The sequence below is a fragment of the Carica papaya genome, chromosome 4 (genome assembly GCF_054855325.1).
Source record: "Carica papaya isolate Zhongbai chromosome 4, ASM5485532v1, whole genome shotgun sequence".
NCBI classification, from domain to species: Eukaryota; Viridiplantae; Streptophyta; class Magnoliopsida; order Brassicales; family Caricaceae; genus Carica; species Carica papaya.
Genome location: NC_142312.1, coordinates 21,702,291 through 21,990,648, shown reverse-complemented (window position 1 = coordinate 21,990,648; position 288,358 = coordinate 21,702,291). Strand labels below are relative to the sequence as shown.

General features: G+C 34.9%; 8 protein-coding genes, 2 long non-coding RNA genes and 1 other non-coding gene across 20 annotated transcripts; 5 read left to right on the top strand and 6 right to left on the bottom strand.

Moving 5' to 3' along the window:
* The first annotated feature begins 39,877 nt into the window (after window positions 1-39,877).
* On the top strand, window positions 39,878-48,565 carry LOC148266452 (uncharacterized). The gene is made up of 2 exons (XR_015818537.1): window positions 39,878-44,412; window positions 44,524-48,565. It is a non-coding gene; the product is annotated as an uncharacterized LOC148266452 (long non-coding RNA).
* Window positions 48,566-52,313: 3,748 nt separating this feature from the next.
* LOC148266451 (uncharacterized) lies at window positions 52,314-56,212 on the top strand. 2 transcript variants are annotated; one of them, XR_015818539.1, is made up of 3 exons: window positions 52,314-52,701; window positions 53,979-55,408; window positions 55,847-56,212. It is a non-coding gene; the product is annotated as an uncharacterized LOC148266451 (long non-coding RNA). The 2 variants fall into 2 exon arrangements; XR_015818538.1 differs by having other exon boundaries at window positions 52,314-55,408.
* An 18,014-nt stretch (window positions 56,213-74,226) lies between these two features.
* On the bottom strand, window positions 74,227-74,333 carry LOC148266450 (small nucleolar RNA R71). Its single transcript, XR_015818792.1, has one exon. It is a non-coding gene; the product is annotated as a small nucleolar RNA R71 (small nucleolar RNA).
* Window positions 74,334-96,632: 22,299 nt separating this feature from the next.
* LOC110810168 (Integrase-type DNA-binding superfamily protein) lies at window positions 96,633-97,702 on the top strand. Its single transcript, XM_022036246.2, has one exon. It carries the CDS (start codon window positions 96,783-96,785, stop codon window positions 97,560-97,562), a length of 780 nt encoding a protein of 259 aa, XP_021891938.1. The 5' UTR covers window positions 96,633-96,782; the 3' UTR covers window positions 97,563-97,702.
* Window positions 97,703-120,977: 23,275 nt separating this feature from the next.
* Window positions 120,978-130,202, top strand: LOC110810158 (ENTH/VHS family protein). Its single transcript, XM_022036226.2, has 5 exons — window positions 120,978-121,553; window positions 125,109-125,858; window positions 126,075-126,230; window positions 126,933-127,898; window positions 129,905-130,202. Exons 1-5 carry the CDS (start codon window positions 121,347-121,349, stop codon window positions 129,944-129,946), a joined length of 2,121 nt encoding a protein of 706 aa, XP_021891918.1. The 5' UTR covers window positions 120,978-121,346; the 3' UTR covers window positions 129,947-130,202.
* Window positions 130,203-132,690: 2,488 nt separating this feature from the next.
* LOC110810159 (uncharacterized) lies at window positions 132,691-145,725 on the bottom strand. 3 transcript variants are annotated; one of them, XM_088218136.1, is made up of 14 exons: window positions 145,478-145,725; window positions 144,546-144,942; window positions 144,163-144,254; window positions 143,703-143,893; window positions 143,230-143,555; window positions 138,332-138,450; window positions 138,177-138,249; window positions 137,731-137,954; window positions 137,567-137,623; window positions 137,334-137,478; window positions 134,217-134,339; window positions 133,959-134,129; window positions 133,200-133,259; window positions 132,691-132,995 (listed from the first exon to the last, which is right to left on the bottom strand). In XM_088218136.1, the coding sequence occupies exons 1-14, from the start codon at window positions 145,516-145,518 to the stop codon at window positions 132,921-132,923; spliced, it is 2,094 nt and encodes a 697-aa protein (XP_088074262.1). In that variant the 5' UTR covers window positions 145,519-145,725; the 3' UTR covers window positions 132,691-132,920. The 3 variants fall into 3 exon arrangements, with proteins under 3 accessions (XP_088074262.1, XP_088074264.1, XP_088074263.1); XM_088218138.1 differs by having other exon boundaries at window positions 143,230-143,566; window positions 143,735-143,893; window positions 145,478-145,724; XM_088218137.1 differs by having other exon boundaries at window positions 137,334-137,475; window positions 145,478-145,723.
* Window positions 145,726-146,287: 562 nt separating this feature from the next.
* LOC110810173 (uncharacterized) lies at window positions 146,288-150,665 on the bottom strand. Of its 2 annotated transcripts, none has more exons than XM_088218139.1 (9): window positions 150,400-150,665; window positions 149,555-149,631; window positions 148,547-148,775; window positions 148,320-148,474; window positions 148,095-148,140; window positions 147,917-148,008; window positions 147,628-147,724; window positions 146,939-146,995; window positions 146,288-146,757 (listed from the first exon to the last, which is right to left on the bottom strand). In XM_088218139.1, exons 1-9 carry the CDS (start codon window positions 150,547-150,549, stop codon window positions 146,689-146,691), a joined length of 972 nt encoding a protein of 323 aa, XP_088074265.1. In that variant the 5' UTR covers window positions 150,550-150,665; the 3' UTR covers window positions 146,288-146,688. The 2 variants fall into 2 exon arrangements, with proteins under 2 accessions (XP_088074265.1, XP_088074266.1); XM_088218140.1 differs by having other exon boundaries at window positions 149,555-149,636; window positions 150,400-150,533.
* A 2,281-nt stretch (window positions 150,666-152,946) lies between these two features.
* Window positions 152,947-207,683, bottom strand: LOC110810160 (uncharacterized). The gene is made up of 15 exons (XM_088218135.1): window positions 207,598-207,683; window positions 207,417-207,453; window positions 206,955-207,003; window positions 206,062-206,179; window positions 191,744-191,991; window positions 187,026-187,063; window positions 169,916-169,995; window positions 169,730-169,797; window positions 164,468-164,759; window positions 155,686-155,798; window positions 155,539-155,604; window positions 154,452-154,542; window positions 154,237-154,304; window positions 153,506-153,543; window positions 152,947-153,375 (listed from the first exon to the last, which is right to left on the bottom strand). The coding sequence occupies exons 2-15, from the start codon at window positions 207,440-207,442 to the stop codon at window positions 153,189-153,191; spliced, it is 1,482 nt and encodes a 493-aa protein (XP_088074261.1). The 5' UTR covers window positions 207,443-207,453; window positions 207,598-207,683; the 3' UTR covers window positions 152,947-153,188.
* Window positions 207,684-210,004: 2,321 nt separating this feature from the next.
* Window positions 210,005-223,764, bottom strand: LOC110824865 (uncharacterized). Of its 2 annotated transcripts, none has more exons than XM_088218133.1 (10): window positions 223,055-223,764; window positions 219,634-220,025; window positions 219,206-219,450; window positions 218,943-219,027; window positions 218,644-218,829; window positions 218,398-218,562; window positions 218,099-218,302; window positions 210,789-210,960; window positions 210,520-210,691; window positions 210,005-210,433 (listed from the first exon to the last, which is right to left on the bottom strand). In XM_088218133.1, the coding sequence occupies exons 2-10, from the start codon at window positions 220,015-220,017 to the stop codon at window positions 210,340-210,342; spliced, it is 1,707 nt and encodes a 568-aa protein (XP_088074259.1). In that variant the 5' UTR covers window positions 220,018-220,025; window positions 223,055-223,764; the 3' UTR covers window positions 210,005-210,339. The 2 variants fall into 2 exon arrangements, with proteins under 2 accessions (XP_088074259.1, XP_088074258.1); XM_088218132.1 differs by having other exon boundaries at window positions 219,634-220,030; window positions 223,055-223,763.
* Window positions 223,765-241,133: 17,369 nt separating this feature from the next.
* On the top strand, window positions 241,134-251,487 carry LOC110810177 (DNA-directed RNA polymerase subunit beta). Its single transcript, XM_022036255.2, has 4 exons — window positions 241,134-241,573; window positions 243,820-244,264; window positions 244,367-244,482; window positions 250,888-251,487. Exons 1-4 carry the CDS (start codon window positions 241,255-241,257, stop codon window positions 251,307-251,309), a joined length of 1,302 nt encoding a protein of 433 aa, XP_021891947.2. The 5' UTR covers window positions 241,134-241,254; the 3' UTR covers window positions 251,310-251,487.
* Window positions 251,488-254,337: 2,850 nt separating this feature from the next.
* On the bottom strand, window positions 254,338-286,946 carry TED3 (Pex2/Pex12 N-terminal domain-containing protein / zinc finger (C3HC4-type RING finger) family protein). 5 transcript variants are annotated; one of them, XM_088218131.1, is made up of 10 exons: window positions 286,676-286,934; window positions 285,889-286,002; window positions 285,630-285,783; window positions 284,816-284,952; window positions 284,643-284,743; window positions 274,574-274,615; window positions 261,183-261,300; window positions 255,447-255,613; window positions 254,931-254,980; window positions 254,619-254,795 (listed from the first exon to the last, which is right to left on the bottom strand). In XM_088218131.1, exons 1-9 carry the CDS (start codon window positions 286,778-286,780, stop codon window positions 254,977-254,979), a joined length of 942 nt encoding a protein of 313 aa, XP_088074257.1. In that variant the 5' UTR covers window positions 286,781-286,934; the 3' UTR covers window positions 254,619-254,795; window positions 254,931-254,976. The 5 variants fall into 5 exon arrangements, 3 of the variants coding, with proteins under 3 accessions (XP_088074256.1, XP_021891914.1, XP_088074257.1); XM_088218130.1 differs by lacking the exon at window positions 254,931-254,980 and having other exon boundaries at window positions 254,338-254,795; window positions 286,676-286,931; XR_015818536.1 differs by lacking the exons at window positions 254,619-254,795; window positions 254,931-254,980; window positions 274,574-274,615 and adding exons at window positions 261,974-262,114; window positions 280,214-281,469 and having other exon boundaries at window positions 255,591-255,613; window positions 286,676-286,946.
* Between the last annotated feature and the right edge of the window lie 1,412 nt (window positions 286,947-288,358).

The window sequence follows — 288,358 nt, the reverse complement described above, 5'->3', positions numbered from 1 at the left end:
GGGGATGCCTAGAGACTCTGTAGTCATACTCATAGTTTTATTTTCGAGTTTCTCTCTTAGTTAGTTTAATCTTTTATATTTTAAGTACGTTTTTTATTTTTTTTCGTGTAAGGGATGTTAACTGAAATTTTGATCTCGCTTCCGCATTTGATATATTTAAATACTCATTTCATTTTAATATTTCCGGGGCCGTTACAGATTTCACCTTCCATTTTCACATGAGAAAATTATCAATTATGGACTGTAAAAATACAAACATATTTACAATATTTTGATTTGTGAAATGTGACATATATAAAAAAAAAAATTGAAGGTTGAAGAATGAGCAAGCAAGTGTTGCTGAAGAAGAAGAATATCTTTTTTAAAAATTAAAAAGAAATGCTCCAATGAATTTTGATGAGAAGTACATCAATAAATGGAGATTGGTGAGAAGTGCATAAATAATTAAAGAGAAGTATTTCAAAATATGAACATTAAATAAGACATATTAGAGAGATGTGCTCAACAAAATAAATTTGGTGAATATAATTTCTACATTAAGAGAAAGTATTGAAAATTAATGTAGAAATTATAGTTTATTTATTTATTAGTTTGAATTCAGATAGAATTAATTTTTAATTATATTTAAAACATGTTTATTTTTTAAATATTATATTATTAGTGACAATTTATCTTTTAAAAAATTTGATTAATATTTATTTTTTAAATTATAATAAATTATTTTTGGAAAATCTAAATTCGATGTAAACATATTTAAATACATTTTAATTTGTTAACTTTTAAGTAAGTGAAGTCAATGAAAATTTAAATTTTTTCTTACCTAGAAAAAATTTCAACAAGTGGTATGAGAGCTTTCTTGATCATAGGCTTGCGAGAAAAAAATATAGAGAGAAAATAAGTGAGTTTCATATATCGAATATGATCTCAAACACTTTTTATTTGATTTCACATCCCATTTTCACATAAGAAAATTATCAAATATGGGCTTTAAAAATGTAAACATATTTACAATATTTTGATTTGTGATATGTGGCATATATAAAAAAAAATTACAGGTTGAAGAATGAATAAACAAATTTTTCCGAAGAAAAAGAATATCTTTTTTAAAAATTAGAGAGAAGTGCATCAAATAATTGAAAATTTATGAGAGGTACATCAATAACCAGAGGTTGGTGAGATTACGTCAACAATTGAAGAGAAGTGTTTTAAAATATGAAGATTAAACAAGACATATTGGAAAGATGTTCTATAACAGAATAATGATTATAATTTTTACATTAAGAAAAAGTGTTAAAAATTAATGTAGAAACTATAATTTATTTATTTATTAATTTAAATTTAAATAAAATTTATTTTTAATTAGATTTAAAATATATTTATTTTTTAAATATCATGTTATTAGTGATAATTTATCTTTTAAGAAATTTAGTTAATGTTTATTTTTTAGATTATAACAGATTATTTTTAAAAAATTTAATTTGATATAAAAATATTTAAATACAATTTAAGTTATTAATTTTTGAATAAATAAATTCAATAAAAATTTAAATTTTCTTCACCTATAAAAATACCAACAGTCTACACACATAATACAAATATATATATCAGCTCACACACACACATATATATATATATACACCACACGCTTGCTCTCATACACGCACAGTTTCACACTCACGCATATGCTTATATGGCGCGCACAGCATATATTTATGCTTATATGCACGCACACATCTTCATGACTATACATATATATATAGACACACATATACATCTCTATATAGATATATGCACAGCTTCGTATGCACGTACATATATTTACATACACACCCACACGTTTTATGTATAAATATATATACATATTCACCACTTCATGCAACACACACGTGCACTGTTTAACTATATACACACCCACACATAATGAATGCATATATTATTTACGCGCGCACACACTTATGTAAACAACTTATATATATTACTATACATTTACACACAAAATAATATGCTTTCTCGCACACACATATTTACATATATACACAAAAAAAACGCATATACATACACACACACACACACAGTTTATACTGGTATACATATATTACCCTCACACCTAAAAAAATATTAATATATGTATTCATACACAAACACACATATAAGTGGGCAGATATATACTTGCACACCATGCACGCCTGAACTGTTTATATATATGAATATACATGTATGTACTCGTACATTCATATAAACCATAATACATACATAAACACATATCTACACCATCATATACACATATTCTTCCGCACGCAGATACGTGCAGATGTTGTGTAAAAAAATGGAGTTCTACTATACACAGAACACTAATACCAAAGGACCAGTATAAATCACGATATTTTTCAAAAAGGATGCTAGTGAAACTGCATAAAGATGGTTGGTAGAGTTTAGAGTTATATGCAAATTTTTTAAAAGACTACATATATATATATATATATATATATACATACATGTGCATCCTTATGTATCTTGCACACCTCTTAACCAATTGAGAAAGTTCATTTTCAAGTACTTGTAATTTGAAAGACCGCGTAAGTTGTTTTTATTTCACAACAATTCATCAAGAACCTTTAAGTGGAAAGGTCACTCTCTAGTACTTGTGATTTGAAAGTTGGTGTAAATACTTTTTGTTTCACAATAATTCATCAATAAACATATAATTTTAAATTATTAGTGAACTTACAACCTTTTGTATAAAAATAAACATGCTAACCATTCAACTAAAAAATAATAAGTAATACATATAATTTTTATACCTAAAGAATGATGACAAAGAAGTTTGACAAAAACATTAGGGAATGTTCAAATTTAAAATTTAGTAATTTTTTGTTAGTTGTGTTTTAATGGAATGATTTAATAATATTACTGTTTACAATGCCAATTTAAATTGATAAAATTTTATGTTGCATACATTCTCTAAATTATAAATTCAATAATTCACTTTTAATTTTAAAATTATTAGTTGAGAACTTAAACAAATATAAAATTTAGACAATTAAATATGATTTTCTTAGAATTGCAAAGAACAACATTGCCACATTCTTTGGTAGATTTAACAGTAACACTACTATATAATCATTTATCTTTAAGAAATTTAATAACAAATATAAAATAATTTCAAATAATTTGATCACTCGCACTTTACAATAAATTACATTGATAACCATAAAAGTATTTAAAATTTATATTAGATTATTTTCAATTATAGTTACTTATAATTAAAAGTAATCTATTTTCTTATATAAATTATTTAAATTTTATGAGATATTGCATTTATTAATATTAAATTTTCATATTTTTTCTTAATATTATCCACAATTCAAGATTAGTTAATAAATATTTCATCATTTGACTCTATATATAAAAAAAATATATTTTAAATTTTTTCTTAGTTTTCTCAAAATCATAATTTCTGAGCTACAAATTATAATCAAGTTTAGCAAAGCACTAGAAAAAGACAATGAAGACGAGAAGTATGATGGAGCAGAATCATTTGTACATTTTTTATACCATCGAGTTAGTGATCAATCAAAAAAATTCTCCGCTATTAGGTATTTTACAATTTATATTACTTGATGATTTCAATTACTTTTCAGTAGTACCTTATTTCAACAAAATTATTTTCAAGATGAGGGTTCTTCATTGCTTGTTCAAAATGCATCTGAAAGGAAAAAGGTTTTCAATTGTGTTGAGCAAATCTCCTTTCTTCATCAATAATTTATATTTGATGGTCATTAAGAAAAGAGGTGGAATTGCATTATCCGAACTAGAAATCCTGGAGATAAACTGTTTTGAAGCTATTGCATTGTTAGTTCCAATTTCAAGAAAATAGGAGATGTCATGACGCTGGCTGTTGCTGATGAAAAGGAGAATGATGAGTTATATTGTAAAGAAGGTGGTGGGTAGAATTTGAGTTATCAGCAAATACATGCATTATCTAAGAAAAAAAACAAATATATATATATATATGTATATATGGATTAATATAGATTCTATATATTTCTAGCAACTACAAAAAATCATTTTAAGTACTTATAACTTGAAAATTTGTATAAGTACTTTTTGTCTCTCGATATTTTGTCCAGAAAATTTATAAAATTTATAAAAATAAATTTTTTTTTAAAAAAAGGAGATGTCATGGTGTTGAGTAGTCTTGATGAAAAATGAGAATGAAAAATTATGTTATATCGGAGGTGGTGGATAGAGTTTGAGTCGTGAACAATTACATGCAATTTTTAAGAGAAAAAACAAACACATATGTCAATCAAAATATATATTCTACATATTTCTAACGACTAAAAAATGTCATTTTAACTACTTATAAATTAAAAATTTGTAGAAATATTTTACGCTCAAAATTTATTCTAATGGAGTTATATATTAAGTTTTGGACTGAGAATGCACGGTCAGAAAGTTTTATTTCCACATATATAATACGTATGTCATGTCTTCCCATTATCATACGTTTGCTTTGTAGCTCTTCATTCAAATGTTAAAAAACTATATCAAATAAAATTCAATCTTTAAGATGATGGTGGGGGACGGGGGAGGGTGAAATGATGAGAGCAGATTTATTTTTGTGAGCTTTGAAGATTTTGGTAGGGATGACAATAGATAGAGTTCAGAGTAAATTTTATGAAATACCCATAATTGTAATATAAAAATTCAAACCTGGCACAAATCTTGAGCAAGTTCAAAAATATGATTCTCTCTCTCTCTGACCACCATGAGAATCAATATTAAAATCTAAAAGACTGCAACCCAAAAGTTAAATAAAGTGTTTAATGCATATAAATAGAATCATCCCTCTTCTATTGTTGTTTTTTTTATTATGTCATAATTTTTTATTGAACACGTTATTCTTGTTGAAAAGTGGTAGTATGAGTTGATTCTATAATAAGTTAATGGATTATCGAGGTAATATGTGACTTACGTTTGATAAAAGAGAGTTCTCTGGCATAATCCATCACAAATTTAAGCTTTTTGGCTACTTTATTTGAGGATAAGCTTGTGTTTTAAAGTGGCGGTAGATTTATTATTTTCTCTATCTTTAGTGTCTTGACAAACCAATCTCCTTCCACCATCTTTATAATATGTTTGCTTTTAGCTCTTCAGTCGAATTTTAAAAAATTTAACTGAAGTAAAATTCTATTTTAAAATGATGATTGACTGGTTTGTTAATGATCATAAACAATGTTATTCATGAGTTTAATTTTCATCTCTTTCTTGGAAATTAAGTATGATTTTTTTAAATTACAAAAACCAACATTGCCACATTCTTTTTGCTAGATTTGAGAAAAAAACACTATCATATAATGAATTTTTTTTAGAAAATTTAGTTAAAAATTTAAAATAATTTCAAATAATTGGTTATTTGTGTTTTACAATAACTTGCATTGACGACCATAAAATATCGAAGATTATAATAGGTTATTTTCTACTATAGTTATTTATAATTAAAAGTTAATATATCTTCTGATACAGATTTTCTAAATTTTACAGAATATTGCATCTATTAATACTAAATTTTTATTTTTTTAATATTATCTACGAGACAAAATTAGTTGATAGAGATTTCCTCCTTCAACTTTATATATAGGATAATACACTTCAATTTTCCCTCAGTCTTCTCAAAGTCACAATTTTTGAACTATAAATTTTGATTATTTTTAGCAAAGAAGGAGAAAAAGACAATAAAGACCAAAGGATGATGGAGTAGAAACATTTGTATAATTTTTGTACCACCGAGTCAGTGATCAATAAAAAAAATCTCAACGACTAGATCTTATACTACTTGATGATTTCGATTACTTTTTTATAGTACCTTATTTCAACAAAGTTATTTTCAATATGATGGTTCTTTATTGCTTGTTCAAAATGCATTTACTGGAAAAAGGATTTTGGGTTATGTCAAACGAGTCTCCTTTCTTCATCAATAATTATATTTGATGGTCGTTAAGAAAGGTGGTGTAAGTGCATTGTCTGAGCTTGAACTCCTAGAGATAGAGCATTTTAAAGCTATTGCAGTGCTAGTTCCAATTTCAAGAAAAGAAGAGATGTCATGGTGCTAGTTGCTGTTGATGAAAAAGAGAATTATGAGTTATATTATAAATAAAGTGGTGTGTAGAGTTTGAGTTGTCAGGAAATACATGTATTTTCTAAGAGAAGAAACAAACATATGTGTGAATCAATATGTATATTCAACATATCTCTACCAATCCGAAAAAGTCATTCAAGTACTCATAACTTCAAAATTTGTAAAAGTACATTTTATCTTCCGATAGCTTATCAAGAAAATTCGTAAAATTCACAGAAGTACAATTTTTAAAAAAAGGGGAAAGTCATGTGTCGGTTGCCTCTCGACAGAAAGGAGAATAATAAGTTATATTTTATCGAAGATAGTGAGTAGAGTTTGAGTTGTAAACAACTGCTGCAATTTTTAATAGAAGAATCAAATACATATGTCAATCAAAATGTGTATTCCCATGAAACACCTTGCATAATGGAATATTTAAATTTTCTAGATATTTTAAAAGAATTTTAAAAAGGAAAGAATACGGGATGAATTTTATATTTTTTGGGAGAATTAATTTAATTCTGTAAAATTAAAAGTGAAAAGTTAAATAGAAGTACAATTTTTAAATTAAATTTATGAATAAGGGATATTTTTGAAATTTAAGAAAATTGAAGAAAGTTTTAAAAATATAAGAAAACCCCTTGAAAATTTGTAATTCAATCAATAGGGAGAAAAATAAAATGGAAATAATAAAAGGGCAATTATGTAATTAAATAGGGACCCAAATAAAAAGATTTTCGCACTAAGGGGCAAAACTGTAATTTCAAAAATGTAGATCACATCAGCAGACTGACACAGCCGCGAACCAATTAGTCGGAAAGGCATGCCGCCATGCAGGCTAACCCAGACGCTTGGACAACCATATAAGTAGAAAAGTATTCAGATTAGATGGTTGAGATTAAGGCGATACAACGACCATAAATTACATTGACGACCATAAAAGATATCTAAAATTTGTAATAGATTATCTTCTGTTATATATCTTCTGATGCAGATTATCTAGATTTTATGGGATATTACATCTACTAACATTAAATTCATATTTTCTTTCTTTATATTCTCCAATATACAAAATTAATTAATAGAGTCAAATTAATAAATTACATTAATGACCATAAAAGATACCCAAGATTTATAGTAGCTTATTTTCTGTTATAATTATTTATAATTAAAAGGTAACACATATCTTGATATAAATTATTTAGAGTTTACTGGATATTGCATCTACTATGTGACACCCCATTTCCAACTTCCTGAGAATAGTCGCCAAACAAACGATTCAAAATATGCTGTAAGAAAATTTCATTCATATACAGCGGACTACATAAAAATAAACATCCCTTAATTGAAAAAAATTCCAAATACAATTAGTATTATGTGAGATAATTGAGCCACATAAATTTAAATACATAAATTTATAATAGTGATAGGATGTAAAAACAACACCCTTATCATCTATTTTTATGTGTTTAAAATAAATTACTTGCGACCTAATCAAGTTATTTTATCCATTTTGATGCAGGATAGGAGATGGAGCTTAAGATATGGAAGAACAACAGAAAACAAGAACAAGAACTGCAAAACAACCATCTATCACGGTCTTAGCGCCGGAACAACAACATACTTTAGCCCACGCACACAAAACTTACCAAGGGCTTATATCTCAGCAAGAAGGAGTAAACACAATTAACTCTTGGGCACAGCTCATAACTAAGATGGGACCCAAATTATACTCAGCTAAGCCCTGACCAAGGCTAAGGCAGCACTTAAGTTTAAAAGCCATGCACGCAACAGAAAAAATCCTTGTCCAAGGCTTGTGTCATGATCTATAGAGTACTTAAAGAAAATGCATGCTTTTTAAAAATCCAAACAAATATCCTCATTGCCCTTATCTAAGGGCCGAATATCATGAGAAGATTATTTTGGATAGCTACGGATAAGTTAGAATTAACGAAAAAGATCCTAATAAATAAATAAAAGAAAAACCCTAGCTCCCTTTCAACTATAAAGATGGTGGCCGCCAATCAGAACAAGATCCTTCTTCTTCTTGACGCCACTAAAAGCTACTGTTGAAGATTCCACTCTTCCCTTTCATTCTTCTTCTTTCTTTCCAATCCATTAAAAGAGCTCTTTTGTGTTAAAGACCACCACGAGTGGCTAACTTGTTTTTTTTTTTCTTAATTGATTTTTGGTGAAATTCAGTGATGTATTTGTGAGATCAAATTGATTTAATCTATTTTTTATTTAAGTCTTGGTATTTATTTATCTTTTGCACTTATATATATTTGTGGTTTTGATTCTATTTGAATAGAGCTCGTTGAACGTTGACAAAGCAACGAGCGGATATTTAACACCCAACATTTAATTTTTTTTAATTTTAATTTTATTTTTTTATAAATATAATTATTTATTAATTGAATTGAATTTATTTTATTTTATTTTAATTTGATTTAATGAAAATAATAATAATAATAATAATAAAAAGGGTAAAAAATTAGTTAAGGATAAAATTGAAAATAATTTTGAGAAAAATGGGTAAAAATTTAGGTTATGGAGGTATTTTTGAAAGAAAAATAAGAAACAAGCCAAAAACAGCCAACCCGAGGCGGGTCGCCGCCGCGGGCAGCGACACCGTTGCTGGAGCACGGCGGAGCTACCGTGCCAGATTTTTGAAATTGGTCAAATAGGCCCTGAGACTGATTTTTGAGTTTATTTGGGATATTTGTAAGTACTGTAAGTGCGTTCCAGTTCCTGAAGGAAAATTCATGAAACCCAGGGACCGCCTATATACGCAGTAACTATTTAGTTTTCGGTATCAAATCAGATAAGGACCCCTCACTTTATTTTCTATCATAGATGTGAAGTTTGAATAAATAATAATACGGTCTTTTGTACAAGTTAGATAAATATGCATAATTAATTAGAATTTCTAATGGAGTCCGAAATCGGACATTGTTCTCTGTTGATTTATTTTACAGTTTAAAGGCATGATGGTATCTGGTTTTAGAATTTTAAATGCATGTATTACTGTATTACTTGACCGCTGTATGATTTTGGGATTTAAGATATGATTGTATTACCAGGTGCATGTTCATTATTTATGTGATTGTGTTTAATTTGGTAATGGAGATTAAGGATAAACAGGAAAGGGATGTGATCTAATAAATAGATAAGGTGACAGCCTCACTAAATATTCTAGGAGATGATGGACGGACCGGGTTCATAGGGAACCCTACCGCGAACCAACTGTCTCATACCGGACGAGGTATGGAGACTTGGTTATTTGGTGCTCATACCGGACGAGATATAGGGACGACCCATTTCATTCTCATACCGAACGGGGTATTGAGGTTTAATATCTTGGTGTTCATACCGGACGGGGTATGGGGACGGCCTTGGAATTAAGATTGTTAAGGAAAATGGTTCACATATAGCAGGAACATCTCTATGGATCCCCATGGATACTAATAGGCTGGTGAAACGAGAAACGGTGATGAGTGGTTATTATCAATGAATATGAATTTATGATATATCTTATATTACTGATTGTGCATGAAGTTATGATCTGTATGATGTTATTGTCTTTATAGGTTGTTTTCATAGATTCCCCAATGGTAAAAAAAGGTAAATGGTTTTACTTTTAATGAATGTATTGATTTAAATTTAGGGCTCCATTGGTTGTTTTTGGTTTTCTACCAACCTTTACTTCTGTGTCGACGATATAATGTGATGTCCTTACTGGACTAGTATAGTTCACCCCTTATTTAACTATTTCAGATAAGGAAGACTTGGTTCTCGAGCCCGATCCACAAGAAGGCTGCGAGTAGAAGCTAGATACTTTATAGTTTCTTTTATTTTTTCGATTTCTCGTATTTCTTTCAAAGAATTTATTCTGTGATGTTGTTTAGTACTTTTAAGTTATCGTGTAAGGGATGTTAATCTTAACCTTTATTTCGCTTCTACACTCAAATTATTATATGCATTTCCTTTTAAATTTTCGGGGTTGTTACAGTTGGTATCAGAGCCACATTCCTCGGACCCGTTCCTTACACAATAATACTTAGGGAAACACCAAACAATGAATTATCACTCAACCATTCCTTGTGAAATGTAGGTACAGAGAGATGAGAAGAGGAAGACCCCCCATTAAACCAAGCAGCCCAGGATGGTTCGCTAAGGAAAGACGTGGATAGGATATTTGAGATGTTAGAGAGATTCTTTGTGGCCCAGCAAGGCAGAGAGGAGATGAGGGAGCTACCTGACCCTCCCCCATTGCCACAAGTTGAGCCACCATTGCAGCGAGAGGATCTTGAACCACCCCGGTACGACCCTGCTCCTCCACAGTACCACCCGGCACCATCGCAGTATGATCCGGTACCCCAGCCACAGTACTGCCCGGCACCGCCATAGTACAATCCGATGCCCCCACTGTATCAACAAGTACCACCACAGGGCCCCCCAGTCTACTCTCAGCCTAGCCCAATCCCTTTTCCACGGGACCCAGTTCCTCCCACGATTGACTCGGGCTACACAGAGAAGCACAAGAGACTAAACCCATCCACCTTTGCAGGGGGATCCTTTTTTGAAGATGCTGAGTATTGGTTGGCAGAGACAGAGAAGGCTTTCAAGATCTTAGGGGTGACTTCTAAGCAGAAGGTCACCCTTGCTACCTACATACTAGTGGAAGAAGCAGACCGCTGGTGGAAACTCAAACAGACCACCTTATCTGTTCCAGTTACTTGGGAACAGTTTCTAACAGCCTTTCATGTAGAGTACCTCCCGGAGCATCTCTGACATTTAAAGAAGATGAAGTTCGTCCACCTAGTCAAGGGGAACATGACTGTGTCAGAATATGCTCATAAGTTCCTAGAGTTGGGCCGATACTCCCCTGAGATGCTGTTGGATGAAGGCATGAAGGTTAGGAGGTTCCAGTGGGGCCTCCGCTTAGAGATCAGACAGCATTTGTTCGTGTTGAAGCTCAGGACCTATTCGGTCATTCTGGTCAAGACACAACTGGTGGAGAGGAGCATCCACACCCTCATTGAGGCAGCAGGGAACTTCAGACCCTCAGCTCCACCCTGCAGACCAGCACCTACTGTGTCTGTCCAACAGAACAAGAGGCCCAGGCCGGTGATCCAGGCTCCCCCTCAGTCTCCAGTGGTAGGATGTGGTAAGACCTGTCAGCATTGCGACAGGGATCACGAGGACCGATCTTGCTACCGCCTCAATAACACCTGTCGCATATGTGGTAGTGCCCAACATTATGCGAGAGAGTGCCCAACTAGAATCAGGGTAGATCTCCTATTTAGGACAGGGCTTACAACCTCACCCAACAGGATGCTGAAGCCGACCCAAACGTGGTACAGGGTATGTACATTATCTGTAACCATATTGCTCATGTTTTGATTGACACTGGTGCATCGCATTTATTTGTTTCACCTGTTTTTGTATAAAAAAATTAATGTATTACCTGATAAACTTGATTCTATGTTATTTGTGTATACTGTTGGGAGTATAACAATATTGGGAGAAATTGTCTACAGGGCCTGTGCCGTAGAGATAGCAGATAGGAAATTGAGTGTAGACCTAATAGAATTAGACACGGAGGATTTTGATGTAATTGAATTTGCTAGCGGCGTATCACGCCACCATAGATTATTTTAGTAAGAAGGTTGTATTCAATCCTCATAATGAGGAGGCTTTTACAAATTAATAAAATCATTTAATACTTATTCCTTGATGACAAATTTTCTTATTCGTCGAGTACCTTAACCTTGTTGTTTTCTCTAACTCGGCAAACCCAATAAAAAGAATTGTATTCAAGATATTCTAGTAGTTCGAGACTTTTCTGATGTATTTTTGGATGAACTACCCGGACTGCCAGTGGACAGGGAAGTCAAGTTCACCATAGATCTATAGCTAGACACCCAGCCTATTTCGTTTGCTCCTTACCGCATGAGCCGTGTTGAGATGAAGGAGCTGAGGAAACAGATAACTGAATTGCAGGATAGTGGTTTTATCAGACATAGTGTGTCCCATTGGGGTGCCGGAGTCACTTTTACCAGAAAGGGAGATGGAACGTTGAGACTATGTATTGATTACAGAGGATTGAACAGGGTCACAATCAAGAACAAGTATCCCCTTCCTAGGATTGATGACCTCTTCGATCAGTTGTAGGGTGCGTAGGTCTTCTCCAAAATAGACCTACGATCAGGTTACCATCAGGTGAAAATAAGGACAGAAGACATCCCCAAGACGCCTTTTCGAACCAGGTACGGACACTATGAGTTCCTAGTCATGCCATTTGGGCTAACCAACGCCCCAACCATCTTCATGGATATGATGAACATGGTCTTTAAATAATTTTTAGATCATTTTGTCGTTGTATTCATCGATGACATCCTGTTTTATTCAAAAAGTAAAGAGAAACATGCTCACTATCTAGCTCAAGTGTTGCAGGTTCTTAGAGGAAAGAAGCTGTATGTAAAGTTAAGTAAGTGTGGATTTTGGCTGGAGCAGACCACCTTCCTAGGACACATCATATAAAAGGATGGAGTATCAGTGAATCCTGAAAAGGTTGAAGCAGTGCTCGGCTAGGAGAAATTGACATCAGTTAAAGAAATTCGTAGTTTTTTGGGAATGGCAGGTTATTATTGTATGTTTGTTGAAGGATTTTATAGTCTAACTACTCCCCTAACCTGACTCACAAAGAAGAATACTAATTTTAAGTGGAATAAGAACTGTGAAAGAAATTTTTCAGAACTAAAGAAGCGGCTGACTACTGCACCTGTACTGGCCTTACTGAGTGGATCGGGGGGATATACAGTTTACAGTGATGCCTCCTAATCTAGGCTTGGGTTGTGTTCTAATGCAGTATGAGAAGGTCATAGCCTATGGGTCCAGACAATTAAAGAGTCATGAGAAAAATTATCCCACCCATGACTTAGAGCTTGCCGCAATCATACACGCCTTGAAGACTTGGCGCCATTATTTATATAGAGAGACCTTTCAGATCTATACCGATCACAAGAGTTTGAAATACATATTCACTCAAAAGGATCTCAACATGCATTACAAAAGGTGGATAAAACTTCTTATGGACTATGATTGTGACATCTTGTACCATCTGGGTAAGGGCAATGTGGTAGCCGATGCACTCAGCAAAAAAAGTGCAGGTATATTAGCTCATTTGATGGTTTCAGAATGTAGGCAGATTGGGGCCACACAACAGGTTCGACTTCAGGACTTGAGGAGAGTCACATGTTTGGGTCATCTGATCGTCCAGCCTGAGTTAATCTAGAGAATAAGGGAAACTCAGTTAGCTGATCCTGCCCTAGTAGTCCTCAAGAATGATGCAGAACAGGGAGTTAGCTCCGAATTTCAAGTCTCCACCGATGGGTTACTCCGATTCTAAGACAGGGTGTGTGTTTCAGGTGACAGTCAATTAAAGAGAGACATCATGACAGAGGCCCATAGCTTAAATTTTGTCATGCATCCCGGAAGCACTAAAATGTACCAAAGTATGCGATCCCAGTTTTGGTAGAACAGGAGAAAAGAGACATGCCTGACTCTGTGTCTAAGTGCTTGGTATGTCAACAAGTCAATGCAGAGCATCAGCGCCTAAGTGGGTTACTTCAACCATTACCGATCCCATAATGGAAGTGGGAACACATCACCATGGAGTTCGTGACAAGGTTACCTAAGGCACACTCAGGACATGATGCTATCTGGGTAATTGTTGACCGACTTACCAAGTCTTCGCACTTCTTGGCCATCAGGATGACCGATCCCTTGGATAAGTTAGCAAGAATGTATATTAGAGAAATAGTCAGATTACATGGAGTTCCAGTGACAGTGGTGTCCGACAGGAAACCCAGGTTCACTTCTCAGTTTTGGAGTAGCTTTCAGTAAGTCATAAAAACGAAGCTATCCCTCAGTACTGCCTTCCACCCTCAGACTGATTGACAGTCATAAAGGACAATCCGTACACTTGAGGACATGCTCTGAGCTTGTGTACTTGACTCCGGGGGCCATTGGGACGACCATCTACCCCTGATAGAGTTCGCCTACAACAACAGCTACCAAACGAGTATTGGTATGTCTGTATGAGGCATTATATGGGCACCCATACAAATTGCCGATTTGTTGAAAAAAAGTGGGTGATAGAAAACTGTTCGGCCCAGAGCTGGTAAAAGAGACTATATCTAAAATAGTTAAGATCAAGAAGAACATTTAAATGGCTCATAACAGGCAGAAGAGTTATATGGACACCCGGATGAGAGATTTAGAATTTGAGGAAGGCGACCAGGTGTTCCTCAAGGTCACTCCCTTCAAAGGAATCAGTAGGTTCGGCAGGAGATGGAAACTGAACCCCCAATTTATTAGATCATTTGAAGTCTTAGACATGATTGGTACTGCCGCCTACAGACTAGCACTGCCTCCGGAACTTTCTAAGGTCTACAATGTATTTCATGTGTCCATGCTACGCAAGTACAACTCGGACCCCTCTCATGTCTTGACCCAAGGACCTCTTTCACTCCAGGAGGATTTATCCTACAAAGAAGTATCAGTCGGCATTGCGGATCGAAAGAGCAGGTTACTCCGCAACCGGAAAATTACATTTGTAAAGATCATATGGCAGAACCACACACCAAGGGAGACTACATGGGAGGTAGAATCAGACTTTAGAGCCCAATATCCCCAGCTGTTCGATCGAGAGTATGAGACAAATTTGAGGGACCAAAATTTCTTTTAAGGGGGGAGAGTCGTAACACCCAAAATTTAATTTAATTTTATTTTTTTTTAATTTTTATTTTATTTTTTTATAAATATAATTATTTATTAATTGAATTGAATTGAATTTATTTTATTTTAATTTGATTTAATGAAAATAATAATAATAAAAAGGGTGAAAAATTAGTTAAGGATTTAATTGAAAATAATTTTGAGAAAAATGAGTGAAAATTTGGGTTCTGTAAGTATTTTTGAAAGAAAAATCAGAAACCAGGGGTCAAAACACAATTTAGAAAAATTGCACCACGTCAGATGCCCAGTCAGCAGCCCCGACCAATCAGAACGCGCTAGGTGGTAGAGGCGCTGACACGGGAGGCCACGCGGGGGGAAGTATGTGGGCGATCTGCGTGCGCGCAATCAAACGACTGAGATCCATTCTCGCGCGCGCGAACGACCCAAATTCAAAACGTGCACGAACGGCCCAGATTGCATCGCACATGGACGGCCCACATTGAATCGCACACGGACGACCCAAATTGAATCGCAATGAACGGTCCAGATTCACTCCCTATTTAATCGCAATCGGACGGTCCAGATTAAAAAGGATGGACGACCCAGATCAAAAGTGAATGGGTATAAATAACTTCATCCACACCCAAACCCTAACACTAGCCGCAAGAGCCCCTCGCTGGAAAAGACAGCCCAGCTGCCGGAGAGCCGATCGCGCCGTACCAGAGCAATTTCTGACTACCAAACTAGGTAAAAATTTCCCCTCTTGCACGAAATTCAATTTCAAACCCACCCATGGCCAAATCAGAGTGAAAGAACTGGCCAATTGGCCAAAAAATGCCGCCAAAGCCCGGCGCCGCCACCGCAGGGTGTTTCAGAAAATGCCTCCGATGAGGCCCTTCTTGATTCCCATTCGATGTAATTTTTACACCGTTGTGATCACCGTTTCCTTCTCCACAGGTTGACCAAAGTAAAACACCCAACCACAACGTGAGCCGGAGGAGCGCCGCACCGGAGAGCCCCACCATCGGTGAGTTTTGATTTTCTATGTTTTTTTTAGCCCACCGAGGGCCCTAAGTGTGTTTTCTCGCAAGAATTGATGCAAGTTTGGCTGAATTCGGCCGAAAACGGTCGAAAAAGCCAACCCGAGGTGGGTCGCTGCTGCGGGCAGCGATGCTGTCGCTGGAGCAAGGCGGAGTGCCGTGCCAGATTTTTAAAATTGGTCGAATGGGCCCTGGGAGTGATTTTTGGGTTTATTTGGGACATTTGTAGGTACTATAAGCGCGTTCCAGTTCCTGAAAAAAAATTCAGAGAACCGAGGGATCGCCTATAAGCGTAGTAACCATTTAATTTTCGGTGTTAAATCAGGTAAGGACCCATCACCTTATTTTCTATCATAGATGTGAAGTTTGAATAAATAATAATACGGTCTTTTGTACAAGTTAGATAAATATGTATAATTAATTACGAATTTCTAATGGAGCCTAAAATCGGACTTTGTTCCCTATTGATTTATTTTACAATTTAAAGACATGATGGTATCTGGTTTTAAAGTTTTAAATGCATGTATTACTGTATTACTTGACCATTGTGTGATTTTGGGATTTAAGATATGATTGTATTACTGGGTGCAAGTTCATTATTTATGTGATTGTGTTTAATTTGGTAACAGAGATTAAGGATAAACAGGAAAGGGATGTGATCTAATAAACATATAAAGTGACAGCCTCACTAGATATTCTGGGAGATGGTGGACGGACCAGTTCATAGGGAACCCTACCGTGAACGTTGTCTCATACCGGACGGGGTATGAAGACTTAGTTATTTGGCGCTCATACCGGACAGGGTATAGGGATGACCTGCTTCATTTTTATATCGGATGAAGTATTGAGGTTTAATATATTCGCGTTCATACCGGACGGGGTATGGGGATGGCCCTGGAATTAAGATTTTTAAGGGAAAGTGTTCACGTGTAGCGGGGACACCCCTATGGATCCCCATGGATACTAGTAGGCTGGTGAAACGAGAAATGATGATGATTGGTTATTGTCAATGAATATGAATTTATGATATGTCATATGTTACTGATTATGCATGAAGTTATAATCTGTATGATGTTATTATCTTTATAGGTTATTTTTACAGATTCCCCAATGGTAAGAAAAAGGGTAAATGGTTTTACTTTTAATGAATGTATTGGTTTAAATTTAGTGCTCCATTGGTTATTTTTTGTTTTCTACCAACCTTTACTTCTGTGCCGGCGATATAGTGTGATGTCCTTACTGGGCTAGTGTAACTCACTCCTTATTTAACCATTTCAGATCAGGAGGACCTGGTTCCTAAGCCCGATCTACAAGAAGGCTGCAAGTAGAAGCTAGATACTTCATAGTTTCCTTTATTTTTTCCATTTCTCGTATTTCTTTCAGAGAATTTATTCTGTGATGTTGTTTAGTACTTTTAAGTTATAGTGTAAGGAATGTTAACCTTAACCTTTATTTCGCTTCCGCACTCAATTATTATATGCATTTCCTTTTAAATTTCTGGGGCCGTTACAGGCTAGCCGAATTCCTCAAATCCGTAATTGTTTTAGTGGTTCTATCACCTAGTGTTAATCAGTATCGCATTGAGGAGGTGGGTAATCTGGTTGACCGGTTCTCAGGACTGTTTGGTAGTGAAGAACCAATTAATGAACATTTCTTGGTTAGTTTATAAATAAGAAAATATTGGTTGTTAGAACATTTCCGACAACAATAACTTATTTGCTATAACTTAAACAAAATAAATCTTTGCATTTATGATCAATTACATTACTAGAACCAACTATTTCATCAGTTAGGAATTTTTTTAATAATTGTCTTAGTTTCTAACTTGTAATTAAGAGTTTGTTTAATATTATTTTGCTCATTGTTTATCTTATATTTTGTGTATTCGATCCTACAAAACCCCCCTTGTTTACTTTTCATCTAGTGGTTAAAGAAGAAAATTGGTTTCCAATTCCTTGCGAATTTGACCCTACTTACTATTACTACCATCTTGTTTTATTGATTAAATATGAATTTATTTTTGGTGGATTCGATATCCATCAAATAGCTCCTACTGAATAATTTAAACCCAATGTTAGAAGATTCTTTTCACAATGTTACTGGCTGCTAACCCCATCAGGGTTCCCTAACTTGAAAAAGACAATCTAGATTGGAGTAAGTTCTAGGCAACTTAGTAAGAAATGCAGTATTAACATGTCACAATAATGTTTTAAAATCTTTTTATTGTATTTTAGTGAAGACTCTTTATAAAATGCAATGTGATCTTTTATGAAAACTATTTTATTTAATAAGTTGTAACAATCAATCAATCCATCCATTCATCAGTTAGTCACTATCCTACAATCTTTACTCTACAATCGATAACATGCAATCTTTGATACGATACCTGTTCCAGTCTTCCAATCCTGAAAACCCATGCAATTGCACACACAATCAAACACATGCAATCTTTACACACGTACCTGACCTGACTCTGACATAGTGACTCTACTCACTGGCTCTGACTCTTCTTCTTTATTAAGTTTTTTATATTCAATTATATCTTTAATTAGGTTCACATTGCCAAACCCATGCGCATGGTTGTTCACTCCTATTTCCAAGGAGGCAATCCAGACATCAACCAAAGCTATAAGTGGGGACGTCAATCAATTAATAATGAATGCAATCACTTAATCTCTCCGACCGCTATACATGAATCCAATGGTTCAGTTCTCTATCTTGGAAACACTGAACACCGATTCTAACTTGGAACCCAAATACTAGCACCCGCACTCTGATCGAGTCCCAAAATAATACAATTGGGCCTTCAAAGAAAATTAGGTGAATCAGATTTTACTAGACTACTTGGTGGATTTAAGTTTTATTAGACACTTGATTTATCTTTTTTTTAGACACAATCCCTATGCTACCCTATACTTAATCAGCCTAACTCTACTTTGTTTCTCCTATTCCCTTCTCTGGTTCTTTTCACCCTCACCTGCCTTTTACCGGATCACAACTTAACCCTTCTACCATTTTTCCTTTTTATAATTCATGCATTCTAATACAATTCATTTTAATTCTTAGCAATACAACCCTTTTTCAATTAAATCAATTAAACAATACAATTTCATGTACATAAAATAAATATAATTAAGCCTAAATTCTTTTAGGTGACCTTAATCTATTTATTTTATTTCCAAATTATTATATTTTTAACTTATCTATTTTATATTTTAATTTCTTTTTTGTTTTTCTAATTTTATCTATCTATTTTCTATTAGTTATTTTATTGGTTTCTATTTAGTTCTTATTTTTAGGATTATTTATCGAATTGTTTACTTAATTAATTGTTCAAAATTTATTATTATAAATAATAAATTAGCTCCTAATTTATTATTTATGATTTTCGTCATTTTGTTCCCAAACCTCTTATTATTATCTATTTATTTTCTAACTTCCTTTTATAATGATCTAGTCTATCTTTCATATCTACGCATAACAATGGGCATTCAGTAATAGAAAACACACAAGCAAACATCTGTTTATTTTACTTAAAATCTTATGAACACACACACACCCCTATGTTAATTCAAAATCACATTGTTTTCTATTTTTCTTCAAATTATACATTCTAGATGCATATAGAAAACTAATTAAAAGTGATAAAGGGAGTACTGTAATTCTTACCTCAGCTGTGGTACGATATCGTACTAAATTCGAAGATTTAGCTCCAACTGCATTATCTAATTTCGTTCTACCTATTCAAATTTATAACTACTCGTTAATACCTATTATCGAAATCAAATCTTAGGGAAACTAAAACACTTACCTTCGCAATTGTGGAAAGAGACATAAGTCGTGGCCTCTGGGTTTTCCCCATTACCATGCATCAACCTATACTAAGTCACGCATTTCAATATGACTCACCACCTCTAATCACCCAAACAACCACTCTTACATAGTGGCTTTGACGCCACACACGTCAAAAACCTACGGATCCCACGAATCCAGCACCCTTGGTGCCTACAACACCACCTCATGTTACACACCCTACCTCCACTCATCTTCGCAACTGCACACGTGCTCGTCGTACATAGAGGCCTTTGACCTAACTCTTCTCTCTCCCTTCACGTCTGGATCTCATGGATCAAGCTCCCGGTGCCCATAATACCACCCGCCCCTTACCCTTCTCACACACTTAACACAGTGTACACGCCATCCTCATGCACTACCGCTCACGCATGCAGATAAAACCGCATACGTAGTGTACGCACAACATCGTACGCAATGCTTATGCCTCCTCTGCTCGCAGCCTAAATCTCTTCAGCTCGCTGCACCTCTGCACGCCTTTGCACTTGCGGCCATGGCCACTTATGCACTACCCCTCATTTTTTCTTTTCTTTCTTGGCTTTCCCTCTCTCATCCCTTTTTGCCTAGTGGAGATCATAACAGTGTGATCTCCTTCTTCTATCATGCTCGCGGTAGGCATCAGGGACAGTCCCCTTCTTCTTTTTCATTCCTCCTTCCATCTTTGTCTTTTTCCTTTTGTTTTCCTTCTTCTCCTCAGTTTGCAGTTACTACTGTAAGTATATAATGGCCCCAAAAATTTAAAAGAAGATGGATGTATTAAAATTTCTAAGTGCAGAAGCGAAAAAAAATTCTGATTTATATCCCTTACACAATAACCAAAAACGTATTCAACGTTGGAAAGAATAAGCTAATTAAAGGAAATACTCGAAATAAAAACTATAAATAGAACTATAAAATCTTTAGGCGTCTAACTCGCCGTCTTCCTGCGGAACGGGCTAGGGAACCACATCTTCCTGATCTGAAATGGTTAAGTAAGGAATGAGTTACACTAGTCCAGTAAAGACATCACACTATCTCACTGCCACAGAAGTAAAGGTTGGTAGAAAACAAAAACGACCAATGGAGCATAATTTATAACAAACTCATTTGTTAATAATAAAAACCTTTACTGTCCACTTACCTCGGTGAGATTCATGAAAATAACATATGAAAACAATAATATTATAACCATCAATAAAATCATATACACTTTGTAACATAACACATGTTATACCTTTGCACTTCAATAATCAGATAACAATTCTCCTCTTTTACCAGCCTATTAGTATCCATGAGCGTCCATAGGGAGTCCTCGCTACACGTGAATCATTAACATTAATAACTTGATTCCAAGGCCGTCCCCATATCCCGTCCGGTATGGGCGCCAAAATCATAAACCTCAATACCCCGTCGGTATGAGGGTGAAACGGGCCGTCCCCATACCTCGTCCTGTATGGGTGCCAAAACATATAAGGTCTCCATACCCCGTCCGATATGAGAGACCACATTCTCGGTAGGATTCCCTACGGACCCGGTCCGTCCACCATCTCCCAGGATATCTAGTCAGGCTGTCTACATTATCCTTTTATCAATTCACATAACCTTTTTTCCATTTTCCTTGGCCTCAATTATCCAATCAAACATAAACACATAAAGCAGTAATGAACACCAAACAAAAAAACACAACATCGGGTTCCCAATAATTCAAACCATAATAAACGAAACCGTGATTCATGCATACGAAATCATAAAATAGATACATCAAATACCATGCTGCATTTAGACTGTAAAATACATCAAACAGAAACAGACCGACAAATACATCAGGTTCGGGCCCCATTAGCAATCTTAATTAATTATACATATTTATGAATTCATAAAATATCATTTAATCATTTATTACCCTTTAATGCCGTGATAGGAAATAGGGTGAGAGATCCTTACTTGTTTCGAGGTCTGAAATCGGCTTTACACTGCGCCTACGGGCAGTCCCTAAATTCCCTATATTTTCTCCCAGGAACTGAAACACGCTTCCGGTACCTGCACGTGTCCCAAAAAACTCCAAATCAGACCCAGACCCCTTTTCAGCCAATATCAGAATTTCAACACGGTGGCTTCGCCGTGCTCCTGCGACGGCACCTCTGTCATGCTCCGGCGACAGCACCACCGCCCGCGGCGGCGATCTGCCTCGAGTTGGCCGTTTTCGGCTGAATTTGGCCAAACTTGCATAGGTTCCTGCGATAAAACAACCCTAGGGCCCTCGGTGGGCCAAAAAATTACAAAAAATCGAGACTTACCAGCGGCGGAGCTCTCGGGTGCGACGGCTTCTCCGGTGCGAGTCGCGATTTGATATTTTGCTCCGGTCAACCTGTAGAGAAAAGGACGGTGATCACAGTGGTGTAAAAATTGCACAGAAAGGAAACCAGGAAGGGCTTCATCAGAGGCAAAAACTGAGGGAAGCTGCGGCGGCACCGCTGGACTTCGACGGTGTTTTCTGGCCGATTGACCGGTGGTTTGGTTCCAATTTAGACATAGGCAGATTTAGCATCGAAAAATGAGCCAAAAAGAGAAATTTTACCTCGTTTGGCGATCGAAAAATCCTCTAGTGGTGCGGCGGGTGGCGGCGGCCGGCTCCTCCGGTGACTGGTTATTTATAACCTTCCCCTTTTGATCTCAGTCGTCCATCACATTTTAATCTGGGCCATCCGATCGCGATTAAAATGGGAATAAATCTAGGTTGTCCATCGCGATGCAATCGGGGACATTTGTTCGTGATTCAATCTGAGTCGTCCGTATGCGTGAGATCTAGACCGTCCGTATGCGTGAGATTTGGGCCGTCCGCACACGTGAGATCTGGACCGTTCTATCGCGTGCACGCGGATCGCCCATGTGGCTCCATCCCGCGTGGCCTCCCGCGTCAGTATCCTTGCCACGTGGCGTGTTCTGGTTGGCTGGGACTGCTGATTGGGCTACTGACGTGGTCGCTGACGTGGCACAATTTTTTTTATTGCGTTTTGACCCCTGATTTTTTATTTTCTTTTCAAAAATACTCCCAGAATCCTAATTTTTACCCCTTTTTTCCAAAATTAATTTCAATTAAATCCCAAAAATAATTTTATCATATTTTATTATTATTTTTATTTTTATTTTTATTTCTATTAAATTAAATTAAAACTTTATAAATTAAATATTAAAATAGAATAAAATTAAACAAAAATTCTAATAAAAATTAAAATAAATTAAATAATAAAAATACAATTTTTTTTTTTTTGGTGTTATAACTCTCCCCCCCTTAAAGAAATTTGGTCCCCCAAATTTGTCTCTTACTCTTGGTCGAACAAATAGGGATACTGGGCTCTAAAGTCTTATTCTAGCTCCCAAGTAGCTTCCCTTGGCGTGTGGTTCTGCCACACGACCTTCACAAATGATATTTTCCAGTTGCGAAGTATCCTGCTCTTTCGGTCCGTGATACCGACTGGTACTTCTTCATAAGATAAGTCCTCTTGGAGTGGAAGCAGTTCATGAGCCAAGACATGAGAGGGGTCCGGGTTGTACTTACGTAGCATGGATACGTGGAACACATTGTGGACCTTGGAAAGCTCTGGAGGTAGTGCTAGTCTGTAGGCAGTAGTACCAATCCTGTCTAAGATTTCAAAAGGTCCAATAAATTGGGGGTTCATTTTTTCGCTCCTGCTGAACCTACTAATTTCCTTGAAATGAGTAACCTTAAGGAACACCCGGTCGCCTTTCTCAAAGCTAGATCTCTCCTCCGGGTGTCCGCATAACTCTTCTGCCTACTCGGAGTCGTCTGAATGTTCTTTCTGATTTTAACTATTTTAGACGTGGTCTCCTCTACCAACTCTGGGCCGAACAATCTTCTATCGCCCACTTCTTCCCAACAAATCGGTGATCTGCATGGGCGCCCATATAACGCCTCATACGGAGCCATGCCGATACTCGCTTGGTAGCTGTTGTTGTAGGCAAACTCTATTAGGGGTAGATGGTCGTCCCAATGGCCCCCGAAGTTAAGGACACATGCTCGGAGCATATCCTCAAGTGTACGAATTATCCTTTCTGATTGTCCATCAGTTTGAGGATGGAAGGCAGTACTGAGAGACAGCTTTGTTCCCATGGCTTGCTGAAAGCTACTCCAAAATCGAGAAGTGAACCTGGGGTCCCTGTCGGATACCACTGTCACTGGAACTCCGTGCAATCTGACTATTTCCTGGATATACATTCTTGCCAACTTGTTCAAGGGGTCGGTCATCCTAATGGCCAAGAAGTTGAAAGATTTGGTAAGCCGGTCAATAATTACCCAGATGGCGTTATGTCCTGAACGTGCCTTGGGTAATCCCGTCACGAAGTCCATGGTGATGTGTTCCCACTTCCACTCCGGGATCGGTAAAGGTTGAAGTAGCCCACCTGGGCGCTGATGCTCTGTCTTGACCTGCTGACATACCAAGCATTTAGATACAAAGTTGGTTATGTCTCTCTTTGTGACGGCCCCAGAAATATTAAAATGAAATGAGTATTTAAATATATCAAATGCGGAAGCGAGATCAAAATTTCAGTTAACATCCCTTACACGAAAAACAAAAAACGTACTTAAAATATAAAAGATTAAACTAAGAGAGAAACTCGAAAATAAAACTATGAGTATGACTACAGAGTCTCTAGGCATCCCCTTCGTCGTCCTCCTGCGGAACGGGCTCGGGAACCATGTCTTCCTGATCTGAAATGGTTAAATAAGGAGTGAGCTACACTAGCCCAGTAAGAACATCACGATATCTCACCATCACGGAGGTAAAGGTGGGTAGAAAAACACAAAAGACCAATGGAGCATAATTTACAACAAATCCTTTTATTTATGATAAAACCTTTACCATCCACTTACCTCGGTGGAATTTATGAAAACAATATAAGAAAAACAATAACATTATCATAATCATTGAATAATATAAGCTGTAAAACATAACACTTATCACGGCTCTTGTAATTCAATCATTGTACAACATATCTTTTTCTCATTTACCAGCCTACTAGTATCCGTGGGGGTCCATAGGGGTTCCGCTATCCGTTAACCTTTAACATTCATAATCAGTTTCCAGGGCCGTCCCCATACCCCGTCCGGTATGGGCGCCAAAACCATGAACCTCAATACCCCGTCCGGTATGAGGGTGAAACGGGCCGTCCCCATACCCCGTCCGGTATGGGCGCCAAAACCATAAACCTCAATACCCCGTCCGGTATGAGGGTGAAACGGGCCGTCCCCATACCCCGTCCGGTATGGGCGCCAAAACCATAAGATCTTCATACCCCGTCCGGCATGTGAGACCACAATCCCGGTAGGGTTCCCTACGGACCCGGTCCGTCCACCATCTCACAGGATATCTAGTCAGGCTGACCCCCATAATACAATTATCAGTCTAACAATCTTTCATTTTCCTTTTCCTCAGTCAGCATCATCAATTCACATTTTAACAAACAAATCGTAATTCATGCCAAACAGACAACATACAGTATCAGTTTTTCAGTCATTCAACCATAATTGATAAAAACGTAGTATGTGCACACAAATCTGTAAAATGAACACATCAAACCTCATTTTGCATTTAAAGCTGTAAACAGGCCAAATAACAGTAAATCACCAATCACACTAGACTCGGGCTCCATTAGCCACCTTAAGCAATTTCACACATTCGTTAATTCAAGAAATACCGTTTTATCATTTTGAACTTTAATACCGTGATAGGAAATAGGGTGAGAGGGTCTTTACTTGTTTTCGGGATCCGAATACGATTCACAGTGCGCCTGCAGGCCGTCCCTAATTTTCCCCTGAATTTTTCCCGGGGAACTGAAACACACTAACAGTACCTGCACGTGTTCCAAAAAAAAAAAACCCAAATTAGGCCCAGGGCCTCTTTCGGCCCAAATTGCAACTCCGGCACGGCGGCTCCGCCGTGCTCCGGCGACGGCGCCGCCGCTGGCGGCGGCGAGTCGCCTCGGGTTGGCTGTTTTTGGCCGTTTTCGGCCGAATTCGGCCACACTCGCATTGGTCCTTGTCAAAAAACAACCTTAGGGCCCTCAGGGGGCCAAAAAATCACGAAAAAACGGAGCTTACCGGCGGCGGCGCTCTCGGGTGCGGCGGCTCTCCGGCGAGGTTCGTGTTTTGGTGATTCGGCTCTGGTCAACCTGTAGAGAAAAGAATGGTGATCACGGTGATATAAAAATTGCATCGAACGGAGGCCGGGAAGGGCCTCGTCGGAGGCAAAAACTGAGAGGGGGCGCGGCGGCGCCGCTGGGCTTCGGCCGCGTATTCCAGCCATTTGGCCAGGATTTCGGCCTCGATTTGGCCATAGGAGGAATCAGCGGGGAAAAACGAGTCGGGGGTATGAAATTTACCTCGATCGGCGGTCGGAAATTTCCCCGGTGCGGCGGCGGGTGGCGGCGGTCGGCCTCTGGTTCGTCTTCTCCGGCGAGCGGCGGGCGGCTAGGGTTTGTGGTCTGGTGTGTGGGTTCTATTTATAACCCCTTGCCTTTTGATCTCAGCCGTTCATTTCGTTTTAATCTGGGCCGTTCGTTTTTGATTGAATCTAGGTCGTCCGTGCGATTGAATCTGGGCCGTCCGATCGCGCGATTGATCTGGGCCGTCGGATCGCACCCACGCGGATCGCTAACGTGGCTCCTTTCAGAGTGACGCGGTCTTGCCACGTGGCAGGCCCCGGTTGGCCGGGACTGCTGACCGGGCCTGCTGATGTGGCTGCTGACGTGGCCCCCCTTTTTTTTTTTTTTTTCTCCTCCTTTCCGGGTGCTACACTCTTCATCCCATTCTACCAAAACCAGAGTCGCATGCTTTGGTACATTTTGGTGCTTCCGGGATGCATGACAAACTTCAAGTTGTGGGACTCTGTCATGATGTCTCTCTTTAACTCGCTGTCGTCTGGAACACACACTCTGTCTTGAAAACAGGGTAATCCATCGGCAGAGATTCAAAATTTTGAGCTCACTTCCTGTTCTGCATCATTCTTGCGGGCTACCAGGGCGGAGTCGACTGACTGGGCTTCCCTTATTCTCTGGATTAACTCGGGCTGGACTGTCAGGTGGCCCAAACATGTGACTCTCCTCAGGTCCTGAAGTCGAACTTGTTGTGTAGCCCCAATTTGCCTGCATTCTGAAACTATCAAATAGGCTAAGATACCTGCACTTTTCCTGCTGAGAGCGTCTGCTACCACGTTGCCCTTACCCGGATGATATAAGATATCACAATCATAGTCTTTAAGGAGTTCCATCCACCTTCTCTAACGCATGTTGAGATCCTTCTGAGTGAATATGTGCTTCAAACTCTTATGATCAGTATAGATCTGAAAGGTCTCTTCGTATAAGTAGTGGTGCCAGGTTTTCAAGGCGTGTATGATTGCGGCAAGCTCCAAGTCATGGGTGGGATAATTCTTCTTATGATTCTTTAACTGTCTGGACCCATATTCTATGACCTTCCTATGCTCAATCAGGACACAACCCATGCCTAAATAGGAGGCATCACTATAAACTGTATATCCCTCCGATCCACTCGGTAAAGCCAGTACGGGTGCAGTAGTCAGTCCCTTCTTTAATTCTAAAAAACTCCTTTCGTAGTCCTCATTCCACTAAAACTTGGCATTCTTCTTTGTGAGTCGGGTTAGAGGAGCTGCTAGGCTGGAGAATCCTTCAACGAACCTACGGTAATAACCTGCCATCCCCAGAAAGCTCCGAATTTTCTTAACTGATGTTAACTTTTCCCAGCCAAGTATAGCTTCAACCTTTTCGGGATTCACTGATACTCCTTCCTTCGATATGATGTGTCTTAGGAAGGCGGTCTGCTCAAGCCAGAATCTACACTTACTCAACTTTGCATATAACTTCTTTTTTCTGAGGACCTGCAAAACTTGGGCAAGATGGTGAGTATGTTCTTCTCTGCTTTTTGAGTAAACTAAGATGTTATCGATAAACACGATAACAAATTGATCCAAGAACTCTCTGAAGACCCTATTCATCAGGTCCATAAAGATTGTCGGGCAAATGGCATGACCAGGAACTCATAGTGTCTGTACCTGGTTCGAAAGGTCGTCTTGGGGATGTCTTCGACTCTTATCTTCACCTGATAGTAACCTGATTGCAGGTCTATTTTAGAGAAGACCTGTGCACCCTGCAGCTGATCGAAGAGGTCATCAATCCTGGAAAGGGGATATTTGTTCTTAATTGTAACATTGTTTAATCCTCTATAATCAATACACAGTCTCAATGTTCCATCTTCCTTCCTAGTAAAAGTGACTCCGGCACCCCAAGGGGACACACTGTATCTAATAAAATCACTGTCTTGCAATTCAGTGATCTGTTTCCTCAGCTCTTCCATCTCAATGCGGCTTATGCAATAAGGATCAACCGAAATGGGCTTGGTGTCTGGCTGTAGGTTTATAGTGAACTCGACATCCCTGCCCACCGGCAGTCCGGCTAGTTCGTCTGGAAACACATCAGGAAAGTTTCGGACTATCGGAATCTCTTGGATACAAATTTCCTTCTTGGGCTTGCCTAGTTAGAGAAATAGCAAGATTAAGGTACTAGAAAATTAAGGAAGCTTGCCATCAAGGAATAAGTACTAAATGATTTTATTAATTTGTAAATGGCTCCTCATTGGGAGGATTAAATACAACCTTCTTGTTAAAGTAATCTATGGTGGCGTGATGCGCTGCTAGCCAATCTGTTCCTAAGATTACATCAAAATTCTCGTGTCTAACCCTATCAGGTCTACACTCAATTTCTTATTTGCTATCTCCACGGCACAAGCCCTGTAGATAACTTTCCCTAATAGTGTTTCACCCCCAGTAGTAGACACAAACAACATTAAATTAGGTTCATCAGGTGATACATTAAGTTTGGATGCAAAAATATGTGAAATAAATGAATGCGATGCACCAGTGTCAAATAAACATGAGCAATATGGTCACAGATAGTGTACATACCCTGTACCACGTTCGGGTCGGCGTCGGCATCCTACTGGGTGAGGTTGTAAACCCTGTCCTAAAAGGGAGGTCTTTCTTAATTTTGGTTCCTCGGGCACTCTCTCGCATAGTGGTGGGCACTACGACATATGCGACAGGTGTTGTTGAGGCGGTAGCATGGTCGGTCCCCGTGATCCTTGCCACAGTGCTAGCAAATCTTTCCACGTCCTGCCCCTGGAGCCTGAGGAGGGACCTAGATCATTAGTCTAGGCCTCTTATTTGGTTGGACCGGTGAAGTAGGTACTGGTCTGTGGGATGGAGCTGAGGGTCGGTGACTCCCTACTGACTGAGGACGGGTGTTGAAACTCATATCTACAATCTGCGTCTTTGCTAGAACGACTGAGTATGTCTTGAGCTCCAGTACCAATAAGTGTTGCTTGATCTCTGGGCGGAGGCCCCATTGGAATCTCCTAGCCTTTCTGCCCTCATCCATCAATGTCTCCGAGGAGTATCGGCCCAACTCTAGGAACTTACGAGCATATTCTGATACCGTCATGTTTTCCTCGACCAGCTGAACAAACTCCATCTCCTTCAAGTGTCGGATGTGCTCAGGGAGATACTCCACATGGAAGGCCACTAAGAACTGCTCCCAAGTGGCTAGTGTAGGCAGGGTGGTCTGCTTGAGCTCCCACCAACGACCTGCTTTCCCTGCCAGCATGTAGGAAGCAAGGGCAGCTCTCTGCTCGGGAACCACTCCCAAGGTCTTGAAAGCTCTCTCAGTCTCCGCCAACCAGTACTGGACATCTTCGAAAGAGGATTCTCCTGCAAAAATGGAAGGGTTCAGTCTCCTGTACCTCTCTATGTAGCCTGGGTCGATCAAGGAAGGAGCTGGGTCCCATGAAAGAGGGACTGGGCCCGGCTGGGGATAGACAGGGGGGCCCTACGGTGGCACCTGCTGATATGGTGGGGGCACTGGATTGTACTGTGGCGGTGCCGGGCAGTACGGTGACTGGTGCACTGGTTCATACTGCGGCGGTGGTGTCGGGTGGTACTGTAGTGGAGCAGGCTCGTGCTGGGGTGGCTCAGGATTCCCTTGCTGTAGCGGTGGCTCAACCCGTGGTAGTGGGGGAGGTTCAGGTAACTCCCTTCTCTCCTCTCGACCTTGCTGGGCGGCCATGATCCTTTCCAGCATCTCAAATATTCTATCCACATCTTCCTGAAGTGAATCATCCCGGGCTGCTCAGTTTAGTGGGGGTCTTCCTCTCCTCATTTCTTTGCACCTGCATTTCACAAGGAAGAGTTGAGTAACGATTTATCAGTGGGTATTTCTCAAAGCATTATTGTGTAAGGGATGAGTCCGAGGAACGCGGCTCTGATACCAACTGTAACGGCCCCGAAAATTTAAAAGAAGATGGATGTATTAAAATTTCTAAGTGCAGAAGCGAAATAAAAATTCTGATTAACATCCCTTATACAATAACCAAAAATGTATTCAACGTTGGAAAGAATAAGCTAATTAAAGGAAATACTCGAAATGAAAACTATAAATAGAACTATAAAATCTTTAGGCGTCTAACTCGCCGTCTTCCTGTAGAACGGGGTCGGGAACCACATCTTCCTGATCTGAAATGATTAAGTAAGGAATGAGCTATATTAGCCCAGTAAAGACATCACGCTATCTCACTGCCACAGAAGTAAAGGTTGGTAGAAAACAAAAACGACCAATAGAGCATAATTTATAACATACTCATTTGTTAATAATAAAAACCTTTACTGTCCACTTATCTCGGTGAGATTCATGAAAATAATATATGAAAACAATAACATTATAACCATCAATAAAATCTTATACACTTTGTAACATAACACATGTTATATCTTTGCACTTCAATAATCAAACAACAATTCTCCTCTTTTGCCAGTCTACTAGTATCCAAAGGGGGTCCCTGCTACACGTGAACTATTAACATTAATAACCTAATTCCAGGGTCGTCCCCATACCCCGTCTGGTTTGGGCACCAAAACCATAAACGTCAATACCCCGTCCAGTATGAGGGTGAAACGGGCCGTCCCCATACCCCGTCCGGTATGGGGGCCAAAACACATAAGGTCTCCATACTCCGTCCGATATGAGAGACCATATTCCCGGTAGGGTTCCCTACGGACCCAGTCCGTCCACCATCTCCCAGGATATCTAGTCAGACTGTCCACATTATCCATTTATAATTTCACATAACCATTTTTCTATTTTTCTTGGTCTCAATTATCAAATCAAATATAAATATATAAACCAGTAATGAACACCAAACAAAACAACACAACATCGGGTTCCCAATAATTCAAACCATAATAAACGAAACCGTGATTCATGTATACGAAACCATAAAATAAATACATCAGATACAATGCTGCATTTAAACTGTAAAATACATCAAATAGAAACAGACCGACAAATACATCAGGTTCGGGCCCCATTAGCAATCTTAATTAATTATACATATTTATAAACTCATAAAATACTGTTTAATCATTTATTAACCTTTAATGCCGTGATAGAAAATAGGGTGAGAGATCCTTACTTGTTTCGGAGTCAGAAATCGGCTTCATACTGTGCCGACGGGTAATCCTTAGATTCCCTGAATTTCTTCCCGGGAACTGAAAAACGCTTCCGGTACCTGCACGTGTCCCAAAAAACCCCAAATCAGACCTAGGCCCCTTTTCGGCCAATATCGAAATTTCGGCACGGCGGCTCCGTCGTGCTCTGGCGACAGCACTGCCGCCCGCGGCGGCGATCCACCTCGGGTTGGCCTTTTTTGGCCGTTTTCGGCTGAATTCGACCAAACTTGCATAGGTTCCTGCGATAAAACCACCCTAGGGCCCTCAGTGGGCCAAAAAATCATGAAAAACTGAGACTTACCGGCGGCAGCTTCTCCGGCGCGAGTCGCTATTTGATGTTTTGCTCTGGTCAAGCTGTAGAGAAAAGGACGGTGATCACAGTGGTGTAAAAATTGCATCGAACGAGAACCAGGAAGGGCCTCATCGGAGGCAAAAACTGAGGGAAGCCGCGGCGGCACCTCTGGACTTTGACGGTGTTTTCCGGCCGATTGGCCGGTTGTTTAACTCCGATTTGGCCATAGGTGGATTCAGCATCGAAAAATGAGCCAAAGAGAGAAAATTTACCTCGTTTGGTGGTCGAAAAATCCTCCGGTGGTGCGGCGGGTGGCGGCGGCCGACTCCTCCAGTGACTGGTTCTTCTTCTCTGGCGAGGGTACTAGCGGCTAGGGTTTGGGTTGGGTGTGGGTTAGGTTATTTATAACATTCCCCTTTTAATCTCAGCCGTCCATCACGTTTTAATCTGGACCGTCCGATCGCGATTAAAATGAGAATAAATCTGGGTCATCCGCACGCGTGAGATCTGGGCCATCCGTGCACGTGAGGTCTGGGCCGTCCGCACGTGTGAGATCTGGACCGTTTGATCGCGTGCACGCGGATCGCCCACGTGGCTCCATCCCGTGTGGCCTCCCACATCAGCGTCCTTGCCACGCGGCGTATTCTAGTTGGACGTAGCTGCTGACGTGGCACAACTTTTTTAAATTGCGTTTTGACCTCCGATTTTTTATTTTTTTTTTGAAAAACACCTACAGAATCTAAATTTTCACCCATTTTTCCCAAAATCAATTTTAATTAAATCCCAAAAATAATTTTACCCTATTTTATTATTATTATTATTATTTCTATTAAATTAAATTAAAACCTTATGAATTAAATATTAAAATAGAATAAAATTAAACAAAAATTAAAATAAATTAAATAATAAAAATATAATTTTTTTTTTTTTGGGTGTTACAAAGTAGCTCCACTATGGGTGGAGATTGCAGCTACAGGATCTCCTCCTCCTTCTCTTCTTCCTCTCTTCATTGCAATCTTGACTCATCTCTTTCTCTCTTTCGATTTGGGTCTCCTCTTCGATTGAGAGGAAAGCTAATTAGGGTTTCCTTTTTACGTTTTTCATCCTCACCGTCCGATCATCCCATATCAAATTTGAGTCATTCAAATGGCTTTGAGTTGAGAGCCATTGGATCAGTTCCAAATAGTGAGAATTCGTCGTCCATTCAAGACTCAATATGAGCCATCCAATCGATCTAAGTGAGAAACAATCCCCATCATGCGATCAACCACGTATGAGAGGACTAGGGTCGTCCAATCGCCCCTCGCATAGATCGCCCCTTGCACGCGGATTGTCATAGTGGCAATTCCTCATATGGATTGCCAAGTTGGTAATTTGTCACGCAGATCGCCACATGGGTGGTCCCTCACCCACACGTGGGATGCCATATCGATGAGCTTCCATGCAGATCGTCACCTAGGCGACTTTGTACACGCAGCAACCATGCGACCGAACTTGTTATCGTGTCCCCCACGTGGCTGAAGCTAATTGGACGCAAGGGCATGTAACACACTAACGTGGCTCATTTCTCGAAAATTACAGAAAGCTCCCTATTTCCAAATTTGTTTCCATTTAGGTCCCTAGGCCCTATTTTAATGCCCAAACGGCTCCCAAATGCTTCGATTTCACCTGTTTTCATCCCTAACTATTTTATTTAGGTTTTCAAGTATTTTAAATTCATTCTAAATATTTATCGGGTTGATTTCCTAATATTTTCTTGAATTAAAACCCAACTAATTAAGGAATTAATTTATATTCCCTTTATTAATTTAATTTAATTAACGTAATTAACTTTTTTTGTCCTCTTTCGGTTTATTCTTATTTTTACTAAATTTTATCTTAGATTTTACTCAATTAAACAAAACTCATAATTTTGGGATATTATAATCTCCTCACCTTAAGAAATTTGGTCCTCCAAATTTCATTGACTAAGGACTTAAAGATTATCATCCACATTTGTATTTGGATGATAGTTTTCCTACACTGAAGATAATTATGACTTATCTTTCTTTAGGAAAATTACTTAAATCGTAACATTTTCTTGTTGAATATCCAAATTTGAAGAGACGATGAGTTCGATTGGGTTCCTAATGGACCAATGGTGCAATTCTATTCTCTAAGATATCGTATCAAGGCCAAGTTGTATTGGTAACCTATCTGTTTAGATTTTGTATTTCCTTCCTAAGCCTGGTTAGACTTAGGAAGTATTACAACAGAATACGATTGACTAGAGAAAATCAAATTATTTTCCTACTTATGAACAATTTTCTCTAAGGATTTCTCTCAGCATTTGCTAAACAGAGTAAGAAAAACCGATTATTTCTCAAAGTTGGTTGGCTTTTGAATAAAATTCGACGTCCTTGATAACCAAAAACTTAGCCTATCTATTACCTGTAATAAGGATTACAAGATCTTAAGGCTAAAACGAAAGCCTAGGTGTTCACTCTTCTAAGGAATTCAAATAAACAATCCTAAAACACAACCTATGTGACACCCTTGAACCTGTTTAACATCGGATGTTGTGTTTTTAAATTTTAATTTTAATTTGGGAATTTAAAATATTATTAAACATGATTTAAATAATTATTTTAGCCAAAAAAAAATGAGGGAAGCCTCACAGGCTAGCCTCGTGGGAAGACAGCCTGCAAGAATACCCGCGAGCCTATAATGTTGCGTGCCTGCAACACTATATGCGGAGGAACAATGCTGCACGTCCCATCATGGACCAAATTTGGTCTGCCTGCAGTCACAAGCTGCCACGACTGTCACATGGCGTGCGTGCACGCCATGATGCGATGGCCGATCGACCACTAGGGTTGATCAACGGCCAAAGGCCATTGCATGTGATCCAATAGATCCCATGCGTCCTTCGTTGGCTATTTAAATCTGACTTGCACTCTTTCTCTTCCATTCTCTTTTTATTTTTTTTCTTCACTTAGCCGAGAGAGAAAAAGATGCTAAAGAGAGAAAGTGTGACTACGAACCGAAGAAACCCGATAGCTTTCCCTCCTCTGACGTGAAGCCATCATGCCATCCTACTTAAGTTGCATGGTAAGCTTCCCACTTCTTTTTCTTAATGTCCCTTCTTCACTTAAGGTGCCAAGAACAATTTCTGAAAATTTCAGAACAATTTTTGAAAATCCATGTGTTACTGTAACAAGCTTTCCCTCTCCTTCAAACTGTAAGAAAAACTTCATTTTCTTTGGAACCCGAGAGTTTGGTAGCAAAAGGTAGGGGTTTGGTATTTATTCTTACCCTTCTAATGCTCTTTTCACACTTGCAAAACTAATTAAAACTTGAGATGCATGCGTGTTGGTTCGGGTATTGCAGTGTGCATGTCTGCTTGACAAATGTTTGAAGATACTAGTTTTCTTATGTTTAAATGATTTCATTTTTCTAATTTATTTGTGTGCAATGGGAATTATGAATGCTTGATGGGGACATGGTCAGGTTTGGAATGATTTTATGGAGTGTTGAATGATTTCTTTACAGTAGGCACTATGGTGCTACGATAAAATTATTTTTGTGCAGTAGAGGTCGGGTGTTGCGTGGCCCGACTTGGCACCCATACGTGCTGGGCCAACGATGCAGGTTGCGCTTTTAGCCTCACCCATGTGGTGAAAGCCGAGAGGATTGGCCAGATTGGGCCTCGGCCTAAGAGGGAACCCAAGAGCCTAACTGGGTTTAAGGGCCCCTGTTTTGGGCTCAGGACTAAACGGGAGAACCATTACTAATCCATGATTCGGGTTTGGTTATTGGATCCTTACCGGGTTTGAGTCAAGTAAGAGTTTGAGCCCTTATGGGCTGGGTTGAGGCGAGGCTCTCCTCGGGCCAAGTGGGTGAACCGATTGTCAGGCCCTCACAAGTTGAATGAGTGTGAGGTCCTCATTGGACCGTGGGTGAGGTGAGTTGTTGGGCCTTCTACGGGCCTGACTAGTGTATGATGCTAGTAGGCCTTTAGGCCGAGAGGTAATAAGTCCTTACGGACCGGGTCATAAGGCCTTTGTAGGCCAAGGTTATAAACTTTGGTGAATCGGGCTAGGGTGAGGCTGTATTGGGGCTAGAGGTTCAGTGGACCCCAAATCACTCTAGGTTAGGTCTAGTGGACCCTATCGAGTTTGGGTTAGGTAGGTTGGGCTCTTATTAGGCCGAGTTGGTCAATGGACCCCTTCTGGATCTGAGTTTGGTTAGTGAGCCCTTATTGGGTCCCGGTTGAATTGCTTGGGCCTTAGTAGGCCCAAACGAATCTTATTAGGCCGAGTTGGTCAATGGACCCCTACTGGATCCGAGTTTGGTTAGTGAGCCCTTATTGGGTCCCAGTCCAATTGCTTGGGCCTTAGTAGGCCCAAACAATTGGGATTCAGGATAATTTAGAAGCCGGGTAAACAATGGATTATAAGAACCATTTGATGGACCTAATGGACTAAAACGAATGTTAGGGACTGTGAATTTAATGGTGATTCCATAATTATTAAGAAAAACTGAAAAGATTGAAATCCGTTTAGCGTTTATTATTGAGGAGTGACTGAATATGATTGCTACCAACTGTTGGAAAACCGCTCCCTATGAATGGTATTAGCATTCTCTCTGACAAGAGTAGATCGTGATTGATTATAGGGGTCACACTAGCAAAGTATTATCGTGGTCATAGTTACTAATTTTATTATCGTAAATAGAACTTATCAGTTTCTCATTCACAGTGATAGTCGGGGATCCCACCTGCTCTCTGTTGATATAAGTCAAAATAACTTCGCGCGAATATCTATAAAACACTGTAACTAAACCAAATAGTTTGAATGTTTAGCTAGTACTGTTGATTGATTATTTATGTTTTGGACTGCTGTTGAGTTGGTTATATTTCTTACTGTTCCGTCTCGTCATGCTATGTTTTGGATGGTTCTATTAGTTCCAAATATGTTTTTCACTATTTTGTTTTATTACTTATGTTTAAAAATTGGTATTTCAAAATGTATTTCAATTAATTAAAAGTACGATGTTTTCAATGATATTTTAAATGAATATAATCTCCAATGGTCTTTGGTGGTAAGCTCTACTAATTGTGAAGGTACGACACCTTTCTTGAAATAAACAACTTTTAAAACTTTAGTAACGTAGTTTAAATACTATTTCCCTTAGTGAGTTTTATGGAACTCAACCCAATCTATTTTCTCCCCAATAATGAGGAAAGTAAAGAATAGCTTCGCGAGCTACCCTTTGACTTGTTTAGATTTATTCGCGAACTAGTAATGGATATTTGCTCTCTGTTTGTTTGGTGGTAAATAGTAGTCAATTAATGTATGGTATTCCACGGGCGTGATAAAATCTTGTTTGTTTTTATTTCCAACCTGATGGGATGATAGCAGACAGTATCCAAATAGCAAATTTAGAATGAATTTTAAAAACCACCGAATTGGTGGTATGTGACGAGTAGATAATTTTTTTTCCAGTATACCATCATAAAATATGCTTAATAAATTAACTCATGGTAAATGATTATTTCAAACACATTTTAATTTTTTATTTCTTGAAATAATTTTAAATTTAATATAATAATATATAATTACAACCATTTGTTTCTAATGTATAACTAATTTTTTTTATTAAAATTAAATTAATAGGATAATATAAATAATAATTATTTATTTTATCAAATATAAAAATTTAATTTGATTATGTGAGATAATTATTTATTTAAATATAAATTTAATTATATTTTTATGTAATTTATTTTTTTTCATTACATACTTCTTATCTTTCATTTACTATTACATAATAGAATAAAGATAAATTAGTAATTTGACTGAAAATACAACTATACTATCTTATCATCAAAACAAAATAGTTGTTATTAACATACATTAATACACAATTATCCAAATATAAAAAAAATTTGTCATTCATATCCTATTTCATTACATTCAATCAGTATTATTGTCATATATTAATTACTCATCACTAAAATTCATTCAAACATGATGTTGAGTGTATATGGATAATTGTACTTTGATGAACCCTATATTTTTGTCATGAAAGAAGTGGGTATAACAATGTCTGTATATATTTTGTTAGCTAACTTCTTGACCTCAGATGAACACTATACAATGTCTGTATATATTTTGTCATCCAAACAGGATGTTGAGTGTATGTGGATGATTGTACTTTAATGAACCCTATATTTTTGTAATGAAAGAAGTGGGTAGAACAATGTCTGTACATATTTTGTGGCCAACTTCTTGACCTCAGATGTGTATGAACATTATATTTTGGAAGAGATGAATATTACTTCTGTTGTATAATTCTTTTATGCACTCATATTTCTTATATAATTGGGCACTATTACCCCACTAATACTAGGATGTCACAAGTGATATCAAAGCAAGATTCTCATACATCTCTTACACTGAGACCTAGAATTTAAGTTTAGAAATCTAAAAATTTCTTAGAGCAATAATATCCTTTGGACCTTAGTGATCGACAACTGTACTAAACCCTTATCCCCTTTTTATTGGCAAATATGACTTGAGAGAGACTGTCATGCACATGATGCCCCAATCCATGCAGAGTTTACTGAATTAATTCGGGCAATTTAAGGGTTGACCACCACTATGGGCCACAACTTTGCCCATACCATCAAACACCCTCATCTTGTAAATGACCCCTCATAATGATTGCGCTATTTCGTACAGTATCTCAAAATTTCGAAAGTTGAACTCTCCTCATTTTAATGGTGGACCGAACCCCATGGTCACAAAAGTATAGATTGATAAGGCCTGAAAACAACATTATCATTACCCACTTTTGGGTTATTGAACTTGATGGTACATCATTTAATTCAATCTATTTTCTATGTTTTGTTGTAGTGTGGGATACAAGGGAAAAAAAAGAGAAAAATAGCATGAAGAGAGGAAGAATTTGTGAAGTGGATCATGAGCATAAAATCAAGCCTTGGGCAAGGCCAAGAACTGCATGCAGCAGTCAATTCAAACACAAAAGGTTCGCACTTGAATTTTAAAATAGATTCCGTTCAGGCCTAGATTTTTGGACAATCATGGAGATTAATTTGAAAAGTTAAGGATGTGCCAAAAATCAAGGGAAGATTGCATATTGGAACAGAAAGAAGAAAACCCTAACTTTTCTTCTATAAAAGAAGGGGCAGCCGTCAAAGCAAGAACTTCTTTCTTCTTGATGTCGCATGCAACAGCTTCCACTAGTTTTGCAACTTTTCTTCCTCATATTTATTCTTCTCTTTACTCTCCGAGAACTCTTTTATATTGAAAAAGCCCACCATGAGTTGCTAACTCACTCTCTTTTCCTAGTTAATAGATCCAAAAAACTTGAGCAATGTATTTGTGAGGTCTAATCAAATTAATTTGGGTTTCATTTTAGAATTGGTATTTATTTACTTCTTGCACCTATATATATTTGTTGTTTTGAATCCATTTGAACAGGGTCCATCATACGAGAAGAGAAACCACAAGCAGCTAACCGAATTCCTTACATCTATAATTGTTTGAGTGGTTTTGACACCAAATAATAATTAGTGCTGCACTGAGGAGGTAAGTAATCTAGCTGATCGGTTCACGTAGATGAATCCGGGAGCTTGAATTAAGTCCTTGTAGCTCTTAAGGTCGTTGAGAAGTTAAATCATGTGGATGTTCTCCTTTAAACTCAAATCTAGTTTGATCCACCTGCTCCCTAAGTTTCGGGGCATAGAGAATGAAAACCTGTATAAGCACCTCAAGGAATTCCACGTGGTCTACTCCAGCATGGAACCCCAAGGTATATATGAATAGCAAATCAAGTTATAAGCATTCCCATTTTCCCTAGATGATGCGACCAAGGAGTGGCTGTTTTATCTATCACCCAGATCAATCATGACTTTGGGCGGAGATGGTGAAGGTCATCTCGAGCAGTCAGAATAAGGAGAGAGATATGTGGGATCCGTCAGAGCGATTCCGAGAGCTTACATGATTACTGAGAGAGGTTCAAACGATTATGCGTGAGTTGTTCGCAACATGATATATCATATTAGTCTTTGATACATTACTTCTATGAAGGGCTACTATTCTTGGAAAGAAGGATGTTGGATGCTGCCAGTGAAGGTGCCATCGTCAACAAAACACCACGCCAAGCAAGAGAGCTAATATCGATCATGGCGGCCACTTTTCAACAATTCAGCTCCATTCGCGACACTCCTCGGAGGGTGAATGAGGTAAGTATATCCTCCTTTGAGTCTTAAATTTCTGAATTAACTCATCTGGTAAAAAGTAAGGCCACAGAAAACACTCAGCGAACAAGAATGTATGGAATTTGTGCACATTTCGGACATCCCGCAAACATGTGCCCTACAGTTCAGGAAGATGATCAGTAGCAATTCAATGTTGGGGGTGGATTTCAAAGTCAACCACAAAGAAGATATTACCCTTTTTCTAACACATATATATCTGGATGGAGAGACCACCCAAACTTTAGTTATAGAGTTTGACAGCAGAATTACCAATAATATCCGAATAAGCCACCATTGCCACCGTAGGCGACACCTCCAAAATAATGTATGTCTCTTGAAGAAATTGTTAAATTACTTGTTACTAACACCCAATAATTTCAACAGAAGACAAGGGCAATCATTCAAAATTTGGAGACCCAAGTTAGCCAATTGACAACCTCCATGAATAGGTTAGAATTTCAGGGCAAATTGCCCTCCCAGACAGAAGTGAATCTAAGGCCAAATGTTAGCTCAATCACCTTGCAAAGTGGAAAGAACTGTCAGGGGTCCCTCCCAAGACAAACCTTTGCTGAGGCTTATAAAAGGAAGCATAACCAAAAGCCTTGGGCAAGGCCACTGAGTCAGCAGTAGATGATAGTGTTTCCCCAGCTGAAATAGACTCTAGTCATTGCAATTTGATTCCAATCCTTCCACCATTCCCAGAGAGATTTACCAAAAAACAAAGAAAGAAAAAGAGGAAATTACCACCCAAACAAGGAAATCTTGGAGACATTCCGCAAGGTTGAATTCAATCTTTCCCTACTTGACGCAATCAAACAAATACCCAAATATGCCCAATTCTTGAAGGAATTGTGCACTAACAAGAGGAAATTATGCAACAATGAAAGAGCAAGTGTGGGGGAGAACGTTTCTGACTATCATACAAAGAAAATTACCACCCAAATGCAAAGACCAAGGTATGTTCGCCATCTCATGTAAAATAACTACCTTGGGTAAAATGCCCATGCCCATGTCCATTTACTCGAAGCTGAGTGCCAGGCAACTAAAAGAAACTGGAGTAATCATCCAACTGGCGGGTAGATTTGTTGTCTACCCTGAAGGAGTCTTGGAAGATGTGCTAGTTCAAGTGGACAATCTTATCTTTTTAGTTGACTTCTATGTATTGAGCATGAAAGATGATAAATCCCCGAATTCTTCTGACCTCTTACTAGGTCGGCCTTTTCTCAGCACAGCTAAAACAAAAATAGACATTCAAAATGGAACCCTCACTATGGAATTCGATAGCGAAATAGTAAGGTTTAATATGTATGATGCAATTAAATATCCATTTGACTTATCTTATGCATGCAACATCGATGCCCTGGAGGTTCTGAACCAACAACACTTCAATCTAAGCTATGGGGATAAGATGAACATTGCACTTTGCAACAACTTAAATGCTGACAGCTTAAGAGTGCTAGAAAAAGACAATGTAGCTAGTCAAGAATTGTAAAAAGCTGTGTTTGAGTTGGAATCCTTTAATCAGGTAAAAGGTATAACTCCTTAATTAGATCTCCCCACTACTCATACAAAGATTCCCCCTTCTGTTTTGTAGGCTTCCAAGTTAGAGTTAAAGCCGCTACCCGAGCACCTCAAAATATATCTTCTTAGGTGAAGGAGAGACTCTTCTAGTGATAACCTCCAACAAACTTAACCAAGTGGAAGAAGAAAAATTAGTAAGAGTGCTTCGTTAACACAAGGAGGCAATCGGCCGGATCATTGCAGATTTTAAGATAATTTGCCTTCCACCTATATGCATAAGATCCTACTAGAAGAGGACAGTAAACCCAGTAGACATGCACAAAGGTGCCTGAACCCACCAATGATGGAAGTGATGAAGAAAGAAGTTTTAAAGCTGCTAGATACTGGGGTCATCTACCCAATCTTGGATAACAAATGGGTGAGTCTGGATCAAATTATACCAAAAACGATAGGTCACAATGATAGAAAACCAAGAATGAGAGAAAATCTCAGACAACGTATAGAATGGGTGGAGGTTGTGCATTGGTTACCGCAAGTTAAATGCCTCCACGATGAAGACCATTTCCTCTTACCTTTCATTGATCAAATGCTGAAAAGGTTGGCTGGTAGAACTGTTGTTTGGACGGATATTATGGATTTTACCAAATTCTAATTGCTCTCAAAGACAAAGAAAAAACCACGTTCACATGCCCCTTTAGGACCTTTGGCTACCGATGGATGTTGTTCGACCTTTGTAATGCGTCTGTCACATTCTAGAGATACATGATCAGCATCTTTTTTGATTTCATAAAAAGAAGCATCGAGGTGTTCATGGATGACTTTATAGTTTATGGGGATTCCTTTGATGAATGCCTTGACAACCTCACTAAGGTGCTGAAAAGATGCCTTGAATCCAACCTGGTGCTCAACTATGAAAAATGTCAATTCATAGTGGACCAAGGACTAATTATGGGTCATGTAGTGTCTTCAAAAGGCATAAAAGTTGATAAAGCAAAGGTCGACATCATCAAGTCATTGCCTTACCCAAGAAGCATGCGGGAGATACGCTCATTTTTGGGACATGCTGGTTGGAGATTCATCAAGGACTTCTTGAAAATAACACAATCTTTGTGTCGACTACTGCAAAAAGAGGTGGACTTCACCTTTGATAAGCATTGTAAAAAAGTATTTAAAATACTTAAAGAGAAGTTAGTGATAGCACCCATCATGTAGCTACCAAATTGGAACCTACCATTTGAAATAATGTGTGATGCAAGCAATAAGGCAGTAGACATGATGCTCGGGCAGAGAACGAAAAAAGACTCACATGTAATGTACTACGCCTCTCGCACCCTCGACAGTGCTCAAACGAACTATTCTACCACAGAGAAAGAATTGTTTGTTGTTGTGTTTGCCCTGAAAAAATTTTGGTCATACTTGCTGAGAACAAAAGTGATAGTGTTCTCCAACCATACAACATTAAAATACTTATTGAAGAAGAAAGAAGCCAAGCCGAGGCTGATACGGTGGATACTTCTATTGCAAGAATTTGATCTTAAAATTAGGAATAAAAGGGGAATAGAGAACTTAGTGGCAAACCACCTCAGCTAGTTGCCATCTAATGGGGACTCTTCACCATTGGATGACGAGTTTCTAGATGAACATTTGTTTATGATACAACAAGTAGCACCATGGTATGCAGATATCATCAATTACCTTGTTACCCAGGAGTTACCAGCCGATTTCCTAAGAGTCAGGAAAAAAAAGATAAAAAAGGAAGTCAGGCATTACGTATGGGATGACTTGTACTTGTGGAAATATTATGCTGACCAGATAATCAGAAGGTGTTTTTTAGAAACTGAACTAGCCTCTGTCCTCATATTCTGCCACTCACATGCATCCGGGGGCACTTCGGTCCTAAGTGGATAACACGGAAGGTATTGGAGTGTGGCCTGTTCTGGCCATCCTTATTCTGTAATGCATATACCTTCTGCAAAACATATGAAAACTGCTAGTGTACAGGCAACATCAGCTGTAAAGATCAGATGCCACTTGTGCCCATACTAGTGTGTGAAATCTTTGACATATGGGGTATCGATTTTATGGGACAGTTCTTGTCTTCCTTCGAAAACACATACATCTTGGTAATAATGGATTATGTCTCTAAATGGGTCGTAGCAAAAGCAACAAGAGCTGATGATGCTAAAAAAATTGTTACGTTCTTAAAGGCACAAGTCTTTGTGAGGTTTGGAGTTCCAAGAGCAGTAATAAGTGATCAGGGAATGCACTTTTACAATCCAGTGGTGGGCGCTCTCTTAAAAAAATACCATATCATTCACCACATATCCACTTCCTACCATCTGCAACACAAGAGGTTTCCAATCGAGAGGTCAAATCCATTTTAGAAGAAACTATCAACCCGAATAGAAAGGATTTGAGTGCAAAGCTAGATGACGCTCTATGGGCATACTGAACAACATTTAAACACCAACTGAAATGTCCCCATACTGACTAGTCTTCAAAAAGGTATGCCACCTACATGTTGAGCTAGAGTATAGGGCATATTGGGCTATCAAAAGCTGCAACATGAAGTTGGAAGAGGCCATCGAGCATAGGAAGTTGCAATTGTAAGAGCTAGAAGAAATACGAAATGAGGCCTATGAGAATTCAATAATCTAGAAAGACAAGGCCAAGGTATTCCATGATCAAGTGCTTTCAACGAAGCAATTCTTGATAGGGCAAAAGGTCCTCTTTGACTCATGACTTAAGTTGTTCCCTGGGAAGCTAAGGTCGAGATGGATCAGGCTGTTTGTTTTCACTAACATCTACCCGTATAACACATTTGAAATCAGGAGCCTTGACACTAATAAAATCTTGAAGGTAAATGGACACCGACTTAAACCTTTATATGAGGGGTTCTATGCGCACAACATTGAAGAGCTAACCCTGGACTTACCTGAGGCACACACCTGACAATAGTAGGATATAGTCCGACCTTGGACATAAAGAAGGATGCTCAATGGGAGGTAACCCATTTTTTTTCTCTTTCTTCTCTTTTGAATTTGTTAAGTATTACTTATTTAAATCTTTTTTATCATAATTTTTCCTAAATTTAACGTGAATTATGTGATGATTAGGGTGCAAAAACAAGGAATTCAGATGTCGAAAACCAAGATAAGGCTAGGTCCTAGAGGCGTCTGACAAGCTTTGCCCAAGGCTTGTTTCTGGCCCATCAGAACCTTGCCTGACTTATGCACAAGCCTTGCCCAATACTTGTGCAAAGAGCCTTGTAACAGAGCTATGTGTCAATCCCCACATAAGTCTTGGGCAAAGCTTACACCACCTGGAACCCCTTTATTTAAAAAGAAACCCTTTAACCCATTTCCAATTCCTCTATAACCACACCTCAATTTTCAAACCGAACCCCCTCCTTTGCTTACATCAAAACCAAATGAAGCAGAAGAGATCAGCGTGAAAGACGAGTGGCCTTCGGCCCTTCGCTCACCTCTGCACTATTAGGCTAGCAACCCAGGCTCCTACGCTAGCTTCTACCCCTCAGGCCCCAACCAGAGAGCAGTCTCCACTAGACACCACTAACCCCTCAAGTTCTAAATCGAAGATTCACAGCTCAGTCATCGACATCCTCGACTCCCATTCGACTCTGATCAACCAAGCCTTTTCATCACCAATCCCCCACTACCACAGCTGCTGAAGAAGAAGAACTCTTTGCACGGCCACCAAAGAGGGCCTGAGTTCGACAGGGTCAATCTCTTCACCATCCCACAGAGTCCAAACTCTAAGGGCACCTCACATTTGAGGACGAAGAGGAGGAGGCATGTTATAATGTGGTCCATAAATTGACCATAATCCTAGTTAAGTCTGTTCACGACCCTACCTTGAGGACCTTTGCCATCTACAATGGTGTGCACAGGCTTTTCCATACATCGGCCTATATAGAACTCGTTGGGGAGTTTTACTGAACCTTTAAATTCCAAAAATCTTCACATTTCACCCTCAATACTCCCAACCTTACTTCCTATAGACTGAGAGGGCAACACTTCAACATCTCAATTACCCAGTTTAACACGACCCTAGGATTTGATGACCCTAAATACACGTATCCATATTGTGATTTTTGTTATTATTTTGACCTTGTAACCATCTATGATGAACTGTGAACCAACCACCCAGACCCCTATGACTCCAGTGAATCAAAGGACCTTTACTTGCGTGATCCATGCATGAAGTACATCCACAGGTTCCTCGCATACTCTTTTTCAGGATGTAAGGATGCACCAAGTGTCGTGTCTAAAATCGAGCTCTATTTCCTTTAATGCATGATGCAGAGACAGTGAGTAAATTTGGGATACTAGTTTCCCTCATAATTTACTAGCATCGTGTCATTCGATAGGCCATTGATCTTAGGCTCGATCTTCACCCGACTTACACTTTTCTCCACCAAGTTTGACATTGATGACACCGACCTCCATATTGCTTGCTCGCAAGCCCCCTTGGACATATGCACCTTAGATGATGTGGGTCTCTTGGAATTGAAAGACAGCAACCCCTGCTTCACACCACTAGGACCACTCATACCCGATAACAAACACACCAAGAACCAGCCCCACCACCCCCAAACTTTTAAGAGTTCATGGACTGCACCATGATGCATATTAGGGTCATCGAGACTAAACTACACTCCATGGATTTTGCCATCCATCAGTTGAATGAAAGAATAGACACCTTGACGCAGTTGTTGAATCAAAGCTTGCAGTCCACCACCCGCCAGCGCAGATGATGACCATAGGGGAGTTTCTTACCCCTTTTACTTTCATTTTATATTTATTTCTTGCTTTAATTGAATTTTTTTTTTTTTGTTTTCTTTTACTTTAATTGCATTAACTTTTATCTTGCAGCTCATCAGGAGAAAAACTGCTGATAGATAAACTCATTTCCACCTCTGAAGTATTTAAACAAGCCTTGCCCAAAGCTTAGGCCACCTTGCTCCCAACCAAATTCAGAATCGATTAAGACACATACCGCTTCCTCATACACACCATATTCACACAATGAAACCAGGGGAGTACTCTGTCCCTTCTTTTTTTCCTTTCTTTTCCATTCTCTACACCATATTGGGGATAATGTGTGATTTAAGTATGGGGGACAAGCGTTCTGCATCCTGCACTCTGCATTTTGCATATAGGTAGCCAGTTTATTTTTTGGTGGATTTATTTTGGCATCGTAGGCAAAATTTTTGCAAAACTCCCTTTTATCTTTAAACAACTCAGATGGGGCAACTCAAAACTTGAATTGTACTTAAAACCATCCTCTAGGAACTGTAATTATTTTCATCTTCCCACACCTGGAATTGTTACCCTTAGCTATATATTTCTAACTTGACATGCTTGAGTACTGATTGTTCTAAAATTGAATTATTCTCATCCTTGAGGGGAAAGTAAACATCTAGAAAAAAAATTCTACTACAACCTATATGGATTTGCATGTTTAGAATTAATTTGGGTTCCAAAAAACACAAAAATAAAATAAAAAATAAAAAAATAAAAAAGAACAAGAAAAAAAAGAGCATATATAATAATCTACTCACTTGAAATAAGCACTAACTGAGTAACCAGGGCCATTCATCATAATTGTTTGTACTGGCATCAAAAGGTTAATGACATCTCAAAGCACTATGAGTAGCATTAGTTATCACTTGAAATTGTGACCAACTGAGTAATTGGGGCCATTCATCACAATTGTTTGTGCTCGCATCAAAAGATTGGTGATATTTCAAGCAAGCAATAAGTGCTCAAGTTACATATAAGGTTTTTATTTTTCGCATGAATTGATTGCATGAAACCTCTGTCTAGACCAATTCGGTCTCGTTCTACTATGTGTTGGTTATTCCTCTTGATTTTTTTTGGGAAAAAATTTAAAATACTCTCTCATATCATGTTTGAATACTGTTAAAATGATTGACTGCGAGTGTAGGTCGTAGAAACTCAAATTCAAAAATTACTAGCCGATGGTTGCTTTAGTAACTTGAGGGATGAGATGTAACAAACGGGTTATAATAAAATGATTGGGAATAAGTGATTTAAAAGTGTGGGAATAGGCGTTTGTGGAGTATATAATGTCATGTTTGAGGGCAAGTACATGATAAATATGGGGGAGTTTGATAAGACCTGAAAAATACATCATTATTATCTACTTTAGGGTTATTGAACTTGATGGTATATCATTTAATCTAAGCTATTTTCTGTGTTTTGTTGCAGTGTGGGATAGAAGGGCAAAAATGGAGAAAAACAACATGAAGAGAGGAAGAATTCGTGAAGTGGATCATGAGCACAGAAGCAAGCCTTGGGCAAGGCTTGGGTCCCATCCCAGGCAACTTAGCCTCAGGCAAGGCCAAGAACCGCGCATAACAGTCAATTCAAAAACAAAAGGCACACGCTTGAAATTTAAAACAGATCCCCTTCAGGCTTAGATTTGTGAACAAAAAATCATGGAGATCAATCTGGAAAGCTAAAGATGTGCCAAAAATCAAGGGAAGATTGCATATTGGACTAGAAAGAAGAAAACCCTAACTTTTCTTCTATAAAAGAAGGGGTGACTGTCAAAACAAGAGCATCTTTCTTCCCGACATCGCACGCATTAGTTTTCGCTGCTTCTGCAACTTTTCTTCCTCACCCTTCTTCTTCTCTTTACTCTCCAAGAACTCTTTTCTATTGAAAAAGCCCACCATGAGTGGCTAACTCACTCTCTTTTTCTAGTTAATAAATCTAGTCAAATTCCTCAAATCCATAATTGTTTGAGTGGTTCTAACACTAAGTAGTGATCAGTACTGCACTAAGGAGGTAAATAATATAGTTGAGCAGTTCACGCAAATGAATCCAGTAGCTTGAATAAGGTCCTTCTAGCTCTCAAAGCTGTTGATAAATTAAATTCTGTGGACATCCCCAAGATTACTTGACAGCGAAGAACCAACTAATGAATGTTTCTTGGGTTGTTTAGGAATAATGAAGGATTGATTTTCGGAACATTGTCGACAACTATAACTGATTTTTTATATTTTGGGTAAAATAAATCTTTGCATTTATGATCAATTACAACACTGGAGTTAGCTATTTCGTTAAGTAAGAATCATTTTTATAATTACTTTAGTCTATTTATAGTCAAGAGTTTGTCCAATATTATTCTGCTCATTATTTATTTTATATTTTGCATATTGAATTCTACAAAATCCTCCATTATTTGCTTTTTATTCATTGGTCAAGGAAGAAAACTAGTTTCCAATTCCCTGTGGATTCGACCGTTTTTACCACTATTACAATATTGTTTTATTGGTTAACTAAAAATTTATTTTTGGTGGATTCGACACCCATCATAAATCATGCGAATAGAGTAATGTTTCTCTTTTCTTGATCTCATTTAAGAGTAGAAGGTTTCTCTTGCAGCCTTCACGTTCACCATAGAGGTCGAGCACTGGTGGCATCTCAAGAAGGATACCTTGCCCATTCTAACTACTTGGGACTAGTTTATTGATGCCTTCCTCAAGAGTTTCTTTAAAATTTATGTTTAGGAGAAAAAAGAAGAAGAATTTCAGGACATGCGATAAGGAAGCATAACTGTGAGCAGTACGTCACTAAATTCATTTAGTTATCTTGGTTTACCATGAAATCCATAACCACATAGAACAGGAAGGCCTGGAAGTTTCTTAAGGGTTTAAGGGTCGATATCTTCGATTGGGTGGCCATGATGAGGTCTAACACCTAAGCTGAAGCCCGTGAACATGCCCAATTAGCCAAGGAACTTCGTACTGTCTGTTACGGACACATTAATAATGCCATGACACAACATCAACAAAAGAGGAAGCAGATTGACCAAGGTCGTATTGACAAGCGGCCTAGAACGACTCATGTTGTAATTGTTGCCCCACCTCCACCTCTTAGTAATCTCCCTCAACTTGCTCAGGCATGTCAACATTATGGTCGAAACCATGGTAACTGACCTCGGTATAAGTTGAACAACGCCTGCTACGAGTACGGGAATACATAACATTTTGTGAAGGACTATCCTCAAAAGCGTAGAGATGTTGTAAGACCCATTGCTAGAGGAAGGGTCTTCCACCTCGACGAGTCTGGTGCTGTCGTGATGCAGGCTATCATTCAGGGTATGCATTTTATTCATAATTTTACTGCTTGTGCTTTGATTGATACAGGTGCCACCCACTCCTTTATATCTTATGAATTTGGTACGAAAGACAGTTGAGGCTGAACCTTTACAGTAAACCTTAGTTGCAAAGACACCATTTATGGGACTTCTAGAAGCTTATGTAGTGTATAAAGCCTGTAATGTGAAAGTTTCAGCTAAAGAGTTGAACGTAAACCTTATACTCTTAGACTTCTCTAGTTTTGATGTGATTTTGGACATGGATTGACCGGAGACTTACCATACTATTATTAATTATTATGATAAAATTGTAACCCTCTGTCCCTCTAAGAAGAAACATACTTAGGACACAGGTAAATGGAGAATTTTATTTTGTATAAACATATATTTACTAAATAAAATTAAATATTTTAAATTAATTATGTTTGAAATTTCTCGATTTTATATGCATGAAAAAAATATAAAAAAAAAAACTATCTATCTTTTCCTAACGTTTTTGATGTTTAAGTAAATGAACTTTGAGAACTCTCTACAAATAATCCCAATTATCTGCAACTTCTCGAATGTTTTTCTTGACGAGCCTTTAGGTCTACCATCCAAACGGGAGATCAATTTCTCAATCAACCTAGTTCTAGGGGGACAACCCATCTTCAAAGCCACATATCGGATGGGCCAAGTTAAACTTTAGGAGTTGGGTCGTCGGATTATAGTGTTGCTAGAAAAGAGGTTTATCAGATCAAATAATTCTCCATGAGGTGCTCCAGTCTTATTTGGTAAGAAAAATGATGGAACCCTCTAGTTGTGTATTGATTACAAAGAGCTGAATTAGGTGACAATCAAGAATAAATATCTATTACCCCATATTCATGATATCTTTGACTAGCTACAGGGTGCATAAATCTTTTTCAAGATTAATATCAGATCAGGCTATCACCAGTTGAGGGTTAGAGTCGAAGACATTACCAAGGCAGTGTTTCGCTGTAGGTATGGCCACTTTGAATTCATGGTCATGGCATTCGGGTTAACCAATGATTTTGCAGTATCCATCGACCTTATGAGTTGGATTTTCAAGGCTGCCTGGATCAATATGTCATTTTTTTTTATCAATGAATCCTAATGTATTACAATCAAGTTTTGATAACACTTAGATGGCATAAATTGTATGCCAAATTTAATAGTTGCTCCTTGTGGTTGGATCAGATCTCTTTCCTTGTTCATGTTGTACTTTTTATACTTTTTGTAACTTCAAAATTCGTAAAAGTAATTTTTGTCTCTTGTTGCTTTGTCAAGAAAATTTGAAAAAATTAATCGAAATACAATTTTCAGAAAAAAGGAGATGTCATGGTGCTGGTTGCTCCCGATGAAAGGGAGAATGATAAGTTATATTATATCAAAGGTGGTGGGTGGAGTTTGAGTTGTAAATAACTCATGCAAATTTTAAGAGAAGAAATAAATACATATGTCAATCAAAATGTATGTTTCCTGTAACACCCTACATAATAGAATATTTAAAATTTTGAGATATTTTGGAAGAATTTAGAAAAGGTAAGAATACAGGATGAATTTTATGATTTTCGAGAGAATTAATTTATTTTCATAAAATTATAGGCGAAGAATCAAGTAGAAACACAATTTTTAAATTAAATTTATGAATTGGAGGTATTTTGGAATTTGAGGAAATCGAAGAAAATCTTAAAATAATTTATAATTCTATTAACAGGGACCAAAATAAAATGGAAATAGTAACAAAGGGCAATTCTGTAATTAATAAGGAACCCAAATGAAAGGATTTTGGGGCTTAGAGGAAAAACTGCAAGTTCTGAAGTGCAGACCACATTAGCCATGAACCAAGTAGTAGGAAACGTGTGGTGTAATTAAATATGGACTCAAATGGCTTAGAGGAAAAACTGCAATTTTTAAAGTGTGAACCACATTAACAAGCTGACATGGCCGCTAACCAATCAATAAGAAATGCGTGGGCAGCCACGTAGGCTAGCCCACATGCCTGGACAACCACACAAGCATAAACGTGTACACATCGAATGGTTGAGATTGAGCCGATCTAATTGCCATAAATTATATTGACAATCATGAAAGATGTATAAGATTTATAGTAGGTTATCTTTTCTTTTAGTTATTTATAATTAAAAGATAATATATTTTCTTATATAAATTATTTAAATTTTACGAGATATTGCATCAATTAGTATTAAATTTTTATTTTTTTTCTTAAATATTCACTAATATACAAAATTAATTAATAAAGTCGAATCAATAAATTGCATTGATGATCATAAAAGATATTCAATATTTATTTATCGTAGCAAATCTTTTATTGTAGTTATTTATAATTACAAGATATTACATCTACTAAAACTAAATTTTTATTTTTTTCTTAATATTTTCCCTGACATAAAATTAATTGATAGAGATTTCATTATTCGACTCTATATATAGGATAGTGCACTTAAATTTTTTTTAAATATAATATTTATTTTCTGTACTTTGTAAATAAAAATTAAAAAAGAAAATAAAATTCTACTCTAATGAAATTCTTTCTTAATAATCTCTGTTGCTAACTGTTTAAATTTTATGTTTTACAAATGCTTTTTTTTCACTTTCTTTTTTCTTGATTTTTGATCGTAGGATTTTTTGGAAAAAATAAAAAAATAAATTCCCACACACGGGCATGCATATTTTCCTCTGTTTTCCTCTTCTACAGGCATCCCACTCACTTGGCCAAAGTGAGGTGTTCATTTGCCTAGGAAGATATTGGCATGCATAGACCAGATGTCCTCCTTCCAACTTGTTTTGGCCAAAACGGTCAGCAATTCACCTTCATCACACAGTTTGGATCACATGGTTGTGATCTAACGGTGGCAATGAAGATAGAAACTCATCATTGCATTCTACCATTGACTCCTTTCTATTCCTTCATAAGGAAGAAAGGAAACTGAGAAACAGTGGACATTAAAGTGAATAGAAGAAAAACTGAATGTGAGAGAAAGTGCACAGGTGTGCAAGACATTTCCTTCTTAAGCAATTTCTGGTGATTTTCTAATAATGTTTAGGCTCCTCTTAAGCTATTCACTTATCCCTAGCTCAACCAATCTGTGTTTCTGCTGCACCTTCCAACAGTGCAGGTATGTCAGCCTTCCTTTCCCTTTTCTGATTTTGATTCTCAAATTCATTCTGTTTTTAAGGTCCATTTAGGTTCTTCAAAAGGTCTAGCTTCATTTAATCCAAACTTCAGTGGTAAATATATTTTCAGAAGTCACCGGTTTGACAAAAATGAACCATAAGCCATTATTGACAGTGCATGAAATCCGTCTGTGTTTTCTGGTAATTTGGAATTGATTTGCTCACGGGTGTAGCGTGTAGGTTATTTTTGAATTCTGCAAGAAGGTAAGACCTGTGGTACTCTATATTATACATGCAATGGTATTTTCTAGCTGCATAATGAATGAATTCAATTAAAAAAAAGCTGACATATGTGACTTTTTATATGCAAAGTGAAGTGTGCATGTGTTATATGTTTAAATGGGTTTTAATACGTCAAAGTGGATGAAATTCTAAGATTTAATTGCATTTGATAAATTGATAAGTGATGAATAAAATGAAATTTAACAAGGAATGCATGAGTTGATCGGATGGAACCAAATGGGTTATGTTTATACGGTCATAGCACTGAAATGCCGAAAAGAAAAAAAAAAAATCCCTCCTTAAGGGTTGGTTTTCTGTAAAGGGCAGAATTGGAAAAGAATCTAAAAATAAATTAAAAATGAAAATTTATAAAATAAAACTTGTATTAAAAAAGAAATAAATAAAATAAAGTAAAAAAAAAAAAAGGAATAAATTAGATGCGAGAAACAAAATGAATAAAACTCTAAGAATTCAATTATGAAAATTGAATTAAAAAAACAAAAACAAGTTTAGTTTATATATTAAAAAAAAATAACTTAAAAAGATAATTCATATATTTAATAAAAATATTTAGTAAATACTTCTATTTGATACTCAGGAGGGGCATTACCAAAATTACTGTTATAATTGTTATCACTTCCTACTGTTTACTGATAAAAACCCTACTCTTATACTGAGTAGGTACTGAACTGCTTACTGTTTACCGTTTACTAATATAACTGTAATCTCTTTTATTAGAGGTTGTGGTGTCTTCACTACCCTCCTAGTTACAGGTTTAGGCACCTGCATGCAGTAGGGATAAAGTTATTAAAATAATACAATTTTAAATATAAATTAAAACTTATGTGTGTGTGCGTTGGGTGATCGAGTACGATATTGAGTGCACAATTGATCTTTTATAAGCTACATTTATTGGTTTTCAAAATATTATTTGTATAAATTTATTACTACTGGTCTTATTAAGTTGTTGGAACTAACCCCTAATCCAATTCTCCAGATGATAATGAAGACCTTTGGACATCTGTTTGGATCCGTTCCATGAGGACTAGGATAAAATGACTTTTGTATATTTTGAATAGAGGCAAAAGAATTGTATTTTGTTAGTTAATTCAAACTTATGTATAAATCTAGATAGTTAACTTGTGCATCAAAATATTGAAAGTATGTTTATAAGGGATGGAATGTTTTACGGTAGTATGTTTAAAAAGAAAATTTTATTTAATAATTGGATTGGATGTTGTTGTTCTCGGGCATTAGGACATCATAAGTGGTATCAGAGTGAAATCCAAGGGACATCCCTTACACTGAGGCTTAGGGTTTAAAATAAGTTAGGTTTAGATAAATTGGGTTGATATATTAGAATACTAAGAATTCAACTTATTAGTCTCTAAGAATTATTTTCCTTATGTAGGCCAGTATGCCTTGAGGAAGACCTCCTACAGAGAGACCTGATGATGCCCCAACTAGGACTGAGTTCACTGAGCTGTTTAAGGCCATCCAGGGCCTGACACATGTAGTGTATCAACAAATACATAATAATGCTTGCCCTCCTCTTGGGGATAATCCAACAGTCCACAACAGAACCATAGCTGCTAATATATATGAGTTTAGGAAATTAAAATCTCCTATCTACGATGGTGGTCTTGATCCTATAGCTGCTGATAGTTGGTTAATGTAAATTGAGAAGGTATTTTCCATTCTTGAGATTGCTGATGAATAAAAGGCGCCATTAGCAATCTTTATATTTACTGGTGAGGTAGAAAATTGATGGAGACTTAAGCGGGAGACTTTGCCCACTCCCATTTCCTGGGAACAGTTCTTTACTGCATTTCATCATAATCCAATCTTTGTTAGAGAAAAAAAAGAGGAAGAATTCCAAGATCTTCATGAGGGGAATATGTTCGTAAGTTATTATGCCTCAAGATGTATTCAGTGATCTAGGGTTGTACCTAAACTTGTCTCTACCGAAGCTAAGAAGGCCTAAAGGTTCCTTAAGGGTCTTAGACTAGATATTTATGAACGTGTGGCAATGTTTTGGGCTAGTACTTATGTAGAGGTTCTTGATAATGACACAGTTGGGTAAAGAACTTTTAGCAACCAGACTCAAACAAGCCAATCATTATAGAACTTCTACTCAGTTGAAAAGGAAATAGCTTATGCCCAGTACAAGTGATAAGTGGCCCTGTACATATCCAGTAGTGCCTTCTTCCACAGGTAAATCTACTGCTACCAATTAGGTTTGTAGTCAGTGTGGGAAGAACCATGATGATCATCCTTGTTACCGGGTCACTAATGTTTGTTACTGATGTGGTAAATTGGGTCATTATGTTAAGGACTATCTCTAGGTGGAAGGCAAACCTATCTCGAGGGGACGTGTCTATCAACTTGATGAGCCTGATGCAGAGGCTACGCCAGCAATCATCCAAGGTATACTTTTTATCTCTAACTATGTTTCTCGTACTTTGATTGATTCTGGTGCTGTACATTCCTTTGTATCATTAAATTTTGCTAAACAATTATCTGTTAAACCTGAACCATTAGATAGAACCCTAGTTGTAGAAATTGCATCCAAGGATATCCTAGTGTCCAATAAAGTTTACAAACCATGTAAGATTAAGGCAGCTGATAGGGAATCAGTAGTGGGCATTTTGCTTTTAGATTTTCCTAGCTTTAATGTAATTTTGGACATGGATTGGTTAGCCACTTACCATTTCAATCTAGATTGTTTTAGTAAAATTGTGACTTTAAATCCTCCTAATGCTAAACCCTACTCTTTGTAAGTAACTTTTAAAATTAATGAAAATACTTTTGTTTATGTATTTACTTAATCTTATATTCCATAACCTAATATATTTTATTGAATAGGTGAAATTAATTCTAAATCCAGTATTCAGGATATTCCAGTGGTGCGAGACTTTTCATATGTATTTCCTGAGGATTTGACGGGTATGCCTCCAATTCATAAAGTAGAATTTTCCATAGATTTACTACCAGGGACTACTTCAATCTCTAAAGCCTCTTACCGAATGGGTTGTGTCGAATTGCAAGAATTGGGCAAACAGTTACAAAAACTTTTGAATAAAGGATTTATTCGACCTAGCACATCTCCCTGGGGTGCTCCAGTGCTATTTGTTAAGAAGAAAGAAGAAACCTTCAGATTATGTATAGATTATCGATATTTGAATAATGTAACCATCAAGAACAATTATCCACTTCCCAGGATTCATGATCTCCTTGATCTACTTCAAGGTGCTTTGATATTCTCCAAAATTGATATGCGATTAGGGTATCATCAATTGAGAATCAAAGTTGAAAATATTCCTAAAATTGTTTTACATTCTAGGTACGGTCATTATGAATTTATTGTGATGTCATTTGGACTAACGAATGCCTCTGTTGTCTTTATAGATTTGATGAACAGGGTCTTCAAATCAATTCTAAATAAATGTGTCATAGTATTCATCGATGACATACTTGTTTATTCCAATAATCTCATAGAACATGCTACACATTTGGCTTATGTTTTGGAAACACTTAGACAACACAAACTCTATGCTAAGTTCAGCAAATGTGAATTCTGGTTGGACAGAGTCAATTTCTAGGTCATGTGGTTACTGGTGAGGGTATCTCGGTTGATCCTTCCAAAATAGAGGCCATTTTTAACTCAAACTAGCCAACAAATGTAACTGAGATATGTAGCTTTCTAGGTCTTGCTGAGTACTATCTCTATTTTGTTGAAAGATTTTCTAGTATTGCATCTCTTTTAACCCGATTAACTTGTAAAAATGTTAAGTTTGAATGGGACTCCTTGTGTGAAAATAGTTTTCAGGAATTAAAACATAGATTGACTACTGCTCTAGTGTTGACTATTCTAGATGATTCTGGTGATTCACTATATATTATAATGCTTCACATATGAGTTTGGGTTGTGTCTTAATATAACATGGTCGCGTTGTGGCTTATGGATCCAGGTAGCTAAAGTCCCATGAATAGAATCATCCTACACATGATCTTGAATTAGTTACTATTATTTTTGCACTGAAGATATGGCGCCACTACCTATAAGGCAAGACTTTTGAAATTTTTCCAAATCATAAAAGTTTAAAATATCTTTTCACATAGAAGAAACTGAATATGAGACAGAGACATTGGTTAAACCTACTAAAGAATTATGTTTGCAAAATCCTTTACCACCCCGGTAAGAGTAATATTGTTATTGATGCTCTCAGTAGGAAGGGATCTTGTTTTGTTGCTCAACTAATGTTCTTTGATTGAAAGCTACTTTGTTCAATTTAGGATCTATCTTTGGATGACTCTAGTGATGGTGCTTATCTGACACATCTTCATATTCAACCTACTTTTATCCAGAGAATCAAGGATATTCAATCTAGGGATCCTAAAGTGTTACAGCAATTAGACCGAGCAACTATGGATAATGAATCTAATTTTAGGATTTCTGATGATGGTATTCTTCGATTCAGAAATCAAATTTGGGTACTTGATAATTCTGAATTGAAACAAGATATTCTTAAGGAGGTTCACTCTTCTAAGTTGATTATCCATCCTGGCAATACCAAAATGTACCATAATTTGAAATCTTAGTTATGGTGGCTAGGTATGAAAGAAGACATTTTAAACTTTATTTCCAAATGTTTAACATATCAACAGGTTAAAATTGAACACCAACTGCCTAGTGGTTTACTTCAACCTCTCCCATGTTATCGTGGATTTTGTATTAGGCCTGCCTCGAACTGAACATGGCTTCAATGCAGTTTGGGTAATTATGGATAGATTAACCAAGTCGGCTCACTTTTTGGCTGTAAAAACCACTGGTTCCATGAAGAAGCTAGTTGAGTTGTGGATTCAGGAAATTGTCCAATTGCATGGTATTTTAATTTTCGTGATATCTGATTGAGATCCCAATTTACTTTCAGATTTTGGGTCACTTTCCAAGAGACTTTCGGTACTAGTCTATCTTTCAGTACAATATTTCATTCTCAAATTAATGGCCAATCTGAAAGAACCATTCAAACTCTTAAGGATGTGTTGAGAACCTGTATCATTAACTTTAAAAGTAATTAGAGTAAACATTTACTTTTGGCAGAGTTTGCTTATAATAACAACTATCACTCCAATATTGGGATGACTCCTTATGAAGCATTATATGGTAGACCATGTCATTCTCCTACATATTGGGGTGAGGTTGGGACAAAATAGATCACGGGTCCTGACTTAGTTCAGGAAACTATTGACAAGATCTCCATTATCAAGAAGAATCTCCTCACTGCCTAGAATCGGCAAAAGAGTTATAGAGATGGTAGAAGAAAATCCTTAGAATTTGATGTCAGAGATTATGTCTTTCTTAAGGTATCTCCAATCAGGGAAGTCACGAGGTTTGGACAAAGGGGTAAATTAAGCCCTAGATATGTTGGACATTTTGAAATTCTAGAATAGATTGAAAATGCTGCAGATCGTCTTGCCCTTCCACCCCAGTTTCCTGGTGTTCTTGATTTCTTCCATGTTTCTATGCTCTGCAAATATCAACCAGATCCATCTTAAATTCTCCTATGATTCATTACCACTGCAGAAGGATTTAACCTATGAAGAACAACCTGTTCAAATCATTGACTGCCATGAGAGAGTTCTTCACTATAAAAAGATTCTGATGGTAAAAGTTTTTTGGCAGCACCACTCCCTAGAAGAGGCTACTTAGGAGTCTAAGAATGATATGTGGGAATTATGTCCTGAATTATTTAGTTAAAATATGCAAAATTCGGGGACAATTTTTTATAACGATGGGAGAAATATAATATCCATTTTCTGTACCTTGTAAAAAAATTATAAAATTCTACTCTAATGAAATTCCTTCTTAATAATCTTTGTTGTTAACTGTTTAAATTTATGTTTTCAAATGCTTTTTTTTTTCTTTTTCTTGATTTTTGATCGTAGGATTTTTGGAATATCTATATATAAATAAATTCCCACACACAGGTATGCAAATTTTCCTCTGTTTTCCTCTTTTATGGGCATCCCTGTCACTTGGCCAAAGGATGGTGTCCATTTGCCCAGGAAAATATTGGCATGCATAAACCAGGTGTCCTCCTTCCAACTTGTTTTGCCCAAAACAGTCGCCCATTCTCTTTCATCACATAATTGGGATCACATGCTTGTGGTCCGACAGTGGCAATAAAAACAGAAATTCATCATTGGGTTCTACCATCGAATTTTTTATATTCCTTCACAAGGAAGAAAGAAAACCAAGAAGCAATGGACATTTCGGTGAGCAGAAGAAAAACTGAATGCGAGAAAGAGTGCAGAAGTGAAAACATAGGGTGAATCGGGAGGAAGGGAGTGAGAGGCTGTGAGCATCCAGAGGTGTGCAGATCTCTCCTTCTAAGAGCTAAGCCATTTTAGGTGATTTTTTAATAAACTTTAGGTTCCTCTTAACTTATTCGCTTATCCCCAGCTCCCTTTCCAAAACAGAAACATACTGAGCTCAACCAAGCCCTGTTTCTACTGCACTTTCGAACAGTGTAGGTATGTCAGCCTTCTTTTTCCCTTTTTCTGATTTCAATTCTTAAATTCATTTTGTTTTTAAGGTTCATTTAGGTTCTTAGAAGGGTTTAGCTTCAATTAATCCAAACTTCAGTGATAAATCTACTTCGAGAAGTCACTGGTTTAACTAAAACAAACCATATGTGTTTTCTGGTCATCTCTGGAATTGATTTGCTCACTTGTGTAGGTTGTTTGTGAATCCTTCAGGAAGGTAAGACCTATAGTACTCAATCTTATATATGCAATGGTATTTTCTAAATGCATAATGAATGAATTCAGCTTTAAAAAAAACTGACATATGTGACTGTTTTATGCAAGGTGAAGTGTGCATGTGTTATGTGTTTAAGTAGGTTTTAATCTGTAAAAGTGGGTGAAATTCTAAGTTTAATTGCATTTGATAAACTGATAACTGATGAATAAAATGAAATGTAAAACGAAATTTAACAGGGAATGCATGAGTTGATCGGATGGAACCAAATGGGTTCTGTTTATACGGTCATGGCATAGAAATGCCAAAAAGAAAAAAAAAAAAATCCCTCCTTAAGGGTTGGTTTTCTATAACGGGCAGAATTGGAAAAGAATCTAAAAATAAATTAAAAATGAAAATTTATAAAATAAAACTTGTATTAATACATACAAAAATTAAGAAAAAAAATAAAACAAACAAGAGGAATAGAATTTATCAAAATAAAGTAACAACAAAGAATAATTTAGAAGCTAGAAACAAAATGAATAAAACTCTAAGAATTTAATTAAGAAAATTGAATTAAAAAACAAAAACAAGTTTACTTTATATATTAAAGAAAATAATTTAAAAAAATAATTCAAATATTTAATAAAAATATTCAGTAAATACGTTTATTCGGTACTTAAGATGGGTATTACTGAAATTATTATTATAAATGTTATTATTACCTACTGTTTATTGATAGGAACCCTAATCTTAAACTGAGTGGATACTGAATTGTTTACTGTTTACCATTTATTGACAAAATTTTAATCTCCTTTCTTAGAGGTAATGGTGTCCTTACTGCCCTATTTGGTACTGGTTTAGGCGTCTGCATACAATAGGGTTATAATTATTAAAATAATAAAATTTTATAATAAAACTTTAAATATGAGTTAAAACTTATGTGTGTCTATGTTGGGTAATCGAATACAGTATTAAGTACACTATTGATCTAATTGTGATAATTAAGATTATTAAATGATCGGTAAAAGTACTTTAGTCTGTATCAATTAAACTGTAATTTTATAAGCTGCATTTACTAGTTATCAAAACATTATTTGTTAAATCTATTACTGCTAGTCTTATTAAGTTGTTGGAACTCATCCTTAATCTAATTCCCGAGATGATAATAAAGATCTGTATCTAGATGCCTGTTTAGATCCGTTCTATGACGAATAGGATAAGATGACTTTTGTACACTTTGAATATAGGCAAAAGAATTATTTTTTGTCATGGTACGGGTTGATTCTGAGAAAAGGGAGAATGATTAGTTATGCTATATCGAAGGTGATGAGTAGAGTTTGAGTTGTAAACAACTACATGCAATTTTTTAGAAAATAAACAATTACATATGTCAATCAAAATGTATGTTTCCTGTAACACCTTGAATAATGAAGTATTTAAATTTTAGAGGTATTTTGGAAGAATTTAGAAAAGGAAAGAATTCAGGATGAATTTTATAATTTTCAGAAGAATTAATTTATTTTTGCAACATTATAGGTGAATAATTAAATAAAACAATTTTTAAATTAAATTTATGAATTAGGGGTATTTTTGCAATTTAAGGAAATCGAATAAAATTTTAAAATGTAAAAAAAAAAACCCTTTAAAATTTTTAATTCAATCAATAGGACCAAAATAAAAAGGAAATAATAAAAAAAGGGAAATTCTGCGATTAAATAGGGACCCAAATGAAAGGATTTTGGGGGCTTAGAAGAAAAATTGCAAATTTTAAATCGCGCGCCAAATCAGCAAGCTGACATTGCCGCTAACCAATTAGCAGGAAATGCGTGGGCGGCCATGCAAGCTGACCTGCACGCATAGACAACCACACAAGTAGAAATGTATGTAGATCAGACGGTTTGGATTAAGCCAATCCAACAGCTACAAATTATATTAATGACCATAAAAGATATCTAAAATTTATAGTAGGTTATCTTCAGCTATAATTATTTATAATTAAGAGATATATTATATAGATTATTCAGATTTTACGGGATATTAAATCTATTAATATTAAATTTTTATTTTTTCTAAATATTCTTCAATATAAAAAATTAATTGATAAAGTCAAAATAATAAATTGCATTAATGACCATAAAATATATCGAAGATTTATAATAATTTATCTTCTATTATAATTATTTATAATTAAAATGTAATATATGTCATAATATAAATTATCCTATTAATATTAAATTTTTATTTTTTTAATTAATATTCTCCCTAACACAAAATTAGTTGATAGAGATTAAATTGTTCGACTCTATATATAGAATAATGCTCTTAAATTTTCTCTTAATCTTCTCAAAGTTGTAATTTTTGAACTATAAATTATGATTAGTTTTAGCGAAGAAGTAGAAAAAGATAATAAAGATGAAATGGATGACGGAGCAGAAAGATCTGTACAATTTTTGTACCACCGGGTCAGTGATCAACCAAATAAATTCTTTACAACTAGGTATTTTACAACTTAAAATACTTGGTGATTTCGATTATTTTTCTGTAATACCTTATTTCAACAAAGTTATTTTCAATATTAGGATTCTTCCTTGCTTGTTCGATATACATCTATTGGAAAAAAGCATTTTTAATTATGTCGAGCCAATCTCCTTTCTTCATTAATAACTTATATTTGATAGTCATTAAAAAAGGCAGTGGAATTGCATTTTCTGAGCTGGAACTCCTTGAGATGGAGCATTTTAAAGCTATTGCGGTGCTAGTTCTAATTTCAAAAAAGAGGACATGTCGTGGTGCCAGTTACTACAGATGATAAGGAGAATTGTGAATTATGTTGTAAATATGGTGGTGGGTAAAGTTTGAGTTGTAACAAATACATGTATTTTCTAAGAGAAGAATCAAATATATATGTGAATCAATTTGTATATTCAACTTATTTTTACCAACTAAAAAAAGTCATTTAAGTACTTACAACTTCAAAATTCATAAAAGTACTTCTTATCTTCCGGTACTTTGTCAAGAAAGTTTGTAAAATTCATCGAAGTACAATTTCCAGAAAAGAAATATCATATTATATCGAAGGTGGTGGGTGAAATTTGAGTTGTAAATAAGTACATGTAATTTTTAAGAGAAGAAAGAAATACATATGTCAATCGAAATTTATGTTCCCCTATAAAACTCTATATAATGCAATATCTAAATTTTTGAGATATTTTTGAAGAATTTAGAAAAAAGAAGAATGCAGCATGAATTTTATAATTTTTCAGGAGAATTAGTTTATTTTTGTGAAATTATGGGCGAAGAATTCTACAGAAACACAATTTTTAAATTAAATTTATGAATTAAGGGAATTTTTAGAATTTAAGTAAATCAAAGAAAATTTTAATATGTAAGAGAACCCCTTTAAAAAGGGCAATTCTATTATTAAATAGGGGTCAAAATGAAGGGATTTTGGGGCCTTAGAGGAAAAACTGCAATTTCTAAAGCGTGGACCACATCACCAAGCTGACATGGTCGTGAACAAATCAGCAGGAAACACGTGGATAGCCACGCTGGCTGACCCACATGCTAAGACAATCACACAAGCAGAAAACGTACGCAAATCAGACGTCTAAAATTAAACTGATACAGCTGCCATAAATTACACTACAATCATAAAAGATATCTAAGATTTATAGTAGGTTATTTTCTATAATAGCTATTTATAATAAAGAGGTAATATATTTTCAGATATAGATTATTCAGCTTTTACGGAATTTTTCATCTACTAATGTTAAATTTTTTTTTTTTTCTAAATATTCTCCAATATACAAAATTAATTAATAGAGTCGAATCAATAAATTACATTGACGATCATAAAATATATTCAAGATTTATAGTAGTTTATCTTATGTTATAGTTATTTATAATTAAAAGATAATATATCTCATGATATAAATCTTCCAGATTTTATAATTTTTTCTTAATATTCTCCATAACACAAAATTAGTTGACAGAGATTTCATTGTTCGACTCTATATATAGGATAATGCACTTCAATTTTCTCTCAATCCTCTCAAAATTATAATTTTTGAACTACAAATTATGATTAGTTTTAGCGAAGAAGCAAAAAAAGATAATGAAGATGAAATGGATGATGGAGTAGAAATATCTGTACAATTTTTGTACCGCTGAGTCAGTGATAAACCAAATAAATTCTCTATGACTAGGTATTTTACAACTTATAATACTTGGTGATTTCGATTATTTTTCTATAGTACCTTATTTCAACAAAATTATTTTCAATATTAAGGTTCTTCCTTGCTCGTTCGATATGCATCTGTTGGAAAAAAGGGTTTTCAGTTATGTCGAGTCAGTCTCCTTTCTTCATCAATAACTTATATTTGATGGTCGTTAAGAAAGGTGGTGGAATTGCTTTTTATAAGCTGGAACTACTCGAGATGGAGCATTTTAAAGCTATTGCGGTGCTAGTTCCAATTTTAAAAAAAGAGGACATGTTGTGGTGCTAGTTATTGCAAATGATAAGGAGAATGGTGCGTTATATTGTAAATAAGGTGGTGGTTAGAATTTGAGTTGTAACAAATACATATATTTTCTAAGAGAAGAAACAAATATATATGTGAATCAATATGTATATTCAACATATTTTTACCAATTAGAAAAAGTCATTTAAATACTTACAACTTTAAAATTCATAAAAGTTCTTGTCTCCTGCTACTTTGTCAAAAAAATTTGTAAAATTCATCGAAGTACAATTTCTAGAAAAGAGCAGATGTCATGGTGTTGGTTGCTTCAAACAAAAGGTAGAATGATAAGTTATATTATATCGAAGGTGTTGGGTGGAGTTTGAGTTGTAATCAACTACATATAACTTTTAAGAGAAGAAACAAATACATGTCAATCAAAATTTATGTTCCCCTATAACACCTTGCATAATGGAGTATTTAAATTTTGGAGATATTTTGGAAGAATTAGAAAAAGAAAGAATGCATAATGAATTTTATAATTTTCGAGAGAATTAACTTATTTTTGCAAATTATAGGTGAAAAATTCAATAGAAACACAATTTTAAAATTAAATTTATGAATTAAAGGTATTTTTGGAATTTAAGTAAATTAAAGAAAATTTTAATATATAAGAGAACCCATTGAAAATTTATAATTCTATCAATAGGGACCAAAATAAAATGGAAATAATAAAAAGGGCAATTCTGTAATTAAATAGGAACCAAAATGAAGGGATTTTGGGGCTTAGGGGAAAAATTGCAATTTCCAAAACACGGACCACATCAGCAAGCGACATGGCCACGAACCAATCAACAGGAAATGCGTGGGCAGCAATGCAGGCTAACTCGCACGCCAGGACAACCACACAAGCAAAAAACATATGCAGATTGGACAGTTGAGATTAAACCAATCCAACAACCATGAATTACATTGACGAGCATATAATAGGTTATTTTCTGTTATAGTTATTTATAATTAAGAGATAATATATCTTCTTATATAGATTATTCAGATTTTATGGGATTTTTCATCTACTAATATTATATTATATTTTTTTTTTTCTAAATATTCTCTGATATACAAAATTAGTTGATAGAGTCGAATCAATAAATTTAATTGACGACCATAAAAGATATCCAAGATTTATAGTAGCTTATTTTCTATTATAGTTATTTATAATTAAAAGGTAATATATCTCATGATATAGATTATCTAGATTTTATGGGATATTGCATCTACAAATGTAACAACCCAAAATTTCATAAATAATATGATTATTATCTTTCGTTCATGTATATCAAAGTAAGTAATAACATTCATATATTTCTATAAAGATTGTTATTCTCATAACTAATTCTAACATTCTTCAACTATAACATGCTGTAAGGTATTTAAAACTTTTTCCTAATATACTTAAAATCTAATATATCAAATGACACTTTAAAATCTGAAAGATCAAATTTAGACAAACAAGTGTCTCTCTATCCTTTGTTCTTTTTAAGCAAGATCTCCTTGATTTGACAATTCTTCGGCTTGGTCCTACATTCCCTGTTCTAAAAATTTATAAAAAAAAGTGAGCTACTATTTGCTCAATAAGAATAGTTTAAGACTCCAATAAAAAAATCAGAGATAATATATTGATCTGAACCATTACCTTTACCTCAAGCTTACCACGCCCTTCACAACAATCTGATTTTCACATCTTACTACAACTACGTCGACCTTACTAATCATATGTTTTTCACTTATATATATATTATTTCATTCAAAGGATATACATAATTTCTCAATCTCAATTGCTTAACGTCGTAATCACATTGATTGCACATATCTACATATAGAATATCTTTCCTTCTCATATATTTTAAATCATCTAAAAATTACCCACTATTCCATAACTACATTCTCATAAATTACTTTTGCTTTATTCACAATCTTATCAACGCAATATCATATTCATATTAATTACATATATTCACACATAAAATACCCTTCCTTAAATTCTTATCCACACATGGAATACCCTTCTTTAAACTCGTATCACACATATAAATACATTTTCTTAAATACATATTCACACATATAATATCTTTCCGTAAGCACCTAGAATACCTTATCTCGTATACATATTCACATAACAACATATTCTCATTGTTCACCAACACAACCAATCACATATACACATAGACTCATTATCATATCATATAATATCATTCAGTCACAATCATGGAAGGAGATGATAATTCAGACTATCAATATGGACCAAATTATAGCTTCAAGAAGTCATAGTTACAGTCATAGTTACGATTCACATCATCCCCCAAGGACACAATCGTAGTTACAGTCATATTTACGATTCACATCTTCCCTCAAGGACACATTCATAGTTACAATCAATAAATGGTCTATGAGATAGAATTCATAATCATTTCATATTGATCCTGTACTACACATATATTCACATGTTAATTATAAGGAAAATCTTTACTACTAATCCCGGGTATTCTCTATCATAATTTGCTTTATATAAGACATTGACATTCCTACTTAATTCATCCTTATTCTATTCTTCGGGCGAGTCCTAATTTCACACTTCTTCACATGTAAATTATCCCCAAGTTCTAGAACTCATCAACTTCTAAAATATCTTAATTTATTTAGGATATTAAAAGATGGTTAACAATATTTAAACTCTAAATTATTCATGTTATGAATTATTTAAATTCTCCATTAATTCATAGTCACCCAATAATTTTTATATTTATTTTCTCGATGTACACATTGTTATCACAATTCGATCAATTGCAACTCTTAATCTTATAAAAGCTTATTCACTGCATTATTTATTAAACCAAATCACATATCTAATATATATTTAAAGTATCATATTCATTGATAATACCACCTTTCATATAATTTTTTTTTTTTCGTAATACATTTTCTCAACTAAGAATCTAGATCTCTAGCCAACAATTTCTATTCATTACTTGGAATATGGATTCCTTCTGTTTGGCTTTAGACTAAGAACCCAAATAACCCTTGATTCAGATTTGCTTCGAGGTTTAAAGTCCAATGGAATAACCCATTTTATTAATTTCTCAATATCTCTATTTTTTTTTTCATGTAGACCCAAATAATCATTCTCTTCTTAATTTATTTTTCCTACAGACTTAACCCATATAAACCTGGATACTCTTAATTTTTGTTTATTTATTTATTACATCTTATATATATATTATTTCAAAACTTAAGTCCAGCCCACTGGCAATCTTGGTCAATTACTTAAGGCCTATTTCTTTTATGGCTAGGCTCATCCAAGACAGACTCTATTTATTTTTTTATAATATTATTATTATTATTTTATTTTATTTAGACTTAGCCTATTCCATCGCTGAATCCTTTTACACTTCCTACGAGTTCAGCCCATTCGAACTAGGCTTTCTTTTATTTTTTTTTCTTGCTCAAGCTTTGATCAACTGTTACATTAAACTCACTAAAATAATAAGGGCCACCTCGCTAGGCCCATTCCTCTATTGGGCTTGATCAACCTAAACATTTATCTTCCTTTCTCTTTTCCTTTACCCTTTTTTTTACTAAGCCCATCACATAACTTAATACTAAGTCCAATACATATACACACCCACTTGGGCTTGGGCTCAGTTCATCTACACTTATCTCCCCCCCCCCCCCTACTTTTTTTCCTACTAATATACCCATTTAGAAGGTTTATTGGGCTTAGGTTTAATAATATTACCATGGACTCAGATCTGGACCCTACGAGTTACCCGGCCCGACCTGTCATCAAAACCACTTCTAAATTGTCTTCCACCCTGAAACCCTACATGAATTTGATACTAGCCGACTTCCTCACCTTAAACAACTAGCCATTTCATATTTTTCAAATATTCATCACAAAATTCATTGGAATATCCACACTAAATCATTAAAATTTCAATCCCATCACAAGCAATGAGTTAAATTACTATATCAACTTAAATTTAGGAATTTATAGTATAAACTACTCTTATTTTTCTTGGATTTAGGATGAAAGATGGTCGAGATGCAGTGAATCTTTATTTTATCCGTTATCTGCACAACATAAGTCGACAAACTTTACGTTACCTCAGCATTCAGCGTAGGAAATGAATATAAGTTATCTAAGGCAAAGGATTTACCTTTGGATCAATGATGGTATGCTGCTAAAGTGAGCTCATGCGGCTATTTCCCCTCTCTTTCTTTCCTTGGCTAGACGGCTCTTATGTCTCTTAGGGTTTTTGTTGCTAAAATTTTGAAAAAACTTAGTTATAGCCTCTCTAATTAAATCAAAATCGTTAAAATTTGAGGAATAAATCATAATTGTTGATTATACAACTCTAAATTTTTCGGTAACTTTTCAATTAAGTCACTATGGTCCATTTTCTTAATTTACTAAAATTTTCAAAACTTTAAATTTATTTAAATAATTTTACCATCCATTTCATCAATCATAAAATATCCATATATGTATAATTCTTTTGGGTCACTACAATTCTACTCCCTAACATAAAATTTGGTCCTCCAAATTTTTATACTACACCAAACAACTAAGGATACATGGCTTTAGAATTTGATTCTGACTCCCAAGTAGCTTCATCCTATGAGTGATTCTACCATAATACCTTAACAAAGGGAATAGTTCTTTTGTGAAGCATTTTCTCTTGACACTCCAGAATACAAATGAGTACCTCTTTATAAGATAAGTCTTCTTGAACTGAGAGAGGCCTCTAGGATAGAACATGTGACGGATCAGGAGTATACTTGCATAACATTAATACATGAAAGGTGTTGTGAACTCGAGACAATTCTAGTGGCAATGCTAACCTGTATGAAGACGCTCTAATCCTTTCTAAAATTTTAAAAGGTCCGATGAAACGGTGATTTAGCTTTCATTTCTTTCCAAATCTAGTCACACCCTTTAAAGGAGTAACCTTAAGGAATACATGACTACCTACTTCAAACTCCAAGTCTCTTCTTCAAGTGTCTGCATAACTCTTTTGTCTACTCTGAGATATTTAGATATTTTTCTTAATTTTGACAATCTTCATTGTAGTCTCCTCCATGATATTGAGGCCAATTAATTTTCTCTCCCCTACTTCTCCCCAATAGATCGGGTCCCTACAAAAGATTGTACATACAATGTTTTGCAAGGTGTCGTGTCAATGTTTTCCTGATAACTATTATTGTAAGCAAATTTTATTAGAGGCAAATGATTGTCCCAATGACCTCCAATATCTAAACACATACTCTGAGCATATCCTAAAGTGTGCGAATGGTTCTCTTGAATTGCCCATCAGTTTGAGGATGGAATGTTATACTAAAGGATAGCTTAGTTCCCACTACTTGCTAAAAACTTTTTTAAAACTTGAAAGTGAACCTGGGATCTCTATCTGATACTATTGACAACAGAATCCCATACAATCTGACTATCTTTTTTATGTATGTCATGACCAACTTATCAAAGGGATAGTCATCTTTATACCTAAAAAATGTGATGATTTGGTAAGTTGGTCTATAATCACCCAAATAATGTCATGACTAGCACAGACCTTGGGCAAACCCACTACAAAGTCCATTGTAATATGTTCTATTTTTATTCTGATATTTGTAGTGGTTGTAGTAATTCACTTGGCCTCTAGTGTTTTGTCTTAACTTATTGAAAGGTGAGACATTTTGAGACAAAAGTGGCTATATTATTCTTCATACCACTCCACCAAAACTGAGGCCTCAAGTTTTGATATATCTTTGTGTTGCCCGAGTGAATAATGAACTTTGAATTATGAGTCTCAGCTAAAATATCATTCTTTAATTCTTCAACATTAGGATTACATGACCTCTCTTAGAACCAGAGCAAACCATTATCTGAGACTCTAATTCTAGCTTCAAACCTTATTTTTGTCCTTTCTGATGGCTGCTACAGTTGGATCAATCAATTGAGCCTCTTTAATTCTCTGAATTAGCTCAAGTTGGATTATCAATTTTTCCATATATGTAGCACTTTTCTTATCTTGGAGCTGTAAACCCTACATGACTTCTATTAATTGCCACTTTGAAATCATTATATGAGCTAATGTACATGTAATTTTTCTACTAAGGGCATCAACCACCACATTACTCTTATATATGTGGTATAATATCTTACAATTATAGTCCTTTAGGAGCTCCATCCAACACCTCTAGTGCATGTTGAGATCTTTTTGGGTAAAGATGTATTTCAAACTTTTATGATCAGTATAAATCTCAAAAGTCTCATCATATAAATAATGACATCAAATCTTCAAGGTGTAGATGATCGCAGCAAGCTCCAAGTCATGGGTGGGATAGTTCCATTCATGAGTTTTCAATTGTCTAGATCCATAGGCTATAACTTGTTCATGTTGCATTAGCATATAACCCAATCCCTAATATGAAACATCACTATACACTATGTATCCCCCAAATGTAGTAGTTAATCATTTCTTAAGCTCTATAAAGCTTCTCTCACATACTTCATCCCATTTAAACTTGACACCCTTCTTCGTGAGCCATTATAGGGGAGCTGTAATTTTTGAGAGCCCTTCCACAAACCTGCGTAACATCCAAACAGTCCTAAAAATTCCCTAACTTCCTTGACTATAGTAGGTTGTTCCCAATTCAACACTGTCTCAATCTTACATAGATCTACCAATATTCCAGTAGCTGATGTTACATGTCCCATAATTATGATTCGGTCTGTCTAAAACTCACACTTGCTTACCTTAGCATACAATTTCTTCTCTTTGAGAAACTGTATGGCTTATGTCAGATGTTGAGTATGTTCTTCCCTGATCTTGGAGTATATCAGAATATCATCAATGAAAACTATGACAAACTATTCCAAAAATGGTCTAAAGATTCTATTAATCAAAATCATGAAAATCGTAAGTGCATTGGTTAGTCCAAACAACATGACTAAAAATTCGTAATGTACATATCTTGTCCAAAAAGTTATCTTCGAAATGTCTTCAACTCTAACCTTTAATTAATGATATCTTAAACACAAGTCAATTTTTTAGAACACCTTGGCATAATGAAGTTGATTAAAGAGATCATCAATTCTAGAAATGAGACATTTATTCTTGATTATGACCTCATTCAGCTCCTTGTAATCGATACACAACCTCATTGTTCAATCTCTTTTGTTTGCAAAGGTGACCTCAGCACCCCAAGGTGATACACTATGCCAGATAAAGCCCTGTCTAACAGCCCTTGAATTTGCTTCCCCAATTCTTTCATTTCAAAACGACTCATCTAGTAAGGAGCTATTGAGATTGGATAGGTTCCTAGTTTGAGGTCGATCGCGAATTCAATATTTCAATTTACTGGGAACCCTAGTAAGTCGTCTGAAAAATATCGGGGAAGTCTCAAGCTATAAGGATATCCAGCAAATTAATCCCTTATGTGGCTTTGCCTATTCTCGAAAAAAGATCTTGAGTCAGAATTTTTTAAAAAGTGAAATTTAATTAAATTAGGTTTTGTTTCCACATGTAATAGATTAAAATAACGAGAACATTAACAAGAAAATGGCTCTTTGTTAGGGATACTGAATATAAGTCTTTTGTAGTGACAATCCATTATAACATATTAGGCATCTAACCAATTTATTCTAAAAATTACATCAAAATCCTCAAAATCTAACAATATTAAGTCTACTGTTAATTCTCTACCGGCAATCTCCATAATACAGTTCTTCTATATTACATCAGTATGTAGCATCCCATGTGCTGGAGTTGATACGGCTAACCTACAATGTAGTGGAAGTGGATTGGCATTTATACGTGATGCAAATGTGGGTGATATGAACGAATATGTGGATCCAAAATCTATTAAAACCATAGCAAGATGTTTAGAGATAGAAAACATACCTTGGATGACCCCTGGCGCTGCATTGGCCTCTTCTGTAAAAAGAGCAAATGTTTGTCTCGGAACCATAGGTCTAGCTTGTCTTGAGAGCTCTAGGCAGTTGCGGACCATATGTTGGGTACTACTGATGAGTGAGTTTTATACTCATGATTTAAATACTTTCATTCTACTTTTGTTGGTTTTTAAGAATTTATTTTTGGATTTATGCTTGGTTTTGTGTTTATTCTCTAAGGTTGAGAAGAAGATTAGGTGCAGAGTAACTTGAAGGAGTTTGGAAGTAAATTTTGGCAAATTTCATATCAACAATTAAGCTAAGGACAAAATGATCAGTGTCGTGATAGTGGATTGTGGTATCATGATGCCAGGAGCGGAAGAAAAAGGAAGAAAATAAAATGTCCAACGTCACGACGGTGGCATGTTGCGTCGCAACGCTCTAAGATCGACACCATTCTAGACTTGGTGTCGCGACACTAGGTTCTCACTCAACACAAGCATGAGAAGTTCCGAATTATGAAATTTTTATTTCTAATTATGCCCTTACAAACTAATGAGTACAAATAAAAAAGTTTAGGGTTATGATATGGACCTTTTTGCAGAGAGAAAAAAGAGAGAAAGTGGCAGGTGTGAAGAAGGAGATTCAATTTGGAAACAGAATTTAAGCCTCTAAACTCACCTTAAATCCTAGTTTTTCTTCTTTCTTCTCTCTATGTTTATAATTTTGTTAGGATGTTTGTTATTTCAAGTATGAGCTAAACTCTTTTTATGGGGTTACTATGTAGTCGAAAATGATTGTTAATATTTTCTTATTTTAATTAATTTGATGTTTATTCAGAATATGTTGAGTGTTTCAATTTATGTTCAATGCTCGTGATTGTCTGGCCAACTATTGCACGATTTGGAGATTCAATTTGAGACCGAAAGGAGAAAATTGAGTATGTCATAATTGGAACATCATAAATTTATCATAGAATAGAGATATTTATAAGATTTGTGTAGCAATATGAAATTTTTGCTCTTAATAAATTTTGATGGGTTTATAATTGCCACAGAGATGTAGGAATTTAGCTCATTAAGATGAATTGTTAAGTCTTGAAAAAGATTAATAATTATATTCATGAAATTCACTTCCAGCATAGGAATAAATGTTGATTAATTAGAATTAGAAAAAATTAGCATTAATTGTCTTGGTGAAATTAGAACCCCCAAGTTTTAATTTATTGATTAATCCTTATTTAATTTTCATTTAAGAAATCTTATCTCTAATTTTAGATTTATATATTCCTCTTCATCTACTTTTGATCATTCAAATAAAATTAGAGTTAACCCAATTTCGGTAGTTAACAATAATCAATCCTTGTGAGATTGACAATCTTACTTTATCACTTTATTACTTGTTAACTATATTGTGCACTTGAAATATTTTCCACGACAAGTTTTTGGCGCTGTTTCCGGGGACTGATTTTTTATTATTAATATCGATATTAAGTAACTCTAATTTTAGTTTGAATTTTATTTTCTGTTATTTACGGTTGTTCATACGTTGATTCCTAAGGTGCATGAGACGTTTTGAAAGTGAGAATTTAATTCCTCTTGACTCTAAAATTGAGCGAACTTGTCGTTGTAATAAAAAAGAAAGGAGAAACATTCTAGACAACCTCAAGAAGCCATGGCTGACGCTAAAGATAATCCAGAAGTTGTAAACAACCAAAATAACCGGGCACTTAGAGACTATGCTATGCCCACAGTTAATGGGGCTACTTCTGCCATTCAACGCCCCATAGTTAATGCTAATAATTTCAAGATCAAGTTGGCTATCATACAGATGGTGCAAGCCAATCAATTTAGTGGTTTACCTTATGATGATCCCAATGCTCACATAGCCATTTTTCTCGAAATTTGTGACACATTTAAACACAACAATGTCTCAACTGATGCAATTAGGCTGAGATTATTCCCATTCTCATTGGGGGGACAAGGCTAAGTGTTGGTTGAACTTTTTACCAGCTGGATCAATCACTACATGGAATATCCTTATTGAGAAATTTCTGGCCAAATCTTTTCCACCAACCAAAATAGTAAAGATGAGGAATGAGATCACTACTTTTCTCCAGTATGACATGGAGTGTCTTTATGAAGCCTAGGAGAGATTTAAGGATATGATGAGAAGATGCCCACATCATGGACTTCTTGAATGGTTACAGGTCCAAACCTTTTACAATGGCTCGGGAAATTCAAGCAAAACTCTAGTTGACATAGCAGCTAGAGGAGCTCTAATGAGTAAAACATACGAACAAGCCTATGCTTTGTTAGAGGAGATGGCAGCTAATGCTTTTCAATGGCCAACTGAGCATAATACACCAAAGAGAGCTCTGGGAATTCATTAGGTAGATGTTTTTGCTACTCTCACAGCTCAAGTTGCCACTTTATTAAGGCAACTTGGTTCGTTAACTACTAAAGCTAGTGTTATTCATACACCACTAGAGGTCTATGACTTATGTAATAGAACTCACTCTAATTCTGAATGCCAAGTTTGAAATCCATTTGCTCCATCTCAACTAGAGCAAACTCATTTTATGGGAAATTTTAATAGTTAGAATAATCCATACTCCAACATTAATAATCAAAGTTGGCACAATCATCCAAATTTTTCTTGAAGAAATAACCATAATGTGATGAAGCTGCCAGTTGAGCATTAACCTAAATTCTAGCCTCAGCAACTAAAAGTGTCTTTAAAAGATGCTCTCGACCACAATCAATACTAATCATTTTATGGCAAGAACATATTCTACACTTCAGAGGCAAAAAACTAGTATTTAAAGCCAAACAACATCTATTCAGAATTTGGAGCTTCAATTGGGCCAGCTTTATGAAAATCTCACTTAAAGACTGCAAGGTTCTCTGCCGAGTAACACTAAGAAGAATCCAAAAGAGCAAGTGAATGTTATTACTCTTTGTAGTGGTAAAGAGTTAACAAAGTTGAGTAAAGCAATAGTTGAAACAATATAGCCAATTAAACCACAAGCAAAAACACTTTTGGATTATTCAAAAACAAGTCTAAGAGGAGAGGTTAAAAAGCCTAAGTCAAAGCTCTTCCCAGACAACCCTCCACTATATGTTACTTCTATTCCATATCCTCAGAGGTTCTATAAGCAGAAATTGGATAAGCAATACTCTAAGTTCCTAGATTTTTTTAAGAAATTGCATATCAACATTCCTCTCTAACAAGAGAAAGCTAAAGGAATATGAGACAATTGCACTTACTGAGGAGTGCAGTGTCGTCTTGCAAAATAAATTGCCCAAAGCTTAAGGATCCTAGAAGTTTTACCATTCCTTGCACTATTGGGAACTCTTATTTTAAAAAAGCTCTTTGTGATCTTGGAACGAGTATTAACTTGATGCCTCTTTCAGTATACAAAAAGTTGGGTCTTGGAGAAGCAAAGCCAACACTAGTCTCCTTATAATTTGCTTATTGATTTATTAAATATCCACAGGGGATTATTAAAGATGTCTCAGTGAAACTGGATAAGTTTATCTTCCCAACAAATTTTATTGTTCTTGACATAGAGGAAGATTGAGAAATTCTAATCATTCTTGGTAGACCATTCTTAACTACGGGAAAAACTCTTATAGATGTACAAAGAGGGCAGCTTATTTTAAGAGTGCAAGAAGAGCAGATAACCTTTAATGTATTCAAAGCAATGAAGTACCCAAATGATGTGTGTAGTTGTTTGTGGGTAGACAATGCAGAAAAATATATTACGGAGGCAATTCAAAAAAGTTATCCAATTGAGCCATTGGAAGCATGTTTAGTTCAGACTATTGATAGTGAAGATCCTGTGATATAAGAATATGTGAATGGATTGAAAGCTACACCATCGGTATATTCCCGTGCCATCTTCGATATGCCTACTTGGGAGAAACATCCACTCTTCCTATTATTATCTCATCTTCTCTGAATAAGGAATAAGAGGATAAGTTGTTGTGAGTGCTGAGGAAACCCAAAAATGTTTTAAGATGGTCAATAGCAGACATCAAGGGAACTAGCCTATCCTATTGTATGCACAAAATCTTAATGGAGGATAGTTATAGACCATCTGTAGAACATCAACGCAGATTAAACCCAAATATAAAGGAGGTGGTGAGAGTAGAAGTATTGAAGCTTCTTGATGCAGGTATTATTTATTCTATCCCTGCAAGTGCTTAGGTTAGTCATGTGCAAGTAGTGCCTAAGAAAGGAGAGATAATAGTGGTGACTAGTGAAAAAAATGAGTTGATCCCTACTAGAACAGTTATTGGTTGGAGGGTGTATATTGATTACATGAAGCTCAAAAAAGCTACAAGAAAAGGCCACTTTCCATTATCATCCATTGATCAAATGTTGGACGGGTGATCATACGTTGGACAAGTTGGCGGGTCATGTTTTCTATTATTTCTTAGATGGTTATTTTGGCTATAACCAGATCTCTATAGCACTAGAGGATCAAAAGAAGACTATTTTCACATATCCTTATGGCGCATTTACTTTTTGAATAATGCCATTTGGCTTGTGCAATGCACTAAAAATTTTTTAAAGGTGTATAATGGCAATATTTTATGATATGGTGGAGTGCTTAATTGAGGGATTTATGGATGACTTCTTAGTTTTTTGCTCATCTTTTGATTTATGCTTGACAAATTTATCTCTGGTTTTGAAGTGATGTGAATAAACAAATTTAGTTCTAAATTGGAAAAAAATGCCATTTTATGGTACAAAAGGGCGTCGTTCTCGGTCACCGAGTCTCAACAAATGGGATTGAAATAAATCGTGCAAAAATTGAGACTATTGAGAATCTGCCACCACTGATATTGGTAAAAGGTATTAGGAGTTTTCTTGGACATGTCAGCTTCTATCATCGCTTCATTAAAGATTTTTCTAAGATTATAAAGCCTCTTTGTAATCTTCTTGTAAAGGATGTACCATTCAAGTTTGATGAAGAGTGTCAGATGGCTTTCAAATTTTTAAAGACAACTTTGGTGTCGGCACCTATTATTGTAGCTCTAGATTTTTACCGTTTGAGCTAATATGCAATGCAATTGATTATGCTATTGGAGCAATCTTGGGCTAACAATGGGGTAAGTTTTTTCATGCCATTTATTGAGCAAGCCGAACTCTAACTGATTCCTAACTTAAGTATGCCACCACCGAGAAGGAATTTTTAGCAATTATATTTGCTTTTGACAAATTTCGGTCACACTTGATTGGAACTAAAGTCATCATTTATACCAACCATTCTGCTATCAAGTACTTAATAGAGAAAAAGGATGTCAAACCCTAGTTAATTCGATGGGTGCTACTATTGCAAGAGTTTGACGTGGAGATTCAAGATAAGAAAGGCGTAGAGAATCTAGTTGTCAATCATCTATATCAATTGGAAAAACTTGAAAATAATGTAGAGAATGAGCAATTGATCAATAAGACTTTCCCGGATGAGCAACCTTTCATCGTAAGCACTGTTAAGCTTCTTTAGTATGTAGATTTTGTTAATTACTTGGCTAGTAATGTTTTTCCTCTAGACCAATCGAGTCAACAAAGAAAGAAGTTCCTGTCTGATGTCAAGCATTACTATTAGAAAGATCCATTCTTGTACAAGCATTGTCCGAACCAAATCATTGTGTCTCAGATGAAGAAATGACGAATTTCTTGCATCATTGCCACTCTTCTGAATATGGTGGTCATTTTGGAGCTAATCGAATTGTGGCAAAGATTCTTCAATCAAGTTTTTATTGGCCAACATTAATTAAAGATGCTCAAGTTTATATTGCTACATGCGATCCATGCCAACAAACAGGAAATATTTCCCGTCGACATGAGATGCCTCTCCATAACATCTTAGAAGTTGAGTTATTTGATGTTTGGGAAATTTATTTACGGGTCCTTTTCCACTATTATTCAACAATCTCTACATCCTTGTAGTTGTTGATTATATTTCTAAATGGGTTGAAGCTGTAGCTTTACCAACCAATGATTCCACAATGATCATAAACTTCTTGCATAAGAATATCTTCACTCGTTTTGGCACTCCACGAGAAATTATCAATGATGAGGGAAGACAATTTTGTAATAAGCAGCTTGTGTCTCTTTGGCCAAATATGGAGTCACACATAAAATTGTAACTATTATCATCCACAAATGAGTTGTCATATTGAAATCTCCAATAGAGAGTTGAAGTGGATGTTGGAGAAAATAGTGAGTTCAAATAGGAGGGATTGGTGAAGAAGCTGGATGATGCTTTTTGGACATACATAACAGCCTATAAAACACCAATTGGAATGTCACCATACCGATTGGTGTTCGGAAAAGCTTGCCACTTACCTGTCAAACTAGAGCATCATGCCTAATGAACCAACAAAAATTTGAATTTCGATATCCAAGTAGCTGGTGAAAAAAGATTGTTACATCTAAATGAGATGGATGAGTTCCGTCAAAAAACACGTGAGAATGCCAAGTTATACAAAGAGTGCATGAAGAAGTGGCATGACAAGTATATCTTACACCAGGAATTCATTTTAGGACAAAAAGTATTGCTTTGTAACTCACGTTTAAGGCTATTTCCTGGAAAGCTAGAGTCTAGATGGTTTGGACCATTTTAGTGGTGAAAGTTTTCCCCTATGGTGTTGTGGACCTTCATTATGAGCAAAAAGGCATATTTAAAGTGCATGGGCAAAGATTAAAGGCATATATTGATGGTGGAATAGATCTCGCAATTAATTTTGTAGATTTGGAGTGATCTACTAAGAAAAAGTCAGGCTGAAGACTATAAAACAAGCGCTTTTGGGAGGCACCTCGGTAAGTAATTAAACTGGCATTGCAACACTAGGATTTCACTATCACATCAGCAAGGTCTCGAGTTTGAAGACTAGGAAAAAGAAAAAAGGGCCCATTCAAATTTTGGGGTTTTAAAACACCCATATGTTCTATTTCCCCCCCTTCTCTTCCTCTCTTCACATCTAAGGTTCCACCATCTCATAGTCCTCTTCTTTCTCCGTCAATACCCAAAAATCACTCTCCATAAATCAATTCACCACAAATAAAGCAAAATTATGGTCAGATTCTTGTAAAAATTTGGCCAGTGTTGGTGTTTACATTGGGCAACACTAAGAGGACGTTTTGGAGGTTTTCATATGGATTTCTTCACCATAACATCAGGTTCGAGTTTTGGGTTGAGTTTTTATAATTACATAACTTTTGAGAAATTTATGAAAATATTTTTTATACTACCAAGAATTTGAAGTGAGCATTAAGTGTTTGTCAAATTTCCTAATAGAATTAGTTGTAGACTAGTGTTGATTTTTGGTTTGGACCTGGGAGAAGTTGATTGGAACATAAAGTTTATTATTTATTCATAATTCATATGGTTGAGGAATGGCGTGTGTCTATTGTACTTGTCGTTGATTACCCTCATTCATGGCCCCAAAACATTCAACACCAAGTTCCTCTAAGAAGAAGAAAAGGATATCACCAGAATCTCCAAAGTTTAACCTCGACATCTTTGAAATTGCAACTATGTGCGATCATCGTATAAGAGTAATGATTAATAAATAGGTGATTCAAGAGAGAGGGTTCATTTTGGATGACCATAGTCGTCCCAATTATTCAAATAAGTAGATGAAATTGCAGCTTGCAGTTAAATATTGAAAGGCGTAGATGGTCCAAATTTTGTGCTTTACCTCAAGCAGCTGTTGTCTCAATTGTTCAAGAATTCCACTCTAATGCAATCGCTCATAAAAAGCAAGTGGTATTTATTCGAAAACAACGGGTATCCTTTACTCCAAACGTAATAAACAAATACTACTCTACTCCAGATGTAGGGACGGATGAGTACTCAATTTATGCACGGGACCATGTCAACTTGAATGGCATAATTAACACAATATGTGTGCCGGAAACAACATGGAAAACAACAACAAGTGAGTCGAATATTTTTAGCGCAAGTACTTTGACCTGATATACTAAAGCGTGGTATTACTTTTTTACTACAAAAATGATGTTTGTTTCTCACATGAGGATGTGACCAAGGAATGGGCTATTTTGTTATATGCACTTGTGAAAAGCATGTTTATAGATGTGGGGCAAGTCATATCACATTCCATATTGGAATGTGCATCCTCAAAAATTAGAGGGATTTTTGTTCTTGGGTTGATCACCGACCTTTGCAACCTAGCCAATGTCAAATGAGAACCATGGGAAGCATTGATGCATCTAATGAAAGCAATTGCATCCCTAACAAGGAAGCATTATAAGAAGCCACAACAATCTACACATGTTGAGGCCAGCTCTTCTCAACAATGAGGGCAGGTCTAAACTCATCATCGTCCCTTAACTGGTAGCACTACTTATACTGATCCAAGATAGAGTGAATAATGGCAAGAGATTCGGGCACTTCGCCAGGAACTTAGGCAAATGCATGCTTATAATGTGGAGTGCAATACGGCCTTAACACATATGATGAATCAATGTGTCCTGAATATTGGTGATACTATTTATCCTCTTCCACCTACACTAGTTTTTTTGTCAATATTACACGATGACACTGATGAAGAAAATGAAGCGAATGTACCATCCTCGCTGAGGTACGTCCTCTACTCATAAAAAAAGAAACAAATTCTTTACATTGAGGACAATGCAAACTCTAATGTTTGGGGGCATTGGGTCCTTAGATTTTAAATTGCAATTTTTTTTCTTTTTTCTACAATGAAAAGTTAAACTTTTCACCATTAGTAGTCAGTGAAACATGATGGAATTGAGATTTTATCCTGATTAAGATTGTGGTTACTTCTAAAAAAATAGGATATGTTGCAAATAATAAGTAGAATAATTAGCTATTATTTCCTCTAACTTAATCGGTATAAGGACATTTACATATGAACCTAATCTAAGGCATTACACTTGTGACATAAAAAATGTGAGTTTGATTTTTTACCTTTTAGCTAATCATAAACTAAGGTTTAAATGAATAAGACAAAGTAGCTAGCATGTGATGGGTGAGAGGGAGCGTAAAATGCACTCACTCGTAAAAATATTTTTAGGTAAAAGTGTAAGATGGAGCATAAAATGCACTCACCATGAAAGAAATTGAAAAAAAATGTAAATTGTGTTAAGTTTACTACCTTGGTTAAAGTAGTAAAGAAATAATGTTAAACAAAACATAATTTATGAATCAATGATAGAGACTTAAAAATGGAACTTATGTGTTGGAATTATGCAAATGTTGTTGAGGGGTATAAGAGCTAATAGTCTATTTATATTTTACAATATTCCTTTTGAATTTTCAATTGACTAACAATCGCAAGAAATGAATAGAATTTCAACATTATCAAACTTAATAGATGAACATGGTGGAAAAGTTTGTATTTAACTATTTCTTTTCAATTTTTTGCTCGAGGACTAGCAAAAAGTTAAGTTTGGGGGTATTTGATGAGTGAGTTTTATGCTAATGATTTAGATACTTTCATTCTCCTTTTATTGATTTTTGAGAATTTATTTTCGAATTCATGCTTGATTTTGTGATTATTTTCTTAGGTTGAGAAGAAGATTTAGTGCGAAGTAATTTGGAGGACAAAATGATCAGCGTCGTTATGGGGGATTGTGGCGTCGCGATGATGGATTGTGGCATTACGACGTTAGGAGATGAAGAAAAATGAGGAAAACAGAATGTCCAGCATCGCGACGGTGGCTTGTGGCATTGTAGAGTGTCAACACCATTCCAGACTTGGCGTCATGATGCAAGGTTCTCACTGTCGCAATACCAACATGAGAAATTCTGAATTATGAAATTTTTTCTCCCAATTATGCCTTTACAAACTAATGAGTATAAATAAAAAAGTTTAGGGTTATGATCTGGACCTTTTTGCAGAGAGAAAAGAAAGAAAAAATGGCAGGTGTGGAGAAGAAGGAGATTTGATTCTGAAACGGAATTTGGGCCTTTAAACTCATCTTCAATCCCAATTTTTCTTCTTTCTTTTCTCTATGTTTATAATTTCGTTAGGATGTTTGTTATTTCAAGCATGAACTTCTAGGGCTACAATATAGACAAACAATGATTGTTAATATTTTCTTATTTTAATTAATTTGATGTTTATTTAGAATATGTTGAGTGTTTTAATTTATGTTTAATGCGTGTGATTGTCTTACCAACTATTACATGATTTAGAGATTCAATTTGAAACCGAGAAGAAAAAATTGAGTTTGTCATAATTAGAACACCATAATTTATCATAGAATAGAGATATTTATGAGATTTCTGTAGCAATACGAATTCCTTGCTCTTAATGAATTTTGATGGGTTTATAATTGAAATAGAAATATAGGAATTTAGCTCATTAAGATGAATTGTTAAGTCTTGAGAAAGATTAATAATTATATTCGTGAAATTCACTTCCAACATAAGAATAAATGTTAATTAATTAGAATTAAAAAAATTTAGCATGAATTGTCTTGGTGAAATTAGAACCCCAAGTTTTAGTTTATTGATTAGTCCTTATTTAATTTTCACTTAAGCAATATTTTCTCAAATATTAGATTTATTTATTCCCCTTCATCTACTTTTAGTCATCCAAATAAAATTAGAGTTAACCCAATTTTGGTAGTTAATAATAATCAATCCTTGTGGGATCGACAATCTTATTCTATCACTTTATTACTTGTTAACGATATTATACACTTGCAATATTTTCCACGACAACTATCGCACTTGTAGCATGTATTGTTGAGACGATAACAAGGTCTAGTCCCGTGATTCTTACCACAGTGTTGACAACTCTGATATTGTCCCATATTCGAATTTCGGGAGTAGCATGGATGGTATAGTCTTGGGTCTCTTAGTCTGTTGATCAAGTATTGCGGCTGCGGATCTATGGTGTGGAGCTAAGGGTCTTGAACTACATATAATTGGTCTGGAGCTCCCGAGTTCACTCTCAATCAATAATTCTTTAGTTAACACTTCTTTGTAGGTACGAAGTTCTAGTACATACAACTGACGTATCATCTCTGTGAACTTGCGAGCATAAGACCAAGTTCTGTGAACTTGCAAGCATATTTTGTGACTGATACATTCTCCTGTCTAAATTGTATAAATTCCAACTCTCTCTAGTGGCATATGTGCTCTAAAAAATATTATGCATTAAATGCTGCCACAAAATCCTCCCCAATGATAGGAGTAGACAAGATGGTTTGCTTCAGCTCCCACCAAGGCGAGCTTCTCCTATAAGCATGTAGGAGGCAAGAACAACTTTCTGTGCTAGAACGACTTCCAGTACCTCAAATGCCTTCCCAATCTCCTTCAGCCAATCTTTTGCCTCCTCCATTGTGGATGCACCTACAAAGGTAATAGGATTCAGTCTCTTGTACCTTTTTATGTAACCTGGATCCATGGCAAGTCGTGCCAAGTCATGTTGGGAAGAATTAAATTATACTGGGGCGGAGGTGGTGAAAGATCAAGTGCATCACCCCTAGGAGGCATTAAAGGATCCCTCACATCATCTCTTGTCTATTGGCTATTAATAAATCTCTCCATCAGATTGTAAAGACGATCAATGCCTTTTCCCAGAGAGTGTTCGCTGACAGCTCTATATAATGGGGCCCTTCCTCGCCTCATTTCCTATTTCATACAGTCACAAGACAACAATTTTCAAGGTTAATAATCCGGATATTATAAGGAACTTAGGCTCTGAAACCAACTGTAACAACCCAAAATTTCATAAATAATATGACTGTTACCTTTCATTCATGTATATTAAAATAAGTAATAGCATTCATATATTTCTATAAGGATTGTCATTCTCATAACTAATTCCAACATGCTTCAACTATAACATGTTGTAAGTTATTTAAAACTTTGTCCTAATATACTTCAAATCTAAGATATCAAATGACGGTTTAAAATTTGAAAGATCAAATTCATAAAAACAAGTCTCTCTATCCTTTGTTCTTTTTAAGCAAGATCTCCTTGATTTGACAATTCTTCGGCTTGGTCCTGCATTCCCTATTCTAAAATTTATAAAAAATGAGTGAACCACTATTTCAGTAAGAATAGTTTAAGACTCTAATCCAGATATCAAAGATAATATACTGATCTGAACCATTACCTTTACCTCAAGCTTACCACACCCTTCACAACCATCTGATTTTTAAATCCAACTACAACTACATCGACCTTACTAATCATATGTTTTTCACTTATACATAATTTCATTCAAAGGATATACATAATTTCCCAATCTCAATTGCATAACGTCGTAATCACATTGATTGCACATATCTACACATAGAATATCTTTTACTTCTCATATATTTTAAATCATCCAAAAGGTACCCATTATTACGTAACTACATTCTCATAAACGCAATATCGTATTCATATTAATTATATATATTCCCACATAAAATACCCTTCCTTAAATTCTTATCCACACATAGAATACCCTTCTTTAAACATGTATCACACATATACATACATTTTTTCAAATGCATATTCACATATATAATATCTTTCCTTAAGCACATAGAATACCCTATTTCATATACATATTCACATAACAACATATTCTCATTATTCATCAACACAACCAATCATATATGCACATAGACTCATTATCATATCATATATTATCGTTCAGTCACAATCACATAAGGAGATGATAATTCAGACTATCAATATGGACCAAATCATAGCTTCCATAAGTCATAATTGCAGTCATAGTTACTATTCACATCATCCTCCAGGGACACAATTATAGTTACATTCATATTTACTATTCACATTGTCCCTGAAGAACACAGTCATGGTTACAATCAATAAACGGTCCATGAAATAGAATTCATAATCATTCCATACTGATCATGCACTGCACATATATTCACATTTCAATTATAGGGAAAATCTTTATTATTAATCCTAGGTATTCTCTATCGTAATTTGCTTTATATAATACATTGACATTCCTACTTAATTCATCTTATTATATTCTTTGGACGAGTCCTAATTTCACACTTCTTCACGCGTAAATTATCCCCAAGTTCTAGAACTCATCAACTTTTAAGATATCTTAATTTATTTAGGATATTAAAAGATGGATCACAATATTTAAACTCCAAATTATTCGCATCATGAATTATTTAAATTCTCCACTAATTCATAGTTACCCAATGATTTCTGTATTTTTTTCTCCATGTACAAATTATTATCACAATTCGCTCAATTGCAACTCCTCTATAATCTTATAAACAGGTTATTTACTATATTATTTATTAAACCAAATCACACATATAATATTTATTTAAAGTATCATATTCATTGATAATACTACCTTTTATATAATTTTTTTTATTGTAATACATTTTCTCAACCAAGATTCTAGATCTCTAGCCACAATTTTTATTCATTGCCTGGAATATGGATTCTTTCTATTGGGTTATAGACTAAGAACCCAAATAACCCTTGATTCAAATTTTCCTTCAAGTTTAAAGCCCAATAGAATAACCCATTTTATTAATTTCTCAATATCTCTATTTTTTTTTCATGTAGACCCAATTAACCACTGGATTTCCTTCTTAATTTTTTTCCAACAGACTTAACCTATTTAAACCTAGATACTCGTATTTTTTGTTTATTCATTTATTACATCTTATATATATATATATCTATTATTTCAAACCTTAAATCCAGCTCTCTAGCAATCTTGGTCAATTCCTTAAGCCCGTTTCTTTTACTGGTAGGCTCATCCGAGACAGACTCTATATATTTTTTATATATTATTATTATTTTATTTTTTTTAGACTTAGCCCATTCCATCACTGAGTCCTTTCACTTCCTATGGTTCAGCCCATTCAAACTACGCCTTCTTTTCTCTTTTTTTTTTCTTGCTCAAGCTTTGATCAACTGTTATATTAAACTCACTAAAATAATAAGGGCCACCTTACTAGGCCCATTCCTCTATTGGACTCAATCTACCTAAACATTTATTTGTCCTTCTCTTTTTCTTTACCCTTTTTTTTACTAAGCCCATCACACAACTTATTACTAAGTCTAATACATATACACACCCACTTGGACTTGGGCTTAGTTCATCTATACTTATCTCCCCCCCCCCCCCCTTTTTTTATTAATATACTCATTCAAAAAGTTTATTGGGGCTCAAGTTTAATAATATTACCATGGACTCGGATCTGGACACGACAAGTTACCCAACCCGACATTAAAACCTCTTTCAAATTGTCTTCAACCCCGAAACCCTACATCCATCTGATACCAACTAACTCTCTCACCTTAAACACCCAATCATTTCATATTTTTCAAATATTCATCATAAAATTCATCAGAATATCCACACTAACTCCTCAAAATTTCAATCCCATCACAAGTAATGAGTTAAATCACTATGTTAACTTAAATCTAGGGACTTAGAGTATAAATACTCTTACTTTTCCTAAAATTTAGGACGGACGATGGTCGCAGTGTGATGAATTTTTTTTTATCGGTTATCTGCACAATATGAGTCGTCAAACTTTAGTTACTTGGGGATTCAGAGTAGGACACCTAAGTACCTTTGGGTTTAAGATTAAAATGAATAAAAGTCATCGACGATGAAGGATTTACCTTTGGATCAATGACGGTACGCTGTCAAAGTGAGCTCTTGTGGCTAATCCTCCTCTCTTTCCTTCCTTGACCCACAGCCCCTAAATCATTTAGGGTTTTTGTTGCTAAAATTTTAAAAAACACTAGTTATATTTATAACCTCTCTAATTAAATCTGAACCGTCGAAATTTGATGAATAAATCATAGTTGTTGATTATACAACTTTAAATTTTTCAGCAACTTTTCAATTAAGTTTCTATGGTCCCTTTTCTTAATTTATTAAAATTTTCAAAACTTTAAATTTATTTAAATAATTTTACCCATCTATTTCATCAATCATAAAGCATCCATATATGTATAATTTTTTTTGGTCAATACAACTAATACTAAATTTTCATTTTTCTTTCTTAATATTCTCCCTAACACAAAATTAGTTGATAGAGATTTCATTTTTTGACTCTAAGACAATACAATTAAATTTTCTGTCAATCTTCTCAAAGTCACAATTTTTGAACTACAAATCATGATTAGTTTTGGTGAAGAAGCAGAAAAAGACAATGAAGACAAAATGGATGATGGAGTGGAAACATTTGTATAATTTTTGTACCGTCGAGTAAGTGATCAACCAAAAAAATTCTCCAGGCTATGTATTTTACAACTTATACTACTTGATGAGTTTGATTACTTTTATGTAGTACCTTATTTCAACATAGTTATTTTTTATATAAGGGTTCTTCATTGCTCGTTCAATATGCATCTGCTGGAAAAAAGGATTTTCAATTATGTCAAGCCAGTCTCATTTCTTCATCAATAACTTATATTTAATGGTTGTTAAGTAAGGTGGTGGAATTGCATTTTTGGAGGTGGTACTCCTGGAGATTGAGCATTTTAAAGTTATTGTAGTGCTAGTTCACATTTCAAGAAAAGAGATGTCATGGTGTTAGTTGCTGCATATGCAAAGGAGAATTATGAGTTATATTATAAAGAAGGTGGTGGGCAGAGTTTAAGTTGTAAGCAAATACATATATTTTCTAAGAGAAGAAATAAATATATATGTGAATTAATATGTATATTCAACATATTTCTACCACCTAGAAAAAGTCATTTTAAGTACTTATAACTTTAGAATTCGTTAAAGTACTTTGTATCTCCTTATAGCTTGTCAAGAAAATTCGTAAAATTTATAAAAGTACAATTTCCAAAAAAGATGAGATGTCATGGTGTTGTTGCTTCCGAGGGAAAGGAGAATGATAAGTTACATTATATCGAAGGTGGTGAGTAGAGTTTGAGTTGTAAACAATTACATGCAATTCTTAAGAGAATAAACAAATACGTATGCCAAGTAAAATGTAATTCTCTTCTAACACCCTATATAATGGAATATTTAAATTTTGGAGATATTTTAAAAGAATTTAGAAAAGGAAAGAATGCAAGATGAATGTTATAATTTTCAAGAGAATTAATTTATGTTTGCAAAATTATAGGTGAAAAATTAAATAGAAACACAATTTCTAAATTAAATATATGAATTAGGGGTTATTTTTGGAATTTAAAAAAATCGAAGAAAAATTTAAAATGTAAGAAAACCCTTTGAAAATTTACTATTCTATCAATATGAACCAAAATAAAATGGAAATAATAAAAAGGGTGATTCTATAATTAAATAGAGACCCAAATGAAAGGATTTTGGGTGCTTACAGTGAAAACTGCAATTTGTAAAATGCGAACCACATCAACAAGTTGACATGGCCGCGAACTTATTAGCAGGAAATGCGTGGGCAGCCATGCAGTCTGACCCACTCACCTGGATAACCACACAAGCATAAAGGTATGCAGATCGCACGGTTGAGATTAAACCAATCCAATAGTTCATATACGTGGGCGCACATATATTGCATATCTCATACAGCTTAAAGCGAGTGACCAAAATTAAAAGAAGGGTAAAAAGACAAAAAGACCCTTAATGAAACACTAGATCTAACTGCCACAATTCAAGGAGCAATATCAAAAGGCCACATTTCATTTTCGCACGTGAAATAAAGAAAATGCACATGTTCTATCCAATTGTCCATATTTAATATGAAAGATCACACTATCCGTAGATATTTATAATTAACCCTAATCGGCCATCACTCCCCTCGAAGAATAGTGCTTCCAAGTGTTCAAATTACTGAAAACTATTATTTTCCTTTTCCTCTCATCTTCTTCATTTTTTTTCATTTTCTCTCTCTTTTTTCTTTTCATTCTTTTCTCATTTTTTTGGTTTAATTATTTTTCTTTTTTCTTGTCATTATTTTTCACTTTAAGTTGTTTCAATAACCTCAATAATAATGAAAAATTATTATGTGTTTATTCATTAATTAACTGAGTAGAATAAAGTATGTGTATGACAATAATAATTGCTTTATCTACTTCCTTAACGTTAATTATGATTAAGGATGATCTTTTAATTTTTTATTTTTATCATTTTTATTTTATTTAATATTAAAAATAGATTAATAGGTTTAATTAATTAAATAAAAAAATAAGAGAATATTAATTTGTATGTTATTTTTAGGTTTTACTTATTTTAATATATGTGCTATTTTTGTAAGCTCCTCAAAGCTATATAAGAGGATTTCATTGTAAGAATTAAAGCAGAGAATAATCAAAGTTATCTTATCTTCTTCAAAAATAAACTTTCTCTCAATTTTCTACTAATATATGTTTGAGAGTTATCAAATTCTATTACTCCCATACAGATCGGATTGGTATTAGAGCATTTTGATCCTACTTTTATATGGTTAAGACTATAAGTGGTTACAAGGAGACCAAAGAACTATTTTCTATTCTCAACATTCACCCAAGACCCTCAAGAAGAACCACAAGTTTTGAGTATGTTATAATAGCACAAGACTCTATTGTAGTTGACTTGCTAGTCTCTCTGAATAGATGGTAAAAGTTATGTCTTGGATGGAGGATCAATCTCGTGATGATTCTAATAAAAACTTTACGGAGACAATTAAAAGTCCTAGTCCAAGTTTGAGAAAAAAAAAGAAAAAAGATCAATCTCCTCGAGAATAGGAAGAAGAAAGGCTGTCAAGACCTTTTAAAGTGGAGGCAAAAATCAATATTCTATCGTATGATGGTTCAATTGATGCTGAGAAGTTAGATTCTTAAATCAATCAGTTGGAGACTTACTTTACCTTATATAGTTATAGTAGTGAAGACAAGGTCTCATTGACAAAACTAAAAATGATAAGTCATGCCTTAACATGGTGGAATTCATATATATAAACCCATTAGGGTGAAGAAATTACTTGGGATAATTTTCTAGATATCATCTGAAAAGAATTTTATTCAATGGGCTACCATGAAGATTGCTAGAGCGATGTCACAACCTATGCCAAAAGCGAGACCAATAAGAGCAAGAATATACCACTGAGTTTAGATGTCTTGTTGTACCATTAGGAGTTTTGATGGATTCACTTGAGACATTCATGAAATATACCTCAGGATTATTTTTACGTGTAAATACTGAGATCTTATTTTATAAACCAAACAACGTGTCTAACGCAAGTATGATAGTTATGACCATTGAAAAAAAATATAGTTGTAACAAGTAATCCTTTAAAGGCTCAAAATCAAGCTCCTCAAAACATAAAAAGTTTAAGAAGGATACTTCTGTCTTATCGTCCTCATCATTAACGTCAAGTGCTATAAGGTACTGTGACCACTATAAGATCGAGGGTTATACAAAGGAGAAATATTGGAAGTTGCACCCAGAGTTGCACCCAAAGAAAAGACCAAAGGGTAAGACTATCGCAACAACAACCTGTGATAATAAACCTACAGTAGTTGATCAAGTTCAAAGAGCATATCTAAACTTATCTTTAATGGCAACACCAAAAGTTATGGATTCAAAGTCACTTACCAAACATGACGAATGAGAGGATTTATTTGTCACAAAAATTCAAGTAAAGCAAGAGGTGATTACCATCATGGTTGATAATGGAAGCCAAAGAAATCTCATCTTTATTGGATTCACAAAGATGTGGGGCTTCACGTTAATTGACAATGTACTTTTCGATTTGCTGTCACCAGTCAATTTATCAATGAAGTGACTTGTTATTTAGTCCCCCCTTGATATATGTCAGATAATACTTGAAAGTTTTTATTTATGAGACCGAGATGCCATTTATTATCGACGAGCTCAAAAAATTTAGTTTAGTAAATAAGGAAGGAAATATCTCTTTTCTGGTGAAAAGATGAAACAAAATGTTAATTTGATCACTGTGTGTCAAGCCAAGCAGATGATTAATTCATCAAAGAAGTTTATATTACTATTTATACAACTTTCTAAAGATGAGGGATGCACAAAGACAATCAATATTGTTAATCCAACTCACATGGCTATTGCTAAGTCATCTCAAAACAAAGAGAAAAATGAGATAACAAAGTTATACGAAGAATTTCTTGACCTATTTTTTGAAGAGCGAGTTTTACCACTAAAGCGAGAAGTAGAACACGAAATTCAACTCATCTCAATTTCATCACTTCTAAATTTAAGTATGTAATGGTACTCTGTAGTAGAGAATGAAGAAATAAAGAAGCAGGTGTTTGATTTGCTTGAGAGTGGTGTTATAAAACCAAGTAATTCACCATGTGGATCATCAATGGTTCTTGTTCCTAAAAATGATGGTGGTTGGCCTATGTGTATTGACTACTGTGCCTTAAACAAAATCACAGTTAAGAATCAATACTCTCTTCCCAGAATAGATGATCTTCTAGATCAATTGAAGCATGCCTATTATTTTATAAAGTTTGATTTAAAATATGGTTACCATCAAGTACGAATCCGAGAAGAAGATTCTTGGAAGATGGTTTTTAAGACAATACAAGGTTTGCTTGAGCGGCTAGTCGTGCCACCTGGACTTTTTAATGCTCATGCTACATTCAGGTGTCTGATTTGCTTGAGAGTGGTGTTATAAAACCAAGTAATTTACCATGTAGATCATCAATGGTTCTTATTCTTAAAAATGATGGTGGTTGGCCTATGTGTATTGACTACTGTGCCTTAAACAAAATCACAGTTAAGAATCAATACTCTCTTCCCAGAATAGATGATCTTCTAGATCAATTGAAGCATGCCTATTATTTTATAAAGTTAGATTTAAAATATGGTTACCATCAAGTACAAATCCGAGAAGAAGATTCCTGGAAGATGGTTTTTAAGACAAGACAAGGTTTGCTTGAGCGGTTAGTCATGCCACCTGTACTTTGTAATGCTCATGCTACATTTATGCGATTTATGAATGATGTCTTACAACCTTTCATTGATCAATTTTTCATTGTTTATCTTGATGACATTCTCATCTACAGCCATACTTGGTAGGAACACTTAGATCATTTAAAAAAGATATTCAAATTGCTACAAAAATATGAACTCCGCCTTAATAAAATGAAGTGTGAGTTTGGACAGAGATCATTGCTATACCTTGGATTTATTGTGGGTAATGACGAATTGAAAATTGACCCAGAAAAAGTGAAGGCTATTAGAGAGTGGCTTCGGTCAATAAATATCACTGAAGTTCAAATTTTATGGGAGTTTGTCAGTATATTAAAAAATTTATTCATAATTTCTCTATGATAGTTGTTTCTTTACATGAACTGACAAAGGCAAATTGATGGTTTGAGTGGACTAAGAAACATGAGGACTCGTTTCAGCTTCTAAAAGGGAAGATATTTTAGTTCTACCAAATCTACAAAAGCCTTTTGAACTTGAGGCTGATGCATCTAGATATGCAATAGGTGTTGTTCTGATACAAGAAGGAAGAGTTATTACTTAATGTACCGAATTATTTCAAGGGTCTCAAAAGAACTATCCAACTTATGATGAAGAGATGTTTGCCCTACATCGAGCCATAAAACATTAGAGTGTGTATCCTTTGGGTAAAGAAACAGTAGTTTACACTGATCATCAACCCCTTTAATACCTTCAAACACAGTCTAAAATACAACAAGCTCGTTACATAAAATGGATGACCTACCTTCAATAATTTAACTTGGTCATCAAATACAAAAAGGGAGTTCAGAATAAATTGGCTGATATACAATCTCGGCCAGCTATAACAACACTTTATTTATTTACTGTGATGGAGATTCAGCCAACTGTACATGAAGAATATGTCAACATGTATGGCCATGATCCAGATTTTTATGACATAATAATTGTGGTGAAAATTGAGAAACCATCATAGTTTACATTGAGAGATGGATTACTCTATAAAGAATCATAACTATGTGTTCCAAGAAAAGCAAATCGTATACAATATATGCAAAAAACTCATACTTCAGAGGTAGCAGGACATTTTGGAGTAAAGAAGATTGTACAAAATCTTTAACGTATGTCTACTGGCCCCAGATGCAACAAGATGTAGCACATTTTGTTAAAGCATGTGTGTTATGTAGAACTTCAAAGCCATTAAATAGAAAGATTGGGCTTTACACACCATTACCAGTTCCGAGTAGACCATGGAAAAACATCTCTATGGATTTCATGGGAGGTCTACCAACAACTAAACGAGGATATGACTACCTATATGTAGTAGTAGATAGATTTTCCAAGATGATAAGACCTATACCATACAAGAAAACCATCACAGGAGAAGAAACAATGAGACTTTTCTTTAAAAATGTTTAGACACATTTTGGGTTACAAAGCTCTATTGTTTCATATCGTGATAGTCATTTTCTTGGAAGCCTTTGGAGATCATTATGGTCTAGATGGATACAAAGTTGAATTAAAGTACGTCTTTTCATCCTCAAACTGATGGTCAAACTGAAGTTGTCAACTAGACTATTGTATATCTTCTTTGGGGGTATAATGCTCGACACCCTAAGATTTGGGATGAGAGTTTACCATATCTACAATTTGCCTTTAACCAAGCTATTCATATCTTTACTAATAAGTCACCATTTGAAGTTTTTCTTGACTACTTACCACAAAGTCCATTTGATATTGAGTTTATACTTGAGTCGTCATCAAAGAAAGTACAAGACAAGAATGGTCCCGAGAAGGCTCAAAAGTTTTTAGAATGCATTCGACACGTCCATGGTGAAGTATAAAACCAATTGTAAAAAATTCAGCAAAAATATAAAACTAGACATGATCAACATAGAGTAAAAGGCAAATTCCAAGTGGGAGATCTAGTATAGCTACACTTGGGAAATGAAAGCTTAAAAGGAGAAGGCAAAAAGTTGAAGCCTATTCGTTATGGTCCTTTTAAAATCCTTAAAAAGATTAGTGATAACGCATGTCAACTAGAGTTACATAGCTACATAAAAATATACTTTGTGATCAATATCGAAAATCTAAAACCTTTCGAACCATCAATATTAGATGATGAACCTGGAGAAGTTATGCCTTCAGTGGAGGATTTGTATACTAACAATGAGACCCCATTACTGAAAGATACTATCATTTAAAGGAAAGTTGTAGAAATACATAAGGGAACAAGAGAAGCATTTAGTATTAGAAAGAAATGACAAAATCTTAGTGCATCAAAGTGGTTCACTAAAGAAATGAGAGAATCTATGCTTCTTAATCTCAAATTTCAAAATCAACAGGAGTTGGATTTCTCCAAAAGAAATGGGAGTAATGATCAGGGATGATCTTTTAATTTTCTATTTTTATCATTTTTATTTTTATTTAATATTAAAAATAGATTAAGAGTTTTAATTAATTTACTAAAAAATGAGAGAATATTAATTTGTATGTTATTTTTAGGATTTACTTATTTTAGTATGTGTGTTATTTTTATAAACTCCTCAAAACTATATAAGAGGATTTCATTGTAAGAATTAAAGCAGAGAAGAATGAAAATTATTTTAGCTTCTTCAAAAATAAACCTTCTCTCAAATTTTTAGTAATATTTGTTTGAAAGTTGTCAAGTTCTAATACTCTCATACGGATCAAGTCATTATAAAAGTTGAACAAAATATAATTTTGTGAATTATTACACTTCTTTTTAACTGAGAACTTTATAATGAAAATATTATTGTGTTCATATGTATTACAGAAGTTATTGTGTTAAAGTTTCAAGTTGTTTTGAACAAGTTAGCAAAATCATAATTTTCCAATAGTACTCCATAATTTTCATAACACACAGTAAAAAATATAAAACAATCCAATTTAATTTATTTGTACTTCAAATATTATATTACAACTTAAATATTAAATCTAAAACATACATAGAAGTAGATTTTAAAATTAAAATTTTTTGAAAATATAAAAATTATACGTATTTATACCAAAACTGACATTTATTAATCAATTCTTTAATCAAAAGAACGTAAGAACAAATTGAATAATATTTGTATTAAAATTTTCACACAAAATTATCTTCTCCTCTTTTATTTTTTTTGCTATCCCTCCTAATATATATATATGTCACTAGGTGGCATGAGTAGTTGTTAACCCTTTTTGGACTCCTTCCTGTACAAGTCCAAATTAATTTGGATTTATCTCTTTTTCTTTTTTTTTCACCCAATTATATATTTATATATATATCATATATAATTGTCAAGTACAATTCCTGTATACCTCGAAACCAATTTGAACTTCCCATTTTTTTTCTTTTCAACACCCAATTATATATATCTCATATATATATATATTGCCTTTTGTTATTATTATTATTATTATTCAATAAAATAATTTTATAAATTGATCAATTTCAAATTAAATTTTACAATAATTATTATTATTATAATAGTCACAAATATTAATTATTATGTTAATAATATAATAATTAAAAAATATAAGTATTAAATATTTATTTTTAAATAAAAAAATTCAATTTATCTCCACTATTAATTATATTATTTATAATAAAAAAATACAACAATATTTTATTTAAATTAAAAATTTTATTTATTTGATTAAATTCTTTAATTTAATTATTAAATAATTAAAATAATTTATTTATTTAACAAAAATTAGAACATTCGTTAGTATACGATCTCATAAATTTAATACTAAACTGATAACAAATTGATCGAACCAATCTACTAAACAAAATTAATGTCTAACAATACTTTTTAATGATCGAATTAAATGAAGTGTACAATTATTTTTATAAATATTTAAATTTTGAACATATATATATTGATATATACATGCGCCAAACGCGTGTGAATAATATTCTAAGAGAAGCTTTATTTACAATGTGTCAAATAAAATACATAAAAATCTATTTTTAGTACTCCATTTGTAAATCAATACGAATATGTGTTAAATTGTTTTATTTTATTTTATTTTATTTTTATTTATCATAAGATAATAATATTTCAGAATTATTTTGAATTTTAAACTGTTTTCAGAGTCATTATTATTATTTATTACATTTAATATTATTATATTTCAGGAGTATGCAGGATTATGATGTATTTAACTCTTGGGTGGGAAACGTCACAGAACATTTAGCTAAAAATGTTATTCTTAATTGGATATATGTGGGATTTTTTTTTTGAATCAGAACGTTGTTCACATAAAAACAAAAGAAAAAAATCAGAACGTTGCCCCCGTTTTACAAATTGTAGGACCCACTTCTCATCTCTTACCCATTCTCCACTGGGTCCCACATTTCTATTTTCTCTTCTATTTAGCTTTTATATATATATATATATATATATATATATATATAGATATGTATTTCTTTTTTTCCTCAGGATCAAAGGTGGGTTGTTGAGAATTAGCACAAAGGAGTTGAGACTATAATTCTCTCATTATGCTCTATATTTTTTTTTTATTATTTATTTACTTCATTTATTTGTTTTTTTCCATGAAAATTTTGAGACAATCCAAATATATATATATATATATACACATATATATGTTAGGTTGAGGGGTCACTATAAAGGAGCGTGTTATTCATTGACAAATCAGAAAACAAACTACCTTCTTATTCTTCTTCCTCTTCATATCTTGTCATTTTCTCTAACTTCTCTATAAATCCCTCTGTTATTCTCAAATTCCATCCATGAAAATCATCTTCACTTTACTCACCAATGAAAAAAAAAACCATACAATTCAAATCTCCATAAAACCTGAAACGCCCACTTGCAACTCCTCCATGTCTTCTTCTCCACCATCACCATCTTCATTACAACCATCTCATGACCAAAGCCCACTTCAAATCTCCATAGAACCTGAAACCGCCACCTGCAACTCCTCCATGTCTCCCTCTCCACCATCACCATCTTCAAACCCACTTCCCAAACTCTCCGACGAACCCAAACTACCCCGCCATCATCGTTCCAGAAAACACCCAGTTTACAGAGGAGTTCGCATGAGGAGTTGGGGGAAATGGGTATCTGAAATCCGTCAGCCCCGCAAGAAATCCCGCATATGGCTCGGAACTTTCCCTACTCCCGAAATGGCTGCTCGAGCTCACGACGTCGCTGCTCTCTGTATCAAAGGTGAATCCGCCATTTTCAACTTTCCTCGCCTCGTTAATCTATTTCCCAGACCCGTCTCGTTAATGCCGCGAGACATCCAAGCTGCTGCTGCTCAAGCAGCTGCCATGGCGGAATTCAACACGCTGCCTTCTTCTTCTTCTTCTTCTTCTAATGACTCGGAATCGGAAGAACTGGAGGAGATCGTTCAGTTGCCAAATATAGACGGGAGCTACGAGTTAGGAGAGTTGATAATGATTGAGGAAGAGGAAAGGTGGGTGTATCCTCCGTTGGAAGATTTCTGTAGAGAGTTCAGTGGCGAGATAATGGCGGCGGAGAGATTAATCAGAAGCGACTTTTTTTGAGTAGCAGATATTAAATTAATTAATTTCTAATTATAGTGGTCTATACTCTTTTAATTTTTTTTTTCTATAAATTTAGTTGTCTGATTTTAATGATTTGTTTTTAGCAAAATTTATAAGAAAATAAAATTTAAATTTTAACAGCCATATTTTTTACCTTATTTAAAAAAATTACAACATATACAATTTACTACTAGTGGCACTATGATGTTTTTCATGTAATTATCAATGTAATAATGAAATGAAATGGTTGTTAAACTTTAAATTATATTTCTTTATTTGTTGGGTTATACAAGAAGTTAGCATATTTGAATAAAATTTTATTTTATTAATTTTTGTATTACTGTAATGTCTTCAGAAATATTTAAAAAAATAAATAATAATTTAAGTGCATAAATATAATAAAAAGTTAAAGTTTACATTTTTTATATAATAATTTAAAATATCGAATATTATTACGGGAATTAATTTTTTAAAAGAAGTACAAAAAAAAAAGGAAATAAGCGGAAAGTAAATAAAATTAACATCCTACTCGTAATTCTCTTGTAGATCAGGTTTTGGATCTTGATCCTCTTGATCTAAAATAAGTTAAATAATTAATGAGCTATACGACTCCAGTAAGAATATCACGCTAATTTTCCAACACAGAAAAAGAAGATTGGTAGAAAATCAAAACAATTAATAGAGCACTTAATTAAACAAATTTATTTATCATTAATAAAACTATTTACCGTTCACTTACCATAGTGAGATTTATAAAAATAATATATAAAAACAATAACATTATACATATTATGATTTCATATATAGTCGGCAACATACCCTATATTATACTTTCATATTCAAATCATCAAACAATAATTTTTCTTTTTTATCAACCGGCTGATATCCATGGGGGTTATAGGGATGTCCCCACTACGAGTGAACAATTTCCTTTAACATCACGCCAACTTCCCAACACAGAAAAGAAGGTTGGTAGAAAATCAAAACAGTTAATGGAGTACTTAATTAAGCAAATTCATTTATCAATAATAAAACTATTTACCGTCCACTTACCATAGTGAGATTTATAAAAACAATCCATAAAAATAATAACATTATACATATCATGATTTCATATATAGTCGGCAACATACCCCATATTATACATTCATATTCAAATAATCAAACAACAATTTTTTCTTTTTATCAACCGGCTGGTATCCATGGGGGTTCATAGGGATGTCCCCACTACGTGTGAACCCTTTCCTTTAACATTCTCAATTGTGAGCCATGTCCATACCCCGTCCAGTATGAGCGCCAAACCACTAAACCTCATACTCCGTCCGGTATGAGGGTGAAACGGGTCGTCGCCATATCCCGTCCGGTATGAGCGCCAAATTACCAAGTCTCGGTACCCCATCCGGTATAAGACAACGTTCACGGTAGGGTTCGTTATTGTACCCGGTCTGTCCACCATCTCCCAGGATATCCAATAAGCCTGTCGTTTCATCCATTCACTTAATTACACAATTTTCTCATTTTCCTTTAGTATCAATTTTTTAAATCAACCGTAATCACATAAACAAACAAACATACATCAGGGAATGCAATCATATCTCGATTTTCTAATTTAACAGTAGTCACGTAAAGCAGCAATACATACATTTAAACCATAAAAGCAATAAATCAAATACTATAATGCATTTAAACTGTAAAATAAATCAACAGAAATCAATAGAGAATAATTTCTGGTTCTACCTCCATTAGTAATCTGTAATTAATTATAGATATTTTTTAAGTTTCACGAAATATCATATTATTTAAAATTAAACTTCAATTCCATAATAGAGGATAGGGTGAAGGATTCTTACTCAATTTGATACCCAAAACGCTAAACTGTTGACTGTGCCTACGGACGGTCCCCGGGTTCTTTGAATTTTTCTTCAAAAATTAAAACGCGCTACAAGTATCTACAAATGTCCCAAAAAAATCTAAAATCAACCTTAGGGTCCATTTTTGGAAAATTCTGAAATTCTAGCACTGCAGTTCTGCCGCCCACGGCTGCAGTCCGCCTCAGATCGGCTGTTTTCGGCCGATTTTGTATCAATCTCTGTGAGAAAATACGTTAAGGGGCCTCAATTGGCCGAAAAAATACAAAAAACTGAAACTCACCGGAGGCGGGGCTCTTCGGTGCAATGGCTCCTCCGTCTCACGTTGTAGTTGGGTGTTTTACTTTGGTTAATCTGTAGAGAAGGAAACAGTAATCATAAAGGTGGAAAAATTACGTCGAACGAGAATTGAGAAGGGCCTCATCGGAGGCATTTTGTGAAATTTCCCGCTGCTGTGCCGCTATGTAGCACCCGGAAAGGAGGAGGAAAAAAAAAAAAAAAAAAAAAAAAAAAAAAGGGGGGGGGGCCACGTCAGCAGCCATGTCAGCAGGCCCGGTCAGCAGTCCCGGCCAACCGGGGCCTGCCACGTGGCAAGATCGCGTCACTCCGAAAGGAGCCACGTTGGCGATCCGCGTGGGTGCGATCCGACGGCCCAGATCAATCACGCGATCGGACGGCCCAGATTCAAACGCACGGACGGCCCAGATTCAATCAAAAACGAACGGCCCAGATTAAAACGAAACGAACGGCTGTGATCAAAAGGCAAGGGGTTATAAATAGAACCCCCACACCAGACCAAAAACCCTAGCCGCCAGCCGCTCGCCGGAGAAGACGAACCAGAGGCCGACCGCCGCCACCCGCCGCCACTCGCCGCCGCACCGGGGAAATTTCCGACCGCCGATCGAGGTAAATTTCATACCCCCGACTCGTTTTTCCCCACTGATTCCTCCTATGGCCAAATCGAAGCCGAAATCCCGGCCAAACGGCCGGAATACGCGGCCGAAGCCCAGCGGCGCCGCCGCGCCCCCTCTCGGTTTTTGCCTCCGACGAGGTCCTTCCCGGCCTCCGTTCGATGCAATTTTTATATCACCGTGATCACCATTCTTTTCTCTACAGGTTGACCGAAGCCAAATCACCAAAACACGAACTTCGCCGGAGAGTCGCCGTACCCGAGAGCGCCGCCGCCGGTAAGCTCCGTTTTTCCGTGATTTTTTGGCCCCCCGAGGGCCCTAGGGTTGTTTTCTGACAAGGACCAATGCGAGTGTGGCCGAATTCGGCCAAAAACGGCCGAAAACAGTCAACCCGAGGCGACTCGCCGCTGCCAGCGGCGGCGCCGTCGCCGGAGCACGGCAGAGCCGCCGTGCCGGAGTTGCGATTTGGGCCGAAAGAGGCCCTGGGCCTAATTTGGATTTTTTTTGGAACCCGTGCAGGTACTGTTAGCGTGTTTCAGTTCCCCGGGAAAAATTCAGGGGAAAATTAGGGACAGCCTGCAGGCGCACTGTGAATCGTATTCGGATCCCGAAAACAAGTAAGGACCCCTCACCCTATTTCCTATCACGGTATTAAAGTTCAAAATGATAAAACAGTATTTCTTGAATTAACGCATGTGTGAAATTGCTTAAGGTTGCTAATGGAGCCCGAGTCTAGTGTAATTGATGATTTACTGTTATTTGGCCTGTTTACAGCTTTAAATGCAAAATGAGGTTTGATGTGTTCATTTTACAGATTTGTGTGCATGTACTACGTTTTTATTAATTATGGGTTGAATGACTGAAAAACTGATACTGTATGTTGTCTGTTTGGTATGAATTACGATTTGCTTGTTTAAATGTGAATTGATGATGCTGATTGAGGAAAAGGAAAAATGAAAGATTGTGTAGACTGATAATTGTATTATGAGGGTCAGCCTGACTAGATATCCTGGGAGATGGTGGACGGACCGGGTCCGTAGGGAACCCTACCGGGATTGTGGTCTCACATGCCGGACGGGGTATGGAGATCTTATGGTTTTGGCGCCCATACCGGACGGGGTATGGGGACGGCCCGTTTCACCCTCATACCGGACGGGGTATTGAGGTTTATGGTTTTGGCGCCCATACCGGACGGGGTATGGGGACGGCCCGTTTCACCCTCATACCGGACGGGGTATTGAGGTTCATGGTTTTGGCGCCCATACCGGACGGGGTATGGGGACGGCCCTGGAAACTGATTATGAATGTTAAAGGTTAACGGGTAGCGAAACCCCTATGGACCCCCACGGATACTAGTAGGCTGGTAAATGAGAAAAAGGATATGTTGTACAATGATTGAATTACAAGAGGCGTGATAAGTGTTATGTTTTACAGCTTAGATTATTCAATGATTATGATAATGTTATTGTTTTTCTCATATTGTTTTCATAAATTCCACCAAGGTAAGTGGATGGTAAAAGTTTTATTATTGATGAAAGGTTTTGTTGTTAATAAACGAGTTTATTGTAAATTATGCTCCATTGGTCTTTTTGTGGTTTTCTACCCACCTTTATCTCCGTGACGGTGAGATATCGTGATGTTCTTACTGGGCTAGTGTAGCTCACTCCTTAATTAACCATTTCAGATCAGGAAGACATGGTTCCCGAGCCCGTTCCGCAGGAGGACGACGAAGGGGATGCCTAGAGACTCTGTAGTCATACGCATAGTTTATTTTCGAGTTTTCTTTCTTAGTTAGTTTAACCTTTTATATTTTAAGTACGTTTGTTTGGTTTTTCGTGTAAGGGATGTTAACTGAAATTTTGATCTCGCTTCCGCATTTGATATATTTAAATACTCATTTCATTTTAATATTTTCCGGGGCCGTTACACGCTAGGCTTTGCCCACAGTTTCCAGTCAATCAACCGGTCCTTTTGCTCCGATTTCGCCATGAAGGTGTTTAAGATTTTTACCTTTTTTGACAGTCGAAAAGGGCTTCGGTGTGGCGGCGGGTGGCAGCGGCTCTCCTTCCCAGTGGCTGGGTCTTCTTCTCCGGCGAGGGCGACTGGCGGCTAGGGTTAGGGTTTGGTGTGAAAAGAGTTATTTATACTCGTCTCCTTTTAATCTAGGCCGTCCATCGCATTTGAGCTGGACTGTCAAATCATGATTAAATAGAGAGTGAATCTGGATCATTCATCACGATCCAATCTGGGTCATTCATCACGATCTAATCTGAACCATCCAATCGCGTTTAAATCTGACCGTCCGATCGCGTTTGGGGAGGGAACACATCCGGGTCATTCGTGCGGGTCGCCTGTGTGGCCTCCGCCGTTGCACCGCGTTAGCACCAGTTGCCGCGCGACGCGTCCTGGTTTGTCGGGGATGTTGACCGGACATCCTACGTAGTAAAACTTTTTTAAATTATATTTCGACCATCCGATTTCTGATTTTTCTTTAAAAAATACTCTCATAACTCAAATTTTAACCATTTTTCTCCAAAATTATTTTTAATTTTATCCTCCATCAAATTTACTTCATTTTTACTCTAAATTAAAAATAAAAAAATTACATTTAAATTAACTTAATTTACATTAAATTCAAACTTGGGCATTACAATTACTACATTAAAAAATGTCTATTATAAAATGTATTAAAAATAATACCACAACATGTGAAAATTAAAAATATATTTTTTAAAAAGACTGATTTATTGTATGTTCTATGTGTTTTAAATTAAGTTATAGTATTCTAAATATTAATAGTTTTTTTACTATAATACTTAAATATTACTGCTTTAGTTTTCTTATTAGTAATTAAAGTAGTTGAGATATTTAATATAAAATGTTATTAATATGATATTAACATTACCTTTAAAAATAATAAATAAAGCTAATAAAATAAATTTATCATAAATTGTTATTTAATTATATATATATATATATATATATTTTTTTTTTTGTGTATGGAAAAGAAGAGATATCATGCTAGCTATATAAATTTTGACTAGGCCAAACTCAAATCTTTGTAACTAAATGGAAAACAAATCCATATTCTGACTTCTATGAAAATTTACGAGACCAATAGATATGTAGTGTGTGTATATATATATGTATATGTATATGTATATTTGAAGAAGGATCCTATGATGATGCACATAATGTGATGTTTTGACTTTTGTTGTTTTTTCCCCTGTATTTTTTGCTGGTCGTCATCATGACTCATCTAACTTTAATTCTCCTAAAAATTAAATTAATATAATAATTAGTGCAATATTATGAGAGCCAATAATATTAAGGAAAACAGCAAATTAGACCGTTACATGACTTTGGAGCTTATGGGATTGAAATTTTTAAGAAATTTACCGTTGCAGGTAGACATCACCAGCTGCAGATATTATGCTTATAGAGCTAATGATTGAACATATTTTTCAGTTCTTATCTCCTCAATTCATATACATTTTTACACAAAATTCTCTAATAATAATAATATAATACAGCATGAATTTGATAAGAACATAAACTTTCATTTTTTTTAGAACATTCATTTTTTTTTTTTTTTCATTCACACAAACATAAACTCAGGACTGTACATGTTATATATATATATATATACACACACACACACAATATGCTATGAAATGTAAATTACTATAATTAACATATAATTAAACCCAAAAACAGATCTATAAACCAAATGGAGCTCTATACAAGCATAATATTCCAAAATGGAGCCAAAACCTTTTTTGGAATAGTAAATTGTCCATACGTGAGTGGATACGAAGATTAAATGGATCCCCAAAGGATTGACATTTTTAATGTCTGATGTTTTATTTTATTTTAATCTATGTTATTAATTGCATTTCAATGAACAACTCTCATTAAATAAGTCAAATATTCTTAAGCTATTCTAGAATCTTGAATTCGATGAGTAAACATGTCAAAATGCTCTATATATTTGTAAAAGAATCTCGTAATCAAGAGTTACGCAACGTTATATATTTTATATAAGATAAATAGTCAATAAAATAATATATTTTCATGTATTCTTACAAATGTTTGTTTACTTTGTGTCCAACTCCACCATATGTGTTTTCTCCAAACACTAAAATACTAAAAAGAGTTTCCGTTTACAAATACTTGCTTATTCGGTGGCAAACCCCAACTATTAGAAGGATTCTCATACTTCTATTTACAAAATTCAAAGAAATAGAAAAAAAGAATCACAACTTTTTCTTTTTCGAAAAGTAGATTTACAAGATGAAACACACTAAGAATTTTTAAATTTGACTCAAGAAGAAAGTTTAAAATTTTCTTTTGATTTCTCATATAATCTTGAAAAACCTATTAAAGAAATAATATTTAAAAACTTATAAAATTTAAAGAAATAATTCTAATGAATCTCAAAATATGGAATAGTCAAGATGAAACTCAGTAAGGATTCGAGAATTGCTGAAGAAAAAAATGAGAATTTTTTACTTTATTTTATGAAATAAACTCTCAAAATTATTTTAAAATATTGAAAACAGAATGTATCTATATATCCAAGTGAAAACTAGTTGTTAAAGACAAAGGAGATTAGAAATATATACTAACGATGCCCTTTTAAGAGTTATTTTTAACATTATATAGTTTTTTGCACGATGTGAAGAAATTCTTTACATTACATCTTCTCGTTGCTTCTTCACTTCCTTTTAGAAACTGCAAAACGTTAAAAAAATCATGAAAGTGATACTGACATAATTTTTTATACTATATCTTCACAATCATTTTTAAAAGGAACGGAATACATAATGAAGATATTATATGCAACATTTTTTTTACATCATATATTTTTTAAAATACGTGAAAATAATATGATGAAAAAACGTAAATAATTCTTCATCTCACATGGTTGCACTTGTTTTCAGTATGAGGAAAATGAGTGATGCAATTCTTCACATCTCATGGCCACACGGCAAATATTAATTTTGTAAATTAGCTAAAAACCACTTTTTTTCATTTTTGTTATACTTTAATAAAATTTTTTAAAATGATTTTCACATAAAAACTTCAAGAAAATTTTATCTTTTAGGAAAAAAACTTCAAATATGATTTATAATATTCTTTGAAAAAATCTTGAGTCAAAATATGACACCATGTACTTACATTAAATGACATTATGCCTAAAGTATCACATATTCCTATTTTGTTCTCTTTCAAATGTGTCTATGTAATCTCTGAGTATCATGTCTTCCATTTCCTTTTCTTTTTTTTTTACACCTATATCGAAGGAGTCAATAAGCTCATTTTTCATTTCACTAACTTTTACTGAATTTATAAATCAATGAATATTGATGTAATTGAATTTTATAAATTTTTTCCTATTTTATTTGAGTTGATTTTGATTAATTTTTATTGCATATACTGTTGAATTGTTCCTGATACTTTTCAGAAATGATTTTGAGACTTTGAAGCAAATTAGAGGGGATTGGAGCAAGATTTGAGCGAAAAAGGATTGAAACATGAAGATATAGGAGACATGATCATAACACACGACCATGTGTTAAGAAGCTAGTGTTTTTGCTTCTGAGGAGGAGTGAAACAGGATCATGTGATTGAAGACGCGGTCGTGTGCCTTATACTGGGCTAAGACACGACCAGAAGTGCACAACTGTGTCTTATTAGCAAAATATTTATATTTCTTTTGGTGAAAGAGACACGATCGTGTGCCTTAGAGACACAGTCGTGTCGTGTTTACAAGTTAGAAATTGACATAATTTCGAGAAAGACATGATTGTGTGTCAATTCGACACGGTCATGGGATGTGTTAGACCATATTTGGACTCTGTAATTAATTAGGTTCGAACTATCCATTTGGAGGGTTATCTAAGAATTGAGTAGAGAGAAAAAAAAAAAGAAAAAAAAGGAAAACGATTGTAGACAACAAAAACTTTTTCTCTAGGGTTTATTTTCAATAATTTTGTAAGTTATTTTATGTTTTCTTTAGATTTGATTCTTGCATTTTTGTTTAAGATGAGTAGCTAAATTCTTTTGTTAGGATCTTTGATGAAACCCTAATGGATACTTTGTTATTTCATTATTTAATTTATGAAAGTTCTTTTTCCCTAATTCTTATGTGGCTTAATGCATAAATAGATTGATCACCAATTTATTGATTTGTAATGAATGATTGAAATGAAAGATTGATTATTCATTAGATTATTAAGTTAGCATAATAGATTGAATGTGAGTGGAGATGTTTGGTATGATCTATTTATTTGATGATTGAATGTAAATATATTGATTCATACTAATTCATAGAGACATGTGTGTTATTATAAATTAGGTAGGGTAATTAATCTTAAGAAAGAGATTATTACATGTGTGAATAAAATTAATTGAAATTTCTTGTTATAGATTGAATTAAGGAAATTTACAATTGAACTTAGAGTGGATTATGAGATCTTAACAGTTATTATATCTCGATCGTTAATCAGTTTTGATTCATTGGTTTCTTAGTTAAACATTAGTTTATATCAATTTTCTTAATCATTAGCCAAATAAGATTAATTAGTTGAGATTCTAGTATTATTATATTAATCTTCGTGGGACGATATATGAATTCATTGCTATAGTGCGTGTTCGAACTAATGCAGTTGCTAAGTGAGTTCATATCACAATAAGTTTTTTGCGCTGTTGCCGGGGACTAATACTAGCAATATTATAATAGGCTAATTATTATTAATTTGATATTTTTACTTCATTCGTTTTATTTTGTTTAGCTATTAGTAGTTAATTCTGTAGTGCATGACTAGAAGTAGAGAAGAACTATTAATTTTTATCAAGAAATTGAAAGGACTTACAGTAGATTGAGAGCACACATAAGGAGTAGACGACTCCTTTTTTGTGTCAGAAATTTGTTGAGAAAAGGAACAATAATAATGGTTAATGGACAATAGGAGCAAAAAGAGTGCATAATGATGGATTATGCTACTCCATCTCTTACTAGAATCAAACTAAGTGTCACAAGGCTAGTTGTGGTAGCTAACAACTTTGAGATTAAGCTAGCCATCATCCAAATGATTCAGTAGAGTGTATAATTTTCTAGGTTCTTATCCGAAGATCCTAATGAGTACATTGTTAATTTTTAGAGATTTGCGACACTTTCAAGCACAATGGAGTGAGCAATGATGAAATCAGGTTAAGCTCTTCCCTTTCTCATTGAAGGATAGAGTTAAGCCTTAGTTGAATTCGTTACCGTTTAATTGCATCACTACTTGGGAGGACATGGCTCAACATTTTCTAGCCAAGTACTTTCCACTTTTAAAGATAATTAGGTTGAAAAATGACATCACCACCTTCGCACAAATAGATGGAGAATCATTGTATGAGTCTTGGGATTACTATAGGGATCTATTAAGGAGAGTTCTTCACCATGGTATATCTATATGGCTTCAAGTACAGACATTCTACAATGTTCTCACTGTTAACATAAAGAACATGATTGATGCAATAGCTGGAGGAACATTCAATAATAATACACCTGAGACAACCTACAAGTTGATTGAGGAAATGACTAATAATAGTTACTAATAGGAGAGGGAGACAGCTTCATCACGAAAGAATGCGGGCTTGCATAGTCTTGACAACTATACAGTTTTATCTGTGCAAGTTGAAGCCTTAACTAAGAACATAGACAATATGAGTATAGTGACAACATAAGCAGTGTAAGTTCAGAATTCTGAAGTTTAATAAGGGGGTTCGTCTCAATAAGCTGAGCATGTGGAATATTTTGGAAATGCTCAAAGACAATAAGAGAATCCTTATTCTAATACTTACAATCCTGGATGGAGGAATCACCCTACTTTTTTATGAGACAACCAAAATAATCAAAGACAAGTTCCACCAGCTCAGCCATCCAATGAATGAAGGATAAACATGGAGGATATGCTCACCTAATTCATGACAATAGTAGAAATTAGGCTGCAAAGTAATGAATCTTCCATCAAAAGTCTAGAGAACCAAATTGGGTAATTGGCAAAGTTAATTTCCAAGCGTGCCCAAGGAACTTTGCCAAACAACACAGAGACCAACCCAAGAGAACATGTAAATGCTATAACATTGAGGAGTGAAAATCAATTAATGGAAGTGGAACCAAGGAAGAGAACATAAGCAGATGAGAGAAACCTAAATAAGGAGAAATATGAAAAAAGGGAAAGAGGTCAAGAGAAAAAATTGTCCAATCGAGGAGGAGAACAGTCCAACATTTTATATCTGGGGAGACTGAAGTAACAACAATTAGATAAAAAATTTGGTAAGTTCTTGGATATTTTTAAACAATTACATATTAATATTCCTTTAGTTAAGGGTTTAAAATAGATGCCTAGCTACGCAAAATTTCTAAAGGAGATTCTCTCCAACGAGAGGAAGTTGAAAAACATGGCCATGGTGATGCTTAATGAAGAATGCTCAACTATTCTACAAAATAAATGCCACAAAAGTTGAAGAACCCAGGTAACTTTACTATTCCATATGACTTAGGTGATTTTCAATTAAAAAAACATTATGTGATTTAGGAGCTAGCATTAATTTGACACCATATGATATTTTTACAAGAAGTTAAGATTAAGAGAACCTAAGCCTACTAGGATTACTTTACGATTAACAGATAGGTCTATCAAAATTCTGGTTGGAATAATGGAATATGTGCTAGTTAAGGTTGATAAGTTTATATTTCCAATAGACTTTGTGATCTTAGATATGAAAGAGAACTTTGAGGTACCAATTATCTTAAGAAGACCATTTCTAGCAACTACTAGAGTGTTAATTGATGTTCATGATAGTAAATTGACTCTTACAAAATTTGATGAAGAAATTACTTTTTATATGTCTGAATCTATAAAATATGCACATACTTTATATGATACTTATTTCATGATTGATACACTTGATCCAATCGTGCAAGGTAATTTTTAGGAAAATTATTTTAAAGATGCATTGGAATAAAGTATCATGAATGAGGAAAGGAGTGTTATGAAGAATGAAAAAGTCAAGGACCAACTAACTTTGCTAGAAGCGAAACCTAAGTTTAATGCACCAAAGAACTTCATATTTGAGGAGATTTGTAGCTCTAGTGAAGAGAAAGACAAGCCATCAACTAAGGAGCCACCAAAGTTAAAGTTGAAATCATTGCTGTCACACTTAGAATATGCATTCTTAGAGGAGAATTTCAAGTTACTAGTGATTATTTCTTTAAAGTTATTAAACTCGAAAAATGAGAAGCTATTGAGGGTATTAAGAGATCATAAAACTGTCATAGCATGGAAGATTGCTGACATAAAGGGGATAAGCCCCTTTTTTTGTACTCATAAAATTCTAATGGAGGATGGACATAAGCCTTGTGTGTAGCCCCAAAGAAGGTTGAATCCCAAGATGCAAGAGGTGGTGAAAACAGAGGTGATCAAGCTTTTTAATGCTAGAATCATCTATCTAATCTCGGATAGCTCCTGGGTGAGTCCGATTCAAGTGGTACCAAAGAAAGGAGGAATGACAGTAGTTCTTAATGAGAAGAGTGAGTTGGTTCCCACTAGAATGGTGACAGGCTGGAGGGTATGCATTGGCTACTAGAAGCTTAATGATGTTACAAGAAAAGATCACTTTCCACTTCCCTTCATTGATCAAATGTTGGATAGACTTTCGGGTTATACTTACTACTATTTTTTTGACAAATACTCGAGTTATTTTCATATTCTTATTGCACAAAGGATCAAGAAAAGATAACATTCACGTGTCTTTATTACATTTTTGCTTATTGAATGATGCCTTTTAGCTTATGCAATGCTTTAGTAACTTTTTAGAGATGCATGATGGTAATCTTCGCTGATATGGTGGAGAAAACTATGGAGGTATTCATGGATTATTTTCTATTTTTGGTACCTCATTTAATGCATGTTTGAGTAATCTTGAGCATGTATTAAGGATATCTGAGGAGACCAATTTGGTGCTCAACTAGGAAAAGTGTTATTTCATGGTAAGTGAATGAATAATCTTGGGCCACAAGGTGTCACACACCGGGATTGAGATGGACAAGGAAAAGATAGAAGCAATAAAGAAGCTACCATAACCAATTTCAGTCAAAGTAGCGATGAGGTTTTTTAAGACATGTAGGATTTTACCGGCAGTTTATAAAAGATTTCTCTAAGATAGCGCGACCATTATCCAACCTTTCGTATAAAGATGCACACTTCCACTTCTCTAAGCAATGTATGGATGCATATGAGACTCTCAAAGAAATATTGATCAATGCACCCATCGCAGTGGCATCGGATTGGGATCTCTCTTTCGAAATCATGTATGACGAGAGTGAGTATGCAATTAGAGTAGTTTTAGGAAAATAAAGGAACAAATACCTTCAACTTGCCTATTATGCTAGGAAGACTCTAACGGACACCCAACAGAATTACACAACAACTGAGAAAGAGTTGTTAATTGTTGTCTTTACTTTTAATAAATTTAGATCTTATCTTATTTTATTAAAAGTGGCTATTTTTACAGACCATTTAGCATTGAGACATCTCCTAACTAAGCAAGTTGCAAAATTGAGATTGATTAGATGGATCCTACTTATTTAAGAATTTAATTTGGAGATCAAGGACAAGAAGGGAGTTGAAAACTTGACAGCAGACCATCTCTCTATTGGAGAATCCAAAAGACAAAACAACTCATGAAGATGCATACAACGATAATTTTTCGAGTGAGCAACTATACATGGTTTTGGTAAGTAACTCTCCTTGATATATGGATTTTACTAATTACCTTGTTGTTATTATTATCCCAAGTGATTTTTCTTATCAGTAAAAGAAGAAATTCTTTTATGATATTAAGAATTACTTTTTGGAGGATCCATTCTTGTATGAGATATGTGCAGATGAAGTGATAAGGAGATGTATCCCTAACCATGACATTGAAGAGATCCTCAAATTCTGTCACACTAAAGAAGTTAGAGGACATTTTGGAGCCACAAGACCTGTAGTAAAGGTGCTTCAATCAGGTTTTTATTGGCCTAATGTATTTAAAGATGCCCACAAGTATGTTCAATCATGTGATGAATGGTAAAGAAAGGGTAATATTTATAGAAAACTTGAGTTAGTTTTGAACAACATACTTATTTGTGAGATTTTTTATGTGTGGGGAATAGATTTCATAGGACCCTTTCCAAGTTCTTATGGTAATAAGTATATCTTAGTTGCTGTAGATTATGTGTCTAAATAGGTTGAATCATCTACTTCTCCTACTAATAATGCTATGATCGTTTACAAGTTCTTGAAAGAGATTCTCACTAAGTTTGGTACACTAAGAGCTTTAATTAGTTATAAGGGTACACATTTTTGCAACACACAATTAGAAAAGCTTCTAACTAAATATGGTGTGAAGCATAAATTAACTACACCTTATCATCCTCAAACTAGTGGCCAAGTGGAAATCTCGAATAGAGAATTGAAAATGATCCTTGAGAAATGTGTCGCACACACTAGAAAGGATTGGGCATTGAAACTTAATGATGCTTTATGAGTATACAGGACTGTATTTAAAACTCTTATTGGTATGTCTCCATATAGGATTGTCTTTGGGAAGACATGTCACTTATCAGTAGAGTTAGAGTATAAAACATATTGCACATTGAAATTTTTGAACTTTAATTTAAAAACTGCAAGTAAACATCGAACCCTTCAACTCAATGAGCTAGATGAGTTATCTCTCAATGCATATGAGAATGCAAAGATCTACGAGGAACGGATAAAGAAGTGACATGATCAACACATATTGCAACAAAACTTCATGGTTGGACAACATGTGCTAATCTTCAACTCTCAATTTCAATTGTTTCTGGGCAAGTTGAAATCAAGGTGGCCGGGACCATTCACAATTACTCATATATGGCAAAGTGGAACAATTGAAGAGACTCACCTAGAGAAAGGTACTTTCAAGGTTAACGGTCAATGATTAAAGCCATACAATGTGAGAGATGAGCTCATGGCTGTTACTATCCATGTTGTTGAGTCTTGAAGACATTTGTTACATCAAGCTAATGACGGAAAACAAACACTAACTGGGAGGCAACCTAAATATATTTTTTTTAAACTTTAGGAATTTAGGAAGTAGTGGTAGCTAGTAGGTTTAAATTCACTCAGGATAGGAAATACAAAGTTTTAAAACATGTAGTAATTATCACATGGTCGTGTGCCTGAATATACGCTCGTGTCGTATTGCATCAAACAGAGAAAATGAGTGTGGCTTATGCCACAACCATCTCTACAACTCACTGCACTTTCAACATGACTGTATGTCAAGTACACACACCTGTGTTTTTCCTGCACGAGCAAGAAACGGTCGTGGCTTAAGCCATAGTCATTTTTTTAATTTCTGGATCAAAGACACGGTCGTCATTTTGACATACGGTCATGTCATATTGAGCAAAAAAAGGCATTTTACAAAGTTCATTTAACACAACATGGTTGTATGGGAATACGACACAGCTATGTCGCACATATTTAAGGAAAAAAATAAAACACGGGCTCTTTTGAACCAGTGTTTAAAACCCCCATAATCTTTTTCCTCTTTTTCATCGTCCCCCCTTTCTAACCCCAATCTCTCTCTAAATTTTCTTCACTTTATCACATTAAAAATCTCTTTTTTTTTCCAAAGCTTACTCAATTTCCTTGCACTTTATTGAGGAATTCACATCATAAGGTAAGTTTACTCCCCTTTCTCATGTTTATTCTTTTATTCTAGGTTTAGTTTTCAATTTCGAATTCTCATGAATTTTGGATAATTTTGATGTGAATTGTTGGTTGAATTGATATGAGTTTTGTTTGGGTATGTGATTTATGTTTGATTTTGTCTTAATTATGCCATGAATTTTAAATATGGTGTTCTAAATTGTATAACTGCTCTTAAACCCGAATTTAGGTATTGTTGTATATAATATACGCCTTTGCTTGATGTTTTTCACCATTGATTAATCATGTTAAAATTATAGAACTAATTAATAAAGTTAGATTAATTTAATTAGGTGCTTTAGGAATTGTTTTTATATGCAAAATACCTAATGTTAGTTTAATTTTTATTTGCTTTAAGAAACAATAACATGATTACTATGGGTATGCTTTGTAGTTCTCATTGTTCTATTGTACCCCATTGTGAACAATTTTCTTTGAAGTGTGGGGCAATGCCTACTAGTAGAAACGATCGAAGACATCCACCCAAAGGAGTATTGCTACAACACCTAAGGTGGTGATTGATTGAACGCTTACACTCAACAACAAAGAACATCAAAAAAGATTTAAATACATAAAGAATCGTGAAATCGAACCCCACAAGTATATTTATTTTTCTGATTTGGAAAAATTGGATTCGCGGGATGAGATTATGGGGTTAATTACCAATGTAGGATGGGAACGTCTTATGGACTTCCGTAGGTCATCCTATAGGGAATTAACCTATGAATTCTTAACCACTTTTGTACTTTCTGATGATGGTTTAGAAAATGAGGATGAAATCCAATTTCATCTCATGAATAGGGACTTTAACATGCCTGTTTCTGTATTTACAGTACATTGTGGCTTTTGTACTTTTAAATATGTAAATAATGCTGTATGTAGAAATAGTTATGTTGATTTTCTCACTTTATTCATACCAGTTCACTTTGCTGAGATTCATCATGTAGATCTTCATTATAACCCGAGTAGCTCTTGTAGCTATACCTTCAAGTATCTCTATAGGTACATTGCATGTAGTGTTTCATGTAGAAAGGAGAGTAGATGGGTAGTTACTAAAATTTATTTGTTTTATTTATAGTGCATGATAAGGAATGAAAAAATGAAGTTGGATGCATGGTTTACTCACCAAATAAAGAGCATTTCCCATAAGAAAAAGGGTGTTATAGTTATTGGATCATATATCATAAAGGTAGCGGAGAACTTAGGAGTTTTTAATGAAGCAACACCTAGTTTAACCAAGGCTTGTGATGTGGAACCCCTAAACATAGCATGTCTTCAAAGAATGGGAATGGTTAAGAAGAGAGGAAATATTTGGGTTAGATGATGGGAATATAGTGGTCGATGAACCCATGGATAGGGTGGGCCTAGTTCTCCCCAGGCTGATGTAGGAGCATGTTATAGTTCGAGTTCCACCACCATATAAGAGAGATTAGAGCAACTTAGCAGGGGACAAAAAAGAATTGAAGAACACCAAAGGCAAATAAAGCATTATATGATGACATACTTTCAGCATATAGGATTTCAGCCCCCACCATACCCACCTTTAGATAGTTAGTTTCACTCTTGCATTTCTTTTCTTTTTATGTTTATTTTTAGTTTATCTTTGCATTTTATATTTTTTAGTTCCCTTATATCCTTTACCACTAACTTATTTGTTTATTTCTCCTTTAGAATTTTTTAGTATAGTTTTAGGTTTTTAGCAAACTTCACCAAGGCTGCAGTGGATGCTACTCCATTAAAGTTTCAAGGAAGTTTAGTTTCTTTTGCTTTCATTGTCTTTTATTTTTTTGTTTTGCGAACTATGGGGACATAATCGCATTTAAGTGAGGTGGAGGGGTTTTAATTCTTTATGTTTGCTATTATCCTCTCAATCTTAATAAAGTTCCGTAGTTTGATCTTGATGTGTCATGTTGTGTCATGACTATCTATGATGATAATTATGGCATCGAATCTATATGTATTGTGATAAGATTGTTTGTGGAAATAGTTTAGCAATATAAGTATTTGACCTTATTTAGTTTATTTAAGTTTTAATAGTTTAGTATCTTTTATATCATTTGAGTCGTGAAATTTGTTTTTTTTTTTTTAAACTGAATAGTTCTTTACATAAGAAAATGTATTTTGATATAAAATTAGATATATATATGCAAAATTAAAAAATAATAATAATAATAATAAAGACCAAAATAAAATACTTTGCTAATCACATAGGAATGATAGTACCATATAGTAAGCGATCAAGAGTAGAGCTAGTAGCCATTCGAAAGTGTGACCAACTGAGTAACCGGGTGCTGGCATCACAAATATTTGCATTTGTGTAAAAAGGTTGACTAACATTTCAGATAAACCAAAAAGGTGTTAAATAATAAATACCATATAGTACTACGCACCAAAATAAAATACTCTATTGATCGCGTGGGAATGATAGTGTCGTATAGTAAGTGATCAAGAGTAGAGCTAATAGTCATTCGAAAGTGTGACCAACTGAGTAATCGGGTGCTGGCATCACAAATGTTTGCATTCCCATAAAAAAAACTTACTGACATTCTAGACAAGCAAAATAGTGCTAAATATATAAATAAATAAAAATAAAGTTGTATGTATATCTATTCTTTTACCAATTTAGCTTGATTGTGTTTTGGGTTATAAAGCTTGGATATTGTGAATGATTGAATGACTCATACAATATTTTGGATACTTAATTTCTAAAAATAAGATGGGATTGACTAAGGTTCATATTCTGAAGTTGTTGAATTATTTTCCATAGATGATTGTGCCTTTGTACATATTAGTTTGTGTTATCTTGAGGTGATATAGTCTTGATGAGGAGGATTTCATTAATGGTTTTGCTATGGAATGGATTTAAGATTACTTGAGGACAAATAAAAACTCAAGTGTGGGGGAGTTGATATAACTGAATTTTATAGATATTTTTCTATTTTATTTGAGTTGATTTTAATTGATTTTTGCTGTATATACCGTTGAATTATTCTTGGCACTTTTTAAGAATGATTTTGGGACTTTGAAGCAAATTGGAGTGGACTGGAGCAACATTTGGGCGAAAAAGGGTTGAAACATGAAGATATGGTAGATATGTCCATAAAACACGACCATGTGTTAAAAAGCTAGCATTTCTACTTTTGAGGAGGAGTTAGACACGACCATGTGATTGAAGACACGCTATGTGCCCTATACTGGGCTAAGACACGATTAGAAGTGCACGATCGTGTGTTATCAGCAAAATACATATGCTTTTTTTGGTGAAAGAGACACGGGTGTGTGCCTGGGAGACACGGTCATGTCCTGTTTATGAGCTAAAAATTAACGTGATTTTGAGAAAGAAATGGTCGTGTGTTAATTCGACACAGCTGTGGGACGTGTCAAACTAGATTTATACTATGTAATTAATTAGGTTTGAACTATTTATTTGGAGGCTTTTCTAGGAATTGAGTAGAGAGAAAAAAAAAGGAAAACGGTTGTAGACAACATGAACTTTTTCTCTAGGGTTTATTTTCAATCATTTTGTGAGTTATTTTATGTTTTCTTTAGATTTGATTCTTGCATTTTTGTTTAGGATGAGTAGCTAAATTCTTTTGTTGGGATCTTTGATGAAACCCTAAGGGATACTTTGTATTTCATTATTTAATCTATAAAAGTTCGTTTTCCCAAATGCTTATATGTTACCTTGTAGATTAATGGATAAATAGATTGATCACCTATTTATTGATTTGTAATGAATGATCAAATTGAGAGATTGATTATTCATTAGAATATCAAGTTAGTAAAATAGATCAAATGTGAGTAGAGATACTTGGCATGATCTATGATTTAATGATTGAATGTTAATGCACCGATTCAGACTAATCCGTAGAGATATGTTTGTTATTATGAATTAGGTAGGGCAATTGATCTTAAGAAAAAGATTACTACATGATTGAATAAAATTGGGTGAAAATTTCTTGTTATAGATTGAATTAAAAAAATTTATAGTTAAACTTAAGGTAGGTTATGAGATCTTAATAGTTATTATATCTCGATTGTTAATCAGTTTTAATTCATTAGTTTCTTAGTTAAGCATTAGTTTATATTCATTCTCTTAATTATTAGCCAAATAATATTAATCAGTTGAGATTCTAGTATTTGTTATATTAGTCTTCATATAACGATATCTGAATTCACCGTTATAGTACATGTTCGAACTAGTGCACTTGTTAAGTGAGTTCATATCACAACACATATTCTAATATATCTTTTTTTTACTTTATTTATGTTATTTTACTTACTTTTTGTTTTATTTTATTTTATTTTGCTTTTTCTGACCCCTATTTCCCTTGAGATATGACAATCAATGTTGGTAGGTTTCCTTATTATGCTTTTAGATATTCTTACCATAAAGTTATATCCGTCTCATTCTCCTTTTATTTGCTCTTGTTTAATTTCTCACACTATATTTGCTTGTTTACTTCAAGCACATTTGTTTTCTCCCCATTTGCGTTTTAAGGTTTTATGCTTATCACTCCTTCTACTTGATGCACGTTACCTTTTCACTAATTTTATTTCATGCATTTTATTTTCTATGCTTTATTTTTTTAACTTCATAATTTCACCAATTAATTTAACACACTTCATTTTTCACGCTCTCTTGATCAAAACAATGATGATTGAATGAATAAGTTTAAAACTTGCATGGATGAAGATTATAAAGATCGAATTCTTGCCTGGTTAATTTAGGGTACGTCTTTAGAACATATTAAACTTCAATATACATAATTGAGATGAAGATAATCTATCTTACAAGGGATCCTAATTATTGAAGTAAATCTTGATTGCTGAATGATTTGGGTGGACCTTTAAGTGTTATCCTTATTTTTTAGGTCATGGTCCCAATAGTATTGGAAATCATGAACACAAGAACACAAGAGTATGTCCAAAGCCATCTCACAATATGTTTGGAGGCATAAAGAATTGATTCTACGACTATTTTTATATTTTTCATATATAGGACATAAAATAATAAGTATGTATATAATCTTGAAGTTGTCATAAGTTATGAGGCATTTATAATATATCGCCCAAACTCGACAACTTATCATTTTCAAACACTGGATAATAAGCATCAATTATTTCTTAAGGAGTCTTCTTACTCTCTTCTTATGACATGTCAGGATTATCATCTTGAATTCTCGTGATCATAGAGTTTTGAACCTTAGAACATGGGAAATGAAAAATATGGACTATCAATGTCATTATTTCTACATTAAAGTTCTTAATTAGTCAATTTACTATATCAGAGCTAACATGAATATATTAAGCGTAATAAAATATCCTAAAGCAATGGAAATATGATACTTATTTTAATCTTTCTCAAAGCTTGACAAGCTCAATAAGCAATGTTCTCTTGGACTTGACTAAGCTTACTATATCGTATAGGCTTTCTCTATACTATTATTGATTCTTCATGCTCAATGCAAGAATGGCATTGAGTCTTCTCTCTCTTTGACATTGCACGTAATAGGTGAATAAATTTTTTTTTGTCTTTCTTTAATAAATATAGTTGGAATTGACATATTGAGAAAGATATTCTTTTAATTTTTTAATTATGAATAATATGAAAAAATTACTTCATTATTGACTTTCTTAACATTTATCATGATTTTAAGATACTTTTCTAGGCCTCGAGATGCCTATTTTCCTAAGAGTTAGAAAATTTGTTGTCTACTTAAACTAATAGAAACAACAGTAATAATTTATCATGATCTCGAAAAGCATACATCAATCTTTTTTCCTTAATTTTAAGAACTTCTACGAATAAACCTCAAACACTTTTTAACTTCTAATGTGATATGCTCATTCCAACTTATATTTTTGCATAAAAGATATATAGAATACATATGGTAAGAGCAACATTAGACTCATAACTTTATCATGCATGAAAAGCCAATTGTAAGAAAATCAATCTAATAACAACTTTCCTAAACAGATAGATACTAATTGATATACAACGATAAATTCACCGTTCAGTCAACAAGTACAACTCTTGATTAGTCCATGATCCATAACATGACATTGGAATAATGCAACACATGTAGTGACTAATCATAATTTTGGGAATAATACAATCATTTTATTGCAACATATGAAAACAACACATCAAAATTCAGGTTAAAATAATTAAATATCTAAAAATATTTAACATAAAAGGAAAATAAATTACGAAAGAAAATGTGACATTTTAGGAATAGGACAAGTAGATGTCACATAATTCTTGTATGAATAAAACAACCCAGTAATTGAAAATAGGATAAGAAAAAATGCGAATAATTGAGATCAATATGATGAGAAAAAACTTATTTAAGAAACACTATAATTATATGTAGATAATGGAACAATAAGAAAATTTATTTATCTTCTAATGAATAATACATGACAATATTTCAAAAGTACAATAGAAAATATAATGAATATATTACTACAAAAATCTCAAAATGTTTATAAATAAGACATCATGTGATAGAAATAAGGCATAATAAAATGATGATAATATATTTTGAAAATAAGATAATAGTTAAAGTTATTGAGATAACATAATTATTTACACTACTAGTTGATACCGTACAAAAGTTTAAACATAATACAACATAATATGTATATTTAAGATAATATATTCAACACTTTATGTAGTAGACACACTATAATAATTTTTGGAAACAACAGGCATGAAATATAATTTCTTGAAACAAGATAGTCTATAATAGAAATAATACACAATAAAATGGTAAGAGCATAACAGTTTTCACATATAACAAATATATGTAGATACTTTATACCTTTATGCTAAAGACATTTTCTTTTATGAAAACAATGAAATCATTTCTACAAATGATCAAAACTCATATGGTGACATTAGATTAACACTTGTAAACAATATGAAAGATGCTAGTAAACTATAAAACTCAATTCTATTAAAACATAATGCTAATTGTGTTTGATATTCTTAGGTACAATTTTGTTTACTGATTTGTAAAATAAATCATTCGTACAAGAATATTATGCAAATATCCCATAATAAATATAAAGCATAAAAGAGAACAATAAAAATGTACAAGTTCTCATATAAATATTTAACCTAACGAGTTGTATTGGTGCAAACTTATTGTTTAGACGTTTAGTAAATATAATTTTCTCATGATTCTTACTTCTAGAATTAAGTTATATAATGGTATTGGTAATAATAGATAAACTTTTCATTCACTAAAAATCTTCAAATTACTAAATTGTAAAAAAAAAAATGAAAATACATGACTTCTGATACAAAATCATAAACATGCGAGATAAGAGTGATCATATTATGAGTTGAAGTGAAAAAGTACAATAGGAGATTGTTTTACTTTGGTATGACTATAATCTTGTCCAACACAAACCATAATTTAGTAGAATTTAAAAAATTATCTTTTTTTTTTTAAAAAAAGGTTAAAAACTAAAACTTAAATTCTATATAAAAATTTCAGACTAAAAAATTTACTTTCAATTATTTTTCCGACTAAAAAATCATCCATCTCATTTTAATATAGGTCTAAATCGATAAATATCATAATATAATAACAGATATTGTATTTAAATGGTTTAATCATTCACTTCTTTTGGATGGGTAAATACAAATATAAGTTTTAATTATTGAAACTTCTTTCCTAAAAATTAATACTGAAGATTTCAAGTTACTTATATTCATTTTTTACAAATGGGTACTGTAGAAATTTTCTTTTATGATTAAAAGGTAGTTAAAAGGAAAAAGAATATGACGAAAAAAGGAAAATAAAAATAATAAAATCTTTTCACATGAACCACGCACTTGGTCATTCCCAACAACACTCTGTACTTCATCTATCATCTCCTTTTCGGTGCCACGTTCCGAAATTTTCCGTAATCTCTCTCCCTTCATCCCCGAAAACCCTAATCCCGAGAAAATAAAAAACCTCTTCAAATTCCCAATTTCCGGATCCGTCCCACGACGGATCGCGATCTTTCTCTGTTTCTAAAGTGAAGATTTGATCAATTAAAGGTCAATCTCACAATTTTCTTATAAGTTTACCGGAGATCCTTGCGATTTGAATACGACCAGCGTGGTTAAGGAGATCACCACTTCTCGTTTGCGTTTAATTGAGGCTTCGGTGTTGTTTGGTCTTTGGGAATTAGGGTCTTTGTTTTTTCAAAATGGATTCGAGCAGGAGAGCTGTTGAATCCTACTGGAGATCGAGAATGATTGATGCTGTGACGTCTGATGAGGATAAGGTTGCGCCTGTTTACAAGCTTGAAGAGATTTCCCAGCTCCTGCGCTCATCTAATAGCAGTATCGTGAAGGAGGTCTCTGAGTTTATCTTGAAGCGGCTTGATCATAAGAGTCCTGTCGTTAAGCAGAAGGTATGAATAATGCTTCTTGTAGGTTCTGGTAAATGTTTGCCAGTTCAATTTCTAATTTGGATCATGGTGGTCGTATGTTTGGCCGACGAAGAATTGTTTCCTTTTTGTATACGCGGATGCTTTCAGTGCGTTTTCTTCGTTGATGCTGTGAATGTATGAATTGTTACCGTTTTGGTTATTGTCTGAGAATGGTTATGTAACCAAATTGAAATTTTGTTTTTGTTAACATTGTTTGCTTTCCTGAGACTCAAAATTGTAGTCGCTGTAGCTTAGTGGTTACAGAATGATGTTGAGTTGTCATTGTCAAAAGTGTTATCTTTGAAGTGGATTTGGCATGGAAGTTTGAGCATAAGTGTTGTACTTATACTGCCTTATACTCGGTGAAATCAGTCTGATTGAGCATCTTTTTCCCATTCGTGGAAGGGGAGGAGATTTTGGATTTCTTATTTCAATGTGTTGGAAATTGAAGCGATTGAGTCATTAGTAAAGTAGTTAAATAATGCTCGGTTTAGCTTGTTGTTTAGAGATGTATAAGTTCTTTTATCTCAAAAATTCAGTTCTGTTTAATTAGGTTGGTAAGTGACTCACATATTAGTATTGTTAATGTTAAGCATTTTTTACATGGATGCTAGAAAAGTATGTGAAAAAGCAAATTCTTTCTGAATTATGGTAATTAGTGATACTGACAAATGGATAAATTTACTTTCTGATTTAGTTTTGGCTTCCAATGTTGTCTTGGTTTATAGACCTAAACAGTCATCTCATCTGAGGCTTGTACACGAACTTAGTGATTTTTATGACGAAAAAGAATATTTTGTTAGGAAGGGAAAAGAGAAAATTACATTAATGGAGGATAAGCTGTCTCTTTTGGTATCTCCTTGGGCTAAGGTGTATGGTACTTTAAAAATTACGCCTTATCTATTTTGCATAGATATTAGCCAGCAATCAATTTTGTTGATCTCTCTCCTTATGTTCTGTTTCTTTTTCTTTTGGGAGGATATTTAATTCCCCACTTATTGAACTCCTCTTTCTCAATCTAACATTATTCCTTTTCTATGTAAAAAAAAGGAAAATAACATCAATGGAGGATAAGAAAGCCTCCTTTGAAGAACAATAAAGAAGAGAAAGAGAAACAAAAATCAGTGCAAAACCGGTTGGTGTGGCCCGATCTTGTTGGAAAATAGCAAAAAAGATATTCCTAAAATCCCATGCACCTTAGCCAAAAGAGATGCCAGAAATTTTATCCTCTCCCACAAAGTGGTGGAGCCAAAAACTGTCTTGAAGATCTTTTCATTACTCCCCAATGCAGCACCCACAATCCAGCAAAAAGAACTATCCAAAGCAACCTTTACTTCCGAAACCATGAATTGTGTGAGAAAAAAAACTCAAGAGAGAGGAGAACCCACTTAATACTGAAAGAATTGTAAAATATCATCCAAAGCCTCCAAGCCGGATCACAATGCGAAAAACATGTGACAATGGGATTCTGCCTTCCGATAGCATGGAGGACACACATACATGGTTGGGTTATTTTATAAAAACTTGATAAAAAATGAAGCAGTGGAGAACAAGTTCCCTTTTCAGAAAATTGGAGAATGAATGCCCCTCCAAGAATTGCTTTCTTCGGGTGGGAAGCAGGACGTAGATGTATTTTGACCATCGATAAGTTGATGAGAAGAGAGAAGATTTTGGTGAACAGGTGCTATCTATGTGAGAGGGTGGAAGAAACTTGTGTGCCCTAGCATATAATCTATGGTGTACAGCATCTAGGTTGTTGGGTATTAGTTGAGTAATAATAGATAATATCAGGGAGAAGTTATGGGCATGGAAAGGTGTTAGTGATAGAAAAAAACAGTTAGGACTTATTCCTCTTGCTATCTTTTGGGTGGTGTGGAAAGAAAGAATAGAAGGACTTTTGAAGAGGTGGAAGAGAGTGTTGGTAAGGTTAAAGCTAGGTGCTTTATCTAAAAAAAAAAAAAAAAGTTAAAGCTAGGTGGTATCAAACCTTGGGCTTTTTGGCTACGTGTAATTCTTTGTATTGCATGGACGGTTTAGGTAACCTTATCGACTGTATGATTGACATGTAAATATCTTTTGTACATGAGTTGACACTTGCTTGATGCTTGTAATTAGTGAATACGTATTGTGTCAACTTGATGCTTGTAATTAGTGAATACATATTGTACTTTTTATTTTAAAAAAAATTATGGTCAGGCCTGTGTGCTTAAAACAAATCTTTTGCATTAAATCTGTTAAGAACTCTATCTTAGACAAAAATGTTAACGTTTGTGGGAGTGTTCACCTTCAATAAGACATCGGTGGAGTTCACATTTTGATTGGTAACAATGTAAGTAAGACAGTTAAAGAAAGATTTGCAACTTTAAACTCGAAAGAGTCTAGAGACCAAATTCTGTGATCAATATATGAAGACATGTTAAAATATTCAAGGAGGTTTAGGAAGGAGAGTATGTCAATAGGCTTGTTAATTTGCAAGGATTATGGTGATACCAAGAAGATTAAATTATGATGTAAGGTTCCTTTTTTATTCATTATTTTAAAAGAAGTTAAACAGTGTAAAAAATATAAACATGGCTGAGCTGCTGATTCTTATGCTGTATAACTTGGGTGAGGTTGTGAGTTGAATCATTGTTCAGTTTTATATCTTTATCTTTACTGTTTTCAATGAGATGTTGAGGAGAAGTAGGTGAAAATCCATTGATTTAGAAAATTTCTGGAAGGTGATTTGAAGCATTACATGTAGGTAATTTTTGCTGGTTTCTTGGTGATTTGATTGGAGACAAATGCTTGGGTTTTCAGAGATCACTCCTCCCCTTTTATGACCCTTTGGGATCAATTATTTTTTCGTATCTCACTGAGGGAAGGCACATGAGCATTTTAAATAGTGTTTTTCTCACCCTCCGGAGTTTTATCAATTTTTCTGTTTTGTTTTATTTTTTGTTTTATTTTTTCCTTTTTCTTCTGGGAAGATATCTAATCCTCCATTGATGTGTTTCACACTAGAAATACTTATTTCCTATAAAAAAATGCATTACAGTTAGGGATTAGAACTTCTGTTTCTAAAAAGAAGACAGTACAACAACTTTTTACTTTCAAATTGGACATACTACCATACAGAACATAGTGTTAAATTAACTTTAATGTGGCAGTGGACTTATCCTTAAGTTGTGGACCAAACTAAGATACTTCAAATTAGTGATTTAAAGCTCTAATTCATACAATTCTGGTTCTATCATGGAGCCATGTTTCCCTTCAAACAAAATGAGTAGAGGTAAAATTTGACCTGATTTAATGTAGTGAATATAGAGTTGGAATCAACTTTAATGTGGCAGTGGATTTAGTTATGAAGCATGGCAAGTGGATTTTATTAAAGTATACCTGATTTAATGTAGTGCATGTTGACTTAAGGTTGTACTTGATGTAATGCCCCATCTGTCATGTAGCATGACAAGTGGATTATATAAAATTGTGAATCTTATAAAATTTTATATTTTATGGATTACAAAATTAAATAAAAGTATGTTTGTATTTTTGCAGGCACTGAGGTTGATAAAATATGCAGTGGGAAAATCTGGTGTGGAGTTCAGGAGGGAAATGCAAAGAAATTCTGTGGCAGTGCGTCAATTGTTCCATTACAAGGGACAGCCAGATCCTCTGAAGGGGGATGCTCTTAACAAGGCTGTGCGGGACACTGCTCGTGAGGCTATCTCTTCTATCTTCTCTGAGGAGAATAGTAAACCGGCACCTGCTGAAGACCTTAACAAACGAATACAAGGATTTGGGAATACAAACTTTGAAGCACCATCCGAGGATAAGAAATCATTTATCACTGAGGTGGTAGGTCTTGGAAGTGCATCCATAAAGCAGGGAATTAGTAGTTTCACACAAGGTCATTCACTGAAGAAGTCTGACAATGGAAGCTACAAGAGTCCAAATCTTCGAAGGTCATTAACCTCAGAAACCAGCTACTCAGACAGATATGAACCAGTTAAATTAAACAATGATACTCAGAGTAAATTTGGGATTTCAAAAGACATCTCAAGCGGGCCATGGAGTGGGGATTCAAGAGTTGGTAGGAGTGGAACAGAAAGTGGGGATTCAAGTGCAAGTTATGCTGGGAGTAAGACTCGGGAGGAGAAGTTGTTGGAAACCATTGTTACATCTGGCGGTGTACGTTTGAATCCCACTCGAGATGCTATCCAGGTTTTCCTTGTTGAGGCTGCAAAACTGGACGCATTGGCTTTAAGTCATGCCCTTGAATCGAAGCTTCAATCTCCAATGTGGCAGGTGTGTTTAAATTAGCTACAACCCACCAGTTTTATTTGTCACATTCGCAGAGTTTTTAAATTAAGCAAGCATTATAATTGTAGTTATTCCAATTACATCTGACTGGTACTAACATTTTATTACTTACTCTTATAAATCATTTAAATTGCCACAGCTATATCCATGCATAACTAATTCCCCTTTTTTTTAACATTTATTGGAATTATTGATGTCCAGGTTCGCGTGAAAGCTGTATGTGTCCTTGAGTCCATTTTAAGGAAAAAGGAAGATGAACACTTTGCAACTATTGCTTCTTATTTTAGTGAAAACAAAGATGCCGTGATCAGATGCTCGGAATCTCCTCAATCTTCCCTGAGGGAGAAGGCTAACAAGGTTGGCAATTTTATAAATGTTTGAGTTCAATACAGTTTGTTTGACTTCTTTGTTGGACATTCACTTGTAGAACAATTTAAAAACACCTGGCATTGATGTTTGTCTTACAATATCCTTCTTGACTACTAGACTAACCAGTCATCTATATCTTGGATACAACTTATTGTCGTCTGTGATGGTCCAATATATTATATTTTGGTAATGTTTTGAAGGATTTGCTATTTAAATCACTGGTTCTTCATCTAGAGTTGAATTTCATTAAAAAAACTTACGTCTTTACACAGTTCCTCACTAATTTTTATTGGGAAAAAAATAATTATTCTTTTTTTCTTTAAAATTTCTTTTCTTATTGTTAAAGTATTAGAAGTAGAATTTTGAAACATATAAAGCAAAAAACAAGCTTTTGCTAGTGTGCCGAGTTTTTGATTAGACATTCTTTGGAATGGATTTCTGAAGGACTGAGAACTTTTTAGCTTAATGAGATTAGTTTGCTAGCAATCTGCATTCTTTAGCAACTTTGTTTTGCACACATAATTTGTCAGGTTCTGATGTTTCATTTTTTTTTTAATCCTCATAATTTGTGAATAATCTACTGGAGTTGAAAAGACTGAGCTTATTGCATTCTAATCCATAGTCTGCAGAGGAAGCTGGTTTGCCTTTGTGGACTAGATGTTAATTTATATATGTATTTGGCATCAACAGGTTTTGAGTCTCTTTGATGGAGGACAAAGAAGTGGCTTTGGAGGTGGTTCAGAAAAAGTAGTCAAGGCTGACACTGCTGTTGTTCACATGCCCGACCTAATTGATACTGGTGGTCCTGATGATTATTTTGGAACAGAGGATTCTGCAAAGAGACCAACTCCCGAAAAAGTGGCAAATTCTGCAGCAACAGAAACTGCTCTAATTGATGATTTGTTTGGGGAGAGTCTGGGCACAACTGTAAGCAACAGTGAACTGAAAAATGTTGATGATCCCTTTGCAGATGTCTCCTTTCACACTAATGAAGATAGAGAATCTGGAGATGATCTGTTTTCCAGCTTCTCAGTTGATGACAAGCTGGCTGATGATAAAAGTAGCGCGGCTGCCAATAAAAGTGAACATGAATTATTTGATATGTTTGGGTCAAGTTCTGAACTTAAGCCAGAGGAAGAGAAACACAGAGAACCCATTAATGATTTGATGGCCACCTTGTCCCTTGGTGAGAATTCCACAAAGATGGAGCCAAAAGGAAACTATTCTCAGACAGTGGCTGAAAATATGTTTCCAACTTCAAACTTTCATGCGAGTGGTCAGACCTCTGACAATGCTTTTACTGGCATGCTTGGTACTCAAACAGCCGGGATGAATACAAATCCAATATTTCCATTGGGCATGCCATATAATATTCCTCCTGGACTGTTTCTGAATCCATCTTTTACCTCTCAGCCAATAAATTATGCTGCCATGAGCAATTTGCTTGCTCAGCAGCAGTTCCTAGCCACTATGTCTAATTTCCAACATCTTGGGAGCCCGAATGCTCAGAATACTGGCAGTAATCAGGCCACTGGATCGAGTAGAGGTTCAGCACCCATCCCTGATATTTTCCAATCAAATTTTCCTGGGCATGCTCCAAGTTCAGTGATGAACAATTCAAAAAAGGAGGAGACAAGAGCATTTGATTTTATCTCTGTAAGTTTGAATTCTGGCACTTGATTTTGACTTAGTCTGTGAATTGTTAGTCTTTTTGTTTGTTGTTTGCAGTAGTATTCTGAAATATGTGAATACTTTGGTGAAAATATTTCAAGTTTGTCTAAATACAGTCTTTGGGAGTGGAGTTCTGAGGGAACTGAAATCTAGTCAACTAATTTTGCTTCCTTTATAGTCCGATTAGTTGCACATCTTGCACCATAGTTGATATTTGAGGTTTTAATATTATGGCTTTGTTTTTTAGCAGTCAGTCACATGGCCCTTCTCCCTCTCACCCCACCCATACCCCCAGTTTTTGTCCCTAGTATGGATTGTGACAACATTGATATTTTAAATGCCTAGATGTTGGGAAGGATGGTCCCCCCCGCAGGTAAAGTGAGCTAATATAGGTTGTAGATTTAGTAGTAGTTTCCAGTGTGAAATTTGTCATCCTGCTCCGTTAAACTTACTGTTTTCGTTTAGGCTGACTGTTGGGTAATAATGACTGACTGTTCTGGGAAAATAATGGTTGAATTAATACTTAGGGAAATTGACAAAAGAGTTCCTAAATTTAATATAAATGAAGTTAAAAAAGTCATCTATTTCTGTTACAATTTTATTTTCCACCAGAAAATAGGGGTCCAAGCTAACTCTAATTGAGCGGCACTCTCTTCTCCCCTAAATTGTGTACAACTTATTAATTATCACAGTTTAGCATTATCACATTTTTTTGTTTATATAATATTCAAAATTTATACTTAAGACTATGATTGGAATAAATCAAGATTTTTTGTGGCATTCATTTGAAAATTCATACGGTTTCACTATGAATTTGTGAAATTTCATCGAGAATGATACAAGTTGAGAGCATATGAAATTCCAAGTGGATTTAGGACAATTTATATTAAATTCCACGAAAATTGATGGAGTATAGCTTCATGGGAGCTAATTGAGTAAATGGCTAGTTCTGTAAGATGGGAGATTTGGGTTTGGAAAGGTAGTATCCATGGGGATAAATCTTTCAAGAATTTTGGCTACTCTGGGTTATTTGGAAGGCAAGAAATAGAAGGGTTTTTGAGGACACAATTTTCTTTTGATAGATCAAAGATACTTGATTTTAGACTCTATGATTTTTTATTAAGTGTCATCCTCTTCTTTTGATTGACATAATAGCTTTTAAGCATTTTTCTTAAATAAGATTTGCACACTTTGGTGCCTTTAATACTATGCTTTTTCACTTAAATTATGGAATTGAAAGACATCATCCTAGATCTACTTGAAATTCCACACGAACTCAAATTTTATTTATCTTTTAACAATTACTTGCCTCGTTAAAAAATGTGTGGATTGTTGAATAAATTCTACAAAATTTCTTAATTTGTAGCAAATATAGCCTTAATGAGGGGCGAATCTTTGGTATTGATAGATACTATATTAAATGCGAGAGTAAATTTTAATTGCTAAGACATTGAAGTGCCAAATTGATGAAATCAAGACTAAGATATTTGTATTTCTAGAACTGGGACCTTGTTTTTTCTGTAAAAGAAGACAAAAGTGTTGTTTTTTTTTTAATGTTCCCAAAAGGTATCTTACAAGGTAAACAAATAGTAAACTTTTGGGGAAGAGGTCAGAAGAATAATATAGTTTCGATGTGAAAGGGGCTGAAAGTGAACATTTAAGGGGAGAAGAAGAGGAGAATATGCAGGGAAGAGGAATTAAAGGGAGACAGAAATAATGGGCAAAAACCATGTATTGTATCACGTAAAGAAACAAAAATTCTGAGCTGTCTGTAATGATCACTAAACAAGTTTGCTGTTTTAGCACTTTAATTGTTCTGCATTATTGACATGTTCGAATTTCTTATTTATGCTAGTAGAATTTAGTGTAAGATGTGTTAGCAATGGTGTTATGTGGACGTTGTTGAATGGAAATTTAGATTCCAAGAGGTTGAACATCTAGTTTTAACCTAAAGTATTCCTTTATTGAAGTGCTGTATTTCTATATTCCAGGACCATCTTGCATCAGCTCGTGATCAAAGGAGGGTTGCTTAAAATCACATTCATGAGCCTCTTGGTGTTTTGGTGATACCTTATTTATTTGAGGCAGCCTGAATCTATGGGCTACTGTTTTCTTATACATAGAGATTGCCAAGTCTTCTGTTATATTTTCTATTCTTAGCAACCCTTGAAGAATTGTCTACATGTTACGAGATGATGAGGAATCCTGAAATCACAAAAAAGAGAAAAAAGTAAACATAGAAATTGTTTGTATTCCAAATAAAACAATATTGAGATGTTGTGCAGTTAAGTTTTTTTTTTCTTTTCTTTGTTTCTTTTTTTTTTTTTTAAATTCCTTTTTTTGAAGGCAGAAAATAAAAATAATATTAACAAGGAACCAAGGACACATTCGGTAACAGAAGTATCACCTACACACAAATATGAAAACATAAGCTCCATTTGCTATATGAAAATGTGTGTGTGTGTGTATATATATATACATATATATTTTGCATTACTATTTTTTAGATTTTATGTTTGTACATGTGTTTTATTTCTGAAAGTGTATAGGAGATGTGTGTCTGGAGAATAACAAAAACGAAACTAGTTTTAGAAAATATTTAAAATAACGTTTTAAATTTTCATATTTCATTATCATTTTGATAATTGTCAACTGACTTAAATATATAATATAATTTTAGAAAGTGAAAACTATAGAATATTTTAATATATAAAACGAATTTTCTTAATATTTAAAAGGTGATAATTCCACAAAAAGCACATAAATCCTCTATGAGACTTTTGATGTAAATATAAGCAGTAAGAATGAGTACATAATATATGTATTGAGTCACGTGATTTAGATGGTTAACAAAAACTTCGTATATCTCTCTTTTATTGCTTCTCATTTTCGCATTTACAGATTTGTTTGATTTCCAAACTCAATATGAATATATTACTTTTCTTAAGAAGGAAAATTGTCTTAGATACCAACAACACTTACTAAACCAGCAGGAATCCGAATTACGTAAGTACTCGGTGCCCTTACAATGCTCAAAACCTTTCTTCCCATTTACAATTAACAAACTTCATCCATCAATGGATGGTTCTTCTCTATTTAAAGGGATATTGAAGGGTACTTTGTTATTTGTTCATGATAATTCTTTTATTTTAGAATGTTTTTCTAACATCGATTGAGACGGTGATCTCAATGATTAATGGCGTACATTTATTTTTTTTTCTTTTTGAAAATTATTTTTTATCTTAAATAATTAACACATACTTAGTCATTACTTCAAGTTTTATAGAGTATGAGTATAAAATTATTGTCAACACTACGACAACGTGATAATTTCGCGACTGTCAATGCTATTTTTCATGCTTACACAAAGCACAACGAGCTTGATTATTATGACTTTTTTTTTTTTTTCTTTAATCGTTAATTTTAGTTAAATTGTTGCACATTCATTTTGTTTTTTAAAAGTATGATGAAATCGGTGATATTTTTATTAAACTATTTTGTTTGCAGTAATTTGCATACCTTAAAAGAGAAGTTATGAGTTTTATTGATTCTACATATATTTTTTTTTTTTTTTGTTTCCAAAAGATTTTATCTAACGATAAATATCATAATTCAATTTGAAATTCTAATAACCAACCAAATTCAAACATAACTCTTTCTCTCTGGCTCTTCCGTACGCCATCAAACAGACAATATGATTTGTTTAACAGGCTATATTCTGAATTGTATATTTATTTCTTCAATACAAAAATGATTGTGTTATTAATACTCTTCTGCAATTATTGAATCTCTAAACGTTATATACGGACCTGCATAATAGCTGGATTAGATTATTTTTCAAGTAATACCCGTTGAATTCAACTTCTCTTCTAACTATTAAGAATGTTATGATTTCTTACTAATTACACATAATCATCTCCTTTGCCACTCTTGATTGTACATTTTAAAAAAAATTTAGTTTCAAACATTATGTGTTAAATGAAACATCCAAAATATTTTCAAACTTATTTCTATTGAATTTTTCTAAATTAATTTTTATTGAATATGGTATAAGTTCATGATAAATTGATATTTGAATCATTTCGTTGCTAAATCGAATTTAAACTTTAAGATTCAAATTGCGTATCATAACACGCTCTTAGAACGACATTTATCTTAAATAATTTAAGAAAACACTATTTTACTACGTCCCGGAGTGAAGCTTATCTTTTGAAAGAAATTACTTTCTGAGGTTTGAGGACTAAAGAGCAAATTCATGTTTTCTAGGTAGTAGATATTTTTACCGGCATATAAAGGTTCGTGAGAAAGCCAAATAATACAATAGTCCCCTTCATTGTTTGTTAGTGTTTGTAAATAAGTGTATCCAATATTTACCTTTTTCCAGCACGTACAATATCCATCAAATTTATGCTACAGCAACAGGAAAAAAAAAAAAAAAAAAAAAAAAAAAAAAAAAGAAAAAAAGTTCAGTTCTTTTGGACATTTATGGTTTCTACAGCCACATTCAGCTGGAAACACAAACCAGTTACCCATAAATCTACACACTAATGGGCAGAATGCAAAGCTAAATTCAAGCTTCCAAACAAATTTTTTTGACAAAAAGAGAAGCATATTATCTGAAACAAGCAAATAGGAAGAAGGCTAAGACAATTGGGATTTCTTTTTGACAAAATGCCAGGCGTGTGGTTCACTATGTTATTCATTTACAAATACCTATAGGAATGTTGAATGAGGAGCATGACATTTTCAGAAACAAACAACTGCATGTGGCAACATATCAATAGTAAAGCATCAGTCAGTATATACATTAAGATGCCTGGAGGATCAAATGTGCATACGTATGCATCCATATATATACATATACACTTTTAAATTCCAGAAGTCACTTTGCACTGATTCAATCATCAAATACAAATCGCTCAGGGCAAGAATAGGTGACATTTATCAGACAGCTTAGTATGACATTGCTATAAAAATCTTGAGCAGATCTTCAAAATAGCTGCATGACTAAAAATTCATCTTCTTTGTTCGTTCTAGTTGTTTCACCACATCCATCCGTTCAGAAGAGTACGGAGAAGGGATCTAGTAACAATGAACAGGCTAACCATTATTTATAACTAAAACATGATTACCATGAAAGAATTAATATGATTTATTGATTCTTGAAGAATAGAAATCTTGCATTTTACTTGTAGCAAGGAAAAAAAGAAAACTACACTTTACCATGAATAAGTGATATAAAGACAATAGAATACCCATATACTTGCAGGGACGAACAGAACTTACCAATACCGGAAAATATTTCCTAATAGCTGCAAGCATTGCAGCATGGCCCACAGCAGATACCTACCAATGGTGAAGAGAAATAGTATTCAAATTTTAGTTAACTATTTAAGCTAATTAACAAAACAGCACTATTCCATAGCCATAAAGATCGACATAATTCTCTCTCTCTCTCTCTCTCTCTCTCTCTCTCTCTCTCTCTCTCGCCCTCGCCCTCGCGCCCTCACGCCCTCGCGGCCCTCGCCCTCTCCCTCTCCCTCTCCCTCTCCCTATCGTTCTCCCTCTCTCGCGCCCTCACCTTCGCCCTCGCCCTCGCCCTCGCCCTCTCCCTCTCTCGCCCTCGCCCTTTCCCTCTCCCGCGCGCCCTCTCCCTCTCTCGCCCTCGCTCTTTCCCTCTCCCTCTCTCACCCTCGCCCTTTCCCTCTCCCGCGCGCCCTCTCCCTCTCTCGCCCTCGCTCTTTCCCTCTCCCGCGCACCCTCGCCCTCACCCGCGCCCGTGCCCTCTCTCACCCTCGCCCGCGCCCGTGCCCTCTCTCACCCTCACCCGCGCCCGCGCCCTCTCCTGCGCCCGCACGCCCTCTCCTGCGCCCGCACGCCCTCTCCCTCTCCCGCGCCCGCATGCCCTCTCCCTCTCCCTCTCCCTCCACCTCCCCCTCCCCCTCCCTCTCCCTCTCCCTTCCCCTCCCCCTCCCCCTCCCTCTCCCTTAGTTCAGCGATCAAGCATAGAGATGCTTTCAAAGAAGCCAAAACCCAAGCACTTACAGGAAGTAGCATTAGAATGGTCACTGGGATAAGTAAAGCAATGTCATTTAGAGTTCTTTTTAACTTCTTTCTTTCCCTTGCAGAAACCTTTTGGCCATGCATTTGCTTCCCAAGCAGCTCCATAGAAATCATGATGTCTACAAAGAGCAATTGAGTTCCCATCCACACATCCTAGAAAAAACAAGAAGATTCAAGGATTTTTATATTCATTCTTCTTTAGCATGTTGACTTTAAGGAAGAAAAGACTGCTGTCCTTACAGTGCTAGTAGAAATCAACTTGGTACTATATTTTTTAATTAAACTCTCTTGCACTGGATTAGACTTGGATGCGAATGTCCTTTCCACAAAAGTTACTGCAGCTTTTCCATCTGAGCTGCTAGCCTGCCATCACAAGCAAATAGTTTTTTTTTTTTAATATGCAAAAGGAAGTATTATGAGAGAGAGAGAACGAAAGAAAGTACATTGGTGGAGATCTAGTCCTCAAAAATTCTTTTCTAGAAAAAGAGATAATAGGTTCAAAAAACAAAGTAAATGTACCAGAAAAGAACAGTCGGTCAGTATCTATCTATAGAAATATCTCCGTAAATATACACCTTACCCTAAAAACACGCCACAAAATTTATTTAGCCCCATCGAAGAAAAGGAAAATGGTCCTTAAAAAGTCCTAGGGTCTGTCACCGAACACAGCATCCACATCTATGCATGGGAAATACCTACCAATAGCAACCTATCCTCCGTCCCAACTCCATGAAGAGAAGAGGTAATAAAACCCTTAAGCTTCAGAGGAAAACCCAAAAAATACCAAACATAACACATCCCTGGGACAGAAGAGCAAGATTCAGCCTTTTAAACTTGGAGCAAGTCACAAGTATTGGGCCTACTAAAAACAGTTGTTCAAACAAATATGTTAACCAAGGGAGCAGAAAAAGCTTCCAAAAAACAAATTAGCAAAGCAACATTCTGGAAAGAAGGTTTGTGCCTTAAGAAGGCATTTTGCAAGTTGCCCAAGAATCCAAAAACTAAATTCTGCAATAAGAAAAACAAGAAACTCAAAAAGTTGAAGATAAAAACAAAAGCATATCCACAGCCTATGGTCATTAGGGTTTTTATGAAAGACAATGTTCAAAGAGAAATTACCATTATTTTGGAAAGTGAAGCAGGAAATATGGCAACAGGAAAGTTTATAAAAATGCTGAAAAAGGAAAGCTAAAGAGAGAGGACAACCCAACGATCCACCCAATAACAAGATGCAGGAGCCATCACCCACTGGCAACCAGATTAGTGGAAGAAAAGTCATAGTCCTTACAAACAAATAGCTTTCTAGGGACTTCTTTAAGAAACAGAAACTCTAGTTTTAAAACCTCCGCCACTACAATGTAGCCCAAACTTGCTATTCATGTAAGTACCAAGCAAAACCCTCTTATGAAGTCTATAAAACAAACCTAAATAACAATTGAAGCATCTTTTATGGTCATTTTTTAAAACTACTACAAAAAAAAGTAGTTATATGAAGCTCTTAAGTTATTTTGCTCTTGCCATACCCTTTTCATAAGCTCATTTATAGCACCATTTTTTAATTATGGGAGCGAAAGAAAAAGTTAAATAGAGCCATGACCTACTAGCCTCTTAGATCGTTTTTAAATAGACATGAAAATGTATTAAAAATATTTGAATATCATACACATACAGAGTGAAAGGTTTTTGCATATATGTATTCACGTAACCAGAGCTGCTGTAAGCTATTTCACATCGTTAAACTGAACCCTCTTATCCTCGTCTCTCTAGTTAGGGTCGAAATCATTTTCTTTCTTTTTTGCTTATTCTTTTGTGAAATTACCAACATCCCAATCATCTTCTAACTCCTTAGGTTTGTCATAGGAGATTATACTTATCAACGTTAATCAAGTCCCTTTCAACCTCTTTGTCTTTCTCATATCATTTAATTGACCTTGATCCTTTTTAGTGTTTCCTTCAGTTGATCCTCAACAGTGCTAGATATATTCCTGAAAAAGGACTCACATCATATTTTGTGATTGCTTTATGCAGTTCCTCCAACGTCCCGTGTCATGTTCGACAAGCCAAGATAAACCACAAGCAGGTATACTACGCAGACAAGGTTGCAAGGTGGGCATATTTAATGGATGAGATTATGTCCACTGGATCCATGGGAAAGGGGAGAGGATTGATCCTGCTTGAATTGGCTAGGCGTTTTTGACTAGGAGATTTTTTGATGAAAGTCAATTAGGATTTCCGTTTTACCTTTTGGATAGGAAGTCAATTAGGAGTTTGGATTTTATTTGGTTTTAGGAGTTCGATTAGGAATATTAGACTGACTAGTTCCAAAGAATTAGGAATCTTTCTCTATAAGTATGCTCGTTCAACCAATGGAATTCCTACATAAAAACAGTCTACCTGGAGGTCCTTAGCTCTGCGTAATGCACACATTACTGTCAAGGCTGAAAGAAGAACAAGCAAGCTTTGTGCTAGCTACAGGATTTCACTTCGAGCAGACCCGTGACCAAATTGAAGACTTGTTACTGCTCATCATGCATCTTGAAATCATTGTTTTCGCCACTCATTATCACAGTAGGAGTACAAAGCTGGGTAACTTCTATGAAGCTTTGTTTAGTAAATACTCAGATGACACAAAGACAGAAGTATTTCTCAGTTTCATCCATCTGGCTCTATTTATAAATAGCATTATCCTCCCGGCTGATGAAATAAAGTTATTATGAAATCCTTCAAAATAACTGAAAAAGGTATGCCTCAAAAATTAAATTTAGAGAACATTAGCTAAGAGTGCTTAATCACAAACATCCATTTGTGGCCCATCCTTTCATGGAACCATCTCTTCTTTAATCTCCATTTCTCAATTCAGTCAATACATTCTAACAACTCAGAACTAGCTACCATATTAAACCATTTTTATACTCCTTAAGAATCCAACAGGATCTAAGTCAGAGTGAGAGACCCTTGAGTAAGCACTATATTCTCTCTTCTCTTTAGGATTTCTTCAATTCTCTGTTTCACCCATCTGGCTCTGTTCTGCAAGCAACAGTATCATCTCCACTGCCAAAATAAGCTTATGATAAAGTCGTTCAAATAACAGAAAAAGTTCCATGTCAAATATTAAATTTTGTATCCTTCAATTTAAATAACTTTGGATTGCCTTAACTGTCCTTTTTCTAAGTGTCTTTTCCTTCATAAATCCCAAGGTTTTTCCTGTCAGTTTCAAATCCGCACCTAAGCACAGTGAGGAACATATGTCTTTTGTCTAAGCATTGACGAGTAGCTTGGCTTGATGCAACATGTTCATGCACCATACATATGCACTAATCCACACCCAAACCAGATTTCATTATCCAATACCCATACCTTTTCTACCAAGTTCTTTGGATATTCCTGTTTCACCAAGTCAGTAGGCTTCTCTTGTGCATCCAAAGCTACATGAACCATAGTTGTGCTTTTGTTGGATAATATGTGGTCAGAAGGACCAGCTGCAATCTTCTGCAGTTCTCTGCTAGAGAATCAACACAAGCACAATCATCTTCTAAATTTTTCATGTGATGCTAACTAAAAAAAAATTAATGATAGCATATTCAACATACCCTGATCGATCATAGGCAGCCCAGTAATCTTCTAAACAGATGGTTAACAAACTCTGACTGAAATCCAGGGCACAAGGTCTTAAAAGCTTATTTGACAACCCAGCAAATAAACAAATGGAAACAATTGAATCTCTTCAATTAAAAGTCCAACTATTTTTTGCTACCTCCTGATCAAGAATGCTAACAACTCAGTTTTCAAATGCTGTTGAGTTGAGCGGCTGAAGTGAGCGAACCCAGAGAAGACATCATAGCAAATGGTAAGAACTGAAGAAAGAATTATCTCCTTCTCTGCTTGAATTGTATACTGTTTGCACCTTCTTCTCTCTTGCTTGCTTACGGAAGGAAATGCAGCATAGAAATCGAGCCATCCAATTTCATCAATTACTACCTGATGTAGGTTTTACATTGTGAGCCAAAGAGAAAAGAGGCAGAATGAACTTAAATGAACAGTTGAGTCCAGCAATCATTTGACTAACATAACAAATTTATACATCTTAAACCCAATCCCAAATTTTAAACATAAGGATCAACCTATATCCTGAATCTAGTTTGTGAATCGACATAGTAACTTGCATTTCGAATCTCAAACACAATGGTGAGAAGAACTAACCTCCATGAAGAATTGATACACTGATATGGATGAAAATTCACCATATATGAAAAGACTACCGCATTCCAAGTAGCTGCAAAGGTATTCAAATACATACACTATCTGTATCAAGGATATATTGAAAAACATGGAACAATCAAGTATAAAGAGCTTACCTGAGAAAGTCCTTAACTGTCTGATCAAGATCATTTATGCCCATTTTTGACAAAAATAATCTAGTCCTTCTTCCCAGATAAGCAAAAAGCCCCAGTGTAGCCAAACTATCTGCCAAAGCCTGTCAATTTTGTAATTAAGAACATGAGAGAAAGATGCAGATTCCTATGTGTAAGGGGATAGGGAAGGAAAAATACTGAATATTTACATATCTTTTATTGAAATGAGAATAGGGATCTATAGACATATAGGTGGATTCAGATATGGTAACCAACATAAAACACCCTATTAATTATGCTAACATATCAGGAAAGATAATCATACTATTATATAAATGGAATATTTTATAATATTCTAACACTCCCACTCAAACTGAAGCATAGATATTAATCATACCCAGTTTGTTCCGAAAATACTCAATCCGTATTCAATTCAGAGGTTTTGTGAATATATCACCAAGTTGTTCTCCTGTCTTCACATAACTGGTAGATATAAAATTTTCTTGAATCTTTTCTCGAATGAAATGACAATCAAACTCGATATGTTTGGTTCTCTTATGATACACAGGATTTGAGGCAATATGAAGGGCAGTCTGATTATCACACCAGAGTTTTGTAGGAAATGTGGGTCTTAAACCCACTTCATCTAAACAATGGTGTATTAATAGGATTTCGCATGTAGACTGGGTCATAACTTTATATTTAAACTCTGCGTTTGAGCGAGATACAACTAGTTGCTTCCTACTTTTTCATGATATGAGATTCCCACCAACAAAAACACAATAGCCCGTTGTAAACCTCCTATCAATCATAAATCCAACCCAATCAACATCTGTAAAATATTTAATGTGAGTATGTCCATGATTTTTAAATACTATATCAAGCCGGGAGCACCTTTTAAGTAGCACAAAATATGTTTTAGAACCTCCTAATGTTTCACTGTAGGTGCAGACATAAATTGACTAACAACACTGATAGAGTATACAATATCTGGATTAGTCACAATGAGATAATTTAATTTTCCAACTAGTCGCCTGTAATTTTCTAGATCATCAAGGAGATCACCATCATCTTCCGTAAGATATACATTTGGTACTATTGGTGTATTACATGACTTAGCTCCCAGCTTTCCTGTTTCTAGCAGTAGATCGATTACATACTTTCTCTTAGATAAAAGAATCCCTTCCTTACTTCTTGTTACTTCCACCCCCAAGAAGTATTTTAACTATCCCAAATCTTTGGTATTAAATTTGGTATGCAAGAATGACTTGAGAGAAGATATTCCTGCATGGTCATTTCCTGTAATCACAATGTCATCAACATAAACAACAAGAAGTATAATACTATTTGTTGATTGTCTATATAAGACCGAATGATCAAACTTGCTCTCTCAAAGACTACTTCACTAAACTTGTCAAACCACGCAAGGGGACTTTGTTTCAGACCATACAAAATTTTTTTCAAATGACAGATTTTTCTGTACTCCCCCTGAGCAACAAACCCAGGTGTTTACTCCATATACACTTCTTCTAAGAGATCACTATGATGAAATGCATTTTTAATGTCCAGTTGGTGGAAGAACTAATCTCAGGAGGCGACAATAAATATAAATAAATGGACAGAGGTAAGTTTGGCCACTGAAGAGAATGTATCAGAATAACCCACCCCATAACTCTGAGCATAACCTTTCGCTACCAGTCAAGCTTTAAGTCTCGTTACAAAGCCATCTGGTCACTTTGACTGCAAATACCCATCTGCACCCTACAACTTTCTTTTTTTGGATAAATCTATCAAATCTCAAGTATAATTGTTATCAAGAGCATTTATCTTCTCAAGCATGACATTATGCCAATTAGGATGATTCAGAGCCTCCTCAACTGTGTTGGATATAGAAGTTGAATCTATAGAAGCAATTAAACCACTAGACAAAGGAAACAGATGGTCATATAAGATAAAATTAGCAAGGGGATAAGCTGACGTAGCACTGACGTTTACTTTTACGAATACCAATGCAAAAATCAAGAACCTATGAGGCAGAATCAGATGAAGACGGATCTAGTGCAGGATATGTATCATTAGTCTGTTGTCTTCTAAAATAAATATGAACAATTGGTGATAGTACTTGAGTCAGATGCACACTAATACTATAATCAACTTGCTCAAGTAAGGATGGAAACATATCATCTGGAGAAATACTATTATCTGGTTGCTCAATTAGTGTGAAACTATAAATGAGTCACTCATCGTCCGTCCCCTTACTTGTAGATTTAGACAATGAGGAGAAGAACGGTATATTCTTTAAAAAGATCTCATCAATTGATAACAAATATTTATTGAGATCTGTAGAGTAGCACCGATATCCTTTCTGAAGTCGAGAATATCCCAAAAATACACATTTCAAGACGTTCGGGTCCGATTTTGTCATAGTAAGTCGCACATCTCGAACATAATAGGTGCTATCAAATATTTTAACTTGCACTAGAAACAAAGACTTGTTTGAAAAAAGAAGACTGTAAGGAACATTTTCATCAAGTACTGTAGATGACATATGGTTAATTACGAAACATGCCGTAGAAACAGCATCAGCGCAGAACTGCTTGGAGACTTGCATTTAGAACAAGAGGGTTCGAGCTGTCTCAAGTAAATATCTGTTCTTTCTTTCAATAACTCCATTTTGAGATGGTGTATCCACACACGAGAATTGATGAAGAATCCCGTGTTGAGTCATATAGTTCTAAAATGAATCTGACATATATTTCTTGACATTATCACTTCTCAATACATGCACAGAAATATTGAATTTGTCTTGACTTTAGCACAAAAGGTACAAAAGTGAAAAAATACTTTATAGCAATTTCTCATAAAATTATTTATGTTATTCGAAAAAAATCATCTATAAAAGTAATGAAATACTTTAACCCAGTTTTGAACGGAACAGGACGGACTCCAAACATCAGAATGAACTAACTCAAAACTAGACTCAGCTCATCTATTGAACTTGGACCTGACAGACTTCTGTGATGTTTTGCAAACCAACATGAGCCACAATCCAGTGAGCATACATCATGAAACTGAGGATATAACATTTTCAACACAGGTAAAAAAGGATGTCCTAATTGACAATGTGCTTTAAATGGAGAGATAACACTAAAGCAGACAACCGATTGAGGTACCCAAGTGTCAAGAAAATAGAAACCATATAATACATTTCCTTTACCAATAATCTGCTTCGTTATAAGATTTTGACGAATATAGTGATAAGGAAAAAAATATAATAAAACAATTCAAATCTTTAGTAAAGTTACTCACATAAATTAGATTGAAGGCAAGTTTAAGTAAACTTAGCACAGATGACTAAGTAATAGATGATATTGGTTTTATAGTCCCCGATCCCACAATGTTATAAGTCAAGCCATCAACAATAATTACAGGAAAAAATATTTTGTGGTAAAAAACTAGAAAAAATTTTAGAATAATCTATCATGTGATCTGTCGCACCAGAATCAATTATCCATATGTTTGATGAGAATATAAGACATTTTTTTCTGATTCAACAAGAGTAGAAAATTTATTTAAAGATTCTTGATACTGAGTAAATTTAGCATACTTGTTAGCTATAATCATAACAGTTCTCGCAGAAGATAAGCTAACAATAGCAGCAATAATATTAGCGGCCTGTGTCCTCCGATTACGATTCTACAATTTCTTACAATACCATTTTATATGTCTTTATTCACGGCAGTAATAACAGACAATACTATCATCCATTTCAATCCAAAAATTATGAAAAATGTCACTCAAATACCTAAAAACCACTGCAAATATACAAAAAAATCTGAGTAAACAGAGTACCTCTTCACACACAACTGTCAACAATCCTATTAGGACCTCACTGCCAACCACCAGAGTCCACACACTGCAGCACGCGCCGCCGCCGAATTCACCAAAATACCTCATTTCGAGCGCAAATCACCACAGAACCCCAATGCCGGCCCTAATCTGAAATGGCGCTTGCAGAAACAGTCGAAATCAGGCTGGAGATCAGATAATCGCTTCCTGTCGCGTGATCTGCTCCGCCCCGCCTTTTCTTTCTTTGGCCTTTTGGTTTTGTGCACAGAGCCAGGCGACCAAGCCCTTCTGTTGCTTCTATCCTCGAACGGGAAAGCAAACTGCACAGAAATAAACTCCTTCGACAAACCTAACGCACACAGCCTTAATCTGCCGCGCAAACCACCATTTTGGCTTCTCCCGCGTACACCACCGTGATGGCCGAATCTGTACTGGACAGAGATCGTTGGTCGCCTTCCTCTGGCGTTGGGAATAAGTTGTTTAATCTTTCTTTTAGTATGATGAAATTTGACTCCTAAAACGCTAACGCTAACTTCAACTCTAACTCTGATGCCATGTAAAGAGATAAGGAATCAAAAATACTGAATATTTACATATCTTTTATTGAAATGAGAATAGATATATATATACATATAGATAGATTCAGCTATGGTAACCAACATAAAACACTATTAATTTCACTAACATATTTGGAACGATAATCATACTATTATGTAAATAGAATATTTTATAATATTCTAACACTATTCAATAAGTGATATGACTTGTCAAAATGCGGGGGAAAAAAGAGCAGGAAACTCAAAATATGCAAAAATAACAATGATAATTTAAGAAGTTAAACATTGACCGAGATCCTAACTAGAAACATGATAAAAAGTTCTCATTGAGTCACACAGACCAAAAAATATGCATCTGCCTACTACTAATTCTCATTTGATGGAATCCATCGAAACAAAAAAGAATATTGATTCTTTGACAATCCAGAGTAAAAGAGGTTCTACTCTCCAAGAATTTGTAGAAGATAAACAATAATTACGAATGATTCAACTAACCTTTGCATCGGTTTTTTGTGCATAAGGAATGAAGCCTTCATTTTGGAAAGCTACCGAGAGTTTTTTATGAGCTAAACCAATCCAAAATTCTAGCTCTTCACTTTTCTCGGTAGGGAGAACCTTCACACCAAAATGGGACAGGAAGTCAAGTTCAAATCCTGCCTCAGTTGCTAGCTGATACAATTTGTCAACTGAAACAAGGCTATGAGAGAAGTTCATAAGCTCCACTAGTATGTCATTGATTGACAATGCAAACACAGGGCAAGAAATACGTTGACAACCCAATTTCCCAACTGCAGCACAACAACTTATAGCCACAATTACTCCTGCAACACCACTGAATATTCTTGTGTTTAGACTATGTTGCAACAGGTGTTGATTCTTTTAAAATGAAATGCAACCACATGACTGAGAATACATAGTGGAATTCCATTAATGAACAGAAGAACCGTGGTATCCATGAAGGGACGAACTTAATGCAGAATGGAGAGAATTCTTTGCAAACCTTCCAGCATACTCCATAGACCACTTCTTCAACAAGGGAGCAAAAAACCCTGCTATACATGGCAGTTCCACCACTCTAAACCAATGAACTAATTCAGAATGTCTCATATTCAACTGGCTTTCAATGTACTCCCCCATCAAGTTTGTTTTTGGAGTCAAGCTGGAACAAATAAACAAACAAAACATAAGCAGACTGCAATGATTGGGTAGGAAATTGATGGTCTATGGAAAGATCAATCTGACGCGTCAATTAAACAGTGAATGAGTGTAGTCTGCTTGTTTTTCCAAACATCAGTCACAAAGGTGGAATGAGAGAACCTACCACCTAAAAGGTTTGGGATAAGAAATATTAAATACTCAGTGTCTTTATGTTTGTATTTAATATTATTTAACTAACAGGAGATGATAATTGAATAAAAGAAAACTTACATATCAGAAACAGGGGATGGATTGCTGTGGCGGTCATGTGAAAGCAAAATCTCCACTTCAATTGCCGTTTTAAGTAAAGCATAAACAGCCACCTGCACAGCTATATTAGTCAACAAGTTGATCCCATTTCCCTCATGTCTTCTATTAATCCTTATAGATAATCCAACTCCACCTTACGTAAGATAAACAGTTATGAATGAAAAATAATAGGACACGCACCAATACTTGCATAACCACAGTACCAAATATGATAAATAATATTTCAGTAACCTAATGGGATCAAGAACTTAAAATAGTAACATATTCTTTTCATCACTTTAAGATGTGTTGCACTTTGACAAGTACTAACCAGTTGCTATGCTTTTTTGTACATTTGTATGTACCTTATAAGCAATTTGTTTGTGCCACATATGAACATCCTTGCCATTCCAAGCCATAATAAGCTCTGCACTGGTTCCTGGCAATTTAAGTGACTCAACTGCCAGAGAAAAGCTGCGTGCAGATTCATGAAGTACCCAAACAAGGCAATTCACCCGATTAAATTCTGTTCCTTGCTCATGAGCTTCAGCCACAAGTAACCCATTCTTACAATCAGTTTGACTGGAATGATCTGAAGACATAGCTGACAATGCACCACATTTTGAGGGAACATGAATCGCAGCCAAAAATTGAAGTGGCAGCCTTTCCCTCAAAAAGAAAAAACTAGCCTTTCCATCAAACTTCTTAGAGTAAGAAATGTCCCCGTTAACCTTTTTTCTACTGTCTGATTCAGAAAATAATCTGTAGCAAAATAAGATTTAGATGAACATTGGAGTTCTCAAAAGTAATATATATATATATGTATATTTTTGTTTTCAATAGAATGTTCAGCTAATCAAATGGCAATCCTAGAAACAATAAGATAAAGAGGACAATAGTTTATCTGCATAAATATCTGCACGTTTTCTATTAGCAGGAGCAGAGAATATCTTGCATCTGTTTTTCCCGCTTCAAAATTAACACGCTCAATCAACAAACTTTATCGTGCGGGTGTAATTACATGCTTGCATACAGTACCCAACTCATTCTATAAATCAAACAAATGAAAAAAGCTATACGATATAACTATAAAAAATCAAATGTAAGTTTCGAAACCAGAAGACACTAGAGATCTAACTCCACTAAACAAAACTCAACAAACAGACAAACATAAGCTCTACTTAAAAGAACATAGAAAGAAACTACTGCTCGATTACTAATTAACATCAATATCAGACTAAAGTCAATAGCATCTAACTACGTATCTATATATGTAAACACATAGGTAAAAACTTACCTGCGGTGAAGAAGACGGGGGAGTTGCAAGAGGGAGGCCATCGAAAGAGGAGAGGAAAATGGAGAGGAGAAGAAAAGAGAAGAGAGAAAGAAGGCAATGATGAGGTCTTATATGGGAGAAGTTGAGCGAAGCCATCAAGGAAGAGAGAATAGAAAAATGGTTAAAGTAGAAGAAAGGTGTTGCCAGCCGTTTTTTGTTTTTCTAAAGGGTTTTTGGGGGAGTTGACAGGCAAAGTGTGGATTTTTATCAAACAGGCGGCCAAGTCTGGAGAATATTTGTTTTTTTTTTTTATTATTTAAAATATTATTATTATTATTTTTTGGATAAATAATTTAATTAAATAAAAGACAATTAGAATGTAATTAATATAATTAGAATCCTTGATTAACCATCAATAATAATTTATTATCGATAGCATTAAAGGGTTAAACAAAACTATATTAAATTATAAATATCTTTATTTAAACTTATATATTATTATTTAAATTTTATATCATATTTTTACTGACAAAATTACTTATAATTATTACAGACAACATTATTATCTTGATTCATTACAACCAAAACAATATTAATAAATATTTATCACCTAATAATCATCATATTAATTAGTATAGTTTTTTTTACATTTTTAAGTTTTGTCGTTATCAAATAATAGTTATTATATTCTTTAACTTATCAATTCTTAGTAAGGTGTTTTCCAAAGATGAATAAATATACACGCACACATAAGTTAAAAATATCTTTATACTATTTTCTTTCTTATGTTTGTAGTGAAAAATGCTTTATGATATTGTATAAAACATAGAGTGAAAAATAATTGTTTCATTTTTAAGCATGTTTTTACCATAATACCCTCAAAACCACATGTCAAAAGGGAAGAATAGAATACATACACTTTCCACTAAATCCAACTTAATCAACTACGAACCAACATTAACAATTCTTTGACATAGCTATATCATTTATACAATCAAAAAAAAAAAAAGTGTTTGTCTCCAGATATATAAACTCTGATGCACCAACTCTCTCCCTGTATTTGCTTTTGTGTGTGTGTATATATACGGTGGAATGTTTAGGATAAGAAGCACACTGAAGATGCAGCAACTACCTGCCTGTATTCTGAGGGGGTGTTTGTGTATATATATGTATGCATGGTAGAATGTTTAGGATAAAAAGCATACTTAAGATGCAGCAACCATCTGGCAGTATCAATGTGGGTGCTGAATTATCACTATAACTGAATCTCTATACCTTTCATCATGAGAACCAGATGTTGGCTACACAAAGACATAACCAAATGTTTGATAAGTCACAATTAATTGCCAATACATTTAAGATTTACATCAAAGGGAATTCAAATGAAATCAAAGTTAAATAACCAACAATTCAAGAAAAACAATTGCAACTATATATATATATATATATATATATGTCCCAGTCCAACTTTGAATTACTTACCACCCCAATGTGCCACTCATGACTTCTAAAGGTTCTGAAAGTCTCTGCATCCATTTCCTGCAGAAAAATTGTCCAATTTATTAGCAGCTAGGAAATATTATTCTCAATCACAAATTAAACATATACAGGTCATAAACATGTATGGGTTATTGTTCGTTCATGAAACTTTCTGAGTTTATTTTTTGAGACGGTTATCTAGCATTGAGATTTTAATTATTTCAACATATATGACTTTCCTCGAGTCTACTGCAAATTTCATTGTATGTAAACAGGCAAAACGACAAGGCAGGCAAACAAAAGAGTGTCCTCCAGTTGACCTTTTTGTTCTTTTTCTTATTCATTGGTGAAAGAGCACAAAATAAACTCAGTACTGATAATCAATTAAAGAATCAAAACCAACCATTTTCTTTTTCCAGCAGTTACAAACAAAAACAGTTACCTAATATAAGAAAGGATATCAATGTGAAAAATTCCATCATTGTCATGAGTGAGAATATAAATAAAAAGACCTTAGAATCCAATATCTGTTTTATGTGAAATCAAGTGAAAAGCTTCTTTCTGACTGATTGAGTCCATTTGGTTTATTCTATGCAAAATAAGAAACTGCTGTTTATGGCTCTATTCTACGATATTCAAAACTCTAGTCAATAAGGGATTGTCTTGATGTATGCCAAGGCCAAGGTACTTACAATACTGAAGATGGGAGGGACCATTGTCTCTGCTTTAGACTTTAGAGTTGGCATTACAGAAAACCGTGGCGCCAACTCTTGTGACCTAAAAGTCCACCTGTGTGTGAAAAGGGCGATGAAAGGGCTGTCAGCAATAGAACAGATGAAACACCAATCCACTACCTTTCCTTAATCTTCCTAGTTTGAGTATGTATTTTCGGTTTACAAGTTCATAGATAACAAATAAACTGGTGTTGTCTGTGAAGGACTCTCAGACATCAGATTTGTTAATTTGGCAAGTTATACTTACCCAATGTACAAAAAGATACAGAATTGCACCCATTCTCGAACAAACAAGCGAAGCCAATAATTTTCCGAAGAGTAATCAATATTCGTGTAGATCTGAAAACCAAAATGTCCCATTGTCTCATGAATTATGCCCATGCATGTTTCTTGGTCAGAAACGAGAAATATAAAGATCCTCATACCAAAGTTTCCACGACAACTACCATCTGCATAGCACATTGAAATTTCCTGAACAATGTAAAAGAAACAGCAAATTCAACTCAGTTCATAATCCTAGCAAACTGGCACAAAGAGAAACAAAATTAACAGAAGGTCCCCCACTTTAAGATATTAATTTCATTAGGGACCCTAGTTTAACTTCTTATAAAGCAACACGTAAGTAAGGTTTTTGAACATGCAACACTTACTTGAACATGGTATACTTCATGTAAACAGCATCACGCATTGCTTCGACATTTTCATCCTCAATAAAAGTCAATTGTTCCCGCAATACAAACATATTTTTTGATATATGGTGGAAGATCACATAGAATGAAAGTAAATAATTAAACAGCAGTGGCACCTGCATAAAAGGATTAAGTATGTAACAAAGGAAAACCAGATGCCAATTTGAAATCTCAACCAAGAAGCTTACCGTAAAATAAGGTACAGAAGCTCTGTACCCAACAAGACTCAAGTAAAAGACACACCCAAGTGCAGCTGTAGTACGGCGCTCAGTTAAAGAGAGGCTCTCACATGTGATAGAATACCCATGAGAGATGAGAAAGAATGACACAAAGGAAGCTGTCTGAAAGAGCACGCCAGTAACATACACTCCAAATGACATCCACAGTGAGCATACATGAAGATAAAAGCATGAATACCTGCAAGAATAGCACTCCAAGAAATGAATGACTGTCTTCGATGAACAAAAAAGGAGTATTTTTCTGTTAACTAAACAACTGGATGACATTCATATAGAAACTTTGGCATGAGAATTTTTGGTCTTCTGATGCCTGTCACAATAGTTTTTTTTAGAGACTAAAATTGCTGAGAAAAAAAAGGCCAAAGTGGTAGTACCAGAAGATAGCTGCCATTGCTGCCCATACCTAATTAACAAGCTAATTTATATGTTATATGTGCATTCCAGATAAAGATAGACGTGCTCAGAACGTATACTTTGTCATTAGCACCAGGTCTCCAGAAAATATTCACTCTCCTGACATATCAAATGTCTTAATATAAAAAAATGAGAGCCAGTATCTTAAAATAGGTCCCTTGCTGCACTATCTTCTCTTTATCAGCTCTATCAATATGTTCCATACACAGACAGCTTCTGCAGTTCTCCCCTTTCTGGTTACAAGGCTATATTAGTGGGCTCAACAATAGTATTGTTCCCAGCCATCTGGAAGTTTTACTTCCATTACGATAATTTTTTACTTACAGTTACTAGTTTGCCCGATATCCAACATGGAAATATATAGACATGAGGACAATAATAAAGCAATTGAAACAACTATAAGACTATATGTGGTCCAATGTGCAACTTCTATGGAATCGGAATTTTTTTAAGACAGGAGCAAAACTTATGATCCAATTGTAAGTATAAAAATGTTTTGGGGATGAAGTAAATAAATTAAAAAGGCATTGAATAGGTACTTACCAAAAGAGGAATGACAGAGTGAGCTGCAAAGCTTTAATTAACGGAACAGATGCAAGTGTCCACTGCAAATTATTCATCTGCTCTAGTCGTATAACAAGAAGGCCAAACAAAACAAACCCAACAGATTAATAATCAGTTTGACTCTTGAAAATGAATAACACATAAATCTAAAAGCACAATATAAGTTGAGAAAATACACTAATCAAAAAGCTTTTTCTTAATTGATAAAGCAAACAAAATTCCCATTAAAAAAAGTCAAATTGTTGAAAAAAGTGACAGACTTTAGAATTTAAGAGGAACCAAAGTTCCAATTTAATAAGTTACAACCAGTTTTTCTTTCTACCAAAAGCTTAATTTGAGAATAAATGATCTAATCCATTATTAATGCTCTAAAAAAATTGAGAGGGAAGCCAGATTCAAACTCAGTCACATATGCAAACAAACAAATAAATTTTGAAACTCTTTAACTCTAGACTTATAAACCTCTAATTCAAAAAGCATAAAAATTAATTAATTTTGACTAATTATCCCAGAAACTGAGACCATAGAAACTGACTTTTATACTCTAACTCAACCGAGAGAGGTGAAATATATAATTTAATGGTTTTCTTTCTTCTTTCTTTTGAAAGCAGAAATACTTTTGTTTCATTAAAAGGGAAAATAAATTCCACTATTCTTTTCTTTTATTTTCAATTAACAGTAAAGGTACAGTACTCCATAATCAACTAAAACAGAAACAGAAAGGATAATATATGAAAATCAAATCAAACCCCTAAATTTCAATGAAACTATTACTGGGTTAATGATGAAGTGAAAATTAAAAAAAGAAATAAAGATGAAGGGACCTGAAAATGGCGATTTTTGTAAGTGTTGATAGTCCAAGAACAAGCAGAGAGGAACCAGATTGAGAGGAAAACCAAGTAGATAGATGGAAGATGCCGATATGATTCATCCAGTTGGGAAGGAAAATATTGAGTAGTTTCGGATGTTCCCATTTTTCTTCTGGTTTTTTCTTTTTGGGAAGAAAGGAGAAAACTCGAATGGTAGAAACTCAAATTCAAAAAGCAGAGCAGAGGAGCTCTGGTTTTATTTGTGCTTTGTGGAGGGGAGGGGGGGTTGGGGTGGTAACATTGTCAAATATAAATAGTATAAAAATTTTAAAATATTCTTTATATTCTACCATTTTAATTTTCTTTTTGTTAAAAAAATGATACTATTAAAAACAATATACATTCATTACAAAAAATTATTTTTTGGAGAATAATTTAATTCCATAACTTATACATTAAAAACATGAGCAAATTTGTAATAAGAGAGTTTTAAAATAAAATAATTATTAAATCTTAAAAAATAAATTTACAATTTTTACACCATCACTCTAAATAAATAATAAAATAAAAAATATAAGATTTAATATAATTTCGATAAGTATACCTCTATTCATAAATAAAATTATTAAAAAAATTTAATATAATAAAAATCAAAAGTACCATCACTAATATATTTATAAATTCTCGTGAAGTTTTTTAAAAATAATTAAATAAAAATATTTGAGATATTAATTAATTAAAGATGAAACATGTAAAGATGATGGCCCGAGTTGAACGAAAGAGAGTTAGTGAGCATGATGGTGTGATGGGAACAAACCCACTCTTTAGTCTCCCTCTTTACATTACTTATAATAATTATAAATTGTGAGACTTCAGTCTTATTTCTACATAAATTTTAATTAAAACTTTAAAAATAATTCTTGATATGAAAAATTTTAGTTTATATATACTTTCACGTAAAATCAAAAAAGAATCACCAATCTCATCAATATAATACGCATTATCTTTTAATTAAATTGTGTAAATTTTTATAAATTAATTTTATTAGCTAAGTATGGATTAATTAAATTTTATAAATTATTTATTTATTATATGGTCGCCAGCCGGGTCATATGGCGTTGGATAATTATTTATTATATGGTCATCATTTTATATACACATATATATATATATATATATATGTAGATGAGCTAGTCACCCGACCACATAACAAAAATTTGACTGAATTACAAAAATAATTCTGTACTTTATACTGCTTTTTTTTTTTTTTTTTTTTTTAAATTTTTAAAAAAAACGGATGTTTATTTAATTTATTTATTATTATCATCACGTGATAGTTATATTATAACAAATTAATGATATTAGACTAAAATTCTGACTATATTTAAAATTATATTTTGTAAAATATTGGGGTGTGTGTTTCAAATTTCAATATGAGCGACCAACCCAACCGTGCAAGTTTAGGCGGACCAACCCCGAAGTGAAGCCTTCTTTAAGGAATATCTCTAAGATGATGAGGTGGTTGACATTTCCATGCATAGTTCGGTCAAAATACAAGTGCATGTAACGTACATTATTAGGTCAACGAACTCACTAACAAAACTAGCTAATAAAAATAGTTTTTATATGCTATGCTTTGATAATACATATATTCTTTTTCTTATGAAGGTGTTGGTTCATATGTATTTTTATTTTATATTAAAAATAAAAAAAAAAAAATTGTATTTGTGTGTATCTATATATCATTGAGGCGGTTTGGTGAAAAAACCAAAAGGCGTAATGTAATAACTTGCATACATCTTCTAAAGTTGTTCTTCTTTCTACATTTAACAAAACCATGATTCCTTTTTCGTATGTTAATTATTAATAACAAAAGTTTCATCATCAATATATATTAATATTCTTGATATTTGGTTATAGTTATTACTAAATTAATTATTTTGTAAATAACAACATTCTGTCTTCTGCATAATAATACATATAAATGTTAGAATTCAATTTAACGATCTTGAAAGAAGTTTAAGTAGTAAATTAAAATATGTATTATGGGGTTAACTATGAGAAAAATAAGCAATACAAACTGTTTTTTGTTTGTATGGTAAAAGAGAAAAATTAAGTGTAAGAATAACCTGAAACATATTAAATTACCAAAATGCCCTTCTCATTACCACTGATTGTCCAGCAATAATAATCTCTGCGCTTAATGGATGGGTTCTACACAATAATATAAAATATGAATTTCTCATCTACATATAAATAAGAAAATATGTGTATATAACATGGTATTCTTGAAATTTTAAAAAACAATAATACAAATATAGCATGATTCAACATCTTTTGATTATCATATATGTTTGTTTATATACATATTTGTAATATTTTCACTATCATTCCTCAAGTCTTGTTTTTCGTTTTCAACTATGTGCTTATGAAAGAACATATATAAACTTTTAAAAAAAAAAAAATGAGAACAAAAAAATGTTTCTCTTGTTAAACAGGGAAAGGATATTTTGCTTTTTTAATTCAAGATTTCAAGAATAATATGAAAATTAAGCGGGGGAATTAAATAGAAATAGAACTGAGAATTGGATCAAATCTAATGTAAAACTGATGAGTTAAATTCCCATCGTCAATCAGGAGAGAGAGCATTGATATTGCCAAAGAATTCAATGCTCTGATCTAAACATCATACAGACTAATACTTTTGCAAAAGTTGGACATAGATTTTGTCATCAATAAACAATCTATGTGATACTTGATTTCAGTGCTCTAATGAAACTATATGATACTTTCTTATATGTTAATCAGTCTACCTGCATGCTCTCTGGAAAAGGTATGGAAGCACAGCAATGATAGTAACCACTTTTATCAAACGCAAATCGCTGTGAAAGATGAGCTTCACGGATGAGATACTCACCCCATTCTTCTGATCCAAACTGCTCGAATATGCCTCTTGCATCGAAGAAGTCAAGCTTTCTTGTCCTTTTTGTCCTGCAAGATTTCATTTTAATATATCAGCTATACCAACAAGAAAAAATAAATAAATAAAGGAGAGCCTCTAGAAATCAAACAAAAAGGTAAATGGCCTTCAAAGAAAATGTCGGAAACAGCAAAGTAGCACCTTTTCCTATGCCTTGCATTCATCACTGTTGCATGTAACTGCAATTCAAGGAAGACAATCCCTTTCAGTTTCACCAAAGTGTAATTTAGGCATGAATTAAACAGGTCAATAGATAGAAAAAGCGTGATGGTAAAGTTGTTTGAGGCATAAAACTTTAGGTTGAAATTCCCATATTTCCACTTGTCTAGTTAAAAGTCGATTCTCGTTAAATTGGAATAACAGTCGCTTAACAATATCCTTCGTCATGTTTAACAAGACTTACATCAAAACTCTCCCTTGATCAGCAGTTATTTTACGGGAGATTTTCATCCTATAATTTGTTTAGTATGATTGAATGCTTTTCTCATAGTTTCATTAATTCTCAATGAAGTAGAAATATGTTTGAATTAGAAATGTAAGCACACAAGGACCTAATATAAAGCAGATAAATTATCAAGTAAACAAGAGTGTGTTAAATATCTTTTTTGATAAGAGAGAGTGAATAAAAATATTTTATTAGGATAAAATTGGCTGTTCAAGGTTTTAAAATCTGAACTTTTGTTGTACTTGAGATAATATGAATCACATTGTTCAGAAAATCTGCACCATCAACCCATATACAGTCCAGTTCCTGGTAAATGAACTGCTATAAGATATTGGAAAAGCATCAGAATACCATTTAAACAAAGTAAAAATGTAAACATAAGAATAGAAGACAGAGAAAGAAATTGAAATGGAAGGTCATGCTATACCTTCAGCTTTTGTTTAGCATCCTTCTCAAGAACAAGTCCAGCCTCAACAAATTCATCAATAATTACTTCTAAGAAAGATTTAAGGAATTAAAGAGAATGCTTTCAATTACCAAGTCAAGTTTCAATAACTCATAAATTTTTCCTCTTTTTTATCCAGTTTCATTCCAAGTGCAGCTAGCAAAAAAAAAATATAAATGCTACATGAAATAGGATACGGCAGGCACGTAAAAGTCGGTCCTCATTTCCAATTTCTTCCACAGGAGCATACAGAACACGAGCTTTAGCCAAAGAACCTCTCATGCAATCCTTAACAGATATGAGCATTTCTTATTTGGTTGATAAATGTATAACGATTAGCACATGAACATAACAGCAGTATATGAAAGCATTTTTTTTTCCAATCTAATGAGACATAACATAAGCAATTGAAATATTTTTCAGAATGCAGAAATCTCTCTGGGGTATAAAGTTGTGAAGAAAAATACTACAGATATTGAAAAATACTCCAAGAAAAAAAGGACAGAAAGCTAATTACTTGAAGAACTATGGAGTTAAAAGCAAAATATGAGATTAAGCAAACTCTACAAATTACTTGAAGAGCCAATGCCCTTCAAAGGGACATGGGCAAACAGATTTCTTGAAACCAAAATTGGACTTCCACAATTAAGTACACAATAAAAACGTTCCAATCTATTAAAACCACATGGTATCAATGATATTAATTGGAGAGCAATGTGTGCTCTTCTTGTGGATTAAATGGCTCTCTCAATGGCTGAGGGCAACATGAACAGAGACCATACACTGCCTTTGAGAAACAACCAGTAAATAATTCAGGGGACTCATTGGGAGGGAAACCACAAGAAACCAAGCATCTTATCTCCAGCACCTCAGAAGAGACTGAAAACACTGCTGCAAAAACCACTCTTCATCATGACTCCTTACTCATGTTAGGTTTGCTGTTGCATTAATGGTTACGATAGCTTACAATATGGTATGAATATTGATATAGGTTAAATCCTGAAGCTAAAATAGGTGAAATCCTGAAGCTAAAATAGGTGAAATCCTGAAGTTAAAATCCATCTTGTCTAGACATGTGAATATATCTATGCACAGACCACTTAATAAGGTAACTAGCACCACTCTTTTGCAAAAGAGGGTTCTTATCATACATTATTAACAAATAGAATCATGTCATGCTGATCTCGACATAAGAGATTTCGCCTTTTTGCAAAATTAGAAGATAAAGTGCATCTAGAGTAATAAAGTTTTAAGCAGTAGCTCCGTAAGCATTATTGGTCTTACCAGCCCCTTCAGTCTCACAAAGACAGGACGATTTTCCAATGCATTCATCACTTTTGAGGAGATGCTCTGGTTGTAAAAAAAAAAAAAAAGGTTAGATCACCAAGCAGTATCCTCATCCAAAGTACATGTCTGATTTGAAGTTACTACCTTTAGAAGCTTGCTAGCGGCATTTACTCTGTCCTTGTTCCACAACTTTAACATGAGTACAGTCAAGTGAAATGTTTTTGGTTTAATGAATATGGATTTCTCAATGCCTAAATCTGTCATGGGCAATATTCCGAGAGGCTCTATTAGAGTAAGGATAACAAGAGTATAATAGAATTAATTAACGCCAGAAGAGATAGAGCAGAAATGATCTCCACATTACTTGGGCTCTGCTCACACATCACACACAAAGATTAAAAGAAATAGAGAAAGCAAAGGAACAAAGGAATGTTCCATGATTCAGTAAATGTGTCCGAGGAGCCACCTGTCAATTTTCCACAGTGAAGAAATTTTGTAACTAAGATTTCTCCTCTGTATAGTGGATTAAGAATATCCAAAATTACACAAATACCTCCAATACCAAAAAGGCCCTAAACCAAACATCACTTTAGCATACAGCAGAGATACCCCTCCCTTTTAGTAGAGCTTGTTATGAACAATATTGTATAAATATAAACCTTAAACTCAAAAATTTTATTTTTCATGAAAACCAACTCATTTGATATCTAGTTTCCCATGTGTTTGAACAGCCTAAAGATTAAATCCCATAAATTTTTACTCATACCAATAAATGCTAGTAAAAGAACCAATTTTTTTCCCATACTTTTTGGACGAAGAGATTTATCCAAGCAAGAAAAAGATTTATAATTTTCCCATAAATTATTTTCACCTACTTTTTTTTTAGATCTAGTTATGCTCGTGTTTGAGCAGCTTAAAAATTATTCAAATAAATTATATTTCACACCAGTAAGTGTCAGGAAAGGACCCAACTCTTCGTCCCTCTTTTTTGGGATAAATAGATTTACCCAACCAAAAGGGAAGATTTGTCATTTTCGGCACATAAAACAATAAACTTATTCTCCACTTCCTTTCCACGATTTTATAAATAAATTGCTATAATTTAATGATAGAAAATGGATTATGGGATCCTGCTATTACCAAAAATGGAAAAAGGAATATGTGATCCTGTTATTTCCAAAATGGAAAAGTTGTCTAGTTGGAAGATAGAGCAAGTTGACACCTCCAGAATGCACCCTTTTTAACCTCCATATCTACTTCTTGTCTCCTTTACTAGCTATTAAGAATGGTTGAACATGTATTTTATTAAATATCACAGCCAAATATATACAGATTTTTTAAAATAAAGAAAGAAAATAAAAAATTAATCACATAGGATGTATTTTACCATAATGTCTTTTAACCTAATTTATATATAATATACTCTCTTTTAACACTCTCTTAAACTAGAAAATAAATATTGTCAATTCCCAACTTGCCAATGATAATCTGTAATGCTAGAGTGCTCAATCTTTTGGTTGTTAACTGTGAATTATTAAGCATATATGAAGTATATATTAGGTTGTTATCGAGCTTCTTTTTAATAGCGGATTGTGCGTAATGCTTATGATCGATTTGTCATTACAATATAAGTGCATAGGGTTCTCCCAATTGATTCTCAGATCTTTTAAAATTCTTTAAAGTCATAATAATTTACATTTCCATTAAGCTATTATTCGAACCTCTAATTTTATATTTGATATTGTAACTACATTTTGCTTTTTATTTCTCTAGATAATCAAGTTATCCTTAAGAGAGGTACAATAGTTTGTAATAAATCTTCTGTCCACCACAAACCTTGCATAATCTACATCCATATAGACTTCAACTTATCAATATTTCTAAATAAGATCCCTTTTCCAAGCGACCCTTTCAAGTAATGTAGCACTCTAAAACCTGTTTGTAAGTACAATTCGTTATAACTGTGCACGAATTAACTTATAACACTTATTGCATAAGTGATATTTTGATCAAGGGTGATCTTTAATTTACAGTTTTTATAATTTTTATTTGTATTATTTTCTAGTTTTATTTAAGATTAAAAATAGATTAATGATTTTAATTAATTTACTAAAAAAAGAGAGAATATGAATCTGTATGTTATTTTTAGAATTTACTTATTTTAATATATGTATTATTTTTGTAAGCTTCTCAAAGTCATATAAGAGGATTTCATTGTAAGAATTAAAGCAGAGAAGAATGAAAGTTATCTTATCTTTTTCAAAGATAAACCTTCTCTTTATTTTCAATCAGAGAGTTATCAAGTTCTATCACTCCTATACGGATCAAATTGGTATCAGAGCATTTTGATCTTACCTGTATATGGTTAAGACTAGAAGTGGTTACAAGGAGACAGGAGAACCATTTTCTATTCTCAACGTTCATCGAGAATCCTCAAGAAGAACCACAAGTTTGGAGTCTGTTATAATGACACAAAACTCTATTGTAGTCGACTTGGCCAAGCAAATTACTAGTCTGTCTGAATAGATGGCAAAAGTTGTCTTGGATGGAGGATCAATCTCATGATGATTCTGATAGAAACACATAGAGACATTAAAAGTCCTGGTCCGAGTTTAAGAAAAAAGAAAAAAAAAAGTCTCCTCAAGAAGAGGAAGAAGACAGGTTGCCAAGACCTTTTAAGGTGGAAGCAAAAATCGACATTCCATCATATGACGGTTCAGTTGATGCTAAAAAGTTAGATTCTTAAATCAATCAGTTGGAGATTTACTTTACCTTATATAGGTATAATAATGAAGACAAAACCTCATTAACAAGACTAAAATGACAATTCATGTCTTAACATGGTGGAATTCATATATACAAACCCATGAGGGTGAAAAAATAAGTTGGGATAATTTTCTAGATTTTATTCGAAAGAATTTTATCCAATAGGCTACCAAGAAGATCGGTGGAGGCGATGACACAACCTACACTAAAAATGAGATAAATTAGTGTAAGAATATATCATTGAGCTTAGATGTATAGTTGTGACATTGGAAGTCTCGATGGATTCACCTGATACGTTCATGAAATATACTTCAGGACCATTGTCATGTATAAGTACTAAGATTTCACTTTATAAACCAACCAATGTGTCTAGTGCAAGTACGATAACTACGACCATTGAAAAGAAAAATAGTTGCAATGAACAATCCTTTGAAGGCTCAAGGTCAGGCTCCTCAAAATAGAAAAAGTTTAAGAATAGTACTTCAACCTTATCATCCTTATCGTCAACACCAAATGCTAGAAGGTGCTGTGACCATTGTAAGATCGATGATCATACAAAGAATAAATATTGGAAGTTACATCCAAAGGAAAAACCAAAGGGTAAGATTGTGGCAACAACAACCTGTGATAATGAACCTATAGTAGTTGATTAGATTCAAAGAGCAGATCCAAACTCAACTCTAATGGCAACGCCAAAAGTTATAGACTTCCAGTCATTTACCAAGCCTGACGAACGAGAGAATTTGTTTGTCATAAAAATCCAACTAAAACAAGAGGTGATTACTGCATTGGTGGATAATGGAAGCCAAAGAAATCTCATTTTTGAGCAATTGGTGCAAAAATTAGGGTTGTCCACAATCCCTCACTCTAAGCCATACCCATTAGGTTGAATTCACAAAGATGTGGGGCTTCTATTTAATCGACAATGCACCTTTCGATTTGCTGTGATCAGTTAGTTTATCGATGAAGTGACCTGTGATGTAGTCCCCCTTGATATATGTCAGGTAATACTTGAAATTCCTTATTTATGGGACTGAGATGTCATTTATTATCGACAAAATCAAAGAATTCAGTTTACTAAAGAATGAAGGAAATCTCTCTGTTCTGGTGAAAAGATGAAACAAACTGTTGATTTGATCATTGTGTGTCAAGCGAAGCGGATAATTGACTCATCAAAGAAGTTTGTACTATTATTAATACAACCTTTTAATGATGAGGGACGCACAAAGGCAATCAATATTTGTTAATTCAACTCATATGGCTATCACTAAGCTATCTCAAAACAAAGAGAGAAATGAGTTAACGTAGTTGTGCGAAGAATTTCTTGACCTATTTTCTGAATAATGAGGTTTACCACCAAAGTTGGAAGTGGAACACGAGATCCAAACTCATCTCAGATCCATCACTTCCGAATTTAAGCATGTATCGGTATGTTGTAATAGAAAATGAAGAAATAAAGAGGCAAGTGGCTGATTTGCTTGAGAGTGGTGTCATAAAACCAAGCAATTCATCTTATGGATAACTAGTGGTTCTTGTTCCTAAAAAAGATAGTGGTTGACATATGTATATTGACTACTGTGCATTGAACAAAATCACAATGAAGAACTGATACCCTCTTCCCAAAATAGATGATCTTTTAGATCAATTGAAGCATGCCTATTATTTCACAAAGTTGGATTTGAAATCTGATTACCATCAAGTACGAATCTGAGAAGAAGATTCCTAGAAGATGGCTTTTAAGACAAAACAATCTTTGTTCGAGTGGCTACTCATGCCATTTGAACTCTGTAATGCTCCTGCTATATTGACCTTTCATTGATCAATTTGTCATTGTTTATCTTGATGATATTCTCATCAACAGTCGTACTTGGGAGGAACACCTAAATTATTTGAGAAGAGTATTCAAGTTGCTAGGAAACATGAACTCTGCCTTAATAAGAAGAAATGTGAGTTTGGGAAGAGATCATTGTAATACCTTAAATTCATTGTGGGTAATGACGAATTGTAAATTGACCCAGAAAAAGTGAAGACTATTCAAGAGCGGCATTGACCAACACGTCACTGAAATACGAAATTTTATGGGAGCTTGTCAGTATGTTAGAAAATTTATTCAAAATTTCTCTATGATAGCCGCTTCCTTACATGAACTAACAAGATATGCGAGGCGCCTGTTTTACTTCTACCAAATCTACAAAAACTTTTTAAACTCGAGACTGATGCATCTAGATATACAATGGGTACTGTTCTAATGCAAGAAAGAAGAAGTGTTGCTTACTACTCTAAATTGTTTCAAGAGTCTCAAAAGAACTATCCAACTTATGATAAAGAATTGTTTGCCCTACAACAAACCGTAAAACATTGGCGTGTATATCTTTTGGGTAAAGAAACTGTAGTTTACAATGCTCATTGACCATTTCAATACCTTCAAACACAGTCTAAATTACAACAAGTCCATCATATGAAATGGATGACCTACCTTCAACAATTTAACTTGGTTATCAAATACAAAAAGAGAGTTCAGAATAAATTGGCTGATATGCTATCTGGGCCACCAATAACAACACTTTGTTTGTCTGTTGTGATGGAGATTCAGCCAAGTGTACATGAAGAATATGTCAACATGTATGACCATGATCTAGATTTTTGTGATATAATAACTATGGTGAAAATGGAGAAACCATCAGAGTTTACATTGGGAGATGGATTACTCTACAAAGGATCACAACTATGTGTTCCAAGAAAAGCAAATCGTATACAATGGATGCAAGAAGCTCATACTTCAAAGGTAGCAGGACACTTTGGAGTAAACAAGACTGTACAAAATCTTCAACACTATGTCTATTGGCTCCGGATGTAACAAGATGTAGCACATTTTGTTAAAGCATGTATGGTATGTAGTACTTTAAAGCCATCAAATAGAAAAAATGGGCTTTACACACCATTGTTACTTTCGAGTAGACCATGAGAAAGCATCTCTATCGATTTCATGGGAGGTCTACCAACTACTAAACGAGGATATGACTACCTATATGTAGTAGTAAATAGATTTTCCAAAACGATAATACTTATACCATGCAAGAACATCACGGAAGAAGAAACAACAAAAACTTTCTTCAAGAATGTCTGAACACATTTTGGGTAATAAAACTCTATTATTTCATATCGTGATAGTCGTTTTCTTGGAAGCTTCTGGAGTTTATTATGATCTATGATGGATATGAAGTCGAATGGAAGTACAAGGTTTCATATTCAAACTGATGGTCAAACTGAAGTTGTCAACCGGACCATTGTACATCTTCTGCGGGGGTATAATACTCAACACCCTAAGAGTTGGGATGAGAGTTTACCATATCTGCAATTTGCCTTCAACTAAGCTATTCATAACTCCACTAATAAGTCACCATTTGAAGTTTGTCTCGGCTACTTACCACAAAATCCATTTGACATTAAAATTACACTTGAGTCATCATCAAAGAAAGCGCAAGACAAGAATTGTCCAAAAAATGTTCAAAAGTTCTTAGAATGCAGTCGACGGGTCCATGGTGAAGTAGAAAAACAATTGCAGAAAGCTCAGCATAAAACTAGACATGATTGACATAGAGTAAAAGGTGAATTCCAAGTGGGAGATCTAGTATGGCTACACTTGGGAAAGGAGAGGTTAAAAGGAGAAAGCAAGAAGTTAAACCCTATTCGTTATGGTCCTTTTAAGATCCTTAAAAAGATTGGTGATAAGGCATGTCAACTAGAGTTACCTAACTACATGGAAATATACTCTATGGTCAATGTCGAAAATCTAAAACTTTTTGAACCCTTAATGTTGGGTGATGAACCTGGAGAAGTTATGCCTTCAATGGAGGAGTTGCATACCAACAATGAGACCCCATTACTGGAAGATACTATCCTTGAAAGGAAAGTCACAAAAACCCATAAGGGAACAAGAAAAGTATTCCGTGTTGAAAATAAAGGACAAAAATCTAGTACATCAAAGTGGTTCACTAAAAAAATGGAAGAATCTACGTTTCTCAATCTCAAATTTTAAGATCCAACAAGAGTTAGATTCCTCTAAAAAAAAGGGAGTAATGATCAAGGGTGATCTTTAATTTACTGTTTTTATAATTTTTATTTTTATTATTTTCTATTTTTATTTAAGATTAAAAATATATTAATGGTTTTAATTAATTTACTAAAAAAATGAGAGAATATTAAATTATATGTTATTGTTAGAATTAACTTATTTTAGTATATGTCATATTTTTGTAAACTTCTCAAAACTATATAAGAGAATTTCATTATAAGAATTAAAGCAGAGAAGAACGAAAGTTATCTTATTTTTTTCAAAGATAAATTTTCTTTCTATTTTTAATTAATATCTGTTTGAGAGTTGTCAAGTTTTGTCACTCCCCTATGGATCATGTCTGGTCATATATGGGATAAGTATATCATTCTCCTTGGTTCTTGAATTAATTGTAAACCACAACCTTGGTTTTTGAGTTACAGAGGGTGATCATCCTCTCTCAAATTCCTTTAACTTTGGTGGTTGATGCGCTTAGTAGCATGCTAACATAAGGGTTAAATAAACGTTTGGTTAAGGATCTCATCGTAAGAGGATGGAATAGAGGTCTCTCACCTTTAGTTTGCAGATGATAATACCTTGTTTTTTTCATACAATGAAAAGTTGATTAAGAATCCACTCATTGTTGTTCAAAATTTTAAGAAGATTTCATGGCTTTGAATAAACCTAAACAAGAGTGGCTTGGTTGGGATCAATTTTAAGGATAAAATTATGAAGGATTTGGCAGAACATATTGATTATACTAGACAATCCTAGCCAATCACTGATATGCTAGCCTTGACAACTCTATTGGAGAACTTTGGGTACTCTCACTCTCACCAGCTGAATATACAATTTAGACCTTAGAACCCTTGTACATTTACATTTGAAAGTCTTCTGTAGACTATACTACCCATAACACTAGTTGCTACAATACTTTTTTATCAATTCATTTCGGAAAGTGAAAGTCCCTTTTAACGTGAAGTATTTTGCTTGACTGTTATTCTCAACAGACTTAACACTAGCAAGCAAATTTCTAGGCTTAATCATGCTCTCTCAACAGATATTTATGTTTTGTGTTTCAAGATTGGAGACACTGATGATCACACCTTCCTCAGTATGACTGGACTTGGAAGTTGTGGACTATGTTGTTTGATACTTTTGAATGCTTCATGTTCACTAGAGTGCTTCTTGAACTTGGGTCTGCATAGAAAGGGGGTGAGAAAGGATGCTAAAAAACCCCTTTGGGGAAGAGTATTTTTTGCGGGTTTGTGGGTGTTGTGATTGGAGTAGAATCCAGGAATTTTCCAGCTGACTTTTCCCTTTTCAGTTTTTGTGGGAAAGGATAACTCTTTTGGCCTCTCTATGGGCTAATGCTCATGGGTACTTCAAAGAGGTTCATGTTTCTATGTTACACAGAAATTGGGGCTGTTATTGTATATTTTTCTGGTATTTGCTGCTTTGACCTTCTAGGCTTAGAAGGCTTTAGGAGAATATCTTATCTTCTTTCTTGCATTTCTTCTCATTTTTTCTTAAATAATATTTCTTCTTTTGTCAAAGAAAGTCATCAATTCTCTTTTGCTTACATAAGAGATCACTGGTTGAGGATTCTAAATATTTTGGTTAAGGCAAACCCATTTAAGATGGACTTTCCATAGAGAAACAAAAATCTATATATGTACTTGAGTGGTTTTTTAATGATTGAATTTCCTTTCTCAAGCAAATAATAATTTAATTACATAAAAAAATAATCAAAAAAGACAAATTTAAATGAATTATTGCATGAAAAATTATTTTTACACTATAATCAATTTTAGGAGGAAACAATTGAAACTAAATAATTTCACTGTAAAAGACAAATTTGAGGTTGAACAATTGAAGGCTTTAATGAAAATCATGTCTATAAATGGACAGGAGCTAAAGTATATACAAGAAATAAGCAACAGTTTATAAAAACACCATGCAAGTCCATTAACCTCAAGTCATCAATCTCTTGCAACCTGTTAATATATAATCAGAACTATGACTACCAAAATGGAAGCTAAATAGTGCCTGCAACTCAGAGACTAGCAATGGTCCTTCAAAATCAAGATATAACTAGTTTCGTACCAGATAAGGTAGGAGACATTGGAGCTGCTATGCTCTTTAAATCGACTTTAACATTGTTCTCTTCAACTTTAAGTTCAACTGCAACATTAGATCTTTTACCCACTGCCGGTTCCATATTTTGATCAACAGGAAAATCTTCATTAGAATCACTTTCTGAATTCTCATTTGGGAAAGTATCACTAGTTCTCAGTATAGAATTCTGAAAACTGAAAAGTCTATCAACCAATTGCGGGTGTATAGCCAATGGAAGAGACACAAAGTGTGAGTAATCAAGATTTGGACCTCTGACAGCCTGGAAAATGAACTCCAATCCACAACCACATAGAAGGCAGATAAATAGTTATTACATGGCCAGCAGTGATGAGAAAATGATAGAATAGGAATGGACATATTTTAGTATTGCAAGACATTTATGTAATTATTTTCTTAATATATTAATAAGGATATTTTGCTTTTTAGAAATTGTAATAGGATTATTGCTTAGGAATTTATTTCTTGTTTATAATTAATAAGGATATTTTGTTCTTGTTTTCTTATTTAAAAATTCTAATAATTTTAGGCCATGTAAACACTATAAATGAATAGATGGTTCATTATTGACTTTTTCTTTAATTGTTTACTATCTTTCTAAACCATGTTCCTCTATGCTACATTTACGTTTTTTCTTTAGAAAAGAGAGAGAGAGAGAGAGAACACATAGCACAGAAGAAAATTAATCAGAAGAAAAAAGAAATTAGCAGAAAACCCGAGACTGTTCTTTATCGGCTCTGCTTCTCCGCTCTAAACTGATGACTATTAAGTGCATTTTCAATCCAGGCACAACCCAGGTTCTCGTCCCTAGACTAGGCGATATCCGCTATTCCTAGGGTTCTCCTACAATCAACCCAGTTCCCTTTCTTCTTGGGTCTAGTTACAGCAGATTTGTCCAAGGCTCTACGCTTGTTATCGTCTCTTGCTTATGGCTTCACACAACCAGGTGCCCATTCTAAATAGACGGGTGCAAAAGGAAGGCATCGAAGGGATTGCGGAAGAAAAAGGTGTTAAACCCATTGCAAACTGTTAAAGAAGGATAAGTAGGTTAAAAGGTATAAAGGTAATATACATCATTTGTAATTAATTGTAATTTATTATCTATTTCATTTTTCATTTTAGAAAATCTGTATATATAGTGTTGTAATATTCAATAAAATATACATCAAACCATTCTCAAAATGATATCGGAGCCCTATGTTAAAGAAACCCTTAACTCTTTTGCAAAACCTGATAGGCCTTAACTGCCAAAACTAAGAAAACCATTAAAAAAAAACCTTAACGGGACCAGCCTTATAGCCAGCCAGCACGACAGCAGCCTCTGTTCAGCAGCAGCCAAGTACGGTCCCTGCTTGAGATGCATTTGCTTTGTCCAGCAGGCCTTCATAGCCGGAAAACACCCAGCCGCCTTCTATTTCAGAGGTTTCTTCTTCAGCTGCCATTGCTCTGTTTTTGCGCACAGATCTGCTGTGTTTTTGCATGCCGATTTGCTATGTTTTTCTCCATCTTTTGCGCTCTATTTACCACTCTTTTCTGTGCCCTGTTTGGCTCTGTTTCACGTACTCTGTTTCTGCCCTGTTCTCATGCTCTTTTTCGTGCGAAAAACCCTGTTTTCCCTCTGTTTCTGCCCTATTCACGTGCTAGGTTTCGAGTACACAGCCCTTATTTTTGCTCTGTTCCGTTCGCTCTGTTTTGAGCCCAGCTGTCGCACTAAACACAGCCCAATTAGTGGCCCTGCTCAACCAGTCTAGATTATCCCAGAGAAATGTGCCTACAGTTGTTCTCGCGAGCATTATTGCATATCATAAATAGTGGTATTGTGGCATACACTATTTCTCATCTCAACAAATTGCTTTATTGTCTTCGATATTAGACGACCAAACTTGTTATGGCTATATAAGAATTGCAGAGTCAATTGTATTGATGTCTCTCCAGATACGATTCCTCTCATTTTTCTCAGCCTTTCAGCATAAATTGTTTCGTTTGGATCTGCGTCACGCACCGTTGTTGAAGTAGCTGTTCCATCAGTCCTTAAAACATCCTCTGAGGCAGTAGAATTTTCATTTTGAGCAGAAGTTGCATCCACTAGCGGACTACATCTGCAGGTCAACTCTTTGGAATAGACGCGCCCACGCACCTCAAGCCGTTGTTCCCTACAGCCATGAACTAGTCTATAACCAGTCAACAGTCTCACAACCAACCAGCGCGAATCAGTCCTTTTTTTTCAATAAAGCAACTCCAATCAGCTGTTGTTTCAATCGGCCTTAATTGCTCTGAGAATTTTTAAATTGTGCTGGAGATTATGTCCAAGTTGTTGGAGAAAATTCCAACATGGCAATTTTAAATCTTAATGAATTTAAAGTGGAGATTAAAAGACTAAAAACTCAACTTGCGTCCTTGGAGAAACAAACAGGTATGGATTTTGTGGCACACTTAGATACATTTTCTATCTCATATAAACTAAATGTTTTAGATAAACTCTTTGAAAATTCTTCAATTATAAATTCAGGAGTCACAGATCGTATGACTGATACTTTTAAACATTTTCATACATATGCTTCATATTAAAGTAATAAAAAGATTCACTCTAAATGGTTCCCTTAATACCATTATAGACAATGATGGCATTAAACTTACTCCTATCCTTATCCTAAAAAACGTATTATATGTACCTAAATTGTGTGCTAATCTTGCGCTAGTCAACAAGTTATTACAAAACTTGAACTGCAAAAACATTTGACTTTTCTCACTATACTTTTAGGATAAAATTCGGAAAAGATGATCATACATGCTAAAACCAGAAACAAACTATTACTTGGATGCACCTAGGGGATCCATTCTCTGTTATTACTACTGATTCCACAAACAAGATTTGGCTCCCGCAAAAGACTTAAGGCTTGTTTGGATGATAGTTCAATAATGATGGTATGATTTTTTCATAATTTTTTTCTGTTTATTTTCATTTCCAAATACATGGTATAATTTTTTAGTGGTTGAGTCATGATTCTCAAAATCATGATTTTTTCTATTTTTTCAAACCACTGATTCGGTGGTTTTATGATGGTTTGATAATTTTTTCCTTTTATACCCTTAATATTTTTTATTATTTACAACATTACCCTTCTCTTTAATTTCTTCTACTTGACACTTCTTCTTATATTCTTCTTTTTCTTTTTAAAATATTGTATATATATATATATTTAATTATATATATTTTTTATATATAAATATGTATCTATATATTCAATTAAATTCATGTATTTATATTTTTAATTATATATACATAAATCGATTTTATATATACATATATTTAATTATATATATTTTATTACATATATATATAAATTTATATATGTATATATGTATTTATATATTTAATTATATATAAATACATGTATATAATATATTTAGATATATATATTTTATCATATATATGTGTATTTATATTTTTACTTAAATATTATACATATATATAATATTTTAATTATATATATATGTATATATTTAATTATATATATTTATATATCTCTATATTTAACATTATATATTTTTTTAATTTTTTCTCATTTTATTTTTCATTTATAGTTATATACAATAATACAAGGACAAAATAGAAAATTTGTTCAAATATACAATCATATCATTTTGTCAACCCAAACAAAAACAACTGTCACTATCAGACATTAATAAACCATCATCCAAATATGGTTAAATTTAAACATTAATGAACCTTATACATACCGGACCGTACCTAACATTAATGAACCCTCATGTAAGTCATCCAATCAGAACGTTAGGCACCGATCTTTTTCCATCTTAAAAGTTATTGTTTTTAGGAGGATACCTAATCCTCATTTTCTGTATCTTTTTCTACCTATTAGTATATCTTCTTTCAATTAAATATATATATATATATATATATCCTTGGTCTTGGTCGAACGAGTCTATGAAGGGCGGCTCAGCGAGGGAGGTGTCTAGTCTGCCTAAGACTAATGGTGGGCTTGGCATTGGAAACCTCTATAATAAAAATTAGTCTCTTTTGAATAAATAGTTATGGCAATTTCCTCTTTCTAGCAGAGAGGATTCAAGAATAAGTTTGGTTTGCACTAGAATGGTTGAGACTCCAAAGCAAATGTCTTCATTAGATAAAAATGCCCTTGGGAAGCCATAAATGGTTATCTAACCTTTGTTTTTCTTTTTACCCTTGCTTGGTTTAGGTGGGTGATGGCTCTTGGTTTCTCTCCTGGGAGAATCTTTGGAGTGACACTATCTTGCCTCTCGATCCCCTCGCCTTTATACTTTGTCCTAGAGCCATAAGTCTCCTATTTCCTCTTTCTTGGATCATTCTGTTGACTTTCGTTCTTAGACTATGAACATTTTTAAGAAACCTTGATGATCAAGAAGTGATGATATAAATTGTTTTTTATTCAACTCCTCAATTCTATCATATTTTTCTAGCAACCCTGATTGCAGAATTTGATTTTTGGATTCTTCGAGCATTTTTATTGCAAATCTTAGTTTGCCTTTTTGACCCACAAAACTTCAACTCATAATGATAGGATGTATACTAATTATTTACCATGATTTTCTCCAAGTTCACAGACTATATCATACTTCGTCTCAGGTGTGTGTGGGTGCGTGTGATATTCTATAAAGCTTTTGAGATTCATAACCATTTCTTTTTGCATTGTGATTGGCCATGAGGCTTTGGTCCAAAATTTCTGGTATATTTAGTGTTTCTTGTGCTTCTCTTTATAACATTGACCTTTTTCTGTCTTCTGCACTTCTAGGTTTTGGCAAGAAAAATCAGACTAAGGCTCTTTGAGGTGGTGCTTTCTTTGTTGGGTTGTGAGTGATTTGGCTGGAGAGGAACTAAAGGATCTTCAAGGATCAAGTATCTCCATTTTGTTTTTTGGGATCAGTTGTTTCTTGATGTTTCTTTGGGCGAAGGCGCATGGGCACTTCAACGATTTTTCTGTCAATGTCACATAGAGATTGGCCAGCTATCGCTATTTTTAGGATAGTTGGACATTATCCTTTTCCTTTCTATCTTTTTTTTTTCTTTTGGGAGATTATTTAGTCCTCTATTTTATGTATTCTTCTTTCTCTATCCAAAAATATTTTTGTTGTGTGTTAAAAAAACTATATTATCATACCTAGGTTTAATATGTTTTGTACAATATTAAAAAGAACACTGCTACTTCAACAAGAAAAAGTTATTTGGTAATAGACCTTGTCAATGATAGTTTGTATCTTTTCTGAAGCTCTAGTCACACCATCAGCTGATGCACCTTCAATAACTGCAAAAGATAATTAAGCAAAGTTAAAATGCACCTGAATTTTACCATGTTGATAGCTGATCAAAAAGCTTTACACATTGAGCACTATTTAACAGATATACCACAAACTTAAACTTACCAATAGAATCTTCTTTCTTTGATGATGGAAAAACAATCTTAACACCCATCTCCTCTTCAGTTTCCTTTTGTGTAGCTCCTCTAAGAGATTGAAGTAAAGAACAAAGAGAGCAAATCATAAGGATATACATAATGACTTGACCCAATCCATAAATTTACATGTAACATTTCGTGAAAACCTAGTGATGCAGATAAGATCTTAATCTGGAATAAGTTTTCTATTAAAGAAATTTTTAAAATTGTTGTTATTTGTATTCAAAGCTATTTACGCATTATAATACTTTAATTTTCTTTTAGGCAAATCTTAAGGAGATAAGCTCTTATAATTTTCTCATTTATAGTTTTCTTTATTAGCTGTAACTTTCTTTTTAATACAAAAGATATAATGAATAAATTATATGGCTGAGAAAAGAATGAAAAGAGAACCATATAAATAAACAAAGCATAACAAAACAATGAACACAAAACCGACAACTTGTCATGTGACCCCATAGCATCCCAATTCCCATGCAGAAAAATCAGGGATATCCAAGTAATTCCCATGAGCATCAGACTAAAGGGAACCCAGGAAGGTCATCTTCTCCCATAGGATCAAGTCCGGAAAAGAACTGTTACAAGATTACAAAATATTTTTTTGTATAATAGCGTAATTATTGGTTGACTTTTCACATATATTAGCATAATTATAAGTAGCAAATTAATAGATTAATTTATGTTAGTTACCTTACATAAATTCCTCTGTATATATATATATATATATCTCTAACCTATTAAAATAAAATAATCAGAAAATATTCTTATATTTTTCTGTTCAATTACATGGTATCAGAACTAACTTAGAAAGAGAGGCGTTGTCACCAGCCAGATCTGGAGCGGTGGGTGGAGGCATCTGGATCGCAGCGAAGTGTCTGAAGAAGAAGACTTGATCAGATCGTGACGGACAGAGCTCTGATTTGGCAGATCGTTTAAAAACAAAAAGGCGTCAGGCGAAAGCAAAGGTCTCACCGATCGAACAGCAGCATGAGCAGATCCGATCCAACCAGATCTGCGCACTAGGAGCCAGATCGACTGACAGTGAGGAAGCAGAGTGGAGCGGCGGCTCTGTTTGGAGAAGCCAAACAGATTGCTTGTCGGAGGAATGGAGAAGCCAAAAGAAGCTCGGGACTGTGCGCTACTTGGAACAGACAAATCGTGTGGCGGGGAGAAGACAAAGCGGCGGTGGCAAGCTGTCCCCGGCACAACCAGATCTGCGTGAAGAAGAGAGCTGCGGCGGTCGCCAGTTGCATGAAGCCAGATCCACGATGTTTACTGCACAATTTTACGAGATCCATTCCAGATCTGAGCGCGCCACAGATCTTTGGTGTTTTCCGGTCAAATCACGGCTTCTCGTGGTGGTTCCGGCGATGGTGCATGATGATTTCAGCGGCAGCACGTGAGATTCTGATGGCGGCGCGTACGACGGCGTGTGGGGCTTTTCTGGTGGTTATACGCAGTGGTTTCTATTTTAATGCATGGTTGTGACTTTTTTGGACGTAGTAGTGTTTTCCTGTGAGTGGTTGTCTACTCCTAATAGTGGTAATTCTCACTATTTGTTTTTCACCTGTTTCGGCTATTTTTTTGGTTGCTGGTTTTCTGGGTGTTTTTAATGATTTTCGTCTGACAATTTAATTCTTGAATTAAAATGAGTAGTAATATTGTCTGCTACTACTGATATGAGTAAGGGAATATAAAGCGGTACTGCAAGAAATTGCAAAGTCGCAAGAAGAGAACACAGACTGCTAATATTGTTGCTACTATTGCTAACTCTTTTTCTAAGAAAATAGTTATAATTTTAGCTGACAAGTATGCTAAGTTCTCTCAGTATTAGGAATCTTTGAAGAAATTCTCTACTATTAATGAATCAGGTAAAAACTATCTTATCTCCTATTTAAACAAATGGCTGATTGATTCTAGTGCTACAGATCACATGATAGGTAATCATAATATATTTTCTAGTTTTCGATCACATAAAACATATTCTACTATAACCATTTCTGATCGGTCAACCTATAACATTGAGGGTTCTGAGACCGTAAACCAATCTCATCTATTGTCCTGTTATCTGTATTAAGTCTACCAAAACTTATTTTCAATTTGATTTATGTGAGTAGACTCCTATGACGAAACAGAATGTTGTTAAAGGACATGTATCAAATAGTCTCTACATTCTTGATACTTGGTGATGCAGAACCCTAGATCAACCAATGTGATCATAAACTTACACAATGTCATTCAAGACACCAAAAAAATTTGATCATATGAAAACTCTCCCTATTTAACTCTCTATCAAAAATAATAGGAAATAAGATCACTAAGAAACGAAGAATTAAAAAGAAGAATGGAAGAACACCACAAAAAATTACCTTAATAAGTAGATCCACTATTTCTCAACAAGAAATATGAAAAAATCTCTCTTGAATAAAACTCATAATATTATTGATTTTAATCTTGAATACTTATACTAGAAATTGAATGTCTATTTATAAAGTAAGGTCATTGGCAATAAAAAGAAATAGATCTCCTAAAATAATTGTAGAAATTAAATCTTACTTTAATTGAAAAATTAATAAAAGAACATTTTGACTAATTAGGCTAGATTGAATCTTACTTTCTGGAAAAAAAATTTAACGGAGAAGATTTTAATTGATTGTAGAAAATTAGGGAGAAAATAAATGGAAGTTTGGAACTGACCATAATCTTTCATTTTTAGCCGGGATTTGGTTCTTTAAAAGTCTTCCTTTTTCTTACTTGATTCCCTCTTCCACTTAGATTGAGATGTAAGTACTATTATATTCTTAAGTTGTTGGGCTTGTTTTCTTCTTCTTTTGAATTGGGCCTTTTCCTTATGATTCATGTCCATGCTCACATCATCCCCTCCCCCTTCAAAAATAATTCGTTTTCGAATATGATACTTCTTATGTAGGGGTTTCACCAATTCTTTTTTTTTAAAGAAAATATCATGCAAAACAACACTATTAAACAAAAAAAGTTTGAGGTGAGTTGATAATTTTTCTTGAAATATGACCTCCTAAGCTCTTTTTTCATATAGAAACATTCTCTTTTCATGCTGCTCAACCGTTCATTTCCTCCAGACTTTATGAGTTTTTGAGTTGCTACTGATCTTTGAATACTTCCTTAAGTAATAGCAGTGCAAGTGTAAAATACTGAGCACTCATGCTAAAGGAATAACGATTCTAATAGCCATCATAAGTTGCACGCTTATCGTACTATCAGGGTCTTCCAAGTAGGATGTGACTAGCATGCATGGACACAACATCACAACGAATTTTATCAGTGTATCGCCCAATAGAGAAGAAAACTAATACCTGCTTAGTCACTTTTATCTCTCCACAATTAGTCAACCACTACAACTTGTAAGGGTGAAGATGGCGCGTGCATGTCAACCCAAATTTATCAACTAGGATAGTACTGGCAACGTTGGTGCAGTTACCCTCATCTATAATGAGACTACATATCTTCCCATTTATAAGGCAACGAGTGTGAAAGATATTCTCTCTCTGATTACTTTTTTCGGGCTTCACTTGAACATTCATAACTCTCCTAATCCCCAAAGTTTCTCCCTAAACTAGATATTCAACACTTTCCTCAACATCCTCCAATGGTGGCATGCTATCATTATCTTCACTCTCACAATCACTGGTACTATCAATTCCGCCATCATCTCTCAATAACATAATCTTCTTATTTGGGTAGTAAGATGCAATATGTCTAGTTCCGAGACACCTAAAGTATTCAATTGTACTATGCTTCTAAGATAAGTTAGAAATCCTACCTTTTATATCAGGTGGTATGAACTTTTTCTTTTTCTCGTCTACTCCCTTGTTTTCTTCTTTCTTGGGCCATTCCGAACTATAAGTAGGGGTAAGAGATGACGTGCGCCTTCTTTTGTACTTGAGTTGTCTCCCAATTCTCATGGTCATGTGTACCATGTCTTCCAGCTCCATATAGTATTGCAATTCCACAATGTTGGCAATCTCTTTATTAAGACCTCCCAAGAATCTTGTCATGGTTGCTTCCGGATCTTCTTCGATATTGACCTTAATCATGGTCATTTCCATCTCCTTGTGATAATCCTCAATAGATATAAATCTCTGTGTCAAACGTTACAATTTTTTATGCATTTCGCTATAATAATAAGAGGGCACGACCTTTTTCGTATGATGGCCTTCATCTCTCTCCAAGTGAAGACTGGTCGTTCTTCGTTACGTCGTCTAGTGAGGATTAGTTTATCCCACCACACTAGGACATAATCGGTGAATTCTACAACTGTCGGCTTGATTTTTTTTTCTTCATTGTAGTTGTGGCAAGCGAAGATCAACTCTACTTTTCTTTTCCACTCCAAATAGGCTTTTACATCATTTCTACCTTTGAATGGTGGTATTGTCATTTTGATGGAGTTGATATTATTGTCCCTCCTATCTTCTCTCATTTTAACCCAGTCTTCCTCCTTATCATTACAGGACCCGACCTCATCTTTAGAATATTGAGTTCTAGTCCGCTTTATATTAGGAGTCTCATGTCTTGCTTCACTTCGACCACTATTCAAGTTATCTACCTTCTTACTAAGTCGTGCCAATTCTGTCTGCATAACCTCCATAAAGAACATTATGTTGGTGAGATTTTGATGTTCACTTGACATTTTAAGAAGATTTCCTGCAAAAAGGTTGGTTAAAAAAAAAGTCTTCACCAATTCTCTCGTATTTCACTCAACTTTTATCTTTTGATAACCTCACCCACTCTTGCCTTTTACTACTCTATCTTCCGTCCTCAAGTTGAGTGTTGGATAAACACTCCTGAATTAAAGTATTGTCAAGTATTATTCAAGACACTGCAAGTAGTTCTATGGAACAAATACCTCACAAATACTAGAAGCAAGAATTTTAACACATAGATGAAAAGAGAGTGTGTTATGTACGATGTTAAACACTACGATGCAAATTAGATGCTTAGATGTGTTGTGGAACTAGAGCTTAAAGCGATAAAGGAAACTGAGTACAAGAAAAGACAGTCATAAAATATGTAGGGATTCAATATTACTCATAGGGGAAATCCGAAAGATGTTCCTACTAGTCAATACCTGTTGTACACTGCGCTCTATAGTAAAGATGGAGCCTAGGTGCTTGATGATATGTGTAACTATGAATGCACGTTGATTGTAAAAGAAGGATTATATATATATATATTTTTTTTTTTGCTTTTGAAGAGTTTGGTTCTTGCATCGTAGTAAGAAGAATAGTTGAGCACCAAAAGGTAAGTACTTTGTCAATCATTAGGTTACTTCATCGGGATTTCTTTTCTTGGTTTCCTTTTTTTTTTTCTTCTTTTTTTTATGATATAGGAAATGTAAATTGTAAGGAAAGTAAATAACTAGTGGTAAAATTGATGCTCAACTAAGACTACAAGCGAAGAGAACTATAAGTTGCTGCTTCTTGCTTGGATCGATGTGTGAGACTTAATCTCTCCTTTTTTCTTTTTGAATAAATGGACAAAAGAAACGGTGCAAAAAAAAATTAAAAGTACAAAAATAAAATATAGTAGCTTTAGATAGAGCCAAAACTCTGATACCAAATTATGTGGAACCTAATATCAACTAATATGATCAGAAACTCACACAATGTCATTCACGGCACCAAAGGAATTTGATCCTATGAAAACTCTCCCTACTTTTTCTTTGAAATAATGAGAACTTTATCAAGAACGATAGGAATTAAGATAACTGGAAAACGAATGATTAAAAAGAAGAATGAAATAACACCATAAGAAATTACATTGATAAATAGATCCACTCTTTACTCAACAAAAAATGTGAAAAAACTTCTCTTGAATAAAACTCACAATATTATTGATTTTAATCTTAAATGGTTACAACTAGAAATTGAATGTCTATTTACAGAATAAGGCTATTGGCAATACAAGAAAATAGATTTTCTAAATTAATTATAAAAATTGAATCTTATTTTAATTGAAAAATTAATAAAAATTAAAAAAAATTTGACTAATTAGGCCATATAGGATCTTCCCTTTTGGAAACTTCTTTTAATGGAGAAGATTTTAATTGATGGTAGAAAATTAAGGAGAAAATAAATGGAAGTTTAAGGCTGGCCATAATCTTTCTTTTTTAGCCGAGATTTGGTTCTTTAAAATCTTCCATTTTCTTGCTTGATTCCTTCTTCCACTTGGATTGAGATATAAATACTATTATATTCTTGAATTATTGGGTTTGTTTTCCTCTTCTTTTGGATTTGGGTTTCTCTTTATGGTTTATGTCTATACTCACATCATTTGGGTGCCTCAAACGGTTGTCTGCTCTAGTATCGTATAACAATTTGAAGTACATAGTCGATTGGGACATCTTTCTCTCCCATGTTGAAGAAACTATGTCCTCAATTTCATGATATATCTTCATTAAATTGCAAATCATGTCGGTTTACAAAACATCACTAGAGTTCGTCACGTCCAAGAATTAATAAACGAGCTAAATCTACTTTTGTGTTAATTCATTTTGATGTTTGAGGTCCTTATCCTATTGTATCTTAAATAGGGTTTAAATATTTCGTTACCTTTGCGGATGATTTTTTTTGGATGATTTAGATATATTTTATAAAAAATCGTTCTAAATTGTTTTCTCATTTTTGTGCTTTTTGTACTGAAGTCAAAATCCAATTCAATAATTTTGTGTATGTATTGAGAAGCGATACTACTAAATAATATGTCATACTCATTTTAGAACTATATGACTCAATAAGGGATTCTTCACCAATTCTCTTGTGTTGATATACCCTCTCAAAATGGAGTTGTAGAGAGGAAGAACAGACATTAACTTGAAACTGCTCGAGTTCTTTTGTTATAAACACAAGTTCCAAAGCAATTATAAGCTGATGTTGTTTCCACGGCTTGTTTTTAGTTAATCGTCTGACATCTATAGTACTTGATAGAGATGTTCCTTACAATGTTCTTTTATCAAATAACTCATTCTGTCCAGTGCAAACTAGGGTATTTGGTAGCATATGTTATGTTCGAGGTGTGCGGCCTAATATTACCAAATTGGACCCAAAGGTTTAGAAGTATGTCTTTTTGGAATATTCTCACTTTTAGAAAGGATATTGATGTTACTCTTCAAATCTCAATAAATATCAACTGATGTACTATTTTCGAAGAATACATTATCCTGCTCCTCATCGTCTAATTCTACAAGTCAGGGGGAGGACGATGAGTGGCTCATATGTCCACACCAAGTGCCTACTGAACAATCAAATAATGGTGTTTCTCCTGATGATGTGCCTTCAGCTCTAGTTCAGCAAGCTAATAATGGTGTTGATGTGCCTCCGACTCAAGTGCAACCGTCAATTATTCATGTTTATTCCAGAAGATAATAGATTAATGATATATGTCCTGCACCAACTTCCTCGTCATCTGATCCAAGCGCCCCATGACCTTGATCTAACCATTAGTCTTCGCAGAAGTAAACGTCAGTACACTCTTCCTAAATTTTTTTATCCCATTGCTAATCTTATTTTATATGATCATCTATTTCCATCGTTTGCCTCTTTAATGACTTCTATAGATTCAATTTCCATACCCAAAACAGTTAAGAAGACTTTAAATCACTCTATTTAGTATAATGTAATGCTTCAGAAGATAAATGCTCTCGATGAAAATCATACTTGGGATTTGGTGGATTTACTCAAGTTGTAGGATGCAACGAATATTTTTAATCAAAGTGAATCTAGATGGCTCTGTGATAAAACTTAAAGTCAGATTTGTAGTGAAAGGCTATACTTATATTTATGAGGTGGATTATTCTGATAACTTCTCTCCGATGGCCAAACTTACATCTGTCTGATTATTCATCTCAATTGCGATATCTCGAAACTGCCCCTTACACCAATTGGTTATCAAGAATTGATTCTTTCATAGCAATCTCTTAGAAGAAGTGTATATATAGCAACCACTTAAGTTTGTTCCTCAGACGGAGTATAAAAAAGTCTGTTATTTGAATAAATCTTTATATAGCTTGAAGTACAGTTCTCGCGTGTAGTTTGAAAAATTTATTGAAGTAATTTTAGAATTTGAGTTGAAGAAGAGCAAGTGTGATCACTCAGTCTTTCATAAACAATCAACAGCTGGTATTATACTTTTTATTATTTATGTTGATGATATTGTCATTACAGGAGATGATTATGTAGGAATATCTTCTCTCAAGTTATTCTTGCATACTAAATTTTATACCAAATACTTTAGTCAACTAAAATATTTCTTAATAGTAGAAGTGACAAGTATGAAAATGATTTTCTCATCTCATATGAAGTATGTACTTGATCTATTTGTAAAAATCGAAAAGTTAGGAGCCAAACCATGCAACACACGAATGGTACCAAATGTACATCTTACAAAAGATGGTAATAATCTTCTTGTTGATCCGAAAAAGTACAGATGATTAGTTGAGAGATTGAACTACCTCATAGTAGCTCGTTAAAATATTGCATATGCTGTCTTACTAGCCAATTTATGTCTACACTAACAATTAAGCATTGGGGAGTCCTGAAACAGATTCTGTACTACTTAAAATAAGTTCTAAAACTTGGCATATTGTTTAGTAATCATGAACACACTCACATTGAATATTTTACAAATGTTGACTAGATTGAATCTAAAATTGATAGGTGTATTACAGGTTATTATGTTATTGTTGATGGGAACCTAGTATCGTGGAGAAGTAAAAAGCAGATTGTCGTGTCTCGATCTAGTGTAGAATTCGAATACAGAGTTGTGGCTCAATTCACATGTAAAATCTTATGGATACATCACATTTTAGGTTCAATAGATTTGAATCCTATTTTACCTGCAAAACTATGGTGTGATAGTCAGGATGCCCTTCATATTGCCTCCAATCCAGCATACCCTAAAAGAACCAAACGTATCGAGATTAATTATCACTTCATCCGTGAGAAGATTCAGGAGAATACCTATGTGATATATTCACAAAAACTTTAAATGAAACTAGAACTGAATATTTCCGTAACAATCTGAGATTAATATCTATGCCCTTCCTTGACGAGAAGTGTTACAAGATTACATAATATTTTCTTGTATAATAGTGTAATTATTGGTAGTTGATTTTTCATATATATTAATAATTATAGGTAGCAAATTAATGGACTAATTTATGTTAGTTACCTTACATAAATCCCTTTGTATGTATATATATCTCTTATTTATTAGAATGAAATTAGCAGAAAATATTCATATATTTTCTCTGTTCGATTACAGGTGCTAAATTTATAGAGGGAAGAACTTGGGACCCAACTGTGGAGATGCTTGAGAGGAGACCTGCGGGGTGGAAAAGAAACTTTTTGTCGAAAGATGAGAGACTTACGTTGATCAAGAGTACATTGGCCAATGTACCCGCTTATTTCCTTTTTGTTTTGACCGTACCGGTCAAGATTACCAGGAAAGTTGAAATAATCAAATATTGTTTTCTTTCAGGTGATGAGGATGAAAATAGAAGATACCACTTGGTGAAGTGGAAGGATGTGAAAAGACCTATTATGGAAGGGCCTCGGTTTGAGATCAATAGTCGATATGAATGTTGCTCTTCATGGTAAATGTCTTTGAAGATACACTAGAGAGGATGGAAGACTGCAGAAAAAGGTGGTGGAGACTCGATGGGCTGTGGGGGAAGTGGGAGGAGCAACTAGAGAGGTTAATAGACTACATGGCATGAGCTTATGGAAGAATATTAGGTCGAGTAGACACAAATTTCTTGAATGCACTAGGTGGATGGTTGGCAAAGGTTATACGATCCGGTTTTGGGATGATGAGTGGATTGGGGATTTTAAATTGAAAGATCGTTTTTGGCATTGCACAAGAGCAAGACATAGTTATTGAGGCAGTTTATTCGATTATGGGGGAGAGTAGGGAATGAGTTGTGCAGGTTATTAGAAATCAGAATTACTGGGAACTTGATTAATACCAAGAATTACTGCTCTTTTTGTCTCGTATCAAATTAGGCAACCACAGTGACCAATGGATGTGGAAACTTGGAAAACATGGAACTTTTTCTGTTGAATCTTACAATACTTTGCTGATAAATGGGGATGGGAGGAATTATCCTTTCCTCTCGATTAAACAGGTCTGGAAGATTACAGCACCCCCAAGAATGGCCCTTTTTTCCTTGGAAAGTTAGTAGAGACTGCATCTTGACTATTGATATGTTGATGAAGAGGGGTAGAATCACGGTTAACCGGTGTTTCCTATGCAAGCTGGATGCAGAATCATGCAATCATATCACGTTATGGTGGCTGACGGTTTATAGCATATTGTCTATGGTATACGATCTCTGGGAGATTAATTGGGTAATGGCGGGATCTATGAGGGACGAATTGTGGGCGTGGGCAGGTTTATATAAAAAAAGAACTCACCTACTCTTAATTCCTTTATCTATACGTTGGGTGGTGTGGAAAGAGAGGAATGCTAGTGCCTTTGATGAGATTGAAAGGGATTTTGTTGACATTAGAGATAGATGAATTCATACTTTTGGTTTCATGATTTTGGATCATGAAATTAATAGGGTAGATGATTTTAGGAATGTCATTGACCATTTGATTGACATGTAAATATTTTGTATATGAGTGGTACCCCCTTAGTATTGTTGTTAATATATAACCTTGTTTGTGGTAATGGTCAATGGAGGCTCGTTGTTCTTCTTCAAGGCTTCTACACGTCTTATACAAGGAGATCCATTATCTTCCTTCTTTTTATTGTAATTATGTCAGTTTTGAATAAAACAGATAAAAGTTAAGGAGTTAGAATTATTTAGAAGCCTTAAAGTGGGAGCAGGGTAGCACACTGAGGAGATAATCCACTTACATTTTGTAGATGATACAACGCTATTTTGCGAGCCAGACAAAAGAATTATACTTAATCTCAAGTGTGTATTGATGTGTTTTTAAATGGTTTCAGGTCTCAACATCAATCTAAGCTATGACGCCCCAATGTCAACTGAATACTAACATCCAATTGAGCAGACTAAAAGTGCATTTAAATAACAAAATGGAGAATATTCATCCCTTACAATAACATTAACTAAGACACTAAACTATTAAATCCTACATACAAATATTATGGATTTATAAAAATCTAACATGTCAAAACAAAATACAAAAGAGAAAGTCTTCTAATGCTCCCATTAAGCATCCTGGAATGCATCCAAACAGACATCATCAGGGATATCTGTAAAATTATCATCTGGGAGGGGGATTAGATTGGGGTGAGTTCTAATAAATTTAATAAGACAAACAGTAATTAAACCATACAACCATCATTTAAAAACAAATACTTATTCAGTAGTGAAATATTCAGATAACTTACCAATTCAGTTTAATTTGTTTCATTTCTCGACATTTCATATTATTAAAGAACCCAAACCAAAATTATAATGCAAACGTATCATGGCTCCAAAGGCATCAGAACTAAACGGATAAGATCAAATCAAATCTTACAATGGAATCAAATCACATCGCTGACTCACACACCCGAACTCAGACTCAAATTCAGACTCGTTTTTCAATATAATTTTATTACAGTATTATTAATTTTTAAGTTACACTAGTTACATACCTACGTGTGCAGATAACAAAATAGATATACAAACAAAACACTCAATCACTCTAGTCGTCTCGTTCACTCCCTGTGTACAGGGTAGTGAACGCAAAGTGTCCAATTAAACTAAACATTCATCCACGAGGAGACTCAGAAACTCATTCACGTGTTCAAAAGCATACCTACATACAAATAGATAACTCCTCTTAGAGAATAGGGTAAACGGATTTAACTAGACAACTTTGTTTATTACATCTTAGTAGACATCATGTTGGTTTTCTTATTTTATTTAGATTTAGCCTAGACCTAAGCCTTGCCCTAGGTTTAGACCAAAACTCCCTTTTTCCCCAGACTTACTTTATTTCATTTTAAATTTAGTCTACACCAAAGCTTTGCCCTAGGTTTAGACCAAAACTCTAAGCCTAGCCCTAGGCTTAGCCCAAAACTCTCTTTTTTTCCCAAAACAATTATCTTTACATATTTTTGAGTTGAGTCAAAATTTCCTTAATTCACAAATTTCTAATTTCTTAATTAATTTCTAAGTTTATTAGATTTTCCTTATGATTCTTTAATATTTCTTTTATTCAAAATTTATATTTTATTGTCCATTTTTTTTTATTTCAATTGCTTTCTTTTACCATTTCAATTTCAAACTTAATTTCATATCACCAAATCAATTTTTTTTTACATTTTTGAACAATTTGCCCTCGAAACCCCGGTAGGGGAAAAAATTCCACAAGCCCAGACCCGTGGCACAAGGTGCCTTGGCCCATGGCACTCTTGACATGTGCACGCCCGCCAGTGCCCGTGCCCCGCACGACTTGCTGTGCGTAGCAGCTTGCCAGTGGGGCACATGCCTCAGCACTTGGGGCGCCTGGCCATGCGTCCCTGTGCACATGTGCGCACATCACTCGGCAAAAACAGTACTTCGCACAAGTCCTCTTGGCACAGCAGGGGTGCCTACCAGGAACCTTTCACTGGTGCGCAGTGTGCTGCGCCATATGCAGCGTGCCAGAGGACATGTCCCAGCACTTTTGGATGCCTGGACAGTGTCAAGACACACACCATCGCGCACGGCCACCCGTGTCTGCCCCATTAGCCAGGACGTTGGTGCCTGGGCAATACAGACAGAGGCATTGGGCCTCTGTTTGCCAATTGATTTCCGTTTTGCCTTTTGTTTCAGCATTTTAATCCATCTGCATAGTGTTATACATCATTTCAGTAATCATCATCAAAAACAATGTTGAATCAACAAAATCATGCATGAAACGCAAACACTCTATATCAATTAAAAACAGTAAGAACACATGTATTTTTCGAAGATTTAATCACCCTACATGCATATATAAAACCAAATGTTTGTAAAAACTAATTACCACCAATCTTACTGTAAAGCATAAGGTCCACGCACTCCAAACGCACGAGGAAATCGACCTACGAGCAAGGAGAACAGCTAGCGACACGCTTGTATGGCAGTTGCCATGTCAGTCAGGTTTTCAAGTTAAATCTGCGGTTTCTAGGTTGTTTTACCCTCAGGGATTTGGTTTAAATTCGAGCTAGAACCTAAGTAAACTAATCTAAAGCTGAAAATCAAAGAAATAACCGAAAGGAAATAAGAATTGAAGAGGAATAGCACGCTTACCGAAACAGTCCGGCTCGGCTCTGTTTTGGTCACAGAATGAGCTTCAGTCGAGCTGGAAGAAGGATTTTTGTTTGGGTGAAATGGAATGAGTGAATAAATAGAAGGGAGAGCTAATCTACTTGCAACAGAAGGAGATGCTTACCTGAGAAGAAAAGGGATCGTCTTCTCCTCTGTACAGCGCACATACACACTCACATTCTGTTTTCTGCACTCTTCTTCTCTTGGTTTTCATTCTCTTCCCCTCGCTAGGTTCCTCTAATTTTGACTCTCTCTCTCTGGTTTTCTGTTTGCTCGAAGCAATGAAGAACTGAAGAAGGAAGCGGAAAGGAGGCAGCATTTTATATCCCATATTGCAGCATCCTTGGCCCTCGGATGACATGCAACGCATCAGGGCCGTGGGAGGCTATGGGTCACAGACATGACTAAAAAGGAAGGCTGGTTTGCCAACAACTGGCGAGGGAAGAAAGAAGTTCGCCTGCAGGACTTTGGGTGCTGAAGTGAGTGGTGTCCCATTGGCAGAACAGTCACGACAAGAGACTTACATGCCCGTGAATGAAAAATCCTTCAAGGCTAGGAAGCCTGTGGCTTGGGGAATTTTGGCAAGTATGCTTGCGCGCAAGCCTTGCCCGAGGGAAAGGAATGTTTCACGGATAAGCTTTACCCGCGGCTTATAGGGCGAGGGAAGAATCCGCGTATATGTATGAGATGTGTTTTGTGATTGCTCTTGAAATTTTAAAATTTAAAACACAAAAATTTTGCAAAATTAAAAGAAAACCATTACCAAAATACCTTGATGCATTATATACTAGAATTCCATTTTACAGCAGGTTTGAATATTACATAAGCAAATCTGAGATGATTAGATTGAGGGATGAAAGCAATACTGATAGTTTGGCGAGTCATAGGATGTAAAGCAGTTAAGCTATCAATTAAATATTTTGGACTACCATTTTGGGGGGCAAACTTTAAAGAGATGGGGACATGGGATCTTGTGGTGGCCAGGTTTGAGAAGCGGTTAACAAGATGGAAGAGAGCTATTCTCTCTAAAAACGGAAAACTCACACTTATTAAAATCACACTAGAAAACTTATTTATTATATGTTCCTCTTGATCATACCAGTGAGTGTTGCCAAAAATTTAGAAACTCTTCAATTTAAATTCTTATGGGTGATTCGAAAGAAAGAAGAGGATACCATATGGTAGCATGGGATGAGATCAAGAAGCCAACACCCAGAAAATTTGGGGGTACAATCTTCAGTAGGGATGAACATGGCCTTACAGGGTAAGTGACTTTGGAGGTTTATGAAAAAAGAAGATGTGCTATAGAGAAGTTTGGAACAGATCAGAGAGGTTGATATACAAGAGCCTTGTCAAGACTACATGGGAAAGGCTTGTAGAAGAAAATTGGCATCAGCTGAGACAAGTTCCAAGTGTGAATTAGGTGAAAAATTGGCAAGGATGACAAACTCATATTGTGACAAAACCTGTGACTGCAGGTTGGAACCTTTAGAGACCAATATCCTCAAATTTTTACCATTGTCCAACAGAAAGATATTTTAATTAGTGATTTCATTCAGAGATGTAGGAGGGGGAGGAGTGACAGGTTAATATGCTGAGAAATCTCAACAATTGGGAGATTAATGAGTATGAGAATCTTCTAAACACTTTCTCTCATACCATTGGAGGGAAGCAACAACATTATTCTGTGGTGTCTTACTACTAATAGGTTATTTTTGGTCAAATTTGAAAGGTTAAGTTCCGCCCAAAGTGTTTTTCTTTGCGTGTGAGGTCGACAGGAAATGCATTCTGACTATTTGATGGTATAAAGTTATGGATTATGGTTTATGGACCATTCGGAATCAACTGGATGATGGCTCGATCGGTTAGAGATGAGATTATCAGTCAGTAGAGGAAACATGTGGACTTTATCTCGTTCACCATCTTTTGGGCAGTTCGGAATGAGAGGAATAAAAGAGTCCTTGAGGGGTTAGATGATGGTAATGATTATGACATAGTTAGAAATAGATGGTGTTAGACTCCTAAATTATTGTTGTTGGATTATCTTTTTTTACTCTATGGAGCATTTAGGGGATCTTATTGATACATTGATATATATGCAAATACTTTGTATACAGGTTGGCATCTCCTTCGTGCCGGTTATCAATGACACTTATTATACTTTTTATTTCAAAGAAAAAATAACTCTTAACAAGCTTAATACCCATGAGTTACTGCAAAAGCGTTGACCAAATCGAGCTCTCTCTTCGACCATTTGCTTTATGTGTCGAAGGAAAGAAACACATGATCACCTTTTTCTGCATTGTGATCTGGCTTGGAGTTTGTAGTCAAGACTATTTGCCCTGTTTGGGATCCCTTGGTTGCTCCCCATTTGGTGGAAAGTTTTACTCTCATATCCAAGGAGTAGGAATGAGAAAGGAAGTAAAACCACTCTGGGGAAGTCAAAGAATCTTCAAGGATAGATGTTCTTCACCTCAATGTTTGTGGATTGGATGCTATTTCAACCATCTCTTCAGAGTAAGGCTCATGTCACTTTGTGAATATGACTCTTTTCGGAACTACATCAAAATTGGGGGCTGTCATTAACAACCCTTAGCATGATTGTGTTTGCGTTATTTTATGTTGACAGATTGAGAAGGATGCCTTATTCTCCACATTTGTAACTGTCATTCTTTTCTTCCTAATGAAATTTCTCTTATCAAAAAAGAAACAACAACAAATTCCATTATGCCTTGTTGGTTTTATGATGCCAAGGAACTACAATTTTGGGTTATTTTCAATTTTCCTACAGAAATTATCAAAAGCTCTGACTTTTTGAAAATTTTGAAGAGCATGTTCAAGCTTTTCCTTTATTTCAAAAAAAAAAAATGTTCAAGCTTTTCCTATTTTGATGCTCTACTACTTTAAAATACGAAGCCAAGCTTTCACCAAGTGGGATAAAATGAATATAGAAAAGATCTTAAATTGAGATAAAAGCTTTTAGTAAAAAAAAAAAACCTTTTTCTAATTATTATTATTGTTTTTTATCTGAAGTTATTTAGATTTATTTAGGCTTTACTGTATTTTAGTTTTTTCAGGTAGATTTTCATTTTCATGGAAATTATAATCTTTCATATTTCCTCTTTTATAATTTTCTTTATCAGTTCTAACGAATGTCTTGTAAAGGTTTATAACCACTAACAAAGAAGATATAGATGATGATGAGTTAAGACGTCTTTGCTAGGGGTTTATTCTCTACCTTCGTTTTTCTGATAATATTTTGTCTACTCTACCCTGTTCAATCTAATATAATCTATATCTTGTTGCCAAGACCTACAATTTCCGTTGCTTTATCTATATTATTCTATTGCTCATCTAAATTTCCTCTTTCTATCTGCAGGACAAGTTAGTTAACCATTACTCATCCTGCATCACTAAGTGCCATCTTCAACTTTAACTTGAACCCATGGAATTGAACTTCCCAACTTCTATTTTATGCTTACCAATGAATCAATTTCTACTCTTATACATATTAAATCCACATTTCCACAATTTTCAAAGCTAGTAGACGAACACTTGAGTAATATAAGTAAAACACCATAAAAACTCAAACACGTGCCATCTGTTTTAACACGAGAGAGCACATGTAACAAACAAAAATTTCCTTTGCCGGCTCTAGAAAATAAATTGAGGTGTTCACTAGATTCAAACAAAAATTTGAGAGTGCCACTATGCTTTTCACGAAATGTACAAAAGTTAATTTATGTATTGACTGTTTTGTTTTATAACAGGTACATGATGAATTTCATACTCTTTTCCTCGGATGAATCGGATCACAGATGCACCAACCTGCAAATCACGTGCAGAAAGTGCAAAATAAATAAGCAGATAAACAAACTTTTTTTCTGAAATAAAATAAGCAGATAAACAAATAAATAATAAATAAATAACCTTGAGTTAGATGGAACAGGGCAAAAAATTATAAGCAACAGAGCAGTCAACTATGAGTATAGAATGATTAAGGTGATGGCATGTAAAAGATACTAATAATAGATAACAGATTGGGCTTAATTGTTTCCTGACCTACAGAATCTCCCTCCCCAGTATTTTAAGAACTTGAGTGGAAAACCATTCTAATCCTATTTTAACATAAAATCTGCACTTATCCATCCTGTTAGGACCATATGGGCTATGGTCATCTCTTTCATCGCATGCAACTCGGTTCTTAATTCATAAAGTTGCATATTATCGGCAATGTAACAATACTTTGGGAGATGAGACTCCAAATCCTATGGGCAATAGTAAGCAACAAATAACTACGGAAAATCTGTGGCTTGCATTGAATTAATCAGCCACGACAAAACGCGGATCTTTCATACTCCCATTAGTTTAGCATAGTATTACCATCGAGTAGCCCATACTTATACCCAGTAACGTACCCTTGTAATCCACAAGCGTAGATAAACATAAGGCAAGATCTTTACCAAGCAAAGTAGTTGGTTCCATCAAACTTTACAGAACTGATTTGCAATGAATGTTTTTCTCCAAACAAGCCAAAGATAACAACATTTGTTTTCAACAGTCTATTTTTTTGGTATATTTATGTTTGAAAATGGAGAAAATCAACCTGAGTATGGATTAGTTCAAAGACTAGGTCTCTCTTTGTGAACAACTCTCTTTGCCTGTCCTCAACTCCACCTCACAGTCCTGCTCTCGTCTCTTCTAGGACATGCACGGATCCACCCCGTCCCCTGTTCTCTCAAGACTCCCTCTCCCCTTCAAAACACAGCCGTTGTTTGACATGTAAGATCCAGTCATATACCTCTAAGCACCTCTTGGCTTCAGACAAACAGATCCTCTCAATTCACAAGGTAAGTTGCTCTTCAACTTTGGATGAAGAATTCCCTCACACCAAAGAATCTACTGCTGATCTCTATCACAATCAGCAACTCCTGCAAAGTCCTAGTGATTTGATTTTTTTGCCACCTTCAGGAAACGGGTAATTTTTTTTGGTTATTGTCTTGTAATTTTTTCATTTTTTTCTCCTCATTTTATTTGTTTGGTCTTCAACTTCAGTGTGTTCTTATTTAAAGTTCTAAACAACTCCAAGTATTCTTCAAGAAAACTAACAACTTTATGTAAAAAAAAGAAATCAAACCAGAAGATATTAATCTACAAGGACTGAAGTCAAACTGCATGTTGAAAACTGTATTTTGCTTTTAAAATTATAAAAATTTGTATAAAAATACACTAATATTCTATGTAATTGCTATGCTAATGCTGGGTTAATGATCCTAAAGATCAAGCAAGGGGTGTGCATTTCCTGGTCAGGACCGAAAAACTGAACTGGACAGGGTTGTTCGGTTCACACTAGACCAGATCAAACAATGGCACAGTCCTTGATCCAAGAAGAAAGAGATCGAATAAACTGAGTTGATTAAAGAAAATAATTAAATTCAGATACACAAAACTAAAAACCCTAAATCTAGTTTCCAAAAACAAAACCCAAAATTGCCTCCTTTTAGCCTCTACCTCCCCCATTGCTTCATGCCCCCACCACCAGTTCCTCCTCCCCTAATCCATCTTTCCTGCTTCCTCATCGGTGTGTTTGCAGTGCTCCACTGATACTCTGATGTTGTCTTTCCCCGATCCTGTCATGTCAATTTACAAGTATGGGGCACCATCACATCGTCCTCTCTCGCATCACATCCCCCCCTGTGGGACGCTGCTACCACCACTCCTTTGGGATGAATTGGGTCTCCATAAGCCGCTCCACTAGGTTCAGGACCTAAGGCTCCTCATCAATGAAAATGGACCAAATAGATCTGGGAGATGTCAGCAAGGCAAGCAACGGAGCGATTAAGCTAGTGGTTGACAGCATCTAAGTGATCATCACCACCAGATGGTGTAGGAGAGAAAGGAAGTGGGAGCAACTGAGGCATCACAAAGAGGCTTGATGAGGTTGGAGAAGAGAGCAGAGAAGATGGTAGATGCAAGTCTGTGTAATTACATATATATATATATATATGTAATTGATTTTTTTTAACGAAAATAGATTTTTAAAAAGAAAAAAATTGGTCCATTTTGGACCGGAATGAAAGTTCAATGGTGTAATCTTTAGTTTGGACTCCCCATCATTTTCAGTCGTTCATCTGGTCTGGATGGTTCGATCTGGTCTAATTCCAAACCGGTGAACAGTCCTAGATAAAACAATTGACTCATACTGTTATAGACTCGTTTGTGGGTCGTTCTTATTACCGAAAAGGCAAATAAGGAGCTGATATGGTTTACATTTATCCTATTTTGGAAACCTATCTCTTAGTTAGGAAAGTTTATCTCTTATTTAGAAATTAATTTTTATTATATAGTTAAGGTTTATCCTATTCTGTAAACATATCTCTTAGTTAAGAAAATCTATCTTTTATTTAGGAATTTAATTTTTATTTTAGAGAATTATATCCTACTAAGGAATCTTCTTGATTTTTACTATAAGAAACCTAAATAGTAAAGATTTTCAATAATGTAATGTATCTAATCCTATTTAGAAATTCTTAGCCTAGCCGAGTTATTTCAGCTCTTGGCCCTTCCCACTCAAATTTAGGCAGATATTGCAATGGACTTCATCAACGGATTACCAAAGGTTTGGAGAAAATCGGTTCTTTTTATTGTTATAGACAGATTCTCAAAGTATCCACACTTTACTCCACTGGCTCACCCATATACTGCAACAAGAGTTGCCCAAATTTTCTTATAACAGATCATCCATTTTCATGGCATTCTAGAGACAATCACATGTGATTGAGATGTTCTGTTCACAAGCAATTTTTAGAGGGAATTCTTCTGTTTAGTGGTATAAAACTTGCTTTTTTTCGGCTGGTATACCACCCAGAAACGGACAGTCAAACCGAGGTGCTAAATTGTACAATTGAAATGTATTTGCATTGCTTCATGGGGAATAAGCTTATGAGCTAGATTCAGTGGCTTCCATGGGCTGAATTCTACTACTACACATCATTTTATACTGCACTCCAGAGCACGCCCTTCAAAGTGGTATATGGACGCGAACCGCCACGTTTCCTTTCATACACACTTGGGTCCTCTCAAGTCGATGCGGTAGGTGAAGCATTACTTACCCGAGATCAAGTCTTGATCGAGATCCGGGTTAAACTGCAGCAGGCACAGACTCGTATGAAGGAAATTCCATAACAAGGGGCATCAAGATGTAACCTATGAGGTAGGGGATCTTGTGTGGCTCCGTCTGCAACCGTATCACCAGCATTCTGTCTCATTGGCACCCCGCCATAAGTTGTTTATGAAGTTCTATGACCCATTTTCCATTCTACAGCATGTGAGAACCGTTGCATACAAGCTTTGACTACCAGCTGAGTCCAAGCTTCATAATGTCTTCCATGTTTAGCTTCTCAAAACCTTTTAAAGGGAGACCTCCAGCCTCAATTCCCTCGCTACCTCTAGTGGAAAATGGTCGTATTATCCCTACTCCAGCTTCAGTATTGTGCACCCGACTTAATAGAAGCACCTGGGAACTTCTAGTGCATTAAAACAGAACGGATGTAGCTGATGCTACTTAGGAAAACCGTGAAACCTTCCAGACTGCTTATCTAGAATTTGAGCTTGCGGACAAGCTCTTTCTTTAGAGAGAGAGCGATGTTATAGACTCCTTAGTAGGTCGTTTTTATTTGAGAAAAGGAAATAAGGAGCTGATATGGTTTAGATTTATTCTATTTTAAAAACCTATCTCTTAGTTAGGAAAGCTTATCTCTTATTTAGAAATTAATTTTTATTATATGGTTAAGGTTTATCCTATTATGTAAATATATTTCTTAGTTAGGAAAATTTATCTCTTATTTAGAAATTTAATTTTTATTTGGGAAAGTTATCTCTTAATTAGAAATCTCCTTGATTTTTGCTACGAGAAACCTAAATAATAAAAATTTCCCATAATGTAATGTATCTAGTTCTATTTAAAGAGTTCTACAATTAATAAAGAGATAAACATAATTATAATTACAATATAGAGATTGGAGCTTTCTCTAACGAGATTCAAGGTACCAAGCTCCCTTTGATGAGTTTGGAAATAATTTACAAAAGGTCGGTCAAGAAATAATAACAAGGAAAAGAAGCAAAATCCGGAATCAGATTATTCGGTAAACCACCTGGTGACAAGATCCTGGTCTCAAAAACATAACACATACCTTGATTGTGATAATGATTCATGACCCCTTGATGACTCAAGATTACAACTCCTTCAACAATTATATTCTAAAATAATCTTGATTTAGCCAATAAACAATCTAATAAACTTCATTCCGACGATAGTTATGATATTACTAATATATTCCTATCTAATACAAAGAACCAAATATGTTGTACATTGCTAGAGACTTACACCTAACCTCAAAGTGGAATTAAATTGAATTTGATTAAATAAAGACTCTTAGATATTCACTTTGCCGTCTGCAGATGTATATGATAAACAAAATAAAGTTTAAATTTACCAATAAAATTTACCTCAAGTGAAACTGAATGCTTTTGAGCAGTTGAGCAAAAACAATCCTGAACAGAAGTCACTTGAATCGCCGACTTGCCTTTAAAGTCTATGCCTTTACCATCACCCTGCAAGGTGCTAGAACTAGGAGTCACATGAAAAACTCCTTCCACTAAATCCTGAGCACTTGAAAAATCTTCACATATGCAATGCGCTTTAAGGATTTTACTATCATTTTCCACCTCAACTGTCATATTTGTCGTCAAGCGTTCTGCAGACATATCAAATGATCCATAAGCACAAATGTGATTTAAAACCAACAAAAATATCTGTCTATTGAGCCAACTGTCTAACAATACACTAACCAGTGTTTTCATGATATAACACAAAATGGTAGGAAATGATAATCAGTTCTCAGTCCTTGTACAAAGAAGAAAGTTTAGGTGCTTGAAGCATTAGAAATTTTATCCATACAGGATACCGTGATTATAGTCTGTCATTGGCTAAAAACAGAAGAGAAAGAGGACAGACTCGTAACTGTCATTGTTAGCATAAAATGAACTGAACATTTTTTAAGAGGAAAAATAAACTGAATATTCTCTTTTTTTTTTTCCTTTTCTTTATTGGACGGAAAATGAAGAGGATTTAAGTGAAAGCTCAGGTTTTTACAATATAAGAACTGTGCCAGCTTCAATGGAGACATGTGAGGAAGACAAGGAGAAAGAATATCTAAATGAGATCACAGCTTTTACGATAAAAGCTTAGGCTTTTACAATGTTAGACAGGTTCATAGATTGGTAGGATAAGATAGATGGCTAGGACAGGACAAGTTACTAATTGGTTAGATTCTTAACCTACTATATGTTTGAAATTTTTAGGTAAGAAAATAACTAGTACAGCATAAAAGACCACATTATCCTCTGATGTCAGTAAGGGACAAGGAGAAAGAAGATTACTTGTTATTTCTGCTATAAATGACAGCCTTTTTGTGCACCTTTTATATCAAGAAAATAGGAAATAATCTTACATTAAAGATACTATACATTAGACCTAATAACTACGAATAACTAAGAGATATGATATAGAACTATCCCTAAAATTACTTCCAAAATCTCTGATCAAAATATACAAAATTATTCCTAAAATCACTAGCCAAGACTCCCCCTCAAGGCATATATTAGTATTGCAACATGCCCAACTTGCAAACCATGATATGGAAGGATCTACTACCAAGTCCCTTAGAAAAGAAATTTGCTAGTTGATTTTTGAGATCATGTGACGAACATCCAAAATTCCATGGACTGTATCCGGAAGAAAATAACCATAGGCCTTTCTTTGAAGGCATTGAATGGGAACCCAATCCCTTTTGATTAAGCCAAGAGGACAGAGAGACCACAAGATAAGGCAGGCAGTGGGCCTTAGGAAGTGACAAAACACCAGGCTCTGACGAATTTACCTTAGAGTTCTTAAGGATTGTTGGGATGTGGTAAAAGAAGACTTGATAAAAGTTTTTGAGGAGTTCTTCATAAATGATAAATATATAGTATGAACTCTACTTTTATCACCCTAGTCCCTGAAAAAGATAAATCTAAAAAGGTGTCCGATTATAGACCAATAAGCCTAGTGACAAGTGTTTACAAAATCATTGCAAATATTCTCACTCCAAAACTCAGGGTGTCTCTTGATCATATGATTTCCATTAATCAAAGTGCCTTTGACGGGGGCCAGACAGATCCTAGATGTGTCCTTAATGGCAAATGAGACTATAGAATACAGCAGGAGATCTAGAGGAAAAGGGACAGTTTTGAAGCTTGATTTCTAGAAGACTTCTGACCGGGTGAATTAGAGATTCTTGGATAGAGTATGGAGAGAAAAGGGTTTGTCAACAAATGGAGAAGGTGGATAAAGGGACATTTGTCCTCTTTCTGTTTTTTGGTGATAATTAATAGGACACTGAATGAATGGGTTAAGGTCTCTAGAGATTTAAGACAAAGGTGGGTCTCAACAACTGGGTATTAGAGTAGGTTGATTCTGACGAAACTCTTGCAAGTTTCATGGTCATGGTGAAAAATAAGAGTAAAGCTACAGTGTTCAAACCCCGTACGACACCCATTTTGGAGGAAATATGCGTGGTAAACCAAAAGCTTTCGGACTTTTGAGGTCCAAAATGTATAAATCACAATAGCAAACCCGAACTATGGTTGACTAACAACTGATTATTTTTTATCAACAATTGGAAATGCTCATTGAAATCTTACAAACCAGCATGTGGATTGGCGAAACAACCGCTCAGATAAATTCCTCCGCCTCTATTGTAAATATTAATAAATAAATATTACAGAACCCTACCTAAAGAAACTGGGGTTGGTAGCTAAAGTTAGAAAGGTAATCAAGCTGGTAACGATATTTTGAAAATTGAAATTCCTATTTTTAATGGAAAAACTCCTAGAACACATATCAGAATATGCAACAAGTATTTCCATACTTTCAACATCCCAGAAGACAGTAAAGTGGAAACAGCTTCAATGTATCTTGAAGACAAGACATAAATCTGGTTCCACACGTTAGCAAATGACTCAAATATGTTTGAATAGAAAGTATTCGAAGTGGAACTGATATGAGCAGAGGATGGGCAACTCACAAGAATCGAACTTTTATCTTTTCAAGAGTCTTTTTATGACAAGAAATGACTCAAATATGTTTGAATGGAAAGTATTCGAAGTGGAACTGATATGAGCAGAGGATGGGAAACTCACGAGAATCAAACTTTTATCTTTTCAAGAGTCTTTTTATGACAAGAAATTGCAGCAACATGAATGTTGGAGTCGGATTAGCATTCTAGAGTCCAAGAGGATTTTCTACTTTAAGAAATTAATTAATTAAAAAGAGTTGGAATCATAAAAATGGAAAGAAACCCAAAGGAGGAAAAATTCATATTCCTAATCAAATTCTCACCCTTAATTTTCTCATGAATAATACTGATTTTTATCCTAAAATTCTTTTCCTAAATTTTCTCCTAATTTTCTCATGGAAGAGAAATTATTTTCTACTTTAACTTGGAAGCTTCTAAAGCATCTTCAACTCAACTTCTTCAACAACAATTAATTAAATATTGAAATCCAAATCCAAGTTCAATAAAGCATGGATAATTCAACTACAACCCTACCGCTTTTCGAGAGAGAAAACTTTTATTTTAATTATATTTATGCTTCTTTAAATTAATATTTTATTAGATTCCTAAATAAAAATGTATTTAAAATTTTTCTAGTATTTAGTTTTTGAATTCTATTATGATTAGTAAAGCTTATGCCTATATAAAGGTTTTACTCCTTTGGTTTTAGACGTCGAAGTTTGAGATCAATAAAATTAAACTTTTAACTTTAGTTAGTCGTTTGCTAAGTTTCTCTTTAGGGAGCTTTCTTCAACTTTCTTGTTGAGTAATGAATTGATGTCTACTTATCAAGATAATTTGTTGAGTTTTTCATTAATTTTTTTCTTGAGTTCATTTGAACTTATTAAGATATTTCTTATGGCGTTCTATTCAATTCAATTTATCCCAGTTACTTTAATTTGCATTTACAAGTTGAATGCGGTTAAGTAGGGAAGGTTTTCTTTTTGAAATAAGTTAAATAAAAAGGGTTTATTTAGAGATTTAAGATTCTACATGCTAATGTTATATGTGGAGTTTTGGATTGAAAGTGTTGATTCCGGATTCCACATCACTTGATATCAAAGTTTAGGTATTAGATAGATCTTACTATCTTTCATAATCTATCCTTACATATTTATTTCATTGGTTATTACTTTACATATCTTTGTATCCATTCCTACCCATCAAGAAAAAAATTACAAAAAAAAAATCATCTTCATAGTGTCTTTCCTTGCACTCTAAATTTTCTCATGAAAGAGAAATTATTTTCTACCTCAAGTTAAAAGCTTTTAAGGCATATTCAACTCAACTTCTTCAACAACAATTAATTAAATATCGAAATACAAATCCAAGTGAAATAAAGTATGGAGAATTCAACCACAACCAAATTAATATTTTATTAAATTCCTATATAAAAATATAATTAGAATTTCTCTAGTATTTAGTTTTTGAATTCTATTAGTCGAAGGTTTATGCCTATATAAAGACCCTACTCCTTCAGTTGTAGACATCGAAATTTGATATCAATAAAATTAAGTTTTTATCTTTATTTAGCCGTTGGCTAAATTGCTCTTTACGGAGGTTTCTTCAACCTTCTTCTTGAGTAAGGAATTTATATCTACTTATCAAAGTAATTTGGGGCGTTTTCATCAATTTTTTTCTTGAGTTGATTTTAACTTATCAAGATATTTGTTATGACATTTTAATCAATTCAATTTATCCCAATTAATTTAGTTTGCATTCACAAGTTGAATGTCAGTTAAGTACAAAAGGTTTATTGAGAGATTTAAGTTTCTGCAAGCTGATGTTATAAGTGGGATTTTGGATTGCATGTATTGATCTCGGGTTCCAAATCACAAAAAGAAACTCATACCAATAGTGAGGATGCATAGATCGTGTACCTTGTGATCAAGGATGAGCTTTTATTATCATATTATTTTAATTTTTATCTTTTTCTATTTTTATCTAAGGTTAAAAAATATATTATTAGTTTTAATTAATTTACTAAAAAAATGTTAGGATATTAATTTGTATGTTATTTTTAGGATTTACTTATTTTAATATATGTGTTATTTTTGTAAGTTCCTCAAAACTATATAACAAGATCTCATTGTAAGAATTAAAGCAGAGAAAAATAAAAGTTATCTTATCTTCTCCAAAAGATAAACCTTCTCTCTATTTTCAATTAATTGTCAAGTTCTATCACTCCCATACGGATCAGATTGATATCAGAGCATTTTAATCCTAACTGTATATGGTTAAGACTATAAGTGGTTACAAGGAAACAAGAGAACCGCTTTCTATTCTCAATGTTCACTGAAGACCCTCAAGAAGAACCACAAGTTTAGAGTTTGTTATAATGGCACAAGACTCTATTGTAGTCGACTTAGCCAAGCAAATTGCTAATCTGTCTGAACAGATGGCAAAAGTTATGCCTTAGATGGAGGATCAATCCTGTGATGATTCTGATAAAAACTCTACGAGACAATTAAAAGCCCCGGTCCAGTTTAAGAAAAAAGAAACAAGATCAGTCTCCTCAAGAAGAGGAAAGAGAGAGGCTGCCAAGACCGTTTAAGGTGGAGGCAAAAATCGACATTCCATCATATGACGGTTTAATTGATGCTGAGAAATTAGATTCTTGAATCAATCAATTGGAAATTTACTTTACCATATATAGGTAAAATAGTGAAGACAAAGTCTCATTGGCAAGACTAAAATGACAAATCATGTCTTAGCATGGTGGAATTCATATATACAAACCCATGAGGGTGAAAAAATCACTTGGGATAATTTTTTAGATCTCATCCTAAAAGAATTTTATCCAATGAGCTACCAAGAAGATCGATAGAGGCGATGGCACAACCTACGTCAAAAGCGAGACCAATCAGTGCAAAAATATACCACTGAATTTAGACATCTATCTATAGCATTAGGAGTTTCAATAGATTCATCTGAGACGTTCATAAAATATATCTCAGGACTATTGTCACGTATAAGTACTGAGATCTCACTTTATAAACCAAACGATGTGTCTAGCGCAAGTCTGATAGCTATGACCATTGAAAAGAAAAATAACCGTAACGAGCAATCCTTTGAAGGCTCAAAATCAGGCTTCTCAAAACAGAAAAAGTTTAAGAAAGCTACTTCAGCCTTATCGTCCTCATCATCATCAAGTACTAGAAGATACTATGACTACTGTAAGATCGAGGGTCATATAAAGGAGAAATACTGGAAGTTGCATCCAGAATTGCACCCAAAGAAAAGACTAAATAGTAAGATTGTGGCAGCAACAACCTGTGATAATGAACCTATAGTAGTTGATCAAGTTCAAAGAGCATATCCAAACTTATCTCTAATGACAACACAAAAAGTTATGGATTCAAAGTCACTTACCAAGCATGACAAACAAGATGAGTTGTTTGTCCTAAAAATTCAAGTAAAGGAAGAGGTGATTACTGTCGTGGTGCCTTGGTGCCGTAGTGGATAATGGAAGCCAAAGAAATCTCATCTCTAAACAATTGGTGCAAAAGTTAGGATTGTCCACAATCCCTCACCCTAAGTCATACCTGTTAGGTTCAATTCACAAAGATGCGGGGCTTCAAGTTAATCAACAATGTACTTTTCGATTTGCTATTACCAGTTAGTTTATCGATGAAGAGATCTATAATGTAGTCCCCCTTGATATCTGTTAGGTAATACCTAAAATCCTTATTTATGGGACCGAGATGTCATTTATTATCAGCGAGCTCAAAGAATTCAATTAGTAAAGAATGAAGGAAATATCTCTTTTCTGGTTAAAAGATGAAACAAACTGTTGATTTGATCACTGTGTGTCAAGTCAAGCGAATGATTAATTCATCAAAGAAGTTTGTATTACTATTTATATGATCTTCTGAATATGAGGGATACACAAAGACAATCAATATTGTTAATCCAACTCACATAACTATTGTTAAGTCATCTCAAAACAAAGAAAAATGAGATAACAAAGTTGTGCGGAGAATTTCTTAACCTATTTTCTAAAGAACAAGGTTTACCACTAAAGCAGGAAGTGGAACATGAGATTCAACCCATCCTAGATTCATCACTTCCGAATTTAAGAATGTATCGGTATTCTGTAGTAGAGAATGAAGAAATAAAAAAAGCAAGTGTCTGATTTTCTTGAGAGTGGTGTTATAAAACCAAACAATTCACCTTGTGGGTCACCAGTGGTTCGTTTTCCTAAAAAGGATAGTGGTTGGCATATATGTATTAACTATCGTGTCTTGAACAAAATCACAATGAAGAATCGATACCTTCTTCCCAGAATAGATGATCTACTGGATCAACTGAAGCATGCCTATTATTTCACAAAATTGGATTTGAAATCTGGTTACCATCAAGTACAAATCCGAGAAGAAAATTCTTGGAAGACGGCTTTTAAGACAAGACAAGATTTGTTTGAGTGGCTAGTTATGCCATTTGAACTCTGTAATGCTCCTGCTACATTTATGCGATTGATGAATGATGCTTGTGACCTTTCATTGATCAATTTGTCATTGTTTATCTTGATGATATTCTCATCTACAACTGTACTTAGGAGAAACACTTAGATCATTTGAAAAAGGTAATCGAATTGCTACAAAAATAACTCGACTTTAATTAAAAAAAAAGTGTGAGTTTGGGCAGATATCATTGTTATACATTAGATTCATCATGGGTAATGGCGAATTGCAAATTGACCCAAAAAAAGTGAAGGCTATTCGAGAGTGGCCTCGGCCAAATGTCACTGAAGTACGAAGTTTTATGGGAGCTTGTCAGTATGCTAGAAAATTTATTTGGAATTTTTTTATGATAGCACTTCCTTACATAAACTAACAAAGGCAAGTCGACGTTTTAAATGATGAACCCGGAAAAGTTATGTGTTCAGTGGAGAATTTGCATACCAACAATGAGACTCCATTACTAAAAGATTCTATCCTTGAAAAGAAAGAACAAAGAAGCATTTTGTGTTGGAAAGAAATGACAAAAACCAATTGCATCAAAGTGGTTCACTAGAGAAATGGAAAAATCTACGTTTCTCAATCTCAAATTTTAAGATCCAACAGAGTTGGATTCCTCTAAAAGAATGGGGAGTAATGATCAAGGATGATCTTTTATTATTATTATTATTTTAATTTTTATCTTTTTCTATTTTTATCTAAGGTTAAAAAATATATTAATGGTTTTAATTAATTTACTAAAAATGAAAGAATATTAATTTGTATGTTATGTTTAGAATTTATTTATTTTAGTATATGTGTTATTTTTATAAACTCCTCAAAACTATATAAGAAGTTTCATTGTAAGAATTAAAGCAGAGAAGAATGAAAGTTATCTTATCTTTTTTAAAGATAAATCTTCTCTATATTTTCAATTAATATATGTTTGAAAGTTGTCAAGTTTTATCTCTCCCATATGGATCACCTTGACTCAAGCATTGAGTTGGCTATATAACAAGAACAAACAATAGATGACATTAATCATCATAATAAGCCGAAACATTCTAGAACTTCCAAATGAAGTGTTTCCATCACTAAAAATGTCTCTAAACTTCAATATTTTCAAAAAGCAACACCTATGAGAATTCCAAATCATACAAAATTGAAGAGGAACAATTTTTATGATAGATGCGGAGAAAGATATTCTCCGAGGCATCATTATAAAGAAAAAGTAGTAATAGCAATGGAAACATATGAGGAAGAAAAATGAGAAAGTGAAGAGAATCGATCTCCCGATAGCAAGCAGCTGAATAATGCAAAAGATCCACAGAGACTTCTTTAGTAACACAGTAAATATATATACACAAAATAATATTTGTATATATTATTATAACAAATAGTAATAATAACACCAAATATTTGGAAGCTAAATCTCAACCTTAAAAGGGAAGATTAATTCTCAATGAGAGGGAATTGTTAAGAATCAGGTGTATATACTCAGAAATGAACAAGGAAGAAGAAAGGTGCACGAAGGAAACAGTGAAATCGGCTACATGAAATAAAAAAAAATTGGGAGCAGAGTGCGAACAGTAGAACCGTCTACAAAGAAGCAAAGCCCAAAACCCGAGGCGCCGAACTAGTCCCTGAACCGGTGAACCGTTTCTTCTCCATGAGGTAAATTGACCCAAGCGTTTCAGATTTTCTATCTCCAACCGACGGATCCTTCACCTAAACAAGCAGCTTTTCTTCATCATCTAGCAACGTTTGACGATGCAAATGAAGATTTTGATATCGATTCATGTATATAAATAATGGATTGTATCGTAAACTTGATCATGTAATTTTTATGGAAATGAATCTCAAATAAATTTATCTTTTCTCTATCTCGATCTCTATCTCTCTTTTCTCTCTCTCTTCTTTCAGCTACCTCTCTCTCTCAAACAGCCTCTCTTTCTCTCTCTAATCATTCATCTCTCTCTCCTAATCTCTTTTTTCCTCTCTCTTCTCGATCTCCCCTCTTTTTTCTCTAAATTTCTTTCCTCCCTCATCTATTTCTTTATTTTCACAATCTTCCCTCCTTCTTTCTCTAATTTTCTTTTCTCCCCCATCTATTTCTTTATTCCTAGAATCTTCCCCTCTCCCTCTTCTTTCTCTAAATTTCTTTTCTTCCCTTTTTAATTCTTTACTTCAAATTTTTCCCCCACAATTTTATTTTTCTTCAAAATTACCCATATTTCTCAATTTTTACCATAAATACCACAAATTAATTTCTTTAATCAAAATTAAGATTTCAGTGAATTACATGTCAAAGTTGGGTCCCAACACTTACGCTCAGAGTTTGATGGAAAAGGTGTTATCATAGTTACATTCATGGTTTCCAAATGAGATCATGGCTTTAGATAACTTCTTTGGCTTACTTGTGGTCTTGTATAACTCGTTCGTTTAACTTCAAACCTTCTAATTGGTCAAGCATGTAGCTTCCAACAACTCTCTTTGGTCTCAACTTCCCAAGATAGTCTCATTTTAACTTATCCTTATCGAGAAGATCTTGATCTTTTTTTTCTAGCTGTTCATGAAGAGTATTGGAACCTATCCCTACTTTTTCTATAGAGACTGTATGAATTATAGCTCTTTTCCGACTTTCCTCTTGCTGCACATGAGAATAGGTTTGCCTCAAAGGGTGTAAGGGTCCTTATCAAGTATATTAACCCATATTTAATCACATTCTATGTCCAAACCAGCCAATATATCATATATACACTCCTCTAATAGTTTTTGGAACTAGCAAACATCATCAAGACAATTCATCGAGAAGTCTTGGTAATAATTGAATTCTTACCATATATCACTTAATTCGGTGAAAATATCGACAAATAGTTATCTCCCCTAATTTTATCCCATGCCCTTTATTTCGTAATCATAAATTTGTTCATCATTGCCCGTTTGAAAACATGTATGAGATGCTGCCTCAAGCAATTTATGGTTGCATGGAGTTGATGAGCCAATGCATGACAAGAGAGTTTTCATATTCATATTGATTGTAGGTAGAACTGGTGGCAGCTAGTTTCAGCTTATTTTCAAGTAACATAGCCCTTGCAGAGCTTGAAAGAACAATAAACAAGACATTAACCATGTAAGATAATTAGTTCAATCCAACTTCAAGGGGCTGGTTTGCAAGGAGGTGTTCTCACCAATCCAGCCATACTTCCAGCAGCTGGTTTTCCTCATTAGTCATGATGGACTTCTTGTTAGTTTTTTGATTTATCAACAAGTGTACAATTGGTGAGATCCAAAAATACAGACCCTCAAATACTATAATTTAAGCTCACTGCTGAGCGATTAAAAATATCACTCCATCAGGTGACAGTAGCTCTCATGTCTTGATGTTGTGAAATGAAGATCTCTAGTTATTTCTGCTATAATATTATAGCCCATTTATACACCTTTTACAGCATTTGGGAGGATGTGTTTGGTATTATGGGGATGAGTTGGGTCATGGTGGGTAGTGTAAGTAAAGAAAGAATTGTGGGCATGGGTTGGTTTATGTAAAAAAAAAAAAACAATTGCTTACTTGAGCCCTGGGAATTTCTTTCTTTTAAGAATACGTTCGTATTTGATTAGAATTTCTCTTAGATTCCACCCGGCCTCGTGAGGTGAGTGATTCTTTCTTTTCGACTAGAGGAGTGCTCTTTGAAAGTAAAGGAGCAAAGAAAAGGCGTGAGTGGGCATCAAAGCGAGCTGCTCAGAAGGCTCATCAGTCTCAACTAGCTCAAAGGAAAAGAAAAAGGACAAAGGTCACCAAAGAAGAAAAAGAAGTCGAAAAAGAGTAGGCAAAATCAGTCTTCAGTTGGAGAATTTTGAATGAAACCTCTAATATCTAAGAAGTCCTCTAAATCTAAATGATTTATCCTCCATCTCAATCTGAATCGTAAGGTAGCCTCAAAGATGAAGGAATAGCTGCTCATTCCATGAACGAGGCCTAAACTTATTAAAGCTTCATGTCTGTCTATCACTTTTATAAGTGATGATGAAGGTGATGAGGTTAACCCATTACATTAGCGAAGAAGGATGATAGGATGGAATCATCCGAAAGAAAGGTCTCGTCCCCCATACATAGAGTTTACTCTCCTGAGTCCAAACCAATCAAAGACTTTGGGGAAGCAAAGACAAAAGCATGGTCGAGATTTGCTTTCACCCACAAATAGCAGCTAACAAGAAGGAGAGGCTCACCGATCTTAGCTAGGCCGGTAGATCACTTCGGGGATCTACCTATGGAGCTTTATCAAAAGAGGGCCGTACTCCTGGGTCGTCTTGCGCTACTTGGGACCCTACAAAGAAAGGCTAGCTCGGTCCAAGGAGACAGGAAGGAAGACATGAAGTCAGGCTAAAGTTGCAGAGCAATGCAGGGAATCTGAAGCATGCCTATCGAGGCGGAGTAATTGGGGGGAAAAAGAGATTGAAACTACATTAGCTTATCGAAATGGATTGGAAGAGAAGTGGACAACTAAGCTGTTGGAAGCTCTCTCTGTCTCCTTTCGTAAAGGAATTCATTTGATTCGCTTTCTCCAAGGGGGATATCTGGTCTTTGATCCTTGCAGCACCCTGCTGGTGTAGTACACTGGCTTCTACACACCATCCTCCTCCCAAACCAGCACAGAACTAATTGCCGCCTAGGAAGTGGCAAGGTACAAATACAATAGATTCCCCGGCATCGGCTTCGTGAGCAGTGGGGGAGATACGAGAGAATCCTTCAAAGTGTTGGAAGGCCACCTGACATTCCTCATTCCATTCAAAGTCTTAAATATTGCGCAAAACTTTGAAGAATGACAGACAATTCTCTGCAGGCTGGTAGATGAATCGATGGGGAGCTGCTATTCGCCCGGTTAGCACTTAGACCTCCTTGATAGTTTTTTGGGGCGCCATATCCAATATAGCTTGGATCTTCTGAGGGTTTCTATATGATTCCCCCCTAAATTTAGCTAAATGATCTGAAAGATCATTTAGGCATAACAGGGGATAGACATATGACATCCCTCTAGGAAACCATAAACCCTATGAATTTTCCAGATGTCACTCCGAAGGCACACTTCAATGGGTTCAGCTTCATCTGAGACTTCCACAGAGTCTCAAAAGTCTCCCGCAATTCATCAATATGCTGGTTGGACACCATACTTTTGACCAACCTGCCATTTATGTACGCCTCCATATTCCTCCCAAGCTGATCTTTGAACATTTGATTCACCAACCTCTGATAAGTGGCACCAGCATTTTTCAGGCCAAAAGGTATGACCTTATAGCAATAGGTCCCCTGATGCGTCACAAACGAGGTCTTCTCCTCATCCTCCTTTACCATCCGGATCTGATGATACCCAGGGAGGGCGTCCATGAAGCTCAACAACTCGTGCCTAGAAGTGGAGTCGACGAGTTGGTCTATGTTTAAGAAGGGTAGAAATCCCTAAAGTCATCTTTGAAAAGCCCCCAGACGAGATATTTAGAAAACCATTGTACATCCGAGTCCACATGGATGGGGTGCCTCTATCAAGGGTATTGGCGGATAATGGTGCAGCCGTCAATATTCTCCCCATTCGGAAGCTTGGGAAAGAATGAGGAGGACTCTAAACCTAAAACTAGGCAGCCAATACCATTTTTTGGATTGTGTGGAGGGAGAGGAATGCAAAAGCTTTTGAAGGAATTGAGACTGACATTGTAAACATTAGGGATAGATAAATTCACACTTTTGGTAGTATTTTGTTAGGCCATGACATACTAGATTACGAAGATATTAGGTTAGTTATTGACCATTTGATAGATCTGTAATTATTTTGTATACGGGCGGTACTCCCTTGCTATCTTTGTACATAATAACACTTTTCACTTTTATCTCGGAAAAAAAAAAAAAAAGAAGTAACATAATAAAGACGATGAATTACACCAAATAACTAGACATAAATCAAGAGATATGAAAAAGTTCTTGAAAGTACTCCTATCATTGGCCAACATATACAAAATTATTTCTAAAATCACTAGTCAACATTTTTTTCTTAATTCATATTAGTAATTGGTAGTGGTGGTGGTAACGGTAGCAACAATAGTGACATTGGCTGTGGCGACAACCACAATGATGGTTCAACAAAAATAGCCATTATGATGGCGACAGCAGGGTGGAGACAACAGCAACACCGACAATGGCAGAACAGCAACGACAACAGTAGTAATGGCAGAGGCAACAACTGAAACAATGATGGCAATGGCAGTGGCGACACTAAGAGTGACACCGATGGGGGAACAATAGCAACAATGAGAGTGTTGGTAGTGATGATGGAACGACAATGAAGATAAGATGGTGGCAGTCATGATGGTAGTGGCGTTAATGGCGGTGGCATTAATGGCGGTGATGACTATAGAGATAGGACTAGCAATAGTGGTGGTCAGCGGCAACAATAAAAAAGGAGGTGGCACGGTAATTGTGTTCGGCAGCAACAGGGGCAAAAGAGATAGTGGTATGAGCAGCTGTAGCAGCAGTGGCAGCAGAATGGGGTGACAGTGGTCATGGTAGCAGCAACGACGGTGCTGCTTCTGGAGGCACAATATCGAGTGGTGGTCATGATGACAATGATAGTGATGATAGCATCAATGGTGGCGATGGTGATGGTAGCAACAGCAGCAGTAAGGATGATTACGACAGTAATAGCAATTGATTGACAGTAGTAACAATTTTGGCGCCAAATTCAGCAATGTGAATTGGAGCAGCGACAGTGCTGGTTATGATATTCCTGTCAAAGGATAGATGTAGAAGAAAAAAATTATACAATTATTTTAGTTTTTAGAGAAATATCCAGGTAGGTAGTGTTAATTTTTCTCATGAAGTTAATATAATACTGTGCCACTTGTCTTTCCCTATCCATAAAAAAGTTTACCTTCAATGTAAAAATTTTTTATATGGACTGCACTTCCTTTGTGCTTCTATATATACACATGTTGTCTAAAAAAAATGAACTTCCCAACATTAGGTAGGGTAAAATAAAAAATAAATAAAAAGATAAAAACTTTATCTCCCTTACAATACCCTACCAATATACGAAATGTAGCCTTAATACAGTGATAGAATGTTCTGTAATTTCATTAACAAGTAAACAATAAAAAAGAAAGCAAAATGCTGATGCAAGGGATTAGTTATGGAGTACCTAAAATAGAACTTCAACTTAAAGCTGTAGAGATGAAGACAACAAACCTCTAATGGGATGGGTTTGAGTACATACAGGTCTCCAGACATGATTTATTGTCTTCTGCTTTTTCTTCCGACCCATATCTCTTGGCCGACGGCTCAAGTTATAGTAAGAGCAGTGTCCCTATCATGTTAAATGGTACCACCAGATATTAAGTCAACCACGGACTTGTATTAGTTGACAGCTAACTTTACATTTAATCTTGAGTTTAATCTTTATTTGACTTCAAAAGCATTCTAATCAATTGTTTTGAACCTTCAGATTAAGTGTACATTAGGAACAAATGAAATACCCTTTAGGAATTCATTTAAAACTCATAATTTTCTGAAGACATCTCCATTTTTCATATTTCAAATGTTGCTGTGAAGGCAAGGACCAAATAAAGCAAACCAACTTCTCTTCTAAACTACCATAAATTCATTTTTCAAAGTTTATTGATTCTGATTTGGAACTAAGTATTCAAGTTTTTAGGTATAAAAACTAACAACATTTCCAAATAAATTCAAGAAAAAAAAAAAGGTTGTTCCAAAAGTAACTAAGAGAATTCCATATACTCAAGATTCGCACCAAAGGAGGCCTGAAAAATTTTTAAGTATATAGCACCTGAAATTCGAATGGAGTTTTCCTGGTCTCAAAGACGACCTGGAACCATATACAACCAGCAATGCAATTCTCGAAGTATATAGCACCTAAAGGGAAAAGGAATGGTCGTTCTCGCTACTACTAAAGGAAAAAAGTATCGACCATAAATCTTATAAATTTTACACTCTTGATAGCAAAAATGGTGAAAGGTCAAAGAGACCTAGCGATGAGTATACGAGTTACTCAGTATAACAGAAAGGAAAAAAATATATCATACAAACACAAAAATCAAAGCTTAAAACCTGAAACTGGTTACCGGCTTTGGTTGGAGATATGCATTCGCAAATTTCGGTAGATGATCAGCCCTGCAATCATAGTCAAATAAAAAAAATTAGACAAAAAACCTGTTGTTATATCTACTTGTCTAAGCCCAATAACCAAACATATCCCAGGGAACAAATCACTGGTTGTCCTCAAAAAAAAATTGAATCTAACGATAGAGCTAGCACTTGTAACTACGCGAAAGGACTGCTTAAAACTTCAAAAAGCCGAAATAAGGAGAAAATTGTTACTCTCATGATAAACGAAGCTCCGGTAAAACCAAAATCAGGGAAGATAAGAGAAAACCCATCATCACGAACGTATTTGTCAGAAAGTTAACTTCGGTGAAAGTTGTTGGTTTTCTGGTAATAGCACCATAAAGGTTTAAATATTCAGTTTCGTGGATTTTATATCACTTTTCTTCAGTAGTCAGTTTAGTGGATTTGAGAAGACGAACCTGGAGTGAGACCTGGAGAAGAACATCCCCTCTCGTCCTGCACTTCGTTCAGAAAGTTTTGAACAGACGAGAGAATTCAATAACAACAGCCCATCAACACAATAACAAAAAGGAAAAGAAGATACTGAAAGAGATGAGACCTAAACGAGAGGGAACAAAGCAGAACGATGACAATAATTACCGAACAAACAAGAAATGATTGAGCAGAGAAGGAAAAATGAGAGCAACGAGTTGCTGTTTGTGTTTGTCGCGGGGGTGAAAATGTTATTAAAATAAATTTATATTTTAATAAAAAAAAGTCAGTAAATTATTATATCAGTCTTCAAATATTGGCATCTGTTTTCTGATTGTGTTTTCAATATTATTTTTATTACAATTTAATCTTTAAAATTTTCATTTATTTCAAACATTTCTTAACCAAAAAAAAGTTAAAAAGATTAAAAAAAATATTGAATGCCTTGAAATAAAAAAAAAAAAAAAAAAAACTAAAGATTAAATTGTAACCATAAAACATTATATAGAAACTAATTTAATAATTTATTGTAAAAAAGTATGGTTATGTTTAAATAATTCAATTAATTTATTTTATTTTCAAAGTATTCCAATTATTTTACCTTTTTTAAAAAAATTAAAGAAAATTAAATATGTAAAAACGTGAAGAATTAAATTGTAACCAAACAAAAATATAATCAAATTTGTAACGAATGTCAAATTTTATAAATTAATTTAACAATTTGTCTTAAAAAATTATAATTATTTTTAAATAATTTAATTAATTAGTTAAATTTATTTTTTAAAATTATTTCTAAAATATTCAAATATTATTTAATTATTTTAACTTTATAAAAATTGAACATTTGAAATAAATTGAAAATATAAAGAATCAAATTATAATAAAAAAATATCATAAATTAAATTATAATAAGTATTAAATTTTGAAAGCTAATTTAATAATTGCAAAAATTATTTTTATCTTGAAAAATAAAAAAAAAATTATATTATAGGTATTGAAATCACAAAAAATAGAATAATAGTTATTTATTTTTTAAAAAATAAATATTAATTGAATTATTTATTCATATTTTTATTTATATTAACAATCAAATCACTAAATCTAAAATAAAATTTTGATAATTTAACAAATTGAATTTTTATTTTAAAACTAAAATTATTATGTGTTAATAAGCTTCTAATATTTTAAAAATCAAGTCTATTATTAATAAATTTTAGAAATTATTTGTATATCTTTTTGTAAAATCAGTTTTTGTTGAGAATGTAAAACCAGTTTTTGTGCAAATACTATTTTGATATCTACGTGTAAATATTATTTTAGTCTCGTCACTATTTTGTTTTATATATTTGATTTGATTTTTATAAAATTTATTTACTCTTTTAGTGCTCCATCTTTAAAAAATATTCACATTTTCTCTATTTGTTAACACCATTAACGTATCTTTAGAAAATATCCAACATAATCCTTATGACCCAGCAAAGTTGTCTATTTTCATAATATATATATATATATATACAGTCACAGGCAAAAATTAAAGATTAAATAAATTAAAAAGAATACATATATATTTATGGGATTTATTCGTAATTGAATCTAAAATTTCAGTCACATTTTTTATAAGATTGTCATATAGTTTACTATAATTTTATAATTCAAAATATCATCTTTGATTTGATCCCTTTGAATTTCATATTTAAAGATGCAACCGAATTTGTTCATTAAAAAATTAATTCAATACATTTCTTATGTACTCATAAATGTTATATTGAATTTGAATCAAATTTCACACCGACAAAGATTGCTAAGAAATACTTCTGTTTCCAATTTTTGAAACTTCCAAATCTTCCCTGCAATCCATTTTTTTCTTATCCTTTGGTAAAAAAAATTCATTTTCTTTCGGAGGTAAAATCAATAAAGATTTCTTTTTCGAAGTTGAATACCGACTTTTAAATAATAAACAATATAAAAATTTATCCTAAAGTTTCTACTTTCTAGAACATTTTATATTGGTCATTAAGGGAAGAATCTCAAATTATGTTTATTTGGGGAATAATATTAAAAGCATACGATTAATTCCTGGAACTTTTGTGCAGAAAATACCAAATAACACGGAGACTTTCCATGCCTTATCTGGGTCAATGAACCTCGCCAGTTCACAAAATACCAAATAACATTTCTGTTACATTTTGCAAATTCAAGTGGTCCGTTGATTCATGTAAAAACACAATAGTAAATTGCAATTTCGTCTTCTATAAATTGAGTTCAGAAACTTTTTATGTAAATAAGATGAGACACTGATTTGAACATAGCATAGAGCGAAGCTATAATTTAGCCAAAATGCAAACCACTATCTAATAATAATAATAATAGAGTTTTGTAATATTAAATCCTATAAAAAGTAAGACAATAACCTGGTTTAGTACCAAGCCACCGTATAATGCACCATATTTTTTATAATCATGTTGACTGTCATGCCAAATCCATTTGATCAAAAACTTTAACATAACCTATTCAGAAGAAACACACACGCTATAAAATGAAAACAGGGATCAATCTAAATGAAGAGTGCAAATCATTAGAGGAAACTAAAGAACCTTTAAAAGATCAAGCTTGTAAAATAAAAGCTGTGAATCGAAATACATTATGTTGACAATATTCAAGTGCTTTATGCATTTCCTATATATCTCACTACACTTCTTCAAGTTTTCCTGCTCCCAAAATTGCGACACTCCTACCTGGCTTTAAATTAATTCTACAAGATCTCAGACGGTTTCCCAAAATTACAATATTTCTTTCCTTCACTTGGGAAAACGTGCCTACTTCAAAAGAATTAATACTTACCTTGATTGCAAGCTGTTGCTGTTACCCGAGGATGTAGCTAAGTGATCTAAGGAAATAAGAACATCTCTGCTACTGCTGCTGCTCATATATCTGCATGTAAGCCTCTGAGAGTGCAACCATCTGAGGGAGAGTCTCAGAAACATGGAGATCCTGCATTTCGTACCTGAAACCATGAATGCCGGATATGTCAGACACAGCCAAAGGTTCATTTTAATCCAAACCTATGCAATTATGAAAAAGATTAGTTACCATAGCTCTTCTGACTTTCGTTGCACAAAAACCCTATAATACCCATCCTCAGGTTTACCATCGTGTACTATATTTGCAATCAGATCGTACTTTGACCTTAACTTCTCACCCTCTTTAGGTGTAGGCAATGGTATGTAATCCTTCAATTCCAGATTTTTCACCGGAAAGTTGACTGTGAAGGTCATAAAAACAAGTTTTAAGTTCCATGAATGCTACAGCACGGAGATAACAATTAAAGAATTTTTTTATTCCATTGCAAATTAGTTCACCTAATGTTGGATTCTTCTCCTTGAAAAAGTTATTCTTCTTAAACCGCACCATATGGAAAATAATGTAAGGTGGCAATTTAGTAACACGATATTTCATCCTCGCTACACGAGGACGAACAACTTCTGTCACTGTTTCTCCATCAAATTTCTTTAGTATGCTGAACAGAGGAACCTGAATTAAAACTACATGTAACATTAGCCAACAGTTATAGATCTTACTAAATATTTCCCATGGACTAAAATGAGATGAAGATTCAGATGAGTAACAAATACCCAAAGAGAAAACTATAAGCATAGTGAGATAACATCTAACAAAAGCCTCCAAGGGAAAGATTTCTATCTTGGATGCTGAATTCAATAAATAATGTAAGTCGCACACAGTTTAACTGGGAAGTGACCTAAATTCTAGTGGAAAATGATAAAAATTTGCGATTACAAGTAAAATTGAAATGATGAGATTCAAATTCCATTATGTTTAACAGAAATTATAATGCATTTTTCAAATTCCACATAAAATTCCATATAAGGTCAATTTTCATCATCTGTGGAACATTTTCATAAGTTTCTCATTGAACTAACCATGAACTGACAAATGATTGTACAATATTTATAAATTTGTTCCAAATATATCGCAAATGTGAATTAAAAACAGTATTCGAGTCTAATGCCTTCCTGGGACATTAATATCGTGCAAACTTCTGCATCTTGCTTGAATCTTAGAAAAGAATGTTAAGATATATGCTTATGCTACTATTCACATTAACTGTCAACACTGCTAGATAGAGCTCCTTCTTGAATATAAGATGCATTCTTTTGGCTTCCATACAGTTACTGGTTTGAAGGTTAATTGAGCTAAACCAGACATCGTTTGGCCACATTCAATGGGAGTGAAGAGGATCTCCCAAGGACCTTGGGTTGTAAGAAAGTTCTTTCCCATTAAATATCTTGGTTCACCTCTTGGTGCCAACATTAAAGAAGCAAGTCATTGAGGTCCCATCGGGAACAAGATGGATAAAAGCTGGCAGGTAGAGAAGGGGGCAAACTTAACTTGCTTAAAACGGCACTTGCAACCTCCCCACTTATTTTTCCTCTCTCTCTCTCTTTCTCTCCCCCCCCCCCCCCCCCAACCACAAACAAAGGAAAGTTGCAGATAGAATTGAGGGCGTCTGATGCCACTTCTTGGGGGGCTGAACAAACGAAAATAGGAGACACCATCTTGTGGCTCTGAACCATCTAAAACAACTGATACATAACCAATAAAGGAAATTGAATGTTTTGGGAGTTTTACTAAACATCTTGTGGCTAATTGTTGCAACCATTACTTCATCCCCTCCCCTCACCATTAAGCCACCACCACCAAATAAGGAGCAGGGGACTACAACACGCCTCCTGCCAAAGCTGTTGTCTGGTGTTGCAAGAAGCCCTTGCATCCTCAACACTAAGCACTTCCATAGCAGCTGCTTAAGTCAGTACAGGCACACTATTAAGCCGCCGCCGCCACCACCAAATAAGGAGCAGAAGACTACAACAGGCCTTCTGCCAATGCGCCGTTGTCTGGTGTTGCAAGAAGCCCTCACATCCACAACGCTAAGCACTTCCATAGTTAAGTCATTACAAGCTCCAACCACGTCAACATTGTTTGACTCCATAACTGAGAAGAGGAGCCACCAATCTATCTTTCAAGGGAAACTCAGTCCATGAAGACTGTAAGAAAGTCAAGCGTAAGCTGCATTCGCTGCCTCCTGCGAGCTGAGCTACCTGATCCGAGTCTAGCCAATCCACCTGAACTGAGCCTAGCCGAGCCAAATCTTGAGCTGATCTAAGAAGATTTGTTGCAAAGACTGAAAGTTTTGGAATTTCTTCCAGAGGTACTAAACTTCCAGTTTAATTCTTGATTTCCATTGGTTAACATCAATTTTGGTCCACATTTTACCACCTAATGGGCTGCCCGAAACTGTACAACCTTTTCAACGTCTCCTAATGACCCAGATTCCAGACTTATCAATTAAGAGCTACAAATGAGCACAAATCCTTAAAAACTAGGAAAAGATGACTTGAATAAACTTCCAAACCCTCCACAAGGCAACCTAATAACCTGATAAAATTCATTGAGCCAGCATAAGGTACTCTTCCTACTTTTGCTCCTATCAACAATGCTTCTCGTCTTGAGTCTGTAGTACCCTAATTTTGTCCGACCTAATTTTTCATTTTCTGAGCCTATTTCCCATTTTGAAGCCTCAAGTCTAAACGTTTAGTGAAGCCCTTCTAAATCCCAAAGAAATTCCAAGCCCTTTTTATTTTTAACATTTTTTATTTAAAATCCAAACAGCACAAGTCTTTTAATTTAAGACCAGAGCCCTCTTTTTTTTTTTTTTTTTAAATACCCAACCCAAAAATTGAACCTAACCCAGCCTTTGTGTAAATTAAACCTTAAATCAAAATTCCAGCCTGGTCCTCTTTTAAATTTCAGCCAAATAATTAAACAAAATCAAGTCCAATGTTTTTAAAACAATACCCAAAAAGAGCCCCAAACCCGATTAGCCCAAAAATTAACAACCCAACTCATCTTCTTTTCTCTTCCCCCTGGCCCAGCCCATTCAGGCTCACTAAACAGCCTCCCCAGAAACGACATTGTTCATGAGACTTTTAAAGTTTTCATTCTTCTTCCTTCGAAGAACACAGAAGAGAGGAGGGGGCAAGGCTGTGTGTGTGTGTCGGGAAGAAGAAAAGGGAACATAGGATCTCAGTGCCGCCAACATAAAAAGCATAAATAGGAGGCTGTCGGCACCAGAGGGAGAAAGAGAAAGGCTGAAGATAGAGAGAGAGCAAGCGAGGGAAGAGAAGGCCGTGTGAATGCAGTGCAAGGATCTCAGCTGGAGACGATATTTCCGGCCTCAGGTGTCAGAAGATGATGAGGAATTACACAAAGATGAGTGGGAGCTGTAGCATGAAGAAGAAGAAGCTAAGAATTTCTGCTAAAAAAGGGTGGCCGGAGTTTCGGGTTTGAAGCACAAAAAAGTCGAGGGAGGGAGCTGTATGTCGAAAGAAAGAAACAGACTAAAGATGGAGAGGCAAGAAGGGCAGGAAAAAGAGGAATGGAAAGCTGTGGATAGAAAGAACAAAAGAAAAAAAGAAAAACAGAGGCGAAAACGAAAAGAGAAGAAAGGGGACATCAAGAGGCATGAGGAAGACAGCTTGCAATCAAAGAAATGAGGAGTCCTGAACAGCAAAAGGGGTCAGTGAACACGAGTGGGTAATTTGTACTATTGTTTGAATGGAATGAATATGAACATTGTAAATGCTTTTTCCTTCTGTTTCTTGTTTCTGTTGCTTTGCATTTTTGTTTTTTTTTTCGAAAGAAAGGTATAAGTAAAAATTGCTATAGGCACCAAAGGGGGTGCCACCCATTTAGCATTTACAAAGTAATCATCCCAAGCATTTCTGTGTTATTGGGGGGTGTTGATTAAAGAATGCAGGATATGCCTGAATTAAGGGAAGTATAATATTAATTGGAGATCTGGATGCGTTGGCAGTGAAACAGTCTGTTTTTTATCATGACAGGAAATGGTATTTATTTGTGCTGAAACCTAATTACGAGGATCTATTTCATTCATCTAATTTGAAATCTCACAAAATTGCGACTTGAACCACATTTAAAGACATTTTTAACATCTCAATTTAATTGAAGAAATGAGAATTTGAAAAAACGAATTAATTTTTGAATATAAGCTAAAGAGAAATTATTCACCAAAAATTAAATGTCCTTTTTTTGACGAAATCTCAAAATGACGCAATGTTAAAATAAACTGAATTAGGTTTGTACATAATTTTCCTATTTAAAATGTTGCCACGTGATTCTATTTTCATCAAAACTTTCCTATTCTGCATTATTCACCCCAAAATATTTGATAAAAAAACCAGTAATAACAATTAGCACCTGATCCCGCTTCCAATAAGATCGATGATGACTATCCTTTCTTTGATTAAAAATTGAAAAATCAAATTGGGATCGAGGAATTAAAATCTTATGGATTAACTTTGCCGCTCACATCACCTCAATTCTGATAGAGTCCCATGCGAAATTTGTCCAGGTGTCTCAATCAAACCCTACAGTTAGGGCTCTCCATAGACTAGATTGGACAACAAGACCAAAAACGAAATAAGATAGAGGATCTCGACTGAAGACTGAACCGAAAAGGATCATTTTTTTTTTTTCAGTTTTGATGGCTTCTAATTTTTTATCTTTTAGAATTAATATTTCTTTTGTAATTTGATTTATTTGAGGACTAGACTGGAAACTGGACTGAAACCGGATTTCTATTCCTCTTATTCATGGACGAAATCCAGTTTTCCTGTCCAGTCCAGAATATGAACACCCCTACCAGTAGGGTAGAAATCTTTTCTACAAAGACAATTCGAACATGACTAAGTGAAAGCTCGCCACAGACAACTTATTCGTGGTTGAATCCCAAGTAGAGATGATAAGCACTCGCCACCACCTACTAAGGCATGCAAACCACATAGAAGTTACCAAAAGGATCCATGTTGATGTTTCTCATGCCTTAGATCCTAGTCTTTTCCTTGATTGATTCGATGCTTTAAAGTTAAAGTGGTATTATATGCCTAAACAGAGAATCTATTAGGTTTAACAAAATGATGGATCTGCTAGGAATTACTGGCAATCTATCCACCGAGACTAAGAGCTTTTGGGAGATCCACTTACCACACAATGGGGTGTTATGAAACAAAAGTTGAAAAAAAAAATTCTCTCACCAATTACAGAATTAGGTTTCTTGAGAAATTATTGAATTTGCAACAACCAAATGATAGTATAGCTGGTTATGTAAACCGGTTTGAGGAACTCATGCCATGGTAGAAACTTGAGGAAGACCTTTTGTCACTATTTGTAGATTCATCAATTTTCTAAGAGTAGAAACTGAAAAGGAAGTGTCCATGTACTCTTCCGAGTCTTCAGAAGAATCCTACCAAAAACAGTAAAAAAGAGAAGTATCTCAATTTTCCCAATACTCGTACCTCATTTTTCATAGTAGAGTCAGCTAAAGTCTAAGTCTGCTCTCAGTCCAGTTAGAACACTAAGCTTGCTATCTCTCAAGCATGTAATTCTATCAATCCTTGTTCTAGTGGCCTTCCTAGTGTCCTACATAATTCTTCAATTCGCTGTCATTGTTGCCATGACAATGGTCACATAGCTTCCAAGTGTCCCCAATGTGTTTTGGTTGTTGAGCATGAATCTTATGATTCATTTGTTGTTGAAACAGAAATTGTGGATCCCATTGAATATTCAAGTGATGGAAATTACTTAAATAATCTGAAAGAATATTGGTGCTATTTTTTTTTTGAAATAAAAAGTGCTAATGTAGTATTATAAACAAAGTACCAAAAGGGGGTACCGCCCATATACAGTAAATTTACATTCTAGTGAGGGTATCAATGACAACCCCAAAATCTAATCCACTCATCGTGTCACGCCCCAATAACATATTCCCAAAAAAATGAAACCACCTATCTCTCAATCTATTCACCAGAGTTTCCCTTCCCTCAAAAACTCTAGGGTTTCTCTCTTTCCAGATGATCCACATGAATATTGGTGCTACTTATCCTGTTTATTCCCCAATTTGTCGTCTTAATGATCCTAAGGTGTCTCTATAGGTTAAGGCTACTACACCTTGGGCTCACATCCCTCTGCCTAGCATACCCCATAAACCTCTCAGTTCCCCAGCACCCCAAGACCCAATTATTCTTGACTCTTCTGTTATAGAGCCTTTGCACATTAGTGACTTTAGAAAGGTCAACACTTTACTAACTCATTGAATGAACACCTCCTTCACCCATTACCGACCTCTAAAGTTGACCATATCTTCTTGATGTACTTGACCACATGGATACGGATAATCTTTCTGAAGTTTGGAATTTATAACCTTATCGAGGTTTCATGGAGCCTCTAGCTCTTTTATCTCATATTTGTGCAAGCCATGCTAAATCTAAGTGTGTGTCGCCAACCACAAGTGACCTTGTCACCATAAGGAAAATGAATGTTATTATGACCTCCAAACGCCAGTTTCCATGAGTACCCTGTTTAGTGGAAAGGTTGCCCCAAGTATACTGTTGTATGGATTGACGAAGCCATATTGCAAGCACCTTGAATCCCAAGCTCTTTATTTGTATTATAACTTGTCGAGTCAAGTTATTTGCAAGAGGAGAAGAATGATGCATAACCATTTAAGCCTGAAAACACAGGCTGATTATGATACTTTTTAAGAGATTTAAAGTAGCGAGTGGAAGTTAGATAAGCTTTCTGAATGATTATTAATATGGTGGTAAACCTTCAAAAGAGGACTTCTTTCTCTTTTCCCCATTGCCCGTCATAAGGCCGCGACGTTTAGGGATAGTTTTGATATGTACAATGGCTACAAATTCAAACCTCAATGATTGGGAGATCAGTTATTGGGCCATTCTTCTTAATATGGTGGAGCACACTCCAATCCAGCTAAACACTCATGGCGACCCGCTATGCAAGCTGTCTAAAGATGGAAAGCTCCATATTAGATCCTTCTACAACCACTTGTCGGTTCCTAATCTAGTTTGAACCACTTTCTTTGGAAGTATGGAAGCTGAAATCTGCTTGAGAATTGCTTTTTTCTTTTTTCGGATTGGGAGGCAGCTTAAGAAAGCATCTTAACCATCAAAAACCTTAAGGAAAGGGGCATAATTCTGGTCATAGAAGCTTATTGTGCAACCAAGAGAATAAATCCCCAAATTATCTTCTTTCTTGTTCTCAAACATAGAAGATTATGAAATTCAAATCTTAATCTTAATTTCTGCTGGGTTGTTAGTGGCTTTGTCAAGGACGAATTGTGGGCTTAGACTGGTATTCCAACTAATAAGTCCAAGAAGAATTTCCTGCCTTTATCCATGTCTATCCTTTAGTTTACCGGGGAAGAGAGGAAAAAGATAAAGCTTTTGAAAATATTGTATCCTCCTTTGCTTCATTCAGGATCATTGGCCCAAGACCTTTTATTTTATCTAAGGGCCTCCAAAACAGGGTTGGTCTTGTTGATCTCTTTGATATTTTCTCTTTGAGAGAGTTGTAGAGCATTTCTAAATGGGTTGCGCTCCTCAGTCCCTATTTACTTTTACATTCTCATTCCCTTAAATTATATAAATACATATCAAAAGTTTACACTATTAAAAATACAGGCATCCAAACACAAGTCAGAGGCAATCAAAAAAGAAGACAGAGGATAGCTCTTTTAAATTCAGTTAATCAAAAGAAAAAAGTAAACTCATACCTGGGGTATAATATTTTTCTCCATCACATCTTTGAAAAGCGGTGGTGGTGGCAAATCCAAACCAAGCATCAAGAATGGCATTCTGGAAGTTTCCATTGCAACATTATTATGTTCAGCTCCATTAACTCCATTCTGATCATCAACATTCTCTTTCTTCTCAGTGATAGCTGTCCTCTGATACTCCTTCACAACCTCTAATTCACCCTGTCAAACACAGCAAGTGCGGTAAGCATAATTAAGTCACAAACAGAAACAAGAAACAACAAGATCAAAATAGCCGACGGAATAGTAAAAGGAACCTGAAAACACTGGTAGATTATGCTGTTCTTCTTTGAAGTTCTAAGATCCGCGTGTAATGTGTTAAGAAGCCATGACATAAATTCGACTGGGTCAGACTGTGCACCTATTCGAAAACGCTTTTTACTGGCCTTCATGACTGCCTGCAGAAACTCATGCGGACTCACCTGTCAACATGTAAAATATTAAACAACTAGAATCCTTTTAAACAACAAAAACTCCATGAAAAACAGCAACTAGTATCAAACCTGTCCTTTAAAATTTCGAGCATGCCAAATCTTTCGTGTGAGTTCACCAAATCGATGGACAAGTGGAGATCTGGACTGTTGATAGTTTTCAGGGATTAGGAAAAAATTTCTTAAGGGGGTGACCCTCATTAAAGACTGAATTATGACATTCACGAAATCTGTCTTCTGGATGTTATTCAGCCCAACCTAAAGATTTCCAAGGATATTTCATATATAATAATAAAAACATCAATGAAGGCTGTAACAGGTAATATATCAATACTTTATTATAATTCAATAATATGCAACATATTAAGTACCATTCCTGGCAAGTAATCGGAACCATCAAGCGCCCTAGACCACTGCTTATTCTTGTCAAGCTGTTCAACTTGTTTCCTAGTAAACCTGCATATACATGGTACCCAAAAACCAAAATATTACAACAATTTAGACTTGAGCAATCTGGAAGAGAGGAGACACATGCCTTCACTCGGGTTTCTGCGCACAAAAAAGCTGTTCTGGAGAATTTTAATAGGATTACAAACAAAAAAGGTGTAACAGAATTAATCAAATAAACGAATACCTTGGATTAAGGACATGACGAATATCATCTAATGAGGGATCATTAATTTCATATCCATCAGGAAGACAATAAACTTTCTCTGTTCTAAGATTTATATAGACATGATGTCCCGCTTCCAAGCTATGAGTATATGCATGGGATTTCTGTCCTCTTCCTTGGTAATACTTCCCACAGACAAGACATGCATAAACATTTAAATTTGACAAAGAGACAGAGCAAAACTTCTCAAAGTCAAAATCCAATACCTGCAGAAACATAAACTAGTATTTAAAATTAATTTCTTAATAATCAAAGTTTCTGGATAAAAAGATGTATACTTAATGAAACAAAGACGTAGCTACATATAACTTGTAGTAATTTCTGGAAATCCAAGTGCATAACAACTTGATAAAAACAGTATTCTTCAGTAATAAAATTGAGAAGATCACCTGGCGATTGACAGTATCAAGATATGGACAGTCCCTTCGTATTTCAATCTGGCGGCTTAGTCTACCTTGACCGACTCCTTGGTCATGTGAAGCATCATTACCTTCCTCACCCTCATCCTCATCATATTCTTCACTTTGAGCTCCCTGACCATTCTGCTCTATCCTGGCAATTCTATTATCTTTTCCTCCACCATCACGAGCTGTTTCCTTTTGCTCATAATCTTCCTCCTCATCATCATCATCGTAAGTATTAGCCAAAGGTAAGAGTGGATTTTCAAAGCCAAGTGGTGGAGGAGGCGACGCTGATCGCTGAAGCACCCTCTGCTTCTTTGAGCCCCTTTCTTCCTCTCCCATGCTATCACTATCTTCTCGTTTTGTTTTCATGTTATTTACTTTCCTTGAATTTCACAATTAACAGAAATTACATCACAAATAACTGACTTTGTTAAAGCACTTCCATTTCTGAACTTCTCTTCTATAGAAAATGTATACACCAAATATCAATGTTTGTTTGTCTATAAACATGTTTACACAAATTTATGCCCCGTTGGTATATCCATTAAATACATAGAGAAATAGATAGAAATGTTTCTGCAAATCTATCAGCACATCAGTTTTGTTCAGGCAATTAATGGCATAAGAATGAAATGATGAGAATAATTTAACACCGAGAATACAATCAAATATAAGAAATACATATAAAAATTACATAAATAGAAACCCAGAATTCTTATCAGGGTATGGGGAGTAGATCACTCTTTTTTTAATTCCATTTTCCTTTACTTTTTCAGCAAATAAACAAGAGACCAAAAACTTATCAAACACTTCTTATCACATCTAGATGTCATAGAAGCTCTCCAAAAAAATCAAGATTAAAAGTCACTATTGATCCTTTAAGCAATTAGATACACAGTTTTTTAAAATACATCAGGTACCAAAATATGCACCACTTAAATAGAGATCTAAGTCTAAGAAACAAACAAAACAGGTGTAACAACCCAATGAACATTAAAGTTTAAAATCATAAATGACAGGAATCATCACTGATCCGATTGGGAGCTGGATCAGACATTTGATATTACTGCTAATTTTGTCAACTCAGCCCCTTTACACTAGTATAAACCCCCATTCAGTGTCCATTTATTCAAAATTATAGTGCCAAATCATCTAATTTTCTTTTGAGTGGAATCAAATGATCTAATTTGAAGCAACTAAAGTCTCTAAAAAGCCAATTTCATTTGCAGTTTGAAATCTCAAAAAACATGGCAATGAAATATCATTAAAGGCAATGCACGCATATAATTGTGCAAACAATGACATTAACAAGGTAATGCTCTTAATGGTGCAAAGGTTCTACAGAAACCATTGAAGTTTCTAGAATTTGACGGGGTCCTCAATAATCCATTTTAGGATGGAATTAGGCACTAAAAGATGCATTAGTCTAGTCCAAAAGATTTTAAGTTCAGAAAATGACAGTGTATAAAAAGTGATGAGGCACTCATCTGGTGGTATTGGCTAAAAACTTTGGCTCATTATTTCTAAACAAACAAATAATAAAATTAATGACATGCAAGGATCTAAAATGAAAGAGAATAAATGTCAAGATCTTGAAAATATGTCATACAACTTGTTTAAAGTCACAAAACAACCATATTTCTATTTCTTTTGCGCTTAAATGTTTAAAAGATGTCTCTTATGAATGTCTAATAGGGCCACGTCTGAGTAAGATATTACTACCACCTACTTAAGATCCCAAACTACGGACAAGTCAGCAACTATCTTACATAAGCAATGGTTTTAAAGTGTGGAAAGAAATGAAAAATGCCAAGTATGCCATTATCTTATAAACTACGTTCAAAGGGAAATGTTTATTCAAAGAGACTCTTTCCTCAATTTTCTTTAAAACAGTGACCAAACCCTCATAAAAACCAACTAGCTTTGAGTGACAACCCAAAACTTAAACTCCACCGATCATCGACAGCCCCATTTCTCTTCTCTTTTTTAAGTAAATTGGAAACACTGGCACAGTCTAAAACACCAAAAACTAAAATCCAAAACAAACTAAATATACCAGCGAAAAAGAAAACAAGAAGAAGAAAATCAAAACCATATTTAAGATAAAATCAGAAAGCTGAAACAGATTTACAATACTAAACAAGCTTGAAATAGACCTAGGACTTGAAGGAGTGGCAACCATATTAAAGAAAGAAGAAACCAAGATTGACCCCAAAACTCATATTGACCATGCAAAATCCCAAGGGAATGCAAAACATTCTTCATCCCCAAAGAATGCCATTGTCTGATTTAGTCAAGGATAACTGTTTTAAAGGATTAAAGCACATTGAAACAACTACTTTATTGCCCATTTTTGAAACCTGAAGCAATCTGTGCAGGTTTCCAAATAACAAAACTAACTTCCCTTTTATTCCTCCCGCCATTCAACAATAATCAATTACTCATTCATGAGGTAGCATCCACAATATAGCAAGGAGAGACATCCGTATTTTTTAGTCTTAGATTTATATATATATGGGCATTCTGGTTTACCAGATATGTATCAATTCATGAACACCTTGGTCCAAAAGAAAAACACAAAATAAATGGACTACACAGGGAAATATCCAAGAAATCCACTGCCCGTATAAAGCTTTTAGTATCCTACCGTAAGGACTGCTTAAACGACTCTGGCAAAGACCCAAAACTTATTTCAAACTTCTGGATTAAAACTACCATTTCTAAAAAAATAAAATAAAACAAAATAAAAAAAGAAGAAAGGACAAGGAATTACTGAATCCCAGGACATCTGGAATATCATTTTCTTAGATAAAATCTGGAATATCATTCAAAAGAACTGACTATTGATATTAAAAGATGACATGGATTTGAAGATTGAGCCTTAAACAGACTACAGGCCTGAACAAAACTTCCCAAATCAACCACATCATGACCCTAAATTAACTGACGTCAGACTCACATACCCAAAGGCTATGAAACTTAAGGAGTCATACAGTCCTTATAGAATGAAGCTAACTATGATGTTTAATTCTCAAACCAAACCCAAAATCAACGTTAAAAGAGATGAAAACCCAGACTCAGGCTAGTACAGATTAATCAAAGAGAGGAGAGGGATGCATTATTGGCATTTTCTCAAACAGATCCTATGGAACAGATACATTGATTAAAATATCCAAGCATGCTCAGGCACAATACTACAATCTAGAAGGAATCATTATTATAGTAAAGGAAAAAGACCAAAACATAAGCAACAGCAATAATTTGAGGGTTTGGACTGAAAAAACATCACAACAGCTTTTCACTTATCGTTGCAGAATCAAACCGAAACAGATCCATTACTGGGCATCATTCAACTTAAGAGAGCAGAGATTACATATTGAATAAGAACATTACATGAAGACTTTACCTAATGGAGGCCCAAGCTGATAATGAGCTGTCTTGGTGCTTTTCTCCTGTTTTAATAGCTTCTGGGATTTTCGCCAAAGTCTCCTCTGATCTCTGTGCAATGAATGAAAGGAATGGGAGAAAGAAACTCTCTCCCTCTATCACTTCTCTTTATTTCTCTCTTTCCTCCGAATCACCTGTCTCTCCTTTTAACTCCCTCTCTCCAAAATCCAATTCTACTATCCTTACTTTCTGTTTTATTTGGCTGCTAATGAACCCTCATTTCTTCTTTTTATTTCTCTCGTTGCTAATGAACTCTCTATCCTTTTTCTCCCTCTCTCTTACCCCTTCCAGAAACCCTCGCTCTCTGTCCCGACCGTTCTGTTCCTCTTCTGCTCGCCGCTCTGTTCGTTTGTTCTCAGAAGCACCGACCTTCCCTCTCCTGCTTCCTCTCTCAAATTCTAACGATTGCCCTTTCCGGATTCAGTTAATCGGTTAAACCGGTCCGTTCGGTTTCTCGCATGCACCTAGTGTTCACCTTTTCTGCTAAACACTTCACTCTCTGCTAAACCTCGCTTTCTCTCCACTTCTCTAATCAGATGAGGGAAAGCCTCCCAGTATCCAAGAAGAAGCTCGAAATCCCCCGAGAGACAGAAGAACAATTTCTCTCCCCTTCTTTCGCCTATTTTTCGAGAAGAACCTCTAACTTCTCTCTCCCCCCTCTTCCTTCACTTTTTATCTTCGTCAACATTTCTTTTAATCAGTTGTTTGGGCCAGAAATGATTAGCCCTGACATTTATTTCTTTGGGCTTCCATGGCTGGTTTCATCATAAGTATCGTGGATTTGAAATGGATCACCATGAAGAAACTTAAGCTTAAACAATTTTTTGGGCTAGTAATCTGGACCAAAATATTTCATCATCATTATTAATATCAATTAATTTTTAATTTCAGCACAAACTGATTGACCATATAATAGTTGAAACGACGTTTTTCATTTGCGATTTTTACCATTTTGTTTTGTTTATTTCTTTATTATTATTAAACATAAAACTTAATGTTTTTATGGTATTTATTACTATTTAATATTTTTATGATATTTATAACTTTCATCTTAAAAAACCAGAGACTCTCCACTACCACTCAAAATATATTTTAAAGGTTTATTTTTTGTTAAACTTATAAGTTATTACTAGAGTGTATTCAACATATATTGAAATTGTTCTTTATATTTTATATAGGCATGGTTAGATGATTGTAGACTTTTAACCAATATTTTTGTGGTACAATGATTTTATAATTTATTTAAAAAAATTAAATTCTTTTATCAATTGAAATAATCTTTATCAATGAGAAAAACTTAAAATTTGATCTATATCTTGTAATCTCTCAGGGGTAACAACATTTTTTTCATTGTTGTTAACTTATTAAGTTATGTAAATGTAGTATAAAAGAGGAAGAATTTGGAATGTAGTTCAATTGTTCTTTCATGTTTTCATTTTTCAACAAATGGGTTTAATATATGTTTTACTATATGTAATAGGTTATCGATTTATGAGTCCGTTTAAAAGTAATTAAATACAGTTAAATAGAATTAGGTCTTAATGCATCAAGTTTAGGTATGAGCTTAATATGTGCGGATACTATTTTTATAATTTCTCGTTTTATGATGAACAAAATAGAAAATGCAAAAATATGTCGACATAAATAGACAACTATAGTTTTCGAATCACACGTGTATCATTTTATTTTTTTTGAAATTTTGTCACCAGAGAAAAATAGTTTTTGAGGTCGTATGTTGATTCGGAAGTATCTACCACATGATGTAATCCAATCTTCTGCATTAGATTCATGTGCGCTTCTGTTTATTCTTTCTCATTGATTCGGTACGAAATTACATGTTTAGACTTATCATATCTGATTTATTTGAAATTTTTTTCTAATAATTAGTATCAGAGCCAGGTTCGTATTGAATTTTTGAGATTCAATTTTTTTTTATTTTAAAATTTGTATTCAAAATTCATGATTAAAAATATAAACATATATATAAATTAATATACATATACATGAATGAAATTCTTAAAACGAAGATGGGGCTGAAGCCGTTGCATGAAGAAATAACATGTGTTGTGGCCATAGCCACAGTAGAAGAAAGAAAAGCAGCGGCCAACCGCCCCTACACGAAGAAAAAAATCGAGCGACAGCCATGGCTGCCGCATACGAAAGAAAAATGTAAAAACTCGGCCAGATCTGCTTCCGTAGAGGATCGGCCCTGTCACGCGACCGTTTAACAACCGAAATGGTTGTCAAATATCGCGTGTACCGGTCGATTTTTTCTAGTCATTACAGAAGTAGCCCAAATGCCTTCGGGCGTGAGGAAAAAGAAGGAGAAAAAAAAAAATTTTAGTTAGGCTTCGAACCAAAGGCCCAAAATGGTTTTCTTTGGGTTTTCTTTTAAGTTTTAATTTGAAGTTATATGAGCTTAGATCCCAAAAAAAAGGAAGAAGATAATGAAAGGAAAAGAAAATAGGCTTGCTTGTACGTGGCCCACATCTCATACGGGTTTCAGGCTGGGCCGACCCGCCTAGTACCCGACCCTCTTGACCTGATCGGAAGTTGATTGGTCAATGGTCAACATTGACTTTGACCAATTAACGGTCAACCCTTTTTCCTAAAAAAAATCAAATTTTTTAAAGATATTTTTTAGTCATTTATATGGTTGATTTTCTTTCTAATTCAGTCTAAATTTGATTTTAATTCTGAATTTAAATATTGGTATGTGTATATGCATATTGAAATAAATCAATTTAGACAACATGTCACCAAAGTGAAATTTCTTATGGATTATTTATTTATTTGATAATGTAAATGATTGCATGAGTGAATTTATGTGAATATTAATATGCTCAAGTGAATGTTAATATTTAACATTATTATATTCTATTTATTGTAATAAATACGTAACAATTATTCAGTATAATATGTGAACTTTAAATCGGTCTAAAAAAGATATTGCTTGATGTGTTTTTATTATTTGTATTTAATTAATGTTATAGGGTACTACTTATAAATTAATATTATGTCAAAAGATAGAGTATTAATGGAGTGTTCGGTATCTTAAGATGAGATATATCTTTATTTAAAATTTATTATTAAAGTTTATGGTTTAATATTTTTATGTGTTAGGTATCTTGAGATGAGATATATCTTTATTTAAAATTCATTATTGAAGTTTATGGTTTAATGTTTTTATGTGAGTATTAATTAATTTATTTATTTTTATGTGTTATTTGTTCAGTTTCCTTTACTGTTAGGAGTATTACCGCGAATGTGAATTTTATCCTAATGCTGAACGGCACAAAATTTAAGTAATGGAAGAATAATGTTCAACTTGTACTTTAAGTTGTGGATCTGGATTGGGCTTTTTGAGTTAACCAACCCAATCAGATTACTCGTGACAGTACCCCTAAGGAAAAAAAAGAGTTTAAAAAATGAGATCGGTCAACCTGTATAAGTACGTTAGTTATGGAACATGTTATTTTAAAAGTTTTTTAAGGTACTATATTTGATAAGATCACAACAAGTAGAGATTTCTTTTATTCTCTATAATAATGTTTCGTCAGAAGTGATAAGGTCGAGACATGTACATTTTTGTTGACTCTTAATTTTATGAGGTAAGGAAATGGAAACATCAGAGAGCACATAATGAAGATATCACATGTGCATGCAAAGCTCAAAGCACTTAGAGTGAATTTTTTCGAAGAAGTATTTGTGTACTTTATTTTGATTTCTCTTCCACCACAATTCAATTATTTCAAGGTGACATACAACTGTCAGAAGGAACCATGAAATTTGAATAAGCTCATTTCACTTTGTATTCAAGATGAGGAAAAGCTCAAGTTTGAGAAGACAGAGAGTACTCATTTGGCATTGATCTAAAAGGATAAGAAGAATAAGAAAAAGAAAACAGGTAAATCTGTTGTGGCTCCAGTACAACAGAAGAAGTAACAGAAGGTTCAAACCAAATTTTTTTTTTTCTGTAAAGCTCTAGGACACCAAAAGAAGCAATGCGCTAACTATTATGCGTGGCATACAAAGAAATGTATGTTTCTTAATTTTGTTTATTTTGAAGTTAATTTAACTTTTGTACCTACAAACACCTGGTGGATAGATTCTAATACCACAACTCATATCAGTATGTCTATGCAAGATTGCCTCAATTGCCGCAAGTTAAATGATAGTGTCATATTCATTTATGTGGGCAATCGTAAACCAGTCGAGATGGAAGCAATTGAAAAATTTAGATTATTGTTAAAAATTAGATTTTATTTGAATTTAATAGAGATTTTTACTCTATTGTCATTTAGATAGAATGTGATATATTTCTGTATTGGATAAAGTTGGGTATTCATGTTCATTTAGAAATGAAAAATTTAGTATTTTTCTTAATTCAAATCTAGTTAGTTCTGGTTCTTTATCAGTGCATGATAATCTTTATCTGCTTGATACAATTGCTTCTTGTAATGAATCATTATATGTTAATATAAAAGTTGTAAAGAGAAAATTAATAAAGGAAAATTTTGATTCATTATGGCATAAAAGATTAGGTCACATCTCCCAAAAGAGAATTAAGAAACTTGTGTCAGATAGAATTATAGATCCTTTTGATTTTATAGATTTTGACAGATGTGTCCATTATATCAATGGGAAGTAGAAAAATATTAAGAGATTCGATGTCAAATGGCTATGGATGTAGTAGAACTCATTCATATAGATACTTGTCAGTCGTTCCATATGGTTTCTTATATTGGTCAATAATATTTTATAACGTTCATAAATGATTATTCTAGATATAGCTAAGTCTCAATTCTTTGATGTGTTCAAGAGTTTTAAACAGAAGTTGAGGACCAACTCAACAAAAGAGTTAATGCTGTTATATTTGACTGTGGTGATGAATACTATGGTAGATCTTATGGATCAGGTGAACAGTGTTCAAGGCTGTTTGTTTGATTCCTAGAGAAATGCAGTATCGTCCCATAATACACCATGTCAGGTTCTCCTAATATTAATGGTTTCGCTGAAAGGCAAAATATAACATTTAATGATATTGTGAGAAGTATGATTAGTCATTCTACCTTTCATGAATCACTATGGGAAAAAACATTAAAGACTGCAACATATTTACCCAACAGAGTTCCAACTAAATTAACTACAAAAGCCCCTTATGAGTTTTGGATAGGTAAAAAGTTTAGTTTGAGATATTTGCACATCTGGGAATGTCTAACTGAGGCTAGGCCTTATAGGCCATAAGAAAAGAAACTAAACTCAAAAACTATTAATTGTTATTTTGTTGATTATTCTGAACAATCCAAAGGTTACAAGTTTTATGATCCTACTGCTAAGATAATTTTTGAGCCAAAAAATATCCAGTTCTGTGAAGATGTTGAGTTTGGAGGGGGAGGGGGGAGTAAAGAGTTTGAGATCTTCTCTTTGAAGAGAGATGGGTCGACGTTTCTATTCCCTAAGTTGCTCTTGACAATGATCAGGGTTAGATACTTATACATAGCATTGTTCAAGAAGCAAATCCAGATAAAAATAATGTCATAGCATCTCACGTTCCTGTTGAAAAAACTATTCCTAAAGCACAAACTTCACACTCTCAAGAACCTATAGCATTAAGGAGACTAGAGAAATGAGAAGTGTAATTCTAGATGATTATATTATATTTTTCTAAAAACATGAGTTTGACATTAGTATAGTGGAAGATGATTCTATCAACTTCTCTCAAACCATAGAAAGTTCTAACTCTCAAAAGTTGATTGATGACATGAATGAAAAAATAAAATTCATAAAGGACAATGACTTTTGGGATCTTATCCCATTACCTAAAGATGCGAAACTCATTGGTTGTAAATAGATATTTAAGACCAAGAGGAATTCGAAAGATAATGTGGAGAGGTACAAGGCTCGTCTTATCGTTAAAGGTTTTGCACCGAAAGAAGACATTGATTATAAAGAGACTTTCTCTCCGATTTCATTAAAAGACTCTATTGAAACTATAATGGCTTTAGTGGTACATTTTGATATTGAGTTATATTAGATGGACGTTAAGACAATATTTTTCAATGGTAATATTGATGAGATAATTTATATGGTGCAACAAGAAAAATTCGTATTCGGAGATGTAAAACAAATGGTTTACAAACTAAAGAAATCCATTTATGGACTTAAGTAGACTTTTCGTTAATAGCATCACAAATTTCATCAAGTCGTCATCTCGTTTGGTTTTAAGATGAATTTAGTGGAAGATTGTGTATGCAACAAGTTTAATTGAAGTGAGCATATTTTTCTGATTTTATATGTCGATGGCATACTATTTACCAATAGTGATATAAGCTTATTGCATAAAACCAAGAGATTTCTGACAAAAAATTGAAGATAGAAGATATTGAGGACGCATTTTTTATACTAAGAATTTAAATACACCAGGATCACTCTCGGGGTATTATTAGATTATCACAAAAGAGCTACATCGAAAAAGTTCTTAAAATGTTTGGCATGTAGAATTGTAAACTAGGTAATTCCCTTGTGTCTAAAGGAGATAAATTTACTTTAAGTCAATGCTCCAAGAATGACCTAAAGATTATGGAGATGCAAAAGATTACTTATGCTTTAGGTATAGGGAGTCTTATGTATGCACATGTTTGTACGCGTCCGAATTTTGCATATATTATTGAGATGTTATGTAGATATTTAAGTAATCCAGATATATATCATTAAAAAGTAGTCAAACACGTCATACGATATCTATAAAGAATAAAATGTTATATTTTCACACATAAGAGGTCAAATAGTTTGGAGATCATTAGTTATTCTAATTCTGATTTTACCGGATATCTAAACAGTAGAAAATCTACATTAGGTTATATCTAATTGTTTGTTGGGAAAGTTATTTCCTAAAAGAGTGCTAAGAAAACACTTGTAACCTCTTATACTATGGCAATAGAGTTTATAGCTTGTTATGAGACATTTAATCATAAAATATGGTTGTGAAATTTTGTCAATGGATTGCGTATTATGTCTTGAAAGACCATAAAAGTTATTGTGTGACAATAAGTCTACAGTTATGTATTACAACAATAATAGGAGCTCGACGAAATTAAAACATATAGATATCAAGTTCTTTATTGTTAAAAAAAAAAAGTTCAAAGTAAGTAGATATCAATATAGCACATTGAAACAAACTCCATGATTGCAGATTCGCTCACTAAGGAATTACAACCTAAGATCTTTCATGAGTACACTGTTCATATAGGTGTTGTATCCTTAGATGATATATAGGTTCAGTGGGAGTCTTATACCATAGTTGTATTTATTTTGTAAAATATGTCATAAACTTTGTACTTTGGTTTTGGTTTATGGATATATGATTCCATTTTAGTTATTATATTTTGGTTTTTGGATTATATATTATCTATGAGTTTTTTTATAAGTGATCTCACAAAAGTTAAGGTAGGACTTGTTAGAAATAGGCATGCTTAGATCACATAGCATGTAATTTCCATACCGCACATCCATACTTGATCCACGTCGTTCGGTTACACTAATATACGTGACCATTGATGGGTTCAACTACAATAGCTGTAGCGAAGACTACCTTGATTTTAAGTCATTATAATTGACGAATGAGATTATTTAGTGATGCATTCAGGTATTAATAGCACAATTTTGAGTACTCCTACAATTATTTAACGCATAGTTAGGTGTCACATAAAATCTAAGTGGGAGATTGTTGGATTTTTTCAATAAATGGGTTAATGTAATCTTTACTATGCGTAATAAGCTATCAATTTATGGGCTCGTTTGGAAGTGATCAAATACATTTAAACAGAATTGGACCTTAATGCATCAGGCATATGTATAGGTTTAATATGTGCAGATCATTTTTGTAATTTATTATTTTATGATAAGAAAGATGGGAAATACAAAAGTATGTCAATATAAATAAGCGGTTATGGTCCCCGAATCATACGCAAATCATTTTATTTTTTTTGAAATCTTGTCACCAAAGAAAAATTGCTTTTGAGGCTGTGTTGATTCAAAAATATTTATCGCAAGACAATTAAATTTTCTGCGATGGATCTAGGTATACTTCCTTTTATCATTTCTCATTAATTTGGTATGAGATTACATATTTAGATTTATTAGATTTGGTTTAATTTGAAAAAAGTTTTCTAACATTCAAAAGAAAAGGAAAATTTTAATATCGATTCTATGTATAACAAGATATAATATTATTTGAATGCCATAAAAGTTCACTCCTTATATTTATGTTTGATTAAATTTCGGTCTCTAGTTTGGTTTTTATTTGGTGTAAAAAATAGAATTGATTCATCAAATTTTATAAGAAGTGCTAAGTATGGATATAGATGCATCTTACTAGATTTTGATTTTATTTTGAATGTTTATTTAAGTGTAAAGTAATATTAAAATGCTAAAAGATGAAGATATTTCATATTGGTTTTGGTGATTGTAGTGTTGTGTCATTAACATAAGTAAAAGCATTTATATACAGATGTATGGACTTTCGTTTTTAATTAATATCTCATGGATAACTCATATGTAGAGTTCTTTAAAAAAAAACTTCATAAAATAGGTCAGCTTCTCATCATTGATTTTCTTACTTATCAGCATCAATTATCTCCCTTTTTACTCATTTCCACTTGTATATATCTTGACTTATCATTTTTGAATTGAGTGATTAATGGCCAAGATATTACTCAATTACTTGTAAGAATTGGTATAATCTTTTAAAGTTTATGGTTTAATGGAACCTTATACTTGTTTGGTCAGTTTTGAAAACAATATTTTTGTATTGCTATAAATTGATGATTTGCTATATGACAATATGAACACTCAATTTGATATTATGTTTTCTTAATACTTGGAAAATATTGGTTTATTCTTCCTTCAGCTATTAATGTGTAAAAGCAAACAACATGATGGAAAAGATTATTAATTTTATCATTTAATATTGGTGCTATAAAATTAAGTAATTAAGTACTTCATATAAAATAATTGATAATGATTTGTGATAAAACAACATTAACATGATAAATCATTTTCAACTAAAAAAAGTACTTCCTGTAAATGCTATATCAATAATTGAATATAAGCAAAAATGTTTTATTTTCTAATTAGGTTTGCTTGAATTAGGGTTAAATATGAAGAATACATATTTGTAAATTATTTATTAATCATATATTATCCGAACAATTCTTCATAATAGTTGCTAGTGAATATTTGTGCTTACAGATGTCTGTAAATAGATCTACTAAACATGTACCACAATTTAAGCAAATAACCAAAGGAATGAAAGGCCAAGGTAAAGTGTAATATGGATTGACATCATGTTCATCAGGACCATCTCCATCACTGTCAATGCAATGGGATATTCATGATGATAGTTAAACTAAAATTTGTAAAGGTTTAAAAGATGACCAACTAGACCAATGTGAGTTATTTGGGAACATTTTACTTTTTTCGAAAAAAAATGGTGATAAGAAAAGTAGATGTAATTAGTATGGTGCAATTTTTATGATGATAGTAAAAGAAATGGAAATATATCACTAAGACATCACATCGAAAAATGTAAAAAATGTCACAATCTTACTATTAATAGTGTTGACAAAAACATTATAAGTTGTTTGGGTAGGATGGAAATATAGAAAGCTAAAAAATTAAATCTTAATGGAATTAGAAAATGATTATAATAGATAAAATGATGTGATCCCAACTCGGCCAAAAATAATCCCAGAAGTCTAAACTAAGTCCACCCTTGAAAGGGTTGAAACTCCTAGCCCAAGAAGCAATCCAGTAACAGCCCATATCCTAAATTCGTCTAATGAGGGACTCGAAACTCAATCCATGTGTCCAAGAGAGAGAAACTCAAAGCTCTTGCACATGGAGTCAAGTACCCGACCTAGTTTGCACCCAAAGAGATCTAAAACTTGTGACCAAGTTTCAGTTAAGGAGGGGATAGCCTTGAAGGCCCAAAAATTGCCAAAAGGAAGGTCCAAGCTAGATCCAACTTGGCCTAGAGATCCAAGCAAGTCAATAAAATGAGCTTGAGGCCCATGAGAGAACCTATGGGCTTTAAGAATTGCCAAGAGAGATGGGAGAACGACATTTGGCTCAAAAAGAGACGGGCTCAAGGTCTTTCGGCCAACGCAGCATATCAACCCAAGAGAAGGCCCAAGATAGGCCAATCAGCCTCGAGGAGAATGACAGATAACATGTGTCGTGCACATGAACTGCCTTTGGCATATGTGCGGACCATCATATGTGCGAAAAAGCTCACACGCACATGCACGACCACCTTCCACGTAACACAACACGGGTATGTACAGATATCCCGATCTGCATGCCCAGCACACACCAAATATGTGCACAGACAGTAGCCCATGCGCCCCGCACGCATATGTGCGCAACAAGGCCCAATGTGCACATGGAACTAGGCTGGGCAAATCCGCTCGCACGGCCCAACAAGCTCACTACGTCGCATGCACGCGGACCAAGCTGACATGTCAGCACGACCCAACAGTCTAGCCATGGACCCGCTCCAGCATGTTTGCGGGTCCAACTCGCATGGACAACCCCTTCACGCGACCTGTACCCATGGCCCATGTGCCACCCATATGCTACCCTCATGGCAACCCCCTTGTGTGAATCTTTTTGGATTCTTTTTCTTCATTTTTTCTTCTTCCACTATGACTCTTCTTAATTGCATATTTTTCATGTGCTTTTATCCAAAATTCATATGGGATAATTTTGTAATTATTTTATTAATTAATTTAGTATTATTTTAATATAAATTTATCTCATGTGATATTTTGAATTATAGATTGGATAGAATTTTATCTTTTAATTATTTTCTTAATATTTAAGTATTTGTATTTGTTTAAAATTATTCTGAAAAAAGTCTATATAAAGATCTTTACCCATAGGTTGTAAACAGACATTGAGAAAAATAAAAATTGAAGTATTTGTTTTATTCAAGAATTTACTTTACTAATTTTTTTAGTATGTTCAAGTTCTTCATAAAGTAGCGAGTTTTCAGAAGTCTTGTTGAGCCAGTGAGCATAATTAACTTATCGAGTAAGTTCATGGCATATTTCTTTTTCTCATTTTTAATTTATAAGTTCTTGGTTTTTATGCCTTTAGGTGTTGTAGATTCAAGCACAGGGAGGGATAATTTAGACGGTTAAGTTTCTATATTGTATGTTTTAGGAAAGGTTATAGGAGTTGATTCAATCCTCTCCATACATTCCCACGTTATAAATTGCCTTTTAAATTTGTTGAGGGATTAGAATTTTAGCAGTTCATAACAATTACTTGTTATAGGTTCATTTTTCCATCTAGATGGACAGTTGCTAGCAATTGTTATCAATTATATTTGAATGACAAACAAAAATTGAACCTAGTTTTTAAGAATTATCGAGTTTCTCTTACTATAAACATATGAACTTCAATTAAAAAAATAAACTATATGTGTCTCACGGCTTACTTTATTAACATTGATTGGAAATTACACAAAAGAGTAATAAACTTTTATCTAATTTTAAGTCATAAAGTGATATCATTGATAAAGCAGTTGAGAAGTGCTTGCATGATTAGTGAATTAAGAAGATTTTTATTGTGACTATCAATAATGTTAATTCAAATAATCTTACAATTTTCGTACTGAAAGAGAAAATTTAATAACATGGAAACTAGTATTTTGAAGGATACGGATATTCATATAAGATGCATTGCTCATATTATTAACTTCATTATAGTTGATTATATTAAGGAGAGTGATCAATTGATTGCTTGTCTAGAGGAGGAATAAAATATATAAGAGAATCACCATCTCGACTACATAAATTTAAAGAGTGTGTTCAGCTTGAGAATGTACAATGCAACAAGTTTTTGTCTCTTGATGTTAGTACTAGATGGAATTCAACATACTTAATTTTGGATGTTGCTAAGAAATTTAAATAAGTATTTAATATATATAAAGAAGTGGATCCATATTATAGGACAAAATTTCAACTACCTAGTGATGTGCTTGATTATTTGAATTGGATGTGTTAGGAGATTGGTTAAATTTTTGTATAACTTCTACAAGCTTATTTTACGGGTTTCGAGATGACTTTTATGTCACATCTAACACATTTTTTGAGAAAATTCATGGAGTAAATTGTATATTATGAGATATGGGAGAATCAATCATGATTATTCTATGTTGGCTACAATAGCTAAAAGAATAAAGAAAAAATATGATAAGTACTAAGGGAATATAAAGAAGATTAACACATTAATTTATGTTGCCATTGTGCATGATCCATGTCATAAGTTCAAATATTTGACTTTTATTTCATGAGAATGTTATGAAGGTGCACAAGTTGTAGTAATTGTTGGCAAAGGTGAGGGACATTCCAAATGAATTATATGATGAGTATAAGATAAATGCATAACCATAGGTGAAACCCTTAAATGGTACTAGTGTTTGTCAATCGAGTTAATGTAGGTCTCAAGTTTTTTCTCAACCTTCACAGGCCAAACATAGAGAAGACTCAAGTTACTCAACTCGAAGCATAAGGAGATTTGAACCTGTTAAATTTGTGTACGAAAAATTTATAACTGACAGTGAAACTGCAAACAAAAAAATTAGAAATTAAGAGATACTTGGGTGAAGACTATGATGATAATGATGATGATGACTACGATGTCTTTAAACTGGTGGAAACATAACAAACATAGATTTCTATCATATGTACGGTGGCTCTTGATGTCTTAATAGTTCTTGTATATATTATTGCCTCTAAGTCTTCATCCAACAAAGATGGACATGTTCTTGATTCATACCAGAGTTCATAACTACTAAGATTATACAAGTTCTTCTTTGTGTACAGGATTGGTTAAATAAGATTTTATCATTAGAATATTTCGAAGATGATGTAATAGAACTTGATAAGCATGATATAGGCATGACTACGAACCTTAACTATTTAACATTCTAATATTTATAGTTTTTTATTCTTAAATTTGACTTGATAATATGATATTATATTTTATTTTCTTAACTTCAGAATTATCCTCGATCCCATTCTTTTAATATTTTATTTTATGACTAAAATCAATAATTAGTTTACATCTTATTTTTTACTTGGATTTTGCAGTAAATTTTCGTGGGGATTACGTGACTACATGTAACACCCAATTTATTATTTTTGTTTTTTCTTCTTATTATTTTTATATATATTGGAATTTTAGTTTAATTTTTTAATATTTAGTTTATAAGGTTTTAATTTAATTTAATTTAATTTACTGAAAATAAAAATAATAATAATGATAAAATAGGGTAAAATTATTTTTGGGATTTAATTGAAATTGATTTTGAGAAAAAGGGGTGAAAATTTAGATTCTGGGTGTGTTTTTGAAAAGAAAATCAGAAACCAGGGGTCAAAATGCAATTTAGAAAAGTTGCACCACGTCAGCAGCCACGTTAGCAGCCCAGTCAGCGGCCCTGACCAACCAGAACACGCCGCGTGGTAAGGAAGCTGACGCGGAAGACCACGCGGACGGAGCCGTGTGAGCGATCCGCGTGCACTCGATCGAACTATCCAGATCTCAGGCATGCGGATGGTCCAGATCTCACGCGCACGGACGGTCCAGATCTCACGCGTGCGGACGATCCAGATTGAATCACGCACGGACGGCCCAGATTTATTTCCATTTTAATCGCGATCGGACGATCCAGATTAAAACGTGATAGACGGCTGAGATTAAAAAGGGGAGGTTATAAATAACCTCACCCGCACCCCACCCCAAACCCTAGCCGTCAGTGCCTCGCTGGAGAAGAAGAACCAGACGCCGGAGGAGGCGGCCGCCGCCACCGCACCGGAGGGTTTTTTGACCGCCAAACGATGTAAAATTTCTCCTATTGGCTCATTTTTCGATGCTGAATCCGCCTATGGCCAAATCGGAGCCAAACCACCGGAAAATACTGCCGAAGTTCAGCAGTGCTGCCGCCCGCTTATCTCGATTTTTGCCTCTGATGAGGCCCTTTCCAGTTCCCGTTCGATGCAATTTTTACACCACTGTGATCACCGTTCTTTTCTCTGCAGGTTAACCGGAGCAAAACATCAAACCGCGACTCGCGCTGGAGAAGCCGCCGCACCCGAGAGTACCCCCGCCAGTAAGTCTAGGTTTTTCGTCATTTTTTGGCCCACCGAGGGCCCTAGGGTTGTTTTATCATAGGAACCAATGCAAGTTTAGCCGAATTCGGCTGAAAACGGCCAACCTGGGGCGGATCGCCGCCGTGGGCGGTGGTGCCGTCGCTGGAGCATGGCGGAGCCGCCGTGCCGGAATTCTGATATTGGCCGAAAGGGGCCCTAGGTTTGATTTGGGAATTTTTGGGACATGTGCAGGTACCAGTAGTGCGTTCCAGTTTTCCAGGAAAAATTCAGGGAAATTAGAGACAGTTCATAGGCGCACTGTAGAGTCGATTTCAGATCCCGAAACAAGTAAGGATCTCTCACCCTATCTCCTATCACGACATTAAAGCTTAATAAATGATTAAATGATATTTTATGACTTTATAGATATCTATAATTGATTGAGGTTGCCAATGGAGCCCGAATCTGATATATTGTTGGTCAGTTGTTGTTTGATCTATTTTTCAGTATTAAATGCAGTATGGTATTTGATGTATTTATTTTATAGTTTCGTATGAATGAATCATTATTTTTTTATTATGGTTTGAATTATAGTGAACCCAATGTTGTATTGTTGTTTGCTGTTATTATTGGTTTACGTGTTTGTGTATGATTGAAAAAATTGAGACCAAGAAAAATGGAAAAAAGGTTATGTGAAGTGATAAATGGATAATGTGGACAGTCTGACTAGATATCCTGAGAGATGGTGGACGGACCGGATCCGTAGGGAACCCTACCGGGAACATGGTCTCTCATATCGGACGGGGTATGGAGACCTTATGTGTTTTGGCGCCCATACCGGATGGAGTGTGAGGACGGCCCGTTTCGCCCTCATACCGGACATAGTATTGAGATTCATAGTTTTGGCTCTCATACCGGACTGATTATGGAGACGGCCTTGGAATCAACTTATCAATGTTAATGATTCACGTGTAGCGGTGACCCCCTATGGATCCCCATGGATACTAGTAGGCTGGTAAAAGAGAAAATTTGTTGCCTGATTATTGAAGTACAAAAGTATGACATGTGCTATATTACTAAGTGTATATGATTTTATGATGGTTATAATGCTATTGTGTTCATATGTTATTTTCACAAATCTCACCGAGGTAAGTGGACAGTAAAGATTTTTATTATTAATAAATGAGTTTGTTATAAATTATGCCCCATTGGTTGTCTTTGTTTTATACCAGCTTTTACTTCTGTGGCAGTAAGATAGTGTGATGTCTTTACTAGGCTAGTGTAGCTCATTTCTTACTTAACCATTTCAGATCAGGAAGACGTGGTTCTCGAGCCCGTTCTACAGGAAGACGGCGAGTTAGACGTCTAGAGACTTTATAGTTCTATTTATAGTTTTTATTTTGAGTATTTCTTTTAATTAGCTTATTCTTTCATATGTTGAATACGTTTTTTGTTATTGTGTAAGGGATGTTAATCAAAATTTTTATTTCGCTTCCGCATTTAAGATTTTTTATATATACATCTTCATTTAAATTTCTGGGGCCGTTACACTACAAGTATATATATGATATATGGCCGATGGTCTCTTTTATTCATGTGATATTTATTAAGATGAATGATGGAATATATTGAACATTAACGATGGTGATGTAATGTTTATTGTTCAGCATACTTGGATGAAAGAGTAAAGTGAGATTTGAGAAAGATAATAACTTTATTAACTTGAATGATCTTGATTCACTTGAACTTTTATGACGATGAAACTTTAATTATTTAATATACTTAGATGAGATTTTTCTCTTTTTGTTTTATTGGTTTAACATAATTGGTTGGATAATTGGATCTTCTTATTAAAGTATAATGATAATTGATTTAAATGTAATGATTTAGAAATTGGAATGTTGTGAATGTAATAATTTTGTGAGCATCACTGCATGTTTTTATTTATTGAAATGTTTTAATGATTTAGATGAAGATTAGAATTAAATACTTTTTTTAAAAAAAAATGGAGTAGTAAAAATCAGATAGAAAAAAGTACATGTTTTTGGTTCGGTCTCATTCATTTTTGTTATTTTGGAGTAATGGTATAATGGCGTTATATTTCAGTTGGTCAATTTTTTCATTTAAAAGAATTAAATTGAAATAGACTAAACCATTATTGCATGCCCCTAACAAGGACAATATGTTGCCATTGGCAACCATGATAGTTTGTCAAGTGTGAGTTGGTCTGTCCCTCTTACCAGGTGGCATAAGCTTAATACAGATGATTTACCCTTGGAAACCCTAGTGACACCTCTGCTAGTGGCTTGATTCAAGATAGTAATGGTACTTAGGTAGTAGGCTTCATGAGCCACACTAAGTTTAATCGCCCTATTACAACTGAGGTCCATGGGATTTATATGGTCTTAAGGTGGCTTAGGAGAACAATATTTGAGATTGATTCTCTTCTTTTTCACAAATTTCATCAACAACCTAGACATAACAATATGATGGCCCCTCCTATTGAGATCCATATTCATGAGATCCTTTTTCGAGGTTGGGAAGTCTGGATTTCTCACATAAGTAGGATTTGGAATATAACTCCAAATGTCTAATAAAATGGACTCCTTACATCCATGTAGGCTCTATAAGAGTAATCAAAGATATTAGCAACATTATTCCATATCTTCTTCCATCATGGCTGGGTTGTGAGATCTCTCAGCCACTTGGAAAGTTTAATGTGCTTATTACTGCTTAGTCTTAAGATGTGGATCATCTAAGGCATATTAACATGACATATCTATCTTGTTTGAAGGGGGTTATTGGATAACTATAATAGTGCTTAGGCCCGATTAACAAGGTGATATTTTATTTTTTTATGTCATTTTTTTCCTTTTTTAGCTAAAAAAAGTGAAGAACATGTGTGACTATGATGAAACACAATTTAGTACAAGTCTTTGTCTTTTTATTTATTGTGGCTTTGGTTCTAAAAATTATAAGGTGGTGTATAGTTTTGTTTTTCTAAATGAATAATTAGTTGCAACTTCTTATCTTTTTTTGATTGAGTTCCTAACATAGAAGACGCGTGAGTACCATGTTACAGAGAATATGCTTTTCAAAAGAGAGAGTGAGAGTGGTACTTTTCTTTCTTTATTTTATGTTTTAATAATACATTTATTTTAAATAAATAAAAGTTTTTTTTTTGTTGTAATGCTGCAAATTATTATTTTGTATAGGAAAAGAGAATGATGAATGCATGGTGAGATAGAGAGAGAAAGAGAAAGCGAATGATGTGAGCATTAAGAAAAAATGTGCGACGATATTAAGAAGAGAGGAAAAAGTGTATCACTTATATAAACCAAACAAGCCTTCACTCAATCTAAATTTTTTATATTAAAAATTTGATAATTCACAAATTATTTTTTAACAAAAAATATATGTTAAAATTTAAATTTTAAAATAGTAATTTATTATAATTTTTTAAAGATATCTCGTAAAATTTAATAATTATATGTATAAAGAGTTGATATGAATTTTTGAGTTAATTTTTTTGGTTCAAATATGCTTATAATATATTTACCAAGACTACATTATACAATATTTGGATCAATATAAAAATATTAAAAAATTATTTTTAATCGAAAACATTAGAAAATATTTTATCCGAACATTTTTAAGTTTAAAAATATGATTTTAAGCCTAAAATACTAAAACCTTAACCCGCATAGTTCATTTGTAAATTCATATTTATTCAAACATTTAGATTTGAAATGCATTATTACTTTATAAAATTCTATATAAATTTAATTTTTACTATTTTTAAGATATTCAATACATTATAATCAAAATAAATCTACACACATTTATTTAATTTTTTTCCCGAAGATATCGTTAGAAAAAGTTAAAGCCTTATTAAAGAAAAGGAAAATTTTCCAAAACTTCATCACCCCCATCTCATGCTCACAAAACCATGAACACCATAGCCATACCACTCTGTCACTCACAGTCGCCATAGAACAAAATGCTGGAACGCGTCCTCTCCTTGCGTCGATCGCCTCCTCACTCCGATTCCGACGCCTCCGACGCTGCCGGCGACGAGTCCAAGACGAAGCGGCCACACATCTCCCTCATGGCCACCAACTTCCTCTCTCGTGTGGGACACAGGTGGTGGCCTTTTCTCATCCTCGGCCTCCTTTTACTCATCTTTCTCTGCCTCACTTCCTTGGCCTTTTACCCCAGTCGCTTCGTCTGCATCTCTCCTTTCGATCCCGCCGCCCGGGTCGGGTTTTTCGGGTTCGAAGGTCTTGAATCGGACTTCGGAGTCCTCGGTGTTCCCTGGTGTAAGCCTATATTCTCTTAAATATGCTTCTCTAGATATTGTGCATGTTCAGTTATACATGTATGTATGTACGGGTGCATCATTTGATCTGGGAACTTGTTGATTTGTTTTGGTGTGTGGTATTAGGACTTTCCCACGTCTGTCTTTCTGCTTTTGGTGGCATTTTGTCATAACCATATAGTTGTTTGCGTGGCGAGATTTGATCCGGTAAATATTTGACTGTATTCGGTCTGCGATGCTTCGATTTTGATTAACGCTTATCCTTATGCTGCTAAACATTCTGTATATATGAGGATACGTGAATTTTTTGGTGCTTTTTTCTGAGGGTTTGATCTGGGGAATGTTTGATTTGAGTATTTGGGTTGTATGCCTCTCTGATCTAGATGTATATATGCTCAAAGCTATGCGTACACTCCAGTGTACTATTAATGATTTGATTTGGTACATGCTGTTGGTTGCATTGGAGTTTGCTGATGCTGTTTGATAAAAGGCGGTTTGTTTGCTATAAGGTAAAGAAAGTGTCAAAAAACAGAAATGGAGATTGTCTCTAGCTTCCAAACTGGGATTTTGAAGGGAAATAAGTTGACTACTTGTATTAAGCTTCTCAAGTGAATGGTTCTTTTTTCCCCTTGTTACAACCAGTAATAGGCTTTATATAGTACATATATAGTGGATGACAAGCACTGGTGACAGCCTAGAGGAGCAGATAAACAGAATTTTCAATCAATAGATTTAATTGTGTAGTGGTTTCTATAGTAACAATATTTTAATTGAAGTAGGTGGTCTAAAGTTGGAACTGCTGTTTGACATAGATTTCTGAATCAAGGGCATTGAGAAAATGTCAGGGAGTATCAAAATAAAGTTGACAAGAAAGTATATCTGCTTGCTTTCCTGAGTGATGCAGTATTCATGGAAACTTCAGGACTGATTTTCTATTCTTTCTGTATATATCAGTAGTTGAATCATCTTTGTAAACCTTCCAACACTCATGCATGATAACTGATTAATATTTCTATTAGTTAGAAAAAAGCCAATAAATAGTATGTTCTCATTGCATGTCATTAGAAGAATTTGTTATCTGCATTTTGCATATTGAGATTCTCATTTCTTAACATAATATTCTAATTTGGTCAATAAGGTCTATGAGAACCATGAGGAGCATTAATTTTTTTCCTTTAGGAAAAAAAAGAAGTAAACGAAAGAAAAAATAAGGGAAAGTTTCTAATGGAGAAAAGTTCTCCAATTAAAAAGGGTGATTTTAGTGAAGGATTCCAGTAAAGCGATATTTTGTGGATATTAGTTGATGTCTTGATGATTTCTGGAGAGCCACCTTTAAATAACTTATTTTAAAGTCGAGATCTCTGGGTTGTCTAGTTCTAAAGGGATCTGTCATCCAAATCTGTCCACTTGTAACCTTTTTCAAGCAATAGGTTTGGTTTTTCTGATTTGTGTGGTCTTCACCCTTTAGTAGCTAGTTGCACCACTGGTATTTAAATCTTTTAAAGTTGACTTACTTTTCTGCAGCTTAAAGAAATGTTACCATTGTTAAATGCAATTATGAATTAACTTTTCTGCGTCTTATATTTTTCCCCTGTTACCTGTACGTGAGGAATCTTTCCTTTTTTAGGTTTACCTTCTCCATTTATTCTGCTTGCGGGGTGTTTAGCATTGATTGTTTGATGCTTAAAATTAGCTTTAAAACATTTTACTTTTTTTTTTCTACAATATAAAAGGCATATTGCATATTAGTTCTTAAACGTGAGTTTAAGAAGGTAGGAAATAAGTATCTTATACCAAACTCTTAATTCTTATTTGTTTATCTTATCTAAGAAATTTAGTTAATTACCCCATTGATATCCTCTATGATAAACAATGTATATAACAATGTAAGTCTAACATATTCATAATGAATATATACATTTTTTTATTAATTTTTTTTTTACAAAAAAAGCTGCTTACTTTTGCAATTAAGGCTTTATTCAAATATATGATGGCTTATTTTTCAAATAAAAAACTTATCTATATTAGCTAAGTCAGAGCATCTTATTGTTTTGTAAGTACATTTCCTTCAGCAATCTCAGACACCCTCTTGTTCTATTATATCGCTTCTTAAGATTTTGGAAATTTCTGGTATTATTTAGGATTCCATGGGTGAGTGTTGTGATTTAGCTATTAAACCTGATTTTCAGTCTGAAAGCATCAAGTTCTTACAGTCTACAACCTTTAAATTTTTATCCTTGGCAAAAGGCAGATCGAAACATGGAAAAACTATTGAATGGACATCTAAGGATTTGATCAAAGGTCTGGAAGAGTTTGTACCCATATATGAAACACGACCAATCAAGAACAACATGTATGGGATGGGTTTTGACCACAGCTTTGGCCTTTGGTTTATCACCCGTTGGCTGAAGCCAGATCTGATGATTGAAAGTGGCGCATTCAAGGGTCACTCAACCTGGGTTCTGAGGCAGGCAAGGCCACACACACCAATTGTGTCTCTTTCACCAAGGCATCCTGAGAAGTACCTAAAAAAGGGGCCTGCTTATGTTGATGAAAACTGCACATACTTCGCTGGGAAAGATTTTGTTGATTTTGGAAGTCTTGACTGGACAAGTGTTATGAAGAAACATGGGATTACAGATCTTAATCGAGTTCTTATCTTCTTCGATGATCATCAAAGTGAACTAAAGAGGTTTTTTGTGGTCTACAATATGAATGATTTTTGCGTTTGTTAGGCATTTCATAACTTTGATTTTATTGTTTACTGTTTTTTCTTATAATGTATTGATGGCAGGCTAAAGCAGGCAGTGAAGGCTGGCTTTCGTCATCTTATTTTTGAGGACAACTATGATACAGGAACTGGAGATCATTATTCGCTGAGGCAGATATGTGATCAGTTTTATATCAGAGGTGTGTGCTCTCTAAAGACTTTCCTCCTTTTTCAGAATATATCTCTTGTTTTAGAAAGCTACTAAGATGTAAAACTTAATGGAGCATAAATAGGGAGAGAGCTAAAGTTATATTATCTAACCTCAAAAATAGATCTGAATGATAGAAGCATTTACTTTTAGTGGGTTGCCAGTTTAGCTGTATATCATGTCCTTTGGATCAGTGAATATTATTTATTTCTTCCGGGTTTTGGTGAAATGAATAGAATGCTAATTAGGATAACAACATTTTTGCGATCTAGTTTGTTCTTTTACCTACATGGACATTTCGTGATGAATTTATTCATATGGCAATGTCCTCAAAAAAAAAAAAGCGACTGGCACAAGATTGCATTTCCAATTGACTGATTGATGTAGGAAAAATGGATAGATCATTTACGATCTCAGTAATTCGGGTAGATTTTGAAGTTTTTAGATTTAAGAATTATGATGAAATAACATAAAATTAACTAGGAGTTGTGCCTACAATCACTTAAACATCTCAACAACAGTGTGTTTTCTTAAACATTATGATTAAGAGTTGATTGTGTCACATAACCAAGGTATTGTAAAAATTCTCATGATAATTTTATTCAACAATGACTGATGGCGAAAGAAAATTACAAGAGCATTTGTAGTGTTAATCCTAAGCTATCCTTTTTTTTGAGATAAAAGTGAGTAGTAATATCAATTAGAGCGCTGAGGGGGCGAACTTATGTACAAAAGATAGTATTTACAGATCAGTAAATATATCTACAATGTGTCCAAGATCGTCAAAAGAGTTAAGGTTGCGACTAAGGATAATGGGGGCTAAAAAATGAAGTCATCTATCCTTAATAGTGGCAAAATTTGTTTCGTTGCCCTAAAAAATCCTACAATTTCTTTCTTTCCATATAATCCAAAGTATTGTTAAAGGAATGACCCTATGCCTTTTTTTTTATTTGAAGTGAGTCCTTCCCAAGCTAACAATTTACCTTTCACAGAACTGGTCATAACCCAAGATACACCAAGCACTTTATATACCACTATCCATAGTTCATAGGATGATGGGTACAAAATAAGAAGATGGCTGCAGGATTCCTTATTCTACTTGCATAATACACACCAGTTAGCCAACATAAAATCTCTTCTCATAAGGTTGTCAAGCGTGAGAATAGAATCCATAGCTGCTTCCCAAGCAAACACCGAAATTCTGGGTGGAACGGAACTATTCCAAATAATTTTGTAAGGAAAAACAGCAGTAGAGTGATTTCTGTCCATCAAGTTTCTGTATAGATATTTGACAGTAAAAGATCCATTTTTGCTTAAATTCCATCTTAATTTATTAGATTCAGTACCCATTTTGACATTTGTAAGGATTTGGGAAAGTTTTTCATATTCTTCAACCTCCCAGTCTTTCAAATTCCTCGTGACAGCCACATTCCAAGATAGAGAAGAGCTGATTCCATAAACATTCTTCGGAAAAATATCTTTGTTTCTTGTGATAGTAAAAATGTGAGGGAATTGGTTTTGGAGACTCATTTGACCTCAACAAGTATCTTGCCAAAACCGAATTAGGATGTCCTAACAGAAAAGATGATACTTAAAGAGAATTTCAACAATAAATAAAATTCTAATGCTGCTAAATGCCTATTCTTACCCATAGTATTACAACATATTGTAGATCAACAATTTCTAATCTATTTAGACGATCGTAGTCAAACCCATTCTACATCATTATGGAGTCTTTCACTTTGCTTAACAATCTTTACATGATCTCAGAACTTGGTACAATAAGTTTTTTCCTATTTTCTTATATCAATTATTGACTCGATTTGAGCCTCCACACATTGTTTATTTTAAATATTAAAATTATTAAGAGCTTGTATGATGCGGGACCCAGGACCAAACTGTGATTAAAAACCCTTCATATACATCAACATTCAGAAAGACTTAAATCTCTAAATAAACTCTCTATAGTTGACCCATACTCAAACTTGTGAATGCAAACTTAGGTAACTAGAAAATAAATTGGAATAAAAAAAACACCACGATTTACCTGATAAGTCGATTTAATTCCTTGTCTAAACAAGATAGTTGAAACAATCTCGCTTGATGAACTCTCATTCTCACAATTAGCACAAGCTAAATTGCAAAGGTAAACCGAAATTTTATTGATATTAACTGAATTGTGTTTTCAACCTAAGGAGTGAGCCCTTTTCATAGGCTTTCACTTGATTAATTCGACTCAAAATCAAAAATTAAAATTCTATCCAAAATTCTAACTTATCCTAATTCAAAAACTTAAAATAATAATCAAAAGAAAACAAAATTAAAGTGGATAGCTCTTCTCCTCTCATGGCCGAATTTGCCATGTGATTTTATCTTGAAAATGTGATGTTTATCTTGAAGTATTTATCTCATTCCATGTGACAAAATAGAGGGAAAAGGAGTATCCCTCTCGGGTTAGAACTTTCCCTCACGGGTGGGAGTCTTTCCTGCGCAGGATCTCTTCCCCGTGACTCCTAATTGCGCTAAGACTTTGTTTTCTTCTTCCTTATCCTCTTGATGCCACAACTTAAGTCCTAGAAGGACTCTTCAATTTGATCTTGAAAGGACAAGAGTTGCGAATGAGGAAGGATTCCTCAAGCTGCAAGGAAACTCGTGGGATTGGGTTCCTTTCCTTGGCTGCACATGTGAGTTAGGACACCCACATGCGCGACATGCTTGGGCCATGAATTGCCCATGAATTTTGGGCCTTTCCTCTCAACTTCTTGGGTCTCCAAAGTCAGCTTGGCAGTTATCCATTTTTGGGCCAAAAGGTTGAAAGGTTGTTGAAGTTTCTTTGCCCGATTCCTTGTCAATGGGTCTAAGGGCATTTGGATATGTTTTCCTAATTCTCCAAGCCCATGTTAAATGATTTTGGGCTACTTTTGGACTTGAGACCGATTATAAAACAAAAGAGGACCACAATTGGTTTTCTTTTTGGTGCTTGGGCCTCGGGATTCCAAAGTGAGAAAGGAATCTTTTTCCTTGCGGGGTTAGGACTCCCCGCTGGTGCCGGAATTCTCCCCTGTGCTGTCCACATGCACGCGCGTGTGGGGCGTGCGTGCGCTGTTGTCTTGCATGCGCAAAGGTCCTAGCTCCATGCTTCTGTACACGTGAGGGTCTTCTTGCATGCTTATCCCACAGGCATTCTCACGGGAATTCTCGCAGAAAGTATTGTTCTTGTGGGCAAACTCCTCTTGGGTGTCCGGAGAGTGGTTTGTTGTGTCCGGAATCACATCATTGTGTGTCTTGAGAAGTAAAGAAAATCAATGGTATAAGAGATTTAGTGATGCAGAACTCAGGATCAACTAATGTGATTAAGAACCCCACATAACATCAGTATTTAAAATCATAAAACTCTTAACAAACTCTCCCTATTTGAGATACATTCAACATGTGACTGTCAACTAAGGTAATTGAGATAGTTTGAATTGATTAAAAACGTTACAAGTATGAACTCGATGAGTTAGAAATCAATTCAAAAGAAAATTGATAAAACGCCATAAGAACTTATCTTGATAAGTTAATCAATTTCTACTAAACAAAAAGGTTAAACTAAAATTTTATAGTTTTATTATTATCAAACTTAATGATTACATTGTGAATTAAAGATCTATTTATAAAGTAGGGCATGTGCATTACAAGAAAATAAATCTCCTAAATTAATAGTAGAAATTACAAAAAAATTAAATATTATCTTAAATGAGAAAATAATAAAAATTAAGAAAACTTTGATTAGAATAGGCTAGATAGGATTTTTCATTTTTAAATGGGAATATAATAATTAATTGTTGAGGAATTAGAGGAAGTAAATATGGTTAATTAAGTCTGGCCATTAATGGAGCAAAAATGCTACCCATATCTTTCCTAAACCATGAGGATTAGTTATTTAAGGAATGAGATTTGATTTCTTCGTATTTTAAGATATCACATGGTTTAGGAAGAAGTCTTCCCTCTTGGCTGATTTTCCCTTTAAAGAAATTATTTTCCCTTTCCTTGCTCACATCATCCCCTCCCTCTTCAAAAACGATTCCTCCTAGAACCAAACACTTATTATGTTGGGGTTTTACCAATTCTGTTTTTTTTTTGAAAAAATGTCATTAGCTGAAATGTTGTATAAGATTATTGCGAAAATCTGCAAGGAATGATTAGTAAAAAAAATAACAGTCTCTCACGCATTTCAGTCCTTGTATTTTACTCAATCTCTTTTCTTTAAGTTGAATGTGAGAATTGAATTTTCTTGAATCAAGTTTTGTTTATGACACTTTAAGAAATCCTACGGAAAGAAATTGGTAAAACAATTTGAAAAGTAACAGTTTAAACACACGAATGAAGATAGTGTGTATTTTATATATGATGTTAAGTAATTAAGCTGCAATTAGTTACTTAGAGATATAATAGAACAAAAACACAATAAAAGAAAAAAAAACAATAAGAATATGATATTTTTTTGTGTAAGAAATGATGGAAGATATATATATATTTTTAAATATGAATAAAAAAATATATGTAAGGATAAAAGATGCAAGATAGTAAGATTCATCTCGAGTTTAAACTCTGATACTAAATGATGCAGAATTCAAGATCAACTAACGTGATCAAGAATCTCACATATAACATTAGTATTCAGAATCATAAAACCTTCAATAAATCCTCCCTACTTGACCTTCATTTAACATGTGAATGTTAACTAAGTTAATTGAAATAGTTTGAATTGATTAAAAACACCATAAGTACAAACTTGATAAGTTAGAAATCAATTTGAAAGAAAATTGATGAAACGCTACAAGAACTTTATCTTGATAAGTTAAATTAATTCCCATTCAATAAGAAGGTTGACGAAACCTAATTAGTTAAAAACTAAAACTTTATAGTTTTATTATTGTCAAACTTGAATGATTACAATTGTGAATTGAAAATATATATATAAAATAGATCATGTGCATTATAAAGAATTAAATCTCCTACATTAATAGTAGAAATTATAAGAAAATTAAATACTGTTTTAAATGATAAAATAATGAAAATTAAGAAAACTTTGACTAGAATAGGGTAGATAGGATCTTCCATTTTTAAATGGGAATATAATAATTAATTGCGAAGGAATTAGGGGAAGTAAATATGATTAATTAAGGTTGACTATTAAAAGAGCAAAGAGACTACCCATATCTTTCCTAAATCATGAGGATTAGTTATTGAAGGAATGAGATTTGATTTCCTCTTCCTTTAAGATATTACATGATTTAAGAAGAAGTCTTCCTCTTGACTGATTCTCCTTTTAAAAAAATTATTTTCTCCTTCTTTGCTCACATCACTTAGTATGTCATAATAAAGATAGGTTTTAGCTTAATTTAATTAAAAATACCCAGTAAAATTTTACTTAATTAGATGGAGCTAGGGCAGCCTATCACAAAATAATATGCGAAGTAACTTAGGCTTATATATTACATAGAATGTTGATCACATGCCGATATTTATGCAGCTTTACATATATGTAAGATTGTTATTATAGTTTCTTGGGAAAATTAGTAAAACATGAATGAGGTTAAGTGTGTAAATGAACATTGATCTATTTGAAAATCTACCCAAAGATAACTTGTATTGTTCGTAATCTAAATTATATGCTACAAAACCTCATTCATGTTTCTGATCTAATTAAGGTTGGTGACCTGCTGGTGGTGGTCACTGGTGGTGCTTGGTTTTAGGTTTCTAGTTTAGAAGAGAAGGGATGGCGTAGAGAGTCTTGAACATTTTATCAATGGATAACCATTAATGGGTCTGGAAAGTGGTTGGTTTGCCCTCAGGGATTGGCAGGGACGGAATGGAAGAAAGGAAAAGGGATGTGGTGCAACGACAGTGGTAACCAGTTCGTGTTGCTGCTGCTATAAATTATTTGAGGTCTCTGTTTGGGGGAGCCTGAGGAGGAGAAGAGTTTACAAGTTATCTCTATCTCCTATTTTCTCTCCTGAGGATTCTTAACTAACTATTCACCACCCAAAGTAAAACACTATGTGTTTAGTATCGGGCCTAACCTTATGTTTCCTCTTAAACATGGCTTTGGACTCCTCAACCGGACTACATTTAAACAAAGCATCAGTCAGAAAATTGAATGGATTGATCTGTAGTTGCCTCTTCCGCTTTTCTTTTCTTATTAACAAAATAAATCATTTGTCATGGGACAGTAAACTTCACTCATGTTTTTATAGTTTTGCCTTTTTTCTTTTTTGTTGCTGCAGGAGAGTATGATCATATAAATGCAAGTTAAATTTGATTATATTCATTCTTAACAAACATCATTTTAATCTATGATGGCAATGTTGAAGGTTGACATGATCTAATATGGTGAGGGATGTTTTTCCAGGAGGTGGCCACAGCTGTTTTCAAGATAGTGATGAAGCGAGGATTAGAGCCAAAAGGAAGAAATTTTGGGAGAAGGCAGTTGATGTAGATGAACTATGTGGACCGGGTGAAACATGGTGGGGTGTTAGAGGAGAGATGCGCGATAACTTCAACCACAGTAATCAGGTTATCTCATTTTCCGAACATTTCCAGAACAGCCGATATGTTGAATCGGTTCTAGATGTGTATTGGGAGCTACCACCTGTAGCAGGACCTTCTCTCACACACCAATCACGGTATGATCCTGCTCGAGTGTCTAGTCCAATTGTTGAAGATGGCCGGTATGGTTTGTTCCAGCGACTCGGCTTAGGTAGGCTTGAGACTTCTGTATTCAATGGATACACCCAAATGGTTTATCTTCAAATTTCTGAACCAGAATCGTAGAACTTAGTTGAAATACATGAGAAGCAGTTTGATTTCAGGGAGAATGAACTGGGAGATGTGTCTATATTCTGTGGTTTTTTCTCATAGCTTTTCTTTATTGACCATTATTTGCATTCTTCGTTAAATTCTCTGCTCCTTTTTCGGAATTGTGAATTAGAATATGTGATGGTTGTCTCCATTTCCTTTGTTGTTACCTTTTTACGAGTTTAACAGTAGGAAGTTGCCAGCAAGAGTAGTCAATGTTATATAAAAAGGGTTAATTTGTTCTGACTTTTGTTGTATTTTTTATTTTATTCTCTAACTTCTATAACCCTAAAATTAAATTTTCAAATTCTTCATTTTTCTTAATTAACTTCTCTTATTTATTTATTTTTTTAACTCTTTACAGTGTTTTTGGGAGTTTACATTGTAATAGAGAACTGAAATTGCAGTGAAATAGAGAAAAGCTAAGAGTCCCGTGATTGTTTCATGTTCATCAAATAGAACAAAAAGGTCAAATGTTAAAGCACCCTTAACAAATTATTTGTTATATAATTTTTATCAATTACTCCTTAAAATATCATTAAATTATTAGTTCAGAAAATAATTTTACAAATTTTATTTATTACCTAACTTCCAAGCGAGGTTGCAATATCAAAATTACATTCCAAAATAGGGTATATTTTTTAGTTCCAATTTCATTGAGGTCGTAGAGAGTCATTATAGAAATTCTATTCACTAAACCCAGATGTACTTGCACATGTCAACAAATAAATCAAGAAAGACAAAATAACAAAAGAAAAAGGTATACATACCCGGAACTCGCTTAAAAGTGGGAAAAGGAAATGAGAAATTAATTTTTCTAATAAAAGAGGGAAAAGAAATGAAAAATTGATTTGTGTAATAAGTATGTAATTGATGTCTTTTTTAGAAACTGGTTAGATTTATGTGACCGAAAAATTGATTTTGATAGCTATTAACTTAGAAAAATTTTTATTAAAAACAAAAATTATAATTAATTCAAAACTATTAGAAACTCAAACAGTTTTATATAGTATTTTTTATGTAAATATGTCATATAAAGTTTTTGTACTATATCAAGCCAATTTATAAATCTAAAAAAATTAATCATGTCTTTTTTTAAATGAAAGAATTCATAATGTCGAGAGTCTCTCAACGAATTATTGGGAACGCAACTAATAAAATCTCTTTTCAAGTGTTTGACTTATCGTGCAGTAACTGAACTTTCAATCATCTAACACAGAATGACCAAGAAATTTTATACATGGAGATCATTCCCTTGGTTGATTAAGAAGGTAATGATTAAGTTGGTAGCTCAAGCCATAGCAAATTACTTTATGAGCATCTTTTTGTTCTCTAAGAACATTTGCCTATAACTAGAAAAGATATTTTCTAAACTTTGGTGGAAGCATAAGAATGGAGACAAAACATCAATTAGTTAACCTGAAAAAATACTGTTAATTAAAGGAAAATAAAAGTTTGAACTTTAGAGACATTAGAAATTTTAATATGGTTCTGCTTTTTAAAAAAGTATAGATGTTAATTAAAACTCAATATTCCTTTTGTTTAGCATCATAAAGTCAAATACTTCATGTATGTGGAGGTTAGAACTGCACAACCAGGTTTTAGAACAAATTTTACATGTCGAAGTATTCTTACATAAAGGAATATGCTGAAAGAAGGTTTAAGATGGAAAGTAGGGAATGATCAATAAATTAACATTTGGACAGACAAATAGTTTGGTTCTACATAAGATTGGTACATAGCTATTATGGTTTCTTACATGCAGAGTCAAATAATGGTGGCTAATCTCATTCTCTTTGTAAAAAAGTAACACGAGATCTTTCACTTATTAAAGGTGTGTTTGATTTTATTATTGGTTCTCACGTTTCTATTATCATTTTTAGTCGGAGGTGCCTCTAAATAAAATAATTTAGAAAAATACAAAATATAAAATAGTAAAATTAAGATACTATATAACATTGAGTATAACCATAGGGATCATTATCTGGTAGCACCAGCTTCAATTGGAAGAAAGTATGAAATGCAGTTGTCTTGGAGAGTTTGTAAAAGTATTTTACTTGTAAAAGCCAAGTTACCATAAAAAAAAAATTAAATTGGACATGATATGTGCAATGTGTGATGAGTATGAAGAGAATAAATTGGACATGATATGCATCTTCAATACGGAAGCTTAACCCACTTACAAATAATTTCACTTGCTTTTTCATTTGTAATTGTTTTAGTAATCTAGTTATATTTCATTATCAACTTCGTATATGATTAAGATGATTTTGTAAATGATACAGTGGAATTAAAATCAACAAATCCATTTTAACAAGTAGGTCGAATCATTTTCTCTAACTACAATCTTAACGAAGTATTTAAAAAAAGTGGAGAAGAGTGAGAGCTCTCAGGATGAGGATCACGATAATTTAGATGCAAGAAATTAAAAAAAAAAATTGTACCTAAACATGGATCCAACCACAAGAAGATATGTACGAACTTAATTATGATCCATCAATTGTTAAAGATGGATAGACAAGTTTGGGGATGGTACATCAGGATCGGGATGGTGAAGTGGTTTTTGCATATATGAGATACCCACTCTCTATTCTATTGATGTAGCTAAGGCGTTGGCAGTGAGATTGGAGGTTGAGACTGCAACTACAAGAAGAATCCAGAAGATAACTACCAAAAGATTTTCTCTTCACTAAATCAGCAAAACTTGTTAGTCGAAAATCCATTTTTCTTTTTAAATAGAAAAGTCCAATCCCAACTTAGATCTCCGACTGGCTTAAAAAGTTTAACTTATCAAGCTGAAAGCAATCCTGGCCTATGAAATCGCATGTGAAGCTACAGCACGACAATTAAGATTTCACCTGTGCCAAAATACACTTTGAATCTTCCCAAAGTAGTCATTGGAAATATCATAGGAGGGGCAATTAGTATTCTCAATTTCTTAAACGTTGTCAGTTTCACTTGTTACTTGTCTTGGGTTTATATTTTGGCAAAAAATGTCCTCTCATTAATCAAAACTCTCTTATATATATGTATATATATAATACACGAGTTCGCTGCAAATGAAGTCCGCTTAACTTGTTGCAAACCAAATTTGAAAAAAAAAAATAATGGAAATAATTGCAAACGGCGCTGAGGATATATCCAACAAGGTGAAAAATTACTGCATCATAAGGCGACAGACAATAAAGAATGGTCCCCAGGTTTCCAGGGGTAATACAACTTTCAAGGTAAGTACAGCATTTCTTGATCAATTTATCCGCCACATTCTGGCATTTCTTGTATGCATTTTTCCAAGTTTTCAGCGCCTTTCTTGTTTACCCTTATCTATAAGTCAATAGCTGTGAGTTTTTTTGGTCAACTAAGCCACCATGCCGCTGCATGGCAGTCACTGGCACGCTACATCTGGAACACTGGAATGTTGAAGCCGCTGCACACCTTGTCCTGAGACAGTAATAACAGTACCTGCCATTTACATTGTCACCATTTTAGAGAAAATCTGTTCAAACCTCCAGATTTGGAAGTGCGTTTAAGCAATTGGAAACATTATGATCTATTTATAGGAGATGAACTAGTGAGAAAGCTTTGATCAGGGAATACTCCATGTTGTAGCTTTGATCAGGGAATACTCCATGTGGTAGCCACCTTACCTAAAAAATATCTCAGTTTCAAATTCCTATCCCTCACATTGATCCAGGGAAAAGAATACCAAATGTATTCAGTGTATTAACTTCTTTCGAAACAAGTATTCAGTGTATTAACACCATATAATTATCCCATACACCACCTTTTTTTAAAATGCAACGAACCCATAACCACCATCGATAACCAGTGATCTTTGGGTGATAGGTGTTACTTCATGTATCCCAAATGCAAGTCATTATGCATTTATGGATTATATTTTGAGCCAAACAAGCTTCACATAGCTCAAAAATCCAATCTGTAGTGTTGCTTGTACATACTCTTCAACGTAATAAACTTAACTTTTCATTTCAGAAAAAAAAAGCTTAAGATTTTTCACACCATGCAAATTAGGTATCGGATTATGATCTAGATTGTGGAGCTAACTTATTTAAAATAAAATTAGTCCTAGAAATTAAAGAATTCAGCTTGAACCTGTGTTGGCAAGGTAGAGCCATAAAGGGAATAGTTGGGCTCGCTTGACATATTGGACAAGAAGTTTCATCCTCTGTGGAGCTGGAAGATTTGTCCCTCGAGAATGGCCGCAGAAGATTTTTGAAGGTCGATGAGTTGAGAAGAGGAAGAAGCAATAACAACATTTCCTACAAACAAGTGAACAAAGTTAAGTACCAAAGCAGCTCCATCTATGATAATGGACAGCATAAGCTTTTGCCAATCTTTGTCACTGAATAGAAACTTGCATGTGTTGTCTAATTATTCCTGATGAAATGAATTTATTGAATAACGATTCATGACTTCACAAGATAAAACATCCTCAAATCCAAACACAATACCGCCAGGGTGAATAACTTTAAGCTGGCCCATTAACATTACCACAATTTACATTTCCAGTCTTATTTATTGTCTTCATAAAGATCTATATAAAAGCAATAGCCTAGAAAAATAATAGGATGGTTCAGACTACAGAATCAAAACAATAATGAAAACTTGAACTTGACTCTATGCGGATTGAATAAATTTAGCCAGTCTTTTCTAGTCCAAGATATTTTAGGAACCTATTGTTTCCTTCCAGTGCATGCAAATTAAGTTGTGGTTCCTCTGTGATGACAAAGATTGAGCAATGATTATTATTATTTTTTTTAAAATCAGTTTTTATTAGGTGTAGTTTAAGTTCTAGGCATTGCCTCACCAGGATTTCTTATTGTCATAGTAAAGTACTGTAAAAAATTGGAGGATTATTCCATCTTCTTCTATCCAACGGCTGCAGCAGTTGAATCCAAAAGTTTAGTTTTGGCAAACTCTTCAGAACCCTTGGGAAGCTTTAGGGAATCCACCTATTGCTCTTTGAGTAGACATGAGTAATCAATTGCTCTACAATCTGAGGCAGTCCACCTCTAAGTTTTATTTGGTGAAATCTATTTTATTCTCAAACTATTCTTATATTTAATATGCAGAACTTACTTATTGATTTACATATTTAATACATGATTAATCAAATTTCACTCATATCTTCAGTTTCACAAAAATGAATTTGTATTATCACTTGCCAAATCAAACACACCTAATTTGAATTAGATAAAGAATAGCTTTAAAGTCCCAGAGAGGATCTGGTCACAGAGCCATCTAATGTGAAGGCCCAAAGCAGGAAAGCTCCTCGCTCCCCAGTTTTCTGGCCTTACTGGCCTATGGTGATGATCTTATTCATGATACTCCTAGTTTTATTCTAATTACTAGATTCATATTTCTACTTTTATTCTAATTTTTTAATCTAAATCTAAAAACTTTAACAAAAATACTTAAAGACTTCCAACTTTTATTATTCCTTAAAGAAACTAACTTCCTAACCAACTCCTTCCTTTTGCTGCTTCTATGAATCGCACACTGATAAATTTTTCAGTAAACTTATCTTGAAGAACTGGCTATAAGCCCTCCCTTTTCTGCAATGTAGTAAAACGACTTGGAATTATAATGTCATTTTCATTTAAATTTTTGTCTCATTTGTTTTGTTTCTTCATCCAATTTAATAGAAATGAAATTTGAACCAAATGCACATGGCTAAGTTTGAAGAGAAAGTGCATATATGTGAAATGAGCAAAGAGCTTAGTACGAATTTAGTTAGGTCCATTCATGGATTGTGCCCTGAAATCAAGAAAGGAGTAAAATTCTAGTCCCTTTCAATATTAAAATTCTAGTCCCTTTCAATATTGAGACAGCATTCCATTAAGTTCTAGAGATAGAGAAGTACCTTAAGCCCCCAACTTCGAATAACTCTATTCCTCAAGGATCATCATTTGGCTGTCATTGTTTATCCTCCTAAAGTCTAGTGCTTCACCAAAATTATGAAGCCCAGTGCTTCAGTTCCCATGATCCTACACCTACATTTGAGAACGTATCTTTTTGAAAAAAGAGAGATGATGTGGTTCCAAATGACTCAAATTTAGTTCCAATAATGCAATCCCGCAAGTCCCGTCCCAAACAGGCAAGCAATTCTAAAACTCTTTGTTTTCCTAAACGGGATTGTCTCAAACGGGAAAGTGAGCCCAAGTTTTCTAAAAACTGGAACAATCCAAAGAGGAAAGTAACTACATCCCTAACTACTTTTCTAAATAGGATTATTCTAAAGAATGGTCCAAGTTTGTTCAAAGAAAGCTTAATGCCCAAATGATGCTTTTGGGCTTGGAGAATCACAAGGCAAGAATAAAGGCCAACTTTTGGCTCAACCCGAGAAGGCCTCAAGGCCTCACGGCCCAAGGTTGCCGCACCAAAGAGAAGCAGGCTGGATCATGCTGCACCTATGGGTAGCCCACGTGTGGAAGAGGCGTGCATGCACGGGAGCTGTGCGTGCGCATGAGCCGCACGCTTGGGCAGAAGCTTCCACCTGCATGGGTGAAGCATGCAGGCAGCCAGCCATGTCCAAGAAAGACTCCTTTTCTCCATGTGTTTTAATCCAAAATCGCATGGGATAATTCCAGCCTTATTTTATTAATTTTTCTATTAGTATTTTATTGTTAATTTTATCCCTAAGAATATTTAATTAAATACTTTTTGTTTAGGGATTAGGATAAGGCTATTTTTTTATTAGAGTTTAATTAGAATTATTTAGGTGAATGCCTATATAAAGGCCTCACCATTAGGCTGTAAAAAACACTTTTGAGAATTCAGAATAAAATTTCAGCTTTCGCTGTTGAATTATCTTTTGCTAATTTGTGAGTATTCTTCAAGCGTTTTCAAGCTAGGGGTAGACCACCTTGATGAGGCAGGGAATCAGGATCGACTTATCAGATAAGTTGTGACGTCTTTGCTCATTCTTTTTATTTCTCAGTTACCTTGACAACCTTGCAATGCATTTACTGTGATTCAAATAGGGAGGATTGGATTTCAATAGTTAAGTTGCTGAATTCTGAATATACTGGGCTCATGATTGAGGTGTTGTTGATTCGTGGAGTCATCATCCTCCACCCCACGTCATCCACTATCATAAGGACACAAATGATCTATTCAATTATAGCTTTATATCATTGACCTTAATGATGAATTAGAGAATGAGAATCATTATTATAATGCTAATAGATGTCTCTTTACTAACCCAAAAAAAATGACAAGTGAAAGCAAATTGCATTTTTTCATAAATTTATAAATTTAGCAAAGAGGATCAAATTGGACATAGATAAATGGCAGGGTAAGGAATGTAGTCTATAAGGTAGCAGCTGTTGAGTCGAAACATAATATGAAGTATCTTGGTTGGATAAGACCACTTTGTCAATCAACTCATATTCACATGTGAGAATACAAGGATGAGATGATAGTCATATCCTATCTGTGGAGATTATTCATGTTAGTCCCTTCGAGGACATAAGATACTCTTAGGACAGTATTCATATTTATCATAGAATACTCCTAGCTATTTGATCTTGATGCGACACAACATTGTAAGGAGAATACATACATGTTCGAGCACAATGGTAAGATGACACTTCTTAAGTCCACAAAAAAAAAAAATTTAGCCTAGGCCCAAAGAAAGAAATTCTATATGACATAAGGTTAACACCACTAAAGAGAAAATATCATTTGGTAAAGTGGGAAGATGTGAAACGGCCGTTAAATGCCGGTGGTCTTGGTCTGAGATCACTTAAGGAGCTGAACAGATCCCTCCTGGGAAAATGAATATGGAGATTTTGGACTGATGAAGACAGCTTATGGAAGAATGTTATTGAGGCAAAATGGGGCAAGGGTACCAGTGATGGAATCGTAGACAGCTTCTGCATTCACAGAAAACATGGTACGGGTTTCTGGAAAAGTATTTTGCTTCAACAAAGAGATGTCCTTACTTGCATTAAATGGCAGATTGGTTGTCGTAACAGAATTAGTTTCTGGAACGATCTCGTCCAAAACAAGCATATTTCTGTTATGGATGCACACAGAGATGGATTCTCGTCTGTAATTGTTTCCAGGCACCTTCATGATTGGGAAATTGGGGAATATATTGATTTGTTACACCTTATTGATACTGTCAAGCTCAACAGCAACCCCGACAAGCTCACTTGGAAGTTAAAGAAAAATGGTTCTTTCTCCGTTAAATCCTTCTACAGTCACCTGGTGAGTGATGGCAGGTTGAACCAAGATATTTTCCCTACTAAAATTGTGTGGAAATCTAAAGCTCCGATTTGTATCTCTTTTTTTGCTTGGGAAGCGGCTAAAGAATGAATTCTGACTGTAGAAAATCTGATGAAATAAGGAATAACCCTGGTGAACAGATGTTTTCTTTGCAAGTGTAACGCTGAATCCTGTAACCACCTCCTGATTGAATGTCCTTTCACCTACGGTCTTTGGTTCTCATTTATAGCCTTCTTGGCATCAGCTGGGTTATGGCTGGAACGGTTAGATCTGAATTATTAGCTTGGGAGGAGCTGAGAAATGATCATGGTGTTTCGCGTCTCATCCCCTTATCCATTATGTGGATTATTTAGAAAGAAGAAACAATAGGGCATTTGTGGGTAAAGAAGAACCACTTGTCAAAATTAAAGATGGCTTCACTTTTTTGGTTCTATGGTTTTGGGACATGATTTTTATAGTCCTGAAGATTTTGCGGTCTTTTTAGATATACTTACTGACCACTTATAAATTTTTTGTACATGGACAGCACCCCTTTGGTGCCTTCATTTATCTAATTCTCACATTTTTTATCTAAAAAAATAATAATAAAAATTGGAAAGAATTAGTAAAATAAGAAACTTTTCTATTTTTCTTTATTGTAAGACTTTTCAAAACATCTATTTCTACTAGAAAAAGAAATCACATCTTTTACTCCTTTTAGTGTAAAACTTCCAAAAAATGTTCATCTTCCTTTATTGATTCTGCATCATATTCTTATTACTGAATTATGTCACCTTAGGATCTTTTATTCCGTATCACTTCCTCTCTTTTCTTTTTTTTTTTTTGTTCTGAAGAGGTCACATAATCCTTGTTTTGTATATTTCCTTAACAATATTTTTTCTTTTCCTATCCGAAAAAAAAAACTCAAGCTTTTTGGACTTTCTAATGCTAATAGTATTTCCACGAGAATGATGAACAACATCTTGGAACAACTATTTGAAAATTCATGTAATTTATTTTGATGACATCTTGATTTATAGAAAATCTAAAGTTACTATCTGGATCCTCTTAGACAAGTCTTGCAACACTTACAATTTAGAAAATGTAGAGAAACTAAGCTTTATGCTCAATTTAGAAAAGCTAAGCTTTATGCTAAATTTAGGAAATGTTATTTTTACAAACTAAAGTGCTCTTCCTAGGATTCTTAATCTCTGCTGAGTACATTGCAGCTGACCCTGAAAAATTAGAGCCATTAAATAGTAGCCTAAACCAAGAAATATAATCGATGTTGGCAACTTTCAGGGTCTATCTACTTTCTACTGGAGATAAATAAAAGTTTGAGTTATATTAGAATATGCTTACTATCTGCCTGGAATTAGAAGGATTGCAAGTGTAACCTTTCAGCTGCTAAGGTACTTTTGGCAAGAACAAGATGTCTAAGATCTGGGTGTCAAGCATGTGAGTTTTGGGTAGCTTAATTAACCTAGTAGTTTGGGTAGCCTATGCAGAATTATCAGCATATGCAAGTTTATCCTAAGATGAGAAAACATGAAATACATTCATGAAATCAAAATCACGGGGAAGGGAACTTTCCTGACAGAAGAGAAAAAAATTTACCGAAAATTCATTCCAGACTAGCTGGCGATTCATGTACTCAAAGCTGACAGCTCGGTTCATATTAGGGCTCTCATAGACGAGCCTTGCTCTCAAAGCCCTTTCAATGAGGTTCCGGTACCTGCATGAAACCAAGATGATTCAACTTCAGGATTAGGAGGATCGTCTTAATGCAAAAACAGCTCAGAATAAAGGGCATCAAGAGCATTTCATCTCTTTTTATTTTCTTTTTTGGTATGAAGCATCAAAATTTCAGAATTCAAGAAAAGGTACCATGGCTGTGTTGCATTATTAACAAGAATTACATATCCAAAATCCAAAGGAGGACAAAGCATGTAGCAACATATAATATCAAAACCTAAAAGTTAGAAAGCCACAGCTCTGCTTTATGTATTAGGAAGAATGGACTTTAGTCTCATCCATGTCAGCCAAAACCTATGTTCATTGATTTGGTCACTACTTTCAGTTTCCCTACTATTGTGTTATTGAAGCAATAGCACAGCTACTAGAAAATCAAGAATTGTTGACTTATTTAAAATTTACAAAGACCTTCTAGCGTTATGATATTCTAAATGGCACTAAAAAATACTTAGTCTTATTTCGGACATGTGCATGTCTTCTTTTTCTTTCATTAAAAAAAAAGAAATATTAGTAAAGGAGAAAGATGTTGCAAATAAAATGAGAGGATAATAAATCAACCAGGAAAAAAACGAAAAAAAAACAAAACAAAACAAAAGACCCAACAATAGAATAGACATCCAATTTCTATGCAACAAAGATAAACACATCCCTACCAGAGCGAAGCAAAAGAACACTTTATCCCGAACCACATGAGACGGTTGAAATTGATGCTTAATTCCTATTATTAGCTCCAGCTAAATGATCCATAAACTGGCCAAGACAGCCCTTTTCCGCAAGATCTTATGCTCCTTAGTCTTCCAATGCCATGCAGATAAGATGGGTTAAAAACATTCAAGTTAGAGTAGCAGACCGAAACTTCTCCAAACATTTGGAGAGAAAAAACCTAGATTATAACGCCAAAGGCAGCCATGAAACAGGTAGCTGTTAGTCAGGTGTGGAAACACCTCAACAGATGTCAACCAAGAGAACCTTAACAGGTCCAAATTTTAAGAATGTTGCTCTCTTTTATAGAAAAAGAATCACTATTAGAAAGAGAAGGACATCAACAGACAACTAGATATCCTCACAAAAGAAAATGAGAGGAGAACCAGAAAATTTCAATAAAGAGTTGCTAGTCAATCTCTAAGTCAGATAGACAGACAAAGAATAATTTTTCAAAATATTCTAACACACCAACAAAGACAACGTACTCCAAAGAATCAAAAAGTCAGAAAATTAATCTATAAAATCCTCATATTTCTCTCCAATCAAATCATCTATAACCCAGTGAAAAGGGGTCTTATGGCATAAACCTCCTTCCACCTGTCCTGGTGGGTAGTAGAAATGAACACCTCAATAGGAGAAGGGGATACCAAGAGAACTCCAAGTATCAAAGAAACTTGCCTAAAGATATTGGAGGAATAAATGGAGGAGATTATGGAAGAAGATCACTATAACATAGGCAAAATATTTGGTGTATATTTTCTTGCATATTTTCCTACCTTGATCAAGTCTCCTTTATTATTTGATTTATTCTCTGATCATGTCTGTCTTGATTATGCCTTGATCATAGGGACAGTACTTGTATATATAACATCATTGTAATCAATTATCGCAGCCTAGTTCAGCAAATTTCATGGTATTAGAGTAGGTTTATAAACAGCAAATCTGAAGTATGACCACCGAAATTATACCTTCTAACAAAGCTGTTGAAGGTTCTCCTTGTTACCTACACCCATCTGACGATCCAGGCTTGATTTTTGTCACACACTCTCTTAGGGAAAATGGAGACAACTATTTCACTTGAAGGCACAATTTTATGAATGCACTTCAATTCAAAAACAAAGCTGGTTTTGTGAATGGAGTGATTAAAAGACCTGATGCCAGCTTGCCAGATTTTCAACCTTGAATGCAATACAATGCGGTTGTTCTGTCCTGGTTAACAAACACACTTGCTAAAGAGCTTCAAGGTTGTGCGGCTCATGTCGAGACAGCAAGAGAGGCATGGGAAGATTTGGAACAGAGATTTGCTCAAAGCATAACACCTAGAGTATATGAGTTGAAACGAGCAATAGCGCTCTTACAGCAGGAGAAGTCCTCGATTTCAGCATATTATGGAAAATTAAAATCTACTAGGGATAAATTGCAAAGTCTCAATCCAATTCCATTTTTTTTAAATAAAAAAATAAAAATATATAAACAAAGCACCAAGGGGGTGCAATCCATATACAAAAAGTGTTACCTCAATCTAATTCCATTATGCACTTGCGGATGTAAATGTGGTGCGGCAAAGCAGATCCAGTCCATACGTGAAGAAGAAAAGGTATTTGATTTTCTAACGGGGTTTTATAATGTTTACTCAATTGTCAGGTCACAGATATTGAATGTAGATCCATTGGCAAACCTTGTGAGAGTCTATGCCATTGCAGCACAAGAAGAGAAGCAGCAATCAGTTGCAGCGATTCTAACTCCCACCAGTGAAGGAGCAGCACTACTTGCAAGAAAGAATGAATTAAAACAAAAGAAGAGTGACCATGGAAGCAGAAATCAATTTCTACTTTGTGTTCATTGTGGGGAAACTAATCACAGCAAGGAATATTGTTTCAAGGTGATCAATTACCCCATCAGATTGGCGTAGATCGGGAAATAAGAGTGGCAAGCAAGTTGAGACAGATCAGTCTTGTGCACATGGAAATCTTCCAACACAGCTTTCGTTGCATCAGAAGACAACACAAAATTTCCAATTCCAGGTCTGACTTTTGCCCAACATCAGCAGTTGTTAGCTGTTTTAAAGGGTCTGGAAAGAACAGAAGGTAATCCATCTGCGAATATGGCAACCTCCAATTTTTTTCGATAAGGAGAATGACTAGTGGGCAGTGGATACAGGGGCCACAAATCGCATGACTTGTGATATTGAATCTTTGTCCAAAACTTTTCTTCAACCCGATATGCCATCAGTACAAATTCCTAATGGTGCAACAGTTAAAGTTCATGCAACGGGTCAAATAGATGTTGGAAATAAATTAATACTTGAACAAGTTCTGGGAGTTGCCAATTTTTGTTTCAATTTACTATTTGTTTGTAGACTGACAAAAGATTTAAATTGTTTGAAATCTTTCTGCCGGAGTTTTTTTTGTGATTCAAGACTAAGCCTCGAGGAAGCTTATTGGATTCGTAGAGAGCGAAATGGTCTCTATTATTTGGAGCTGATGAGAGGGGAGAAGGCCTTCATTGCTGCTGATACAATTGAAGCAGACTTGTGGCATCGTCGGTTATGGCATTTGCTAATAAATCGCATTCACCTGGTTCCAGATTTATCTGTCTTTTTTAATTTCAAGAACTTATTTTGTAATGCTTGCTGTAGAGCAAAAACAGATTGGATTATCTTTTCTTGTTAGTATGAATAAGACCATGAATATTTTTGATTTAGTACATTGTAATATTTGGGGCCCATATAAAACAAAATCTTATTCTGGATGTCATTACTTCTTGACTTTGGTAGATGATTTCAATCGAACAACATGGTTATTTCTTATGAAGAATAAATTAGAAACCAAAGCATACTTGGTACAGTTCTTTAATTGAGTTTATACTTAATTTAATTTGAGAGTTAAGATTTTGTGTACATATAACGGACTTGAGTTCACACATGATGACTAAGGAGTTATTATTTTGATCATAGAATGGAGCATCAAACTAGTTGCACATACACACCCCAACAAAATAGAGTCACCGAGCGCAAGCATAGACACCTTTTGGAGGTGGCACGTGCTTTGTGTTTTCAAGCAAGTCTTCCAATCTCATTCTTGGGTAAGTGTGTCCTAACTGTAGCATATTTAATCAACCGTATGCCACTTTCTGTTTTAAAAGATAAAACTCCTTATGAAATATTGCTGAAGAGGAGACGAACTGCCTATGATCATTTAAGGAGCTTTGAATGTCTTTGTTATAGACATATGAATGACAAGCCACAAGACAAGTTTGCATCACGAACTAAGCCAGGTGTCTTTGTTGAGTATGTAAATGGACAAAAAGGATACAAAATTTATGATCTTAAAAGTAAAAAAATTTATGTTTCTTGACATATACAATTCTTTGAAAAAATATTCTCATTTGCAGGATTAAATCAATTTGATATTTCTGATGGTAAATTAAATGACACCAGATCTACAATAGAGAATTTTGGGTTCTCAAAATCAGGTGGGAGTCCATCTTATGATGATTGTTCTGTTGCATCTACTTCAACATCAATGGATACTTCTCAACAATTAGAACCAATTATTTCTACCTTGTTTCAACCACAACTTCAAGACATCGCTGAGATTGAAAGGGTTGAAGAAAAATCATTATCTCCACAAAATCAATCACATGATGAGATTCATAATGTTAATTCAAAAATTGCTCCAAGAGAAGACAAACAGCAACGACAAGTCTCACGTCGTTTATTTGGCTAGAGTACACTTTGCCTCCCTTCCTCGCTCCCACAAATTTTGCATCAGCAAACTCGATGATATGTCCTCTTTCACAATGTCTTTCTTATTCAATTTTTTTTTTATTAATCACACTGGTTTTCTAGCGGCCATCACATCTAATGATGAGCCAAAGTCATTTTCTTAAGCAGTCAAATTTCAGCATTGGAGAGATGAAATGGCTAAGGAAATTTCTACATTAGAAGCAAATAATACTTGGACTTTAGAATCTTTATCTCCTGGAAAGAAGACTATTGATTCCAAATGAATTCACAAAGTCAAGTATAAACCAGATGCAAGCATCAAACATTAGCTTGTCTTGTTGCTAAAGGCTACACTCAAATTAAAGGAATCAACTTCCATGAGACTTTTGAACCCGTTGCCAAACCGGTCATAGTTTGGTGCTTATTGGCACTTGCATCATTGAATAATTGGGAACTACATCAATTAGATGTGAATAACGCCTTCTTACATGAAGATTTGGCCGAAGACGTGTACATGAAAATTCAACAGTGATTTGCTAAACAGGGGGAGCAGTGAGTTTGTCGATTGCAAAAATCTCTTTATGGCCTTCGCCAAGCTTCTCGCGATTGGTATAAAAAATTAACCACTTCTCTCCTTAATATTGGCTTCAAGCAATCAAATGCAAATCATTTTTTATTCACTTTATCATCTAATGATGGATCATTCATTGTCGTCCTCATATATGTTGATGATCTTATCATTGCGGGGACAAATATTGAACGCATCTCTAAGCTGAAGCATTATTTGGATACCAAATTTCACATCAAAGATCTTGGCAAACCCAAATATTTTCTTGGAGTTGAAGTGGCTCACTCTTCTATCGCAATTGAGCCAATGTAAGTATGCTCTTGATATTTTAGCTGATAGTGATCTCACTGGCTACAAATAGTTCATTCTCCTATGGATCGACAACACAGGCTTTCTAATGATTCTGTGAACTATGTGCTGATCTGGAACATTATCGTCGACTAATTGGCCGCTTATTGTATCTCACCATCACTCACCCAGACATATGTTATGCAATCCATTTACTTAATCAATTCATGTATTCTCCACGACAACCTCACCTTGAAGTTGCACATAGAGTACTTCGTTATATCAACGGCACTCCAAGACAAGGTATCTTACTACCTTCACATGAGTCATTAACACTACAAGCATATTCTGATGTAGATTGGGCAAGATGTCCAACCACAAGAAAGTTGACAACTGGTTATGTCATCTTTCTTGGATCTTCACCAATAACATGGCGTTCTAAGAAGCAAACAATAGTTTCCCGTTCCTCTGCTGAAGTAGAATATCGTGTTACAGCCAACACTACGTGTAAAATCATATGGTTTCTCATATTATTATAACATTTTGATGTCAAACATGCAGGAACAGTTCCGTTTTTCTGTGATAATCGTGCTGCCATTCACATAGCGGCTAACCCAGTATTTCATGAGCGTACCAAACACATCGAAATAGATTGTCATTTCATTCGGCAACACATTCAGTCACAACACTTTTCAACTCAATCCATTGCCTCTCAAAATTAGCTAGCTGATATCTTTACCAAAGCTCTCGGCAATGATCGATTCCATGAATTACTCAGCAAGTTGGGCATTTCCAATCTTCATGCTCCAACTTGAGGAGGAGTATTGGAGGAATAAATGGAGGAGATTATGGAAGAAGATCGTATAACATAGGTAAATATTTGGTGTATATTTTCTTGCATATTTTCCTGTCTTGATCATGTCTCCTTTATTATTTGATTTATTCCCTGATCATGTCTGCCTTGATTATGCCTTGATCATAGGGACACTTGTACATATAACATCATTGTAATTAATTATTGCAGCCTAGTTCGGCAAATTTTCAAAAGACCCAAAGCAACATCACAATGCAAAAAAAGGTGGCTACGGGATTCAGTGACATTGTAAACATCACACACACCCCAATAACGCATGATTCTATTCATGATCTTGGAGTAAATCATTATTATTCAGCCTATTCAAAACTGTAGTCCAAACAAATACCTTAATCTTCAAGGCTTCCAGAAAAAGCTTGGTGAAAACATCATTGTAGGTCGAGAGATTATGGGATAATATGGCAAAGAAAGAATAGCATGTAAATTTATGAGACAAGTCCAAAAACCAACTCTAAAATGAGAAAGGACAGCAAAATCAACAAGTTAAATCAAAGAACAAATTTCACGAGCAATGGCCAACAAAGAATTATCAAATTTGAAAAAGATTGTACAAACAAGGAACGCCCTACGACATGTCATCGATTTAAGATCATCTTGGAAAAGAGAAAATGAGAACTGTAAGCCAGCCTAAAACTGAGTGGTTGGCTGAGATAGCTTTCTACAGACTCCTGTTAGTTGTAGAAGCACTGATTTTGGTCCTAACCATTTGATGTAGGCCAAACTTACTCTTATCAACTTGTGCCATAAAGACTTAGGCTCCTAATGAAAATGCCATAACCATCAAGCCAATAAAGACAAGTTTTACAATAAAGGCATGTAGGACAAATAAGGTCGATTTGTATACTAAGGATTTAGGGATAAAAAACCTAGACATCACACATAAGGTTTCTTAGACATTACATCTAAGAAGTCTTAAACATTATAAATAAAAGTTTGATTGTATCACATAACTAAAAAAAGAAACTTGCAAAATATATTATTGAATACTCAAATGAATCCTCTCAAGAGGTTACAACCATATTTATGAAGTGCTAAATAGGTTTTTCCTAACTAGATTGAGAAACAGTAAAGTAATCTGGCAATACTATTTCCAATAATTATGAACTATCAATACAAATACGAAATACTAAAACAAATAAGAAAACTAAATACTAAAAAGAATAAAATCCCAAAATTACTAAAACTATAAAAATATGCTCCTAAATAATATAATAATTTTACATTTAATAGAACTAAAATATTCTAATAATCCATTCTGCATCACTCTCTCCTGATTGGAGAAAACTTGTCCGTGAGCTTTGAAATAGTGAACGATGCAAGGTAATCCTTGAGCCTTTTTAATGAGAATTTAACAAATTATGTGCATAGTCATTTTCTTCAACAACAAACACAATACAAACATATAATTGTTAATGAGTATGAAATCCTAGTGGGAGAATGAGATCAACATATTGACTAATTTGCACTTGCATTTCATCTTTAAGTTGAACATTATTAGTCCCAGTTATTGCTTTAAGTCGGTCCTTACATTGAACTTCTATAGAAGTCTCCTTAGCTAATGAAAGAACTTGAATAACCTCAATTTCTTTATTTTTTGGAAGACATGAGAGTTTTTATCATTTCTCAACTTCAATCGGCTCATTCTCTTTATCTTTTTTATCGCCTGTAGGTACTTATGGATGTTTATATTTATTCATCTCTTTTGTAGTCCCAAGTGGACCTAGAACAACAATAAATATTGACCACATCCTTCATGTTGAGCATAAAACGATAAATATTGGTAGTCTCATCATGCTTAACATTGTTGATCAAAAACCAAGGTTGACCTAGAAGAATATGTATGACATTAAGGAACTACACTGCACAAGATTGGATCACTTCAGGTAGCATGATGAATAGAAACAAGACTTTTTTGAGTTACCAAAATGCTCAAAGGATCCTTCCAAGCTGATCTCTATGGTTTGGATGCAATTCTGACAAAACATTAAGTCGTTCAACTACAGATATTGAAACAAAATTTCTGCAACAATCATAATGATAACAAGTTTCTTATATTAATTTCCACAATGGGCAATGGTTTGAAAATTGTAGAATACTTTTGATCGTTTTTCACTTGAACTGCATACTTGTGCTAGATACTATCAAGAAAAAATTGTCAACTCTATCATCCTCGAGCAATAATTCATTCTCTTCCTTATAACACCACATGTTCAAACCTTTTTCATCACATTAAATTTGTGAAAGATATTGGAAAATAAGAAGAGTAGACTTTTGAACTCCCGAAAGCCAATCTAAGAGGGGCAAACTGGTTTAGGTGAACCAATTTGGTAAAACCCAATTTAAAAAGTGAAAATAGAACAGATTGAGCAAGGTCTACTAGTGGCTAGGCACACGTTGGGTTCACGCACTGGCTTCCTATCATCAGACGTCAGCAACCATTTGGCAGGTGACTCAACTGGAGACACTAATAGCATATCAAAGGCCCGTGTAAGACAAGATGTTAGAATCCAAGATAGCAAGAGACAGCGATTGTGAGAGCTTGCATCAACAAGTGTGGCAGTTTCTCATGAAGTTCTGCAACAAGGTCCACTACACTGGACCTTCTGAAGCTAATTCGTAGAGGTGGTGTCAACCACCTCCGAGCCATAGCAGGTGTTTTCGGAGTGCTCAGAGTTTCTATGATTTTTTACTCATATGTCTTGGGGCTGCATGGCTGCAGTTTTTTTTTTGAGATAAAAGTGAAAAGTATTATTATAAATAAAGGTACCAAGGAGGTATCGCCCTTATACAAAATAATTGTAGATCAAGCAAGTGGTCAATGACTAACCCAATATCTTCTCAATCTACTATGTCATGATCTAACAAAATAACACTAAAAGTGTGAATCCATCTATCCCTAATGTCTACAAAGTCAGTTTTAATTCCTTCAAAAACCTTTGCATTCTTCTCCCTCGACACGACCCAAAAAATGGTAATCGGAATTCAACGCAATTGTTTTTTCTTTTTACATTAACCAACCCATGCCCACAATTCTTTACTTACACTACCTGCGATGACCCAACTCATCCCCATAATACTAAACACATACTCCCAAATGTTGCGCACCGCCGGACAGTAAAGTAATAAGTGATTGCACAATTCTTCCTCAGCTTTGCACATATAATATCTGTTTACAAGAATATTGCCTCTTCTACTTAGCATATCAATTGTCAAGATTCTTTCTTTAGCAGCTTCCCACGTAAAGAAAACCTAGGTGGAGCTTTTGACCTCCAGATTTGCTTGAAAAGTGCTGCCAAGACATTTTGATCATCATTTTTGACAATTTAATTGTAATACGATTTCACAGAAAATCCCCTATTCTTATCCGGTTTCCATATCCTCCTATCCCTCTGATCCTCCACCTTAAAATCAGCTAGGCAGAGAAGCAAATTACAGTATTCTGCCTCTTCCCCCTCCTTTAAATTCCTTTTGACTTGAATACACCACCCATTTCCACCATCTCCCTTCTCATATGCCTTTTCCACGAGGATATCCCTCTCGCAAGCAATTTTGTAGATTCTAGGAAATTTATCTTTCAGCTTGAAGTTGCCTACCCACTCATCCTTCCAGAAATTAATGTCGCTGCCATTGCCCAACGGCCAACTGATGCAATTTAGGAATCTGCTGCTTTCACCATTGATTTTCTTCCACAGAGTCACTCCATGTCGCCTATACTTCCCTCTTCTCCCCCCATCCCTCTCCCAATCACCCCATTTAGTCTCCACAACCTTTCTCTACAATTTCCCATCCTCATTCACAAACCTTCAAAACCATTTCCCATGTAATGCAGAATTTAACTCCACAATGGATCTTAACCCAAGTCCTCCCTTCTACATAGGTTTCTTCACCTCCTCCCATTTCACTAAATGATATTTTCTGTGACTCTCATCATCACCCCAAAGAAATCTACAATGTATCCTTTCAAGTTTAGTAGCAATACTGGCCGGGATAGTTAAGATTGAAAGGTACTAGATTGGTAAGCTTGTTAGGGTGCTTTTGATCAATGTCCTTCCTCCTTTAGATAGAAAGTTCATCTTCCACCCCGCAAGCCTTTTTCAAACATATCCACTATGGGATCCCAAGTTTTGATATCTTTAAATTTTGCCCCTAATGGGAGCCCAAGGTATTTGATTGGCAAGGTGGTAGTATTGCATCACAACACTCAGGCTAGCTTCTTCTCACCCTATCACTGATTCTAATCATCTCAGTTTTTCTGAGATTTATTTTCAAACCAGATACCATTTGGAAGCAAGTAAGAATGCACATCAAGTGAAGTAACGAGAATAGGTCCGGTTCACAGAAAATTAATGTGGCATTAGCAAAAAATAAATGAGACACCTTCACCAAGGACTCCCCAACCCCAACCGAAAGGCTTTTTACCACATTCAGTTCACCGACCCTTTTTATAAGTCTACTAAAGGCTTCCATGACAGTGAGGAATAGCAAAGACAATAACGGGTCCCCTTGTTGAGGGCCTCTAGAAGCCTTAAAGAAAGATGAAGGGCCATCATTCACCATCACGGCAAAAGAAGTTGTAGAGATGCAATTCTTCATCCATTTCCTCCACCTACTCCGAAAACCCATCATCTCCAACATATAGAGAACAAAATCCCAACAGATCCTATCGTAAGCATTTTCCATGTCAATTTTACAAATGACACCCTCTTTTTTCTGCCCCACGATGTTGTCCACCACCTCATTCGCTACCATAACCGCATCAAGAATTTGCCTACCTTTGACAAAAGCATTTTGGTTCTCCCCAATAACTTCCCCCAATAACTTGGACATTCTTTTAATCAAAACCTTGGGAATCAGTTTGTACAAGCTACCCACAAGGCTTATTGGCCTAAAATCTTTAATATTTTTGGCTCCAGCAACGTTAGGAATGATCACTAGGAATGTGGAATTTATGGAATGCACAAAGGCTCCGGTTCTGTGAAAATCATGAAAAACAGTCATAACATCATCCTTTATGACATTCCCAAACTCTTGATAGAACTTTATATTGAAACCATCGGGCCCCGGGGCCTTATCCCCACAACATTCCCCCAAACAGCCCCGCACCTCTTCCTCTGTAAAAGGGGCCTCCAGACTCTCCCTGCTGTCTACTGTAAGCTGTTTGAAAGACAGCTCATCCAGGCTAGATCTTCTATCCTCCTCCTCTTTATAAAATGCTGGAAGTAAATCATAGTTTTCTCCCTCAAAACAGCATTCCCCTTCACCGGCTCCCCATCAAAAGACATCTCCTCCACATAATTGTTTTTCCTTCTAAAATTGGCCAAACCATGGAAGTACTTGATGTTTCTATCTCCCTCTTTAAGCCATTTTTCCCTAGCCTTTTGCCTCCAAGAGATAGCTTCCATATTCGTATTGGCAGCAATTTCTTTTTTCAAAACAACCCATCTCTCCCTTTCCCTCTCCCCTAACAGTCCCTCCATCTCACTGCTGTCCAGCCCGGCCAACTCCCTAAGATTTTCATTAATCATCCTCTTGACCTTACCCTCCTCCTCACTAGCCCATCTTTTAATTATGTCTTCAAAGCCTTCAATTTTGTAACAAACACAAAGTTGGCTGTACCCATTGCAGAACCCATCCTCCACTCCTTTTCGACCAATTGCCTAAAGCCCAACACCTTTAACCACTAATTATCCAAACAGAAAGGACTCGGCCCCCATATAATGCCATTCGAATCAATGCATATGGGGAAGTGATCCGATATGGGCATTTGCAAAACTTTTTGGCTTAACCCTGCAAGCTACATGAGCATCATGTTAGAAATTAAAAACCGGTCGATTCTCGACTATGTGAGATTGTCTCTTGTATTAGATTATGTTCAGTTTTCCCCATAAGGGAAATATCCACCAAATCCAGTTTGTCGACCCCCAAAAAAAATCATCCATCTCTCACCCTACTTTGCTTCACACAACTGTAATTTTTCCCACAAACAATTCACAGGATTCAAACAGACAAGAAACCAAGACCATCCCCATCTCCAACTCCTTACATTTAATTTTGTCCACATCCCACATCACAAGGAAACCCCCAACCACCCCACTAGCCAGAAGATGAGATTTTGGATATAGAATTCTTTTAACTCTGATACCAAGTTGATGTAGGACAAACAAGGTTAATTTGTCCACTTTTAAGGATAAAAATCCTGAATATAATCTTAAATTTATTAGACATCACATCTAAAGAGTTTAAATCCAATTAGGTTTTTCTCCAACTAGATTTAGAAATACGAAAAGTAAACTACGAATGTTATTTCTAACAATTTAGGAATTCTAATATTAAAAAGATTACGAATACTAATCCTAATACAAATAGGAAACTAAATGAAAAGAACCTTAAAGTTTTTTTTTTTTTTAAATAAAGAAAAGAATCTTAAAATTACTAAAATTATAATAATAGACTCTTAAATAGTAAAATGATTTTACATCTAATAAAATTAAAATTTTTAACCTATTTAGAAAAAAACCATTCAGCATCAAATTCTTAATTCCTAGACTCATCTATATTAGGCATGCAATATAACTCCCATCTAACTAGATGATCCCTCATTGACTCGCTCGATCCATACCAAAGGAACCTCCTCATCTCCCTCTCGGTGACCTCATCTAGGAATCTTGGAAAAGGAGAGATAATAGAGAGGGATATTAGAGAGGCAGGTTTCAATAAGAGCAACCTTACCACCAAGGGAGAAAACAACACATTTCAACACTCAATACACTTCGAGATCCTACACACTACTACATCTCAAAAGTTAATTGAAAATTGCCATCAAAGAACACATAAATAAGTAACAGGCCACTCTAAAACATCACAATCCACCAATCTAGTGCTCTACATTAATGCTGTAACGACCCCGGAAATTTAAAAAAGAAATGTATATAAAGAATATAAGTACGGAAACGAAATAAAAGGGTTCTGCTTAATATCCCTTACACAATAACTGAAATGTACTAACAATACCGAAAATAAGTCTTTTAAAGGAAAATACTGGAAATGAAAGATTATAAAAGCAACTAATAAACATTTAGGTATCTACTCGCCGTTTTCTTGTAGATCGGGCTCGGGGACCAAGTTCTCTTGATCTAAAATGGTTAAGTAAGGAATGAGCTACACTATATCACTGTCACAGAAGTAAACGTTGGTAGAAAACCAAAGACAACCAATGGAGCACAAGTTTCAAGAAAATTTATTTATCAATAATCAAACCATTTACCATCCACTTAACTCAGTGGGATTTATAAAAACGACTCATGGAAACAGTAACATCATAAATATCATGAATTCATACATAATCTATATCATAGTACATGTCATACTTTTATATTTCAATCATCAAACAACAGTTACCCCCTTTTTCGTCAGCTTACTAGTATACATGGGGATCCATAGGGGTCCCGCTACACGTGAACCATTCTCTTAACAAACTTAATTTCCAGGGCCGTTCCCATACCTTGTCCGTTATGGGCGCCAAACAATAAACCTCAATACCCCGTCCAATATGAAAGTGAAGCGGGCCGTCCTCATACTCCGTCCGGTATGAGCGCCAAAACATTTAAAATCTCCATACCCCGTCCGGTATGAGACAACGTTCTCGGTAGAGTTCCCTATAGACCCGGTCCGTCCACCATCTCCCAGGATATTTAGTGAGTCTGTCAACTTATCCATTTATCAATTACATACCTTTTCTATTTTTTTCTTAGTTTTCTATTTCTCACATAAACATGATTACTTAAACAAGTAACGAGCATCCAACAAGCCAAACATATCATCGGATTCACAAAATCAAACCATAATGAAGTAAACAGTGATTCATGCATTCAAAACCATAGAATAAATAAATCAGATACTATACTGCATTTAGACTGTAAAATAAATAAAACAGGAACTGACAGAGAAATATGTCTGGTTCGGGGTTCCATTAGCAACCGTAATAATTATGTATATCTATTTAATTCATAAAATACAGTTTTATCATTTATTAAATTTTAATCCCGTGATAGGAAATAAGGTTAGGGGTCCTTACTTGATTCGAAGTCGAAAACCGAATTTTTTCACTGCGCTTACGAGCAGTCCCTGGGTTCCCTGAATTTTCTTTTGGGAACTGAAATACGCTTACGGTACCTATACATATCCCAAATAACTCAAAAATCAGACCCAAGGCCTATTCGGAAAATTGCGGAATTCCAGCACTACGGCTCTGCCACAAGCGGCGGCGATCCGCCACGGGTTTGCCATTTCCGGTCGAATTCGGCCAAACTTGCATTGGTTCCTGTGAGAAAACACCCCTAGGGCCCTCGGTGGGCCGAAAAAACACTGAAAGCCGAAACTTACCGGCGGTGGGGCTCTCCGGTGCAGCAGCTCCTCCGGCTCGAGTCGCAATTTGGTGTTTTGCTCCAGTCAACCTGTAGAGGAAGGAACGGAGGTCACAATGGTGTAAAAATTACATCGAACGGGAATCAAGAAAGGCCTCATCGGAGGCAAAAATCGAGAAAACCCGCGGCACCACCATTGGGCTTCGACAGCGTTTTCCAGTCAATTGGCTAGTGTTTTTGCTCTAATTTGGCCACAGGTGGGTTTAGAATCGAATTCTGAGCAAAAGGGAGAATTTTTACCTCGTTTGGCGACCGGAAAGTGCTCCGGTGCGGCGGCGGGTGGCTCCTCAGCAGCTGGGCTGTCTTCTCCGGCGAGAGCCCTGGCTGCTAGGGTTAAGGTTTGGGTGTGGATGAGATTATTTATAACCTTCTGTTTTTAATCTGAGCCGTCCATCGCGATTTAATCTGAGTCGTCCGATCACGATTAAAAAGAAAATGAATCTGGGCCGTTCATCGCAATGCAATCTAGGCCGTCCGTGCATGTACAATTTGGGCCGTCCGTGTGCGCTTTTGATCTGGGCCGTCCGTGCGCGCGGGAACGGATCTCAGCTGTTCGATCGCGCGCACCCGGATCGCCCACGTGGCTCCCTTCCGCGTGGCCTCCCGCATCAGTGTCTCTGCCATGCGGCGCGTTCTGGTTGGTCGGGGCTGCTGACCGGGCAGCTGACGTGGTGCAATTTTTCTAAATTGCATTTTGACCACCAGTTTTCAAATTTTCTTTCAAAAATACCCCTAGAATCCAAATTTTCACCCATTTTTCCCAAAATCACTTTCAATTAAATCCCTAAAATAATTTTACTATTTTATTATTATTATTATTATTATTATTATTTCTATTTAATTAAATTAAACTAAATTAAAACCATATAAAAATTCATGTATTCATTTAAAAATTACAAAAAAATTAAAATAAAATAATAATAATAATAATAATTAGGGTGTTATAATTCTCCCCCCTTAAAGAAATTTGCTCCCTCAAATTTGCCTCTTACTCTTGATCGAACAAATGGGGGGGTACTGGGCTCTAAAGTCTTATTCTAGTTCCCATGTAGCCTCCCTTGGTGTGTGATTCTGTCATACGACCTTTACAAAAGATATTACCCGGTTGCAACCTACTCTTTCGATCCGTAATGCCGACTGGTACTTCCTCGTAGGATAAGTCTTCCTGGAGTGGGAGAGGTCCAGATTGTACTTGCGTAGCATGGACACATGAAATACATTGTGGACCTTGGAAAGCTCTGGAGGTAGTGCTAGTCTGTAGGCGGCAGTACCAATCCTGTCTAAGACTTCAAATGATCCAACGAATCGAGGGTTCAGTTTTCCCCTCCTACCAAACCTATTAATTCCCTTAAAAAGAGTGACCTTGAGGAACACCTGGTCACCTTCCTCAAACGCTAAATCTCTCCTCCGGATGTCTGCGTAACTTTTCTGTATGCTCTGAGCCGTCTGAATGTTCCTTCTGATCTTAACTATCTTGGATGTGGTCTCCTCTACCAGCTCCGGACCGAACAATTTTCTATCACCCACTTCTTCCCAACAAATCGACGATTTGCATAGACGCCCATATAACGCCTCATATGGAGTCATGCCAATACTCACTTGGTTGCTGTTGTTGTAGCCAAATTCTATCAGGACTAGATGGTCGTCCCAATGGCCCCCAGAGTCAAAGACACAAGCTCGAAGCATATCTTCAAGTGTACAGATTGTCCATCAGTCTGAGGGTGAAAGGCAGTACTGAGGGACAGCTTCGTTCCCATGACTTGCTGAAAGCTACTCCAAAATCGAGAAGTGAACCTAAGATCCTTGTCGGACACCACTGTCACTGGAACTCCATGTAATCTGACTATATCCCGTATATACATTCTTGCCAACTTGTTCAAGGCATCGGTCATTCTGATGGCTAAGAAGTAGGAAGACTTGGTGAGCCGGTCAACAATTACCCAGATGGCGTCATGTCTTGCGCATGCCTTAGGTAACCCTGTCACGAAATCCATGGCGATATGTTCCCACTTCCATTCCGGAATCGGTAAAGGCTGAAGTAGTCCGCCTGGGCGCTGATGCTCTGCCTTGACCTGCTGACATATCAAGCACTTAGACACAAAGTCAGCTATGTCTCTTTTCATCCCATTCCACCAAAATCGAGGTCGCATGCTTTGGTACATTTTGGTGCTTCTAGGATGCATGGCAAACTTTAAGCTATGGGCCTCAGTTATAATGTTTCTCTTCAATTTACTGTCATTTGGAACACACACCCTGTCCTGAAATCGGAGTAACCCATCGGCAGATATTCAAAATTCTGAACTAACTCCCTGTCCTACATTGTTCTTGAGGGCCACTAGGGCGAAATCAGCTGACTGAGTTTCCTTTATTCTCTGGATTAACTCAGGCTGGACGGTCAAATGGCTCAAACATGTGGCTCTTCTCAAGTCCTGAGGTCGAACCTGTTGTGTAGCCCCAATTTGCCTACATTCTGAGACCATCAAATATGTTAAGATACATGCACTTTTCCTACTGAGTGCATCAGCTACCACATTGCCCTTACCCGGGTGTTACAAGATATCATAATCATAGTATTTAAGAAGTTATATCCACCTTCTCTGACGCATGTTAAGATCCTTCTGAGTGAATATGTGTTTCAAACTCTTGTGATCGGTATAGATTTAAAATATCTCTCCGTACAAATAATAGCGCCAGGTCTTCAAGGCGTGTATGATTGCAATAAGCTCTAAGTCATGGGTAGGATAATTTTTTTCATGGTTCTTTAATTGTCTGGACCCATAAGCTATGACCTTCCCATACTGCATTAGAACACAACCCAGGCCTAGATAGGAGGCATCACTGTAAATCGTATATCCCCCCGATCCAATCGGTAAGGCCAGCACAGGTGCAGTAGTCAACCACTTCTTCAGTTATGAAAAACTTCTTTCACAGTCCTCATTCCACTCAAACTTGGTATTCTTCTTTGTGAGTCGGGTTAGGGGAGCCGCTAGGCTAGAAAATCCTTCGACGAACCTACAGTAATAGCCCGCCATTCCCAGAAAGCTACAGATTTCTTTACCTGATGTCAATTTCTCCCAGCCGAGCACCGCTTCAACCTTTTCAGAATTCACTGACACTCCATCCTTTGATATGATGTATCCTAGAAAGGCGGTCTACTCAAACTAAAATCTACACTTACTCAACTTTGCATACAGTTTCTTTCTTCTAAGAACCTGCAAACCTGGGCTAGATGGTGAGCATGTTCTTCTCTGCTTTTTGAGCAGACCAGGATGTCATCGATGAACATGATAACAAATTTATTTACGAATTCTCTAAAGACCCTGTTCATCAGATCCATGAAGATAGCTGGGGCGTTGGTTAGCCCAAATGGCATGACCAGGAACTCATAGTGTCCATATCTGGTTCGAAAGGCCGTCTTGGAGATGTCTTCTGTTTTTATTTTCACCTGATGGTAATCTGATCGCAGGTCTATTTTGAAAAAGACTTACGCATCTGCAACTGATCAAAGAGGTCATCAATTCTGGGAAATGGATACTTGTTCTTGATTGTGACCCTGTTCAATCTTCTGTAATCAATACATAGTCTCAACGTTCCATATCCCTTCCTGGTAAAAGTGACTTCGGCGCCCCAAGGGAACACACTGTATCTGATAAAATCACTGTCTTGCAATTCAGTGATCTACTTCCTCAGCTCCTCCATCTCAACGCGACTCATGCGGTAAGGAGCAACCGAAATAGGTTGGGTGTCAAGCTGTAGGTCTATGGTGAACTCGACTTTCCTGTCTACTGGTAGTCCTGACAACTCATCTGAAAATACATCTGGAAAGTCTCGGACTATCGGGATCTCTTGAATACAATTCTCTTTCTTGGGTTTGCCTAGTTAGAGAAAATAACAAGGTTAAGGCACTCGACAAGTAAGAAAATTGCCATCAAGTAATAAGTACTAAATGATTTTATTCAATTGTAAATGGCTCCCCATTTGAAGGATTGAATACAACATTTTTGCCAAAACAATCAATGGTGACATGATACGCCGCTAGCCAATTCATCCTTAAAATTACATCAAAATCCCTTGTGTCTAATTCTATCAGGTCTACACTCATTTTTCTATTTACTATCTCCACGGCACAAGCCTTGTAGACAACTTCTCTTAGTAATGTTGCACTCCCAGCAGTAGATACAATTAACATCGAATAAAGTTTATCAAGCAATACATTAAATTTGGATGCAAAAACAGGTGAAACAAATGAATGCGATGCACCAGTGTCAAACAAAACATGAGCAAAATGGTTACATATAGTGTACATACCCTGTACTACATCCGGGTCGGCATCGGCATCCTGCTGGATGAGGTTGTAAACCTTGCCCTGGATAGGAGGTCTTCCCTGATTCTGGTTCCTTGGGCACTCTCTCGCATAGTGTTGGGCACTACCACATATACGACAGGTGTTGTTAAGGCAGTAACATGGTCGATCCCCCCTAATCTCTGCCGCAATGCTGACAGATCTTACCACGCCCTGCCACTGGAGCCTGAGGGGGAGCCTAGATCACCGGTCTGGGTCTCTTGTTCTGTTGGACAGGCGCAGTAGGTGCTGGTCTGCGGAGTGGAGCTGAGGGTTTGTAGTTCCCTGCTGACTGAGGGAGGGTGTGGAGGCTCCTCTCCAGTAACTGTGCATTGGCCAGAATGGCTGAGTATGTCTTGAACTCCAGTACAAATAGGTGCTACTTGATCTCTGGGCAGAGGCCCCACTGGAACCTCCTCGCCTTCCTGCCCTCATCCATCAACGTCTCAGGGGAATATTGGTCCAACTCTAGGAACTTATGAGCATATTCTGACACCGTCATGTTGCCCTGGACCAATTGGACAAACTCCATCTCCTTAAGATGTCGGATGTGCTCTGGGAGGTACTCTGCATAGAAGGCTGCTAAGAACTGTTCCCAAGTAACTGGAACAGGCAGGGTGGTCTGCTTGAGTTCCCACCAACGATCTGCTTCTCCCACCAGCATGTAGGTAACAAGGGTGACCCTCTGCTCGGGATCCACTCCTAAGGTCTTGAAAGTCTTCTCCGTCTCCGCCAACCAATACTGGACATCTTCAAATGAGGATTCTCCTGCAAAAGTGGATGGGTTCAGTCTCCTGTACCTCTTTACGTAGCTTGGGTCAATCATGGAAGGAGCTGGATCCCGCAGAAGAGGAACTGGGCCAGGCTGAGGATAAACTGGGAGGAGCCATGTGGTGACTGGTATGGTGGGGGCACTGGATTATACTGTGGCGGTGCCGGGCAGTACTGTGGCTGGGGCACCGGATTATACTGCGGTGATGGCACCGGGTAGTACTGTGGAGGAGCAAGCTCGTACCGGGGTGATTCGGGATTCTCTTGCTGCAGTGGTGGCTCAACTTGTGGCAGTGGGGGAGGGTCAGGTAGTTCCCTTCTCTCCTCTCGACCCTGCTGGGCAGCAATGAGCCTCTCCAGCATCTCAAATATTCTGTCAACGTCCTCCCGAAGCGAACCATCCCGAGCTGCTCGGTTTAGTGGGGGTCTTCCTCTTCTCATCTCTCTGCACCTGCATTTCACAAGGAAGGGTTTAGCAATGATTCATTGGTTTGGTGTTTCTCTAAGTATCATTGTGTAAGGGACGAGTCCGAGGAACACGGCTCTGATACCAACTGTAACGACCCCGGAAATTTAAAAAGAAAATGTATATAAAGAATATAAGTGCGGAAGAGAAATAAAAGAGTTCTGGTTAATATCTCTTACACAATAACTGAAACGTACTAACAATACCGAAAATAAGTCTTCTAAAGGAAAATACTGAAAATGAAAGACTATAAAAGAAAATAATAAACATCTAGATATCTACTCGCTGTCTTCTTGTAGATCGGGCTCGGGAACCAAGCCCTCCTGATCTGAAATGGTTAAGTAAGGAATGACCTACACTAACTCAGTAAAGACATCACACTATATCACTGTCACAGAAGTAAACGTTGGTAGAAAACCAAAGACAACCAATGGAGCACAAGTTTCAAGAAAATTTATTTATCTATAATCAAACCATTTATCGTCCACTTACCTCAGTGGGATTTATAAAAACGACTCATGGAAACAGTAACATCATAAATATCATGAATTCATACATAATTTGTATCATAGTACATGTTATACTTTTATATTTCAATCATCAAACAACAGTTACCCCCTTTTTCATCAGCCTACTAGTATCCATGGAGATCCATAAGGGTCCCGCTACACGTGAACCATTCTCTTAACAAACTTAATTTCCAGGGCCGTTCCCATACCTTGTCCGTTATGGGCACCAAACAATAAACCTCAATACCCCGTCCGGTATGAGGGTAAAGCGGGCCGTCCTCATACCCTGTCCGGTATGAGCGCTAAAACATTTAAAATCTCCATACCCCATCTGGTATGAGACAATGTTCCCAGTAGGGTTCCCTATGGACCCGATCCGTCCACTATCTCCCAGGATATCTAGTGAGGCTGTCAACTTATCCATTTATCAATTCACATACTTTTTCTATTTTTTTTTTAGTTTTCTATTTCTCACATAAACATGATTACTTAAACAAGTAACGAGCATCCAACAAGTCAAGCATATCATCGAATTCATGAAATCAAACCATAATGAAGTAAAATAAATAAATAGATCAGAAACTATACTGCATTTAGACTGTAAAATAAATAAAACATGAACTGACAGAGAAATATGTCCGGTTCGGGGCTCCATTAGCAACTGTAATAATTACGTATATCTATTTAATTCATAAAATACAGTTTTATCATTTATTAAACTTTAATCCCGTGATAGGAAATAAGGTGAGGGGTCCTTACCTGATTCAAAGTCGAAAACCGGATTTTTTCACTACGCCTACGGGCAGTCCTTAGATTCCCTAAATTTTCTCTCGGGAACTGAAACACGCTTACGGTACCGACACAAATCCCAAATAACTCAAAAATCAGACTCGAGGCCTATTTGGCAAATTTTGAAATTCCAGCACGGCGCCTGCCGTGTTTTGGCGGCGATCCGCCTCGGTTTGGCCGTTTTCGGCCGAATTCGGCCAAACTTGCATTGGTTCCTGTGAGAAAACACCCCTAGTGCCCTCGGTGGGCCGAAAAAACACAAAAAACCGAAACTTACCGACGGCGGGGCTCTCCAATGCGGCAGCTCTTCCGGCTCGAGTCACGATTTAGTGTTTTCCTCCAGTCAACCTGTAGAAGAAGGAACGATGGTCACAATGGTGTAAAAATTACATCGAACGGGAATCGGGAAGAGCCTCATTGGAGGCAAAAATCGAGAAAACCCGCAGCAGCGCCGCTGGGCTTCGATGGCATTTTCCGGCCAATTAGCCGATGTTTTGGCTTCAATTTGGCCACAGGTGGGTTTAGAATCGAATTCTGAGCCAAGGGGAGAATTTTTACCTCGTTCGGCGGCCGGAAAGTGCTCTGGTGCGGCGGCGGGTGGCGGCGGTCGGCTCCCCGGTGGCTTGGCTGTCTTCTCCGGCGAGGCTCTGGCGGCTAGGGTTAGGGTTTGGGTGTGGATGAGATTATTTATAACCTTCTGCTTTTAATCTGAGCCGTCCATCACGATTTAATATAAGCCGTCCGATCGCGATTAAAAAGAAAATGAATATGCGTCGTTCATCGCGATGCAATCTGGGTCGTCTGTGCGCGATTCAATCTGGGTCGTCCGTACGAGTGCAATCTGGGCCGTCTGTGCGCGCGGGAATGGATCTTAGCCGTTCGAGTGCAATCTGGGCCGTCTGTGCACGCGAATCGCCCACATGGCTGCCTTCCGCGTGGCCTGCCGCGTCAATGTCTCTGCCATGCGGCGCGTTCTGTTGGACAGAGCTGCTGACCGGACAGCTGACGTGGGATAATTTTTCTAAATTGCATTTTGACCCCGATTTTCAAATTTTCTTTCAAAAATACCCACAGAACCCAAATTTTCACCCCTTTTTTTCAAAATCGCTTTCAATTAAATCTCTAAAATAATTTTACCCCTTTTTATTATTATTATTATTTCTATTTAATTAAATTAAACTAAATTAAAACTATATAAAAATTCATATATTCATATAAAAATTATAAAAAAAATCAAAATAAAATAATACTAATAATAATAATAATAATTGGGGTGTTACAAATGCCCTCAAGGCCGCTCTTCTTGAGACTAATAACCAGTCTTGGAATACTCTCAAACATATGCAAAAAAAGACATTAAAGAACCCATCACAGTCACTGGAAAGGAAAAGGATCTCGAAGAAAGTAGAGTTGGGAAACCTCTGTTCTATCAATCTGTCAACACACACTTAGAATCCCAATTACTCCTTTGCATTGCACGTCTGGAACCATCATATAGGCTTACCATTCACCACAATAGTTAAAGATGCTGAAGAAATGCAACCTAAAATCAAACTTCTCTAGCTAGCCCCAAAAACCCTTTCTAACCATCAGCTTATTCAAGAACCCCCCAATTCCCCCTATCATAAGCCTTCTCAACGCCAGACTTAAATAACAACTCTTACTTCTCAATCTACTACCTTCTCCTCCACCTCATTAGTAATAAGTGCAGCATAAAAAATGTGCCTTCCTCAACAAAAGAACAATGGTGCACGAATTTGTAGAATATTTTTAGTGTCAATCTTGTTTTTATGTGCTCCTTTTCTAAAAATAAGCTTCCAACATATCTATCTCCAATATCATCAAAATAAAGAAGTGTACCTTCCTGTGCAAAGAAATATGAGTAGGTTGCCAAAGGAGGCAGCTTTATAAAGTCCTTCTATACGTTGTATCAAAATCCATGCTCGCCTCGCCAATGGCCTCTGACAGACAAAGAAAGAACTAAGAAACTTCTCAATAGAAAACAACATAGAGATAGAACAGAAATTTACTACCTGCTCAGAATCACCCCACCTACGAAAAGCAGAGAATGATTGTAAACGAGCCCAGATATACTGACCACCAACAGTGGCAACACAATACCAAATCTTCTGAGCAATAGTAAGTCCAGGTCCTTCTAAACCTGTTCTGACTGTAGGAAGCACACAAAACAAAAATTAAAATTTAAAAAAAAAACTATAGAGATACTATAAAGATGATTAAAGATAAAGAAAATAATTAAGAAGCAGAACAGTAAGTGGTTCTTTGAGAATTCAACCCATGCCTCAAGAATTTTAATCATACTTTTCAAATAAAAACAAATAGAACTTATAATTACATCAGGCCAGGATCTTTCCTTTTGAGTCCCAGAATAAGGCCATGTAAGTTCCACACAGGAGGAACATGCAGAACAAGAAACAAGAAAACATTCCTCAAAGTGGCAATTACAACCGTTATACAGGACATGATTCAACAAGCTTATCTTCATTCTGATTGCAAGTGATTCACAAGTGAAACCATTGGTATAAATCAGTCATTTCCACCCTTCCAATTGGTACAGAGTGCCTAATGCTCATACATCCACATGTATTAAGCAACGAGATTAATCCTAAGAAAATGCAGCTAGAGCTCCTACTTTTTTGTTGCAGTTAGGAAAATAGTTTCAAGCAAGTCTCATTATAATCACTCTACATATTATTATGGATATGCATCCATAAATTTAAAGAATCAGCAGGGTTTTTGCTGTTACCAAAGAAAGAGAAATTGAACCAACATAAACAGCCAGTTTCTCTAACTAGCAGCATAAGAGTGGATTCCAGACCTTCTTACCTTTCCCTCTTGTTTCCACTGCACGTTCATCTCTATATCTCAAATTCATAAGTCCATTTCCTGGAGTAGGCTTGTCCACCCAAATTGAGAATCTCCAGATGAGAAACTCAAGGAATGCATCAAGTTCTGGTTCGTATTGAAATAGCATTCCTGGCTAATCCCAACAAGAGTGAATAAAAAAAAATTAAACAGAACTCAAAGCAAAAAGCTACACATCAACAGCTTAGTACTAACTGTTTCAATAACAAAATACAGATACCTTCATTAAAGAGAAGACCTTAACTAACTGTTCCTTTAACATAGCTGACATTTCGACATCCAATCTTGCAGCATCAAACTGATTAACTCTAGATATGGTAATAGGTATTATTGCCTGCCATAGAAAAAACCATTTAGAAGCATCAACAGCAGAAGGAAAAAGAGACTCCACAAAATCTAAATATTCAACCATACCATTCGTACCCACTGTCAGTCTTTCCCAACATATGGATATGAACTTTGAAGTCAAACATGGCTTGTACAACTCAGGAGACATGGGACAAGAAAATTGACAAAGGATTTTTCTTTTCTTTTAAGAATTAGAGAAATCTTATAGTTCCCAAAACTCCTGAAAGTTTATTATTTACCAACAAAACTAGGGCAATTCAGATTATTCCAGTCTTACTACTTTCCAATTTAGATTACCCTACACTACATCAAGTTAAATAGAAAAAAAAATAAAAATCACAAGTCGCTAATACACTTCATCAAATGAAATAAACTAAAAATCTCAAGGAATCACTCCCTCCAGAAATCAATTAGGAATGTTCCTAAAAAAATTCAATTAATGTTCGATACATGAGATTAAAGCCACACAAAAAAAAATCAAACGAGGAAACAGGAAGAAACTAGCTCGGAACAAGATTTTCCAGTCCAGTAAATGAAAGCAATAAGAAAATAAGCAGAAAAGCTAACAAAATGTTGTAGAGAAACTATAACGGGAGCTAATATGCATAAACATGGAAAAGATAGTTACATAAAACAAAGAATATGAATTTTAGTTCAACCTGATGAGAAAGGGTGAAGGATTGCCATTGAGGAAGGAATTTCTGGTAGGAATCAACCCAAGCATTTTGTGACGGTGTTGTTGCTATAATACTGCTGGTGCTCATTTGAAGGCGTCGGGAGACCAGCTAGGGTTTCTGTATCGTCCCTCAAATTTACTGGACGGTCATAGAGATTCCAGACAGAGGGTTTCTGTTTCAACAACAGAGAAGAAAAGCCAAAATGGCGTCGTCTGACAAGTTGGTGCAGTGAAAGATAGGATTGTAATTTTCGGCCGGTTAGTGAGAGTGTGAAGAAGGGCATGTTAGTAACTTCATAGCAGGTCTTATCTGTTTCATTAAAAATACACATAATATCTGATTTATTTATTTATTTTTTTAAAATAAAGTTTTTATTATTCTATATGAAAATACCTCATAGGGAAGCTCCAAATGAAATCTCTCTTTTCATTTGTATTTTTTTATACTTCATTATATTTTTTTTATCTTAAATTAAATTATGCAGTAATTTACGATAATAGTATGTTAAAAAAATATATGTACAAGATATAAATAACTTAAAGAAAAGTATTTGATTAATGAAGAAAAACAGAGAAAAAAATCTTATTGATCTTGAAAAATATTTTACATTCAAGAGAGTGATTATATACCAGAAGGTATAACAAACTAGTCTAATGAAATAAAAACACCTCAACTTCTAAAATATGTCTAGTTTATTCTATAAAATAACAAACTTCCTACCTGTGAGCATTGTGATGATGAAAATACAAAAAAAAAATATAACAGAAACTAAAAACATACAAATAACATCCCCCTCTAAGTTGGAGTTTGATGAGGATCAAGCAAACCCAACTTGGAAGTGATGGCATTGAATTGAGGCAAACTAAGGGACTTGGTGAAAATATTTACAAGTTGCATATGATTGGAAACGTAATGCGGCAAAATAAAACCATCCTTATATTTCTTGCGAGCAATATGGTAGTCAATCTCGATGTGCTTTGTTCTTTCATGGAACACAAGGTTGGCGGTGATATGCATGGCGGATTTATCGTCACATCACAAGGGAATGGGAAGTTGGAAATGTAATTGAAGATCAGAAAAAAGGTAAGAAAGCCACGTAAGTTCATAAATAATATTGGTCATGCTGTGATATTCAGCTTCATAAGAAGATCGAGAAATGGTGTTTTATTTCTTTATTTTCCAAGAAATAAATGAAGAGCCTAAAAAAATTACAATAGCAAGTTAAGTTGCGTCTGGTTTTAGGACAAGAGGCCCAATCACTATTTGAGTAAGCATCCAGCTAAAGATTACTTGAGGATGGATAAAACAATCCAAGGGAGCCTTTGAGGTACCTACAGATGTGAAGAGCAGCATCCCATTGAATACATATTGGTGATTCTATAAACTGGCTAAGTTGATTAACAACATAATTGATATCTGACCTTGTAAAATTCAAATACAACAATAGACTAATAAGACGACAATACTACTTAGGATCAGGAAAGGGATCTGACTCAGTGTAAAATTTGAAGTTCTTTGGTAGAGGAGTAAGAGCTGGTCTGGATCCAGTTAAACCAGTATCAGCAAAGATATCAAGAACATATTTTCGTTGTGTGAGGTACATGCCTTTTTCAGAGCGTGCTAGTTCAAGGCCCAAAAAATACTTTTCTTCACCAAGATCTTTTA

Excerpts from the sequence above, each read along its gene's own strand:
- LOC110810168 (XM_022036246.2), top strand. The coding sequence starts at position 96,783 with ATGAAAATCATCTTCACTTTACTCACCAATGAAAAAAAAAACCATACA.
- LOC110810158 (XM_022036226.2), top strand. The coding sequence starts at position 121,347 with ATGGATTCGAGCAGGAGAGCTGTTGAATCCTACTGGAGATCGAGAATG. Across the intron at positions 121,554-125,108 it reads GTCCTGTCGTTAAGCAGAAG|GCACTGAGGTTGATAAAATA; the intron begins GTATGAATAATG and ends GTATTTTTGCAG. Across the intron at positions 126,231-126,932 it reads TGAGGGAGAAGGCTAACAAG|GTTTTGAGTCTCTTTGATGG; the intron begins GTTGGCAATTTT and ends TGGCATCAACAG.
- LOC110810159 (XM_088218136.1), bottom strand. The coding sequence starts at position 145,518 with ATGGCCTCCCTCTTGCAACTCCCCCGTCTTCTTCACCGCAG. Across the intron at positions 143,556-143,702 it reads TTCTCTCCATTCTGCATTAA|GAGTAATTGTGGCTATAAGT; the intron begins GTTCGTCCCTTC and ends GTGGTGTTGCAG. Across the intron at positions 134,340-137,333 it reads CAAAGAACTTGGTAGAAAAG|GCTAGCAGCTCAGATGGAAA; the intron begins GTATGGGTATTG and ends TTGTGATGGCAG.
- LOC110810173 (XM_088218139.1), bottom strand. The coding sequence starts at position 150,549 with ATGGGAACATCCGAAACTACTCAATATTTTCCTTCCCAACTGGATGAA. Across the intron at positions 149,632-150,399 it reads ACAAAAATCGCCATTTTCAG|ATGAATAATTTGCAGTGGAC; the intron begins GTCCCTTCATCT and ends CGACTAGAGCAG. Across the intron at positions 146,758-146,938 it reads ATGAGTGGCACATTGGGGTG|CCAACATCTGGTTCTCATGA; the intron begins GTAAGTAATTCA and ends GTCTTTGTGTAG.
- LOC110810160 (XM_088218135.1), bottom strand. The coding sequence starts at position 207,442 with ATGTTCTTCTCCAGGTCTCACTCCAG. Across the intron at positions 187,064-191,743 it reads AGCATTCAGTTTCACTTGAG|GTTGGTGCATCTGTGATCCG; the intron begins GTAAATTTTATT and ends CGTGATTTGCAG. Across the intron at positions 154,305-154,451 it reads CCGACTTTTACGTGCCTGCC|AAGTAATTATTGATGAATTT; the intron begins GTATCCTATTTC and ends AATCTTTCTTAG.
- LOC110824865 (XM_088218133.1), bottom strand. The coding sequence starts at position 220,017 with ATGAAAACAAAACGAGAAGATAGTGATAGCATGGGAGAGGAAGAAAGG. Across the intron at positions 218,563-218,643 it reads CTCGAAATTTTAAAGGACAG|GTGAGTCCGCATGAGTTTCT; the intron begins GTTTGATACTAG and ends ACATGTTGACAG. Across the intron at positions 210,434-210,519 it reads CGAAAGTCAGAAGAGCTATG|GTACGAAATGCAGGATCTCC; the intron begins GTAACTAATCTT and ends TCATGGTTTCAG.
- LOC110810177 (XM_022036255.2), top strand. The coding sequence starts at position 241,255 with ATGCTGGAACGCGTCCTCTCCTTGCGTCGATCGCCTCCTCACTCCGAT. Across the intron at positions 241,574-243,819 it reads AGTCCTCGGTGTTCCCTGGT|GCAGATCGAAACATGGAAAA; the intron begins GTAAGCCTATAT and ends CCTTGGCAAAAG. Across the intron at positions 244,483-250,887 it reads TGATCAGTTTTATATCAGAG|GAGGTGGCCACAGCTGTTTT; the intron begins GTGTGTGCTCTC and ends ATGTTTTTCCAG.
- TED3 (XM_088218130.1), bottom strand. The coding sequence starts at position 286,780 with ATGAGCACCAGCAGTATTATAGCAACAACACCGTCACAAAATGCTTGG. Across the intron at positions 274,616-284,642 it reads ATATTTCTTTGCACAGGAAG|ATCAAGAGAACTTGGTCCCC; the intron begins GTACACTTCTTT and ends TAACCATTTTAG. Across the intron at positions 255,614-261,182 it reads TAGTCTGGAATGAATTTTCG|GAAATGTTGTTATTGCTTCT; the intron begins GTAAATTTTTTT and ends ACTTGTTTGTAG.